Source organism: Falco biarmicus, chromosome 13, assembly GCF_023638135.1.
Source record: "Falco biarmicus isolate bFalBia1 chromosome 13, bFalBia1.pri, whole genome shotgun sequence".
Taxonomy (NCBI): Eukaryota; Metazoa; Chordata; class Aves; order Falconiformes; family Falconidae; genus Falco; species Falco biarmicus.
In genome coordinates, this window is record NC_079300.1 from 19,474,254 (window position 1) to 19,762,611 (window position 288,358).

The following is a 288,358-nucleotide window of genomic DNA, read 5'->3' on the forward strand; positions in this document are numbered from 1 at the left end:
ATTGCTTCCATGCAGTAACTACAAGCTTACCACAATAAAGTCTTTGGGAAACACACTTTTACTGACATGAACGGAGGACTAGAACCCCCGCCATTTGTGTTTCTATGGCAGAGAACAAATTGGAGTTAGTTTCAGACAGGGAAATAGCCAGCAAAGCCAGCTGAGCCATCAATAGCCCTTGATTAAAACTCTTAAATACAGACTGCCTTGACATTCAAGTTTCAGATAAAGAGGAGAGCTCTTGATTCTCACTCCAATTCTGTTTCAAGGGAGAAGACATTTACTTTCCAAATACAACAAAAGATAGTAAATTTTATTTGTTCCAACCTTTTGAATGAATAAAAGAGGGCTGTAACTCCTAGGCAAATGAAAATAATATATCACAAAGTTGCCTTTGTGTTTCTCTTATGCTGCAAGTTCTTTTCTTTACTCTCAGCTATGAGCAAAGGGAGTGAAAAGAGCTACACATCTTCAAAATTCTGTATGCAAAAGTATGAATTATTAGTGGTTACTGGTGTATTTGCCTGACAACAAGCATCTAGCGTCAGCTAGGTACCCAGACTAGCCTGCCTTGCCTCCATGCTACTGTGCCAGAAAGCTGCAGGTCTGCCTGAAGTCTTCCATTGCAGCTCCTCTCTGACCCCATTCTTAATACCCAAATGTTTTAAACTGCACTGGATGGTTTCCTTTGTTCAAGGTACCTAATTTAGACCTGTTGCTGCTTCCACTACTTTTGATTTCTAAGACAATATATGTCAGTATGCAACAGGGTTTCATATTTAGCCTTGCATAGATGAAAAACTTGACCTGAATAGGGCCACCAAGTACATGTAAACACACATCAGTCTTACTTCTAGAGGCTTCCTCTTCTGCTATACATTGTGGTCCATGTTGTGACGCAGCAAAGAAGAATTCTGGGTCTGACTGCTCTTCTCTAATACAGTCTTTGTACCACCTAAGAAAAGGCCAAGCACTGATTTTGCATAAGAAATTAAGAAAGCTTTTAGCTTGCTAATGTTGTGGTATTAAATGTCTTACACATCTATCATTACCAAAGCACAGAACCATTCCAACTAAGTATAAAATTCTGCAACCGAATCTGGATCCCACTGAAACCAAATGGTAAGACTTATGCCAGGCATCAGTGGGCCTGGGGCTTGCTCTACACAGATCATTACTAATACAGTTTTTTGGTTTTGTTTCCTAGGAGAATGGGATTTAAGAAATCACACTGTGTGTACAAGCACGTCAGTCTACCCCAGTAACTTTGTACCCACTGGACAATTTCAAAAGAGCACCCAAAACCACTGAGTTTCTACAAATCCACTAAAAATAAGGAGAGAGAGCCTATCGTTGCCTAGTGAAGGCTATATGGCAAACTAAGCTCATTTCTGGTTACACATCAGATAATCCACATGAGGGACAGATGAAGGACACCAGATTTCTTTAGTTCTGCAACCCATGGAGCAGCTCAATTTTGTTGCTTTGTTTTTTGCCGTTCCATGCTTAAGATTCAAGATTAAAATCATTCTCGGTTTGGGAGTTTTCATGTTTTGGTTATTTCAAATAGAAGACAGAACATGCCAATGGCCGCACAAGTGAGCAGAGAGGCTGTCTCAACAAATGCAAGCAGTGGTCAAACACCAGTCCTCCTATGACATTATCAGGCTCTCGAATATCCTACCTGCTGTGATAACTGGGAAGTGATTTTAAAGAACACCTTGACTAATATAAGGTATTGCAAAAGCTGAATGAGCCTTCCTTTTTCTAGTCTCTGATTCTTAGGCAGTCACTGATCACTATATTAAATGATTCTCACATTTGCATCTCTGTGACTTTCGCCAGTAAATCAAGGAGATTTTTGTTCCTAAACATTATTTCTTGGATTTTTTTATAAACACATAGTATCCAGTTTCAGCTGTGTTCCAGTGATAAAGAAAAACATATTCCTAGGGGAAGATGTGCAATTTATAGCCATGATTTTACATTTTCTGTGGCTTTTTATTGGGCTAACACTGAAATAAGTATGGGGCTTTTGTCTTTGTCTCCTTGGGCCAAACTCACCATGGCTATAAATCCCACAATTTATGGATTCAGTGCCCAGGAAAATATCAGCCTATTAGTTTTTACATAGAGTAGAACTAAATAAGACCCACATGAATTGTGACCACCCTACAGCTGAAAAGTCTGTCAGGTTTTTTTTCTGCTGTGCGTCCCTCACACTTGATGAGCCAATAATTGTGTTCGGGCAAATCGCCTCTTTTGGGCTATATTTATAATTTTATTAGGAAAACAATTATAAAAGTATCCATTTAATTCCATAGATACTAACAGGTCACTAAAATACTATTTTACACTGGAAAATTACACTGCACACATTTTTCTGAATAAAGCAGACTATATTCTACTGACAAATGAATAATATATTCTGAATTGTACCCCTGATAGTAGTGCTTTCACAGTCATTTCTTTCTATGTCAAAAAAAATTGTTGGCTATTTTTTTTAGAAGGTACTATAGTTGTACGTCACCTGCATTCTCAGAACCATCTTTTCTCACTGTGCACAAACCAATAAATATGAGAAATGTTCCTGAGAGATAGCTCAGTGACAACTAAAGAATGAAAATCTTTAGTAATATTAAACAATTTTACAGTTTGGTTTTTTTTATTTGCTATGACAGAGTTTCTTGAGGACACTACCTAGTGTTGACAACTTCCACTGACTTTGGAAGAATGCATAAATTAGCATATATGCACATGAATGTTTGAGAGCACACACTGGCACCCACACGTCCTTGAAGTCTTTACTGCATTGTAGTCTGAGGACATTTTTGCGTTATCTCCATTTGCATGAAGATGTCACACCTCTTTGGTTTTTGGTTTTCTTTTTTTTAAAATATATATTTTTCTTTTAAGGATTCACTTTTAAATCTGAATGTTTTCTCCATATTTATTTCTTCTAGGATCGAGTGCTTTACTTCCAAAAAATATAAAGCAATTGCTAGTCTCGACAAGAGTTACATCCTTAATAACTATAAAGCTATTTCCCCATGTTATACAAGACTAGCTGTAATTGTGAAACAAGTTTTCTTAGCAGATTCTACACAGTAATCTGGTACTTTGAAGTAATATTGCTTTATGAAGTGGAACAGCTACTTCTTGACAGATGCCAGGAAAAGCAAGAGGAAAAGTATGTTAAAAGTATTTATAAACAGAGTTTATCATAAAAAAATTAAAATTAGTGTATCTTACTCTGGGAAGAACAATTATGATTACAACAATTATAGAGTAGATTAAGAATGTCAATGTTTTGCCTGCCCTCAAGAGTTATGTTGCTGATGCCATGACATGGCCAACCAAGCTTATTAGGGAAAATTTTATATAACATGTCAGAGTTTTACCAACAAAGCATCACTGTTTCTCCATTTTCCAGAAATATTTTCTACCAGTTGCAACTATCAGTCCCATAAACACCTTCCATATTAACTGTGGGAAATTATAACCTTGAAACAGAAAAGATCTGAGTGATTTAACAGCTGTAGCAAGACACAACATGTTCAAGATTCCCCAACAGTAAAGTATTTTGGTGGAACTACAATAGTTGATCAAGGAAGCCTGCGGTACTCATAGGTACAGAGAGATGATATGCAGGGTCCTTACATCTGTCATAACACACTAATGGGGACCCACAAGTACACTATAGCCAAGTTACTTCAGTTTAAATCAGGGATCCTCAAACTTTTGAAATAGGGGGCCGGTGCGTGGATGAAGTAGCAGGCAGTCATCTGTGGCTGCTTGGTTCCCCGCCCCCCCCAGCTCCCGGCGGGGGGGGGGGGGGGCGGGGGGGCAGGGGGGGTCTGTAAATACCAGGGGCCAGATTAAGGACCCTGGGGGGCCGTATCTGGCCTGTGGGCTGTAGTTTGAGGACCCCTGGTTTAAATGAATTCCAGAACCTTAAATTATTAAGGACAAACCAAGTTTTTTGCAGCATTTAACTTTTTTTGCCTTATACCCCGACAGCTCTTCATTCCCACTTGTTTTATGAACTATGCAATGACTACTTGGTTTGGGCTGTATTTGGGGCTTTGTATCATATAAAACAGAAATGACAGATATTTTCTTAGGAAAGAATGAGAAAAGTTTCAGCCATCTTGCACAGCGTCTTGGCACTGTGATTTACAAGAGGATGACCCAAACGTAGTAAGGCAGCTTGGTTGGTGCTTCTAAGCTTTTATACTCAGTGAAAGCATCTGACAGCTGAGGGCTCCAACACAGGCTTATAAAAATACAAAGTGCAGCTTGATTTTTCTGTTGGAAAGTAAGATAAATTTTCTACAGGGAAGTTATTACAGGAACCATTACATAAATGATGTAATCACATATATCGAACATGTGAGACTGGAAGTTTAAAGTTTCAAAGAGCCAGAAGCCTTCAGTGTCTAACTTTTATTGAGTTCCCTAAGCCTCTCTTAAAAAGCTCTGCCTTTATGAAGGCCAAGGCTGTAATGTTATTTCTAAAGACTTCAGCAGAGTCAGGGTTCCACACTGGCTATTACTCTAAAATAGTCTCAACCACAGGCGAGAGGAGTTGCAGTGATTTCTGTGAAGTTGTGTCGTGCCTTATGTAAGAGGCTGGCCTAGATATTCAGAGCAGACCCTTGTGGCCTTACGAAACAATCAAACTTCACATGCCAAAAATATTATCATTTAAAGAAAACAAAACTTGCAAAATCAAATCTTCTTGATTTATGCACATATCTACATTCTCTGCCAGATCTAGCTTTTTTGTGTTACTATTTTAAAATCAGATTTTAGTTGGCTGAAGTGCTTAATAATTGTGGTTGTTTGCTGTTACAGAAGTATATGACAGCTATCAATCAGGCATGTCACTTAAAGAATTAATTGCACCAATTACAATCAGCATCATTAAATTCTTTGCACAAGGGGACAGTGGGGCATCCCAGGGCTGCAGATTGGGAAGAAGGTCTTCTCTGCTATCAATAGCTCACCCTCGGTTTTTTTTTATTATTTTATTTTATTATTTTTATTCTTTTGCCTGACTTGATCTCACCCCAGGACAGGCTCTATCCCAGGGGAAAGCAACAAGTTGACAGGGGACATGGTGCAAAAGGGCGCTGGATTCTGCTTGCTTGCCCATGGTAAAGAGCCTTTGCGGCAGGCACAGCCCTGGGATAGCTCCACAGAACTGCAGACATTGGAGATGCTTGTGTAGGAAAGAGACTTGTAATAGAAATTAACTCAAGATGAGCTTTTAGCTGTTCACGTTCATTGGCCAACAATAATTTTCTCCACCCCTTTATCAGCCTGCCATGAAGCGGGGTATTTTGCAGCAAGGAGATGACAGTACACTTCTGAAACTGCTCGAGATGTCTCCCCATTTCCCGCCCTCACATGTCAGGTATCTAATGTGTTTTCAGCTCTGCCTTGCTTCTTGCATTACCCATAGGATTTGTCTGCTGTAAACATAGTTACTCACTTGGAACACCGAAGCTTTCTGTCCTTAGTAGGATTGAGAGCTATGGTCTTACACATATAAATACTATGACAAATACCAATATGTTAAAAACTCAAAGATAAAGTTTGCCGCAGAACTGTATCACACACAGCTAACTACTTATGAACACAGATGTCTTTAAGCTCCCCTCAGATTCACATATAATTTTTGTATCATGTGCCCAGGGACAGTATGGCAAATTGTGGTTGTGAGATGCCTTTTTTACTTTATTCTCAAGTGAATTTTTTTTATTAGTTTTCAGACCTTTGCCATTATTGCATGGTGAAAGCATTTTACACAGAAACACCTAGCCCTAATTCTGGGGCTCTGAATTTGCATTACTCCAATTAAAAAAACCCATACAAACAAACCCCCCTCTTGCTTTAGGCTTCACTCACAGTAGGTTTGGACTCTATCTTCACTGAAGAAGACAAAACTAAGTTCTGCTTTTCCTGTTGAAGCACACGGGATTTGTACTTGCACATCTAAAACACTACTTAACTGGGGGCTTGCTGATTGACTTGTGCAAGCGGGGATGATCTTTTGCATCACTCCAGACTATATTTTATTTAATTCAAAGTTTTCTTGGCACACCATGCTATAGGTAAAATGAACTTATGTATTCTAGATAGAATATTGGTTAATTCACTTACAAAATTATACTTCCAGTCATAATGTTAGGGGAGCTCCCACAGAAATTGGTTTTTCTTAGTATAAAATTAGCCTTCCATCACACAACTATTTGTATGTGAAAAAGACCCAGGTAGCACAGGATATTATATGTAAAAGTGTGATTCAGACTAAAGTCAAATCTTACAGTTGTCATCAGAAGTGGAGAAAACTAAATGCTAAAAAAAGTGTCACCATAAAGAAAGTTAATATTTCATCACAGTATAGTTTCTGCTCAGATACTCTAAGGTAGCTTGTCCATCCTCTTAGCCCTGTACCATTTCCTGTGGGTGCTGCCCTGAGAGCTTGTAACATTCAAGAGCAGACCTAGCATACAGTTTTCATATACTAAATGCTACCTTCAGAGTAACAGTTGCAGCTTTGAACATTTAGCTGATGCCTATAGAGAACTGGGGACTTAATTTAGAAGAGCAGCAGCATAATGTTATGTATATATGAACAGTATGCAAGTATATTACATCTGTGTGTACATTCAAATGGAAATTTCTTATGATGTTGCACATCGTCAGCAGGGCAGCCATTTACAATACATTTCCTAATTAATTTGTTATATTAAATGTTAGAAATCAGAGCTCTAGCTTAAGAAGCAAAGTAAAACAGGTCTTAAAATCTATGTTGTAAGTAGTTTAGGCATGTTCTGATGATTTAGTCTCAAGTTGCAAGTTTAAACAATTGGAGCTCAGCAAAAAACCCACTGGATCAAATTGTACCTTCAGCTGCACCCAGTTAATTAAAAAGAAGAGAGTGTGTTTATAGATTCTAAGTGGTCCAAAAAGCATCTTATGTTGACACCAATGAGACAAACAGTATTTAGTCTTAATAATTATTACGTGAATTATATATTAAGCAGCACAACTAAGCACTGATAAGACTGAAGACAACAACACTCTTTTTCAAAACAGAGCTTATTTAGAAAGTAATGACCTAGGTGACAGGTATTGATTTTTCTATTTACAGGCAATATTTTCATGTTAGCATCTAAACTCACTTTGAACTTGCATAAGTTAGAACTGGCTGCTGACTGCAAATTGTACATATGTAAACATGGGCTGAACCAGAACAATTTTTTTAACAGATTTTTGATAGCCAAATGGAAGTAATATGGACCAAAATGGACTATGCCACTGAAAATATTACTACCGAGTAAATAGAGTTTTTTCTGAAATATTGTTCTCAACAATTATTTGTAAAATATGACTGATAAAAACCTACTTCATTTATAATGCAGTTATTTAACAGTCTGCATACTAAAAAAGGACTTTGCTTATCCCGGCATCCCAAGCAGGAATTTTCACTTAACATCTGCTTGAACTTTTACAGCTTTTGCAAAACAAAATTCTAAAAAAGTAAAATGCACAATTCTCCTAGTTGCAGAAATATAAAGCAAGAGAGTAGATATGCTTGCTACACTACATGAAGGTAGATATTTCCAAGTACATTAAAGGAAACATTATGCCTGCTAAGCTTTGATTTTACCTTTGAATTCATTATGGGACCAAACACAGCTCACAGGAGCTTAACTGTTCAGAAGAGAGGCAGAAGAGGAACTACCAGAACTGAAGTGCCTTATTTCTGTAAAGAGCATGCTTTCCGCTGGGATATCAAGAAGGAGTAGTAGTGAAAATACCAACAGCTTCACGTTCTCCATGATTACCAGCACAGGAGAGTTTATTTTAATCCTTTAGAGTTTGAGGATGGAAGGGGCAGAGAAGAGCTCTGTATACTTTCTCTGCAGTTAAATAATAGAATATTTAGGTGGGCAAAAAACCTTTAAGATCATCAAGTCCAACTGTTAAGCAAGGACAGCCAAGTCCACCACTAAACCATGTCCCTAGGCACCACACCCATACATCTTATAATACCTCCAGGGATGGTGATTCCCCCACTTCCCTGGGCAGCCTGTTCCAAAGCTTGACAAACCTTTCAGTGAATAAATTTTTCCTAATATCCAATCTAAACCTTCCCTGGCACAACTTGAGGCTATTTCCTCTTGCCCTATTGCTTGTTATATGAGACAAGAGCCCTACACCCACCTGCCTACAGCCTCCTTTCAAGAAGTTGTAGAGAGCAATAAGATCCCCCCCAAGCCTCCTTTACTCCAAACTAAACAATCCCAGTTCCCTCATCTGCTCCTCATGAGAATTGTGCTCCAGACCCTTCACCAGCTCCGCTGCACTTCTTTGGACACACTCCAGCACCTCAACATCTTTCTCATAGTGAAGGGCCCAATGCTGAACACATCATTTGAGGTATGGCCTCATCAATGCTGAGTACAGGAGGACAATCACTCCTCTAGTCCTGATGGTCACACTATTTCAGATACAGGCCAGGATGCTATTGGCCACCTTGGCCACCTGGGCACACTGCTGGCTCATGTTCAGCTGGCCATCAACCAGCACCTCCAGACCCTTTTCCACCAGGCAGATTTGCAGCCACTCTTCCCCAAGCCTGTAGCCTTGCATGGGACTGTTGTGACCCAGGTGCAGGACCTGGCCTTTCTTCTTGTTGAACCTCATACAAGTGACCCATTGATCCGGCCTGTCCAGATCCCTCCATAGAGCCTTTTTGCCCTCAAGCAGATCAGCCTCCCCCTTCAACTTGGTGTCATCTGCAAACTTACTGAGGGTGCACTTGATCCCCTCATCCAGATCGTCAATAAAGATTTTAAACAGGCCCCAGTACTGAGCCCTGAGGAACATCACTTGTGACCGGCCACCAGCTGGATGTGACTCCATTCACCACCACTTTCCGGGCTTGGCCACCCAGCCAGTTCTTTACCCAGTACAGAGTACACTCATCCGAGCCATGAGCAGCCAGTTTCTCCAGGAGAATGCTGTGGCAAATGGTGCCAAAGGCTTTATTAGAGTCGAGGCAGACAACATATCCACAGCCCTACCCTCATTCACTGGGCAGGTCACCTTGTCATAGCAGGAGATCAGGTTAGTCAAGCAGGACCGGCCTGTCATAAACCCGTGTGACTGGGCCTGACCCCTGGCTGTCCTGCACGTGCCGTGCGATCGCACTCAGGATGATCTGCTCCATGGTCTTCCCTGGCACCCAGGTCTGGCTGACAGGCCTGTCATTCCCCGGATCCTCCTTCCTGCCCCTCTTGTGCACAGGCACCACATTGTCAAAGCTCCTGTCTTCTGGGGCCTCCCCGGTTAGCCGGGACTGCTGATAAATGACCCAAAGGGCTCGGTGAGCTCTTCCCCCAGCTCCCTCAGTACCCTCGGGTGGATCCCGCCTGGCCCCACAGACCTGTGTAAGTCTGAGTGGTGTAGCAGGTCGCTGACCGTTCCCCCCTGTGTTATGGGGGCTTCACTCTGCTCCCCATCCCTGACTGCTAGCTCAGGGGGCTGGGAACCCAGACAACAACTGGTGTTACTGGTAAAGACTGAGGCAAAGGAGCCATGAAGAACCTCAACCTTTTCCTCATCCTTTGCGGCAACGTTCCTCACCTCATCCCAGAAAGGGTGGAAATTCTCCTTAGCCTTCCTTTTGTTTCTAATGTATTTGTAGAAACATTTTCTCTTATCTTTTACAGCAGTAGCCAGCTTAAGTTCTAACTGGACTTTTGCCTTTCTAATTTTCTCCCTGCGTAACCTAACAACATCCTTGTAATCCTCCCAAGTTGCCTGCCTCTTCTTCCAAAGGCTGTAAATTCTCTTGTTTTTTATCCCGAGTTCCAGCCAAAGGTCTCCGTTCAGCCAGGCTGGTGGTCTTCCCTGCTCGCTTGTCTTTCAGCACATGGGGAGGGCCTGCTCCCGCGCCTCTCAGATTTTCCCTTTAAGAACGTTCAGCCTTCCTGAACCTCTTTTCCCTTCAGGACTGCCTCCCAAGGGACTCTGTCAACCAGGCTCTGAAACAGGCCACAACCTGCCCTCCAGCAGTCCAAGGCAGCAGTTCCGCTGACTCCCTTCCTTGCTTCCTCAAGAATCAAAACCTATCATTTCATGATCCTGTGCCCGAGACGTCCTCTGACCACCACATCACCCACCAGTCCTTTGTTCACAAACAGCAGGTCCAGCGGGGCATCTACCCTCCTTGGCTCACTCACCAGCTGTGCCAGGAAGTTATCTTCCACACACTCCAGGAACCTCCTAGACTGTTTCCCCTCTGCTGTACTGTATTCCCAGAAGACATCCCCTATGTTGAAGCCCCCCATGAGAACAAGGGCTAGCAATCACCACACTTCTCAGCTGCTTGTAGAATATCATCTCCAGGGAGCCTGGTTTTGTTCCTTGCCCCCTTCAATTCTAGCTTAAAGCTCTCATCTCTTGGCCTTGAATCCCTTTCCTCCTTTGTGACAGGTGAACCCTGTCTGTTGTCAGCAGGCCTGTTGCCATGTAAACTGACCCATGATCAAAAGAACAAAATTCATCTGGTGACACCAGGCTCAACTATAGACCTCAACTGAGATAAAGCTGGCTTAAACTTTTTTAAATTAAAAATAATTTAGTTCAACTATCAACATATCTATCTTACAAGGCAGGTTTCAGCTGGTACTTTATACATTGGAGGTTTCATATTACCATTTCTTATTAACTATCAAAGCTGATCCCATTGTATTTTAATAAATTCTTCCATTTTAATCTCTTCTGGAGAGAGGTGCTCATTTTTTGTAAGCTTCATATTTACAGCTCATTTAGTTTGTAAACAAAAACCATCTGTTAGCTATACCTGTATTTATTTGGCTAAGTGTGCTGTGTGCAAACTGTGGCACTGTTCCTGCTTCTGCTTTGGATTACTCAAAACTTCTGAAGCGAGCAGCATCACTAGCACCAGTCAAAAAGAGCTGTTGTAGACACTGTTTTCTAGTATTTGCATAGTTGTACGGATAATATAGTAGATCTAGCATCTTGCTAAAGGACCTGTTACAATACCATGAACATCAACAGAGGCTGCAGCTAAACAGACTTTACAGTTAATTAAGCTAGACACTGCCAGTCTCAGGACTTTTATAACTGGACAGTCAGGAAGTTAAAGTTAGCATAAGGCAACTGGTGTTTTTCAGGTTTTCTGAAAGGTTGGATTCCTATGTCTATGTGTTTCTTAAGCAAGTCAGGTTCACTTCTCCAGAAAAGCTTCATGCATGTCACAACTCTGCTCTTTAAGTGGGTTTGTGTTTGGGGTTTTTTTTCCCTAAATCTAAGTCCCTTGCAGCCATTTTGATGACCAAATTCAAGTAGGTCAACTTACTCTTTTAAAGCAATACACAAAAAGTCTCTTAGCATAACAGGAGACTCCCTCCAACAGGGTTATGCTACTAGGAAAAACAAAGCAGGGGAAGATATTTCCCCCTTAATTTCTCAACTATGTGTTTTTAATTACAAATTCAGATTTAATAAACCAAGAAAGAGTTGAAGTCTAGTAAAAAAAAAAAACTTCTGTACTTTCCTCTTTTTTCCTCTTAGGAGTGATTTGTTTCTACTTTTTAACATCTCTGAATGTTTTCCACAGAAACCCAAATAAACACGTTTCCACTCTATACTATGAACTCTGACTAGGCATTCAGTGCCATGGCCTTTTGAGTTTTACAGCACACAGATTTTAAGCTGAGAGGTGAGAATTCATCTAGGAGACAGAGACATCCCAAAGGCACCCAGACCTGGGTTGTTTCACAAGCAACATTGAATGCTCTGCACAGAAGTTTCCTCACAAGGAGGCCAGCATGTGTCCTGTTGTGTCACTGTTGTGACTCAGTTCTTTGGAGAGACTGGCTGCTCCATCACTCTTTGCTGCAATGGAGGGGACTGTGTGCCACCAATCTTCAGCATCCTGCCAAGTGATAGAGGCTGAGAAAACAGCAGCAAAGAAGGGAGAGTCTTTGGACCATGTATGTCAGGAGTTATTGTCTGCAACCAGTCCTGTGGCACTCCCATGTCAGTCTGACAGCAGAGCCATTGCTTAATCTGAGTTTTCATCAAATGTAACTATTTCCCTCCCCTCAAGTTTAATTAGATTGAGTTACATCTGTATTAGGGAGGCATCCTTCCATGCCAAAAGCCATAGTTCGAAGCAAGATTTTCCCACTGCAAAAGCTAGGATTAAAACCAGATGCTGCTAAGTTTCCACCTTCACAAGTCATATTAAAATGATCAGTCATTTACTTTTTTGGGTTGTTTTTTAATGAGATAAGATAGTTACAATAAAATGCTAACATGGGTAAAACTTCTATTACTTGCCAATTAATTTAACTGGTTGTGTGTCAAAACCATGGAAAACTGACATTGTTTAATACAATGCAAGTATATATGCTGACAGACAGATTAAAGAAATTATACCTTTATAAATGTGATGACTTTCTAATTCAGTTTTCATGGAGGTAACAAATATAAAAATGGAACTCCATCTGATGAAAATTCACTTATTCCGCAAGAGCAACAACTCAGATTCCAGGTGCTCACAGGGGAAGTATTATTCTGCTACTGGACATTTGATAGAGGGGTAAACCACAGTGATTGTTTTGGTGATCATTTTTACAGTGCTTTGAAGTGACATCCGAGTTTGTCTGCAAGACTTCAACATCTGAAAACTTGTGTCAAGAAAGAAATAGAGCAGAGGCATTTCTTAGCAAACCAGAGGAAGGGTTACTTGAAGGGTGAGCATGAGCAAATTTGAATGTGAAAATGCTAAATAAAAGATATATCCAAGGACAAGACAAATCATGTTCCTGAGGTTTACAAAAAAAAAAGCATGTGACCTATGTTTTAAGTTCTGTAAGCAAGAAGCTATAAGATACATATGCTGTCTGAAAGCATGCTTATTCATATTCACACTTAGAGAAATAAGTTCCATAAAGTTATCACTAGACATTTCCAACCTTCCAGTTTGCTTCTACTCTGAATGTCAAGGCCTGCTGATGCACTGCTTGTCTCTGTGCCTGCACAGTATACTGGTTCTCAGACAGCCAATGTCCTCCTGTATGACTTTGGAAGCATCTTTAAAGTGCTAAACTTCAGCTTAAATACTAGTATGCAAAAGCTGTAGGAAAGCCCACCAGCAAAATGAAAGGGGCAACAGAAATAAGGTAAGAAGGTTGGAAATCCCAGATTCTTAGTTTTCCCCCATCAGGTTTTGTCTTGCAGAAGAAGCTGAAGTGCTGATTCCTTTACGATGAATTACTGAGGCAGGTTTTAATGCTTAACTAATGTTGATGGTACCCTGTTGTTCTGCAGCTATCACTTAAATCCACACTACAACCAGAAACAGTAGCAGAACACCAGTTTTCAAGACGACTCCAGGAAGGACACAGAAACATCCAGAACAAAAAATCTAATCTTTGGCATGTGCCCAAGTGGTTGAAACAATAATAAAAAATAAAGACCTGAGAATGTAATGGACAAGAGCTGAGAATGCTTTTTACAAAGGGATATCATACTGCCCAAATCTAAGAGGTACGTGGGGATGATATTGAACAAGTGACCTATTAAGGCATCATCTCACAGTGCTCTTGAAACTGCAAGACTACTTAAGGGCTCTAAAGTAAACTGGACTGCCAGAGGATCTACCTAAAATCCTCTCAGGAAAAAAATTGTTCAAGAGCCAGAAAAGTTACTCTACAAAGTAATTGAGTTATCAGTGACAGAAAAATTGCAGGAGAATTTCATGATATCAAACAAGCAATAAAGTGGCAAGTGAAATTCAAAGTGAAATTGCATATGCAAGGAAAATAACCCTAAATTCATTAGAATTCATCATTGCTTAATTTACATGAAAATTACATTGAATTCTATGTAGAGTTGTGTGGAAAAATGCAGCTTGAAGCTCAGCAGCACTCAAGATGACAAAAGGACACGAAAGCACAATTAGAAGTGTAATGAACCTAAATAAAAAATGCCATTGCATTGCCATGCTTATCTGTGGTGCAGCCACTCCTTGATACTTTGTGTAGTTATGGTCACATCACCCTGAAAGATGGGAAAAAGACTAAAAAAAGAGCAGTGAGGATAATTTGATAAATCCATAATAGCCTCCATGTGAAGAGACATCAAACAACTTAGGACTCTGGTGGAACAGCTGGAAAAAGAGTGCCATGGTTGTAATGGAACTTCAAATATCAAAAGGGGTGGGATAAGGTTAACATTACTACCAGGAATTAGCCATGAAAACACCAAGTGATGAGCTCAGAAATAAAAAACAAAGGAAGCACCTTTTCCACACAATGCAGCTAAAGTTGCAGAAGCACTGGATGCCAACAGAGAAATAAGCAAGCATTACCTTCTACATAATTTCTGCAAGTTGACAGAAACAAAAAAGCCTGAAAGGGCTATTAAAAACATTGGAGTAAATGAAGCCTTAGTTTTAAAACCAGATAGCCAAAACCTGATAGTCTACACCAACGTTCATAATATGTTTGCCCTATTTTTATATTCCTTACCTTAGCATGTGCTGCTGTCAGAGGCAACATATTAGTTCGGAGGGACCATTAACCTAATCCAGTAGGGCTGTTCTGGATTCAGCCAGGTCAAAAGAATGCATGAAATAGTGCTGTTTTATTTAAAGAAGTTCAAAACTGTATTTAAAATTATTCAAATGGAAATAAAGATGATCCATGGAATATTTATCTTGTTTTTAACCTTTAACAATTTGAATTTCTTTCTCATTCAAGCAAATCCTTTAACCTCTTCAATTACACTTTCACATTATATTATAGAAGTTTCAAGAGTGTGTCCCATAATGAAAGCTTGTCAAAAAACACCACAAACATCCCTACTGCATATTAATTTCTCCCTGTATCTTTGATCCAGTCATTTTAATGGTTATGCATCTTTCCTCCATGAAATTGTCAAACTGTTGCATATTAAGAAGAAAAACTACCGCCATCTCAGCTTAAATGAATAATTTTAGAAAATACATAACCAAATAGATTTTATAAGATTATAACAAAACAGTTTGTAAAAGAGAGGCTTTATGAATACTGTTGAGTCTCTCCGAAGAGGCTGTGGGACCCAAGCTCAGAAGTTCTGTTATGTGTGTTCACGTGGCAAGAGGAAACCAAGTTCAGGCCTTTGACTTGGGAGTGTTCCTAAGCACAAGCATATTCTTTCTCCCCTAGACCAAACAGATGATACATACAGCATCCACCCCCTTTGCTTACCAGCAGCAAAGAGTTGAATGAATACCATACATGTCTTTCATGATGCATAAATCCATCTGCCGGCAGAAAAGTGCCTGAGAAAGAATTACTGCTGCTCCATTTTCCCAAGGAATTGACTTTGAAGATAATGAAGGGATAAACACTACTAGGACAAGGAATGGCTTGAACAGGTATCTGGCACTAGTCTCCTAGCAGACAAGTTACAAATAGAGGATCTGTTCTATACACGAACACAATAGTGTGTTTTTCTCCTGAGTAGTTGATGACTGTCAGCAGAAGGCAGGAATCTGATACCTGATCAGATGTCGTCTAGACTTTCTGGGGACATGCTTCATCCCTTGCATAAGCCACCTGGACATCAGCACAAGTTATCTGTGAGAATGTGTATCTATCACTCAATGTGCCAAAGCAGGAAAATAAAGTAAGAAAATGCAGCAAGTCAGGCAAGTGGAATTTCCTTTTACTTACAAAGTGGTTGATAGGCTTTAGGACAGATACATTACAATATGTCCAAGCACTGGATGCAAGTGGAGCAGACCAACAGAACAACCTCACTGTGTAAATTGCTCAAAATGTGACATCAAAATGTATACTGAATAAATTTGTCTAATAAGAGATGCTACTGCTCTGCACAAACCTTGCTTTGTACTGAATCAATGATGGTCAATGTCTTTGTACTTACTTGGGGCTATTTTACCTTCTTGGTTGAAAACACAGAAAGGAAAATAGATCTATTCTGATTTTCAGAAGGCTTCTGAACACAAGGAGGCCAATCAAGAGTAACAATTTTATATTTTGTCCTAAAGCACTGACTGCTAAGTTCTCTATGAAAGTGACCCAAAATAAATGATTTGTGTAGCCTCATTGGTTGTCAAAAATAGGGCATCTTCACACTAATCCTTTTCACTCCTGGGCTCTGCTTCCCTTTTTAGTACTGACAGGATAATTGACCTCTCCTACAATCATTGTCCAAACCATTTTACATGCCACTGTCAGCTGACTGATCTTCCTTTTTGTCCTAGCTTCAAGATCTGTAACAGTTTCTAATACCACTGTATTTTATTGCTGTTAAGCAATGAATGTCTGCTATTATAATTGGTCTGTGCAATCCGTTTACATATCAGACTTTTGTTTTCCATTTCCAATTTCTCCTTGATTTCTTCCTCTCCTGTAGGCCTATTCTCACAGTGCACCTAACATCCTGGAAGCTTGATATTTGAATCAGCTATACTAGTATAGCAGAATTGCTATAATGACATCACCCTCCTCCTGAAAGTGTTTAAAAGTATATTATTTTTCCCCAGGGGTCAAATTTCCTTTTAAAAACAGGCTCAAGAAACAGATGCAGAAATTCAAGTTTTTTGTTCAAGTGTATCATCTTCAACTTCATTCTCATTTTGTTATACAGAATGTGTTTGCCAGCTGTTCTTTTTATTATTTTCATACCTCTCTATATCCAATTTTCTAGTTAAATACTTACTATTTGGCTCAAATTCTTTTCCCTAATGTGCATGATCGGAAGTCACAAGCATATTCAGGAACTGGAATTGGCTCTAGCTGCTCACCCACAGCCTGTCATATCTTTGGGTTTTTTGGACTGCATCTGCTTCATTTTTCTTAAATGATCTAAGCCATTTTACTGAGGCAGCTATTAGCAAATACATGTATATAACTAGCAGCACCCTCACTGAATTTAACATTGTTCATATTTGACATTTTTAAATTTAGTGTGAAGCAGGTTATTTGATACAAGACTCAGTAGCTGAACAGAGTCCAGTTCTCACATATCAGTGCAATTTTTAAAATAACTTCAATTAGAAATCCAAATTATGCAGGTTATATAAGCTTTCTAGAAAACATAATTTATAACACAATACCTGTTTGCCAAGGGTAGAAGCATTTAGATAGTGTTATTATATTCCCCTCCTCTTATAGCTCTGTATATATTTCCAAGCATTTCTATCACTTCACTCTATGAGCACATGGAAATCTTTTAGACAAGCATATACAGTCAGCCTGTCTGTATATAACACAAGCTACAGCTGTTAGTTTGTGGAATTCAACATTTTGAATCTAATCATTTTTACATTAACATGGAAGACAACATTTATACTCTTCCTTCAGTTCTTGTTATATTTTTTGCTTTTTATTTTTCCAAACTGACAGCAAGTAATTAAAAAAATGGATAGCCTTTTAATCTGCCTTTTAGTACACTGAACTATCTTTACCAAACTAAGTTAGGGAAGAAAGCCCTGAAGAAAGTCTTAGATCAGCTGATTTATTTGTGCAATTAAAAAATTGCAGCAGGCATTATCTAGACCTACCTTGCTGTAAAAGGCTTTTACTAACTCACATTAAACTTTTACTTCAGCTTTGCTTCACACCTAGTTGTAGCTAGCACCTGCTGCTTCAGAGGAAGGTTGAACTCTCCTTTTGGTTCCAATTCAGGCTCTTGTATAAGGTTATACATAGGAAGCGGCTGTGAGGACACAGTCACAGTAAGTGAATGCTGTTGTCAAAGACATCCATCACTGTGTCTAAAGATTAGCTGTAAAACTTCTAGATACTTTCTAACATGAATGCTATTGCAGCTGTACTCAGTTACATCAACAGATGTTTTAACAAAGACAAGATACTGAAAAGACTACATACCAGCTTGCTTAACTTCAATATCCAACAAAATACTTGTGCCCTTTAGAAATACTTAGAAGATAATGTGATAATCAACACATCCACATTGCACATTACCCTGTAATTAGAAGGGAACTTGTTTTATTTGACATGATTTGCTTTAGATAACAGGTGCTATGGACAGAGAAGCAGCAGTAGATGTCATACCCTGAATTTAGTAAGGAGTTTGAAGGTGTTTGGAAAAATCATATCCAGATAGCAGTTACCAGTTGCTCACTGTCAGTAAAGAAGGGCATATCAAAGCAGAGTTCTGCAAGAGTCCACACTGGCTGTGGCACTGCTTACTGTATTGGAAGTCAGATGGTCAAATTTAATTTGAATTCTAAACAAGCAAGTAAAAGCACAGATACAAGTCAGTAGTGAACAGACTGAGTATTCCTCTTAAGCAAAAAGAATTAATAATGTAGAATTGTACAAGTAGCTGATCTATAGACAACCACCAGAGAGTTACAGCAGATTGCAAACATTAATTACATAAAACAGTCCCTTTGCTCTATTTATTATACAGGTGCCACAGGGGAAGAAGTAAGCTCCACTGTGGTCACCAGACTACAAGAATTATCTAGATCAACTAGAAAAAACAGGGGAAAGCAATAAGAAATAATAAGGGCCTAGAAAACATAGAATATGAGGAAAGAATGAGTGAACTGGAATTGTTTAATCTTGAAATAAAAAATGCTGAAGGACAGACATGGTGCACACTGCGGCAAGAAAGGAAATCTTTCCATACCCATAGTAGATAGGTTTAGGGGCTCAAAGGCTTCAGCTCATGGAAATGACACCGAAGAACATGAGGAAAAGCTGTCCAAAAGCAGAGTTCAGAAGCGCAGGACTAGACAGCTGGCAGGGACTGAAGTGGCCTTCACTGCAAGGTTTTGCAGCAAAGAAACACAGGCAGAAGCAGAGGAGGGACAACTGATCTCACCTTGGGAAAGAGGGGTGGTGGATCTTATAGATCAGTAAACATGTCCTGTAGAGAAGGTTGGGTTTTAATACTAGTCCTGTTGTGTTTCTGCTGCTGTTCTGAAAATTAGCCCTCAGGTAGATGTTTACTGATATTACCTCTCCAACCTCTACTGCTTGAGCTCCAATTCCTTATGTTTTCTACTACACCTTACAGAATATACTGTTCAATTGCTCATTACTGTCCTGAAAACAACAGCACGTTTAGCTACAAGATATTTATCTGCAAGATTACAAACAGTGACAAGCCATGAAGTAATACTTCCTGCCCCATGTTGACTTCTATTTGGTCTAACTATAGAAAAATTTCAGCTGTTGCCTTGTGAGCTACTCCAGAAGGAAAAGACCAGACAAGGGAATAGGTTGCAAATTGATGAGAAACTCTGGCATGCATTGTTTTAATGGTTCTACCAGAACAGTAATTTCATAGTAAATATTACCATATTAGATCATTCCAATGAATTAGACAAAAACTATAAAATTAGTCTCAATAGATAAGCATGCAATGGAAGATAAATGCTGTTATTTATACCTGATAAAGTGTATAGAGTTTTAATAGTAATTTGTACTATGATTTGCTTATGATCAGCAAAATAAATTTTAAAAGTGTTTTTGATAGAAAATTGGGCTTTTGCTGCTAACCTTTTTTCTGTGAAACAAACCTGCACTGCACAAAGCATTTTGTGTACATTAATAATATCCAGATTTCAGTCAAAGATTTTAAAATTATTTTTCAATGGTTGCAGTGTCATCTGGTTTATGGGATGGGTGCCACTTGCCTCTATTTTGCAGGGAAATTCCATCCCACGTCACAGTAGGGCCAGAAATGGGAACTTGAGAAGCTCATATGACACCTCCCAGATGATAAATTCCTGGTTTTCAGGCAAGATTTACATCCCACCCCAAATAGAGTTTTTGCTTTGAAATTACCTCCATTACCCCCTTCACCTCTTCCTTAGAATTTTCCATGGCACTTGTTTTTCTATTCATAGTGTATGTTCATGCTATCCCCAAATTCATCTAAAGATTAGGAGACTAAGAGACTGCCAGGAGATGTATAAAGATAATTTCTACCAGAACAAAAATTACTAACTATTAATTAGAGGGATATCAGGGCTGGAAGACATGATTTGTGGGATATATATACACGTATGCACACACAGTGTCCTGTCTGGACAAAGAAAAACCAACACTCCCCAGCTGTTACAAAACTCAATTTTAAAAACACTGATCATGCAAAGATTAAAACCCCCATTGTCTTCTGTGTCACAACTAGAGTTTGCAGGGAATTCCCACCTTATACCTATGTCCTGTTTTCAAACAGGACTTCAGCATTTAGGAGAAAAACCTAAAGAACCCAAATCATCCTAGCAAGATACTAATAATTTAAATAGTAAAGATGCACACACCTAGATTAAACAGTTTTTGAAAGTGCCTAATTACATCATCTGATTACAGACCTAATTTAGAAAATACATTTAAAGAAATAAAAAAGTGAGAATTTATCTTTTTCAGTTTTACTTAAAGACCATGTTCCTTGCTCTTGTCATACCTTTTTGAAAGTACTAGACACCTGCAGTCTGGTGAAGTCCTTTAAGACAGGCTTTCTTTGTCCTTACCACCTCTCTAAACGCTGTATAAGCAATTACCTTGTGCCCCAGTTGCAGCCACACAGTGTTCCAATTGCACAACGCAGCCCAATTACTCAGGCTGTATAGGAATGACACAAGTTTCACTATTGATGGAAAAAGTTTGAGGTGAATTAAAAGTAGATGCGGGTAATACTTTTTTCTTCCCACTGCCCAGTTTTGCAACACTCTGACTCAATATTGAAACATTTGCTAAATAGGAAACTTTAAAAATCATGACTTCTAGCTTAATTTACACTGAAGTTTTCAAATGAGAAGATTTATTCCTCTAACATTAATCTAGACATAAATTGTACACATGGGTATGGACACTAAGTGGGAACATTCCTTCTCCATCATCAAGCAAACAGTGTTGAACTATTTTAAAAGAAGTAGTAAATAAAGTAACAATGACATCTTTTGGATATATTCTTTGTTTAAATTGGCAGCTCAAAACTTTATCTTATTCTCACCAAATTACTACATAACCACAGTAATGAAAAATTAACCTTCTGCATCTAAAGACTAGATGCCTGATCTTCCTTCTGCAGAGAGAGAACAGATATGCTGTCCTTGGCTTCAGTGGATGTAAGTCTGTGTTTCTACAGATTGTTTCTTAAACTCAATTGCATTACATTTCATTTCAGTCCTTATTTTGTCAAGGACTTTATCTTTCAAGATGATAAATTCACTCATGCCTTTGGTTTGTGTCTAAATTTGGCACTGAGCTCCAGTATGGCAGAAGTTTGACAGTGACAAGAGGTAATATGACTACCTGGTCAACAACCATTTTGGAAGAGAAAAAAGTAACTGATCCCCCCCAACTCTCCATAAAACATGTAAGGAAGTGATCATGAACATAATTAAGTGTAGTATCAAGGCTCATGTACTCACTGATCAAGTAATTTTTTCTTTAATAATGCCTTTCACCTTCATTCACTTTAACATTGCAAACCTGCCCTGTCTTGCTGCACTAGATGTTGTGGAAACTTGTTACAAAGGACCATTTGTCCTCTAAATGTGTAATGCAACAATAAGCATTATTAAATACACTTACGATACAATCTCTTCTGAGAGCGATTATATACTACACAGATTTTTTTTCCGTCTATAAGAATGAGTTTAATAAAAAGTTATTAGAAAAAGAGAGGCTGAATAATTGCTTTTTCTAGCAATCTCATTTATGCCAAATGTCATTCTATTTACCTCAAATTCCACAATGATGCTTTGTTTGCCTCAATCTGGTTTGCGTCTCTGAACACCTGTCACTATCTGCAGGTAACTATTTTAGTTACCGGAAAAGATATCAAATCCATGTTAACCAGCTTTTCAAATATAATTTCAATCCTTTAAGTCGCTACAATTCTTGCAATGCTTAACCAGGATTTTAAAAGAAAATAGGAAAGAGACTGTGCATTATTAAAAAAGTTTTCATTAAAAAACTCAAATATGCACCATGAGAGTGTTTTAAGAATATATAGCCACCTGTGTGTTCTTCTTACTGACTTGAGATTTACTGATCATTTCCTTCCTACAGCAAAAGAGCTCATCCACAGTAAAACTAGTTTTCTGACTGTTCCCATAGACAACTTCAGCATGCCAACACACATTAGAGTGCTACCACAAACTGTGACGAGGACCCTACTGCACAGTTTAGAGATAAGAGTTAATTTGGAAACCTGTCCTTTGCAGCACTGGTCTCCATTCTCAAATGGTACATCGCATCATGAAATAAATGAGCATGCCACAGTCCAGTCCAAGAATACACTCTCTTTTTCAATAAAAAGCCCTGGCCAGTGTTCTAACATTGCTGCAGGAATTAGTCTCCATTCCTAAGCTTTTCAAGAACATTTGAACACCATCTAGAAATGCAGTTATTACTTCTAAATTAGTTACAGAAAATTTCAAAACAGTTCTTGAAGTGGAAGAAAAACATGCTAGGAATGCACTCAGAATTTGCCTTAAATAGAAATAAATATGTCTCAGCTTTGACTGAGATGAGCTCCAGAATACAGATCAACCTGAAGAACCAGGAAATAATTTCACCCTTGTTTATAAAACCAAACCAGGTAACAATGGGAACCATGTTAGAGGCCACTCACAAGCCACAGGCAAGACAAGAACAGCTCAAATGCACCCTTAAGTACCCACAGGCATGATGCAATGGTCAGGCACTATCGTAACTCACCCCACCTGTGGTGTTACTGGCACTGTCATCTGGGTTTCTCTCTCCTGTTGAGAAATGCTATCTGAGCACAATGCAAGCATTGGCAGGGACTCATCCAGGCTTTGTGGATGTCCAGCAGCAAAGGCAATCCTTGAACCACAAAGCAAGTCCTGCCCACCTCTGAACTTTTTTTTTATCCCCAGCCATGCTCTGGGGTACCAAGGACTTTACCTGCTACATACATGATGCAGTAGAAGGGCTCACACCACACCCTTGAGAATGGCAACTGCTCTGTCTGCTTTTCACAGGTGAACATGGTAACCCCATTCCTGCCTCTTTCACTGCCCAACACTGGATTCTGTCTTGCTGGCACCACAGAGAAAAGCAAGCAAACACTGTCAGGGACCACAGCGATCACTAACATCACCCTGGTGAAGAGGGACATCTGGGGCTACACCAGCTTTCTTGGGAAATTTTGTTTCAATCCACCCTTAGAGGAACATACCAAACTAAGACTGTTCTGTAGTCTGTATAACCATCCTACCTGTAGCTCTCAAATACAAAGTTAGTCACAAATTAAACCACAGCATACCACGCCTGTTGGACAGACTATAATAAATTTAGAGAAATGAATACTTTTTAAGTGGAATTTGACAATTGGGTTGTGTTAGATTACTAGGATTTAACAAGTTTTCAGTTTTGAAATATGCTCTCAGATTTTGCTATAGAGACAGTTCAACCTTGACAGATCCCAAGATAATAATCTTAAGGGCATTATGTACTTAGCTGACACAAATAACATTTTAATTACAGTTAATAAGAGTCAGATTTTGTTTTGAATTCCATGATGTCAAACCTGGCATGGTCCTTTAAGAAGTCTGTACAGAGAACACTATTTTTTTTTTCCTGTAACTCATCTAGACTTTTTTGCTCATGTCAGTTTGACCTTAAAGAGAACATGATGTCCTTTGAGATCCTTTTTAGAAAAGTAGTTACATTCAAGCCAACAATTCTTTCACTGAAGAGACCTCTATATCTTTAGCTGGTGAAATCAGTTGCTTTATCATGCAGAAAGAGGCATGTAGTCCTTGTTTACAATACAGAACAGATACAATTGAGCTCTGGTTTCAGAAGCATCACCGCTAGTACTGGATTTTTTTGCACCAGTGTTGGGAGTCTGATGAGATAGGCTGTTAAACATACACCAAAGGGATGCAAACCGGTACAAGGTCTGATCTTTCAGTTACTTAGATAGGATAAGAAACAAGGATCCTAAAAGTTACTAGACAATGCAAATAGCCCAACTGATTTCAGTAAGGTTATTTATGCATTACCCCTTAATAAAGTATCTGCAAACTGGGGCTATTACACTAACAATTGTAACTGATGTCAGTTAATTCATTACATTTGCCTCCATATAACATCTGGTGTTTTTGCTGATATTGTAAACTTTCCTTCAGATTCCACCGTCCTGCAATAATTTAGAAAACAGCTGTAAATATGCCAGCAGTCTCACTAGGATTTCACTAGATAGTTAAGTGGAATTAAACAAACAAGGCAGATAATGGAGATACTTTCCTACCATTACTGTCCTAAGAGGTTGGGGTTGACTACAGGAAGGGTACAGAAAATCCACGTCTAAGTTTTTCCTACATGCAGTGCCAGTCAAGTGCTCATGCACAGTATTCTGTTTACCTGATCTATAAAGCATATATACAAAATTAATCAAACTCAGTAGGGATATTCATCTAAGATTTATACCTCCACATAATTCTGCTGGCATCTACTTAGCCATAGATAGTAAGGCCAAACTGGACCGTTATGATACCATAGTGTGACCTCCAGCATAACAGGCCAGTGAACCTCGCCTAATAATTTATGCTCCAAGACCATAATTTGCTTTTGAGTTATAGCCTATATATATATATATCTTCAGTCATACCTTAAATACTCTAAGTGCAGGTGAAACCATTACATGCCTAGGTAAGTTGTTCCAGTGATGAATAACTCTCACTGATAAGAGGCTGTCTTACCTCTAGTCTGAATTTACATAGCTTCACATTTTGCCATTAGATTTCTCTATGCCTTTTCCAGCTGAATGTAAGAGCTATCTGTTATTTTTCCTAACAAAGACACTTGACTACTCTAAGTCACATCTTAACCTTCACTTGGAGAAGTTAATAGACCAAGTAGACATCTTTCAACATACAGCATGTCCTTGTACTCTAATTTCGTAGTCAGTCCTCTGTGCTTGCTCTTATTTGTAATGCAACCTTTCTGAAATTTCATACTAGAAGGGGCCACGTCAACTCTGCGCCACCAAGACTGCTCTTTCTTGCTTACCACATAGGTGCTCATGCTTAGTGAAAAAACACTCAGAACCCTGTGTCCGCATGAAACTAGAACAAATTACTTAAACAAAATAGCTTTATAACATTAAACACAAGCAATTAAAGATTTGTATAGATGGTGTGTCCAACTGACAGGATGAAAAATAGCCTGATCCTGGATTTAAAAACATTCAGCATTAATAGTTACTGCTTAACCTACTGCTTTCATCTATGGTGAAGCCTGATGACTTTTTTTTTCCAGTATCTATATAATTTTCTTTGTTTCTTTCACAACCCAGTACAGAAAAGTTTGTTGCATTTTTACTTTATCACAATTAAGTGATATTGCCCCCAAGTCTAGTCCTGGTCATGGCTGAGGTCAGGATTCAGTTTGTTATCAAACACAAGAATTTCTTATAACTACCTTTTACTTAACAGAAGTAAGACCAACCTCAAGCATTTTTAGAATGTCCAAGTTTATCTAAACTTCATACTTGGGCATATCATTTTTAGCTTTAGGCTGCATTTCAGTTCTTAGAACCCCAAAAAAATCCCACTAACAACAAAAATCACAAGCTTTTGACATTTTTCCCACACACACACTTACAGAGTCAGTTTTGAGAGGAAAGCTGTTTGCCGGTGAGGTCTGTATTGTTGGAAAATAAACATAAACAAGTAATTAGTTCTACTTGATGCTGTTTAGAAGTGTCAAACCATTAAATAAGCCCCAACATTTCTGGAAGTTTACGCATTGGAACAAGTACTCCAAACAGCACCCACTAACCCATTTCTTAGCTTGAGTCATGATCTCTTCTGTTTCTACGCCAAGATCTCTCACAGGAAACTGAAGAAAGCAGTCACTTCTCAACTCTCCACAGATTTCTGTACCTTATTTTCCACTTTTTCTTCTCTTTGGTTCCATTGGGACTCTCACTGATTTCTCTGGAACTGATTATGCATTGTATGTGTATATACATGCATTCATGTACGCACATATGTGTGTATATCTACTCCAGCTGAATTGGCTTTTTTTCTTTAAATGGGGAGGATTGAATATGCAGAAAATCTTCCTTTGGCCTGTACACCAGTTCACTGCCTAGGCCAAGGCAATTACTATACCCGGCTACAGTGCATGAAGATCAACAGCTGCTTCTGAGAAGTTAGTTGTATGTGTGCCTCATGGACATGAGCTAGTTATGCTGTTAGTCTCATGCAAGCAGAGAGAAAAATTCAACTCAGAATTTATAAAGCATTTGTGCTGTCTGATTAAAACTTGTTTGATACTGAGCTTTTCGCATTTTTTGACAGATTTCAGGATCAAAGGCAACAGTACTGCATTTTGGGGGGATAAAACAGCACTAGAGAATCACTGAGGACAAACCAAAGCTATTTCACAGAAACGTGACATACTTTTTCTGCATGCTTTGGCTAATATGCATTGAGGGATGTTGGTTTAGTACCTGCTTCACAGCCTTAACACAATATCACATTCCAGACTCATAGCCATGCAAGATGGTTTCGTCTTTTATTGATAAAGCAGCTACCAGAGTAAATGGGGTTAAGGGAATTTCTGTTCCTAAGATTTTTTTAAGACTGAAACAATACCAGGTCAAGATCCAGAGTAATGAAGTTCAAGGCTATTATTAAAAATCTGGGTGACTTAAATAGTAGCATTAACAATTAGAAGCTAGGCACACTGTGAAGATGTTACGTTTTATGAAACACATGCCTCAGGCAGCCAAGTTGGTAATGCATATCTTCATATTTGATGCATTGCACAACTATCACAGATTTTTTGGCTTTCTGCTAAAGAATATCCCTCTGTAAAGGGGACTGGGAAATATATAAGGGAAAGATTTGCTCCGAAAGGTGCCTTTGCCTTTCTGAAATACAGCTTCAGCAGTGCTACTGGCAGCCCATTAGACATTTAGGTGAAACAAAGGGATCAGTACAAGAGACCTAGTCTTCCTCCTCTCTTCTGGCCCTCTGCTCCATGTGAAGAAACATTAGCATAAAGTTACTGTGGAGGTCAGCATAGCACTAGAAACCATGTTTACCAGCGAATGATTTAGCTGTTAGAGATCTCATTTGTATTATCTTTCTGCTATATGGTTCATTTGTCTGCTGTGGTTTTGAGCTTGGCTTAACATTCACATTTCCTGTTCTGTTATTCATTCATGCACACACACAAAAATAATGTGGTCATGTTAAGCCCAACATTTGGCAACCTCCATTCATGTTTTAAAATAAAAGGGCCAAACAGATCTGTACAACCTTGTCCTTGTGACTGAAAGTGGCCTGCACTCATTATCAAGAACAAATTTGTTATCCAAGTACTTCCTTCAAAATGACCTAATAAAGTTCTCAAACTTACGTATTTGTTCTATTAGCATCTTTCAAGTCAGTTATTTTGTATGAAAAATGTCTATCTTTTTCAATTCTATGGTTCCAGACTTCTTTCTTTTACTATGGGAATCTCAATGAACTTGTGTCTTTTCTGGAATTACTGCGGAGTTTTGAAATAGAAGATCAGTCTTCAGACTTGTGTGGAAGTTTTACCAGGTGACAGTAAAACATGAAAGTGTGGCTCTGGTTTCCATGTGTTACATCCTACAGAATTCAGCTTTTTGTACTACTAGTGCCTTGTTCTTATGCATATACAGGTGAAACATTAGAAAGTAATTTCAGCTCTTACAGAAGACTTGCAGTCTGATGATATTTTACAAAGCAGGGCAAAGGGTTATTCTTACCCTTTTTATTACACATGGGAAACTAAGAAGCAGAGGCAGAGTGACTCACTGGCAGAGACAAGAGGTGGTGTTTTTCCTGCCTGTTAGACTGATATACAGCCCAGGAACATAAGCAAACAGACTGAACCAGTCTTTATCTAGAGGCCTTTCAGTGCAAGTTGCACCAATACTTGTAGCATTAAAACTGCTACATGCTCTGCTTCTGCAGTGAGTACTTCTAAAAAAATTAATTACTTTAACCCAAAGGTTAAAAAAAAAGACCCAGAAAAGTTACACTGAGTGATGATATTGAAAACAATACTTAAGTTTCATAACTTTTGGGGCTTTTTTAGTAGAACTGTAAGAATCTACAGAAGCTTGCAAAAGATTAATTCCTTCTATAAAGCTAGAACCAGCAAAAAAATGTGATATAAAGCTTGAAATAAAAAGAAATTTGAAAGAAGTTTTTGTTTTTTTCCAGCTAGAAAGTTTGCACCTTTACTATGTACTGTGAGAAGCTACATGGAAGCAACTAGATAGGCCCAGTTTTATCCTAAACTAGGTAAAATTATCAAGTCATGCTTAGAGTTTACAAATGGTGTAAATAAAAAGATTTTAGCTCACAAAGTAACACCTCCTCCAGATGCAGTATCGAAACCACCAAAAGTCTGACTCATTACTATGTGTTATAAATCACAGATTAAGCCTTGATGAAAGGAGCCATAGAAGAACCCACACAGCTGAGAGATCACTGATGGTATAAACAGCTGTTACATTTGTAATTCACATCAACTACATCAAATGAATGAGGACACCAGTTTTCTGAATTACCATGTTATACTCATGTGGTTACATAGTAAAGGTTCAATTAGAATCATAGAATCATTTCGGCTGGAAAAGACCTTTAAGATCATCAAGTCCAACTACTCACCTAATTAACCACTGCCAAGTCCACCACTAGACAAGTCATCTCCAGGGACAGTGACCTAACCACTTCCCTGGGCAGCCTGTTCCAATACTTGACAAACCTTGTAGTGAAGAATTTTTTCCTAATATCCAATTTAAGCCTCCCCTGGTACAACTTGAGGACACTTCCTCTTGTTCTATCACTTGTTACCTGACACAAGAACCCTACATGCACCTGTCTACAACCTCCTTTCAAGTAGTGGTAGAGAGCAAAGAGGTCCCCCCTAGGACTTCTTTTCTCCACACTAAACAATCCCAGCTCCTTCAGCTTCTCCTCATGAGACTCGTGCTCTAGACCCTACACCAGCTTCATTGCACTTCTTTGGACTCAGCAAGTTCTTCCCCCAGCTCCCTCAGTACCCTCGGGTGGATCCCGCCTGGCCCCACAGACCTGTGTAAGTCTGAGTGGTGTAGCAGGTCGCTGACCGTTTCCCCTTGCGTTATGGGGGCTTCACTCTGCTCCCCATCCCTGACTGCTAGCTCAGGGGGCTGGGAACCCAGACAACAACTGGTGTTACTGGTAAAGACTGAGGCAAAGGAGCCATGAAGTACCTCAACCTTTTCCTCATCCTTTGCGGCAACGTTCCTCACCTCATCCCAGAAAGGGTGGAAATTCTCCTTAGCCTTCCTTTTGTTTCTAATGTATTTGTAGAAACATTTTCTCTTATCTTTTACAGCAGTAGCCAGCTTAAGTTCTAACTGGACTTTTGCCTTTCTAATTTTCTCCCTGCGTAACCTAACAACATCCTTGTAATCCTCCCAAGTTGCCTGCCTCTTCTTCCAAAGGCTGTAAATTCTCTTGTTTTTTATCCCGAGTTCCAGCCAAAGGTCTCCGTTCAGCCAGGCTGGTGGTCTTCCCTGCTCGCTTGTCTTTCAGCACATGGGGAGGGCCTGCTCCCGCGCCTCTCAGATTTTCCCTTTAAGAACGTTCAGCCTTCCTGAACCTCTTTTCCCTTCAGGACTGCCTCCCAAGGGACTCTGTCAACCAGGCTCTGAAACAGGCCACAACCTGCCCTCCAGCAGTCCAAGGCAGCAGTTCCGCTGACCCCCTTCCTTGCTTCCTCAAGAATCAAAACCTATCATTTCATGATCCTGTGCCCGAGATGTCCTCTGACCACCACATCACCCACCAGTCCTTTGTTCACAAACAGCAGGTCCAGCGGGGCATCTACCCTCCTTGGCTCACTCACCAGCTGTGCCAGGAAGTTATCTTCCACACACTCCAGGAACCTCCTAGACTGTTTCCCCTCTGCTGTACTGTATTCCCAGAAGACATCCCCTAGGTTGAAGCCCCCCATGAGAACAAGGGCTAGCAATCACCACACTTCTCTCAGCTGCTTGTAGAATATTTCCTCTGCTTCTTCATCTGGGTTGGGTGGCCTATAGCAGACTCCCACCACAATATCCACATTGTTCACCTTTTCCCCTGATCCTTACCCATTCAACCTTGTTGTTTCTGTCGTTGAGGTCTAGGTAGCCAAAGCACTTCCTAATACACAGGGCTACCCCACCACTTCTCCCTCCTTGCTTAACCCCTTCTGAAGAGTTTATAGCCATCCATTGCAGCACTCCCACTGTACGAGTCATCTCACCATGTTTCAATGATCGCGACTATGTCACAGTTTTCCTGCTGCACAATGGCTTCCAGCTCCTCCTGCTTGTACTTATGCTTTGAGCATTGGCATAGATGCACTTCAGCTGGGCTACTGATCCTGCCACCTTTCTGGGGAAAAAAGCCCTTATCACCTGACCATTTTCAGGCACTGCTGTGGTTTTTAACATATCTATAACCCTTTCTGAAAGTCTTTGCTGCTGCATGCATCTCCATCCCCTACCTCCATTGAGACTGCAGGCTGAAGGATCTCTCTAGCATACCATCCCTGAAGCTTTGGCATGCTGCCCCCAGGGTTATCTCTATTGAGCCTGGTAGAGTTAGAGACCTTACTTTTCAGAGCTTATTTCTGTTAACATGTATGTTTAAGATTTTAGATGTGCTTTTATTTTGAAAGACTATCAGAATATTCCATAGAATAAGCTTGGTTTTCACCATAATGTTTTCTTCTTACCCCTTCCCATCCTTTCAAGCACAGCAAATTCCTGAACTTTCTGTTAAATTTATGATATATATTGTTAAATGGACACATGTTAACTGAAAACATATGGCTTCAGAGACTTTTGCATTCTAAACTGAGTATAGAAGGGTCTAAACCAATATTAACCAGAAGCAACTAGACAGGTGCAAGAAAAAGATGGGCTGGGTCCTTCTGAGAAGCACAAACAATAGTAAATAAAAACTGTTTCCCTATGGGTCTTCATATATTGCTGATATTCTGAGAAAGATATCAAGAGGATGTTGCATATGGCCTCCAGTGACATGTTATAAAATACTGGCTTTTTAGGTAGTATTTTACTATTGTACATTGGAGTACTATAAGAAATCCAATGACAGTTATAAAATACTGGCTGTTTAAGTAGGAGTCTTGACTGCCTGAAGTGAGCCACTTTAAAGGATCTCTGACTTACCTTCATTCTAGTTTTGCAGGTACTCTAGCAAGTCTCCCTTGTTTTGCAAAGAATGACTTTGTTCTCAGTCCACATATAGGGTGCTACCCACCCTAAAAGGGAAAGGAAACCCATCTTAGCAATGCAGCAGGAGATTTAAAACTTACCACGTTAGGGAGAAGCACCTCTGTAATATCACTCGTTTAAGTTATACTGCAACCTTTTCCCAAGCTCCTTTCACAAACCTCCTCACCTCCAAGACACCCATGCTGGCTGCAATCTCACAGCAAGCCAAAAGCAGCCTCATGCACTCTTACAGCTTCTGTGCACATAACTGCACAAAGGCAATGCTCCCAGAACAGCTGAGCAACTCCTACATCAACAAGGCTGACCCTCATTGCCCTTAACAAAACTAGCCCCAGGTTTCCAAGGGAAACCCAGGTGTTGAGATTGGCACTTTTATCACACCTGGGTGTGGTTAATTTAGTGAGAAGCTGTGGATGCACTTGAATAAATGTTGCACATAACAAAGCTTTTCATCCCATCACAGACAAAGCCAACTTTGACATTGACACATTCAATTATACTTGAGATAATCTGTTTTATCTGGCAGAATATTTTGCAGGTGCATATACTGTAATTCAACAGGATTGCATGACTCATTTGATAATTAGTGAGAGGCCTTTTAACAGGCACAAACAAGAACCCAGGAAACTAATACCTTCCAGGAAACTTCCTTCTCACCTCCTAAGGGTTTTATACCAGAGTGAGGAGTGGCTGACCATGAGCAGAAACACCTGGCAATTGCCACTATGGGTTTGCTGCAGCACCAAATTAGAGACATTAGCAATATAAGTTAATTTAATTACATTTTGTTGTTCAGAAGAAAAATCATATGGGAAAAATTTTTAGATTAAGAACAGGTAATAAAAATTATACAATCTGCACTTGTCAATTATATGCTGGTTTTGGTATTTATATATTCATATGCAGAAGTTAAGTCGTGGCAACATATATATTGTTAGTTAAATCAACACCTACTAGAAATATTAGAATCTTTAAGAGAAGGATGCTCAAGTCACTACTCCTGTAGCACCCTTCATAACTGTTCAGCTACAATATGATTGCACAAGGAATTGATGAAAGAACCTGCTGCAAAACAATGTCCAGTGTCAAGGAAGGGGGTAGGGGGGGAAATGTGTAAAAAGTATTCAGTCAGCTATGGATTGTGTTAGCAAACCTCTCTAGGTTCATATTGCCTAATGACCTCATTCTTTGAATTTCAGTTTGTCACCGTGCAGGCTCATTGTCATAGGCAGAGCATACATTGAGAAATAAATCCTGAAGTTACTCAGGTGCATAGAAACTCACTCACAGCCCTTTTAGTATGGGCCACCTCTAGTTTGTGAAGAAGTCATCCAGACTAGTTTAGCTTGTGCCACCTGCTGAAGGTTCAACATTATCTGACAGTTGAGTCAGCATTTGTAGGAAGAGCTAATAGCCTTGATTAAAAGAACAGAAAAAAAGCAGAGTAGCTTGCAGGCACTCAGCCCATCAGCCCATGGCAGACTGTGCAGAACACAATTTCAGACATGATGACAGGCTGAATGCCTGGAAAGCCTCTTTTTCCAAGAATATCACTAATAAAAATTATTAACTCTGCCCACAGATCTTACACAATCACGGCTTCAGAAGTGATCTTGCATACATCTGGGTGTCACCACTGGAGGAGACGGGTGAATTCCAGCAATGCTGCTCCCTGCCAGGCCATCCCAGTCATTTCCCAGCCAGAAATAAAAAGATGTGCTCCCTGTAAGAGTACTTTGAAGGGAGGGTGTCCATCACATTCACCACAATTAGAGAGAAGAGTTGTAAAAAGTATGCTCTGGGATTATAAAAGAACAACCTTGCTACTTTTTATTTCCCTAGTTCAAAGATGCCAAGCCTAGCTCTCTATGTTGAAATAAGGCTGATTTAGACCACAAGATACAGATTGTTACAGATAAATTGCCAACTTCAGGCCAAAGTAGCAACAAAATATAGCTTTTAAAGAGGCAGGTAGAGCTCTGAGAGGAATGAATCAACCTTTCCCATTCATCCCTGACCTTTTACAGTATGTGAAAACTCAGTCAATTAAAGAAAACAAAAACTAGAAAAGCCAAACCAAAACCCCCAAACCAACCTCAAACCTCTTTTTTTTACTAAACACCACAGCTGGATTTACTAAAATTATAGTTGAGACCACTGGAAAATTGCTAGGGTGATAAAACAGCTTGTATCATAACCACCACTTTTATTCTGCTATGTGGTTTAAAAAAATCATCTGATTTACTCTCTAGCATTTTTCTTCTCTGAAAAAATGTTGCTACATGATCCTTAGTGGTTAAAACTATGGCTGAGTCATTCTACTTTGCCACAATTGACTTATGCTTCAGAAAGCCTGCTCCCACCACAGTGTTTGGAGAATGATTGGACATGCTTTGGCTTCTGCAGAGCCATCCCATGGAAGGAGACAGTGTATATTGCCACAGCTTGAAACCATACAGGAAGTTCTTTGGGAGTGAGGGACTAGCCAGGAAAATGCACATAAGAAGGAGCATCTAAACACAGTAACAGCAAATGCAGCAAAGTATATTTCAGCAGTTGTTAGCCTCTTTCATATCTTGACCAAAGGATATTCTGGACAATAGGTTGCTTCCTACACATCTCACCTTCCCACTTCTAGGCTCTCATTGAGAGATTATTGTATGTCTACAGCAGATTATCCATTTGACTGACTGTTTATTCATATAGGAAGAAAGAATGGATGCAAAAGATCCAAGACGGGGAGAAATGAGAGATTAAGACAAGGTTGAGGGACAGTGTGAAATTGCTTGGACAGAGATTTTGAGAGAGAAAGTCTTCCAAATAAACTCACTATAACAAGATTGCTTTTCACTGTCTTCCACTTCTGCTCACCAATATGGCATGGACATCCCATGCTGGCTTGCAAATCCAGTAGACCCTGTTAGCCTCCCTTCTTCTGTCTTCACATGCTATAGATAGGCCAGCTCTGAACATCAGGGACATGGCACATATGCCCCTGTAGACTTGCCAGGTTTTCATTGCATGTGCCACCCATAAATTAAGACTCTGATTTTTTTTTTTCTTTCATGAATAGCATTTTTTCGCCTCTTCAGCAATGAAATTCAGCAGTCAATGAATGTGTTCTGTTCCAAAACTCAGCATCCCCCCCATTTACTATTTGTCAACATTTTATCACAGAGATGCTGAACAGTTGTGAGATTAGTCAGGCAAAAGAAAATGGACACATCAAGGCAAATACTTGTTTAAAACCATCCTATGACAAAACCTGTTATTTGGCTCTCATATCCCTGGAGTAATAATAGCAGATCTTATTGACAGTGGAAGTTCAGATACAATACAGTCTTAAATGATCAGAGACAAAAAAAAAATAAAAATCCAGCATACTCTGCTCTCAGCTCAAAAACACCATGTTAAATTAAACATATTTAATGCAGCCCCCAAGGATGCATAGTAAAAAGGTGTATTTTGTACTGTGCAAGTCCTATCTCAAACCTATTTCATTTGTCTTTGGAGTCTTGTTTTCACTAGTTTTAACAGAATTCCTTCTGATCTGTGCTCAGTAAAAGAGGGAGTTAGATATAGCCTGTGTAAAAGAACAAGCCAGGTTTATTTATTTAGTAGCTTGTTCTCACTGCATGGTGAGATCTTACAGTGAATACAGGTAGAATTTTTGTGGTTAAGTAAAGCTGCTGGATGTAGGTGCTTTCCAGGGGACTCCTGGCAGCTAATATGCAAATAGCCACAGTAAAGAAGCCCATGAGCCTGTGCTGGAACAGCAATGCAATAGTATTAATGCCCAGGGTTTAAATGCAATTTAAGCACAGGATCTTTCCCTGGACCAAAATGGTCCATCACTGCCCCTTGAACTATTACAAGAGACAACATAACCATGAAGATCTGGCCCATAATACTGATAATGCCTTTAAAATCTGTCAACTGTGAACATACAAAGCCCAAGCTTTATCACAACATAACTCTACGGATCCTTTGAGAGTATAAGAAACAGAAGATAAGAAAAAATATCATATGAAAACTGTTACCAACCATCTATCACAGGTATTGCCATTTCCAAGTGCAGGCAGAAGCCATGGTTATGTTGGACATTTTGTGGCTAACCTTGGCAAATGCCGCAGTTATAATGGCAGGTACCATACATAACATTGACAATTCAAAAGATCATTCCTGAATATTTTTTTAACAGTGCCCTTTTTGTATCCTGAAGTGCACAGGTGATTGCAACAACACTGATATTTTTTAGGTCCATGATATAAGTGTCAATCAGCAGCTGGGAGGGATGGTGCCAGGTGTGTCCTCATTGCCACATAACCAACCTTTGCCAGGGAAGGGCTCCTTTGTCACACCCAGGTTTCTCCCCAGCATTTTGAAAATTCTCAGACTATTCAAGATTAAAAATGAAAACGCCAGATTATTTAAAAAAAATGCAATAAAATAGAAGTGTTTTTTTTCTCATTTAGATGTGTGTTTTAAGCTATCAGATATGAGTCCATAAACTATAACAGCAGTACTAAATGCAGTCTGATATTACAATCTGAAGATTATATTGTCATGACAAGACAAAGACAGCACATTTAAAGTTAGAAACAAAACCTGATTTTTGAGTAACAATGCAGTGAAGTTCTTAATGAAGTATTTTTAGCTAGCATCTTTTAAATCCTGAGTATTCTGTAAATGTTGATTCATTCAAAACCTAAAATTGCCAATACTTTAGATTCTATAAATTTAGGCTTACATAGGGAAAAAAATTAATACTAGGTCCCCGCCTTTTTTTCTTCCTTTTAATATCCCTCAAAACAATTTATTAACAGCACATATAAAATAATAGTTTATAAGAGAAAAAACTCAAGCTTGATAAAAGATAAACATTGCACAAGAAGAAGCATTTACTGAGTCCCTAAGGAATTTAATAGTTTTATCTATAATAAAGATTTATCAGGGAAAAAACTATTTTCTTTTTTGTGGTTCATATTGAGTTTTGTTCCTGTGAGCCAGGTGATACATGAAGGTGCAAAAATCAGATTTTTGAGATAAATCACAAAGTAAGAGATAAACCATCTGCCATAGCCTTAATTTCTCAAACCCAGGAAAAAGACTACTGAGAAGAAAACAAAGAACTACAGTGCTGATTATTTGCCTGATATGATGCCAGGATAATATTGGTATGTAACTAACCTTGAGCTCAGGAATCCTTCTGTACTCTGGGGTCAACCAGTTCTTGTCGCAGCGCTCTCCAAACTAGCCAGCTGCAACAAGGTCTTTTACCATCTCATACCACACTGTTCATGCAAGCCCCTCTGCTGCCTTCTCCTTGTCTTGCCTCATCCAGCACCCACTGTCTCTTCTCTTGCTTCTTCCTCTCTTCCCTTCTTCCTCAGCTGCTCTCTCTTCATTGGCTCTCAACCACTTAACAGAACAGCCACACCTGCACCTTATCTACATCAGCCAACTCACCACCCCTGAAGCCAACCCACAGCTGTATATTATCAGTGCTAATTAACCCAGCTTCACTTCTCTACAAATTCTAATACAATGAAAAGCAAACTGTGGAAGGCATCCAAGGCAGACTTCAGTTGCTATAGGGTTTGTTTTGACTATACTTCAGTACTGTATTCATTATCTCTACCCAGCTTCTATAAAAATTTGACTGTGACATCAAATCTATTCTAATATTTTATCTATGTGAAATGAGTTAATCCAAAGCTGAAGCAAACCGGTACAATGCCTATGTTTCCCTGAAACTGAAGTGTTGGCTTTGTGGAGTATGTTCAGCAAAACTGCTAAGAGGAAGAGTAAACAAAGGCAGTTCTTCATCTTTACACAAACACATACTTAACACAATACCCATATATATATATAAAAAACCCACACACACAACACACCTTTGCATATGAGTCTGGGATCAGCTAAGAGCACTTCAGTCTCTGAAGAAAGTCTGCTTGCTGGTGGTGATGGTAGTTGTACCCTAGCCATCCATAAGTATCAATGCAAAGTGTGGCATGAAAGTTGACCACACTGGTTTTAGTCTGCCTGTAAAAGCTTCCAGATAAGGGAACCTTTCCCTGAACCTCCTAAGCAGTTTTTTTGGTCATTCTTGGGTTGCCGTGGTCAAGGCATTAGTTCTCTTTCACCAAATCACATTCTGCAGCAACAAGTAGCCTGACCAACAGACTGTAAAATTAAAAGAAAATGTCCCCTAGTTTTTGTTAGCCACAACAAAATTTCATTAACAACTATCAAAAAGAAATTAACTTGAAACCTATCTCGCTTTCATCACTTCCATTTGTATTTTTGATATTCCTGGTCATATCCCATCTTAATGGGCATCTGGAAGACCTTGTGGAAGCAAATTCTCTCATGAACCATCAAGCACCTTGCATGATCAGGCCTGAGCAAAATCAAAACAGAACTTAAAACTTAGTTTCACACTCTATAAACATAGCCCCAAAGGCAACATGACTTGCATTTCCCTTCACTGGTCACTAGTAAGCTTCAGTAGCAAACAATGGCATGGTACCAAATTTCCACATACGAACACTAAAAATATAATCTTGTTATTGGTTTGGGATAGAGAAAAGCAGAGCTCTAAGGCAAATTAAGCTAAGCTTTTTTCACTTGGGCCCAGATCCAGAACTTTTCAATAGGCACTTAACTCATTTGTCTCAATTTCCCTCACAGAACAGGGCAAGTATGAGTTCTGTCTTTAAAAACCCTTGTGAACCTGGGACTTTAATTTACCAAATGCTTAATGGAGGTTAAGGGTAATTTATTTATGAATATTCTCCCATGTTTCCATTCCAGAAAGTGGGGCTGGCATTTAAGTTAGGTACTAGAAACTGCTTTAACAAAACATGGTCTTGTGAACTAGCAAGTTAGATGCTTGCAAAAAGAGGTTTTGAACACATTTGAACTAGCAAAGGAGATATTTATGTATATCTGCAGTTTGATTTTAATACTGAGCCTTCTGGAAATGATTTAGCAAAACCATTTTTCTCAAAATCATTATTTTTTAACTTTTTTAAATCAAAAAATTAGTATACTCCAAAACTGATTGGTTGATTATAAGTTCAATAACCTACAGAAGACTGAAATAAGTAGCAACTTGACAGATAACAATAAATCCAATCAATTGCTAATAATGGCTTCTTTAATCTAAATCACCTGAATGCCCATGTTTGCCTCTGACAGGCAGGCTGAGACCTCCTGAAATAGGAGTGAGGTTTATTCCTTCTGGCCATTCCTTTCATTGAGCTTCTGCTCCCTGAGATGAGAGGCTCCTTAGTCAGACCTAACTCAGGTTTATCAATAATCAGCCTAAGACTGGAAATTCTGCTTGTTACTCCCAAAGGCAGAAAGGCATTTTCACAGACTAGCTGGTCACACACATGCCTGTGGCATGTAGCAAGTGTGCACACACCCAGCATACTTCCAACTTACTCATTAAAAAGGAAAATAGAAATACAACAGCAATCAACAAAGCAAGGAATATGCACAAATGACAGCAGATCTGCCAAAACTTGTAATCCATGCTTTTTTACAATTGTTCTTAACACATGAACAGCCTTCACCCATGGAACCTTGCACAGTCTAGAATAACAGTACCACAAAACCAAGCAAACAGCATGCTCTGAGCTGATACATGCTTTCCCATTAAGACTGGGGGGGGGGGGGGGGGGGGAGGTGCAATCATACCTTTTCAGTCATGTATCAGGAGCTGCAGAGGTGGTGGGACCTTGGTGGGAATGCATACATGAGCAAGAACTTGCTTTTTGGAAACAAAAGCGATATAGGCTGCCTTCTGATGTTGTCACAGGCTGATCAACACAGGAGATTATTTCTTGCTGTTGTCAAGGTATCCTGTGCCCCTCTAAGATATTTTCTGCCTGTGCTCAAGGCCAGCTCTGACATGGGGTAGCTGTAACCCAGCTCAGAGAGGTGGGAAAAATCTGCATGAGAGGCTCCTAGTGAAGCACCTGCTTTCCATCTCAAACCCTCTGCCTCATTCCTGCCTGAGCTGCTTTGCACCTGTGCCTGGCCATGTGCTTCTCTGACCTGGACCTCAGCTTGCTGACTTGACTTACTGGCCCCTGGTAGTAGTGAAAAAGGTGTTAAAAATTTTTCAATCCTTTGGGTTTTTTAAGCTAATATTGTTGTACCTACTGGTATTAGCTGAGCAAGTCACACTGCAGTGCATTGGGACAGTTTAGTTTCATGCTTGCTCTACTTTCCTCTGAAAGAAGTTTTACAACACCCACACTCACAGTAAATTTCACTGTATATAATTTTTCTCTTTTTTTTTTTAAGCGCTATGTTCCTCTTTAACAGACAAATAATGCAACTCAAAAACTACTTATCCACTTTGAGAAGGCAGACAGAATTGATTACTGGTTTTACAATCGTTATGTGGCTATGCATTTTCTTAAAATGCTTCTTGAGTAATAATGTCTATCTTCTAACGTTATTTTTTTTTGTGCTGATATTTAGCACATTTGGTCTAAAACCAGTGTTGTATCTACAGTCTTATGTGTTTTGTTTTTTTTTAAACTCAATGACCTTAAGGAAAGGGATTAATAGATTAATTTCTGCATTTTTTTTTAATTAAGCTGTTACAATTACTTTTTCTGAAGATACACATAGTTCATAAAAAAACCAAAAAATTTTGACTTTCTTAAATTCCACAAAGAACAAATTCATTTTGGCCGATTCTTGAACTTGGTCAGAGTAATGTAATACTTCATTGCCTGTTTATATATTGGATGCTAAAAATCCATTACAAGATATAGAAAGAGTTATTATGCAATAGTGAATGAAGTTTCCTCAACTTTTTTCCTGAGTAACCAGCAGATTTTAAAAAGCAGAAAATTTTACATGAACCATACCTTATTTCATAATTTTTTAAAAATTATATTTATTTTAAACTTCAGCACCTTAAGACTCAGTTCCTAGCCATTCAGAGGATAATTTCCATTAGATACAGTGCTGTATGAAAATTTAAAACACAGTAGCATAGGTAAAATTAAATCATTTGGTGACTGAACTTGTGTTTAAAACAGATTAATTCGTAATTCCTTTTAATTGGAGATGAATGTACTCGCATTATAGGAATAAAATACACTCTTGAAAACTCTGCTTTCAGGAATTCAGCTACTACCACCTCCTTTTAAAATCCCTTAGTATGTGGGAAAGGTGGTGTGTGTGTGTGTGAAATAAGTCTGAAATTAGGATAAAAAGAAAAAGATACCCATATGCTGAGGGAAGCATAAAAAATAAAGGGGGTACACTTCTAGTAATGAATATTTCTCACTGGAGGGACTTAAACCCCACGACTGAATGAGAGAAGAACATGAAGCGAGATTAATATTGAGAAGGATAAGGTAGTGGTATTGTACCAAATATTTTCTCATTCCTGAAAAACTGCCTTCAACAGATATTTTCAGAGAAGACATTGATTGGTCATAGACTTAATTCAAGGTGAAGTTTTCCAGTTTCTGCAAGAACACTTGGAAATCTTTCCCAATAAATACATAACTGTGATTTATAGAAATTTGCTTCAGGCATATTTTACTGTTTTCAGAGAAAATTGATACAAAGTGCACTGAATAACTGCTTGGCAGGAACCTCCAATTCAACTTCCACTTGACAAAAAAAAAAATCAAAACAAAACCAAGAGGGTTCTTTCTCATAAGCACCTATAAAGTATATAAATAAGAATAGATTTTCAGATCATTAATCATAACAGCTGATCCTTGCCTCTACAAAGAGGCTCACCAGCTTCAACATGGCTTCTTATGTGCTTGCAGTGCTCCCCAGCGTGAAGGGCTCAGTGGTTTTGTCCACAACCAAGAGATAACAGATAGAGGCAAGAACATCTAGTTGCATCTTAGTCTCCATGAAATCAGAGGCCTGTGTTCCTATTGTAATTTCTGTTTTGAAGCATGAGCCCAAGCGCTGCTAGTTATAGGGGTTCGGAAGTGCTTTATCAGCATATACTTTCCGTTACTCAAGCACAGGCTGTCCAGTTACGAGGCATGGACAAAGTGGTAGCAGGACAGCAGAACTGTGGTGCTGTTGCATGTTTGCATGTGAAACATTTCAGGAAGAAGGACAAATTATGTATTTTGTCAGGTTTAAATGAAAGTTTTCCAGGTGCTGAATGGAAAAGTATAATGTCGTCTTGTTATATCTTTGTGACTAATGGAATTGGACAGAACATTCTTCTAAATGTTGTATTGTGATTTGACAGCAAGTATAAAGGAAATAGAAGACTCTTGATTTCAAACAATAGAGAGAACTTAAGCAAGCCCAAGCTTAAATGCCTTGCTGTTAATATTTAAATTACTCAACCTAAAGTAATTTTAATTTAGCAGATTGAACCCTTTTTCTAATGGCAAACCCCAACATGAGTCTTGGATTTAAATACTATTTAACTCCAAGGCATTCTAAAAGCTGAAATATTGTAACCATAGCTAATCTCCAAACAAATGAGAACACTGCAACATGATTCAAACTAAAAGATGGAAGCTGAACATTAAAGAACATCTGAGAGAAGAACAGTTGTATGAAGTACCATTATTCTAAAAAAATAAAAAAAATAAATGGACACAAGATATTTTTTTCTTAAGGACACTAGTTAGAAAAGATAAACACATTTTCCTGTAATAGAATAACTGAGTTCTACACAGGACCTGAAGTGTCAAATAGTGTAACTGAGGGGCAAGATACAAAAGCTCTTTCAGAACTGCGATCTATGCCCAAACACAAATGTTGGAATAAGAATTACTATTTCTTTGAAGCCTTAAAATAATTTTAGTGCACCATATAAACAAAACACTCAAACTTTCTCTCACTAGAAGTATCTAACAGCAGAAAAAAGGATTGCCAACTACACTGATTTTTCTCTCACACAGCCTGTTTGGAAATAGATGTGGTTATTTTTTTTCTAATGGAAAAAGTTACAATTACAAAATACAAAGAAATTCTGCTGAATCAGAAATACTACTCAGGAAATCATTATTTTAAAGGTAATCACCAAAAATTTTCATTTAAAATTGTAAGCAGACTTAAATTAAATGCATACCTGCTGAGCAGGAGTGCAAGCAGACTTAGACAAATGTGTACATGCTATAATTCTTTCTGAATTTCTCAAAGTCTGTTCTACTCTCATTTAAGGCCCCAAAACTTCTTAGTCATTTGGAAAATATTGAGTAAATATCAATTCAAAGTAATTAACACAATTAATTCCAGAATAGGGAGCAAGTCAACAAGAGCAAAAAGCACAAAGGCCCTTAAACCACAACAATTTAGATAAAGAAAAAAATACACATTTCACAGATTTGTATTCATATTACTTCCCTGCCATTCTGGGAGAGGAGAATATTATTATTAAGAAAGGTCATGCTTTTGTTATAGTTATCCTTGGCATAAGCCTTCAGGCTGTGCCATTTTATTTCAATTTTTTGCTGTGCCAAAAGGAATACTGGTGTCACTGTAGTTGTTCTCTTCTGTCATATCTTGAAAGTATCTTTAAATATCATAAAGGTTAAAAATACCGTTATCAGGAGGAAATGGGATCAAATACAAGAGATTCCTTGTCCCCCTACCCCCAAGAAGTAAAGTTCTTTGGAAAGAAAAACAGGGGCTTATGTGTAATGAGAAAGGCGACAGAAGATAAACCAGAGGGAAAGATAAGCAGGGGAGAACAGATGGAAAAAAACAGGCATTGGCTAACAAAAGGAATTTCACTAGACAGCTCTCAAAATTTAACACAATACTGTTTTTGAAGCTCCACTGGAGATTACAGCCCTCGTACATAGCCTCCTTCATCCCAAAACATCTTTGATCCTCTGGCTAGGGCCACTGAAATGTCAGTGTTTAACTTACACTAGGCACAATGCTCTTTCTCACAACATAGTGCTCCCCACATGTTGCCTATGTTGGGCAATCATCCAGTGAATGTCTCAAGTAGAACAACTGGGAAAGTCACTCTATTCCTTCAAAAGGTGACAGTTTTGAAAGCTTTCTGCCCTTCTAAGAGGAGACAAAAACTTAGAATTATTTTTTTTTCTGTACAGAAAGGGAATTTAGGAAAGAACTGTTTCAGAAGAACCATAATTTTTCTCTTCCTGCTGTCTTCTGGAAAGGATCTTGGTAATTTCGCAGAAATAAAATTGACATGAACAACCTAGGCCGATAGAGAGAAGCCCAGCTCCCAGATATATATTGCCTCCCTTGACTGGCTGCTGAAGGGGCAGTGAGGCTGTAGGGTACTCAGCATCTTCATCTTCCAGTAAAATAGTCAGAGGAAAAAGAGCATCTCTGTTTTATTTTTCCCTCTTCAGGCAAAATTTTCCTGAGGAGAAAGTATTTTATTTCCTGTAAAGTCATCATTTGACCATAGAAAAAAGTTATTTCACCAAAAAGGGCATTTCATTTCAGAGAATTTACATGATGGAAAAGACCCATGTGATTTTATCATCCAATAAAATTCATTTCACAGTAATTCTTTAAAAATATTTGTTAGGAAAAGGTTATTAGTACTTGAGAAATCACTGCCTTTCTATTTAGTTTATCACAGTTTACACTTTTAACAAAAATGAACTCTTTCCAAAGGAATAACTCTTGAAAAATAAGCTTTCTTTCTGATTGTTCAAGTTACTGTTCTTTCCCATCTCTTCTGCTCTTTCCAGTATTCCAGTTGCTCATCTGGACCCACTGGGACCTTCAAAAAGTCCTCAACCTCATATGGTGAAATGCTCTCAGTGCCTTACAACACAGAGATACTTAGACTGTCTGCTGTACTTCCTGGGAAAGGTTCGAGTCATCAGCTGGGAGATTCAGTTACTGAACTACAAAGTCAGTAAAAACTCACATCTCTGACACGACACGAGAACTGGGAAGGTCAAAATACCTAAAGATTAGATGGGACCTCCACTCTTCTGAGGTTCACACAGTAAAACAAGTAGCATAACCATATAGCCCCCTTGTTCTCCCTCCACATCATGTGGTGAGTTAAGTTCAAGATCCTTTTAACTTCAATAACTCTGTATTCTTGCTCCATCTTACCAAATTGATCCTTTAGTCTGCGCGTGCCAAATTGAACGCTTTGCTCTCACACAACACATCTCTTCCCAAAGCCCAGCTGGAACCTCAAGGGCCCATACTCTGTTTAGACACCCTGGTAGTTACTGCAAGTGATTTGCCCAGCACATTCAAGAACTATAAGGTCATAACCATTAACACCTAAAATAAACTTTTTATCAGTTTCAGTTTGGGCCATTGTTATTTCTTGATTCTCTCTTAGCTCTGTCTTTTATTTAGTTACATTTAAAAAATAATGTATTGAAAATGTTCCATAAAATCCATGACATACAAACAACTCTCCTTCACTTATCCAGACAAATGTACTTTTAAAGATTCAGTCAGAAAGATATTTGTGATTAGTTGCACGTATTACATAATGGATCTTCTCTTTCTAGGTGAAGAACATGGAAAGGCAAAATGTCTTTATTTCCTTTATTCCACAGTATAGCTACTATGTAATAGACAGCCCTTTGTCCATTATATCATTTGAAAACTCACCTGTCCTGGCTTTACCAAGTAGTCAATGCAGAATAAATGTCAACAATTCTATGTGAATTTAACTTGACCAAGTAATAAAAAACCCCAAACCAACCAAACCACCAAAACCAGATCAAACCTTTAAAAAGCAAAGTGGGTGCAGGGTGGAATGTGTGCTTTGCTTGGAAACTGGTTATCTTGTCTCATACACAGCTCTGAAAAGATTAAAAGTAGGAGGCTTTGCAAAAGTTCAAACGACCTTATGAATTAGTCTGAAGGTAAGACACAGTATCACCTGGTTAATAAAATACTTTATGGACCTGTGATCTTTTGAGAACATTGTACACACTATTCCTTGTAGAAAAATTTTACCATTCCTGTAGAAATCAATGAGAACTACTAAAATCTGTTCTTGGAAAGGAAAAAGATGAACAAAGGAAGCACAATCCTGCTTTGCAAAAATTCTGGCAGAGACATCTGATGAGTTAAAGTCCTGACAGCTAGGAATTCTCAGACCTGTAACGATCCTCCAGGTACTTAACAGGCTTAAATAACAATGCCTTTAAAATATTGGCTTCATACAAACCATTAGTTGAGTCATAGATCTTTGTATAAATGAGTACCTGGGAAATTTGAACAACTCTTGCATGACACATTTTGAAAGCTGAAATGTGCTTTATGGAGTAAACTTCATTCCCTAATGGAAGTGACATTGGAGACCTGTATCAGGTGCTGCAGACTACCAATTCAGCCTCTTGAAATCAAAAAGAATTGCTCACACTGTATGTTCAGGAATGATCCAGATTAGTCATACAATAAACAGGGTAATCACAAATGTAGATCATCAAAACGTGATGCCAAGTGACAGTTGTTAGCTCTGGGACAATTTATGACCCACTTAACCTGTCTCAGAACAGGAGGCCTGCAAACTCTCTATGGTGCTTGCTTCTGCACACCTCAGAGCTGCATGTCTTTTTGTAATAGCACAGTAAATGACATATATTTGCTTATGCTTATGGAGCACTTGGGGTAAGCATACGGCATTCAACCTTGCATTCAAATACAGTCTTCCAGACTTAAGAACCAATTGGTCAGTAAAGTAAATAAAAACAGGCAAGTGTATTTTGCTTCATTATAGACTTTACTGCCTTTCAAATTTCAATTGCACTTCTATTACCTCAGTATTTTTTTTCTGGCCTTGAAACACCATTTTTCATGGTATTAATTTTTGGAGATACTTTGTATATCTTTCATTTTAATTATAGTTGCAAGGTAGTTGTTAACCTACAATTAGTACAGTGCGAGGCTGAAGGAGAGCATCAGTTAGGCCCAGAATAACCTTGTAATTTTCTCCTTATTCTCAGTTTTCTAAGCTCTAAGGCTCCAGATTGTTTGATTCCCATTTGGATTTTTAGCCCATCATGAACTTGACACAGTTGCTAAGATACATATCAGTCTACACCATGTTGATACAATATTATTTAAACACTTTAAAGGGCAGTCTAACAGTTCTCTGTAAACACACAACTCCACTGTAAACTGTTCTCAGCAAAAACAAGCAGCCTGACATGAAAATTAAATCCAGGGTATTTCAAAGATTATTATGGAAGGCTTCATGAGCATCCACCCACCACCAGTAAAGCACCTCACGGTTGTGTTGCCATCCTGATCTAGCCTCATTGTACACATATGTCCTCTGGCTCCGTGCCTGCAGCAGACCCCCTTGCCTGCAGCTTCGTATTGGGCAAGGCTCCTCCCCTACTATCACTATTACAAATGTGCAGGGAATTTGATTTGATGTTAGTAGCCCAGGGACAACAGTTGTTTCCAGGCCTGCTTCACTAACCTGCCCAAAGTCAATCTGACCAGGAGCCCTGCTCATAATCAAATGTCTTGCTGCACAGCATGCTGTGGAAATAAAATAAAAAAAGTTCACCTCTTCACAGAGAAGGGCCAGAGATTCACATAGTCAAAATACAAGGAGATAGTACACGCCAAACTCAGGAGGGTTTTCATGTACTTGACAACTGTCTTTCGTAATACTTTGTTAGTTTGAACAACAACTGTATGGAAAAAAGCTTTAAAGGCTTGTTCATATGATGCTAAGCAGTCTTTACTGAAATACAGAGAAACTCTTTCACAGAAAAAAAAAGCCTTCATGGCAATATTTTCTCAGCGGTCCTAGCTGCTCAGCCTTAGTCCATGGACTGGTGAGCCATACATCACCTGAAGCAACGAACACTACTTGTAATGCAGTTTCTCTCTGATTATATACACACAAGGGAAGTGTCTAACAGTGCCTTGCAAACAAACAATAAACTAGAGCAGCTTGCTTACCACAGGACAACCTTACAACATTTTGATTTTCATAGCAGATACAAAACCCAACAACTCCCACAACGTTTTCAAACTTTCTGAAGCTAGCAAGGAACATCTTAAGAGCAAAAGATCCATAGCTGGGACCCAAGATACAGGAATCATGTCTCATGGTAAGTGCTAACAGCATTGCCCTGGTGCAATCAGCTCCTGCACCAAACCAAACATTGGCAACAATAGACCAAGTTTTCAAAAAAAGAAAAAAATTATCCCAAAACTATATATTGTTTTCAGAGTAAAAATAATTTTTATTCACAACTTACCTTGATGCATCCAGGATATTGTAATCTTGAGAGCTATTTCCCAAGGTATAGGTGATGCAGGTGCTCAAAACATCTGAAAATTCCTTTGCCATTTAGTCAGTTAATGCCTGCAGGCTTTGGTTGTTTTACTAATTATGCCAAGTTTCTTTGTGTCAGCCTTATCTTTGGCTGTTTTCCTGGTGTTATTTAACTATATTAATTACGACACTGGTAGATGTTTGGTTTCTCCCTTACAGCTTTACTTCCTCCACTTGAGTACATTCAGTCTGTTTTTCGATATTTCATGTTTGGCACCAGGCTACAAATTTTTCAGTGCTTTATCTCCTCTCTTCTGTGGTTGTTCAAACTGTTGCATTGACTTTTCTTCTATCTGACTTTGTCTTTTTCTATATATTCCTATTCACCTCTTGAAATATTAAGCTCCCAGTGATGAGATGAGTTAAAGGAGGACAGGGTAGGTTGCAGCCAACAACTCAGATCACCAGGCATGTCCATAACAGCAAGGCAGCTGCAAGGCAAGTCCAAGGCCAGGCAGAACATCTGGAGGCCAGATCAGCAGGGCAGGACTGCGGCAAATCTGAAGACCAGTGTTACCATATTGCTTAGGAAGGAGCCAGCACCCCTGGGCTGAGCTTAAATGCAGTTCCTGGGCCCATGGGCAGGTGTGTGGGAGTGGTAGAGGCTCCAGGTGAGGCTGATTAGGGCCATTGAGGAAAAGATTTCCATAGGGCTCTAACACCATCAAGAAAAACAAGTACATGGGGCTCTCACACCACACATGTATATACAAACGTAACCATGGGTGTTGCAATAGGCCAGGAATACTAGCAAAGGGCTATTGCCAACTGGGGTGCAATGACAGCTATTTAGGAAAGGACAACAATGTAGTATACAGGTGAATGGCTTTTAAATTAGTATTCTCATGTGGGTGATTCTTCTCTATGCACTTGTGAGAATCCTGTCCCGAATGAAGCCAACACAATATTCTCAATATCTATGACTTACAAGGAAACACCTTTTTTTTTAATGCAAATATCCAATCTTGCTAACACATGGAAACAATTATGTATAGATTTCTTTTAGATGCACTATCTAATCTGCAGAGATCTCAGTTACTATATGGGCAAAGACTTTAATCAAACTCTTCTCATAATCATCACAGCGTGATCTCTGGGTTAGTCATGTATCTATATTAATCATCTGCCTTCTAGAGACCATTAGATCAGAGCCAGAAACATATCTTGAGTCAAAAGGTGGAAATAATACAGTGAAAGGAGCTAATTGAAATCATCTGTCTGACACAGTTAGCCTCCCCTGCTTAAAAAGACTTTATATCTTACAGAACTGGCCACAACATGTAGGATTTGTTTCTGCTTTGGTTTTTAGACACATCATTTTGTGTACTTGCAGAGAGAATCACTTGTGATTCTGAGGGCTTGTTTTAGGCTTTTCTTAATATTCATGTTGTCCATTGACACTATGCCCATAGCCGGCTCTTCTGAAAGACCATGCTGTGGCCACTGACCTAGCATTTATGTACCAGTATGCCCTGTTCTGCCACCCTGAATTCCTATCAGAGCTTTTTGCTTTGCAGAACATGCAATCATTTTGAGACTTGTTTCCAAAAGGAACAAGGTTTCTAGTCTTTCCTACTCCCAAGTCCTAAACTTCAGGAACAGCACCAAAATGTTGATTTTTACTTGTTTTTAATTAATTTATAAAACCTACTTAATATTAAAAACATATTTCAAAATAGAAAAACACCCCAACATTCCACTTGCAAAATAGATCATAGGACATACCAGCATTGAGGAATTGCTTTGTATTTTTAAACAAACCTAGAATTTTCTCATGTTTCGATCTAAAAAATAATAATAAAGACATCTAGACAAAAGACTTCTGGCAAGAATTTTCTGATCAACTGTGCTTCCTATTCTTTGCATTTATCTTCCTGGTATGTTCTAACATTTATAATATGCAAAGAAGTTTTTCTGGGCCACATGGTATTGTGTTCTGTAGTTAAAATTGTCCCTCTTCCCCCAGTGAAAATGGAAGGCAATCAAATGAATATTTTCCTTAAAGCCAGTGCTGAGTAGTACAGTAATAACAGACCACAAAAGGAGTAAGAGATGAGCCTGACCATTTATCATACTACTGCTAATCAATCCAGCCTGGAGCAGATGTGAACCTCCTTTCCTGCACAGCCACCAGTGATGACTCTACAAGCCTGACAGGCACCTCCAAGCACAGAGTGAGTGCTCTGGGCCATCAGAGGTGCAAGAGATGGTACTGATACCCTATCCACTGTACACACTTAGCTGTCTGTTTCTTCAAAACTGTGGTGAGCACCTCTCTGCTTGTAAACTGTATTTTCAAAAGATCATTTGCTTTAGGAAGTATGGCAGGAATAGTCATCTGACATTAATTAGTTATGCAAATGCTCTCTATCTTCTTTTCACTATGTAAGCTATAAGGTTAAGAAGACATGGAATATTTCATTTTTTACAAAGTCCTAAAATGACAGAGATATAATCATTTTTGGAAGGTCACAAGGCTTTTTTTTTTTTTTTTTTTTATAATATAAAGGCTGTGGTGAATGTGAGGCCTCGTGTTTCAGATATAGATGACCATGAAGAAGCCAGAAGAGGTGATGGAGAGCATGAAGGAGGCACACGGTCCCAACAGAGGTAAGACCTGTGAATATGAGGGCTTTTTTGCAGAAAGAAGAACAGCATTATTCTCTATTCCTACTCTGATCCCATGAAACTGTGGAAACTCCGTAAATGAGAGGCTTGTGAAGACCCAAGGTATTCCAGTTAGCACATTCTAGGATCTGTGTCACAGTATTTCATATTTGTGAGTAAATATTTTCACCATTTTTTAAAGAAAATAATCTAAAACACTGTTTTAAAATAGAGCCATAGAATTTACTGTTTTAAGATTCTGATGCTTTCATGAATATTGCACTAAACATACATTGTTTTGTTGTACATTCAGTACTGGTTAAGTGTTCCCACGTGTTCTTAGACCACAATAACACCCTCTAGTTAGGAGTTATGAGGAGGGCTATAATGTAAGAAAAATCAATAGTGTTATTTTAAAATGTTCTGCTGTGAAAGAACAATCAATGATTGAAAAGACCAGAAACAATTAATTTCAATGAGCAGTTAATATTAGGTAACAAGGCAGCACAGAGATAGGTGAAGATTAAACTGGTAGGAAAGAATATTTAAAGCATTAATTACATACACTAGAGCTTAATGCCCCTCAGAAGAGATTCCAAAAGAAGACTCTTACAAGTTTCACATTCCATTGCAGAATTACATCAATCAAATAGCACATGACTAATGTGACACTGAAAACTATTTTCTTTTAAAACAATTATAATTTGTTAAACTGAAGTATATACTGCTGGCTGGATTCTGCAAGAGCATGTAATGACATTTCTTTCTCCCTCTGAAGGTAACATTGTACTCTCCAGAGGAAAGTTACTTACATGCCTAAAGTAAATATGTGCCTAAATCTCTGGCAAAGTAAATGACATCTTCAAATTAAGATCCCAAGCTGGAGCTGCCATAACATAGTATGAGACCTTCTTAATGTGAAAGACATGAACACCAAAAAGGTGTTCTTGTTCAGAAGCACTTGGAATCAGTATCCATTTTGTTTTTAAGATATATGTACATACATGAATATAATTTTGTCATGGTTTAATACCAGCTAGTAACTAATTACCATGCAGCCACTCGCTCACTCCCCCCTCACCCAGAGGGATGGGGAGGAGAATTGGAAAGGAATGTAAAACTCGATGGTTGTGATAAGAACAATTTACTAATTGAAATAAAATAAGAATAAAAGAATATGATAAAAATAACAGTTACAATGAAAAGGAGGGAGAAGAGGAGAAGAATGAAATCCAAAGGGGAGGGAAACAAGAAAAGTTCTGATGCACAGTACAGCTGCTCACCACCTGCTGACCAATGCCCAGCCAGTCCCTGAGCAGCAATCGCCCCACCCTGGCCAACATCCTGCCCAGTTTATATACCAAGCATGATGTCCCATGGTATGAATACCTCTTTGGCTAGTTCAGGTCAGCCGTCCTGGCTGTGTCCCCTCCCAACTTCCTGTACCACTCCAGCCCTCTCGCTGGCAGGGCCTGAGAAACCAAAAAGTCCCTGACCACACTGTTCACACACAAAATCCAAAACACAGCACTGCAGTAACCACCAAGAAAGAAATTAACTCTATCCCAGCCGAAACCAGGACAATATGTGGTGTCCATTCCTTGTCATGGCAAACTGATTTGTTCCTTCTTTCTCCTTTCGAAGATTTACAGAGAGTGTCAGGAGATAGCAACATATCACAAGACTTAAACCCACAAAACCCAAATAAAAAAAACCCAGAGCAAACTAGCTAATAGCAGGAATCTGGAAGGCATCTATAAGGTGCACATTGTAGAAAATGGGACTAGATTTAAAAACGGGGAGGAGAGGTAAGGGAGTTCTCGAGGCTAACATCTCCGAAGTTTTAAAATGTTCTCTGAAATACAATGAGATAGGTTGACACTGGGACTGCATTAAGTCTTTGATTTACCTTTGACAGGATCAGACAGCCAATAACAGTCTATCCAAAGATAAATCAAAGGTGTATAAAATATTCTCAGCCCAGGGTAAATCTAAAATGGTATTTCTCTATGCTAGCACAGCAGTAAATGTGCCATTAATTATTATTCTTGGTTGTACTGTCTAGTGCTCTTCAGTGGAGATACAGTTTGAAGGACAGAGAACACTTTGTCACAAGCAAAAATCCCAAGTCAGCATTTTGTCTGATTTCCTATTAGTTGGTCATGGGAACAATATAAAACTTTCCTAAGATGTGCCTTGAACTAGCAGAATATGTACATTAAGTGCTATATTTCACCATACCAAGACACTAAACAATCCTTTCCTCCCATACATCCATTAACCTCACTTGACAGAGCATTCATTTGTCTTGTGGACATACAGAGAAAGAAAAACCTGAGCAAAAAGCACTACATATTCATTCTTTCTCAGAGAGAGAAGGACAGAAAGTGATTTATATGTGGTAGAAGTTTGTTAAGATAAGCAATTGTATCTCTGTGGAAATTAAATAGGCACTAAGAAAGCTTTCTTATGGAAGTACAGAAAGCCTGGGCTCAAACTTACTTTTCTGTGTTCCTGAAGGGGAGATTATGCTTACATTATGCTCATATGGATTGATACTCATCAAATTTGAAATTTCTTTTTGATACCAAGTCTCAAAATATCACGTGTGTTTGAACTCCTTACCCAGATGGAAAGTAAAGGAATCTGAAACTTTTTGCAAAAAAAATATTCTGAAGTGTTACTTAGTTCATTTCAAAAAATGTTATTATGAAGGGGTTTCAGTATCTTTCAGACATATGTTCCGAGTATTAATTCAGACATCGTACTGGAGATTTGTACTTCTATGTCTACAAAAACAGACATAGTGATGAAACAGAGGGGAACTTCCCAAGATAAATGAGATGCAGCAAAAGCACAAGGAAAAACACATGATAACTGATTAAATTCACAGCCCCTGTCAACAAGATCATTCTGGCATTGACTGTGGTAACTATGTGCGGTACCTGTTTCTGAAGGGCTTACAGTGATAGCCTGATCACGCATGAAGACACACACATGCTTGTGGGAGTGCCTACAGTGGCAGGGCAGCCTCTGACCTGGTGTTTGGCTGAGATGCCTGCCTGGGCTTTCACTCAAAGGATACCACCTTTCTGCTCCTCAAAGTAATGCTGCAAGCCCAAAAGAGTGCTGCAAGATGCTGTATACGGGGTATTCAGGGACTCAGGTAAATTTAAATTACCATTCTAGGTGTTGGTTTTCAATCCTTTGACCCTTTGTACAGTACTGCAGGTTTTCCCCTATTGACCGCTACTGCCCAAGGAGTAGAAGTCTAGTTTTTGTTGAGGCTGATGGTGTTGCTTGCAACCTTGAGTACCCTGAACAGGCTGGATTTCAGTTTGGAAATTTTCTCTCTTATTCTGTGGTATCACCAGATTAGATATCTTTTAGGAAGTCAGGCCAGATGTTCTGTTACCATGGTCAGGGAGAGAGATGACCAAAGCACAGCAGGGAAGTCTTACTGGTGGTAAGTGTGGAAATTGTAACTGAAGCAGTTCAGAGGATGAAGCAGTACTCCCACATTTATGTAGTTATAACAGCACAGCAGCAATGTATACTGGGAGGACCAGATGTTTTCCTGTGGTGCAGTCATTCTTCCAAGTCAGTCTGTAGTTTTTATTCCTGCTTGACTTGCTTAAACTGCTTGGAGAACACACAAGAGAGCACTCATGACAAAATGTTCTGAAACTTCTTGCTCCTCATGTCAGCCTAGAATAGCATCTGCTCCTGCCTACCCCAGAAACCAGCATCCAGGGATGATGACACACACCTGGGAACACACAACCTTGCAGACTGCCATAAATTAATTGTGACAAAATTTTGCTAGAGAGGTGATCATGGCTCCACTCCCCAGTCTCGTTCCCAATGACACCGCGTGTCCCAGTACGCTCCAGATTGCCACAGCCACCTGCAGTGGACACCGGGGTGCCACCATCCCTCCTGGAGCTCACTTGCATACTACTCAAGAACCCAGGCAGTGCCCAGCCAGTCAAACACATACCATGGAATAACTCATCTTGTTACCTTATTCCATATACAACTTGTGCCACCACATTTCACACACAGAGTAAGAGCCAGGGAAAGAAAGTGTTGGTTTCAGACTTCCTAGGTGGGTCACATATTTCAACAAACATTGTGACAAAATTGTCAAATGCCAATGGACCTAAAAGCCAGGCAGAAAGTGAATATTTCTGCCTGCTTGGCCAAGGACACACTAGAGAGTCAGTTGTGTTTATAAGAACAGTAAAAAACCCAAACCAAACTAAAACAACAACAACAACAACAACAAACCACATACCCTTCCCCCCCCCCCCCCCCCCAGAACCAAACCTGAAGAACTTGGGAAAGAAAAGAGCTCTGGTGGGAAGCAGATTCCACAGGAATTATTTTGAATTTCCTCAGCCAACTGGAGCTGGGGGAAGGTTGATTTTCCACTGCCCTGCACCTTGTAGAATCATTTACACTTCTCAAGCGGATGTAAAAATGTTACAGACACTAACAGCACCATTTAACACCCACTTTGCAGAGGTGTTAATGTCTAAACAAAGTATAAGGTCATAGAGAGTAGGCATATTCAACTAAGAGCGACTGCTGAGGAAGCACAGGCTCCTCTCCTCCAGGTCACTAACAGCCGGGGTGCTTCCCACTGCTTCTCCAAAGAGAAGCCTTTATGTGGGGAAGCTCTGGCATGGTTACCAAAAAACTGTTTGTAGGAAATTACCTTTTGGTGGGTGTCGTGTCCTGGAGAGCTATGTCCCTGTGACCTCCCCTCATGCAGAGAAGCACCCCTGAGATGACCTGCAGTGTTCTGTCTGCTGCAGCCCAGCCAGCCGAGGCCTCCATCCCCACAGGGTGCCACCATGCTGCTGTGCTCTGCTGAAATGAGAGCAGGGGAGAGAGGTTATGGCAGGCATGACTGACCCAACATGAAGCCTCTTAGCCCAAAGCCTGACAGGTGCACCTGAGCAAGATGTGGCACTGGATCAGCCCAAGGAGCTCAGCTCGTGCCAAGTGCTGGACTGGCCAAGCCATGACCTGGTGAAGTGCTGGTTTGCCAGCCGGAAACCAGAGATCTGGCTGCCGCCTCACCTCAGTGACCTCTGGATGTTTCTGCCTGCCCCGCCATGCTGTGGCATTCTCTGAAGGAATAGGGCAGCCTTTTGGGTGCTGAGCCCTGAGGGAGGCTCCCCCAGGGCAGCTGTGCAGTGCGGCCATGCTGGACGCAGCTCCCTCAGGGGAGAGCGGGTCGCTGAGGGGCAGAGAGTGCCGGCTGCAAAAGTGGCGGGAAAACCCAAGAGGCGCTGGCCCTCGTTTGGGAAATGGGCCCCACCTGGAGTACGCAGAAATGACCCAGCTCAGGGGCACTGCAGCCTGGCCTGGCTGCCTCAGGGGCTCCCTCATACTGGAGACTAAAGTTTGGCATTTACCACCAAATATCCAATCATTTCTCTTTCCCCAACCCAACTGGCATTCTCTCTCACCCCTGTGGCGTGTGGTGCAACCCGTGCATCCCGCCGCCTGCCCGGCACCTCAGAGCAGGCATGGAGGTGAGGCAGCTAGCAGCCACCAGCCTCTGCCCTCACACTGGGACTTCACAGGCTTGAAGCCTTCTCGCTCAGCCACAACTATCAGGAGGCTGCTGGAGACCAGTCTGGATTTTTTCCTCTTTTCTCTTTTAAATTAATACTCCTGATACAAAAGATCTAATCAGGTATTGTTGTTAGATTTTGATCAAGTGAGGCTGCTGAGTGCCAGCAGCAGGTGGCCTCCAGAGATCAAAAACAACCAGCTCCCTCAGCCGTCAGACCCCAGGAGCCTGTCCTCTCCCCAAAACCTGGCCGATGGCACCACAGTTTTGGCCTGTCTCTGGAGTCCCTCTCCCCCTGTCCCTCTGCTCCCAGCTGGCACAGGGACATCACCCACTTTTCCATGCCTGCTCAGGAGGGCTGGATTGGCCCTTGGGCATGACAGGAGTTTTCTGCTTCTCACATCAGTGTGTTCCCTTCTCACAAGCTGCTTTCTCCCTCAGCAGCAGTCACATTTTTCTGGACGCTTTGTCCTTCGCAGCCTCCTCCTGGTGCCCCAGCACCTGCGTGCACAGCTCCTCTGTGGCTGCTGCAAGCTCCCAGCAGTCTTCCCACCCCCATTCCCACTCCCTGTTTCACTGTCTGCAGCTCAGGGGCCAAGGCAGGTTGCAGGAAGGGGGCAGGTCTGCACCGGTACCTTGCCAGAGTAGGGGAAAGCTCCTGGTCTCCTCGATTGGCTTCTCTGGGGCTTGGGGAGGTCAACAGAGCTTCTCATGAGCCCTTACTGTAGGCTGCATGTGGTCCAGGAGATACACAAGACAGAAGTGAAAGCTGAGGGAGAAGGTTTGTGGGAATTTTGTCTTTTTGTTTTAACACATAAAATTAATTTCCTCCTGGCCTGGGCTGATGTCCTGCCAGCTGCAGTCAGGAAACCTCTCCCCTGGCACCACTCTTTCTATTCCTCCACACAAAGCTGGTTTGGGGGCAAGGGTATTTGGGTCCAGGAGGGATGTGGGCATCAGCCCTGGCTTTGCTGCCCACCAGCTGCAGCTGTGGCCCAGTCTGCAGCTTCTCAGTACCTCTGTGTTTTATCAACTCTTTAGTGATTCCAAATCCCTCCATGAAACTTGCTGTGTATACACCAAGAACAGCATTGATAAATGCTATCCTCTAAAATAAAATCAATGGAGGTTCCTGCTCCTGCTCTCTTTGCATGTTTTCGTGAGGGTTAGAGAGTGTAGAGCCAGCAGAGAACAGAGGAAGGAGAGCACAACATTAACAGGAACAAAAGGCAACAGGAGAATTCTCATTGTACCTACTAATATATTTCCCAAAGCACATCATAAAAGAAAGGATTGAGACAGAAAGAGAGAAGGGGACAAAGGAAGATGAAAATATGCCACAGGCGGGGAGAACACTAAAACCACCACCCACCCCAGTGCCAAAAATCTCAATTAAAAGGTGACAGGTATGTAATTTTGTTTTAAAGGCAAAACCGCACCATAAAAGAGATGTTGGCACATTTAGAAAATAAATGCCAAATGTGTTCAGTCTTGCTTTTGAGCAGTGTTTCTTTTCAGTTGTCTTTTGTTTTTGTAAATTTTATTTAGTTTCCTGCTGTTCCTTTGCCAGCTTTGTCAGCGCTGGCTGTAGATCTGAAAGATGTTGGCCCATCTTTCCTCTAACGGCTGCCTGACTTCTCTGCTTTGCTCAGGGCAGGTTACTTGTTCCCAAGGAAGACAAAACGCTGTGTGCTTTAATTGCTTCGCAGCCACTCTGGCACCAGCTAAGGTCACTGTGAGTGACTGCAGCAGAGAAACACAGTAATTCCAGCCAGTGTTATTGTGACGATTTTTAAAACTCAAAAGGAGAGAGACCCAAGATGGAGGACTGCAGGCACCTTTCCACTTTTAAATAAACTTAGAGCAAATACAAGTGTAAAACTCGACCATTGCTTTTTATGGTCTTGTCTCCTTTTAATTTAAACCTCTTCTGTTTAAGAAACAATGGCACATTGTTTTTGCAGTGGCAAAGAAAGCGAATACACAGATTTCAAATGGGGAAAAATTTGAATTTACCCCAAATTTATGCTTCCTGCTGCACTTGCCAATCCTCCCTTTTTGTTCCTTCTCTGGTTCTGGTGCTGCTCTCTCCAGCAGCAGTCAGACATGGCATGGGGAGTGAGGTGGATGTTGGAAGTAATCCTGGAAAGTCTTTAGAAATAAGCTAGGACACAGGACTTCATAAACTGTCCCATTGAAGCGTACAGACAACAATCTGACTTTTAAACTGACAGGATCTCTTTTCCTCTTTTAAATCTGGAGAAATCCCTGTAAAACCTTGGGTTTGTCCTGTTCATTTCTAGTCATCCCTGTAGGATTTCCCTATGAAACATGGAGAATGGGACAAAAGGCTGGAGTTTGTTTAGGAGTAATTCACTCTGAACACCTATGCCAGGGGCTGGAGAGAGGATGAGGAGCTTAAAGAGGTTACAAAGCTCTTCAGCCATTATATGGGCCTTGGCAATGGGGTTACTGCTGAGGAAAGAGAGGCTGTGCCTCAGGAAAAGCATGCAGCTTGGGCTCCTGAGGCAGGGAAGCCCTTGGAAAGCACTTTCTGGATCATCTGCAACCTGCCTCGGATCCAGCTCCTGCAGAAGACAACCAAAAGATTCTCACTGGCTCAGTTCTGCATACAGATCCATACAAGCATGGATAGCACTTTTTTTGCACATTAAAGGCAGCTTCTTCCATGAAGGGAGAGAAATTTGGTCTCAGTGCTATAAGCAGAACATTACTGTTCCTTTATGGGTTCTTTATTTAACTACTTGCTTATTTGCTCTTGGAAACCTTTTTAAATTACAAAATGTGTTCTTAAAAAAATTAGAGGAGAGGTTATCTCAGTCACAGAATCTAGGCTACAAAACTTCAACAGAAAACAGAGTATTGAAAAATTGAGCACAGGAAGATCATTATCAATTGCACTGTTGTACAGGTCCTTTTCTTCCCCCACGGCACCTGTCCCGTCCCCTCCTCCTAAGGTGGAATTCCTCTGCAAGGACTGGGTTTTACATACCAATGGGAGTAAAGCTTCTGTCTGGAAACAGGACTTTTAAAAAGAAACAGATCTTTTTCAGGCTTCATGGAGAGCGTGATGGGCCCCTCTCCCATTTGTGGATATTCTGCAGAGATCTTTGAAAGGGGGTCTTTGAAATGAGCATCTTCCATCACAAACTGTTCACAGGTACCTATACCAAAATTTCTGTCTGCTCTTTGGAGAAATCTTATCCTAAGGATTTAGTTGAGGATGGCACTCATGGCATTAGATGCAACCAGGCATGACTTACAAATACCAACCTATTAAAGCAATTCATTCATTTCCTCCAACAAACGATATGATTAAAAATGTGCCTAGGGAATATTATAAATATACAACTATGACTTGACTTTTCTTCCCAGGAATCTCTAGCTAATCCCTAGTAAATAACCCAGCTCAAAGCTGAAACCGTCAAGTGAAAATGAACAGCCAAATATTTTAAACTATTGCTTTTTATTATAATTACACCGGAGCACAAATAAATAAGCACTAAATTATTGTAAAATATTGTCAATGCACTAAAGAAAGCAGAATTGATCTTCAAACAACATCTTATTACTTCAGAAGTATCAAAGTACATTTAATTACATCTTACCTAAAAAAATCAAGTACAAAAATGAAAAGAAAATTAATATGTATTTATACTGTGTATATAGAAACGGCTAATAATATATGATTACATTTAGCCTCTAGCTACTCCTTACTCCTACACAATCTCAGGCACGTACCTGACAATTTCTAATGAAATATGAAAAAAAGCAACATGACATTCAGTTTCAAGATATTGGTAAAGGTATTACATTGGAATGAACACAGAATGATTTCATTTTATTTAAAAACCCTGTTATTTAAAAACATAGTGCCATTGTCCACTTAAAAATAAACAACCCAAACTGAAAAACCCCATACCATTTTATACCATTTGCTTTAATTTGTCAAAAGGAGCAATAAAGTAGACATACATTGGCTAATATACGTAAACACATTTTTAGTGCAAGAATAACAAGACCTGTGACTTTACTGTGCTTTCTTGAAATCACAGTGCACTTTACACAAATTGCTACACTATAATGTTTAACTTCAAGAGTTTAAAGCAAAATAAGTGCATACCAAACAATTTCATATATACAGTCTTCGTAAGTGTGTGTATATATGTGATCTGTATGTATATACAGATTGCATATTTATACAGACTACAGCTTTAATGACTGTGTGTAACTAAGCACTTGTCATTCACCCTGTGACACAGAAACTGCTGAGACAATAGGTGACATAGAAAATGTTTAACAGCATTTTGATGGCACACTCTCGGCAGTACGATGCACCTTTTACTCAAGCATTGGGGTGGGCCAGCAGTCGTGGGACAGGACAGTTTATCTTGCTCTGGCTCTGCCCGTGACCTTTGGAAACTACTCCACCTGAGCCTCACTTCCCTCCTTTGTAAAATGATTCTTGCAACTGTGAGGTTTAGTTCACATTTCTAAAGTGCTTTGAAGGTAAGTGCTAAGTTATATTTTACTTTTTCATGTACTGTCGCACTTTAAAACGAAAAGCCATTGTTTCCATGGGATACAATGGAGGTCTGGAAGCACATGAACAGTTATTTAGGAAGGACAACATAAACAGTGTTGAGCGTTACAAGCGAAACAAGGAGTGGTTTTATGGTGGGCAAAATGTACAAGCAAGTTTGCTTAGGACAAGAATGCTTCGATTCCCTGATCATTATTCCTATTATATATCGATATGGAAAGGACACAGTACGAACAAACAATATTAAACATGTAACTGTTTACATTAACATTTGCCTTCCCCCAGAGGGCCTGGCACTGCAGCCCCCGTGTGTACCCACAGGTCTGGACTGCAAAATTGATGCTTCAGTAGGACAGGTTTTAAAGTAATTGCTCTAGGAAGAGACCAATGCAGAGATGGAGTATCAAGACTGACTGAACACCGGCTTCCGTTTTGTCACCAGAGACTTTAGTGCAGCTGGGAGAAAGGGTTGAGCTGAGTATTTCACACATGGTTATGAAAAATACTTCTCTTGCCACATAACAAGGAAGACAAAGCATAAACACTTTCTGAATAATGAACCTGTTATCTCAACAGATTTCTCACGACCAACAAGTCGTCTTCTTTCCAGCAGATTCTGGAACTTTGCGAAATCTCTGGAGTTTTTCTTCTGCCATTTTCTTTCTTTAAAAAAAAAAAGAGAATAAGCAGAATATACAGTTGGTGTCTTTTGGATGTAACATGTATTCAAAGATTCCTTCACAGCCTCTGGCTTTTTTCATGTCTTCTGCATTTTGGCTGTGAGGGGCTCTTTAATTCTGCATTTCAATTGCCTACCCATTCCAGCCACTGTATATTCATAGCACACACCAATATTTAATGTATGTGGGTATACGTATGCACACAGCTATGAGTATATATAGAGATACATGCATATATACAAGTATATGTGTGTACAAATATGCATATATACATATACAATAATGCTAATATACATACACACATATAAACACACACTTTATCTTTTACAGAAATCTCAGTTTGGACATCAAAATATACATTAGTTAATTAGTTATAAAATATTTAAAAACTTTATTTCAGAGGCTGAAAAGAAACTACTACTGATAAAGCATTACTCAAACTCAAACTTTAGCAATATAGATTACAAAAACCTTCTAAAATTTGTTATTTTTGGTTTTTTTTGATCAGCAATTACAGCTGTGGCAATGCTGTCAATATAATTTCAAAGAAAAGCCAATACAGCAAGAAGTTTCAAACAACACACCTTTTCTTCTCGGCGAATATAATACTAAAATGATTGTTTTAAAGAGGGACTTTTGTGCTACCAAACTTCAAACGCATAGATAGAAATTTAAATATACAAAATATATGCCATAGATCTTTCCCCCCCCCTACTCCACAGCAGTACAAGTTTCCCTCGCTCTTAACAGATCCTTTTGGAAGATATTTCACCACATGGATTTCACCCTCATAATCAGTATAAGCCATCTCTTTCTCCCGTTAAAACCAGGAGGTTATAATTCTTTGGTCATGACATAATATTCTGTTAAAATGGGTGTAATACATTACAGGATTGCAAGCCAATTACAAAAGCAGCCAGGAAGAAGAAAACGGCATACCCAGGAGAATGTATGGGCCTCCACTTCAAAACCATGTGAAATCAAGAGGGATTTCCCTACTGGCTTTCAAGGGGCCTGAATTCCATCCTTTATAAATAACACAGGGAAATCTGACACAGCGTAAGGTAAGGATGGGTTGCTGGGTTTAAAAATAATGAACACGTAAACAGATTTTGTTACCTTTATTTTCTGGACCAAAGACAAATGTGGACAGGAACCGTGCCTGCAGCGCCACTGCCTTAACCTGCTAAGTGACTGGGTCTCTCCATCACGGGCTGTACAATGCTTAGTCACAGTGAACCATGGTCTCTGCTAGTCAGCTGAATATAATGAAGTAAGAGTTTCTGTTGCAGGCTTTTCTGCAGAAAATTTAGTTTTCCGGCCAAATAATTTTAGTAACGGATGCATATAAAACCAGGGGCAATATATCTGATTAACTTTATAGGAAAGCTGATGCAGAACAATTCATATTTTAAATGCAATTCAGGCATCCGCATTAAGCACTTTTATTTGCATTGCTTGCAGTTTTGCTGTTTCCCACCAGAACTCTCTCCTTTGTCCAGCCCTCCCCTCCCCAAAGATAAGGACCTCCAACAAGTACAACTCTAGGAAACTTCTACAGCCCTAGCACGGCACCGAGTTGTTTTGTACATTGTCCTCTTCAACAAAATGTACAACCACATGCTTTTGTACAGAGGCCACATCTAGGCAGGTAAGAGAAATAAAATGGTGGTGGTGGTTGTGGCGGGGTAACATTAGAATACCACATAGAAAATAGGTAATAAAACAGTATAACAGTAACATTATATAGTAAAATTCTTCATAAATTTTTGAATTTATATATATATATATATATTTAAACAGTGTATTAGTTTGGGTGTTTTCAATATATTGGCGAAATATTTACATTTTGATATCTTCTGGATCCAAAAAAATCCTGGATAAATATGTATGCCTCAATCCAGTTGGAAACTTAAATCTCTCTCTTGATTGACAGGTGAGCACTTATTGGTGTGTTTTTTCCTAGGAAGATCACCACCTGCAGGTAAGTCTTAGGTTAGAGCCTTTGCCTTATTAAAAAAGCAGGCTACCTGTGCACGATGCAACACAGTGGAGAGGGCATCCTCCACACGCCTGTCAAATTGCAGTGTCCCAGAAAACAGTTTGTTGTTTGGAATAAGGAGGAGGGCTGTATTTCTTGGTCCCAGTATTCTTTTTCCAACTCGGCAAAATAGGCATGCTGTCCTGTTTGCAGAGTCCTTTTTCTGATTTCTGTCGAGCTTTTATTTCTTTGCAGAGGCAACGTTTTTTCTCAATCATATCCAGCATTGTATGGTCCCCTTGCAACCACTGCATACATGTCACCTATTGAGGGGGAGGGCGGGGAAAGAAAAGAAGGAAGAAGAAAAGAAGAAAAAAGGCATACAAATAACTATTTGGTCATTGATTTAATATATTGTTTCTTTGTAACATTAACATTAGTCTTATTTGAAACACTCCAGTTTCTTTGATGGACAAAAAATATCTATGCCAACAACAGAAACAAAGTTAGTCTTTACTTCTAACTACTACTTTAAGAAAAAAAAAAAGGGTAGTAAAAGGTCCTCTTTTTAACTTCTGTAGAGCACTGAAAGCTAACAAAGATAAATGTTTTCAGCAAACTAGCACTGGTTGGATTTTAAATGATGCACTAGATCTTAAAAAGGCACATGGATGTTAACAACATCCTTAAGTTGTGGAAATAAAAAGTTCTATCCACTGAAACCCGTGTTTTATACTGCTTTCCAAATCTAACCTGTCACATTAAAAGCACAGTGTTAACGCTTCTGAGTATCAAGCTAAATATAACTCTGTGTTTAATTTTTTTAAAAATACTCTAATGAACTCCATGCGAAGTATATGAATTTACCTACCCTATTCTGTGATGGTATTTAATTAACTGGAAGACACCAAGAGTTTAAGAAACTCCATGCTTTCATGCATGTAGAATATTTGAAAACATGATCCTGATTCATAAAAGGAGGTTAGCATACGTTTAGCGGTAAGTACATGTCACAGCCCCTCTGAAGCCTGAGAATGTGGCTTCATTTGGGTTTAGTGGGGTGCTCATGACTGATGTGTGTCTTCAAAGGCTTTTGATTGGAACCAAAATAGCTAATACTAAACTATCCTGAAAGGTCTTATTGTATTTGGATGACACACTGTATACCTGCAAATGAGAAAACTTCCTCTCAACATTTACTTTGCAAATTTGAAGTGATGTCTTGACTCTCCCACCATTTGTTTTCCACATTAGTCATAAACTGAGGATTTGTGTATAAGTAAACACATGCCATACATTCACAGGGGCTGTCCAAGTACATCTCTGATCTTGTCATGAAAATGCATATGTACAGTAATACTTTGGCAGCGTTTTACAATTCATGAAGGAAATGTATGTTTATTATTAAGAGTATTTGAGTACATTTAATAGTGCATATGCCTTTCATTCACAAAACTTAGAATGCCAAGTAAGGGCATATACCAGGTTCCTAGAACTGGGGACTGGTCTTAGAAACCAGTATAGAAACTTCCATTGATCTTGGTAGTTTTGGTGGTCAACTTGAAGCATATTTAGCATTTATAGATAAAATGTTCAGATGTTTCATAGCAGTAAACAAAGCAAAAGGAATAAACATCAGCAAGCCTCAGAAAAAGTAATGTGATGTACTCAAACAGAAAAATAAAGACAATACAGTTTTTAAGAGGTGACACAGGATAAAAGAATTTCAGATAGAATTGCCTTTCTTTATACTGAAACAAAACTGTGCTTACCTTATCTATTAGATAGTACTTTGAGTAGAACAAGTTTAAACCACAACATGAATTTTGTTCTTGAATACTCTTGTGAATTTAGTATTACACAGGTAACATATCTGCAAAGTGTCCTTCCAAACAGCTCAGATAAGAGTCTTCTGGAAGCCTGTTGTGCCTGCTCTTCCTAATCAAATACTTATTTTTCATTTAAGGAAAAGTCTAACATTTACTGTGGTGCAGGCAGGTATGAGGCATGTCACCTGATACGGCTGTGAGACTTTCTCTCTTGTGTGTGCAGCCCTGGTCCAAAACTCACCGAACAAACCGGAGATACTCCTCCCTGCCCCCTGGCTCAACTTCACAGGTCTTTGGATGAGGCTGTACCTGAAGCAGATTTTCTGCAACTTATACTCATCAGTGACGCATTAGTACTTACACAGCAGTGTCTTCATTTTGGCTGGGTCCTCCTACGTGGGGTAGGACAGGGACACAGTCTTCACACAATTCATTACACAAAATATTCAGAACACACAGCTGCACACCAGCTTTTGGGCTGGATTTGATGACAAGAGTGTTTGAGTGTGGGTTTCCTCTTCTAGGCATTGGGAAATACCTTGTATTTTATAACCCATCATGTAAGTAAACAGAGCATGTGCCAATATCAAATCCTTACAGTATGCTGTGTGCTCCAGTCACCGTGCATCACAAGCACCATCTGCACCATGTACGACAGACACTGTGAGGGTGTTACATCCACGTCACCTCCACTCTAGCCACTGTACTACACAGAGTACCATTGCCAACACAGTGTCTCCTGGTAGCTAATCTTCTTCATGGAATCCAAGGGGACTGAAGCAGGATTTTGACATGCTAAGCTCTAAAAAACCAGTTGCAGCTTCCCAAAGATAGAAATGGTGTTGCAAAATGTATCAGTTACACAGACACTCTGCCACCCCCTGCAAAACAGCCCTTAAAATAAACCCAAGTGTAGGCAGCTCCAAAATCCTTTTTTATACTGGCCACCATATTGTGTTGCAGTTAGTGAATCATTTATTATGAAGAATATGAGTTCTTCCACTTTCCCAGACACAGATTTTCAAGACTACTTGTGATTTTTTTAATGTTATTTTTGTTTTAAGGCTGAGTCCTTCACATCGGCATCTTCTTAGAAGTATCATCCACATGGTACATTCCTCTCCTGTAACTGCATTCAGGTAATGGTATGTGCAGCATGAACGTGCAGAACTGGTATGTGCAAAGTCATTTGCTAAAATAGTCTAAGTGAACACATATGATGTTGAAAGGCTTGGGGGAAAATGCTTTAAAGTGAGAACAAATGATAGGGTTTTATTTGATAGTTTTTTCCTAGTTATAGTGTTAACGTGCAACAAAATAAAAATGTACTGAACAAGGGTGCATGCCTCTTGAAGTTGCAAGACAGACCTAAGAGGAAGTTACCACTCCATAGATCAATGAACTTCAGATATGGCAATAACCATGTTGCTAATACAAAATCCTAAAGAGTGTTAACTAAATGTTCAGTGTGTCCTAGACACATTACAGACATTAAGGCTCACAAGCCAGCACTCAAGCCAGCTGTTTAATCGCAGCAGTAACCCTCAATGATTTCAGCAGGGCTACTGAGGTGTTTAAAGCTAATGTGTTTAATACTGTAGACCTAGGCCTAATCCTTCCTGTGACTGGTGCTCACACTTAGTTCCAGTACTAATTTTTTTCATACCCTCCCTCCTTTCTGACTTCAGCCTGCTCCTCTGGTCATGTACCAGCTTGGCAGCATCACTGCTGTATCATAAGAAGGGATTTGTTCAGTATGAAAGGCACAGAAAATAATGATGTTACAACTTAATATATGGAAAAAAGTAGTGATCATAACATTATATAGCTATAATGTACACATTATACAGTTTTATATGGCTCTCCTATTCCTGAAAAACCCCATAGCGTGTAAGGAACAGTACACGTACTGCAGCATGTCAGAGCTTGGCTGCAGGTGTAGATGGAGGCAGACAGGCACAAAAAGCATCAGCACTGGAGGTAACAGCCAATGAGACACAGCACGTGAGAAGCAAAGATGGTTTTGACCAGAGCCTTGGCCCAAAGCCTGTTCTTACTGAAAAGGGAAGAAAGCAGCTAATATTGGAATTGTAAGGCGGGATCTCCTGGAAACTCCAGGATACGTATCAGGTACTAGGTCACATAATTGCCTTTGAATTATGGAATTTGCTGATTGTAAACTAATTTTTGTTTCAATGGAATTTTTACTCAGTAAATTATCTGGGGTCTAAGATACTATTTTTTTTCAAAATCAAGCAGAGCAGGAGAGTAAAGGAAAACATCTGCTGAAGTCCTAGAAGCTTGCACATTCACCTAGGAAGTGTTGGAGGCAGGCTGAAATCCTTGCTCCTAAGCAGCCAGTAAAAGCTGCATGATAACTTGCTGTGTAGGAACCATACACAAATGTAGAGTGGTTGGATAAATCCTCTCACCTGAACATGACTGAGCGCAGATATAAATGGGGATGTCTCATGAGTTCCTGTTAAACACACTAACCTTTTGTTTATTCATTATTCTCTAGGTTTTTTTCAAAAATCTTCTTTAAAGCAAATGCTTCTTCCAAACTTGAACATCAATGACAAAGAGCAAGAAAATTCTTCCACTATACAAAACTGAATTCTTCTATAGAGTTTTAATCACCAGCTTTCCTGAAGGCCTTAGGAGAAACCACTCTATGTTGCCACCTTACTTTTACTATCTGGCCTTATTTTTCTGATACTTTTATTCCCAAAACATAGAAAATTAATTTTATTAAGGTCTGTTACATACTCTCAGGTACTATGTTGGCAGTGCCGCAGAACAAGAAGTAACAAAGCCATCTTACAACTGAGAAAAAGCAACTTTACACATCCTCAAAACAATGCAAAATGTTTTGTCCAAGAAAACCTAAGTAGAAAAAGATCTTTTCTTTTGAGTGTTCTAATGCTTTATAAAGATCTGAGAAACAAACTAGACAAACTAGTTCCCTTATCTGCAAAGCACAACCGGCATGTTTTGGTCTGTAGGTGCCTCCATGAGCAATGGGCCTGTCTTCATTTCTTCTTCCCTCACAGGACTGAAATTTTGAATTATTCCAGAAAGATAAGTAGCAGTCCCAATAGTTTACAAATAAAAATATTGCTTAAATTGGATTACCTGAGCTAGATCTCAGAACTGTCTTGGAGCAGAGGTTTGATGGGCAGAACATCTACAATTCAGTTGTTCTTAGAGGACAGGGCCTGGAGCCAGAGGTCAGTACATGCCATAGCTCTCTGCCACATCAGAATTTACTGAGCAAAGCTCATAATCCCATGGAAAACTCAAAACAGGCTTTGGGGAACAGACAATGGCTCACACTGCCAGGAACTCCCTGGTGTCACAGCAGACTATTTCTTTTTCTATTGCCCTGGCATGGGCTCTGCCCTGGCCCCAGGCACCACCACTGCTGCCCACAGAATGATGCTGGGCAGCTTCAGCCCACGCTGTGTCATGGCAGCCTGCACCAGCAGATTCACAAGAGTGGTCAGAATATGGGTGTTTAAAGCAAGAAAAAGAAATCTAAACGAGCAGAGTTCTTTCCCTGTTCTTAACTAAGCAGGGTAATTTGGTTTGGCAAAGAGAGTTATAGTTACAGATGTAAAAAGAAGAAATTATTCTCCAATATTACAATTAAGCAACTGCTGATGGATACAACTTTGCACACCTACTAGCTCTGGTCACCAAGTGCAGCAAACATCTTGTATTTTTTGTTGGTGACTATTCACAATATGAGATAAGACTTTCTGGCCCTTCAGGAACTGAACTTTCACCATAAGGAGCACCAGGCAATCATCAGTACAGGGCACAAGCAGGTCTGTATAAGTTACTGAACACATGTATGCTACTGAAAAGAATATGGTGATACCTCCAAGTTATATACAAACCAAGTGATCCCGTGTAGCATAGCCTTTCCAAATGGAAAACAGGAGCGGGTGAAAAGAAAAATCTGGGAGCAGGACTGAAAATATAGAGGGGAAAAATCCTCAGCACCAGGCTTGGGACCCTTAGGTGCGATAAGTTTTACTTGCTTGTGTGTGACATAAATAGCTACATAAATACATAGATAGATAATGCTCTCAGTAATAAGACTTACATGCTACGCAAGTCCCACTCACATCCCCTTGTCTCAAATCGAGCCCGACATAACTTAATCGTGAGCCACTGCATACCAGGCAGGCAGGCACCCTGCACCCCTGCCTGCACCGGCACGAGAGAAGAGTAAGTGCCGGGAGCAATTCTGCTCCTCCAAAGTCAGGCCACAGGGGTGAAGTGTAGGTAGGATAAAGTCGTGCTAATTCCTGGTGCTGACAGGTATTTCAGGAAACAGCACTGAAAGGTGTGCTATAAATTTTCACACAAGTGCCCATGGAAATATGTGCTGCTAAAAACACCATGGGGAAGAAGAAATATTTAAATATTGTAGGTAGCTCGAAGTTAGAAAATGCTGTCAATTTTCATTCATTTTTGAGGAAACTTTTCTAACATTTGAATTGACTGTCCAATATTTCATGCTCTGAACACTTCTATGAGTCGGTTGGGTTTTGTGTGCTGTATGAACTTTTAATGACCTAAAAAAATATTTTCCACTGTAGTTTACATGAGGGCTTTAGACAACACCATGTCCTGTTCAGCTGTTTAACCTGATGACATCTTGGCTGGTAAGTTCTTGGTTTGCCTATTTTTCATGTTGCTAGTTTGTTTGAGGTGAAGTCAGAAGCTCTGGGCAGTAAGAGAGCCCCATGATTCAGTGCTGCTTCCATAATTTTTCCTAATACTATAGGTTCCCACTTACTGTGCTGAAATTGCAGAGGTTATGGGGCTGAGGAAGGTGCTGTTCTCTTCTGGCCCTTGTGAGTGCCTCCCTCTCCTGCTGGGTGGGCAGAGGGGCTGAGTCTTCATTTACAGGAAGGATGGGGAGAACCCACATCACGGGTACGTGACCATGAATGTCACGTACAAATACCCTTTTCTTTGTGACAACTGTGTATCAACAGTTAAAGCGAAAGCTCAATAGCTGATGTGAGGCTACGACAAAGGGATCTTAAACCAATGCATAATACAATGAAATAAAAAATATCAGCAGCATTTGGAGGAGATTATTAAAAATGTCTCCTGGATCCGAACACAAAGCAATCTCTTAACAGTGCAATCTGTGTGCAGTGCTCACATCATTCAGCAGAGCCAAGCATGCTGGCTTGTTTTGGCAGGCTACAGTAAGTGAAGAAGAAAGGCTTTCTGAAAGCCACTTACCATCCTCTGGGAGGAAAAGGCTCTCCCTCCCTCTTGCCTGTTCTCAGGCAGGAGCTTCCAAACTCTCTTTCCCACCGAAACTTTTGATGGCACTTTCCCTGGTGCAGATGGGTCCCAGACATCTGGCTGGGTAAGGTATTTCCACTCGGGAGGGTGTGAAATCCCACTCCTAGAAGGCAGTCATGTGCCACGGGTGCAAGTGGTGGAGGGCTATGTTAAGTAACAACAGTTACTTCACGATCTGCTATCTGATACTCTTAGTTTGACGTGGAGGTCCTCTTAGCACACGTTCACAAAAGGGGAGTTGTCCAAGGCAGGAGTTCAGCCAGAATCAGGTTTCAGAAAATCTTGAGTAGCAAGATCCTCACCCATTTGAAGCCAACAGGAATGTACCGGCTGACTTCATGGGTCCAAGAAATTACAGTTTGTTCAAACAAATAGTAAAGAGAAGCCTCAAATGATTTAAAAAGCCTTCAGAAGAGCACTTGGAAAATTACGTCGGACAAGATTTCTTTTGCTAACCATTAGCTGTAGTCATTGCACTGCAGCTGAATGCTGTTACTTACAGTGGCTGTGAAAGTCAGTAAGTGAGGATAGAACTACAGGCTAGATCTGCAGTCACTTCTTTCTCTCTGACAGAGATACTCTGCAATAATATTGACATGAGAGACAGCGTAATATGGCCCAGGATAGTAATTTACACAGCTCTGTACTGCTAATTCATTCTCCTGTTACTGTTAAATTCAAAACAACAATTGATTATTAATACAAAGGTGATTAAAAGTAAGAGTATGTTCAGGAACACGCAGGATGTGCAAGGTGAGCTGTGAAAGCAGACACTCTCCAAGCAATTCGTGGTGCATGGTAACACTCCCCAGGGACACTGCATAACCTAACTGCAAATTCTTCTCTGAAAGTGTCTGAAGTGTTTTTTCTAGAAGGTGTCCTGCAATGCCAGCAGCCACATTAGAATGATCCCATGCATTCACATACTTGCATCACAAGCACAAGCACACGCAAGGTGCTAAGTAGTACTACACAAACTACCCTTTCCAGCCTTTCACAAATTCTTCTTTTTAAGGGACACAAGTAACATCTCTGTTTTCCCTCCAAGCACTTGGGAAAGATTTCCCCCAGCACACAGTCTTAATTTTGACAAAACAGTTGGGTGGGAAGGAGCCCTTTGCAATTTTACCCGTATGTTTGACATTAAAAGAATTCACTGACACCTATTTCAAGTTATGAAACTGTATATGCATCACATTTTAGGGCTATTGTATCGTTTGAATTGCTGTGTTTAATGTTTTGATTTACATTACTCTAAATTTCTAAACTTCTGGAAATATGTTTTCTTACAAATGTTACTACTACAGAAAAAAAATGAAAACTAAGGCCCCTGTAATCATGGTTCTACCTCTTAATTAATTATATGATGCACTATTGTAAGAACACTCTGGACACATTTTTTTCAAACAGGACTCACTAAAAAACATTACATTGTCTTGCACTCAATGGGTTGACTAATCCACCACTTAAAAACAACTGAAAAGAATCTTTGGAACTCCAGGAATTCCTGAAGATTCAAGATTATCAGCAATTAATAATTATCCTCAAATTAAATTAGCAAATGGCTAGTAAACCTTCAGTACCTCTGATTCCAGACCTCCAGTTTCATGATTCATTGCTTCCAATTACTAAATGTCACAGTTACTTTATACAGAACAGCCCTGCACATATTCCTATGCCTCAAGTTTTCCGGTAATCCTCAGATTACTGCTGAGGCTATCAATAAAACAAACTTTAAATGATAAATTCACTGTCCTGCTTTCCATTTTTATGCTGGCAATCAGTCTAGCTATAGATCTTCCTGACCTTGCATTATTATCTTATTTGGAAACATGTATTCTTCTCATCTAAGCTTTTTTTTAAAACATCCAACAACTGTCTGGAATCTACTGTTTGATCTACTGTTAGTGAACACATCCTGTAAATGCTAGTATGTTTAAAATAAGAGCCTCTAAAGTAACTCATATTATGGATACTGTGTAAAGTTGTCTCATGCAACTCATTTATGCAGTGGATCATCGCATAGTGCATTGCTATTGAGATTACTCATGAAAAATCAAAGCTTAATCTATGCCTTTGCTAAGCAATAAATGCAGAACTCAAGCAACCCACCATGATACATCCTGTCGCTCACTGTAAAATAAAAAGGAAAATTCAATATTGTATTAGGTCAATCACAGGAGGGACAAAGGACAGACAGAATACTTTGCTAGAGTTCAGCGATACAGGGATCACCTGCTAACTGCATTTTGCAGTACAACACCTGTAGGGTAACACTCTAATATCCTAGATTTCCTTGAGAGATTACTAACCCTGTCTCACCACCTCTTCTTCTTGCTGGAGGCTGCTGCTCCATTGCATGTGTGCCTTAACTGCCCACGAAGCAGACTTAAAACAGCAGGACATTTTGAGGCAGTGACCTCAATGACTGCTACAGCTAGCCCTGCCTATGACTGAGTAACCACATCCAAGTACAACACACCTGTAATTAGTGTGTCTCACTCTAAATCATGGTGATTTTGAAAAACTGCCAGATTCTAAATGTCAAACTGAGACAAACAGCCCATCACCCTTTGCATTAAGATGCGGCATGGAACAGTGAGAGCTGCTAGTGAGCAAGATCCTTTCCTCCTCCCGTTCCAACCCCTGCAGACTGCAAAAACTCTCATGTACGATGGTGCTGAAGGCAGCAGGGTGCATGCTTTAGGTACTGCTTCTGGTCAAGTAACAGAGGCCAGGAAGAACCCAGAAACTGAACATAGAAGAATGAAAAGGAGTGGAAACAAGACCAAGACTTGGGGAGAATCAAGAACTATGAGAAAGCCAACATTGAGGCTAATCCTAAATTTACAAAAATGTGACATGTGGGGACACCACAAATTCCTTTACTTTCCTCATTTTTTTGGACTTAATTTTTTCCAAGCTAAAAACACATACATCAGCTTCAGCACTCTTCTTATTGAAGACAGTACTAGGACTTAAGATTTAACCTTTATTGCTGTAACAGCTGAAGAACATCAGCACACCAGTTTGCCAGCAAAGCACCCAAGTCTTTGTATTTCTCTAGCATTTTCAAAAAAAATGTACATAAGAATAGTTTTGCAATTTAAAAAAAAAATCAAAATAATATATATGGAGGTAGAATTTTCAACAATTTCAACATTGAAAGGACTGGTGCCTTCAGTTCCTCTTGTTTTGTATTGGGTGGGTGATCAAAATACACAAATATCTCAGTTACAGACTGTGGAGTTGTGTTACAGATGAGAAATTTTGAAATATGGTCTTACATTTGTCTTTTTTGATGGTGAAATTGAGGCAATGATCATTTTCTTAGATTAAATGCCATTTCTCAAGTATTGTACTGATTGTATGGAGGTGGAAATTTAAGAAAGCATGACTGAAAACAACACTGAGTGTACAAAGATGCTTACATTCTTCTAGGTGGTTGCATCTTCCTTTTTAAAGATGCATAAAAATATGATTAAAAGACAGAGATCTCCATTTATGATTATTTTCTGACTCCAATTTGAAAGGCTGTTAAAGAACATTTACTAGAGTTATAAAGCGTACTGGGAGTTTCTAAAGAATCCAGATATGTAAGAGCCTGCCTTAGTATGAGATGCCACATCTGCTCTATCCTTACAGCAACATCATACCATTTCATTTATATCAGGAACTGCTAAAAAATGTAGTACCCAAACCTAATACAGACATTGTTTCCTGACACACAGAATAGCTGAGGAACAAGCAAGAACCTGAGACTGGCATCCACATGCTTTAGAAAATGGGATTCATTGGGTGCAGCAGTTCCTTGTACCTTGTTTCTGTTTTTCTGTCTAAGAGGCAATCTCTGGAAGGATGGCACTGATACAGCGTGTGACAGTGAATCAGCATTAACTCCTTGAGAAGGCTGCAACACACTAAACCATGAGCACTGGTCTGCTGAACCAGGGCTTTGCTCACAGGCTCCTGTGCATGGAGCGACTTGGCTTAGCCTACAACAGCAGCGTGGGTTGAATTCAAGTTCAGATATCCAGAGCAGGGAGGAAATTTTAATATCCATCTAAAAAGGAATGACTAATGACAATGCACAGCAAGCAAAATGTTCAGCTTCATGTTAACACACGTATCACCTGTAGCATAAGCAAGCAAATTGCCAGCCACCACAGAAGTGCTGTTTTTCTCTGATTAAGTTTGTGTTTTAAAGTTTGGTGCAGAAATCAAGTAAAAGCTATGATCTGACCAATATTAATTTTAAAAATGCATATTGCTATTGCCTTTTCTCACTTTTATTCTTTCCTATTGTGAATTATACAATCATGACTATAAACCCCATACAGTAAAAGTGCTTTTCCAAACTGTAAAAAAAGAGATGGCCAACCAAACCCAAGAGTCCACTAATTGCCACTGACTTGCAAAGGCTTAAGATCAGGCCACTGGCCCATAAACACCAAGCTCCGTTGGAGGAATATGTCCTTTCCCCATCCTATTTGTTGTTGAAAAAAAGCATTCCTTGGGAATTCATAAGTTATAGCTTATGAGTGAAATGGGAATTTACTGTTAACATGAGTGAGGTCAGAATTTAACCCTGTAACTTTAAATTAAAAAATGAAAAGGATTTTCTATTATGCCATTTTAATTGGGGTGAAGGCTCTTCCTAACAGTGGCACTGTCATCCTATAAGTTCCTTAGTATTTCCTGCATAAAGGTCTGTCTCCTGAGATTTTTCTGAGTAGCTAGCTGCTGACATTCTGCTGCAGTAACTTACAATGAGACTAGTCCAACTGGACAAGCTAAATACAATGATAAAATAACTGTAAAGGAAGCAAAGTTATCTCACCTAGGCCTCCCAGAGAAACATGTAAGATTATCATTGAAGCTCCAATTCAGTGAAAAACACATGCTCAACTTGAAAATATGTATCTGTCATCCCCTTGATTTACAGGAATATTTTGCTGTTTAAGGTAAACCAGTGTTTTGCTGCCTCAAGGCCAGAGAACTGAGCCCACATACAGTTTATGGTGATTAAGAATAATTTTACAAAGGGCTAATAAATGATTGTTAGCTGTTTCAATAAATGCCTGATCAATTGGCAATTATATGCTACTGTGGACTGCAAAGCACAAGATGTCTGACGAATAGTGTCTGTAACATTCCCATAAAACTGACTCATAAAGTATGATATTTTCATTCATTCCTAAGGCTCACCTGCACTGGAGAAATGTTTCTTTCCCACCTGAGGCCCTTCTACATCCAGCATTTATGTGCAAGATGTTATAGACATGGGTCACCCTCTAGATTTATTTATTGCAAGTCCCTTATGTGAATAGAGTTGGGATTTGCAGCACAAGAGTCCGGCTGGTTAAGGGCATTTCTAAACCTAGAAGCACCTGAGCAGCGTTAGATACAGAGAAACAAAACTGCAGTGTGGGCTGTTACCAAACATTTTTCAACCACAGAAAACTGTCATGAGAAACACAGATACCTTTGCAATTTTGGATCTGTTCAAATAATTTTTCTGAAGAACTGGAAACTTTTAAATTAGTAAAAATAATAACTTTTTAAAGTTCTCATTTAAAATACATGACATTTTTATTTTCATTGTTTAACAAGACAAAATGAGAATAAAAGTAGGTTATCAAAAGTGGGTGCTGGCATTCATATTTTTTTATAATCGGCATACACATAATGTATATGAATAGCCACACATTTCTAGTGAAAGACTATGAACACACATACATATACAGAGATATATAAACATACTATACATACATACATGAGTGAATATACATATTCATGTGCATACAGTATACAGACAAGATACTATACAGGTACAGTAAGTGCAATATACTGTATAAGGCTATACAAACACCGAAAGATTCTGGTGAAATGATGACAGCCATGAGAACAAAGCGTGGATGGTTTGTGACTTAACGCAGACGGTGGGGAAAACCTTGCTGTTCTGTGTTTTATGCATCAGGCACACAAAGTCCCAACAGAAACAGAAACAATACATTCAGTTCGTATACAAAAAATGTAAGGCAAGTGGGAGTGCATGGAGGTAACTGAAATGCATATGAGCAGACACATAAGGTTGTTCTACCTAGAATACAGAATGTTTGGTTCATTTACAGAGAATGCCTATATATAAACCCATGCTTTCATGAATTCATGCCACTTTTATTTCTATTTTTTCCTTTAAGAATATTATAAAAGTCTTGCCCTGAGTTAAACATAAATACACACAGAAAGGGGGGGGGGGGGGGGGGGGGGCAGAATTGCATGCTTCTGGGGTTTGTGGGTTTTTTTGAATATTTTTTTAACCAAGGCACAATGTCTTTGATAGTGGTTGCAAGACCATTTGAAATAAACTTAGCAACTGCTATTGTTCTGGTACTGCATCCTTCTTAGTATGACTAAACTAATTGTTTGCACACAGAAGTCTCAGAACAAGTTTTGAAGTGAATTTACAAGTTTTAGATGAGAATAAGTAAATTTATGAGAAATGCTCAAAGACAGATTCCCTGAAGAGGAAGGAAAGCCACCAAATTAAATTCCTATATAGGCAACTTACTGATGTTTGGACTGAAATTATTTCATATAAATTACATTATATATATATTTGTTTAGTATTACTGGGAAGTTGTTACCTGTTTTTAGTAGAACCATGTACAGTGCTGTAAGAGCAGCTGAAAATGAGATGAAGAACTTCCAAGTAATTCTTAGTTTCTTGTTGTAGGCAGGGCAGGACAGTGATCTCACTGATTCAGGGTTCTGCAAGAGCTACAACTGAGGACACTTGTCCAGTGATGCTGTAAGACTTTCAAGGCATCTATCTCCCCATCTCATCGACCTGCATAAGTCTTATTGGAAATATTACTTATTAACTTCTATGTATGTCATATTAAATGCTACATACCCGTGTCCAAGTCTGACTCTCAACAGAAAGGTCTGGGTGTGAAGGCCATGCTTGGCTGTTGCCCCCATGTCCAAGCCCTCAGGCTCCAGCAGGACACAGTTCTCACCAGCTTCCAGGGGCTCTGGAGGGTACCTCACCCTCCAGTGAACAACCACCCACATCGTGCTGCACTGGCTGCAGTACCTGTCTCCATGTAGTTCCCTGTTGAGGTGAGACTATTTTCCAAAGTAGTGAAACACACTGCCCCAATTCTGTAAAAAAACAGGCACCACATCACCAACCCCCTGAAACCACAGACCATGCAGATGACATCTTCTTATGCCTGTTCTACGCCTTTTAAAGAAATTGTAGCTCCCAACCTGAGAAACAACCAGGTAAAGACAGCCAAAAAGTGTTGAGAGGGAAGTGAAAACCCTCACAAGTGCTGTATTGCATTCTTTTTCAGAATATTGTTGTATTTGAAAGTTTCAACAACTCCTGTGAGGGAATTAATCTCTTCCTGTGTACTCTGCTGGCAAGCTTACAAAGCCTGTGCAAGAACAAGAAGAGATCAGAGTAAGGGAATGGAATATTCTTCCTCCCACTCTCTCCCATCCCAGCTGATACAGCGGCATCCAAGCCAGCACTCGAAGGTGAGGAAAGGCATGAACACCAACCCTAGGTCTGGTGCTCAGAGGCTGGTCACTGCTACTGTGGCATTACTTCCACAGCTGACCTGCTCTCACCTGTCACTGCTCCTCCCTGAGACATCATTTCTGTGCCTAAAACCCATCCTATCGAGGTATGGAGGAGAAAAAGCCAAATCCCAAAGCCATGCTTGGGCCTTGGGACCTACCACGACTGTGGCGTGCGCCAAGGTCCGCCTCTGCCTAGCATCCCCCGTGCCCTGAACCAGAGCCCACTGTGGCAGTGCGAGGGTTGCCGAGCACGCACTCCCTCACACTCTTAACTCAGAGTGCTGGCAAAGCAGGAGCCAGCAAGGCAGTGACCTGCTTCTGCTGCACGACCAGTCCAGCTGGATGCTGAAGAAAAGATGTTGGGACAGCAGCAGCAGGGCTGTCTGCCAACAGAAGACAGCTTTGACACATTTGCTTCTCATGCCAATCAGTCAGGCATGCCTTGGAGGTGAGGGATGATGGATGTGGCAATTCCATCCACTTCAAGGTTTGCGTTTGCTTTTCTTTCTTTCTTTTTCAATTAATATTATGTATTTGTATATTTAGAAACGATTTGCACTGCTCGAGACCCATGCACTGATTATGTAAGACCAGCTTCAAGCTGAAACTCAACACAATGCAATGTTGAGCCATCCCTAAAGCATTAACATTCTTGTTGTTCCTCTCATCCAAAATGTTGACAGCATATTTAGCTGGACTGGCGACAGCAGAATTTTGCCTTCATGCGTGCAAGATATTTGTCCTTGCAGGGGAAAAAAGGAATTGCTTAAAGTGATCCAACCGCTCCCTCTCGTGGCCCTGGGGCTCTGCTGCACTTTGTAAAGGCACAAAAGCATCCTCGGAAATCCAAACTCTCACCGACTTCCAGCAGTGCAAACTCCCCCGATGGCTGCGTGACATTTCAGGACACAGCTCACGCCCCTGCACCTCTGGCAGTCAGTGCGGTGACTCATCCCTGACTCTTGTGAACATTCAGCCTGTACAAGAAGGCAAAATCCTATGGCTGTGTATGATTCAGATTTTTAAAAACACTGAGGCCACATGCTGGTCAAATCCAGGTGTCATCCCAACGTAAAGCTGGCCCATGTCCTGTCAATGAAGTGCTTGTGCCAGGGGTTTCTCATTGTACCCCACCGTGGTTTCCTCCATGCTTGTCCATCCTCCCAGCTAGGACCCCGAGGAGTTTCCTCCTCCCAGATACTTGCAAAACCAGCATCCACAAAATTCAGTCTATACCTACATTCATTTGTTTTCACCTACACAGATACTAAACACTTCACTGGAGGAGCAGGACTTCTCCATGAAAGGGCCATTTGAGAAACATCATTTGTAAAATGTTCCTAGGAAGATTTATCTGGTTTTCTCATTTTAGACATTCAAGTGCATTTCATAGTATTAGTGGCACATAAAACTAATTAAAATTACTGTCAAAGATACAGTAGATTGCACCCCAAATAGTTTTTGCACTTTCTAATTTCACATAAACCGAAGCTTAAGCAATTCCTGACAGTCACATATTTACCAATCTACTCCCATCTGCAACTGCTTACTTTCTCATATTTTACACTGAGTTACATATCCTTGGGGGAGAACAGTCTTTGTTCTACACACATTGTCTACCAACATGGGGACCTTATTTTTAACTGCGACTCTTAGACACCACCACAGATGTTACTGTGGTAGATCCTAGTGGCCAACATTAAGCAGGTTTTGGATCCAGTGACTATCCCAAGCTTTATTAAAGGTGATGGTTAAACATAAGGAGTAATTAAGTCCCTTTAAGGAAATAGCTTCACAGGCAAAAATAGAAGCTACCATCCAAAGCAATAAATAGTGTATAGAAAGTCCAGACCAAAACCCCATGGGACTCTGATTACAGAGCGAGAGGCATGGGACTGTTCCCACACTGTGGACATACATTTTGAATGAAGAAAAAGATCAAGTATCAAGAAGGAACAACCATAATCTTGGCTCCAGCAGCACAGAGACAGAGATCTCAGAGGCATTGCACTGGCTGAAGTGGAACACTTGGAATTTACACACAAGGAGGAGAAGAACACAATTGCCACATCCCATGAATTGTTTCATATGTTTTGCAATTCTACATCCAAAATACACAATAGACTTTCAAAACTTTGAAAATAAGAGGAAAAAAAGAGGGACAGAGAAAGTCATACCACAGTGGCAATTAGGACAGTAGTTTGATTTTCCCTTTGAATAGGAAATTGGGACTGTATCTCCCCTGAGATCTTTAACCAGCAGCCCAGGGGGATCCTTTTTCCCCTTTGGACAGAAAGGAAATACAACAGAAGTTGGTTCTTTTATTGCAAATCCTTCTGCTTTACTAGAGTCACAAAAGCAGGATCACTACAGTTTGATGCTAGTTTCAGGCTAGCATGTGATTCACCAAGGAGTGCATCTAGCGAACATTTACAGTACTGAGCGATGACATGGGTTGATGCTATGTAGCAGCCATGAATCCTCTTACTAGCACACTTTTTGTTTGCTTGTTTTTGTTTTGTTACCATTTCCGTAGTGTTCAAATGGGATGAAAGAATACTTGAACATACAGAGTTCTGCACCCACCTGCAATGACTGTATTTCTGTCATATACGGGAAGTTAAAACCAGACTGCTGGGGTCTGATACGGAACAGTGGATCTTGATTTATAGGTGCTCATTTTTCAGCAGCAGAATTCATTAAATGCAGCAGTCAGGAGCCCAGCCCTGCTATGCAGCCCAGCGCCTACAGAGTGTTTACTGACTCCTTTGAACTCTTGTACAGTATTGCTGGGGAAAACGGCAACTTTAAGCTGAGAATAATAAAAGAGCACAGACGCTTTCTTTATGCTCACAGAGTAGCATAGATCCCATACGCTTTCAGATGCACATTTGCCAACTACAGCATGACGATGTCAATTCGTTGGGGAAGTACTTTGTCTACGTGCCTTCAAAAATAATTATAGCCGTAATAGTAACAAACTACCTTTCTTGCATTCATTAACTGGAGGGCAAACACAGTGCTTACAAGGCACACAAGGGCTATAATATGCTTTGTATACACAGCTAAGGCTAGAGACATTAAGAGCTGGGCTTGTGGTGCATAGTTAACCCAGTACAGAGTTATTAACAAACTTAGGTATGAGACAAATATGTAGCTGCATTGCTAAAGAGTACTCAGTACTTGTCCAAATTCAACTCTAAATTATTTCTCTGAAGTTTTGTAAATTTCTTACAATGAGTTTATAGTGCATTTAAACCACATGTTCTAAGAATGCATGTGGACAGCAGCTAAATCTCTCTCCCAGCTTCTCCTTTGTCGCATTCCCCTTCCTTCAGTCTTTTGTTTTAAAATGGAACGGTTAGAACATGTGCTCAGGATTTTGCAGCTACAGCACAAAACTAAGTAATAGTTGCCTTGAAGAGAAGGTCTCACACCAGTTTTAACGCTGGATTTTTTTCTCCCCACGGTAGACCGCACGTGTTTTAATTGGATCACCTAAATATTGAGTCTTAACCAAGACGTTAACCGCAGCTGCTGTGTGGAAGACCCCGGGATGCAGCAGGTGAGGCTGGTGCGCGCCTCCCCGGACCCGCAGAGCTGTGCAGGGCCGCAGCCCGGGAGCGCACTGCAGCTGGCACCGGCAGGGACCGCGCAGCCGCTCCTGCACCGGTTCTTGCAATTCCCTGATGCAGCACCCACCGCCCCAGCCAGCGCGGAGAGAAAAGCCACCGCAGCACACCCACACCACCCTCCTTAAACTCAAGAATTCCTCTCCTAGAAAATTCGGATGAAGCTCCTGCAGGACGGGAACAGGCCCCCCTCCCCGTGCGCTGTGCCCCGGCAGCGCCGAGCGGCAGCCTCGCAGGCCGGGCAGGAGCGGAGCGGCCTGGCTGCGGGGTGAGCCCCGCTCCGCGGGCAGCGCGGCAGCGGCGCGGCCGCCCGCCAGGCGGCGCCATGGGCCCCGGGGCGGGGCGGGGCGGGCCCCAGCGGCGCAGGGCTGTAACCCGCTGCCGGGCAGCGCAGCGCTGCGGGCCGCAGGCAGCCCCCCGCCCCCCGGCTCGGGGGGAAATAAAGCTTGTCCTAATCCTTTTGGATTTTCCAGGCTGTTCATTGTGAACAGCCATTAAAGTGCATTTGCGTCCGGGACTTCTCCGGCTCAGGCCCAAGCAATACGGGGGCTATTTTCTCATGTTGTTGCCAAACACAAACCAGTGGCGTTAACCTATCTCTGACCAACCGGACAAGACAACGACAAAACCCCTTCCAGCGGCATGTGCAAAGCAGAAAATCTGCTTTCTACTTCTCTGCATACTTTAATGCATTTGAAAACGATGCTGGGAAAATCCTTGCCTCTTGCTTTCAGGACTCAGCAAATCTTGGACTGCCACCTCCTTACAACAGCTCCCTTGGCGAGGGCAGGGGTGAGAAGCCAGAGCCAGCCCACCCCCACCCCAAGCCCCGAGACACCAGTGCCAGTCCCACCCACCCCCTCAGGACCAAGACACCAGAGCCAGCTCACCCCCCAGCACCAAGAGGCCAGAGCCAGCCACCCCCACCCCCCACCCCCAGCACCACTGGGCACACTCCCAGTCTCACTCTGCTCTGAAGCCCAGCAGGAGGGAAGATGCCCAAACCACGCCATTTCAAAGCTTAGGTAGGACCCAGCCATATCACCCATGTAGCTTCTCCACAACACTCAGCACCCATGGGTTAAGTCTGAAAAGGTATAAATGTCCATTACCTAACGATGGAGGTCTTAACGGCTGTTACCTGCTCAGTCGTACATGTCCAGGAGCCTCTGACACACAGAGCAGGAATGATCCCAGCTGACTTTCCACAGCCAATAGAGGTGGTTAAATGAGGAGGCTAAACTACAGGGTTATCCCAGGTAAGAGACGTACAGCCCTGCACAGTCACTGAGGGTTTAGCTGGGTGAATCCCTCGGCAGGTGCCTCTCTTCATACAACCCACAGGGCACCTATATTATACCCAGCTTAGACATCTCAGAGGTAGGTAGGGTAGATCTCAGCTAAAGAGTACACATGGTCCTTCTACAAGTCTGTTTTATTATTTAACTACCTAAATATGAATTTAAGGAGCCAACCTGTACCTAAAATTCTTGCCTATCAAAGACACATGCTCAAATAAACTATTGATGGATTCACTTCATTTGGTGCGAGACAATTACGGTCAAGTCCATTCTGTGAATGGGAGGCCTTTCCCCTTTGCTGTATTATATTTGGATAAATCATAAAATAAGTGAAAGGCTTCCTCAGTTTTGGAAGGTGATGGTTACTTCATCCATCACATGGCCTTTCTGTGTCACATTCACTGATAGGGTCGTATGGGGGAAGAAAAATGCCATCTCAACTGGCTGGGGGCACAGGCAGATACCAGGCAAGTAACGAACTGAGTTGCTTTTTTGTTGAAAAAATAAGCCACAAAAAATTTCAGTGCTGATTCTGATGTATTTTCTAGCTTTTTCTTCATTCCTTCAACGCCAGTTGAGACTCCTTAATTCATAGCTGTCCTTGTATCCTCATTCTCCCCTCTGAGTTATTCCTTCTAATCTCAGCATGGCTTTTGGATTTTACTTTGATTATCACTGTAAAGTTTAAATCTTCTTCCCTTGCTTAAATTGGAGCTAGATATCTCTGCCCAGTCCTCCCCACAAGAAGACAACAGACCTTAGGAGGCATGCAAACCTTCAGAATTAAGATAACATACCTCAAGGAGGCAACAGTGAAGGACTGTGCTGTCTCCCCATTTAAAAGCCAGTAACAGGCAGCATGAGGAGAGACTGCACATTTGCAGATAAGGTACACAGTTTTGTGGAAATCTGTCTGAAAATAGGCTCTGCTTTGCAGAAAAGCTGAAATACCACACTGTAACCTCCAGTTTTGTTTTCAAAAATTGTCTTTTTCTTAGGTCATGGATCTTCATTATAAACACGCTGCTGTGCTGCTCTGCAGCTTAATACATGGGATTTTCCAATAGCTGTCTACATCTTAACAAAAACAAGCTTCACTTTGCAAAATTCATTTGCAGCAAAATATCCAGAGATAGTTATATTGGTTCCTTTTTCTTTCCAAAAACCAGTGGGTTTTTTGGTGTGCTGAATACTGTTTTGGAGAAGCCTGGCAGTGACCTAGAGATGATTTTATGTACATCAAAAACATGGATGCAAGACGCTTTGCTCTCCAGCAGAGGGACTTCCACAGGGCAGACTGCTTGAAACACTTTCTTCTTTTGTGACAGACATGCTCAGTGCACGTGCATCCTGCATGCAACAGGGATTTCTGAGTCCATCAACAGAGCATAATCCCTTGTTACCCTGAGGTGAAGATGTGGAGAACGATAGAACGCAGGGAAACATCACTGCATTGCAGTGATACCTGTGACTCCAAATCCTGCTTGCTTTACACAAGTGAACAATCTTGTTCATTATGGGGGTCCCCTGATATGACTCAGCATTTACTACTGCAGGGTGAAACACCTGATGACCATGCCCGCTTCAGAAGTCTCAGAAACCAGCACAGAGGCCCCAGCAATATGGGTGAATGAGTTAGTTATCAGCACATCCTTGGACCATGTTTATTCCACTTCATAAACCTCACGTGGTAATTAACTTCTACTGTTCTCTGTCCACTTGGATGGTTACAAACAAATGGTACTAGTTTTTATTTCCATATAAAGGCCAAAATCAGATAGACTTTCACTATTTAACTAATTTTATTCACACATCTCTTATCTCCAAGGTATAACTTACTGTACTTTCTAGAACATTTTTCCATTCTCTTGTTTAGGTTGGAAAAAAACCTTTAAGATCATCAAGTCCAACTGTTAACTTAGCACAGCCAAGTCCACGACTAAACCATATCCCTAAGCACCACATCTACACATCTTTTAAATACCTCCAGGGATCGTGACTCACCACTTCCCTGGGCAGCCTGTTCCAATGCTTGACAAACCTCTCAGTGAATAATTTTTTCCTAATATCCAATCTAAACCTCCCCTGGCACAACTTGAGGCCATTTCCTCTTGCCTATTGCTTGTTACTTGGGAGAAGAGACCAACTCCCATCTCGCTACAGCTGTCAGGCAGTTGTAGATAGCGACAAAGCCCTCCCTGAGCCTCCTTTTCTCCAGGCTGAACAATCCCAGTTCCCTCATCTGCTCCTCATGAGACTTGTCCTCCAGACCCTTCACCAGCTCCGCTGCACTTCTTTGGACACACTCCAGCACCTCAACATCTTTCTCATAGTGAAGGGCCCAATGCTGAACACATCATTTGAGGTATGGCCTCATCAATGCTGAGTACAGGAGGACAATCACTCCTCTAGTCCTGATGGTCACACTATTTCAGATACAGGCCAGGATGCTATTGGCCACCTTGGCCACCTGGGCACACTGCTGGCTCATGTTCAGCTGGCCATCAACCAGCACCTCCAGACCCTTTTCCACCAGGCAGATTTGCAGCCACTCTTCCCCAAGCCTGTAGCCTTGCATGGGACTGTTGTGACCCAGGTGCAGGACCTGGCCTTTCTTCTTGTTGAACCTCATACAAGTGACCCATTGATCCGGCCTGTCCAGATCCCTCCATAGAGCCTTTTTGCCCTCAAGCAGATCAGCCTCCCCCTTCAACTTGGTGTCATCTGCAAACTTACTGAGGGTGCACTTGATCCCCTCATCCAGATCGTCAATAAAGATTTTAAACAGGCCCCAGTACTGAGCCCTGAGGAACATCACTTGTGACCGGCCACCAGCTGGATGTGACTCCATTCACCACCACTTTCCGGGCTTGGCCACCCAGCCAGTTCTTTACCCAGTACAGAGTACACTCATCCGAGCCATGAGCAGCCAGTTTCTCCAGGAGAATGCTGTGGCAAATGGTGCCAAAGGCTTTATTAGAGTCGAGGCAGACAACATATCCACAGCCCTACCCTCACTCACTGGGCAGGTCACCTTGTCATAGCAGGAGATCAGGTTAGTCAAGCAGGACCGGCCTGTCATAAACCCGTGTGACTGGGCCTGACCCCTGGCTGTCCTGCACGTGCCGTGCGATCGCACTCAGGATGATCTGCTCCATGGTCTTCCCTGGCACCCAGGTCTGGCTGACAGGCCTGTTGTTCCCCGGATCCTCCTTCCTGCCCCTCTTGTGCACAGGCATCACATTGTCAAAGCTCCTGTCTTCTGGGGCCTCCCCGGTTAGCCGGGACTGCTGATAAATGACCCAAAGGGCTCGGTGAGCTCTTCCCCCAGCTCCCTCAGTACCCTCGGGTGGATCCCGCCTGGCCCCACAGACCTGTGTAAGTCTGAGTGGTGTAGCAGGTCGCTGACCGTTCCCCCTTGCGTTATGGGGGCTTCACTCTGCTCCCCATCCCTGACTGCTAGCTCAGGGGGCTGGGAACCCAGACAACAACTGGTGTTACTGGTAAAGACTGAGGCAAAGGAGCCATGAAGTACCTCAGCCTTTTCCACTATGCTTCCCCCTGCATTCAATAAAGGATGGAGGTTCTTCTTAGCTCTCCTTTTGTTTCTAATGTATTTATAGAAAGATTTTTTACTGTTTCTTATGGCAGTAGCCAGCTTAAGTTCTAACTGGACTTTTGCCCTTCTCATTTTCTCCCTGCAAAACCTCACAACACCCTTGTAGTCCTCCTTAGTTGCCTGCCGCTTCTTCCAAAGGTTGTAAATTCTCTTTTTTTTTAATCCTGAGTTCCAGCCAAAGCTCTTTTCAGCCAGGCTGGTGGCTTTTCTGGCCAGTTCGTCTTTTGGCACATGGGGATGGCCTGCTACTGTGCCTTTAAGATTTACTTCTTTCCTTCTTCTTTTCTTTTTTTTTCTTTACAAGGCATTAGATTCTGCGATATCTAGAACACTTCTTTGCTACTTACACTTGTCTCTTTATGATATTTATATTAAGATATGTATTTAGGAACTACTGCTATATGCCACTTTTGTAGCTCAAATATATTCCATGCTTCTGCCATATTGCAGTTCCAAGCTCCCCACTTGACTTCCTCAGCTGCTTCCTTAATTTCTTAAACTTTGTCCTTACACAGTTGTTAACTTCAGTTCCAACAAAAACTTATGTTCATCTTTCAGATTAAATTGAGTCAATTCACAGCCTCATCCAAGGTTACTTCCTGCAACCAGTGCCCTCACTGTTTACCACAACTAAGTACAGACGACATGCTCTCAGGTGTTGGTAACTGCTGCTACTATGGTATAGAATTTTAAAGTGTTCTCCATCAGAGACCAGCCACATTATTCATCTCTGCTTGTAAGCTCTTTCTTTTTATTTATATATGATCACTGTAATGCTTACCATCAATATACCATAAATATGTTCCATGAATATTAACTGGCTAATCCTCACAATTCCTACACCAGTAAACAAGAAAATAAGGCATAGAGGAGTTAAATGTCAATAGTTACAGAATTAGCCAATATTTGATTGGAATTATAACATAGGCTCCCTTAGTTCAGACCTATTTTTAATTACTAAGCATCCTCACCGCTTCCTTGAATGATTCTGTATTAAAAATGATGGGCCTTGAGAGACCAGATGCAAATCTGACTTTTTTTCCCAAGGTAAATATTTTGAAAAACATCCATTTGGGATCCATGAAGATTTGAGAAAACTGATTAACAGTAATCTACCTTCTCCCAGATCCTGTATCCCTGTATGAATGTTAGCTGTGCCCACCTCATCAATAAAGAGATGGATAACAGGACGAGTCCTCTTAATCTTCTGGCAAGTCTAACTGCTGATTACGATGTGGTTAAGGAAACTAGTATCAATACAATCAATAGCCACAACACAGGAAAACAAATACCCTGTATGCCACAATCTGTCAGATTCAGAATGGGCTAACAACCCAGTCATTTCCAAACACATTTCGCCTGTCACAGATTTTTTGCACATTAAGATAGAATCAGTGTATAAAAAAATACAAAGTAATGTTTGTACCTGCCAGGGAGATAGTAAGATTTTTGTCATTCCATCATGGAGGGGAATCAGGGTCAAATCCACAAATTTTAAAAATTATGCCATCATAATAAATGACAACTTAATAGATGGACAGTAAGTAAGAGATTGACAACTTGAAGGGAAGACTTATGGTAGAGAAAGCTTTTACTGTTTTTTCTTGTTTTTCGTGAAGCCAAGTCCATACCATACATTATTCAATTAACAAGATCACCCTTTACAGTCACTTGAAAGTTCCTCTTATCATCTTTGTTCCTTTCTTCTGTATGAAGTGAGGTGGATTTTTCCTCTAGTTTCAGTGAACCCTGGCTGCAGCTTCTAAAAGGCTCATTATCTCTTCTATCACATCAGCTTCTGCTTTCAAGGCTTATTGTTTAGTTCTTAATATAAACTGAGAGACTAAAATCCCTTCAAAACACCCAAGGTGCCTTTGCCACTGAGTAACCAGCAAAGCATCACATCTGCTGTAAGACCCCTTTCATCAAAAATCATATACTATATGAACACTGGGACACTCAAAACCTTTGGAAGTACAGTTACCCTAATTTCTTCCTTAGATGAAGGAACACTTGACATGGTGTTTAAATGGGCTGTCATTATGGATCTGATTTTCTTATGTAAAATATGCTTTAGAAACGTGGAAGGTTTTGTTAGGCATTGTGTCCAGCAGGGTTCAGAAGTCATACAATAGCATCACTTTTGCAGGTTAAAGTATTTTAACCCGTAAGGACTAGGCTACCCACGTATAACCTTCCTAACAAGTAGCTGCCTGTCTGGATTGAGTAAATTAACCTTACTCTTCTCTATTTTGGTCAAGACCTTCCAGAAGCAACTCATTAAGCTACAAACAACTTAAATACATGATTATTGCAAAGCAGTCCTCAGGGAGTTTTCCACTCAAATCTCATTGAAATTCAATAGGATTATGGGCACTAATTCCCTGAAAGCCAATCAAAAATTCACCACCTAAATAAGGGTGTTTGTGTGTGTGCATACATATACGCATGTGCACATATATACATACATGTTTATGTCTCTTTGTGCATATATATGTACCCACACACGTACTCAGTGTTATGTAGGCCCGTACATGTGCATACAAGTAACACAATACTGGAGTGCTTTGAGCCTGACAGAAAGCATTCACATTATGTTTAAGTGAAACCTCTTCTCTCAATTGCCACTCTCAGCAGTTAGTTCTGTCAAACTAATAATACAGGTCTGCACAGCAAAATGATACAATATCAGTATTAGCATATAAAATGAAGGTAAGTATAGGTTTCCCATGTCTTTATTTCTTTTCCATTTTCTCACTAGTGGAGAAATTTGCCAAACCCAAACACTTTCATTCCTTTCTCAAGGGTCTATGTGGCATTTTTGTGTTTACTGAGGAAAAAAAAAAAAAAAAGATACAAGGAGATATTACCCCTTTGATTTGGTTTTTGATTCCTAACAATGCACAATAAATATAACTACAGTGGACTATTTAATAGCCCTGTAAAGCATTACATGGCCTACAGCTGAAGAGAGTCTAGCTGCCTTAACTAAACACAGTAACTTGCTGTAAGAGCAGTTTTCAGGACAGTGATAAATCACAGTGTAATACAACCATGCACTAAGCTCAAAACAAATGTGAGACTGGCACAAATATTAAAGTACAACTGGGCAGAAGTCAGGTATGTACAAGTCATTGACAAACATTGGTGCAAGTGCTTTAGACAAGACATTTAAAAGAAATTTACATAAAAAACATAGATTAAATTTATCAAAGTTTGATAAATTTTAAAGACAGTAAAAAAGTACAGAAAACATGAAAAAATAAAACCCCCAGCCAATCCATACAGTACAGTTTTACTACATTTATATTACAGAATGAAGACAGAAAAGGATACAAGGAATTAAGAGCAAAGAAAATTCTGCTGGCTGTAGCCAGTGGAATTTCATTGCTGGTGAGAGATGCGCACACACAGATGCACGCACACGCACAGGAAATAAAGACGAAAACCAAAAAAATCATTTACTGTAACAAATGACAGACACAGAGGTGAGAAACATTTGGCATGTTGCAGCACATGAAGTCATTCACGATTGGCTAACGATGGTACCTGGCTCGGCTGAAGATCACTGGCTTGCCTGAGCGGAGTAACGGATGGAGGAGGCACACCTGATGTGGACGCAGACCGACCTAATCTGCAACTTGCTTTAGGCTCTGCGAAGGAAGAGAAGAAAATACATCAGTGAACGGGAGCTGGATTACTGCTGCAGTAAACTGAAACACGGTGGATCCAGGATCCCCTTGAAATGGAGACTCCGGGCTTGGTTTCTAATTGAAGTCTTGAACATTGGCTGAATCACGAACAGAAGTCGGGATCAGAAGAAAGGGGATTAAGACAGAACCCATTCCTTGTCCTGGTGCCTTTCCTCTTGTATAGCACCTCTGATGCTGAAAAGCATGATGCTGAAAAGCATAAAACAGCAGACAGATGAGAAGCATATAAAGGAGACCTTGTTGCTCCCTCCAATACCTTTTTCTACTCATAAAACAGAGCGGTGATTAAAGGAGTTACAGTAGCTGCTGGCTTCATTTCTCCATCCCGGAGCTGAGGGAGGTGGCAGCCCAAAGAGTGCCTGTGCTGAAGGAAAGCATGAAATGCCAGAAAATGAAGGAGGGAGTGTATAAAAGTGCTGAGGATACTGTCACACTTGGGGATTTGGAATGACACCAAAAAAACTTGGAAACCTGATATCAATGGCAGTGAATTGAGAGACAGAAAGCAGGAAGAAAGGAGAGCAATCAGAACATCAACAGTGGCAGATTCTCAAGTCTGTTCCCCAGAATCAAGGTGATTACAGAAGTAGAGGTTGCCTTGAGAGAAAGCGCTATTCCAGAGAAGCACTGCACAGAAATGACACAATTATTTCATTTTCCTTCTGCTCTTGTACAGGGAGGCATTTGTCAGGAGGCTCCCCGCTAAGTTCCAGCACAGGTTATTACTACTAACACACTGATGCAACAGTGTGACCATGCAGCTTGGGAGCCCTGGGTGAAGGTTTCTGTGTCTGAGCCACTCCGAGACCAGGGTGCTACCCCACTGTTCAACACCCCCGATCTGGTCTAGAAGAAACTGGCTTTTCCTGAGTAATGAGTCTGCCTGCCCTACAAAAATACATGTCCCTCCATCTCCTGTTTATGGCTGAGGATCTCTCAGCCCTTGACTTTTGACTCAGATGGACACGTGCATACTCCTTATGTTTTATAAACCTTCCTCCCAATCCTGCACCTGTCTTCTCTGTTTAGTGGGTAAACACTGAGATGAAGGGCATTTGCACTCAGCAGACATTTCGTACAATAACACACTCTCAGTTTTAGTGTTGATAGTACTGCTTTACCATGAATAACAAGTAACTATAATAATACCATGCCCCCTTACAATGGGTTTAAAGAATTCCTCCTATTCAATCTCATGTTTTCAAGAAGAGAGGAAGGACCTGTGCCTTGTGCAATCCTGGTTTAGCAAGTTTGCTTTAGAAGCACATGTTTTCTCATCTATCGTTTGCTTACATCTCTCTGAAATCTATTTTCGCGTGCCTTATTTACACTGCTGCTTTGTCTGTGTTTGGTTTACACGAATATATCTATTTCCTATGTGGCTCTCTAGTTTCATCACTAGCCACTGGTTGGGCCATTGTTTGAAAGGAATAAGATGTCCATCACTAGCATGTCCTTCGGGTCACCTGGCACGTCTTGGGAACTCGAGAACAGCCGGTACATTATGCCACCTACGAGCAACATGCTGAAATGTGTTCTTCCAATCTCACTGATGCTTTTTCATTGTCACCTTAAATGCTTATTTTCCTTAGATGTTTCAGAATTCAGTAGGGTACGGAGAAGAGCTATCCACTTAAGCTGGAGCACTTAGACCAATGAAAGCATCTGTATGGGTGAATATTCATCAACTAATTATTAATAGGTTGGTTAACATCCAGCTGGCTGAGCAGCAAAAATATTTATGCTGTTCAGCGAATGCATTATTCAATTCAGTCATTCCTAGTCAGTCTGTAAACATACTACGAGTCAACACGGCAATAAGCATTCAGAAAGGAGCAGACTGATCTCCTGCATAACCTTGCATTTTGTACATAATCTGTTGTTTTGCTTTTTTTGGACTTGGGCAGTTATTCTGAAGGTTTGATTAGATTTGTTTTTGTTCTGATTTCACACTGTCTGTGTGCCAGATTTCTGACTGTTTCTTTCAGTAATATAGATATAATAATGGATCTCATGTCTGTTCTGTCCTGGAATTTTGCTGGGGTTTCACAGAGGACAAGAATTGGGGGTTTTCTTGTTGTTCTTCACTACTGCTAAATAGAGACTCTGTTTTTGCTGTGACAAGCAGAATCAGACACCCAGCATATAAAAAACTCCAAGGCACTGTCTGCCATTGCTTCTGAATTGTTTTCTTTGCTTTGGGAAAGCAGAGAGAAGTGTCATAATTTCCAATTTGGATATATGTGCAACAACAAGAGATTACCATTTCCTCGCCAAAGAGACTCCTTTCATCTGGCATCAAAGAAATAAAACCTATCACACACAGATGAAGTATTAGTTCCTTTATCTCCCTGTAATATATGTTACAGTATTAAGGAAACTACTGCAATTTCCGTGGTGATCCTCTCCAAAAAAAAGGTTTCAGAGATGGCTCCATCTAGCTTTTCTTTTTAAGTTCAGGAACTTGGGTCATGCAGTGAAAGGGAAATGTTGGAGTTTTCTTAAATAACCATTCCATTGGTCTCAGTGGGAATGAATATTTTTAGACCAAATAAATACTCTATTCTACTGTAATTAGTGCTCTGAGTAACATCTTCACACTGCACACTACTGTGGGGGAAAAAATACCCATAAATGGTTTGTTGCATAAGTGATGCCCAGCTCACTGCTCTGTATTCTGCAGCACATCATTTTTCAGCTGTGGACAGCTTATTCACTGTGTTGAGGCTAACTGGATTTTGATCACTTTGGAATAGTAATAGTCATTTCAAATAATAACTTCTGCTTTGGGCTATCTAAAAAGTAGTAAAAGGTCTTCTTGCATAATTATGTCCAATCTCCAGCCACTTTCAGTATCTTTACCTCTCGGTTTTCATGTTTTAAATGCTCATTTCAGGTTGTCTGCAAGGCTTGCATATTGATACCGATTCTGGTTCTGGAATGAAAATGGGTTTTCCTCTTTACCGCTGAGAATCTTGAAGAACAACTTCTGCCAGCAAAACTCAGGGATGGTTTCTAGTGTTTGATTCATGCTTATCTCATGTAGATGGTATTGAGACAGCTCAGTATTAACATCTGCAATGAGCACTCTTGAGACGTCTTAAGAAGTCCTCTTTGTCATAGTAACGCTTGGTGTGGAGCAGTTTTATCAGCCAGCCTGATAAGCACACGGGAAAGACTCTGTGGATACTGTCCTCTGAGGAGGATGCATTTGCTCAGAGTCCACAATGCAAGCTAAAATACATCTAGCTCTGTACTGATAAAGTTAGCATGGCACCCCATCTCTGCACTGTGCTTCACTGCACGGGTGGATTCTCTGTTCTAAATCAAACCTGCCTGAAGGAAGTTTCCAGAGACACCACTCCAAGCACAGGACCCTCTCTGCATCCACAGGTGTAAAGCCTTTTAACACTGCTGTAAGCCACTCAAATGATGACAAGGGCTAACAGCCTACTACCAAGCTAGGGAACTCACAGGCATAGTTCTAAGTACTTTACTGGACTGGGGCCAGGGGATGCAGCACACTTGAGTAGCCATTGGAGGTGCCTGTTGCAATCAATGGGCAGCATGAGGTTACAATTCAACAGATTGTCCAGGGTAGCTAGAAAGCTGCATAACATATTTAGTTATGTTATGCACAAAAATGTTCATAAGATTTAGCTGCTATATTTAACTGATGAGACTTTGGTGGCATTACTTTGCACAGCTTCAAATTGTGCATCCCTCACATTGTGCCATATTATGAAAAGCGCACTGCTCTCTAAGTGCCTGAACCACCTCCAGGAGCAGATACAGCATGGTGCTAGCAGGGTATGGCAGGTCAGCCGTGTCTCAGTCCACACATGTGTCACCCACAGCAGCCATAACACTCCCAATAGTGCTAGTGATTGGGACCACAGCCACCTCAGCATGAAGTAAACTCACACATGTAGTCAGCTGCAATGGGAACAGCATTGTTGGGCATTCAGGTTTAGGCTGAGTTCTGACAATGCCAGTAGAATTACACATGGACATAAGCAAGCAGACAGCCCCAAAGGACAGCATTAAGGATGAGAATTTTAGGAGAAACTGTCCAACACAGAAATACAGGCTTCCCAATCACAAATACGATTGCCTTAAAATTGTGTACTCAGCGATGTATTTAAGCATCCACATAAATGACCTGTTTTGCACAACTGCAAGTGCTGTCATCGTAAATAAAGACATAGATGCTTTGCTGGTTGCATCTGGGGCAGAGGATGTTGCTGAGATTTTCCTCAATAAAGCACAATGCTGAAAAGCAACCAGATTTTGTGGAAATATGTTTGATCAGTTTTATACCAATGTGCTATGGTTTTCTATATTCTCCAGAAATATAAGCGCTCTGCACGATTTTTATTTTTGGATCTTAATGGGAAGAGCTCTTTTATTCATCCAAGGAAGGCTTCATGCTGCCTATCCTAATCTCAATTCAAAAAAAATACTCTGGCTGTCACTTACATTGGAGAAGCTTCTTACCCTGTCACAGTCTCTTCTTTGCACATGAAAAGAGAAATATCGCTTATTTGCTACAGCTGCCAAGAAGCACGTTTTGAATTAAACAAGGCGATGTGACAGGTTGAGAGTAATCACATGCAAAAAAAAGAAAAAAAAAGGCAGAAAAAGAAAACATCCATAGTGGAAAAATGAATCACACCTATTATCATCATACTGGCCTGGCCATGTTGGTCTCCTAAAGAGAGATGAGTAAGTTGAAACATAACTTGAAATTGTGAAACCTTAAGGTGAAACACAGTATTCTGTTACTTTAAAATAAGTATTTAGGACTTAACCTGCAGAAGCCACTTAGTGCTGAAATAGCACCGCATGCGGCCTGTCAAGCTGAACTGTTTTCACAAAGGGAGCACTGAACCTGTGGAACACAGTGTTGCTAGATATCCATAGGTCAAAAGTTTAGCAGGTCTCAAAACCAGGTTAGAAAATGAGAAAAACTGTCTGCATTAGGTGGGGTATGTTTTAAATTAAGATTTGTTCTGAACTGTCATGTCTCAGGTCTGTGTCATTGACTGAGGCAACAAGGTAAGGAATAATCATGTCCTACTGGCAGGGTTTTTTTCCTTAAAATTTCTTGCTATTTTTCTCTGAAGCTTCTGGTATGGGCTACTGCCAGCCTTGGGGCTCTGCATCAAAAGGACAATTGTGCCTTGTTCCAAATAGCCGTAATGCCACTGCTGCAGAGAGCAGTGTGGACTTCTGCAGTCAGGCTCTGTGGCTACACTCGAGAGAGCACACACCCGGCTCCTGGTGCACTGGCTCGATGCCCTTAGTGTACGGCTCCAGTACTAATTTTAATTTAGGTAAAACTGCCGGCACTGCTAGGGGGGGAGCTTGTATGTGGAGAACATGGATGATCAGCATAGGCAAGGTCTGGAAGTGTCACATCCTCATCTGGACCTTGTTGGGCAGGCTGCCCGGTAACATAAAACTCCAGCATTAAGTTGCCTTCGCTTAAAGAATCCTTGAGGATTTAATAGCACAGTGATGTTCTGATATTGCCTCTGAGAAGAAAATATAGGTGTTGGTGGGAGTACTCAGTCATCTTTGAGTGGAGCAGCCCTAGCTAGCACGAACTGGTACTTTGTCGCTACTCCCTTCTTGTACCAATGAATGCATCTTGCACCTTGGGCTTCCCAGGCATTGCTTCATTCCCAAAGAGCTTGAACTTAACTATTCACTACTTTTGCAAATCCACAGCGTTAGCCTGTAATTCCAACGAAGGGTGGGCATTTACCTTCTTCCTGATTCTCTACAATGTTTTCAGCCAGAATACTAATGGGCTGGCGGAGTGACAAGGTAACTGTGATTCAAAACCAGGACACAACAACAGAGTAGCTGAGATCTAAAAGGCAGCGCAGTGCCTGTCTCTAGCAGCAGGTGGCAATGCAAAATGCTTCATGGTTGCAGTCAGGAAAAAAGCAGCAACATTCCAGAAAATACTCTTCAAAGCTCCTGGAGTGAAGTTATCACAGCCTTCTGTTTCACAGATCTCGTTTGGCTGTTCACTACAATTGCGCTGACTTTCCTAAATGCCAGCATGCCCCCAAACCACTTCCACTGCTTTCCGTAAGAAACGCTAGGATGCCAAGAAACAGAAAGAAGCCTTGACAAATTGTGTGACAGATGAGAGAACAATCAGACATTAGAGGCAGTGATACCCACATGCACCTGACAGGCCAGGCTCATTTAAACAAAATGACCAGAAAGCTTCTGTTTGGAGATGGATCATTCCCCCTCTGATCTTCCTAGCAGGCACAGAGATGGGAAGAACTCACAAAAAATCAGTACTCTCACTCAGGTATTTACTCAGACCACTCCAGTACCTAGTTAATCTGTGCCTCAGCGGAGCTGCCTGTTGAGCACACAAGTCCTTTCACATCCTTTCTGTTTTATAGCAGAGCAATTCAACCCCATTTTCTTTAAATTATTCCAACACTGCCCTAATAAATGCCTGTACCAGTGTGAACTAGGAAGTAGGCAGCGAACTGTGGTGTTTCAAGGACATGTCTGCACAAAAAAAAGTAGCCTTTTTTCTCTTATCTCTGATGTTGGAAAGAGAGCAAAGGCAACTATGACCGTACTGGGGACTGCCCTGATTTTATTTGGTCCTGTGGTAAATACAAGTTCTAAATTCCTAGCACAGAATTTCTCTGACACCAGAAAGTATTTGTATCCATACATATGTATTAAAACTCTCTTCTTGCATTCTGTTACAGTTCTAATTTAATTGAGGAGAATGAACTGTTACAGTTCATGTTTAAGTTCATTGAGGAGAACTGTCTACAGCATTTTGAATGCAATGCTCCATCGATTAAAGGTAAAAGATGTTGCTCAGGCAACAGCTAGAGACACAGGGGAAAAAATATTCATGGCAGATGAGAGACTATTCATCAAATAAAATGCCATAAAAACTGTGGGGAAAGAAAAATCATAATCAGCTCTCAGATTTTAATCATAAAAAAAGGAGTTAAAATTCAGCCAATAAAATATTTCCATAATTTTTCTTTGACAGTCCTAGCTGTGTAAGACAAAGTCACAGCTAACTAAATCAAGGCATGATTCAACAACTATTACAGTTTGCTGATGCCAAATGAATATTGAGGCCAACATGTTTTGTCTGCTTTTGGAGACCAACCAACCCTTTGAAATAAAACTGATGCAGGAAGGTTGGACAGAAGTGCTATATTTTGCTAAGAACTTACTCTCTAATTTTCATTTCTTTTCCGTTCTGCTCCATACTGTCATCTCGCAGAAGTAAAAAGGTTGGTACACACCTTTGGTCTAATTATCAGATGTCCCAATACTTTGATGTGGTACCTTTAAACCCATCCTTTTTCCTGCATTAGCACAGATGACGCTCTAATACACTTGGAACAGAACTTTTAACAACGCTATGAGCTAATCTGGAAAATTCCTACCTACCAGATTGTTTTGTGAGAACAGACTCATAAGCAAAAGGCAGTACCACCCAAATAACCTGTGCTAGAGTAATAAGATTTGCAGATAAGTCACTTTTGCTGCCCCAGGAAGGACAATTTGGGGGGTCTTTAGCAAGAAAAACTGGACTACACCATTGCCGCAAATGACATGTCACATCAGCAAAGCCTATTCAAGATACATACTGAGTTTCAGGTGTCGTTTCCAGCAATGCGGGGAAAATGTGAGTCCTATTATCACACAGGGAAGCGATGCCCCAGGTGAGGGGTGAGCATCTCTGCTAGCTCGGCACTGTGAAGACTCATCTCTGCCATTGACTGCCCAGTGGATCTCTCATGCAGAATAATTTCTTGTTTGAGTAGCTCATTCATGGTCTTATGCTTACTGAACATTGACCATGAAGCTCCAGTACCACATATGCCAACTGTTTTTAAAGTAGATATTTTTCACAATCCAACCAATAAGCAATGAAGCTACTCTTTTAAGAGAACTGCCAAATCTCAAAAATTAGCAATGTAATGCTTATGCCAGGGATATAAATATCTGTTTATAGAAGACCATTCACGTATCAGTTCTGTTTGTCTTAGTCAATTTATAAACAAGGCTGCATCATTTTTCATCGTTTATGGCACTTCACTATTTTATATATATAAAATTTGATTAATGACATTGATAGGCATGAGTTTGACATTTCTGAAACCCATAGTCACTTTTCTAGAAATTTATGTACAAACATAAAGCAATGGCTGCCTGTGTCCACTCACTGTGCTGATCAGTAAGATGGCCCTGTTTCTGCATAGTGCGGTTTTGTTACTGTATGTGATACCTGAATTTATGAGCTTCCCTCTGAGGTGCCATCCTGGGGGTGTCTTTGCCATAGTGTCCCTTTTCAATGTCAAGTGAAATTCCTTACTTCTTTTAAAACAGATGAACGGCATGCTTACATGATTGTATCACCTGCCGCCATCCCAATCCTGTTCCAGTGCAGAGCACAAGCAGGCCACGCAATGCTTGTTAGTGCAGCAGTCAATGGGCAGGGCAGGTTCTAGAAGATATTTGGAATTCTAAAGAAGCTGGATACTTACCTATACTGTCTATCTTTAGAGAGCCTTCAGATCACAAAGGAGATTAATGAAATCATCCTTGCTCTGCTACTTGACATACCTGAGCTGTTGCTTCCAGCCAACATGGTGGGACTGACAGAGGATCTCCCCAGCCTGCTGGACACCACAGGCGGGCCTGGCGTTCCATCCCATTCCTGAGCTTTCCCTGGCTCCCTGGAGGAAGCTGTCCCGTGATGGCCTCCCCTCTCTTTGTTTTCCAGCTTTGGTAGTGGTTCGGTGCTATGACTTCTGATCTTCAGCTCATCTAACGGTTCTACAAAATACACAAGTGCACATTTTGTTATAGAGCGTCTACTAATTACCCATATCATGTAACAATGTCTTGCTCAATGCTCCATATATACCAATCATAAATCTTTTAAGGCAATTTATATCACAATTTTACTCAGTTTATGTAGGTTTCAATACCCTTTTTAATTATTAAAACCATACACAATGCAGCAGATGGATAAAATGTAATTTTTCTGTTACAACTTTTAGATGTCAGGAAAATATTTTTGAAAATAGGATTTTATTAACAAGTTATGGAAATACTTGAATTCTTCTCAGCTGTCATTTCAGTGGGAACAGGTTCTTCCTCAGATAATTCCTAAGGAAGCTCTCTCCTAAGGCAATACTGTGCAAACAACATATCTCTACTCCTCATAAGCTCTAATAAAAAGCACACAATCCAAAAAACTGTCCAGTATTCATATTTTGGGTCTGCCCAGCATAACCAAGGGAATAAAATTTCACTTGGTTGGAAAATCCTTGGAGTCAGAAAATGACTTTCTGCTTGCAACACCATGAGTCAATACAAGGAGGAGAAATTCAAAAAAACAATTGAAAGATTTTTCAAGTGAAGCAGAGATGTCTGCTTTCTTCATGGCTGGTGATTTTCTGGTCTTTTCTTGAGACCCTAATTTCTTGTCTTGCAGGTTGAGCAATGAACAGAGAAACAATTCATTCCTGATCTTTTCCATCTGTAGCTGTGAAAAATTCACATGAAAAAGTAGACACAGAAAAAACATGAGACTGCTTTTAGTTGTAACAGCTAATTACAGTGCTAGTCAGTTATTCAAAGCTTGCTGAACTGTTTTACCTCCTTTTACCCCTCCCCCCCCCCACAAAAAAAAAAAATCACATCTGAGTTTGGAACATTATACCTCATATTTAATCCCAAAGACATCCTTATGTGATACCCTCAGTTCTAGCCATTCAGGTTTGGTAAATCAACCCCCTGATGTACCTTAATTTCTGTATGTATCTACAGTCTTGGACAGAGATGGACAGTCCTCCCTTAAACCCTATCTCAACATCTTTTTTTGTGGCTACAAGGGACATCACAAGATCTGGGACAGCCAAGGAAAGGGAAAACACCAGAAGCCATTTGCATCTCTGTCAGGAGATGAAAAAAGCTCCCCATGGAACCCATGCAGAACACCAGTGGCTTTGCAGGACTGCCAGAGATGCAATGGCAAAATTTGTCTCAGCAGCCACTTCCTCTCCCAGTTATCCCCTCAGCCAGGAACTGGGACTAGCCAACAGTAATTGCTACTCAGAAGATAGAGTCCCAGACAAAGAACTACATTCCAAAAACTTTAACTTGCGGCTCAGAAACCCACACAGTTTACCCTTGCTACTGCAAACAGTGGAAGGTGCAATATCAGATATGTCTATGATATGGTAGAGACCCATCCATGCACAGCAGAAACAAAATCTCATGTTGGTTTTGATTTCTTTGACATCCCAGTCTGCAGATGAACTTGATGAGCAACAACACAGTCAGCCTGAAGTTTCCTCAATGAAACATCATACAGGAAACATGTAAAAATGTCTAACTGGATATGCAGTGCAATATGTAATATTAGTGTATTTAATAAGTTATTACCAGTTAATAGTAAAAATTAATGTTAAGGATATACTAGAACCTTAAAGATACTGGTTTTAATTGCTCACAGTAGTAACACTACATGAGACAACAATGAAACAACCCCAGTTTAACAAGTCTCATAAACAGGATTCAGTGACATTTTATGTGACAAAGACCTTCAAAAATCAAACCTCTTCCTTGAACTTTTAGGTCACTTACCTACTTTAATGTATGCAAAAAGACACTTTAATGAAAATAAAACATGTTTGCTTTTCCTAGTTGGTAACCCCAGCAGGGTACAAGGTTGAATAACAGTCTGTATCAATATAACATGACATCTGCCTTTCAGGGACCTTTGCTACGGAGTGTCTGTAACAAAGCTCTGTCTGTGACTGCACGGAGAGGCTTGCTAATACAGAGCTGTGCAGAGACAGAGAGCCCGAATTATAACTAAAACAGTTCAAAACTAGTTATCAACAAAAATACATTTATATTTTTTCTGAGCATTGATCTATCAAAAATAATGATGTACTTTTTTGCATAACAGCTACATGCAATCAGATACAATTTTTTTCTTTACACCAATAACATGCACTTCTTTAAGATACTGCTTATCTGGGAAAAGCAAAGATAGGAACCAAGTTCCAAAATTCTTTGGAAATGCACACAATACTTTTTCCCACTGATACCGGAGGCTGTCTAGATTGCAGATTTTCCTCTCCAGCAAAATGAATAAAAAGCCAAAAGAATAAAATATGCTTTAAAAAAGGTCAGAATCTGACCCTGCAAGTGTCCCACCAACTTAATGCATCATTCAATAGATTTAATTTACTATGTCATGCAGCTGCTACTGGAAAGGCTGTGATTACCTTGGTGAAAATCTTCTCTGTGTGCGCCTCATTGACACTACTTGAACACCACCCCTTGAAATTTCACACGTTCATGCAGTCAGCCCTTAGTTGCAGTGGAAACACTCTTGTTGAGTGTGGAGCTAAGGATTTATCCACTTCAGTTTACTTAACAGAGAAGCATTTGTACTTGTTGCCTGATAAAAATGATTTGTGCATTCTTAGTTTCATTATCAGCTGAATCAAAGTACAGCAGTTTTCTGCAACCAGCTGGAAACTATGGAAATATTCAGACTAAATAAAGATTTGGCTTATAGTCTATTTCTTTATAAGGTGAAGAAAATCACTTTTCAACTGGCTGTCTAGACTTTGTAAATTTGTATTCCACTATCCTTTCTCAGGGATTTTCAGTTCTCAGTTTATCTGAAAAGTAATATATCCTAAAAATGAAAAGCAGATTGAATCAGATTATAATGTAGATTATAATGTCATGTAACCCATCGCAGAGCCTGAATCATTATTATTTGGTGATCACTATCAGTAACATTGATACACAGTCAGAAAAACAACAAGTCAGTGCTTTATATAGTTTTATGTAATACTGCTTTCCTGCTCACTTGCAAACACATAAAAAATGAAAAAACAAAATAATGTCTCACTTTTTCTCAAACATTTTAGGAAGGGTTTTAGAATAATTTCAGCTGCCTTAATAAATGTCAGTAGGAATCATATTCAAATTCAATAAAAAACCCAAACACTGTGCTATCTCTTGCTCAACTGAAATTCTAATGTGCCTGTGACAGCTCCAGAAATGTAGAATGCTCCCCTCCGAGGTCACAGTGCATTACTGGGACTTTTTGTTGACTGTCCCAGTCACTTGGATGTTTTTATACTGTTAACTACTCCCTGCTGCAAATGTAGCTCCATGGAGCAAGCTCAGTGGCACAAATTACTGAATGTCTCATAAAAGCACAGTCATTGCTCCGTGTTTGCATTCCTGCAGTCAGGCATGAGGCATTGGCAGAAAGCAGAACACGTGTGTAGCTGCCAGCTATGGTTACCTATGGGGTGGTGACCTTATCAACTAAAAATCAAACCCGTATATTTTAAACGGAGTAACTCTTTATAAAAGCTACAACAGGATTTAAATGACCACTTCATCCACATTGATCCTGTACTGAAAACGTGAAATTCAATCAGTTATATATATCTATCTATATATTTTCTGCTGAAATGTAACAGTAGCTGCTGCACAGCTTTTTTTTTTATTTTTTATTTGAGAAGTCCAGAAACACAGATGGGATCTAAGTTACCTCATGCTGTTAAAAACCTTAATTTGGAGTTAGGAGATATTGAAGCTCAGTGTTATGCTGGGAGCTCACTCCATCATATGATGTCCACGGGCAAATCTTTTCACAGTCAAGTGCTATATTTTGAAAGCTGAAATTATTATGGAAAGCATCTTTATTGTTCAATAATTCTTAAGCCAAAATAGTACATAAAAATGTAAATTTCAAGAAATAATTCACTGCTTTAAATATTTATGGATACAGTTGGTTGAACTGCCATAAAGGCGTTCAAATGTTTCAAGCACTTCCAGGTGTCATTTTCTTTCAATATTCAAAGATATGCATTTTTCTTATTTGTTTATTTTACCTGAATCTCAGGCTTTTCCATTTCAAGAATAAGATGGTGGCTAAAATCTCTGAGAGAAAACATATTTTACAAATAATTGACACGTACAATTTCCCTTCTATGCTCTACAAAAGGTCCCCTAAGAGCTGCAGACTACGCAAGGCTGGCACATGAGCTGGGGTACTGGAAAATTAATAAATGCTAAAGAAAGTGAGAAACAAACTGAGTGAGTCAGCTGTAACCTGGACCAAAGCAAACTGAAAAATACACCTATGGAGAACACCTTACCTAAAAAATCTCTTATTCAAATTAATGTATAATCTGTGGCCAGTCTGGCACACTGCTCTTAAGCACAAATTGATTTCAGTCCTGGTGACTTCTTAGCGTAATGCTAAAGTGATAAAGAGCAGAACCTTTATTACAGCTTGAGGTTTTGGGGGGAAGAAAGAAAAGCAATTGTCTTAAGGAACTTAAAATGAGGGTTGCTGTCTGCCATCTCTCTCAGCTGTGAGCTGAAATGTGTAAGCTAACCATCCATGCATTATTCATTTACTTTTTTTTTTTTTCTGTGTGTTTGTTATAAACTTAAATAAATAATGCATGACTCTAGGCAGAACTCGCATACTGGGGGAAGCAAATGGTACTACTCACAGAGTCTAAAATTCAGTGTATGCATACAGGTGTAAAGCAAAGTCAGTCACTTGGGATGGAGTTTAGATGTGAATCAGATCTCCTGGTCTCCTCCAGTCCCAATATGTCAGACCTCACCTCATACAGCCACAAGGCAGGGAGCACAGAGTATCCCCAAGGGCACGCCTGGCCATCAGCAGGCGTGGCGACACAGGATTAGACAGCAGCCAGCACGCGTGTGTGACCATCAGAGCTACCAGAGACACATCCCAGGCTCCAGCTCTCACCCTTGTACCTGGGATGGAGCTGCCGAGCTGGCAGCAGCCCTGCTCAGCAAGCCATGCCTAACCCAGGGCCCTGAGCAGGGGCAAAGCCAGGCACAGCCCCACCAGTGTCCCTTGTAACACCGCCAGCGTGGCAGCAGCATGCCCCATCCGCTACAGCCGGACCACTTCCACGGGCGTTGGGTGTAGAGCAATACTCAGCCCAGGAGGGAATCCCACGGCTTCTTCTTTCTGCACACCAGAGATTTTTATTTACCTTTATCACACATTTAAAAATTAGAGCTGCCTTTTAACAGCTTTCTTGACATGTGGTGGTTCGCCTGATCTACACAGCTGTAAATTTATCCCAACCTCTCCTAAAGAAAGCTAACAGGCTATTAAAACCACATGCAAGAAGCATGGATAATGCTCAGTACTTAAGCCATTTTTCCCAAAAAATAGGAGTATATTATACTGTCAGTGAAAGCCATTTCCTCATCTTTATTAACTATGGTGGTTTGTCTATTCTGACTTCATCTGCTTGCTAATTAAGCAGAAGTTTGCTTTGCATATCAATTTTTTAATACCCCTTTTTTACAGTTAAGTGAGACTCGCAGCAGCCAGCTTGTTCAATTAAAAGCAGCTCTGACCTAGTTCTATGCAAAATCAATAGAAATCCTCAAAAAGTCTCACAAACCATCTAACATTTAAGGAGACATGGCTGAAATGCTTCTCAGTGTTCATTGAGCACATGTTTCTGTAAGCAGTGTAGGGTTTGTTTTGTTCTGACTTGTTTTATACAATGAAATCCAGTGGAGATCACATCTGCTGGCTACAGACAACAAAGGGAGGGGAAAGAGGGTTTGCTGAAGATGTGTGTCTGGTTGATTTTGTATGGCTATCCCAAAGCTGCTACGTGGGCAATCCTGGCTAGGAAAATAAGATAGGAAAACAAAAAGCTAACGATGCAATGTGGTGCAAAAGACTAACAAAAGAAAAGATGGATCTATACCAAAAGATCATACAAAACTTTAGAATAAAAATACTCAAGGAAAATTATGTGTTATAATCTGTTTGAAAAAAATAGAATAAAATTGAATTCTTTATGTTTCAATAAACTTCAGCTGGCATTATCAGTCACCTAAAAGATGAAATTTTAACAATTCTGTATAGTAAGACATACATTTAACATTGAAGTCCTAGAGTAAGAGAAAAAATCCTCTTGTATATTGATGATTGATTGAAATACAGGAAAACCTGGTTTTAGTCGTACATAAGGTAAGCCATTTGATCCAAGATGATTATATTTTGTCATATATTATAGAATGATGATAGCATGACGTGTTTCCAACAGGGCCATCATCATTTCTTAATGATGTCTTCTGATACTGTGATTGATCTTTCCAGTGTGCCTATTCTGCTGCAGATCACCTCACAGCCCAACTCTCTGACTGAAGAGGCCACATCTGGAAGATACACATTGTACAGATGTATTACCAAAGCAAATAAAAAGCAATGTCCTGAGATTTGCATCATTAAATCAAACAGCATTCTTGGAAAGGATGTTCTTTTGGCACTCTATTAATAGGTTTGCTGTTTACCTCAGACCAGTCACATAATTAAGCACAGCACTTTATTCTCTGATATTTACTGCATATTTTTCTTTTGTTTTCCTTTCAGAGCTGGCAATGTTGGGAACTGTTGACTTGCACTTCAGAGCACCTCAATAGAAGCCTCTGTGTTCCCCAGTGCCTTCCTGGGCCAAAACCTAAGTACAGAAATTCAAAGGGAATTCTGTCATTGACTCCAAAAGAGCAAGGGTTTTCCTTCCAGCAGTTATTATTTGGGGCTAGCTAGCTATGTTGATTCATATGACCATATAGCGCAGTTGGTCCTGCTGAGCTGCAAACATCTCTCTTACATAGCTTGTGCACCCAAATCTCCTGCTGATAATCCAGGCTGATCTTTCAGTCAAACAACTACATGTGTGCGCTTATGTTTCATACCCATCTACGGTACCCTACACAGTCTGTATCTGTTTGCAGCAAATAAGATTTAAGAAGGAGAAGAAGGAAGATGACTAGCCTGAGCAGTGTGAATGCACCTGTCTTGTGAAACTTCTCTCCCCACCTTCCTCTGCTGGCATCACTGACACTAGCCTTGGACTACTTAGCGACACGCATGTGCAACACAAGCATATACTGCCATCCCCACCCTAAACTCAACGCCGATCAAAGAAAACATGGTTAGATGGAATATGTTATTAAACTGTGGAAATCAGTGACTGTAAAAGGTTGCCCAACTGTTGCTAGCATTTGATTTGAAGAGAAGGTGGTGCCTGCTCTTCCTTAATTGCCTTCCTTCCCAACCCTGTTCATTTCACTGCACGCTCATTCAGGTTCTTAAATATACAGGCTTCACGTTTGGATGAAGAAACAATGGTTTGGTGGGCACTGCACGTCTTAGCACTGTATGGCAAGGGTAGGCCAAAAAAGCTAAAATATACAGGCACTTTCAGAAAAATGTTTTTGTTGAAAGTTCATGACCTTAAGTTTCAAAGCTTCACTTCAAAAATATCAATCTTTCACAGAAGTGCTGACTATATTAAACTTGTCAACATTTTTTTGGTCAAGTTTTCTGCTGAAAAACAGCCTTTGAACTACATCAGCATTTGAATGCAGGGGTTTTCCATTGTTTGACCACTTTAATTTCTTCTAAAGTGTACGCCTTCATCCAGCAGCAAATGAGAATCTTTAGTTAGTCAGAAAAGTGCAGAGATAGTAATGGACACTGTGAAAATGGGACAGAAACCCCCACTTTCATATTGTCACATACAAAAGTCAACTAGAAAGTTGGAGTGAATATGAATTCTTTCCTGGCTATTTTGTCTGTATTTTAACTACATTTATGAAAAACATTTCTATTAAGGCTTTTCTCTTTATTGACTGCATTAATGAATGAGAAAATTTGTCTTTCATTATGGGAACAAGTGTCCCATTTGTACAGCACTCCTACTACAATACCTTACCAGCAAAAGGGAATCCTGACACTGCCTTAACATTGGCTCTACCTGAATTTTGCTCTCGTTTTACAAAGCCAGGCACAAGCGTATGGGCTTTTCTGTGCAGCCTTTGTGACAAGCCTAGATGGGTCAGGGTCCCAGGCACTATTTGCTCTGCAAGTTCATGCTCAAGGTTTCTTACTATTGTAGAATGAAACTCGTATGTCATTCTGTCTTTCTGTTCTTTTTAACAGAACCAATAATTTTAGGCCTTCCCCACTTTCTAATCAGAGGTATCATTTTGTGAACTGGTTTTACTCTTGCCGACTAAGCAACCGTTAATCTGTGACAGCACAGACTTCAGATCCTCAGGAAATAAAGAGAATTGCATGGCCTTATACAGCTCTGGCTGATGCCTGTGCTTGTAAGACATTACTATTATTGCTTCCACAAGTGTGCAGAGCAGCTAGTGTGGCTGGCTCAAGTGTCTCTGTATGTGTTAAAGCATATATAAATCAAACGTAAATTACGCAAACTGCCAGAGCAGTAAAATAGCTATAGATTTTCTGGAAGAAGGTACTTTTTGAGTTATGTATTTAAGTCACACACAAAAATAATTTCCATCTCCAGCAAAATTAAACATGCAGCTTCTCTGTTTCAGATGAGTAGTTACAAGAACAATGGTACTCCTTACTCATTCTTAAATGCCAGATAAAGCGCTAATTGCATGTTACTGTTTTAACAAAAAAGTAATTATTAGGGATGGATAATTCTCTTCAGAGGAGTAAAAGTAACCTGAACCCCTTCACATCAAATTGAATGCAAATGTACCTAATTTTTTAATATGCATTATTATCCTGACAACTATTTCTTCAATGTTCCTGTACTTCTCACCTTATCTATACCCAGCATGTTTGTACAACCCTACAGTTTCATTGTTCAATATTTGAATCAATGTTACATGTATAATCCAAATAAAGCTATTTCTAACTCTGATTTCTCATTACCGATAGACTTCCGGAAGGTCCAGAGAAAACTTAAGGAGAAGCATATCCACCTTTTCTCAGTTCAGTCTGAAAATTTTTATCAGAATATTATAGGTAGATTAGATAATACACTGACAAAAGTGCGTAGCATATCATGCGGTCATCCACTATCTTTTCTTAGCCTTTATATTATTTACTGCCACATTCTGGGCACTTAAGTGTCTTGGTTTGCAGCGTGGTTTTGCAAGGAACAGCAGCCTAAGATAAGGAGAGGATTCCTTTTGCCATAATTTGTCATGGGATCCCTGAAATATGTCTTATCTTGTATTTCAAGGACCTTTGGATCGGACCTTAAGAATTGAGCTCCCTCTGCCAGGAATCAAATCAGACACGCCAAAAAAAGTATGTTTTTAAAAAATGGGTATATAAACCAATTAGACCAAGAAATTGTCAGTCTTTGTTACACAGATCAGTAAGGTACAGGCATTTTAAGAAATATCAAGAGGAGAAATAGCAGAAGTATTGGAGATTTTAGAACTGAGGGAGAAAACCTTGTTCATTCCTTTATTCCCCCAATGTTCTCACCATCTTCTCCTAAAACTGCATAGCTTCTACAGCTAGAGGTATGTCACTGTAAGTACAGATTAGGCATTTAATTAAACTCCATCTCTTGTAAATATAGAATGACAGCAGCTCAAAAGATCATGAGAACAGGTTTCAGATCATAAGCTGGCATTCAAAAGACTTTCTTTTAACAATGATCTTGAGCAGCTCCTCTTGGTATGATGTAGATATTCCAGTTTCTTGGAAAAAAAAGCATATTTTTGTTTGCAAAACTTTTTTCGCTCACAACAATTTTGGGGAAAGTGTTATGTTCTGCTCTCTTTGAAACTCGCACAGTATTTCACCTTCCTAAAGCCCGCTTGGTGATGGTGATGGGGTCAGGGGGACGTTGGTTGTTCTTCCTAAACGACACTGTGATGTCCTTCCCTGTGATTTAGTTTAAGCAAGCCTAACTGCGATCTTAATATACCTACCTGTGGCACTTGCCAAATCTGGTTCAAAGTGCTTTATGAACATCGTACTTCTTAAACAACAAACACAATAAATGTAGGTCTTCTTACTAACAGTCCCTAGATTTAATTTTAGGATTTAACAAACAATAATGCACTTGAATCCTAATGCAAAGAAAATCTGATTCTTAACTTAGAAAAAAATGCAATTCAGGGTCCAGTGCTCAGTTATAAAGGCAAGTCCTGAAAGATCTTGCATCTGCCTAGTTAAAGCAGCACTGTACTGCCAAAGCCAAAGGCAGGAGCACCAGCTGGTCCCACCCTGAAAGTCACTGCTTCAGCCAGTCAGCCAAGCCGAGGCACCAAAAGATGCACTACGGTCCCCAGCCACCCATTTGGTCTGCAGTCTCGGGAGCTTGCTTTCTCCATTCCATAAAGCTAACATGCACAGGTATCTTCTTCACATATGAACTGCAATTCCTGCTTAAACTGCTAACTCTCCAGTTGCTGCAACACATGATATGATTTTTGTAAGATGCTCTACAGAAGTCCTATAAACCAAAGCTGACACCCTACATTTCCCCCAGCAAGAGGCTCCATTTTATTTTCAAATAAATTATCTCCAACTGACACCAGGTTAGAGATAATCAGACAATCCTCTAACAGCTCTACAGGGTATAAAGTTTAAACATGTCTATGTTCAAGACAACCGTAGCAGACAGAAATAAAGCATGGCTCCCTTTCAAATCCAGCAACCCCAGGGAGAGGGCACTGATGGGAGTGCGGGGTTGGGACAGCCACCCACCCCGAGTGCCACAGCTGCTGCCCTCTGGGCATGGCCTCTCAAGCCTCTGGCACTGCCAGCCCAGCCGGCTTCAGCAACCTCCTGAGTAGAGGCTATGTAAATAAAACTGCACCATGCCTTTAAATCAAAGTAGTTTGATTCCTGTTATCTTCATTTTCCCTTTAGATCTTTCAGAAAAGGAGGACCCTGATACCCTATGCTGATACCACCTTTCCTAAAAAACACAGTGAGAATTTTAAGAAATTCTGTTTAGCAGTTTCACTGAAGGTAATATATACTTATGGAAAACATCACCAGATTAAGCATGTCTTACCATTATTACTGAGCACCCAGAAATTGGTCATAGATTGTCTGGTCCTGTTTGAAACAAAAAGACAATAAACTCTCCAATTCACCATCCTGCTGTATGACTACCCCATTTTGAATACAAGCTGTTCTAGTCACAAAGGACACATTTATTTTCTTGAAGCCAGAGACACAGATGGTGTAAACTGGAGTAGCTCTCCCGATTTCAAGTAAGAGGCCGTGATTTATAAGTGCTGAGGATTTGGCCTAAAGGTCAAGATATTTCTCTGGCTTAGAAAGCTCTGTTGGGGGGACGGGGGAGGGAAACAAAAAACAAAAGCACTTAAAACTCACAACCTGTTATCATTATTTACATCCTCAAGTGCAGCACGTGTTACTTTGCTTTGCTTATTCACAACACAGTGAAGTAGGTGCTAGTAAGTGAATTTAAGGCTTCCCCCCCCCACCTTTATTTTTAACAGCTTTCAGACAACTCACATGTTCCTGTACATTAAACCAGAAGAGAAAATGTCTTTTCTAGTCCTTTACCTGAAACTATCTTTTTCTTGAAATCTAACAAAAGGGAATAGCTTTATCTCTATTAATTTTTCTTTTTTACCCTGTACAAGTTTATTTCTTCTTCATAAAAGGAAATGTTGATTAAATTGCTAACCACAAATTCTATCAAGCAGTCAAGTAATATAAACAGGAGGAATAAATAAATCTGTATACATCAATCAGATAGAGCAGCTGTTTCCAGAAAAACCTGAGCAATTATTTATGAAATTATGTCTTCTTCAATGCTTCTGTATACCGTCATAATCCCAGGAGGACCTGATTTTCTGATGAGCCTAAATTGCTGAATTAGAAGAGGAGACAATGTCATGGTACCAATTAGCAAAACCATTGCATATCATCCCAAACCGCGTGTTTTCTGTTTTAATAACTGCATGTAACAAAGACATTCCTTCATCTTAAAAATGGAGGGGACGTCCCACCCATTTGTGACTTGAGCGACTAAACACCCTTAAAACAGACATACTCGCTTTTGTGTGAGAGCAGCAAGACAACAAATGACATAGCATGCATTTCAATCAAGGAACAGATACCTACTGACATCCATTCGAAACAAGTTCTCAAACCTGGCATTATCCTTGGTGCCAGGAAAGAACTGAATTACTGGCGTGCAATGCAAAATGAGGCAGCGATGGCGCAGCTACAGCAGGGGACTAGCACCCAGGGCCATGCGAGCTGCCCCTGAGCTGCCATGCATCCTTTCACACATTTCTTCTTTGTACCTTTGCTTCCCAGCTCACTTTTTCCCACTTAAGAGTAAAACTAGGTGAAATGACGGTTTCCTGCCTTTTGTGTGCTTAGCTGAATGACCTTACTATCAAGTTATCATTTTTTCTTTCCAATTGTTTCCTGTGATTATTAATTGGGGAACACATGTCAGCTTCAACAAGTAAGAGGCTCCAGCTGGCCAGGGTAGCTGATCTGGATCAAAACTTGTAGTCCAGTGCCCACATCTTTTTGCTAATGAATCTCAGGATTAGTGGTAAAGAACAACCACAGGTATGGCTGAAGCAGCACTCAAGACTACTCAACTGCAAAATGAATCTTGTTTTTTCCCCAAAGCTTGGTTCCTGAAGGATGCTGACAACAGGTCTGGTCATCCCCATGTTTACACTTCAGTTGTTTTCAGTTTTCTCACAACATCGCACACTCACCCCAACAGGCATGTCCCTTAGTGAAGGGCAGAGTTCAAGAGACCTAACTGACACCAGCAGACCACCCAGCTCACGACCTGCGTGTGTGCAGGTGTATGTAGCTCTCACCCTGAATATGCACTCACAAGCGAGCACTTGGAGAAAGTATTTCTGATGCTGCCACTCCTTAGCTTGCTTATATCTTGATAGATAGTAATTGACAGGCAAGGACACAGCCTTCTTCAGGCTTTAACTAAATGCAATTACCTGTGGTAAGACCATACCCTTCCAGTGGTGAACAAGTGTCATTCTCTTCAAAGCTGGTGTTCTCTTACCTTCCCTCCTTTTCCTCTGGCGTTTCCCCCTGCTCCCTCCTCTAAGTCTTTTCTTTTAGATCTGCTTTCAGGACTGTCAGATGAGACATGACTGCTGTGATCTCTTTGTCTAATCTCATATATATCATGGGTCATCAGACTAGAAAAGCTAACTTCTAGTGAAACAGCTGCTCCACCTGTGTCGGAGGAGCCAATACACCTCTGGCTTAAAGGTTCAGGAGTAACTTCAGTTATACAGTACTATTTCTGTAAAGCTGTGCTATCTCATTAGATGAACACAGCATTCATAGTGCATGCAATCAATTGCTACAAGGCAGAAAAGGGCTGGATAATTAGGCTGACATCCCTTTATATAAAACTACAGAACATATATTTACCTAGAGGTTAGAAATTACATAGGCTTCCAAATTTCAGTCTCTGACACTGACTCCCAGCTATGCAGTAGTTGAGCAATGGTATGTAGTGGAGTAGCTATAATACTTTTTAGGGCCAACCTAGTCTTGTAGGGAAGCTCTTCCTCTTTGGAATCCCACAAGCTGAGCAGGTATCCAAATGAGAAGGTATGCATAGTTCAATAGCATACCAAGCCCATCCTTCTTAGGCCAGTGTTTTTCATCCTAACTCTATTAGAAATACATAAACTGAAATCCTGCCCTGTTTACATCCCTCATCCTGCATTTAATGCACAGAGGTGCTGGTTAAACAACCCAACAGACCCACATGGGGTGAATTTTCACTTAACTCATTTCCCAAACTCTCTTCTCCCCTATTCTATCGAACAGGGTGCCCAAAGCTGCTTTCTAGCTCCCTGGAAAGCAGCAGCAATTAAAAAAAAACCAACAAACAACAAACAAACAACAAACCCAAAAAATCTAAAAATTTCCACTCTAAATCCATATTTTCTTCATAGAATTATAGAACATCCCTGGTCAGAAGAGACCTCACAAGATCATCTGGTCCCACCTTCCATAGTAAAGGGAGCCTAGATAAGATTATCTGACACCTTGTTCAATCGCATCTTGAAAACTTCCAGCGATGGGGTCTCTACCACATCCCATATTTGAAGTCATACAAGGTATTGCATGTTGTGTAGTGTTTGTAGACACTACATGGCATGATTTAGAGACAGATTTTGAAAAAAAATTAACATAGCCAGTTCAAACCTGCATGCATAGCTGACTGATTCTGTCAAGGAAAGCAGAAGGAAAGTACATAGATCTGTGCTTAGTTCTGTTTCATGGGAGCGTCTCAGCTGCCTGAAATCAGCATGAGCTCCTTTTTAACGAGTTGAGCCATCTCTGCACCCCTCCCCTACCCACACTATTTGACAGTTTATGATAAAATGTTTTAGATTCCTAAAGCAGTGGGTACCAGCCAGGAACAGGAAATGTTAATAATTATCCCGATTTTCAATCATGTTACCTGAATTTTCAAAGTAGCACATTCACAAATTTCCTCCCTGTATGTGGCTAGAAGCTGAAAAGTGAAACTCTCCATAGGCAAAAGTCAAAGCAGCTACGAAGCCCTGCAGAGCAGCTAAGGAAAAGAGCAAGAATCTGCTGTGCATTGCATGTCCTGATCTCACACCTCGTGCAGAGTCAGGGCGCACAGCAGAGGTAATGGTTACATTGTGCGGTTCGTTAGGATGAATATTTGCAATACTTGCTCAAAACAGGCACCAAGTTCCTGGGAAATTATGAGGAAACTGAAGTCTTAGCGAATGGAAACAACTGATACACAGAAGAAACAGCTGGTCTTAGCAAGGGTTTACAGGACCATTTCACCCAGAAAAAATGTCCTGCCTGGAAGCTGGAAGTGGGTGCAGTTCAGATGCACACCAGCAGCTTCTCCGCTTTGCTTTTTAGGATGTGGGTATGCCTATAGGCACATGACTTCAGTTCTGTATTTTCACAGAGTACAGCATGTTTCTATGGTGCAGAAAAGACAGGCAGCACAACTCCAGAAAATCCAAAGAGCATTCCCTCCCTCTCTCCCTCCATAATTCCCTCTTTACTGAAGGATGTGGATAACAGACACGCAGTGCATATGCTAAAAACAAAAGGAATGTGTCTTCCAACACAGCTGGATTGAGTGGGCATACTTAAACACCTTCCCACTGTATTAGAAAAGGGCACTGCAGCAGTCCAAGGACACCAGGCAGTATTGGTGCCCCTTAAAGAGTTTCCCCCTAACCTCTGAGGACTGATGCTATATTTCACAAGGGTTTGCCAACTGTTAGGGTACTCTACCATGTCATCCCACAGAAAAGCAGGAAGGGTGAAAGAACAGTCAATGACAATTAATAATATCTACCTTTTCCACTTTCTCACATTTTTCACACTCTACATCTTTATTCAGTTTTCCGTAGAGGTTCTCCCCATCTTTTTGCTTTCCTTTGTGATCATCATCTACAATTTTTTTTTTCCTTTCTGTTTTGGCCTTACAATTTATTTTTCTTTGTTCTTTTCTCCCCACTTCATAATTGTGCTGTAATGCATATTTAAGATGCTAACAGCGCACAAGAGAATTTTTAGAAGAAAACAGCACAATAAATGAGCTGCTTATAAAATCCAGATACAGACATAACAGCTGCAGCCGGTGGATGCTGAGTGCATTCAGCAACATGTCTGGTCTTCAGTGGAAGCTCATATCCTCCGAAAATGTGGCCCTGAGGTGACAGTCTCCTTAGTATCACTGATTTATCCCAGCTTCCCACTAATGCAATTCCAATGAACTCCATAAGGAATAAAATGGAGATACAAAAGGAAAAATGGCGAAAGAGTCAAGAAAATAATACAGAAAGGCTACAAGGGCAGCTTTGCTTGTATATTAAAGCAGTTGAATGGAAATAAGTTTTGTGCAGTCCCCCTCCTCAAAAAGAAACCCACTCAAGAATGCCACAAATTAGAAGCCAGCAAAATCTGAGTTTAGACTCACATGCCAAATTTCCACAAAGTCAGTTGCAGTAATAACAATAAAAATGAAAGAGAATTTTCTCTGTAACTGTTGCAATAATTTACAAATACACTCAGCTGAATGTAAATTTTAGTATTGTGGGGGTTTTTTTGTTTTTTTTTTTTTACTAGCATATGGCAGTGAGAGGTTCAGCCGAGTCACAGAGGGCTGAGTCCTGGAGGACTCAATGAGAAAGTTGCTTGAGATGTGCTCAGAATAATTTTGTATTTTAGAAACAAATATACTTAGATTGCTAGCGTGATTTCACAAGAGTCATATAACTTTTTTATTTTTTTTGGGGGGGGGGAGGGTGTTATTATCCTCTAGATTCTGGAAATCTTTCTATCTGCTGAGAGCAAATTACACTGAAGTGACAACTATAAAACCATGGCAGTCCCAGTTAGTCCCATGCTATACATTTGCTCTCACATAGCTTAAAAAAACCCAACAACCACAACTGTATGAGTGTCTTAGGCTTTTTGTGTGATTTGCAGGAGCAAGATTTCCTTTAACAGATCATATGATTAGTCCAATCTACACCATCACTATGTATAAACACAGCATGTAAATGTGACAGTCCGGTCAGATTCTACATTCAAACCCCACAATGTAAGAACCTTTATGGTGGATCATTTTAATGTAGAATTGCAAGACATAAAATGCTAGACCTGTACGTGTTTTCTCTAAATCTTAGAGTGTCTTCTATCACTGTAATATCTGAGCACAAACCTGTTTCTTGCTCAGTGCAGTAATCCCACAGGATTAAGTCATACTGTAAATACCAGGCAAATCACAATCGGCTTAGATGGTCAGTCTGTTCATTTACTCAACACAGCTGCACTCCAGAGTCTTTTCACCACTGGTATCTATTTATAAGATGAAAGCTTTGTCCTTAAAGTAATTGATCAGTGTTTCTATTTGTGCTGGTTTTGGCTGGGATAGAGTTAATTTTCTTCATAATAGCTAGTATGGGGCTATGTTTTGGATTTGTGCTGAAACAGTGCTGCTAATGCAGAGAGGTTTTAGTTATTGCTGAGCAGTGCTTACACAGAGCCAAGGCCTTTTCTGCTCATCCCACCCCACCGGCAAGCAGGCTGGGGGACACAAGGGATTGGGAGAGACACAGGCGGGACAGCTGGCCCCAACTGGCCAAAGGGATATTCCATACCATAGGATGAAACGCTCAGCATGTAAAGCTGGAGGAAGAAGAAGGAATCAGGGGACGTTTGGAGTGATGGCATATATCTTCCCAAGTAACCATTACATGTGATGGAGCCCTGTCATCCTGGGGATGGCCGAATACCTGCCTGGTGCTGCAAAGTAGTGAATTAATTCCTTGTTTTGCTTTGCTTGTGTGCACGACTCTAGCTTTACCTATCAAACTGCCTTTATCTCAACCCACAAGTTTTCTCACTTTTACTATTCCAATTCTCTCTCTCATCCCACCAGGGGGGAGTGAGCAAGCAGCTGCGTGGTGCTAGTTAAGCTGCAGTTAAACCACAACACTATTTCATGTCTCTCATTTTACCATCCGTGACCAATAAGGAGCATGTTTCTACTTCCTAAGGAGCAAGCAGAATACTCCTTGAGAGGCCAAGATGCTGTTCTTGGTACAGATCTTCAGGGCAAGACTTATTTCATATTTATCAGTGAAAGGTCCCTTGAAAGGTCTGCATTCAATTTCAGTCAAGAGGTATATAGAGAACATTTTTCTGGAGGTAGTTACGAGGCAGCAGCACAGATTCACTGAAAACTCCCAGGACTTGCTGCATTTGCTGCAGGAATTTCTACAGTTTCCAAAGCTGGTATGTCTGCCCTACTTGGTGAGCATAAACCCATCCCATTTACCATAGTTCTTGTATGGCATAGGGTTTACAGGGGATTTTTGCTCACTTATGAATAAGAAGTATGTTTAAGAATGTTCAATATTGTCTGCACTTTACCAAAATCTCCCTATTACTTCACTGCAATTATTTATAACTGTCACATCACATCCCTCATTATTGTTCCTAATTCCAAGAATCGTCTTGCCTTTTAGGTACAAACTTCCATCCAGCACACAAATCCAGCATTACTGTATTTTTATTACTGTAATCACTTACTGAAACCCTACTGAATCATGTATCTCAGACTTCTGTAAAACAGTATTTACAATTGCAGGCCACAAAAATATTAAAGGAAAATTAAGCAAACTGCTGCACCAACTCGTATTCTCAGTAATGCTAACTCCATTCTCACCTCATCCTTCTGATTTCAGAGTCATTGTTTCTGATTTGGACAGACATAAATAAGAATAAAAGTGCTGAGGCTGAGGCAGTGGAGTCCATGAATCTGGAGGAATGCTTTGTATGTCAACCCAAACCACTGCCACCAAGCTTCTCCATACTTAGATGTTTGCATGTACTCGGCTGCGGAGGTGCGAGGCAGGCAACCTCCACCCATGAAAACCCAGAGGAGGTGTTCCCTGAGCATGCCCCAAAGTGATGTGACCACACTGTGAGGTGTAATGTAACAGAGTGGCACAAACACAACCAGAAAAGCAGTGCAGAACTCACCTCTCTTCTGCAGCAATATGGTAGCCTGGAAACCAGAACACCCTCCTCTATCAGGTATAAACCAGCATAGTTTATCACACAGTATTTAATGTTACAGCTGCCAAATAGATATAATATAGCACTTACACAAACATAAGATCAGCTGTTCTCCAAAGAGAGATTTTTTGGTTAGGCAGGTGTCAAGAATTCAAAGTCATAAACTGATTTTACTGAAGATGGAGGAGAAATTGTACTTAGCCCACTTTGCACTCTGACGTAAGGTGTTACAACTGCCTTCCACTGCAAGACGTTGTCTTTGGCACCACTGAACGGGAATGTTTTTGCAACAGAAATACTGGTGCCAGGTTCTGCTTTCACTCACACCTGTGGCTTCTGCTGATTTCCTTAGAGGTTTCCTTATTTTCCTAGCTCAGAAACAGGTGTACCTTGTGTAAACCTGAATGCATATAGGACAACAATTTTATGATAAAGCATATGAAAAGTCGATATTGGCTTAAGGTTTTCCTGCACAGCTTCCTCCCGTGCTTTTCTCTGTTTGTGGGTCATGCATTATAGGTCATGTTGGTTTTCAGATTGATTCACAGTATGGCCTCCCTACCAGTCACACCAGGACAGCTGAAAGAGATACTCCATGGAACAGCATGGAATGAGGCAATGGGAGAGGAATGGTTTAAGCTGGTACCTCAGATTGCTATCATATATGCTGTGATCACTGGCCAACTTAAGGGTGATCAATGGATCTTTGCCAAAAAAGAACTACTGTTACAAAAAACCCAACTATTAGTTATTTTGCTACAAGCTTCTTGGACAATTATTGTGTCTTAGTATCCATCAAGAAAGAATAGATGTGACATGGTGGGAAGATCTCAACTCACATGGGAACCTTACAGCTATGGACAAATTAATGAAAACTGACTTCTTTTACAAGACCAAGCCATGAAATGTACTTCCTTAGTGCAGTATGCATACTTAAAAATCTTAAAAATATAACAATATGAAGACTAAAGCAATCTTAACAACAATAACTTTTCTTCCCATTACAAGGAATTTAGGTAAGGAATTCAGACTTCTGAGGTATCTGATTTTTGCAAGCATTTGATTTAGTAAAGTACAGTGAAATCTACTATTACACAAGGAAAAACGAGGAAAAATTACATCAAGAACTTACTTTCTGCAGGTTCCTTAGATCTTCTGCCACTGGAGGACTTCCGCAGGAGACTTCGTCCTGAGGTAAAGAGGCTGGTTAGTTCCTCCAGAGGACTGGTGGGTGTCCGAGAACGGGAACCACTCTGAGATGTTGACCCGTAGGTACTGACCGAGGCGTTTACCATCTTTCCTCCTTCTTGCAATGTGTTTCTGGCTGTAGAATGAGGCACTGATGGAGAGCTTCTTGAGAGACTTCCTGAATGTACAGAGTCATAAGGTGGAGGTCTTTTGAGGCTTAAGGGGGTAAGAGACCTACCCATACTGACAGGAGAAGGTGAGGCAGAGTGACTTTTAGGATAACCATGTGGAGACTGTGTTCTGTATAAGGTAGAAGGATGAGGAGGTGAGGAGGTGTGCCCAGGTGTGTTAGTTCCATGAGATACTGTCTGGTCTTTCTCCAGTTTTTGATGGCCTGGTGTATGAGGTGGCAGTGAAGATGGAGAAGCTCCAGCTTGTTGTTTGATGTAAGACACATTTTCTAAAACAGGAAGCTTTGTGACCTCTAATGGAGTTAGAGGTGACTCGTCAGAATTCGGGGAACACTGTACTGGTGCTGGTGGGAACACCAGCAGTGGAGGTCTGTGAGAAAGCAGATTTGGAAATGGTGGGGGTATATCACAAAGCAAGCCCTTGGGAGTCGATGGCACTGAAGACTTGGTGAAATCTAGGTCAGGCACTGTGGGAGTAGCACACTGAGAAGAACAAGTGTGATGGTCATATTCACACTGACACTTTGAATCTTGGCCTACATCATCAAATATAGGGTATTTCATCTCCTCATAGACTGCTTCGCTTTGGTCATCCTCGTCTTTTTTGAAGTCTCTGAGAATATTCCCAACCATTTCAATATAAACAGGCTCTTCTTCCTCTGTGTCTGGGGCAGGACTGCTGACCTGTGATAAAGAGGCATCCCTAGTGAGTGTTGTCTTCATAGGGCCATGCTTTTTGATATACGTTTCATCAAAAGATGTGCTTAGCTGAGTGTTTGGATTTCGTTTCGGCTTAGGGGGTGGAATCTTCTTTGTGTATTCATCACTGTGAGGTCTTGGTTTGGCTGACACTGAAAACAGAATAAAATACAAATTCATCAGAAGTATGTAACATACTTTGTCAACCATAGGATCTCTTTTACAGAGTCATATTTCTGGGATGGATTTCCTGTGACCAACTTGTTGCTGGTTTTCTCTGGTATTACATTAGTAGAACGCTATAAAAATAACTCCCTATTCAAAACATTCCTAATCGTCCCCCAGAATGCCCTGACACTCCACTGTTAAGTAGGTAGTGAGCACTTCCCTTCCTCTGAGACATCGGTTCTCTTCCAAACTCTGGCCAGGGGACTTTCCATTTTTAAATATTATGTTTTTCAAATATCACTGTGGGCCTTTAAAGACCCAAAGAGTTGCCAAAGACATAACAGTAAGTATCCAAATGAACTCCTTATGGCTGCAAGAGAACAGTTAAGATCCTGGACATGCATACTGGAATGACAGTGGTGTAACTCTGCAGTGACACAATTGATGAATCAAGACGTTTTAATTTATAGTAACTTCTTGCATAAAGCACAGCAATTGCCCCAGCACTGCCTGAGAAAGAAAACACATATAAATACTGTAGAATTTGCTGATGGGATAATCCTAATAATTTATCTGCACTTTATCCTATGAATTACTGAGACTTCAGTGAAGTGAAAGGGGAATAAAGTATCTCTCAAATTCAGATCCTTCCAAAACAGATTTCTTCTAGAAATTATAAATCAAATCATTATAAAGAAATTCATTTGAAATGAGAGGTCAAGAGTTTCTTAGAAATTATCCTTTATGAATTAAACAATAAATATACTTATGGAAATTGCATTTTGTTCACTTTGCATAAATAGTTAATAAAATATCTCATTAAATGTTGGGGTTAATAAAATGTCTCATTAAATGTTCGGGTAAAGTAATTTTTTATCCTAAGTGGACTCAACAAACCTACTCAGCAACAAAATTTGCCACATACACTAAACCCAATTTATATTCCGATAGGGTAAATAGTTTTTACATTGAAAGCCTTGATGGGTCATTGCTAAGTTTCCCAGTTTAAAAAATATCCTAAACTACAGGCCAGTTTAGAATGGCAGCCTTCCTGTCTTTCCAAACTTTGCTGCTCCTTGCAATTCACTGCTACAGATCTCCTGCTGCAAACTCAGTGCTCAGAGAAATTTCCAGACACCTTCTGATGACCCATCAGCAAACAGCCCACAATTTCTAATGCTAAACCAAGCAGGCAGTGCTCATGGAGTTAAAACCCCTTTTTTTAGAAGCAGCCTCATGCGTATTACTAAAGCCAGCAGCGAGGCACTGCTCTGCCAGCTGAAAGACAGTATTTTGACAGTCTGCAAGGATGCTGGCTCAGGGCTGGAAGATGCCTGCTTTATAGCATCTTACTAAGGTGATTTGGTCAGCATCAGAGGAGCATTCAGAGTGTTAGTACTTTGTCACACTTCTGCTTTGATGTGTTAAATAACCTCTCTTCAGTTCTTACAAGGCATGGCAATAAAGAGAGATGTTAAGCAAGATTCCAGTTTTCTTTAGGAATAAGGAGCTGAGAACATATGCATGTGCACATATATGAAGTAATGAGACCACTCTTTGTTGACAGCATTTGTTAAAGCTTAACATGTAACCAAGATGCAACAAAGGAAATAGAAAACTTGCCAGAATTTTTTTTTTTAAAAGAATACCTCAAAAATTGATATGCTCTCATGATGGTTCCAATTAACGTGTTCCACTTTCCAGCAGGCTAGGGACATGCAAAAGTTACCACAGATAAAAGTGTTTGGTAGCTTGATAGTTTTTCACTATGTGGATATATCCTAATGTACTTTAAATTTGTCTTTTTAATTAACCCAAATTAATTTTCTTGAATGTGTTAGCATAGACTTTTGGGAATAAGATGTAGGCTACCAGAATCATTTGGGCTTTGCAGAAAATATTCTTCCTGATGTATTTGACAATACCAGCAGATTTTTCTTGCTGTGTTTCCAGTAAATTACTATTTCCTTTCTGTTTAGTTTGTTTGTATATTATGTTCATATATATTCTACTGACATAAACTTAATCTCAGCCCTTTTTTCCACACCTCTGTTAATCTGATTTACAACCCTGGCAAAAGCAACCTTCTTCAGATTGGTATCAACAGAATGAGGAGACAGTCAATGAGACCGGTACAAACTGCCTGATCATTTCTGAACATGTTGCCCAGGACCTGAACTGTACTTTAGACTCACTAAAGGATTATGGATTTTGTTGCATTTGAAAATAGTGTATTTTCTATATAGAGGCTTCTCACAGTATTCAGTTCCCTGTGCATCATGCTACCATCCTTAACAGATGCCTGATACAAGTGTTTCCCGCAGCCTCAAGTTGTGTCAGTGGAGGTTTAGAAGGGATACTAGGAAAAATTTCTTCACTGAAAGGGTTGTCAAGCACTGGAATGAGCTGTCCGGGGAAGTGGTTGAGTCACCATCCCTGGAGGTATTTGAAAGATGTGTAGGTGTGGTTTAGGGACATGGTTTAGTGGTGGACTTGGCAGTGTGAGGTTTACAGTTCAATTTGATGATCTTAAGGGTATTTCCCAACTTAAATGATTCTATAATTCTTTGACTCCTCACACCCCTGTTCCCTATGTTGTCTTCTACATCTCCTGTGCCATAGGTGTCACACTGAGATTTCATAGCCATATCCCCACTCCTCCATCTCTTTATCTGGAGATATGTTAATGATGGGCAAAGTGATCAAAAGATGCTCTTGTGCTGGAGGACATTCAAGGTTAACATTACTGGTCATTAACTGGTTTTTTTTTTACCTAAAATTAGCTGAAAGTAGTTAAGAGTACTGAGTTCTCAAAAAAAAAAATTGCTAGAAATAGTATATTTCCCTCTTTCCTTCTTTGATTCCTTTCCAGTTTTTATCCAGCTGATGAGGTTCTGCTATGTAGTCGAGACCTCTCCTTAGGTGTTGGGTTTGCATATACAGATTCACAAGTTAGAGCATTACAGACAAGGAAATTAGAAATGTCACAGGAAAATTATTGACTTTTTGCCATCTAGTTTTGTAGAGTATTTTTGCAAAGGGTTGAAATTAAGTACCACAGTGACACACATAGCATTCTCATCTGCCATTGCATGATATATACCATTAGCCTAAAATATCCTGGTGACATTATCAACAAAAAGGTCAAATAACCCAGTCTTGCTGTATGATACACACAGTAAAACATGACAAAGTGAAAGATTTGCTTTCCGTTTTCTAGTAAAAACATTTTTTCCTCTGCCACAGTTTATTTTATTGAAGCACCTATTTCCAGGACTTAGTATGTTACTGAGTTCTTTTTCTCTCCTTGACAAACTGGACTTTTCAAACTAAAATTTCAAACTAAATGCTTTAAATATGTTATAAACCTTATAAAGGGACCGAGGTACCTCTTCTATGCTACATGGAGCAGGAACATTGGGTGCTATAAGACTTTCTAGAGAATATACACAGGTAAATGGATAGGTTAGATAGCAAAGAAAACTATTGTGACTGGGATGAGAGGAACTGCTCAACATCTACTGGGAACTCCCCTCAGCTGCAGCGGAACATTCAGGAGGCCAACTGAATTATCTTTAAGAAGCCTATGATGTAAGACGCTTATCATGTTTATTTAACAAAGGTTTCTACTCTGAAACACAGCTCCACAGCAAGGGCTGAACTCTACAGAGCACCTGATAATGGAATATGGATCAGGAACTACCACTTCAGCCCAGAATAAGAGAAAAAACCCAGGAATCCTGCAATCAAACAGAGCTGTGTAAAGCTAATGAAAGGAGCAGGGAGTATTTGTACAGTTCCTGTGTTACCAACATTTGGCAGGGATAAATGTGCATGAATGCAGAAGCCCTGGCAAGATCCCATAGCCAATGAAAGGAGATTATTTGGCAATCTCCAGAGAGGAACAGGCAATCTTGCTTTAAGTACTTGACATTTATCAGGCAGAAAAAGCATTTGGTGCCTGCTGGGAACATAAACTCCTATGAAAAGCAAACCATGCTGACATATTGGTGATACACATACTGCCATGTTGTCTGTTCTAAACATGGGGGAATTAAGTACTTTTCAACGTGGATTACTATGTCCTTGGTGCAACTGTCACCAGTAACTTGCCTTGAGACTCTGCCACTCATCTGTCAGAGCACATAGGGCCCAATTCAAAGCTAAATGGAAGAAATGAAAGTGAGGGCTATTCCTCCCCCTGCCACGTGCAAGTTCCCTTAAACAGCCATTTCAAAGTGCACCACAAAAGTTCTTGTGGGTGCTTCTATTATAGATACACACAAATGCAAGAGACTGCCAGGTCTGCGAGGAGTTTGAGCAGACAGGAGATGACTAGAGGAAGATAGCTCAACAACTGCTAGATGGTCCTCTGCCCTCGCAGGAGCTGCCCTGGCCGAGGAGGCTGCAGGAGCTCGGGATACTATGTTCCTTTTTCACATCAAAACTGCCCAAACTACCACAGCTGATAAACTGGAAGCACAACGATCCTTGCAAACAAAACTGAACTTCACAGAGTTTACACTGCTTGGGCAGGAACTATCTGTGCTTAATAGCATCCTACTACCAAGCAATTAGCTAGCTGTAATAAACTGCAAGTGAAACAAAACACACAGGCTCTAATAACTTCAGTTCTCATCTAGAAGCAAGAAGCACAGTGCTTAAAATAGCCTTACGGAAGCCCTACTGAATAAGCAGAATATGACATTTTTGAAATGAGATATTTGTAGCGCAAAGGTTACGCATAGCTTTCAGACATGCCCAGATAATCTGCCTTTCATAGTTAATTTTGGAAATACAGAATGCTTCTGGTCATCTTATCGTTCTGAAGTGTTTTTTTAATCTTTAAGGAGAGACTGAAATATGAAAATGTGTTATCAGATTGTTTTTTATTATTTGCTCACTGTATAAGGAATGAGTGTAAATGTCTAAAAACTAAAATGAATTTTGCCATTGTCCTTTGGGTGTTTACTAGCTCTTGCAGTTCAGAGATCAAGCCAATTTATTTTGCTGTTCAGTGTAACAAACAGAACAAAAACACATGCAACAGGAAAATTCCTCCCTTTCAGTTTCTACAAGAGGCTATAACACTCAACTTCTTTCTAAATGAAGGAATGATTTGGACCCTAAATTTTTTTAAAATTCTTTAAAAAGTTACCCTAAATGCTGAAACAATTAATATTGCTGTATTTTGAGGGGTACCTCTATCAAAAATAGCCTCCAGGAGTGAAAGGAAATAGAATTTTCTTAATTAGACCCTGAATGTGCTGTATATTGAATCAAAGATGCACAGATTTTGATTTGCATCACAGAGTTCATCAGAGAACTCTAGGATAGCACAGAACCTACATATGTACATCTATATGTATAAGTTCAAGACTGTGAGTAACCCCTCTGGCTTCAATGAAGTGAACTGCTTGTTCAAAGTTGCACATGATCTTCAGTGCATTTGTGCACGAGTGCTTATATCGGTTTGGATTTCATTAAGTCTATAGATGAAATTTGAATATTCTTAATGAAACTGAATTGAAAAAGGCACAGTCCTCTGAACTGTGCAAAAGATTAGCACTCAGGAGACCTGAGTTTAATTCATTCTTTTTCTCACGCCATAGGGCTTTGCCTGTCATTTTACCCCTTAATGCCATTTTTCACCATCTACCTTTTGCTAGTTTAGGCTTTAAGGTATTTTACACAAGGTTTTATTTTAATTTAATTTATTATATCGATTCTTTCCTATCACTGGAAAGGAGCAGTAGAAAACAAAAGAAAATCTAAATGCCTCTATTGGAGGCATGCAATGTTGAACATGCATCTTTTCTTCTTCAAGGAATTTTCGAAGGCAAAAGTTCCTACATGGTTAACAGCCATACAATATACACACAAAGATACATCTTAGCAAATGACTATAAAAACGTCTTCACTGGGCTGAAATAACATCAGAGAACGTATCTGTCACAAAAACAATGCAGATTTCAAAATAGCATTGCCCTCATGGACACAAGTCCTTTCCTTGCAGGTTACCTTTCCTTTTTCTAAAAGGTAAAAGCAGAGGGAAAGAACAGGGAAGGAATAAAAAAATACAATTCATCCAAACAACTTGCAAGCAATAGGTGGTTTCAGCACAATGATTTCATGCAGTACATATTTTTTCCCCCTCCTGAATCTATTAGCTCTTACTGGAAATTATTTGGACATTTAAAGAGGACACAATTATACTTCAAGTGAAAGGACTAAAAGACGGTGTCATAAAGTAATACTGATGTGCTACTCGGATGACTCAAGGCTATGATTAAGGAGACTTCTTCAAAAGTATTCAGGTCCCTTTATTTTGGCTGCAGCCTCTTTCAGCCTTTAGAATGATTGATATCTGCTCTAATTCAAAGTGGTGGAAACCTAGTAGCTTCAGTAGTGATATTCCAGAATTAGACACCAGTATAACAAAGAGCAGAATTGGACCCTGCAGTTAGATTCAGTTCTGCATTAATCCAGCAGTACAACTACTGCAACTGATATGCACCATGGTTGAAGACATGCTGTTGCCAGATTCAGCTTAGAGCTGCATATCTGCGCCACAAAACTGAATTCTCAGCCCCATCACCACAGCTCCTTACATGCTATACATGCCCAGTTGGCCGTGTGTGCCTGGGATTCACAAAAGACAGCCTAGAGCACAACCTGCCCTGCTGCCAGAGCCTCCTCCCAGCACAGCAGGGGCTGCAGGTCCCTTGCCATGCATTATCAAGATGAGGGCAGACCCAGAGATCGCAGGACCTTTCTAAAGCTTTGGACTATCAGCATGTGGGAGAGAGTCCCTCCCCAAACTGCCATGCTCCCAAGCAGAAGGACTTCCAGGTTTTCTCCTCCATAGCCCTCCACTTCTCTGTGCACGTCTGACACACTGAGCTCTCCTTATTACCCTTTCCCACAGTGAAAAGGTCTCCAAAAGCTTTCAGAAAATTACAAAGAGACCGTCTCCTTCTGAATGCCCAGGCTCATGCTTTCATATATTTTGAACTTCATATCCTAGTTCTTTTCAAGAATGAGTAATTGATGTTCCTGATTTTTCCAGATAACATTGAATAGGCAAAGAAAAAAAGAAAAGAGTGTTTGAGAAATAATTACAAATTATTTGCAAGCAAGTCTTTCTGTACTGTTAGCTAAAGCTAAAAGTTATTGTTAGTCAGAACAGCCCTGGAAAGGCAGAAAAAGCAAGATTTTGGATAAGAAAAGTCAATTTGAATCACCCTCCTTTTACAGGAAAACTGATGAACTGAATGCAAATGGAGGCAAACAAAAAATTTCACAGTAGGTGCAACTTTTAGGTTGCAATGATTTTTGAGTATCCATTTAGAAAAATAACCTTGAACTAATATGCCTGGACACAAGGGGCCAGGATCTGTGGCATGATATGGGTGTAAGTTACAGCAGTTCCAGTGGAAGCAGGGTCTGAAGAGGGAGAGGTGGGAGGATTACTGGGGAAATAGGAATCTGAGTAAAGGATCCTCCCACTGCCCACACGTTCAACCAATATTGCTGAAGAGCTGGTTTGTTCTGTTTCAGATAGCCTGCAGTCTGCATATGTGAAACAGATTTTGCAGCCTGTGCAACAGCATCAATAAAAAAATCTGTAACTATATAATCTAAAGGAATTCTAGATATAGAAAGGCAATTGGCATGGGAATTTATCAATCGCAAGCATCATTAGATGAATTACATGAAGAGTGTGCAAATAGAACTACTGAATCATGCTTGCAGAAAAATTAATTTACAAAGCATATGTGCTTGGTTGTTGGTGTCTCTAGTGCTCTAGTGTGGGAACATACAGAGTTGGAGCACTGAAGAGTTAAATGCAGTCACAACAGAGTGCAGAAAAACAGCCACACATCAGCAACATGAGTAAAGCCCTTCAGTTTTAAAGCAACATTTATGGTATCTTGGCTGTCATCTTGAAGATGAAACCTGAACAGCTATCACTGTTTTACTGTAAATTAACTGTTATCGCTCTATTCTTACAGCTACCCACAAACTGACTGCATTTTGCACTGAGAATGATGGGCGACATCAGCCCCCTCCACCCCCCCGCCAGCGCCTTCATTGCAGTGCAGCTATTAGAGCTCAGTTTTCATATAGCTGTCATCCTGCGCTAGCTGCCCCCTCTCCCTCTCTGTAACTACCCATCTCACATTCCCCGAGTATCATGCAGAAGATGGTGAGGCTCTGCATTTTGTCTGACCAAGTTTCTACAGTCTGTGCGGTGTGATGACTACAAGTGCAGCAGCATTTCTGTTGACCTGCTGAAAGAAAAAGCTCTCTTCTGCTCAGAAAGGGATGCTTCTGGGTATGTGTGCAGAGCTAAGTCCCTTCGACACATGCCTTATACTCCTACATCTTATGAGCTTGTTACATAGCAGACACCTCTATGATACCAGTAAGTCTTTGAGGGCTGAGCTGCTTATTCATACATTATCTGCTGCCCAAAGGGCACTGAAGACTTCTGCGCTATCATTTGGCAATGCTCATGTAAACAAATCATAGAATCACAGAATGGTTTGGGTTGGAAGGGACCATCCATTTCCAGCCCCTCTGTCATGGGCAAGGACACCTTCCATAGACCTGGTTGCTCAAAGCCACACCAAACAAGGGCATACTCCAGCCTGAACGCAACTCCTAGCTTCAGAGGGACAACCCTGCTATTGATTACTAGCTATTGTAGCTGAGGGAGATGATGTGGGAAATCCTTTGCTGGACTTCCATGAACTTCTTGGAGAAGGTATGGTACGGGGCTTTCTGAACCCAGTGCTCATAAAAATACTGAATGAAATTGATCTCTGCAAGAGTTCCTGGGTCTGGGTGATTTCTAAGTCCAGTATCTGCATCCAAATAGTGGACTCTGAAATGATTTACAGGAGTAACAGGAAAGAAAGAAATCAAGCTGGAGAAAGAGCAAATGCTTAATGAAACAAAGTGTGGCTCACCTACTTCATTTATCTAGAACAGCAGTCTGTCTGTGCTGACTTGATTTAATTGTTGCTTTGGTTCGCAAACATCCTGTCCAGAATACTAGCAGGGACTACATGCAAAGACTTGAATAATTTGTCCAGAGAGATAAGATTCTTCATTTTTTAGATCCACAGAAATGCTATCTTCCACTTACAAATACAATAAGTAGGTCAAATCCGTTATTTGCTTACATAAGTAGCAATCTGTTTGCTGAGCTTCTAAAATAATTACAGCTCATTAAATCAAGCTGGCAGACCTACCGAGGTGATATTGTGCAGAATACTGACCTCTTGGGGACTGCAATGTGAAACGTATTGTGTCCAACTATTCCACAGGCAGGGCAGCTCCACAAATGCTGCCGTGCTTCTTCAGCATCTCCCACCAGCGACAAGGAACCACAGATTTCACCAACCTCCTCCTCTCCCCCAGAAGTTTTGCAGGCTTTGTACGATTCTTTTCCCTGAGGCGGTTGTACAGAAAGCCACTTGCTGCTGCTGAATGACACATCCAGCAAGCCCTTCTACCACGGTGGGAGCTCCCGTTTCAAAATAAAGCAGGAGGTTGATCACAGGGGTCAAATGAGTCACCACAGCAGGAGCACTGAGAAAGCAAATAAGCCCCAATGAACAAGAGTTCACCTAAAGAGGCACTCTTGCCTCTACCAAAAGGACACAAGGTGACCCTGCAGCAGCAGTTCCTGCAGGTTGTCACTGAGCACCTTTTGGGTGAATATGATCATAGCTGAGGTGGACAGAGCATTGTCAGAGCAGTTCGCAGGCAGGCAGCAGTGTCTGGAGATGTAAGAGCTCTGTGGCCAGAGGCTAAGCGTTACTGAAATACTCAGTGTAATCAGCTTTAGGAAAAGAGCCTCACAGCTATTCATTTTATTTCCATCTCCATAGGGGTGACTCCTCTCTCCTCCTCAACTCTAAATAAAGTGTTGACAAAATTACAGACAAGGCACACATTATCAGCTGCCTCCCACTCAAAGCTTCTCTGTATGCCTGGCATCTATCATTTCATCTTGCATTTATTTGCAGAGCGGTGTAGTGAAACTAGTAGAGCCTAGAATAGTTTTGATCTACAAGGGTCATGCAGCCATGTCTAATCACCATAAATTCAACTGGTTTGGTTGCGGTTTACAGTACCATTTTGACAGTGTTTTATGCAGTTCCAGACAAGCTTTGGGAGAGCCCTTTCCTGTTTCAAATGTCAGGCTTAACCTCATCGCACCACCCTAGAAGTGAACGGAGGATGGAAAGACAAAGGTGAAGCATAAAAAGGAACAGAATTTCTGCCAGAAGCTGTTCCTACCTCACCCATGACTGCAGAACCTGTTCAGTTCAACTCACAGGCAGAACTAGCGGGAATAAGAAAGAGACCTGATTAAAAACCAGCACCCTGCAAGAATAGGGAAAAGACCAAGAAGCAGAAGACAGAAGATGGAACAATGAGGAAAAGTGGAGTTCTCTTGCAAAAATGTTTGGAAAGCTGAGGTAAATGAAAGGCAATTAAAGCAAGAGCAGTACCACAGGCTAAAAGATCTTAGCCCATATCTACGGGAAGAAGCAGGCATCAACTACCAGAGCATGACTGGAGAGACAGCACCAAGGTCACTTGCTCCTAAAAGCTCTTTAGATGAATGAACTGTTATTTCCTTCTCTCCCACACTGTGTTTGCAGTAAGCACACACACACAACAATCCCCTCCTCTTCCCCTTTTCTCCTTCCCTTCCATTTTTCCCTTCTCCTTCCCATTTAATATAATTTGGACCCATCCAACCTTGCAGTGCAGCCCCTAAACCAGCCCTGATGGTTCAGCTAAGTGCAGAACACAATGCCATGGATGTAGGGACAAGCCAATGCTGGTTTTGCCACTGAAAAGCCAGTGACTGAGGAAACTGTTATCCCAGTGAACTTTCCCAGATAACATATCTTCTTATCCTTTCCATTGCCAAGCGACTTTTCATTGCAAGAAATGTTCTTTTATCCTATCTTACAGCTGTTGAAGTCCCCCATGGAGACTGAACTAGCACCTACTCTTACTGTCATTAGGACACAGGGATGCACCCACGCTTTGAGCAGTTGCACCACTACAGGAAACCAGAAGCTATAACCCAGTGTTTACAGCCTGCTTCATTTTGCTGTTGCTCAGAAGCAAAGCTCTTTGCAGGAATTCATCCATACCACTGACGCACAGCCTCTGGTAGAGGACAGCACAGAACAGCTTAAGCTCTGAGGGGGGTTGTTACTTACCATCTCCTGGGACTGGCTGTGCTGTAAACTGACGGCATTCAGTATTTCACAGAGCAGGGCCATAATTCCAGCCCAGGTTTTGCCATCTTATTCATGCACTGCAGCATCAGTGATACCAACAGGAGGTTAGGAAAGGGAACTTGTGCAGTTCCTATGCTGAGAAGCTGCTTGAAGTCCTCGTTTCCACAGTGACTGCCCTGAGTTCACAAATTAAACCCTGCCACATTTGTAGAATGTCATGTTAAGCAAGGACAGTCTTTTTCACGTATTTCCTTCTCTGCTCAAAAGCCTCTTTCTACACTGCTGTTCACAAAAGCACTCACACACGTAGCCCAAGTTTTGACTGTGAGCAGAAATACTCTGATCATAAGTTGACTGCAAACTACTCCACAAAACAAAGCCCTTGCACTATCTCTATTTTACAAAGGAGAAATCTGGGACACTGAGAGCCAAATGAAATGCTCAAGGTCATCCAAGCCAGTGGCAGAGCTGTAAAGAGCCTTGCTCCCCCACTTACACCACTGGGAGATGGTTGGTAGTATCTACAGAAGTCTCCGTTTGGCGTAACACTTACTCACATGCAAGCATGTATTTGCAGCACTGGGATCTTACGGCAATTAGTCACCATAGATATTTATCCACAACAGCTGTAAAAATTATCTCATCTTTAACAGAAAATAACAAATAATTCAGAACCATAGAATATGTTGAGCTTCAAAGCTTTTGTTTGCAAAAACTTACATTTAAGAAAATAAACAGGCTAGACATATTAAAAAGTTTTTGAATCCACACTACTGGTATAGCTTCAACTTTGTGCTTGGTGCACATTTCTGTTTGCTTTTTTTGGTTGTGATTTTTTTTTTCCTTGTAATCAAAGGATTACTTACCATCTTATTCACCAAAATCCAAGTATTAAGAGACTTCCACTGCAATAAGCAAAAACATAACCCTATTAAAACTTCCCCAGTTGGGGAGACTCATGGCATTACCACACCGATCCTAAGGGAAGATTTATAGCCAAGCCATCCTTCAGTATTCTACCAAGAGGAAATGGGAGACAGCTCCCTTGGCAGTCATGCATGAAGGGGAAAATGCCAGAAATCTTCATCCCAGAAAGCACTGTTAGGGCCAAACCCCCAAATGTTATACTGCTCCCAAGACAGTTGAGTTTTTTCAAGGTATGTTTCTGCTTAGAGTCCTGTACTGGTTTTGTTTTACTACTGAGAATAAGAGAAGCTGGAATTATTCGGTTGTTACATGCAAGCTGGTTGTGAATTTGAAAGCAGAGTATTGTTCATGATTATCTGGGAGAAATAATGGAAGCCATGGCAAATGTTATACCACTGCACTGGAAATGGATATTTAGTTATGCCTCTTGATGATAAGTACACCATGCTCCAGCTTTTTACTTCCTATGTCTAAGCCTTCTTCCACCCTGAACCAGGAGCCAGCTGCAAATCATACTGGCTATTGGGGGATGTGCTTCTTGTTTGACATGCCAGCAGTTCAAAGTTATGACCACTAAAATTAGCACAAAAATTTCTGTGTGCTTGTTTTATTTCCCTCCTCATGCATCTGTGGAAAGCCCAGGCTGATAGACTGTGACCTCAAGGCTCAGTTGATGGCATTGCAAAAAGGAAGCTGCGCTCTCTTGAGCTGTCACTACTGTGCACGTTATCCCAACACAGCACTGTTTGCACACGTATGAACTGAAAAGCATGAAGTGCCAAACACAGTTGTAGCATGTCAGGTATATGTTGCTTGATGTCATCCAGCATTAAACCAAGTGGAAGAGATGAAAGCAGCACATCAGTGCACCAACCAAGACTACTACATTCAAAAAGGCATTGGAAGGAAAATACCAATGAAATAGAGGATAGCCATGAGGACTTCACCTGAAGCCAAACTAAATCTCTTGAGATGTGATTCTGTTAAGCACTATGTGTTCCCAGTAAAGCCAATGTGGGTGTAGGGTGCTTGACACACACACACACCCCCTTCCCCTCCAGTATCAACCTTATGGCAGGAAATGTGTAGAGAGCTCAGTCATGCCTCACCCCATTATCACAGACCAGCTCTGGAAGTAAACAAGGACTTCAGGATTTCAATCTGATCTCTCAAGCCCTTACTCATTTGTGCACAATGCCTTTAACAGACATGCCAAAGACAATATGGAAAACCAAAACGTAGTATGAGTATTCCAATACATTTTTGTAGTTTCATGGGCATTTCATTTTACTTAACAAATTCTGAAGGGCTGTCAAAATGAGGCAAGGGAATTACCTGGATTTCTCCTCCCCTCCTCTCCTGGCCCTGATTTCAGAACATTCAGTGATGTAAAATAATGCAAATATCTAGTGTTTCATAGTATTTCAGCTCGCAGGTGGAAATGCTGAGAAGGCCCTGTTATTATGGTTCCCTGAGGTATAAACAAAATAAAAAATGAAATACAGTCACAAATGCAATGACTTACAGTTTTTTATAGCAGTATTTCAGGCTTGACATACAGTGACCTGGTGATAATAAATGGATTTATTGACACTATAACCTTCCAGTTACATAGGGGCTGTCTATCAAGGTTGCAGATGAACCACACAGTGGACAAGAGCAGCCACATGATAGCTTTCTTCAGAAACTCTCTCTACTTTTTTAGTCTTTCTGGTAAAGGTTATTGTTTCAGACACCTCAAGAGCACAGCTGAAGTACTTCCAGGGCTGGGTTGGCTCTAAAAGCAGCCTAGTGACTTTCATATGCTGTGAAACCTGTGCTAATACTCCTAGATCACAGCTGACTGCATGAATAACTGGCTTACATTTCCTTCCCTTGTTGGTGCTTCTAGGGACTACAGTGACCCTATACAGTCAGCGACCTCAGCGTGGCAGCACCCTGGAGAAAGTCTCTTGTTCAGCATGCCTGCATTATACCCAAGAGTGCTTTGAGGTCCTAGATGGTTTGCTAATTCCAGGGCAGAATGGCGTGAATTCACAAGTGCAGTTTGGATCTTGGGTTGCCACCAGGCTTATAATCTCTCCTGAGCCCTGAAACACTCGGGTACACAGTACAGAAAAGCCCCCACACTCAGCAGGAGTCACAAGCATTTAGCAGGGCTTACTAGCCTTAGCCTAGGGCAGGCAGCCTCCTTCTGTACTAGCTGCATTTGCAGTCAGTCTGGTGAATCAGCACAGCACTCCCTGAACTTGCATTATTAAGACTTTTCCATTATCAAGAACATCACAGCTTCCATCACCCTTGAGAGCAGAGAGATATCTGTACTGCAGGGGGGCTACACATTTAATTTTGTGCTTTTTTACATAGGTGCAGTATCTCTCAGCAAATGAGCAACACCCTAATTTGAAGAGAGAGATGAGGAATATATAAAGCAACTCTGTTAAATTAAAAAGAAGAAAAAAAAGGACACTAAGTACACAAGATAGACTAGCACAACGTAGCTAAAGTACCAACTGCCAAGTCTTGGGCACAATGCAATTCCCAAGTGGGTAACTAGATCTTCGTGTCTTTTACCACTGCATGGTCTATTTTCTGTTCAATGCTTGCAGCTTCCATTAACGTTAATGAGTATGCATATGTGCCTTGAGGGTAAGAACATACTCCCTCTGCGGCTTCAAAACTTGTTTATAAATCCCTCCAAAAATCACATTGTGCTCATTGCTCTGCGCAGAAAGCTATTATAACAGCTATAAGAGTGGCTGCTTTCATTCCTTCCTTCGCCCTTGCCCTCCCTTATCTAAGGGACCAGAAAATAGACCTGGAAAGATGAAGGGCTGCAGGAGGTGGTAGGCAGGAAAGTAACCCAGCTCTGGGAGCAGCAATCTGAAAACTGACAGCTGCAGGGAGGGACAAACTGAAAGATCAGCAAAACCAAAGAAAACCAAACCCCCAAACCACTGAAAAACCACCACCCATCCCTCCACCCCTTGAAAAGCAAAGCCTCTGAAAATCTCTACGCTATTAAATGCTACAGAATAGACCCAACTCTTTTCTGTGTCCTTCCTGCTACAGGTCAGTGGGAACAAGCTGCTTCAGCAACCAAAGGGGCCAAGGACAGCAGAGGGGCTGCTGGGCAGCCCCACAGTGAAGTCAGGCCAGTGCTCTCCTCCAGCCTTTTAACCACTGCAGCAGCAAGGAGGCTGTTGGGATGCAGAGCTGGACAAAGGGAAGGAAGGTCTAGGTTTCTAGTAGAGACTGCATTGCTCTAGTGCTGCTGAAAGCACTGTTATCCATCCCTGTGCCAGCTGGACGTGCAGGGCAGTTCTCTGGAGTCTCGTATGGTAGTTAAAAGCCAGCTCCACCTCACTCTACTGACAACAGGGCATGTGCTTTCTGACGCTGGCTTTGACTTTTCCCTCTATCATTGCCAGCTGCCTTCTCCCAGTGTGCAGTTTCAAGTTAAGCCCCCTCAAGCCTCACATTCCCCAAGAGATACATTACAGTGTACAAAAAAGAATGGGTAATGCAGCACTGAGATCGAGAATCAGATTCAGGTATGTGAAGGAAAACAGACACTGCTTTACACGTGGCTGAATACCAGCTTGCATTATGCCTGTATAGCTAATGTGGACACGAGCTGGAGCTTTCCATGTGTCAGAATGCTGTGCTTAAAATACAGAGCAGGCTGTAGGAAAGAGGAAAATGAGCTAAAAAACATACAGTGCACAACACCCAAACAGTCAGGCCTCTCAGGCACAATGGCACACAGGGGCTGCAGCTGAGCAGCTGGCTGAGGAGCCCATGCCCTGGGAGGATGCTTCGGAGGCTAGACCTCAGAAGGCAGCACACCCCATCTTGGCACAGCCACACAGCCTGACATTTCCCTGTTCACCAACCCACACCCCAGCATTGCAGCAGCATCTCAAGCCACAGTGACAACTGGCCCTCACTAAGAGGGAGCACACTGCAAAAGCCATCCACGTGAGCCCCATGCTTACTGCGTGGGGCTCTGACAAACTTTGCCACAGGATGCTTCTCACCAGACCTGCCCACCCCACTCCCCTGCCACAGCTCCTGCCCAGCAGCCAGGCGGTGCAGAAGCATCTGTGTCTCAAAGATCCATTCCTAAAATATTGCATTCTGCTACATCAGCGCTGGGTTGTCACATCTGGCAGGAGGCCACGCAGATAGCCCAGAAGCAGTAGCATCTTAAACTGCCCACAGCTATACCCACCCGAACTCATCTGTCAGTCGCTTTAAGACTCATTAGGTCTGAATAGGGTGCATGAGTGATATTTCTTCTTTTAGTAGGCACAGATGAAAAGATGTAGGAATAAGACCTGGCTATAAGTAAGGACATGACATGGTTACTGCAGAGGACACTATTTCAAAGTTCAGGTTAAATACATTATTGGCTAAGGTAGGAAATAAAAGGAAACCAGCACTATGCAAAAAACAGCAAAAGTGCTAAATCCCTTCAATCCAAGTTCAGTTTAATGAGAGTAGCAGAAGTTCAAGTTTACAATGCAGAGTCGCCAGTCCAGCTGACAGAAAACTAGATTTATGAGAGAGACCAGCTGGACTGCAACCCCAGTTACAGTTACTGTAATTGTTTTTCTCCAAAGGAAAATTTTCCTTACAAGTTGCCCACGTTTAGACCTGGCTGAGCAACAGAGAGAGGTTTCTACTGCACAGGCTTAGAAAGCAGCAAGAAGAATATCTTCTTCTACACATGACACACAGAAGGAAAACACTAAACAAATTGAATGGGTTCAAGAGGTGGGGATTCCTGCAACCATTTTCGTATCAGACAATTTACCGTGGGCTCTGGCAGGATCAAAATCACAACCATGAATAGCATTTTAAAAATGCTGCTCTGAGTTTTAATTTGCACTTGGGTGCACATGTTTGAAAGTACATGCAAGCACACACAACTTGCATTTTCATGATACATACATGTGTATATTATGCATACAAAAATTGCATTATAACTATTTCATGTTCACATATTTATATAACGTAGTCGTCATCTGTATTACTAAACAGGATTTAAACAAAAAGCTGACTTTCAAAATGCAATTCACTTACAGCTCTTCATTTATGTTTGCACTGCAGTGGATCTGTAAACCTTTCTTGTGGACATGCAGTGTCCACAAAAAACACTGCTTGAGGCTGGTTACATTCACCAATTATACTGTTTTATTAATTCCTTTTTCTGCAAGATTGGGCACTGAAAGCACATCAATTAATTAAACTCCTGTGCTTTCTCAATAAAGAGCCTTTCAGGATCAAGATTAGATATGTCTTCCATGCTGAAATATTATTTAAAATTACCCTTTTCAGTTTACTTTTTGCTTCCAGAGTGCAATGTATGGAGCACAGCTACATTTGTTTGCTGTTCCTACCAGAGTTTGAACACTCTGCAGAAAAGACAACCCACATTTTTAAAAACAACTTTCTAGAAATCTGTCAGAGAGAAGAAATGCATTGGGTGGAAGGCGTTCAGTGGGTGCATATGAGAGGTAGCCAGAAGAGTAAAAAAGGAATATTGAAGCATAAGAAGGAACACAAGTGTGGAAAGACAGCCACAAAATTATAGTCGTTAAGGAGAATGAGGCCTTCAGGCTGGAGAGCACTCTTTCAGGCAGAGCCAAGATAGACTGGGATGAAACAGCCAAACCAAAGCATTATGACACTGCTGCACAATGAGACAGGGTTAATACATGTCATTGCAACTTAAAAGAAGATTCTCACACTCCCACAAATTTGGAAGAACACTTATAACAAAAGTGTACAGATCCAGCATGGCTGTTACTGATGCTATTTGTGCTTCAGGAGGAAAAGGTCTTTTAAGCTCATGACCAAATTTCTTCTGCCACTTCTGCAGTAAGGTCAGATTCATATTCAAAACATAATCTAATGTTATGGTAGTTATTATGATGGGATGGATTCAATATTTTGACTTTACCGTGATCAGAAAAAGAACAAATGTTACCATCAGTAACTGCTTTTGTTTGTATAAATTGGATCCTTATCAAAAAGCAAAAAGTAAACATATTTAATAAAAATGAGTGGTGAGGCTGCCCTTGGTTGCCTAGGAAATGTAGCAAATTCCTTTTCAAAGTAGCCACAGGGTCAGAGAATAGACATTATAGTCTGAATTATTCTGCATTGCCATAAAAAAAATGAGCTGGGAACAATTGTGTGACAACTCCTTTGTAGAGATTCCACAATAGTTGGAGAAACAATAAGGTTTTTCATCATTGTTTTCCATAGTTCCTTGAAAAATCTGTAGCCATTCAGCCTGCAAATACCACATATACACACAAATGTGTGAGACATATGCATACACAAATATTTGGGTACAATACGGACAGCAGTGACTGAAAGTTAAACCTGAGTGTTCTTGGACTTGAGTTTCGAAAGACCTCCCTAAGAGAACAGGAACATTGCTTCTTATGGACTATCTCATCTGAAACCGGAAGACAAGGCTTTACTATTCCTTGAATTCCAAGACTGCTACTAGAATGAGAACTATTAGATAAGGAAAAACTTTACCACTTGCACATAAAAACCAGACTGGCAGAATCAGAGCTTCACAGGTTTCTTTGACCTAGGAACAATTTCAGATACTAAATTTGCCTGGAACTAATTGTAGAGCAACAGTAATAATTTCATATTCTGGGACAAAGCTGGTTTAATGTTTCTATCAATTCAATACTGCAGGTAATTGACTTTCATCTAGTGCTGCTCATCTCTAGATATACTCATGAACGTATGAGCACGGTTTTTATATAAGTATTGCTATGCTAGCCAGATGATGACTGTGAAAATTCTTTCATCAAAACAAACTTGTTACCTTGGAGTGCACAGGTGATAACAAAGCCTCTCCTGGTGACAGGAAAGCATTTCAGAAATCCAGCCTGTTCACTCAAACACCGTATCGTACCACCTTTGAGTATATCTCAGACATTAAAATATGATTGGTTACTTCAAAAAAACCTTACAATCTGATCTTACTTTATATCTATCAAACTCTTTGATGAAACCCCTATAAATCTGGCACATATAACACCAGATACATACAAACAGGGCAGATACTCTGAACAAACTAAAAAATGATATAGTTCAAGGGTTCTGTCAATTCAAAATCTCCAGGAACTTCATGAGAGTCTAGAAGTGCCCATTGCTACACCACATATAAACCAGCAAATTGAATATAATACAGGTCATATATGAAGTATCACATTGATTCTCAATATTCCATGAAGGTATTTAGTCACACATTGTACGCATTACATTGTATGAATTTTTATGCTAGTGATGGAGTATTACTCATTCATCAGTTCTTTACAGAGATCATGCTATGAATATTCAGCTTTTTATTAGAATAATGATTCCAAGATGCTCTGCAATACTTAGTACTATGGGGTAGTAGTACCATTGTCAGTGAACACTATTACAATACCACGCATGTCACTCATAACCATCATGTGATGGGACTGATCAAGCTCAACCTGAGCAGAGCGGGAGGAGACAAAGGGGTACTTGGCCTTGGAAACAGAAATGTCAATCAATCTCAACTTTCAAAATCTGTCAGAAGGGCCGTGACTACATATTACATCCTTGATGTCAAATATCAGATGGCAGGAGGAGATGAGGGAAAGGAAACAAAACTTTCAGAACCTTCCGTAATAATAGTGCTGAAGAAGACCTGGCTCCATGAGGACACACACTGCTTAAGGAGTCTGCCATAACTTCTGTGAGATTGGTAAAATACTTGGATGCACTTCAGTTATCATTATCATTATTGCTACTTTAAGGCTGTCAAAGTCTTTTGCTTCTCTGTAAATGAGGAAAAGGGCTGGGGGGTAGATGTAAACCAGACCTCATTTCTAATCATCCTAGAGATATGCCAAGGTCAGCTATACTAAAGAGCACAGTATACTGTGTGACTCAATGCACACTTGCAGGAATATTCATTAAACAAGTTAGAAAACGTTAGAGCCTATCTTACTGCCCTGTCTGCAAAACAAAATCAATTTAGCTTTGATAATTCTGGTTATGCAGACTCAGGAAGAAATAGTGCTAATATATATTAAGGAATTTTTAAAATATTTTTAAATATAATTTTTTTTTTTAATACTTCTGGGTAACTTAAAAGCTCCCACCTTTCACCTCAGAGCATATCAGACTGAGAAGTTTGTGCCTTGTATTCTTTTGTATTAAATATAGGAGTTGAGAGACTTTCTGCTATGAGATTTTAAATCTGTCTGTGGCACAAATCTGAATGGTTTCTGTGTAAGGCTTGCTCCAGTAAAATTGTGGTAAACTGCTTTTATTAAGGGAAGCTACTTAATGCTTGGATTTGTCATATTAGTCTGTTCAGTGGGCTTAATGTAATAATGGTCACTGTAGAGGTCAGGCTATGGAAGTAATGCTAGGTGTCATATGCAAAATAACTACCAACAAAAGCATAAATAAATCTACAGTTTTGTTCAGTGTTTGTGTTCAACCTTGCAATTGTAGACACATGTGCCAGCAGTTGAATTACACATTCCTTTGCATCCTGATCACTGATGATTGTTTAAAATCAGATTTCCATAAAAGGGGTTGTAGCATGAATAACAAGTATTTCTGGCCACAACAACAAGTAAAAGGGATGCGCACTAAGAGTACAACATACTGCATGGGATGTCAAAACTGATATGTAACATAGCAGTGGGAAAGACCAGCACTGATCAAACCCATTTGTCCCTAAGGGTTCCTTCTTACAGTTCACACTGTGAAGCAGAGTCATCCTGATCTCTCCTAGCAGGGAGTACAGCAGGTCCTACTGCTGCACAAAATGCATTTCCAGCATGGAAGAAAGGAAGGAGAAGATCCCTGTAGTGTTATCTTATCTTTAGTAGTTCAGAGTAAGGAAGTGTCGTGGTTTAACCCCAGCCAGCAACCAAGCACCACACAGCTTCTTGCTCACTCCCCCTCACCCAGAGGGATGGGGAGGAGAATGGGAAAGGAATGTAAAATTCAAAGGTTGAGATAAGAATAATTTAATAAGGAAAGCAAAAGCCGCACACACAAGAAAAACAAAACAAGGAATTCATTCACTACTTCCCATCAGCAGGCAGGTGTTCAGCCATCTCCAGGAAAGCAGGGCTCCGTCACCAGTAACAGTTACTCAGGAAGACAAATGCCATAATGCTGAATGTCCCTGCCTTCCTCCTCCTTCCCCCAGCTTATGTACTCAACATGATGTCATATGGTATGGAATATCCCTTTGCCTAGCTCAGGTCAGCTCTCCTGGCTGTGTCCCCTCCCGGTTTCCCATGCCCCTCCAGCCCTCTCACTGGAAGGACCCAAGAATCTGAAAAGCCCTTGACTTGGATAAATGTTACCCAGCAACAACCAAAACCATCAGTGTGCCATCAACGTTCTTCTCACACCCAATCCAAAACACAGCACTACACCAACTGCTAAGAAGAAAATCAACCCTATCCCAGCTGAAGCCAGGACAGGAAGCAATACCCTTTTTCAACACATTTGTTTATTTTCTTCTGAATGCTGTATTGTCTGAAATGTAACCGGGAGGAATGGGAAAAGAAAACGTAGACTCATTTGCAAACAGAAAATTTGGGCAATGCATTATATCATAGCGGGTACAATTTTTATCATTGGATGATATTTCCTTGTTGTAGAGGTTTAGGGCCATGCAGTATTCTTTGTGGAGGAGTACCCTTTCCAAAGCTGTGGTTTTCACAGTGCTAGTGATATAGTGAGTGGTATCAGCGCAGGTAACATTGTCCTACGTGCCATCTGACAGCAATCTCTTTTCCCCTTCATTTGAAAAAATTCAGCTCATTCCCCAGTATATAACAAGGCCATATAAGTGGTGCAGTCTGTAAGAAATGTCAAAGGTTGGCAATTATCCACTGGTCCAAAATTGAAAGAACAGTGATCTAGCGTATCTGTACTGGCACTGTCCCACAGACAGGGAAACATACAAGTAATTCTTAAAAGCAAGATTATCAGCTGGATAAACTTAACACTAGGTCACCAAAAACCTTTTTTCCAAAGAATTACAGTGTTTACCTTCGGTCCTGTCTGGTAGTTTCCCACTTTTACTTGTTGTTCCAGTGTTGACTGTTTCAGATGAGGTGCTCAGTTTGGTGCTGGGGTCTCGCTTAGGTTTTGGAGGCGGCTGCTTACGAGAGCTGCTACTTTCATCATCAGTTCCTCCAACAGAATGAAGAGACTGGGATCTCACGGTAAAGCCACTGGAGCAAGGATGTGGCAGTCTGTCCTGAGGAGCAGGCATTGTCATAAATCCCATGCGGAAATGTTTCCCCACATAGCTTCCTTCATTTCCTCTCACTACTTCTCCACCTATGCTGTAAGAGAAAACACGCACATAAGTAAATGATCCACCTTTGACTCAGTTGTACCTGGAACCAGAGTCTCAGTTCTGCCTGTGATAAGTAGATTGTATTCTTCAATTTGGAAACAAGCAATGCTCTTAAAACAAGATGACTACTAGAATAATCTATTTTTAACATAAATTGCCAACAACTAAAACACAGATATACCACTATGCACTCACTAAAAATTTTAAAAGAAATTGAGAAAAGCTTTTGTTCAGGTTTCATGGCATTGTGACTATAGATTGTATTTAGAACAAATCTCAAGCCTGAGAAGTCAGAACTGAGTTTTAAGGAAGACAAGAGACTGCAAGTAAGGCAAAGAATATTGCTTTATAAATGCAACATCGTGTATTGATCCCCACTCCCCTGCACTTGTCTTTGACTACAGTCACTCAGGTACTTGGGGCTCTTGGGGCCCAATTAATCATTTTGATTCAGATTAAAGAATGGTAAGAGAAAGAAATGCTCTAAAAATTACTTGAATATAGGAAACTGAACATTCAATATCTCATCAAATCCACATGAAGCTGCAACATAAGCAGCATCAGACTAACAAGCGTAGAAGATGAAAAGGCAGTGGGCTGTGGGACACCAGGAAGAAAATAACCTCCAGCCACTCAGAAACACAGGTACAGAAGAAGGAAAGCTCAGCTGAAACAAGTGCTGTCCTACCAAGTAGTACATTGTATTGTGGATGGCAGGACTGAGAACCTGGTATTATTCCTGTATACTCATGCACACTTATCAGTTCTGATAAACAGCTCTTACTAATGCTTATACCGTAAACCTATAGCATATTTCAACTAAGGCAATTCAGTGACTATGCAAAGAAACTCAGCAACACACACAGATCAACATGGGCCTGTTTGAAAGGTGGTCTGAAATGGTACCACCATGGGCATGTAGAAATGTCAGTATGTGAACTGTGAAGGCACAGAAAGCCCTAATTACCTCCTATTTCCCCGTCACGCAGCATGAAGCTCTAAGCAGGGTCAAGTCTGCTCCTCTGTAAGTTTCCTATTCAGAGTTGCCTTGGGCTGGTGCAGTTTATTTGGTACTGAAACACACCTCCTTCTTTAAAAGACAAGAACATTTTTCAACAGTTCATGTGAAGAGTGAGTAAGGTTTCATTCTTCAGTTATCATTCCCTGATAACTGTCTCCACCTTCTTTGTAGGAAATACTTAAGCTGTATCTAATTGTCCTAAAAGCATCAGACTGGCACCATGCAATGCACAACTTTGTGCATGATAAAACAGAACCTCAGTTTGCTTACTATAGTCCTTGCATTTTTTTATTTCCACTAGTGGAAAGGTCCACTTTCCAAACTGGTAACAATGGAACAGGTCTAACCAAACGTGCCACACTCCAGGGACACTGACACCTACCTGCACATGGACACACACACGTGCATACATGCATGTCATGCATATGCATATACTGGTCCATGTTCATAATCAAGTTATTACCAAATCCTAATTGGCATCTATTCCAGAGGGATTTCCAGCCAGAAGGATCAAGAGGTAGAATTCATTAGTTTGAAGATTAATAAAAAACCTGTACCTAATTTAAATGATTAACTATGCCTCTACTAATCTTTCATAAATTGTTCTGAAAATAATATAATCCTCTGACGCTGGACTACAAAAAGGGCCTGTCACATTATTTAAAGAAGATTTCTATCCAAACATGCTGAAGAACGTAGGTGGGGAGTCTGCTTCCTTCCTGAAGTCTATCGGATAAATCACGTTAGCAAACACAATTTCAGTTCGTCATGTCTCTGACATTAAAATTCTTATCAGGTTACACTATTTAATCAGTACATTTACTTCACTGCTGCATGGACGTGTTTAAACCACACGCTATAAGGCAGTTTCTGTTCTGGATGGACTTGCACAGATTTCACGGAGGGGATAGGTTTCACCCTTTTCCTAGGAATACACGATACTGCGTTTATACGAAGCATGTCGGTTTTGCCAAAGTGCTGCATCTTGTATTCCAGAAATCAAAACTTTCAAAACATAAGTCCAGTGTCTAAAGGAGCTATCTCATTAAATAATTAAATCATGTCCTTTCTTTTTCCTTCCCGTAATTTTTTCATTCTTTACTGAATTCCTTTCAACATCATGGGTGAAAATCTGTTTTACTAGCTTTTGACACTTACTCCAGAATAAACAGCCTATAGCCAGGTCAGAGGGAGGTTGGATATACAGATAGGAACAGACCTTGCTGTTCTGCTTCATGGCTGAAATAAATCTGGTCTTGATATTCTACATCCTCTGCTCAGGAACTAGACAAAACCAGCAGGACACCATTTCCCTCTTGTCAGCCACTTTTAAGAGAGTCCATTTCTCTTTGAGCATAGGAGCCAACCTTCAGCTGATGGTAAGGCACTGTAAACTCCAGGCCTAAACTCTAGTCTAGCCTCTAGTTCTAGCTCCTGGACCCCGGTCTCATCACAAAAGGCTGAGGATTGTTACTTGTGCTGGTAGTAATTCCTGAGTGTCAGGCAGCAGGTGTTTCCTAGGACAGCTTGACTAAGTGCAAGTGTAACATTGGGTGGAGTGTCAAGTTCACATCTCGGTAATACAGACTTAAATCCACCGTGGTGCAAAGAGAAAGGAGTCACTCCAGACTCATACCTGAAGCACAAGCACAAAAGCAGGATGGCAGACTTCAAATGTGGCATCCCCTACCCTCAGGCAGCAGCGTGCTGAAGCTCCACTGGGACTCGTGCAATACAGCTTTGCAATGCACTGTGCTGCTGATGCTACATCATGAAACCAGACAGAATTAAAGGATTTATTTATGTAGTCCTACTGCTTGCAACCACAGGAGTTGGCTGGGGCTGGTATATGTCCCACTACAGCACAACAGGCTGAGAGAGATTTATATGCACCTTGCTGCATAAACGACTACAGAGACAGTGAGGGAAAGTAATTGTGTAGATCTCACTCCATTATTTCTGACAGGAAAGAGCCTGTGCTCCTCATTGTACTGATAATGAGTTCTATCTCATTTCAAAACTGTATTGAGTTGCTGCAAGTATTACACAGTTTATTAATATATATGGAAATACAGGTTTGGATTATTCCTCTGGGAAGTTTCAATTTGAACTTGGCCAGGTTCAACTGATTCTCTGACAAAGAATTATGTACAACGTTCAAATAACCGTTAAAAATGCAAGACATTTGTCTACAAAGAGAGACATGAATTATATGAAAACCAAGTTAATCATACAATCACTCACATTACACACTTACAGCAAAGCTGACTTTGTGCTGAAAATGCACTTGGGCATTTGCCTAGGTCTAGTGACTGACTGTGCAGTGGGTGGAAAAAAGGGCATTGCAGCGGGGTTGGCTCCAGACACCCTTAAGAAGAGAGTTCTGAAGCAGCTCTTCTTTCAGAGACAGGATGCTACAGAACTTCTCCAGAGCCTACCTAATAAGTCCAATGTAGACCATCGAGTGCTGCCCGATTATATGCTCCCTCCTTGGCTGCACTGAAAGGTAAGCAAGCGAACTTCCCATCCTTCTTCCACGCGGTACTGGAATTGAGTTATTACAACAAACACCAGAAGAGTTGGATCTGCCTTTAATCAGCATTAGTGGATTTCAGCTTTCATTTCTAACATATGAACAAGAGCTCCAAGTGATGGATCTGATGAGTCTTGTTACATCTCCAATACAGGTTTTACTTGTCAGCTGAGATTTCTGAGGTCAGAACTGGCATAAAACCACACCGACCCTGCTGCTCTTACTTGCGTTATCAGCCTGCCTGCACATAAACTGTAATCATCGCAGTCCTGGACACATTACAGCTCAGCTTACTGTGCTCTGCCTGCTCTGTTCTAACAAGTAAACACTGGAGCATTGACCAAACTACAGCACAGAATAACTGAATTGTTTATGTGTTTGAAGAACTACAGAAGGAAAAGTCTTTTATATTATTCATTTTATCGCAAGAGGGCAAGTTATAGAGGAAGGAGGACTAAATATTAAAAATGAACACAAAGAGTACTCCAAATGGGCAAAGTACGGACAAGGTCATTTCCACATTGCTTTGCCATGAGTCGTAATGTTCCTATTGACTAGGAATATATTTTCAAGTTGTTAAGAGGTTATTTTTCTTAGTTTTCTAACTTATCACTTTACTGAAAAATACAAGGCAAAGAAAAAGCAACCAGAGACTGCCTGCCTCAGTCGGTGCGGTCTCTTTCATTTGCACTGTTCCGACTTAGCATTGCAAATAACAGTTTTAATTTGCTGTGAAGTTTCACTACTTGGTCCAGGCAGAAATTGAATTCATTCATGGAATCACTTCAATTCGAAGAGACCTTTAAGATTATGAAATCCAACCATTAATCTAACACTATCAGGTCCACCACTAAACAATGTTCCTGGAAATTTTCCTGGAATAATTCCTGGAAAACAAATTAATAGTTGTGTGAAAACTTTTGTTTTACTTGGTGTTACTGCTGTAACTATAAACAATGGTGAATAGTAAATCCCTCAGTGCAGTTGTAAAGAGTAGGAGAATGCCTGGGAATATCTAAGTCTCAAAAAGTAAGAATACCCTAGAGCTACATTTGCTTCCCAGCCATCTATCTACCCTTGTTCTCGGTATTCATCCAGAAATTCTCTTGCTGGTTCAGACTTACAATGGATTAATTTCATGCCTCAGGCACCAAGAACCACTTGGTAGTTCTTATCTTTGCACAGTTTCTGTTTTTCCTTCTGTGCTCCTTTACATGAGATTTTATGACTTTTTCTCCCCAAGTTCAAAAGGGGAACTACAGCTGATTGGAAGACTTGACCTCCCAGGCATGAGAAAGGGGCATGTACTCTGTGGGTGACGTGGCATCTTTGAAGGTATTTTGCCATTTCTTTGCTGTGATATACCCCAGTCTGGGACCACAGCAGGTTTGTGTCTACCAACATCCTTCTGAGTTTTGAAATTCCAGACAATCAAGAGAAGGCATTTCAATAGCACCTGCTCACTCCTCCTGCGCTTCAGGAAGACGCAGTCACAGGCACTGGCTTGTTAGCTAGCAGAAACTGAGCTGGGGGTCTCTGTAGGCTCCTGTGCAATAGTGGGGAGAACTATGAAATACAGAGCAAACAATGCATGTGGATGGCCAGTCGTCTTTGCTCTGGGGAGTTAGCTGCAAGCCCACAGAGTGCTACCCTGCCATGATGTGCAGCTAACCCATCAGGGAAGCCGTCTGAGTCACAGACTGAAGAAAAGTCACAGAAAATTAACTGTGATGATGTAGGAAGATTTTTATAAGTCCATCATAAAAAGACTAATCATCAGCAAAAATACAAAAGGAACAAAAATACTTAACTCAAAGATTGCATATGAGCTGGTTTGACTGAGCAAACAGCAGTTCATCCCTTGGTGCATCTACCTTTTTTAGGTTAAGAGAATAGCTACTGTTATTTTAACTACTTCCTTCCTCTTGCAGCAATGAACACCCAGCTCCTCTGTTCATATCAAACGTTCCGAGTATAAAGGGCTGAAATGGTTTTGAAATGTCTATTCCCCATCAGAATAAATTATACACACATATACTAAGGATGACACATTCTACTTTGTATCTGAGAAGCACTTTCAAGATTAGCATAAATTATATTTGTAAATTAGAGGTTGGATGCCAAAAAAACAGAAGATATACTATTTTTATCCCCTTAAACATGATTTCAGCAGACCATGAAATGTAATACTGAAGAAAGAAGGGCAGGATCACAATCATGAATTCAGGAACTGCACTGTAAATAAGGTTTTGCACAAATCTGCACCATTTTTGCTATAGAAATTAAACATACAAACAAATTACATGTCTATTTTTTTAATTATTATTTTTAAAATTACACTTCAGAGGTCTCCCTCCTTGTTTCCCATGAATGTACATACACAATTTTATTCTGCATTACTTTTCTGAAAGACTCCAGATTACTCACAATGATCTTACATCAAGATCCAGAGATAATACTACCATCCTTCTAGGTACAGGCTCAAGTGCGAACAAATCATGACAAAGGTCAAATTAAGAGTCGTTTTGTGCATCTGGAAGAAAACCTAAAGTGAGCAACTGACATGGTTGTGCACATCAGACATCTTGCCTCTGCCATATGCCTCTGCTTTTGAGGTAGATCAGGTGCTGCTTAACAAGTCAGGCCTCTCAGGACACAGAATACATTAAGCCTATAAAATAAAATTTATTCTTTTATCACACCTGTCAAACCCACAGGCCCAGGGTTTGATCCTGCAAACACGTAATGAGCTGACACTCTCTCTTTGTGTACCTGCATTATCACACTGGAATAACTAGGAAGCCTTGCAGAAATTGTTTGTCGCTTGCAAGTCTATTCTAATCAATACCACTTGCAGAGATGTGCCCCCATAGTCCAACACTAGCTTTTTTTCTAGGAGATCATTTCTTCAAGCCAACCTATATAAGTAACAGTACCCTAACAGCATCCTCTGCTGCTGTTGAGAGTCTGGCTCCTGCCATCTGTGACAGGACTGAATCTTGCATGCAGAAGGTTCTCCAGATCAAATAGAACCACCATGTGTTGTAGCTGCACCTTTGGTGAGCAACCAAAAGACACCTGTAATTCCTGTGCATTGCACAACGGATGATAAAAGCAAAACTAACCAAGATTGTCCACAACAGGTTTTCCATAAGATGCCAGTTAACCTAATTTCACGTGATGATCTACTATGCTCCACAGTCAGCTATTTTTGTAATGCAAAAGGTTGAAAATGCTAGCAATAGTTGGGGTTTAAGAAACAAAAAAATCAAAAGCGAAACAAACCCAAAACACTTTATAAGAAACATTGATAAATAAAAACTATGTATGCTATTTTTACAACAAATTAACATAAGTTAGCTTGGAAAGGAGTAACCAAGGAGTAAGGACTTTTCTGACCCTCAGAAAACTTAACAAAAGTGCGTTTCATGAGTTTGAATAGAAGTGCAAGTACTACTTCTTCTTTCTACTAGCACTCCTGTCTTTAGTAGGTTGCCTCTTAAATGGGGGACTAACAGCAAGTACATTGGGCTGAACATTCACAACGGCCTGATGCTGCTTACCTCAGAGGACCAACAGTTACTACTGTATCTGGGGCACAGGGTCTCCAGTGCTCCAGCCCCGTGTATGACTGGTGACTAACTGATGCATATGGAAAGCTTTGTAAGTTGTGAATACAGGGGACACTTAACAGGCAGGAGTGAAAAGCGCTCTGCTTTTATATGACTACAGACATTTTTAATTTTGCATGGGAGATGCACAGCTAAAAGCCAGTAAATGAAAGCTCATATGTTCAGAGTCACCTAGAATTAGACATCAGCCATATGCAATGTTTAAACTGAGTGCAAATGCATGTTCACGTTAATGGAGTGGGATCTTGCATCCTGTCAAAAATGGGTGGAGCTAGAATAAGGCTGTGTTTTTGTCACATTCAGTGGAAGATCACACGGCGCAGACTCCACTATGCTCAAGTAACTGTGACTAAGTAAATATTTCAATGAGATATGGGATATACCTTACATAAAATATAAAATAATTTTTGTGGATTTTTGCAATGAAATGTTGCTTTGGTTTTGAGTGGAACAGTTCTAATGGAAAGAAAATATGTGAAAAGTAAAAAAAAAGCCTTTTTGTGAATCAGATGCTGAGAAAAGTTTAAATCCAGACGAATGAAATGTTTCGACACTCCAAAAGTAGCAATTTGTAAACCAAGTGCACTGTGCCTGCTGAGATATTACACTGTGTCTAACCTTTCCAGGTTCGGTCTTATTTCAAACAGTGATTGTACAGATGCTCTTTGAGTCCCTCAAGCAAACATGACTACTTTCCTTTTAAAATCCATACACAAATACAAGGAAATTAAGGTTTAAATAAATGCTTTCTATGGCCTCCCACCCCAAAGAAAAAGGAATTAAATCCTGACCTGGCAGCAAATAGGAAGAACAACATTTGTTTCTGGAGGAAAACCCCCCACAAATTTCACTTCAGCATGATCCACAGCAAAATGTACAGGGGGTTTTTGTTGTTGTTGTTGTTCAAATAATGACCTGAAACTCCAGTTATTCACGTAATTCTGCTGATAATATTGTAATTAATAACTCTCAGTCTAGAATATACTCCCTGGGCTGGTTTGTCTCTCTGTTTTCTTTTATAAAAGCCATGTGAGTAGATAAAAAGGGAGAGGCACTACCTGGTATACAGAGCTGGGGGGGAGGTCTCAGTAGCACAGTCACAGCAGGAATGAGACAGGGATGCAGGCTCCACTGAAGGGCCAATTTTATGCAAATGTTTTTATTTTGGCAGCTCCAGATCTACTATATTCATATAGGGCAATTTTGATTCCAGACATCTCAGCACATGGCAAAGCTCATGGATTTGCATTCTCTATATCCAAATATTCCAGGTACAATTTTAGGTACTGTTTTCGTAGATATTCAGGGCCAGTTTGTAGTTACTAAAAACACACCTACACATTAGTAATTTAAATGGGAATAAATTCATTTTAATCTAAGAATTCTATTTTTAATTGTTTATTTAAGGGGAATGCACAGTGCAATTTCCTACAAAACAGCACAAGGCTCACTTCGGTATTTTCCCCACGTACAATGTTTCTGTATGCTGAACTGGTCTTCACACAGGAAACAAAAAAATTTAACTTACTTCAGCTTACCCTACCCTAGCTACATAAATCTCTGCTGCATACATCACCTTACTGTCACAGATGCTGGAACTCATACACATCTTCACCAGAGGATCCTTTTTTGCATTGAAACAGTGCTGCTGGAGTCCATTGCCTTGACTTCACAGCTAGCATTACTAACCTTGTGCTACGAAGCATACATGTTATCATCTCTCTGTTCCTTCTGATTTCTGGAGAGAAGGTTTCAGCTCATTTGTCAGTCACCACTTTGTGATTTAACTGGACAGCACGAGTATCTGTCTGTGCCTCACAAAATGAAACAAAACCTCCAAAACCTAATTGAAACATTTTTCACAGGTGTGATAATCCCAGAAAACAAGAAAGGGAATCACTCCACACAGACACACTGGTCTCTCTCTTTTTCTTCCCTGGACAGTCTCAATTTGCTAAATAAAACTACATGAAATCCTGTACATCAGTACTGACAGCTCTCAGTGTCAAAGCCTGGAGAGGCTGGTTCACTAAGATATAAAATTGCTTCGAAAATATCTCTGCTTATACACTTCCAGCAAAGTGGTCTTTATTGCCACAACAGAATATTAATGTACTTCATACCTAAACTAAGAAATAATATAAAACAACTCCTTGCCTGTCTTGATGGGTTAGTTTCCTCACCAGGTTGTCAGAAGCTGGTTATTTGTTCAGAGAAATAAGCACAAAACGGACATTATGTTTTCAGAAATGCAGTTGATTTACTATTGCATGTCAAAGCATGTGAAAAACAAGTGTAATGGCCATATAGGTGGTTAAGACATAGTGATTTCAATCAGGACACTGAAAGAGAAAAGAGACTAGCCAGCAAAAATATAGCTTGCCCCAAGCACGCATGTACCCAGAGTACCCCTGAACCAATTCCACACTTAGGTCTCCCAATACACTCATTGCATGTCCATGTATTCCCTTTAGAAATCAAGGTGAATTGTCTAAATGCAAAGTACAGAAATTCTTTTCTCTTCTGAATTCACGCACAGAGCTAATGGGCCAGATCCAGTAATTCTAGCAGACTACTAAAAAGTCTCTCCCTATATGGGAATTTAACACCAGAGACAACTTAGCAATTAAAGCTGCTAATAAACTGCCAAAGTTGCCAAAAATCAGCACATGCTGATTTTCATCACTCTCAGAATTACTTTTACAAATGGGGATGTTCAGCTAATTATTATTTTTTTGTCACTGTTGTGTTGTCATTTATTTTTATTGCAGGGGTAGCTTTTTGCCAAATGGTTGAGCAAAAACCACGTCCGCAATCTCTGACACCAAAGGAAGGTAGTGCTTAAATGCTCCTTTAGTAACATTGTCCAAAGGATCATCACTACAGCCTAGGAAGCTGCAGTGAAATGAAAGTTTGCTAAATCAACAATAAGTAGGTTTTCCAAATTGTGAAAATCTGTGTGAGGATTTGTTTAGGCAATTAAAACATTAAAACAAAAAGTAAACACCCTTGTAACCTGCATTCAATGTTGTAATGGTAAATTAAGAGGGGAACATACTCGTTTAGTTCCCTGCATGACAGGTGATCAGCTCAGTGCTGTTCATATGAAAAATGTGTAAACTCTCTCTGTTCCTCAGGCAGCCCTTTGGAGCTGTCAGTCATTGAGTGGCATGTTCCAAGTATTATCTGAGCTTGCAAGAAATAGTGCTTCCTGCGCACTGAGATGGTGAGCTGTGGCAACCAGGGTCATACAAAGTCTGGACCTCATTTTACAAAAAGATGACAAACCAAAAAAATAATGTGTTGCTGCTTTGCACCAAGAATTACTATTAAAATCTGTAAAGCTGCTAGTGGTAAATTTCAGTGTATGTACATTTCTAGGTCACTTAAGCCCATTTGAAAGGTCTTCTATATAGAAACCATAACTCTGACATAATATGAACAGCTTTTCCATCTTCCAATGTTACAGTGCAGGCAGCAGTCTACTTTAAAATAACTGAAGCCATTAAGGGGATCAGAGACACCTTGTATGTATCCATCAAGTACTGCAGCCCCAATCAGCTAGTTGACAGACTAAGCAGCACAAACGGATATCTGTATGTCTTTAGCAAGAGCAATTCAACTTTGCTCTTTAAAAAAAGAAAAACAACAAAAAACAAACAACAAAAAACCAACAAGAAAATACTGTGGTTCTCTGCTCCAGAATACAGGCTGCCCCTTTCCTTGCTCTGCTGCCCAGTGCCCACAATGGACACAGAAGCCTGCTCCTGTGTCCACAACGGACTGGCTACACCAGCACTCCAAGTTTCGTAATGCTAAGCTAAAAAAAAAAAATCCTTCAAGATGGTCTCATGATAAAAAGCTTAAATCACAGCAGCCTCAACCCAAACAATTTGGGGCCATTATTTCTAGTACTGGATCAGGCAGATCAGATACCTATAGAGAGATCATGACATCATCTCTTTTACTAACTGCAGTAAAGGGCTACTGAGTTCTAGGAAGGATGAACCACACTGGACTTTGCACACACACTTCTTGAATTTGCCTGGGAAATTACTTTCTAGGCTACCTACAATGGCATGCAAAAATGTTAACATTTCTGGTGATGACCAGCTCATTATTCTGATCTCTAGAATCTCGATATTCTATTTTTTACTCAATAAAGAGTGAGAGATAACAATTGGTAAATAAAGCCTATCAGCACCTAGTTAATTAGCCAGTGGATGCATTGCTTTACAACAAAAGGAGATTAGAGGTAAGAAAGATAGAAGCAGCACAAATACATTATTGCAGCTCTAATAAGCACCTTCTAGAATACATACAGAGGTAAAGGGAGAAACCAGCATATTTCCCATTGGGGGTTTTGAGTTATATGGTTACCTGTGGTCTTGTTTTCAATTTTTGATTTATACCCACAAGTAACAACACACTCTTAAAATGAAAGCCAAGCCTCCTCTGTAATCCTGCTGTTGGATTCTGAAAGGGAAAACTAAACGTAATCTAAGGATTGTGAGAGACTACTAGAGAAAAAAACTTGTGAAATCAAAACTATGGTGTTTTGAAGATGACTGTGAATGATCCGAGCTGAAGTTTTTAATCCATCCTCTGATATTAAAAGGGAGATCATATTTCACAGGCGTGTCCAGTAAAACCTTTAGGACAGCTTTGATTTAAGGCTCAGATCAACTTCAAGAGGGTTCATGAAAGAATAGTATCAAGGAAAGAAAATATCTCCCAAGGAGAGATTCCCTACTGTGGAAGTAACAAAACTGGCTTGTCTACTAGATGCCAGCATCTATAATTCTTGAAATGCAGACAAAACTAAATGCAAATTATAATATTTCATAATACAGAAGAGTTATTTATGCATATGCTTATTAATCTGTGTTTATTGCCCTTCAAGCTGAAGAGAGAAACAATTAGATCCCTTTTTAGCAGTAGTAGTACGGGGCATGTAGATATATAACTTTGATTTACAGAGTATGACAGGCAATCAATGTGCACCAGAGAAAGCCCATATCAGCAAAGAGACATGTCAAAGCTGCATTTGAATTTTCTTTTTTAGGACTGAACAGATGAGTGTTTCCTTCATGTTCTGAACACAATGGGATTGGGAAATAACCTGAATTTCAGGCTAGGAGAAAATGGATTGCTTCAAATTATAGGAAAAGTGAACAGTACTGATTTTATTCTCACTTAGCGTTTACCAGAAAAAGGAAAGCCAGACATATCCGTAAGTGTATTATTAGACCTTTTTACTTGCATACACCACAAGTAGTACAGGATTGACAGTTAGAAATCAACTCTTTTCCCACATTTTTCACTCTCATGACATAAACATTAAATATGGCTGATGAACTGAAAAGAAAACAGAAAGTCTATGGAATTTATTATATTTCTTTATGTTATTAAACAGAAACAGATCCAGGAAATGAAAGACCAAATTCCTATATTAATACTGATGTATTAATTAAGAGCAGTTAAAGATCCCATTTAAAAGACATCGATAATACTTCCATGAAAGATTTACAGCAGTTGTCAGAATATAAACCAACTACTTATTTCAGCTGGGAAGCATCTGATTGCAAAGTCATGAAGATCTCAGAGGCAGGGTTGTAGGAAGAAAACATCTAAGCTGTAACACACATCTTGCTTTTGAAACCAGAGGGTCAAATTCAGCATAATGTCTCAAGTTTGAAAAAAAACACTACAAACCTGAGAAACCTGAGCAGGACTACACTGCCCAGTTGCCGCTGTCCCATTATCACAGACTGTCACATCACATCCTTTGCCAAAGCCAGGCTTGGACCCTTCCCAACTAATACTTTATGTGCTTTGTCAGGACTACAAGGGTAGACCCGGGTATCAACAAACGGTACTGTTTTCCATAAAAATAAACAGATGTCAGCTTTTTTCCTTACAATTCAAGTCACTCACTGTGACTACAGTGTATATGAATAGCTGGCCAAATGACTAAGGCTGTCCCTGGAGAGGAGCCTCTGTGCCTTGCTGCATCTTGTGGCTCAGCAAGGAGAAGTGCGAGTCAGATGGGTCTTCTGAGCCACTTGGTCACCTCAAGGCTGTTCATCTGTCCTGCCTTTTAACTGCAAAGTGCAAGGTAATTGAGAGATTGTGGAGACTAAATTACCCACAAAACTAACTTCTTGAGATTCAAGCTTCCCAAAATTTTCTTTAGAGACAGAATTATACACACATGTATATAAATAAATAAAATTTACATATCTTATGCAGAAAGTTTCAGTTTCAGAGTGTGATTTTCCAATGACAGTGCTCCATTACATGATTTAATAATTCTATCACTATTCTTTGGAATCAATAATGACCATTGTTGATCCTTCTTGTTTTGCTGCATTTCCTATTTTTTTGTTAGCTTCCATTCCTAATGCGTTTTATTATTATTATGGTCTTTACCAAGTCTGTCTGTTACCTGCTCATTAGAACTTCTGTGGCAGAAAATGTTCCTGCAAAAAACTAATTCTAGTACCTTTCAAATTATTTTCAGGCTGAGTGAGTTTATAAGCTTAGATTATTATTATTATTATGGTGAGCTTGCAGTGATATGTTTGATAGACTTTGAATCTTGTTGTATTAAGGCAAAGGCAAATTCATCCATATACAGTTTTAACTTTATACTTGAAAGGCTGAACAAAAAAATAAGTAACACTAGATCCTCAAAGAGGTTTGCCTCCACTGCGGTTCAAAGTGACTAGAGGTCAATGGGCAAAACAACTTAGAGAGTTACTTTGTTAAACATATGAGAAGGATATATGGAAACCAGTGATACAAGCTTGTTCTGATGACTCTTACAATGGAAACACACTTTGGAATTCTCCAAAGCAACGTTAAAATTTCCAAGAGCAGGTGTACAAGTGGTCTTAGTTAATATTGGTAATAAAACCACTGAGTAGCTCAGTGACTTGAACCTATAGCAAGCTCCAGCAACACAGAGGTTTTATATGCAATTTGAGGGCTGAGTTCCCTACAGAATGATTCCAGGGTTCTTATTCCACTGCTGCTATGACTATAAATATGACTATAAAATATTAGCAATGTTAAATAAAGTACAAGAGATTACATGAGGAACACCTTCCATCAGTTAACACCTGAGCCTCCAAGCTATCAAAACAGGTCTCTAAGTTTTTTAAAAAATCCTATTACATTTATTTACTAATACCTAAACAAACAAACAAAAACCCCCAAGAAAAACAACAAACAAAACCACAAAAAAAAAACCACAAAAAAAAACCCAAAGAAAAAAGCTCTGAGAGTTTAAATAATCATAGCTGAAATGTTTACAGCATGCATATTTCCCCTGATTTGTTATTAAAAACAGCAGCAAAAAGATGACTGTGATTTTGCAAGGGCATGAAAAAATTAAGCAATGTCTCACCTATGACTTTCAACTAAATTTTAAGTACTGTGAGGCTTTTAATATAAATGGCCATTTTATTGCTAGCATTACAGATGTAGTCATCCTGATCTCCAAAAACGCCTGCCACTTTCTGGGCAGCTGTGTGAAATGTGTATACATTATTAACCACAGGACAGGTCATCTCAGACACAGAGCAATTACAGGCTATTGCAGAACCATGTGTTCTCTTTGGGTACCAAACTTTAAAGCCACAGGCCAACAGAGGCTCAGGATTGAGAGAAGCAGACTCAGCCACTGGCCAGCTACCCCTACCAGAACAACGTGGCCTCAACATCCACATCCTCCTTCCCCTTTCCCTACATTTATTTCATCTATACCATCTCCTGAGCCAGAGGCAGTGGGCATGTGTCCAGCAGGCAGCCTTGGCCCCCACGAGGCTCTTGTCTCCCCAAGAGCCGTAACAGCTCAGAAACACCGTCAGGCTAGCAAACCTGTACAGAGGGAGCTTGCCTTAACCCTAGTCATGCCTTAACGAGAAGATCATCTGCCTTATTACAAAAGGCATCAAACAGAACCAAGTATTTAGGAGTCAATGTCATGAGAGGGAAAACTGCTACTAAGTATTAACTTATCACTAGGTACCAACCAATTTCACAGAACACTAGCATCTCGTTAGGTTTAGGAATATAAACTGTCATCTGTTCAGTCCATTTATAAAATGTGGGAAGGCAGCAGGAAGCCTAAAGATTCATGAGGGCTTCCTGGAGAGAAACATCCACCGCTCTCTTTCTCATTTCTCTCAGCCTTTGATTTTAACCACATCTTTTCACAGCCCTTTTTCCCCCTTTCTGTATGCCCCTGTACTGCAGGACCACCAATCACCCTGTGCACTCTATGTTATGCACTGAGGGAACTTCTGTGCAAATGTCTAGCACCACTACGGTTCTGATGTTTTACAACAGTTGATATTAATCTGGGAACAAGGGAAAAGGGGAACATGAGGAGCGCTGGGGAAAGTAAGGGCCACCCTTAAGTCTACACAGATAGATGCAGTTTGCTTTGGCAAAGAGGAGCTAGGCCTACAGATGTTGCTGCATGGCAGGACGATGGCAAGGACTTCAGAAGACCTGCTGAGAAAGTGAGGTCCAGTCTGTACAGCTGTCTTGTATAGTTATATAGTCTCATAGACTTACAGTACCTGAGCATCTCCCAATCATTTACTTATCTCTGTGGGATAACTGCTGTTGCCCTGTTTCAAAGGCTGACAGATGATGCAGAACATACAGCTGAGCAAAAGCCTGAATACACATTCCATAACTCCCAAGCAGCAATCTCAAACTCAGAACCACCCTTCCTCTCTGTCACACTTCTGCTTTTCTCTGTGGTTAGAATTTCACCACTGAAATACACACAAATACTGGTCTGAATGCAGTGCAGCATGCCAGAAGACAGCCCCAGAGCCTTCAGAAGGGTGCATCACAAGCCATCACGGATCACTGTAATTCAGGACAATATTGTTGACACTATAAAGACCCCTCAACTCACTCTCTTTTGACACAATTGACAATGGCAGTCTCTCAGGAGAAGGCCAAGCCTTCTGGCCTGAGAGCACAGAAAGGGTTTGCAGTGAGGCCTCAGCCCTGGAAAGCAAGGGCAGAATGTGCTTTTGGCTTATCTACAGCTGTCATCTCGTTCTTTCCCATGTTGCTTTCCAAAGTTCCCCAGCACATTGGCAGGAGAAGCAAAAGTCTGATGATATGTAAAGTACAAGATATATACATAAAGGATAAAATAAATTCTCATGTCATCAATATGATACAGCCCTTAGCCAGCAACCTGTGAACAGATTCAACTATTTGGGCAATCCGCTCCTGACAAAAGATGTGACAGAAATGCAAGAGTGTGTCCAGTAAACGTGGTGAAGTGCCAAAGCTGAGGGGACCAGTAACACCTGGAGTAAAACAGAGACAGGTTATTTTGACTTTCAGAAGGCAGATAAGCAGGAAGAAGAGGAAGATGAGAAAGAAAGGGGGAAGTCTGGCCCTGAGCATGCTAAGATGCTTCATGGATGGATGCATATTTGCTGCACTGCAGATACACTTACACATAATAAACCTGAATTCATTAATACTAAATATTTACGCTCAGCTTGTAACTGGTCCAAAAAAGCAATTATGATACATCATGTTGACGGAGAGTATAAAGCCATTAAAACTTGGATCATTCACACAATATACTGTGTCAATGCACAGTTAACAGTAACATCCCTAGTACAGTACATTTAAATGGGGACAGTCCAATGCTTTCTAATAAAGCAATGCAAAATTTATGTTTTGCTGTGACACCTATACTGCAATGAGATCTCTTCAACTGCAAATATACTACAGTGAAAGCCATGAATATAATTTCAGTTGCCCATTAAATTTAGCACAGTTTATCTGGTAAACTCAGAGGGAGCTCTTGGGACTGTACTTTGGTTGCAATATTTTTCCAGCAGCCCAACATGTTATATGTGTCATTCACGAAGGACTTAAAACATAGAGATGAGCTGGTAGCAACAGCACCTTTAGCCTCATGCTGGCAGGTGAAGCCATACAAGGAGAGACTCTGCAGTACCCATCATCAGCCTGTTTCCAGTCCACTTGAATCTCTTGGAGAAAGAAATAAACAACAGTCATTCCTTGGTTGGAAAAGAAGAGCAGAGCTGTCAAAAGTCAGACCTCAGGATGTGACAGTCACATTCTGTTCTCTCTCTCACAAATAACAGTCTCAAGAGGTTAACCACGTGGTCTTTTCAAAAGTAACATGTTCCCTGCAGAAGACATTGTCCATAGAAGTGTTACTGTATATGGCTTCCAGCTCTTGTAACCCACTGGTCTTGGAATACAAGTCTGGTGAAGCAGAGGTAGTAAAGGGTTTTGAAATTACCAATAGCTACTTAAAAAATACGTGACCTAAAAGCAGTCCAAATACACTGCAGGGAAATTGAAACACAAGCTGATGACAGACATACTTTATGGGAAGTTGCTGTCCAGTTTGGCACTGAGAATACATTACTACAACAACATGACTTACACAAGTCATGGGTGTCCCCTCATTCCATTTACTCTTCTCTTTGGATAACCCTGTACGTAAACACATGGTGCCACTGGTAAAACATCAGCTGCCAAGATAAATGGTAAAAAAACATAGTATTAAATCAGCCATTTTAAGGGCCCAGATCCAAAGACACTAATCCTTTCATCAGGATTCAAACTGGCAATATTCCATATAGGAGAACATTTGTTCTCTCTCTGGACTGAATATAAAACCCATCTGTTGAAGAGAGCAAACTCTCTTCTACTCTCAACTCCACTACTGAGTAAAGGCATAAAACATTTGCCTTCTGTTTGCCTTCAGAATCACCAAAGTGACCACAATTACAATGGTAATCCAATGACACTGTTTGGGTAGATGTTGTAATCCTCTGGTCCAACTCAGATATAAGATTTTGTGTTGTATTTCCTAAAGCCCATTGATGGTAGAGGTATGCGACACGTTTCACCTACACCAGAATCAAATATACTTACCTACTGTGTTTTGAAACATGCCCACCTTTGCACATGACTTGATGAGAGCCTTGAGTATACAAACAAGCCCAAAGTTTGTATTTAGATCTGCTGACGCAGCTCTCATAGCTGGCACAGCAATGGTATACTTCAAAATTTCCCATTGTTTGGAGTAGGGAAATCATGCCAGTGTTTTAGATACAACTGCTAACTTTTTTGTGGTGACCTTCTGGTGATTTAAGTTGAACAACATTTAAAATGAGTTGGAACTACTTTAGAAGATTCAGTCTATGAGCATTTCCTTGAATTCCAGTTTTCCCATTTTGTTCATTTTTGAGGCTGAGCCTGAGAACTTATATCCATGCTTAGATCAAATTGTACGTTGCTACTTTGGGCAACCCACTGTAAATGTCATTGTATGTATAAGTCAATAAAGATGTCTTATGTATTTCTCTGCTTGATTCCTATGCACTAGGATGTTTACAAGATGACTGATTTACTAAAATAAATCATTATTTTTTGTGATAGGAATAAAAGTCTGATTGTTAACTTGGGACATTCTATTTCACCCTAAAAACAAGGGACAGGAGTGTGATACTACCACTGAGAATAAACAAGAAGCAGCAGTATTTCAATGATCCAAACAAAAATCCCAGTTCCAGTTTACTTAAATACAGAAGGTCCACAGAAGTGTTAAATGAAATGTTAAAATTTGCATCTACATTCTCTCCCAGGTAGTTTATTTAATTACTATAAAGAAATTCCTCCAATTCTCTGTTGGCCACCTTATGTAATAAATGAAGAACCTCATCCTGTGGATTCCTATATGTATAAGCAGAGTATTTTCAAGGCCAAATCTTTTCTACTAGTATGTGTTTATGCATCTTATAATGTGTGAAATATGGTTCAGGCAACTCAGTCTGAAAACAAATTCATTTTTGCTATACATACTTGCCATGTTGAGATGGAAAATTTTTGGATAACAAGCATGTTTTAAACATAGTTTTCTCTAGCTTAAAAATAAAACCAAGGCTTGATAAGCTGTTTCAGCAACTTCTGTAGGAGAAAACTACTTCCTAGAAGCATGATATAAAATATTACTTAACAGAAACTATCAAGGAACTCTCTGTTTTCCCAATGCTTTATAAAGCACTTTTGTGCACAATACCTAAAAAGAAGTACTTACTATTATCATGAACTGGTAGAACTCATGGCCTTAGGATATAGTGTAAAAAGCACCAAAATCCACAGCCCTTATAATTTTCTGTTCATCAGTTTCACCTCAGAGAAAAGTCATGGAAATACGTTAGAAGAATGTTTTCTGTTTCCAAAGTCAAGTGATCCCTGCCTTTTCAGGTATTCCTCATGTTGCTGTGTAGATGCGGTTACCTTGTCAACAAAGTATCATAACATTTCTTCAAAATACTTAAAAATACTTTCTAGGTGTGTTCTTTTAGGATAGATTAAAGCATAATAAGAATTCCAGTGTCTTGGAAAGATTATAAATAGCTTAAACATGCCTAAATATTGATTTAAGTGCTAGAACAAAATAACTCTCTTGAGTAACCCTGAAAAAGGATTTAAAATACTTACTAAACACGTACAATCTACTGGGTAAACATGACTGTGGAGAAACCATTTCAGTCTCTCAAACAAAACTTTACATATTTTATAACTTTACAGGGAAAACTTTCAAAAGTTCGGTAGTTTATTACATATTTATCTTTAAACTATACTAGGGATCCAATTTGAACTTACATCATGTGAGATCGAATTAAGATTGCTGTCGTTTCCCAAGCTTGTACTGTGTTTGTCCTGGATCTGAGCACCAGGAATGTGAGCACCTTGCACCAATGATGTATTTTTACCTCCAAGTTCAACAGCTCTAGGATTTTAGTCTCTGAATTAAGACTGAACTTTGACTTCTTCTGTGGGCTTTCCTTGCTACTCTTTTTCAGGGCACAGACTTACCAATGAAATATTTCCTCATCAGTGGAAAGAAACCGGGGAATAATAACGTTCCTGGTAACATTGGCTAAACATGTACGAGCAGGCTGTGCCTTCAGATCAGACCTGCCTGCAAGTGCAGGCTACCAATAAGCTGTAAGCGAGACCTAGGTCACTGGGTTTTAAAGGCTTCTGTCTCTGCAAAGGGATGCTGAGAGGATCCTTACACTTTTTACTCACTCGACTAGAAAAATAATTTTGCTTTATAATTAGAAGAAATAACTGCTCTAGGTGAACCTGCTTTAGCAGTGGGGTTGAATTAGATTATCTCCAGAGGTCCCTTCAAACGCCAACCATTCTGTGATTTTGTGAAATACATTTGGATCTATGAACAGTCACCAATTTTCTTGGATGCAGCAATGCATGCTTTGAGCCTTGTCTTCTGCCCAGTCTGAAGTCCTTATGCAGCCCAGACATTTTGTAAGAAAATCACAGGGGTGGGGAGATGACCCACTTCATGAGATGAGCCACCTCTTAAAATAGGAGTTCCTGTTAGGAGACCAGGACTTCCCAAGTTCTTTCTCCTTTAAACCAACCTCCAGGGGAATGATGTGCCTAATTACTGACTTTTCATACACTAGAACAATTCCCTGTCCTTCATGAAGTATCTCTTACTGACCAGCACATAACCCAGGTAATTAGGTAGATTCCTAGATGGCAAATACCCAAGATCAGTCTTTAATCTCAAGGGAAAGAATAGTGACAGAGCTTTTAAAAGATTTCCAGGTAATTCACGCAGACATTACATCCCTCATTACAGTCATCTTAAATGCAGCCGAACTGACTGAGTTGAAGTTTCTAGAATGAAATGAGATACAACCTAAAGCATGCTGAACAGCCCTTTCCTAGGCATCTCTCCTGTTTTCTACTCAGTCTCCTCAGGCAGGTGATAAATGCAGTCTCTCCATTTACTGGATCATATTTTATCAAACACAAATGTATGCGTCACCATACATCTGTGCACTTTCTAGACGGCCTCTCCAAATTGTGCTAATGGGGCTGCAGCAGGACAGAACTAGGCTCAAGTCCCCATGAAGCAGAACTGAGGACAGCAAGAGAAGCTGGCACAGGGGAACAGTTTAATCTGGGTATTTTCAGGACCTATATGGAAAAGAAATGATCCATTTATTTAGAGGACCTCTCTAATTTATTCTCAGCTAAACAGCAAAACAGTTTCTGCTCTTACCTGACCTAAGAGATCCTGGGGTGAGCAAATCCCCAAGTAAGCATTTAAGGAAATTCACCCTGATGGAAATTCACTGAGGATTGGTTCCAACTTGGCTCAATTTAGGGCTAAACATTAGAGAATGTTCCCAGACAGCAAGATTCAAAGTGTGATGGTCATACCAGAAACCCAATATGCTGCACTGCTAAACCAACCCAGTTGAAGTCACTATTATTTCTTTTCTACTGCAATTGCCCTTAAAGGTCCCACATGGGGACCCAAAACTCATCCTACAGACCATGAAAAAGCAAGTCATGAACCCAGGAAACCAGCTACTGATAACACCTGAATTCTGAATTAAAAATCCTCAAAATAAATCGTTTATAAATTATAACAACTCAAGAATTAGCTATAGAATTATCCAAACAGTTATAACAAAATTATAAATATATCAATAACAAAATAAGCCCCCCTTAAGCAATTTATAAAGGAGAAAAATAACATGTCAATTATTTGCTGTTAAAAAATGTCTTCTATTTTAGCTTCTACTTATGTAGCTGCAAAAATAAACAGTTTACAACCATGTTGCTTTGGCATAACTGCATTTGAATTTAACTCTTTACAAAAAACCAGATGATTTTTAACATTCAGTTTCGTTTCAGAAAAACAAAGAATATATACTTTTTTAATCTTTATGCTTATAAAGTACAGGCCATGGACCTTAGAGAGAATAGGTTATAGCATATAACATCTAGACTGGAGGACGTGCAGAAGTGCCTTTGGAGGTCCTAGGCAGATCACCAGGAATCAGTGAGACACAACACAGGATTAAAAAATTCCACCTTAACAAGGATGAGATCCCGCAAGCTCAATAAACATGAGGTTCAGATACAAATATAAACATTTTCTCAATTATGAAGACACAGACTAAACCACTAAATCCAAACCTATTTCACATCTGGTTAAGTTTAGGGTTCCAATTTGGGCCCAACCACAAAAAGGTTATTCTAGAAAACTCTTGAGAAAGAAGTGCAAAACTGAGGCAGTATTATAGGATTGAGTGTTCTGATGAACAAGGAGATTGAGAAAATGGAGACTGGGAACAGCGGAAGAATTACACTGAGAAGTAGCTGAGCTTCACTTAAGAAAAAAAGACATATAATTGATTTCAAAGGGAAAGAGACAGAATGATAAAATGAACTATGTGGGGAAACCTCAGAGGCCCTGAATAACTTTTGACACGTATGATGCAGTATCACTTGTCATGCAGATCAACTCTAATACTTTAGCCATACAAATAGAAAAATTCCATCTAATATAAAAAGGAGTCAATTAATTATCTACACATATTTGTATGTAAAATAGATGAGTGTGTGGTAATTTTTCAGAGTATGGTCACATCTATACTTCAAATTACATAACTGCTAAAATTTCCATGCTTTAGATATGCAGTAGGAAACATGTGGGCTGATTTCACTTAATCAAATAATTTAAAGTTTGAACTGCTTTCTTATTTAGCTAACAGCATATAATAATCATAAGAACAAGCCATAAAGTTATCATCTTATTTGCATGAATACTGTACTAGAGTCAGTGAAAGCATTCCAGATTTACACAGTCATTGGAAGGAAGATCAAGTCCACAGTGTATAAACATTAAAGAGACCTTAATTAGGATCAAGTATTTTTGACAATTTTATTTCTAGCTAATTAGCACCGATGTTTTAGTACTGGGACCTGACTGCACTGTATTCTGCAATAAAGAATGATTCATATCTACATGCAAATAAATAATTCAGCAAAGAAAGATGCATAGATGTGCTTTTGTTTATAGTGCTGTCAAAATGAAATACTTGGGGAAAAATGTTAATAATCATACACTTTTAACAGGTTGAGACTAGACTAAGTGCTATTTACAGGGAGTCAGAAACCACCTTGCAGACTCAGGATAATTAGTCACCGGAGCAGGCGTCTTGCAATTTGGCATGTAAGGGCCAATTTCTGGTGTGTCTACACACTCCCCCATCTGTAACAAGAGGATGGTTCTCCATGTACAACTGGGAGACTGCAGCTACAACAGTATCATTAAGTAACATCTTGGGTGGCTTCTTTTCTCTAGACCTTACAGGGACTGTGGAGTCTGGGGGGCTGCTGGCTGTAAGGGGGAGAGCCCTGCCCTACATCCTGTGCAGGAGCATAACCATGTGCTCGCATAACCCAGCACCAGAAACTAGAGTGAACTTCCAGGACTGTGCTGCACCCTGGGGCTTGAGTGACACTCCTATGCAGGTCAAATTGCTGCCAGAATTTCACATACCTGCTGTATGAATGCGAAGGTACACTGAATCTGCAGGTACAAGCCCAAGAAAATGGGATCACTGCACATGGAAACATGTATTATCATGTATAAAATCTTCTGTACACATGCAAAACTGTTAAAGTTGCAAGTACAAGCCTCAATATTTAATGCAGAATCTGTAGATGAAGCAACCTGGAAATACACTAACCGACAAGAGAGAGAGGCTTCACAACCAAACCCCAGAAATACATTGACAGTAGTAAGCAGAGAAACCTGAAGCACTCCTGTGACACTTGTGCACAAAACAATTATCCAAGGTGATTTTAAGAAAGAAATGATCTCTAGGCACAGCTGCTATTGAAAATGGCATAGAGAATAAGAACAAAACATCAGAACAGTCTCTCTAAGATTGCTGCGAAGGAGATGACACTCTTGAAGTTACAGGCCATTCAAAAATTGGAAGACATCCATTCATCTCTCTGCTTCACTGCACACTGCTCAAACAGCCTGGCTCCATCATTCATATCATCATTTATAAAAGTGTTCACCCTTTGGCAGCTCTTAGCCTTCTGTAGCAGGTGCCCAGGCAGTTCAAACATGTAGTTCTAGTGATTCAAGCCACAGGAGTAAAACGGGATGAATCTAGGTTTTTGCCCCATTTTACAACCGTGTTGTTGAGATCAGGTACACTGGATCAGAAGGTGCAGAGGTGCTACAACAGGCAACATAGGTACTTAAGACATGCAGAGAAGCAGCGGTGCATTACAGTTGTCATTTATTTAGTATGTTAATAAAATCAGTTTAATATGTAACTAGCAGCAACTGAAAAATGGAACCATATTTTTTACTCCAAATTTCTATCAGTGTGTATAAAACATCTCAATGAGTATAAATAATATTAATGACCTATTTTGCTCCTCTAAGTGGCAAATCATTGACTTCAGCCAGAGTAACAATCCTATACATGAACACCTTGTAGGTGACACTTCTTTTCCTTTGTCTCAGCCCTGCTTTGGGCCAGATTCTCAGCTGGTGTAGGCTAGCAAAACTTCACAAGACTAAAGGAATGACACTGACTTAATGGTAGCTAAGGATCTCTGTTTTGTTAAGTATGAGGAGGAGGGAGAAGGGAAATTTATTAGTGTAGTTACTTTAAAAGTCCAATTACAATTTTATTAGAGGAAAAGCTTCAGCAGTTTCAGTTATTTACAATTTAACAACCATGCCATGAATTAAATTTATACGGAAATTTTTTTCCAACAAATAATTAACACTATAAACAATAAAAATGAATTGAGTGTTGATCAAGACAGTTTGGAGTAGACTGGTGGTATTTTCCATTTGGTGAAGCCTTTATTATTACCACTTTAACGACCAGAGCTAGACATTCTGCTTCCTTTTACTATATGTCACTTTTATTCTGCCCTTCTGGATACATGTGTGAGAAGGAGTGGGACTGATGCATATTGGAAAAGTTACCTCAGTCAATTAATTAAAGCCTTTATTTTTACATAGCTAACATTCATGAAGTGGGAAATAAGAAATTAATTCAAAAACAATAACAAAGAATCAACAGCCTTAATTAGACTTTTAACAATGAGTGACAGTAATAATCCCAGAGAATAAACTCCATTTTAACTGTGGTAAATAAAAGCTGATGCAATGGACTTGTGTTTTTTGTTCAGAAGCTAAGATTCATTTACCTCACCTGGTACATCACCCGAGGACAGTGAAGTCCTTGCTGAAGTCTCAGGCAGGTACTGGATAGCATGCAGTGACTGATTCTGTTGGATGGAAGCATTCAGTTCCTTCCTTACTCCCAGGGAGCTGACACGAGCAGCTAGACTCTGATTTCACACCAGTTTAACACATCAGTAACACTTCAGTAGTATAATTAAATCTCTGAAACTATGCCTTGACTTACACTGTTATCCGGGCAAGGTGAAAAATCAGACCAAAAGAACAATTCCAGAAGTAAGGTGGTTATTGCCTGGAGACTGAAACACGTACCTCCCACATACCCATTCTCCACAAAGAGAATCAATTCAGTCCATTCACCCAGAGCGAGCAAACCCAATAGAAGAAATGAAGCATTCTCCTTTGTGCTTGGATCCACAGCATAATGAACTAAGATCCATCCTCTCTGTCATGTGCATATTAACGAGCAGCTCCTACTGCCTCAAGAGAAGAAGAAAAGGGGGGATAAGACAACTCCATCATGCCCACATCTACCTGCTGCACCAGCAGGACAGGCAGGACTGAGGCACAGCAGAACTAGAGCCAAGAAATGAATTGGTTCTTCTCTAGCCAGCCAGATACAACCACTTCTCCTCCCTCCCTTCCTTATTTCTGTAGCTGTTACCCTAAGCTGCTAGCCTAGCCTTGTACTTCTGGTAAGTATATCATGGATCGGAGGGAAGCAAAGACACCTCCATCCTGTGGCTGCAGTTCCTCCAAGTACAGCCCTTCCCCGAGCTTCTCCTGGCTTGCAGCAGTCTTTTCCCCTAGCAGTGCTGCCACAAAGCAGGCTAATCCCTGAAGGGAAGAAAAGAGTTTGCAATCCCCAGTTCTAAAGAGAAGGCATATTCATTTGAAGCAGGCTCCAAATGCAGCAGAGCTGCATCCTTTTTCACGAGAACCAGTCAGTCATTAAAACTGACTGGGCCTGACTGCTGGATTCTGCTTGCTTGCATTTTACAAAGCAGCTGTGGCAGCACCTCATTTGCTCCTTTGTGCAAATGTTAGCAATTACAGCTCACACAGACAGGAAATGTAGGTATATGGGCTTAATTACAGCTGAAAAGATTTAAAGACAAATATTTTCCTCGGAGAAAACTCATCTGAAATCATACTTCAGACACTGGCTCGGACAGGTTCTTTGTGCTAAAAAAGAGTTATCCATATTGCACTGTGCTGGAAATCTTTAAGGAGAGCAAAGGAATCAAGAGCTCAGAGCAAGCTTTAATTCCAAATGCACTACTGATGTCTATATTCCTGTGATCCCTTGACACATTTCTTTAACCAGCCAGCTGGGATTGCAGCCAGGCCAGTAACATTTAGTTCCAGAATAGAGGAAAAGCTATTTGCACATTCAGCCCTCTACCATAGATCAGCAACCCTAATAGTTATCACTATGCTATAGATAACAATGAATTAGAGTTCAAACATAAACTAGCTTTTAGAAGATGCTTTCATTAAACCAGACTGCAGTGAGTCTGAAACCAAGTAAATTGCTGTCACCTATCTCATCTGAGTTGCCTTTTACAGTTCTATACAGTCTACTGTCATTTATAGTAATAGGAGAGATATTTTTAAACACCTTTGATCAGGCTTTTTTTGTGGTAAAAGCTGAAAATAAGGAGCGTCTGGTGCCACATCATCCTGTCCCATCTCCTACCACTCGCAGCGACTGATTCCAGAGAAGCGAATTCCTTGGCTGATGGCAGAAATCCTGTGGCTTCATCAAAGTCGGTGGCACAATGCAAGTTTGCATGCTTGAAAATTTGACTCAGTAAGGATTTATCTACCACACCAAAATGTGGTCCTGCATAGCAATTTGCTTCCTCCAGCTAAATTAAAACTCTGAAGCTATATTTGTTTAAAACACTAAAACAGAAAATCTATTTTCTTCTTGAACAGACCCCATGTTGAAAGTTTAGAAGTCTGAATCTTCATAAGCAGATTAACTTTGGCATCTCCCACCATGAAGCAGGAATATTTAAATCTAAAAATAGCATACTAAAGCTGTTTTAAGTTGGATAATTCAGCCGGAGGTGGCTCTCATTTCATCTAGCTCTACCTAATTTGCTACAGCTAAAATCTATTTGAGACATGCTGAGCAAAAGGGACAAGCAAAGCATCCCCTTGTCCATAGCTTAAAACTCCACATTAAATCTTGCAAGTCATTGCACACATCCTGTCCTATATTTAAAAGGTCACATTTGACCAAGCTATCATTAATCACACATCCGCACAATTTAATCAGTTGGTAGAGAGATTATATTAGTAGCTTCCTACAGCAGCATGCAAATCTTTTTGCCCTAGTTCAGCTTCTTTCCAACAAAGCCAAGCCAGTTTACAGCAGAAAGGTGAAAAGCTAATGCTTGTCTGTTAGAGGAGACAAATGTAGGAAATACCTCTTCTTTTCGGTTTTGTACTTAAAGATCAAGGAGAATGTGCATCCATATGGGGAGGTTGTTGTTTAATTATACAATAGCTGTGGAGAGATAACAATCTCTTTGAAGTGCTTTAACTTCTGTACCACTTTCTCAAGTGGAAAAGGAAGAAAGATACTCATCACTTTGAATGCTGCCAGCTTAGATCTGGGGGAGGAGACAAGGGGGAAGAATGTCACATTGAGAAAGATACATATTCAAACCGATTAAAAAATGTAAACACATCATTAGATTAAATAGCAGGTTAGTTTCCTGACAGCTAGGTTGTCAGAAGGAGAGAAAAGAAAGAAAGATAGATTGCAAAAAACCAAACAGCAGCTAAAATGCTAGAGTTACTTGGAGCTTGATGCTGTTTCTATTTGAGTGGGTGAGAATCCTTCCATCAACTGGATGCAGCAGGATCTAGCCCTGGGTGGTTTCCTGTGATTCTTTGTGTCAGTGTCAATTAACTGATTCCTACTTTGTTAAGCTTATGCATGATTAGAATCTGATTTTTAGCCACATAGTGATTCCTTCTTCCCTCTCCAAGACTAGGACTCAAAGTCCTTTCATGGGGAATTTCTTCTTTTAAGGAGGTTATTCTGGCCTGGGGTAGGTAGATATACACTCCTACTAGCTACAGAAATATTATCTTTTCAGCTACAGAAATATTTAGTGGTTGGGAAAAGAAAAATTCTACAAGTCTTGAACTGATAAAATCTGGCAAAACCAAAAAGGATACAATTTAGGTAGCTAACTTCTTGAACAAGGAAGGCAGAGTACACTGACGACATTTTTCCTTCCACTGAAATCCTTTAGAAATGTGTATTTTCAACAGGCAAACTATAAACTTTAAACCAAACCTTTAGAAAAGTACATCTAGAACAATAGCATGAAGAACAAATGAAATTCATTCCACTGTCTCTGTTAGTTACTGAGTGATGAAAAATCTCCAGCTGTGAATTTCTCTATTCAAAAACTCATAAATTTTTTAGACATAAGGATGGCTGAATATAGTAAAAAATATGGACTGATAACCTAAGCAATTAAAGTTTTGTCAATTAAATTACACAGCTGATTAGTATCCAGTAAAGCAGAGGGAGAAGGGAAAGATGATCATTTAAGCACAATATGTGAGAGGACATTAAAAGTGATACCTTTTCTTGAGGTCTCCAGATTTGATTGAGTAATCTTCAGCTGTTGCTTACAGAATTTTGGCCCTTTCCTTTCCATGACACTTATTTTTTTATTCTCACATACAAGATAAATGCCTATACAGGGTTTTAAATGAAATGTTGCTTAATTAAAGAAAGAAGGGGTTTTATTAAATACTATATCTTTTCTATGTGCCATATGACACACATGGTTTGATTATCATAACAATAACTTACATTTATCTCTGTGTACTTGCAAATACTCCCTAGAGATCAGTAAAAGGGCATATGGCATAATGGCATCTCTTCAACTGTAATCATTATTACTGGTACATATTGCAATATTGAAGGTGAACTCAGGGCTTGTAAAAGATGAGCCCTTTAATACAGATGCTTGCTTTTTTGTTTGAAAGAAAATCAGTACTTCAAAAGATGTTACCTTATTCATCATTTTACATTGAGGGTGCAGCTTTAGGAAGCACTTGTTTTGGCAGCAAAACCTTAAGAAGTTCTACCTTCCCTTTTCTTCTTTCACAGCTCAAAAGTCCTTTTGTGTTAAAAAATCCCTCCTATTTGGAGGCACAACAAAAATTTCTTCTCCGTAAACATACTGCTCCAAATGTACTCTGTCCCTGCCTTGGAAGGCTTACTTCTAGACATGGGAAAATGTTTCTCGTAACTATCCAATCCCACTGCAGCAGAAGAACTGGCTGCATCTTATTTGGACAACACAGCTTTGTTTCTGTGGCTCATAGTCTGGCAAAGCCTGTGAGAGCATCTAATAGGCAATGAAATTTGAATCCAGAATTAGATCTTCAGTTAAATTTTCCCAAAATTTAAAACGGTGTCTGGATTCAGGGAATTATGACTGAAGGCCAAACACCAAGGTTCATTGCCTAAACTCACATAAGGGATATGTTTTTGTTCAGAAACTGGGCTAACATCCTATGATGGCAATGGGGATGCTCATTTCTACTCTCCTTCCCAGTGAAGGACCAGTGGTTGTAAATATGAGAACTATTTTTAAACACACCTGCAAAAATTGCTGTCTGTTGCAATGATGATAAGAGGTCACTGTGCTGTGTCTGACACCAAGCAGGTATAGTCATCACAAAACTACACCCTTACGTGGTAGCTGAAGGTCTCCAACTTTCATCCTAGTAAGTCAGAGGCATCCAGACCTCCTGAACAAGCTGTCCAGACTCTCCTCTTGGCATTACAGATACTGCATAGAAACACAGACACTGGGTGGGGAATGGAACTTGAACAACATCACACATCTCATGGGAATTCTAGGCTGTGTACTTTCTGATATAATCCCAGCATTCAAACACAATCTCAAGTAGCCAATGCCTCAGATTTTCTCATGAGCTGTACTCAATACCCAGGCCTTCAGAAATGCCATTCTATAAATTTCCTTAGGGCTTGGTGGTGCATTTGTAAAAATATCAGACAACCTTGATGTTTATTACTTTCCAAACAGGAATAATTAGGATGTGTGTGACTTTTCCTCATCAAGAAGGTGCATATTAGTAACTCCAGGACTTTATCATGTGTACCTATGTGTCTATACACAAAGGACGGGGTTTGCTTATCACTCCAGATGTCTGCTGCACAAAACAGCTGATGCCTACAATAACAAAAACCCTGGGACATTAAACGTACAGATGGAACTAACAGTTTTATACCATATTCTACTTCCCCTCATAATAGAATAACTCTGTATCACTTTGAAACAGACCAAGGTTAACAGTCTGTTAACCCATACTACTGGCTCCAAATTTACATCTCAACAGCTGTTTAAGGAGTACCTTATTGACTCCTTTTCATAACTTATCCCCTCACTCTAATGAAGAGAAAACTGAAAACTTGCTTCCAGTTATTTTTTTACAGACTAATGGAATTAAACAGCTTTTGAACTTTAGTCTGTCTCAGAATCCTCAGTTAAGGAATGGTACCTCCATTTTATTTAGAGGTTTTCCATTTTTAATAAACAGGTATGTCAAGACATAAGCGAAGGAAAACAGCTGGAGATTCCTAAAATGATCAATGGCTACTGAGGCAGCAGCTTTCAGCTTAAGTTGATGAAGAAAAAAAATTAAAGCAACATTACTCAGGAAGTACACAGGATACACCACACCAGTGCCACAAAGGCTGAGTGAAACGACCTGTAGGCAGGTCACCCCAGTGCCACTGTCTGCAGTATCACTCACATGCCACCATGACCCCATCGTATATACAGCACTGTTACAATTAAACATAGTCACTTCTGTAAGTAGCTCATAGACTGAATAAAAGAGGCATGAAAAGAAGGGAGGTAAAGGAAAACAAGTTTAATTACTTTCTTAAGGTTGTATTTCATAGAAGTGACAGAGACAGAAGAAAATCTTTTTCTCCAAACCCCCACTTTGGTACCTTGTTGCCCACCAAAGTGCTGCTTATGGCAGAGAAGAATAAATGAGTCCCTCCAGCCTTCTTCCTCTGACCAACAGGAGACTCCCCACACTTTAACCTCTTGTCTTACTTAAAAGGAGATGAGGATTTCTTTACATCAGCTCAAGCCCTCCTATTGGAGAATTTTGAAACACGTATGTAATTTCCAGGAGATCTTTTTTATTATTGTTTATCTCCCTGTTACATCTCCTACTCTCCACCCTTTCTCCCTTCCCCAGTACCCTACTTCCCTGGAAACAAGGTGAACCACAGTTTTCATGAAAAGGAAAGCATCAAAATGCAAAAATTCAGGGCCGGGGGGGGGGGGAGGGGGGGGAGTGGAGCGGCATGAAGAAGAGAGGACTAGTTAGGCATTTCCGGAGAAAAATCCATGGACAACTGGATGACACTAGGAGTTTGGACTTACAATCCTTAAGCAGAGCAGGCAGAATAGACCCAACTGAACCATATCTCTGTGGGCTTCTGCTTGAAGATGTAAGCAGCTACAGACCCACCAATGCTTTTGTGCAAAAGCAATGATGGCAAAGCACGACATAATTATTTTTTGTCTCATACAGGAAACGTACTCCATTGGTTTTGGGAACAATTCAGTGTTCTCTACTACCCTCTAACTTAAAAGTTGTGTGCAGTAAGAAAATAAAACCATGCACCATGATCACATACTAAGAATAACAAACACAAAACAACTCACGGGTACTCTATAGGCTGAAATTTGTTTGCACAAATTATTCAGTGAGCACTTATGAATAATGAATGCATTGTGGAAGTCACAATCAGCTTATGAATGATTTATGAACTGAAATACGGGATGAATTTGTCAGATAACCTTATTTTCCACAAATCACTCAACCATCTCTTACATTAAATGGTACCAACTGGTTTCCAAGTAGCCCTAACTGCAAAATACAATCTCTGCTTTCTGTGGCATGAGAAGAACTTTTTTAAACCAAATTTCTGGAGACCTTCCATAATATTGTCTGTCAAAGCTTTGCTCAAAAAAACCCAAGTGATTACCCAGAACCAAGAATAATGCCATCCTATATTTTAATTACCAAAGGTTATAATGTGACAGTTTGGCATCTACCCTATCAATCCCAAATCTGCAAAGAGAATACGTGTGGAAATTACCTATCACATAATACTTTCTAGACTAGGCATAGTCCTGCCAATCACAGTGCCTTTAAACGGAGTCATTATTTTTGTGTGAGTTGTCTGGGAGAGAAAGAATAACTAAAACAACCACAGCAAGTGAATGAACATGACCAGCAATTTAAAATATTTAATTCAGAAGTATTTTAAAATACTTAGGAATTAATTCAAACTTGAGAGTTTATAACATAGCCTCATTTCTTGAAGATTTTGCTCTTAAAGTCAGTTTAACCAAGGAATCTGAAAGTAATTTATCAGTATATGCAAAAGACTTCCACATGGTAGGTAGCATTGGTACACGGAAATTGTCCTGCTGGATTGGAGCCAAAGTCTAGCTAGCCTGTTCTCTTTGGTGGCACCCAACGTTTACAGAAAGCTGTAAAAAACCTGCAGTAAGAAGTAAGACCTCAATCATGCTAATGAACATTAGAAGGGCAACCTGCTCCTTCTGACCCAGTTCCTTGGTACCAGAGGCATGCAGAAGGCGCTATCCCTGCATCCCTCCAGATCTCAGGCAATGCTTATCCCTGGCCCTTTCACAGCAGTCACAAAGCACAATGAGAGCCTCTTAGTGCCCTTTTTTCCCCAAGCATTCCCACAGAGCCAGGAAAAACTCGGCTGAGGGTGCAGGGAACATCCTTTCAAAAAGCATTGTGATTTTAAGGGTAATCCCTCTAATGTACAGACAGCAACGGGTTTAACACACCATTACTGTCAAGCGGCGCCTACTGCCTTAATTTAATGCTCTTGATTTGCTGAGTGAACACCAGGATGCAGAGAGCAGGCTAGCCATCGCACGCGATGTCGGCAGCCACTTTGGCTGTTCCTTCACACCCTGTCACACCTTCAAAGACAGGAGACATGAAACAGCTGGCGTACACAGCAGCTTAAGAAGGAACAACTTCTCAGGTGGGATTTCATCTCCCTTGGGATGGAACAACTCCACATGGTAGAAAGCCACTAATGATCATGCAGTGCCGAGATGAGAAAGGCAACTTGATTGTACTGTATTTGTTGCTTGCTTATGCAATTGTAAGGAAGGATTGCTGCAGTATTTCTAAAAGACCTGGAGTGCTTTGACCTTTTGTTTTGCTTACTGCAATATTTGACGGTTTCAGCAGCATGACGGTTCATAGAAGCAGCAAGTATGGAACTATTTGAAGTACAAATGAATAATGAATAGAAGCAGAATCAGGACCCCTACATTCTTACTCAAATAGTGCCAAAATGCAACTGGTGACTCACAAATAAATCATAAAGAGATGAAAAAATTGCATTTCCCCAATAAATTATTGCAAATAAATTTCAGAAAAGAGTTAATTCCAAATGCTGCTCTAGTAAACAAAGGGAGCTGTATTAGATCTGATATTAGCCCTCACTGCTTCAGGACAAGTCATGGGTTTGGGGAAAGGGGAAGAACATATTTATTAAAGATTTTTGGAAATAGTTGGAATTGATTTCCAGCTTCTCATCTGGACAAATACAATGAAATCAAAGTGGAAGCAAATGCAGCATATTTTGCAGAGGTGCTTCATTCTCTTTTTGTTTATAACTACTATCCCAAATCAACACGTATTCTAACATGGACGAGACATGGTTATTGTAATAAGATGTATTACTAGTGTGGTCAGGAAATGGTTCACTTGAGGTCATTAGGAGAACAGACATACAAGTTTTCATTATAATTACAAAATCATGAGGGCTTCTGACCACCCAGAGCTTTTTTCCAGTGTGGGTATAGTATGATCTGGCCATAGACCCATCACACATTCACATTAAGAAGCAACAAAAAGCCTATCAAAAGCATCAGTCTGCAAGGAAAAGGATAAAGACTAAACTGTCTTGACTGTTTCCTTCATGAGTAGGCATAAAGGACTTAAATGAATAGCAACACAGCTGTTACAAGGAGCAGGAATGCCATCTTATGAAACATGGTCACAGACCATGCCTTGTAGAGAAAATCTCTCTCCTTCTGTTGCATTGAGGTACTTCATAAATACAGGGGGGGTGAGGGTGGAGAAGAAATGCCACAGAGTGAGAACTCTACTCCAGAAACCTATTTACTTTAGGCTGAAAACTAAGTTTTTAATCCTCTAAGAATGAATTTCTAAAACTCCAGTGGGAGAAAACTGGCTACTTTTAAGATTAAGCTCAATTTGTTCCTGAATGCTTCATCAGCTTATAAGAGACATTTGTTCGAAAGAATGCATAACTGGATCTCATGTTCCCCTCTATGTTCAAATGAGTGGGCTTAGAGTGGGGTCTGAACATATGTCATAAAAGCCTTAGCCACCACAGGCTCAAAAATGCTCAGATTATGAAACATTTCTCTGTTTCCCATGCACAGACAGAAAGATGAAAAGAACTGAGAAAGGTGATTTGCATCACTTCTAGCAGAAAGTATTGCAAAAAGACAAATGAGGACACAGCAGTGAAAGCAAAGCAACTACAAAGCTTTAGATGAGGCAATTGGAGAGTATGAATCATCTAAGGAACTTTGTCACTGCTTGTCAAACAAATTATTCATCAAATAACTTCTGCTAGTCTTTGACTGGTTCTAATAAATACCCTAAGCTTTAAAAAAAACACAGTGGTAAAACAACGAGACTAGATATCTTTATATCCTGAGGTTTCATAACCGCAATGAAGAAACTGAAAATTCTTGCAAATTGAAGACACCATTGGGAAGGCAAAGAATCAATTTTGATTAAACAACCTGAAATTTGTTTTACTTCAAACTTAAAAAAAAATAATTAATGTTTTGACTTCATGAAGAAGGAAGAAGACTTCATGAAGAAAAATAGCAGGCAGTATATTTCTTTCTCAAGCTGTCATTTCATACTCACCCTTCTGAACAAGTCCTACTCACCTCAGCCACCCTCAGGCTACCGCAGCCTTTTAAACCAAAAGCTCTGGCAAGTCTGCACCACACTGAGACTTGCATCCCCTTGCAAATTCTAATACTAAATTACTTAACAGCTGTACCATAAACGTTCAGACAATCCTGCTCATCCAGACACCTTCTGTTACAACTTTAACACCTGGGTCATATAGGTGGAGGCATTTACATTGGGATATAGTTCAAAGTTAAACCTGAAAATGTCTAAATCTGAACACCATGTGCTCACAGTTGCAGCTGTGGTTTGCAAAACCAAGAGATGCCCAGCTTCACAAACGAAAAAGCGACTGTTTTGTACTGTAAAACCTTGCAGTCACCAGGACTACAACTCTCACTACACACATAAAACCATCAACACAACAATCAGTTCACTGGGACACTAAAGGTGGATTTGCCATGTTTTGCCTTTTACAGGTGGAGCCTAAACTTTGCAGTCAAGGCTGCAGGTCTCGAAGTACTGGGATTGTGCAAAACCAGCCTGTATAGGAAAAGGCTCCCACTAGCAAAGCAGCACCTCAATTTTCTGCATGTGTACATCTGCTTTCCTGCTTTGATCTACATGACCAAAAAATGGGAAAAATAAACAGTCAAGTATGTAGATAATAACAGTAACATTAACAGTCTTGGACTTAACTGAGGAAAAAAGGCAAAGCATTGAAAATTAAATGTTTTAAGTGAAACAAAGTTCAATTAACTCTTCCAATGAAATTAAAAGGCCTTCTTCAACGCACAGCCTAGCACTGTAATTTGCTAGAGAAAGATTATATTGTAGAATACACATGGATTCATTTTTTTGTGTTACTTTTCTGTCGTCATTCTGTAGAGCCCTTACCTTCTCTTCTTTGCTGAAAGTGAAGGTTTCCATATACTACAGAGCACGTGAGAGAAAGGACTTCCATTTCCCAAACCAAGAAATGGAAAGGGTGGGTTGTGGCACTGCAAATCACCAACAGCATATAATTATGTCTGACCACTGTGCTCCTTTTGGTTTGGCAGAAAACAGCTGAGAATTTCAGTTTCTCTGCTGGCTCTCTTTGTTCTCCTACTTCTGCTTCACTGATTCTGGTGGTGAAGAGTTTCTTCTACAAGACTAACAACATGTACTATGAAACAAGCGGCACTTGAATCACTGATGGTTCATAAAGCACATTGAAATAAACATAGATCAGCTGCTGTTGACCTTCACACAATCCTAGTCTCTTAAGTGTATACTAATTCAGACCCCCTTTTGCTGCCTCTAGACTTTTGTATTGGATTAATCTAAGAAAAACTGCTCAATTGCTCTTTATGCACTTCACTGAAAGCCTACACAGTCACATTTTCTTGCTGTCACCAGCACAGGAACCAAAGCAAACCCAGAGGACAGAACAAGCATTAAAGGGATCAGCAGTGCCACCTCACAGGGAAAACAGATACAAGTGATTGTTTTAAGCAAGCAGAATCAATGTTTTCAATAATGGGGGTGGAGGTGGCATCTGCTGAGTATCACACACACGTTTATACCAGAGCTTATCTGGAATCTTCTGACAGGATACTTCATGTGAGAAAATCATAAAGGATTTTCCTGCAAGCAAGACTTCCTGCAGCCTATGCCACTTTTGATAGTTTTATGTTGTAAAACAATAAAAGTGAGCATATCCACTTAATCAGTATTCAGTAGTAACATTTGAACATTAAGATGTTTCAACATGAAGTGACCTTTAATTTCAGTATTTTAAAATTATAAATAGAAAAAAAAAAATGTGGACCTTGCCTTTTAAATTCATTTCACAAGGGGGGTTGACAGATGACACACACAAAAACCCAACAAAACCAAGCAACTCTAGTTTAGGGTTTTGTTGGAAAAAAAGTTTGGAAGATGTAGAATTTCCTACAAAGCAGAATTTTGAAAGTCTGCGTAACACTTTCTCAACTGAAAAAGTTTTCTCCAACTTTTGTAGGAGGAAAGCATGACTGTGGAGTTGAGAAAAAATTCTCATGGCAGTCTTAATTACTAATGATCTGTAGAGGGAGAAAACAGAAGGACAATAGATACTGGGTTATTATTTGCTACATTTGGTGATATATTTTTACTTTTTTGTGATTTATCTTGTGTGCTTCTTTGCCTTGCTTTGATCTCAGCTTCTTCAAACCACCATTTTTTCACCATTCCTGAGCTCTGTTCAGTAAGAAGGGAAAGTTGTGGGGATCGCTACCTGCAGCTTTCAAAGCCCACAGCTCTTAACTATCAGCATGCTCTTGCTGTCCTGTTTAAGATTAGAAGTGGAAAAAGCAACTTTATGCAATATTCTGCCATAGTTGACAGAACATGTGTGGGCCTAATCCACATCTCAGGCCTGATAACCAAGCAGCAGATAGGCTGACAGAGGTTTCTAGTGGAGATAGATTTCTGTTTGTCTGAAAAACTAAGAGAGGAAGAGATAAATTAAACCAGACTTCCCAGTGTTGTGCCTGCACTGCAACATACAGGCATGCACCAGTATAACATTAATGTGATCTTTCCTCTATCAACAGGAGGAAAGCGAATGGTCTCCAGGTACTCACTTGGACAGAGGGCAGGTCTAGCCATCTGTAAAGATGCAGCCATGCCGCTGGTGAGTTTGGGCAAGATTTAAGGCCTGTGAGTGAAGCAGGGTGGGTATGTTAACAGGAATGTTTCCTGTCATTGCCTTCAGAAAGAGCCACAATAAACACAATAAAGAGCTTAATCTGAGAATCTGCTGCTTTGTTCAGCATATATTTTCTTGAGGTGTTGGCTTCAAAATGGAATTGCCTTCACCTGAAATTTCCTGTTCCACTATTTGGCTCTGCTTATGACTTGTAAAGTCATTGGACTAATTCAGACACTATAGTAAGTGTTTCAAGCAGTATTTGTTTTGAAGAATTAAAATACTGTGTCCTTGTATTACAGTACAAGAAAAGAGAATAATTTTCCCTAAGATCTCTGATTACATTTGGGAAATACTACTGTTACTGTAAAAATCAAGGCCATGAATCTATTCCTTTGAAATCTATACCAGCCAGAAAGACCAAATAGATATGGTAGAAAGAAGGCAGCACTTGCATTTTTACTCCTCACCTAGTACTCCACAAGGTGAGCACAAGAGGTATTTACCTGCCCCCAGCTGGATTCCCTAATGTTCTCATCTTCAGCTTTCCATTGCATATCAAAGCATAAAAGAGCAGAATATGAACAAGCCATAACCTTCTGTGAATACCAGTCCTTCATACAACAAGCAGATCTCAGTTTCTTTTCCTTTTACATAGTAGTTGAATTCTCCAATGTATTCAAAGGCTGATAGGCTGAGAGCCATCATGGTAAACAAAGTAAGGAAGACTGTGCACAACCTGTGTACAAACATTACTGTAAGTAGTCAGAGCTATGTTCCAGCCACAGCCCCCACCTCACTCCAACACCTGTAGCTGGTATTTTTACTTAGTTAAATAAAGGAGAACCTCACATCCTCCAACAGACACCTTGACTTAATTGCAACACCTGTTCTGAACGCAGTTAATAAGCATCCAAAGCTCCTGAAGCTACATTCTTATTTGTATAAATCCCCTTTCTCGGGGGCTGCAAGCTGTACCAGGTTGGCTATAGCACAGAAAAGCAGCTCAAATTTGTGCCCTGGGTTCATGCTTAGGTGGGACTGGCAGATGCCACAGAGGAGCTGAGCCACAGAATTGCCATCCAAGCCACCTCCCCACTACACTGCCTGCCCACAACACTGCCTGCCAGCCTCCTGCAGCCCCCAGCCTTCCTGTTTTCTGGCCGAGGGAGCAGGAGGCACCACAACACTGTTGATACACAAACTGGCTACTGCACAAGCAGTAAATCCAAGTACTGAGCAGCTGGTGGTTGCTCTGCCCACTAAAACTTAATGTATTCAGAACTTAACAACTTAACAACTAAGAGTTGTGCCCCGGTGGACTCAGAAGAATGACTGTCAGATACAGTGAGCATGAAGTCTTGATCTGAGGGAAGCACCTCTGCAGATCACACGGAATTTGACCACAAGCCATAGAAAGGCTCAAGGCAGGTTAGTGAAACCAAGCAAGTACCAAAGTACAACACGTGTCAATCATGTTAAAGGCCCTCAGGTATGCTGACAGCTTTTTCCACCAAAAATAATTTTATTCTGTCCTAATGCAAAATATCATGGTATAAATGAACATATGGAAGGTTAAAAGATTTTTTTTTTAATGATACAAAAAAGTGATGGCGAAATATTAATTTTCACTAACACAGAAGATGTACTACATGCCATTTAACCAAGGAATTGACCTTGCAGCAGGAGGTTTAACGTGACTGCATACAGCACTAGGGGACACACTAGAAGAAAACACGACTTAAATTATGCATTATCTCTTGAACTAGACTGCTGTAGTTAATGTGTATATCAAATTATGCATTACCTCTTGAACTAGATTGCTGTAGTTAATATGTATATCTGTAAACTAACTGTTCATGTGCATGGAACAATTATTTACATTTATTTAATTAAATAAAAATACAAACAGTATATAGTCCATAAAAATGTATAGGTCTTTTTTTGCAAGTAAGTATGAACTAAAATGACTGGTTCTCATAATAAAATTATAAAAGGCAGGATTATCAGCAGTATTTCAAAACAGAAAACATGCCAGGGAAAGACCATTCTGCAACAGTCATTCAAAGAATTTCAGTATCAAAGACATTTAGTTCCTTTTTTAGATTTTACTTATACTATCTCCATATTGCAACATGAGGGTGGAGACTTGTTGATTATACACAGCAAAATTAGAAATTGTGTAGGAAAAGCTGTGTACCAAAAAAACAGCAAGGTACACATAGCATCACCTTATTCAGAGTATCAACATCACTAGAGTGTTTATCCCAGTCTTTTATAAAACACTTTACATTATGAGGTCTACAATACATATGCCATTCTGATGACCTTATCATTAAAGACTGAAAAAAGCTTTTTCCTCCCCCTTATTTGCATGAAAGAGGCAAAAAATGTTGAAAATAATCATCCTCCCTTTCTGCTTTTTGTCACTGCATTTCATTCGCTCTCAAAGAACACCCCAAAGGAATTATGAAAAATGTAAAGGAAAAAACAGGCAATTCTGACTGCTGTACAAATGGGGGGGGGGGGGGGAAGTTTCAGATTTAATTCTTTTTCGTCTTGACAGTTGTGGATCTAGAAGTTGAAATGTGCTACCAGTGGAAGTGGAAGAACGATCACTGGTGAAACAGGCCAACATGTCTGCAGCTCTGTTACTGATGCAATCTTCAAAAGATGAGTTTCATCAGAACTTAACCAAGACTCCTTTTGCAGCCACAAGGATTATAGAATGAGCTAGTGACACTGAGGGGCCGATACCATCTCCCTAGCACTGGCTTATGTCCCTGAAGAGGTAGCTAGGAGGTGACAGGTTGCCTGCATCAGTGAAGAAAAAAAGGCTTGGCAAGTAAAGCTGTTCCGGGACAATTTTTTCAGTGGAAGCGACCTGCAGTTTGGCTATGATGGAGCTTGGTGAAAACACCTACTTTCATCTGTCCTGATGAACTTCAGTGAACAGGATTAACAGCCCTTACTGGGGCAAGGTGCAGAGGCCAAAAACCACACACCAAGACAACCTTCTGCCCCAACCTCCCTGGAGCAACATCCCACAAAACAGTAACACACATCTATGGACATACTTTAGCACTACTATGTCAGAGCTACTGACTGAACACCGGCTCAGATTTGGCTAGTCAGAAATGCTTATCCCTTAAGTATTGTGGTGAGTTCTTCAATTTTACAGCTAGAGTTTCACATTAGCTAAAAATGAATCTTTATATCCATTGAAGAAAAAGTGATAGAAGATGTTACCATTGTGAAAACAGAGTGAGAAACATCTGCTTCTCTCTTTTTATTGCCAGTACTTAATTTACCAGATGCATGCCCTTAAAACCAAGAAAATTAATAGCTTAGGATGGCATAAATCTTATATTGTCTACATAATAGCCACAGTGACACAGAGAAATGTAAATTTCATTGTGGCACAAACTTAGTTTGCACCCAAAATAAATTGCAGTACTTACCTCAAAGTGCAAGCACAACACAAAACATTTTAGAAAAAGAAACATACAATAAGTCAATGACTCATGCTGGTCAACTGTAAATTAACATCACCACACATCAATAATGGAACCATAATGCAGGAACACTGTTACTATTAAAGCAAGAACATATCATTTTCAAGAAAGTATAACCATAAGTGTTTTACTAGAAAAATTGTATGTTTCTATACATTTCATTTTTTCCATTTTCTGTACTATCAGTTAAAACACATGCAATGTATGTAGATTTCAAGAGTGAGAGGGAAATGAAAACAGCTGATATTATACATTTAGGAAACAAAACCCAAAGGTCAAACTTAAAGCTCTTGTGTCATTTTCAAATGCCCTTCTTAAAACTGCTTTTACAACAAAATGCATTTGGCATATTTTTTGCATAGCTTAGAATTCAGAGCAGTCCATAGCTCTTGCCCTTCTAAGTGTTTGAGAATGGTAAACAAATTGGCAGATAATTACATTCTGTTTCTTAGCAACCTTAACTGTCTTGCAATGAAGTTACTGGGCTTTTTTTTCTGATGTATTCTGGTAATGAAATTATTTCCGCAAATTTTAGACCCAGTCTGACAAACCCCTCTTGTACAGAACCTCCTGGATCAGCCCATCATTAAATGACAGTAAAGATCAACTAGTGAAAGCTACCATCTTGTTTATAATCTCTTTGGAAGACAATTCACAATAAACATATACTGAGGACAAACAAGTGACTAAGTAGGAAGAGGCTAGTCAAAATATTTTGTCAGGAGCTGAATAGCCTTTCCCACTGCCATAACTGTAAACAAACACAACACAGAAACCTGTAGTTTAAATACAAACCTTTAAATAGCAAAACTCCCAATTATTTAACCGAAGAAAAGGAGTTTGAAATTCTGGAATAGAAGAGAGGTTTGGCCCAGTTTTTCAGAAAATATTTGATTTTGGTAATCTCTTTTGAACATACAGTCCTCACTTGCAGGCATGAAGGAATTCTAAAAAGCCAGTTCTTTGACTGCACATGAAAGGGGAAATATTGCTGCCACTACTCCACATCTGCAGACCTAGCATAGCACAAGTGGTAGCAGACTGCTAGGAGCAGTTGTTAAAATTGTCACCACATTTCAGTGGTGTGGGCAGGACCTTCATTCAGTACCTTCCTATGAAAAAAAATGATCCCTTAATTCTCTTTCCCTCTTAATTGTGTTGGAGCAGGTATTAATAACAACGTAGTTGGAGATGCTGAAAAATCAGTACTGTCATAAAATACAACTAAAACAGTAACCTAAAATACCTGTTCCTTGCAAAAGAGGTTCTATTACACACCATTTAAAAATGTCTTCTCACTGAAATTCTGATTTTTCATTAGATTCCTTGTACAATCATTGGCAGAGATGCACGGATACACACTTCAGAAAGAGCACCTTTCTTATCTCTGTCCCTACTAACAAACAAAATACTGCTTCTCTGTTTAATGGTCAATTTATGTACAAGTACCACTCTAAATTAATTCCCAGGGCAGGTTATTGTTCCCTTACTGTGGACCATCTCCAAAATGGTAACCAAACAATAAACTGATTTGAAACAGAACAGAAGGAACCAGCAGTCCCTCACTGAATACTGTTAACTATAAGTATTTACACCTTGACTGATTACTTGGGAACTAGAGATGAAAATTGACCGACTGGAAATGCACATTGAAAGAAGATTTTCCTTAAGTTCAAAAGCAACACCATAAATCACAGAAATTAATAATTTCAGCACATGGAACTGAGAGTTGGTCTCTCTGTAACTATTGGTAAATGCACCTGCTCAGCAGACATAAACTAAATAAGTTTTGGGGGGGGCAATTACTAATTAAGACTAATACAGTCTTTTCTCAATGTTTTGTTGCTGTGCAGAGTGTTGTTCTCCATTTTAGGCAGGCACCTGGCCACGTATCTGGGTTCAAATTATGTGCTTGCCACAAAAACCTCAGGTTCCAACTAGATGAGAAAGAAAAAACATGCCACTTCAGTCAGGCATCCGAGAGAGGAAAAGCGAACAGAATGGGATAGTGATTCCTACCCATTGTGTGTGCTGTTTTGGTAAAGAATCCATTTTCCAGCAGCTCCTCTCTGAGTATACTAGTGTGCTCCTCCTCAAGAACAGTGCCAGTGGGCAGCTGAGATGACACCACGGGCAGCATATACTGCGCCTCCATTTTAGCAATGGAATCAGGGCAAGACTGTATTTCTGCTGTTCTCCTTTCCTTCAGGAACATTAAGGTGCAGACAGACATACTTACTCAAGTCCAGCCCCACCTCTTAACTTCTTTTTGCTCACCACCACTTATTCCCAGTGAGGTTGCAGCCCCTCAGATTTGCTAATCAAGTAACTTAAGCAAAGTTAGGAAAAACTTCTATCAGGTTACATTTTGCTGGGTGAGGAGTTAAAGATCATTGTCACCATCATCAGGTCTAAGAGGAAGTATGTTAAGCAGCAAGGAACAAGGGTGGGTTTAGGCAAATGTTTTGAGAATGCGTTGTTGTTACTGGAATGGACCAGGGATTTTTTTGCCCTGTCCTCATTTACTCTCCTGAAATCTAGTAAAAGCCCACAGGAGGTGAAAGCAGGAAATGTGTCCATAAACGCAGTATATTGTGCACTCAGCTGCAAAGAGCCCCTTAATTTCTAATTAAGCAAAAAATAAAATTAACCCCCACCTCCCCTTTATTTTAGCTTCACATATAGATTCTTTTCCAAATGAAAGACAGAACACCTATAAGCACAGTCTTGTCAACCTTCATCCATTTTTTACAAACTCAACACAGCATTTAAGAGGAGGGGAAGGAATTTGGGCAAGATGGTGCTGATAAAAACACTATGATGCTCAAATACAGTTTCCCTTTAAAACGCTGCCAGGGCCAGAGCCGTCACATAGCAAAATGGTGTGTGTCTGGGTCTGTGCCTGCCTGTTTAATAAGCCATGAAGCTCTTTGGCTGAACTAGCGTGTGTGTCATGTGATACAGGGGTTGCCATGGCAAGTACATATGCAGTTCTTGACCTGCTTCATCACAGCCATAGCAGAATGCAGATTAACAATGCAGAAATATGATTTCCTAGGAAAAAAAGATGCACTCTGCTTAGCCTAACAGTTAGATGTAAAGCCAAAACAATTTAAATTATCTCTTAAATGGTATTTGTGATATGCCGATTAAAAACTTGTAATCTCAAAACAATAGCCATGTAGCACAACATTATCAGTTCAGTCTTCAAAAGCATTTATATTTGGCATATGTTGTAGTACATGATTTTTGGTATACTTTTCCATTTAAATACACAGAAAATTGTATTTCTGCTTCAGCCCTCAAAACACAGATATAACTGGTAGAGAGAAGAAGTGGGGACAATAGTTCCAGTGAAATAACAAACAACATGTGGAACCACTGTAAAATTCAGTCATTGCTTTTTTTCATGTGGTAATCCACAAGCTGACAGTCAACACAAGAGATTCCTATGAGAGACGTTCCTGACACTGAGGCAGAAAACATATCAGAGTTTTAACATTTCATACCAAACCTAAAAGCCTGCTAATACAACAGACCTGCATCATATGGGCTGCCGTTCCTAACTTGGTGACAGAATACGGCTGGAGGTACTGGCAATCCAAAGCCAGGTTCATAAAGTTGATTCTCTTCCTGCAGGGGAAGCCATAGGACTGTTTCACCTGACTGAGGCCAGTTCCAGTGAGGCACACCGCCCCTGCACTTTCAGAAACATCACTGTGGGGCCAGGACGTAACATGAAGTGCCCAAAGAGCTTTGGCATACCTTGACCTTCAGCATTTAATACATGTTTAGATGATTTTCATGTGTGCTACTGATCCAAGAGAAAAGATATCCAAGTCCTGAAATAGTTTTTGATACTACGGAACAACCAAACTTCAAGCAAAAAATTACAAGGAGCCTAACCATAAAGAATGAGTGCCTGGGCCTCTAAGCAATTACATAAAAGCAGGCAGACCTCAATGCAATTGGAATTTTTAATAAAAGTTAGCCCTTTGTCTCCATGCTTTCTGTAGAAGTGCTTGAAAAGGGATAACCTGTATTGAAAAGGCAGTTGAAAGGCAGCTGATTCTCTCAATGTTTCCTTCCAGCAAGAAAACAAACAAACAAACAAAAAAAAAAAAACAACCAAAAAAAGAAATTTGAATTACAGCCAAATGGATTCCCCCCCAACCCTACTCTGGCTTCCAAATTCTTCCCATCAGTTACATAGGGCTGGTCTCTAAACCTATGGCACCACTCATGCCTCTAATTACTACCAGCTCAGGGCATCTGGAAGTGCAGAGGTCTCCCAGAATGTAAAGAACAAGATGTTGCTTTTGTTCTTTCCCTTTTTTAGAAGATACTGTGTTGGAGCTTCATGGGTTAATTTCAGATCCTTCTCTTTTTTAACCTTATGCTTCTTACTTCAATTACATTCTTCATGTCCCCATACACAGCTCATTTCCACTGTGTATCATAGGTTTTTCTCCAATAGCAATAAAAGGAAAAATCTCCATTGCAAATCACTTGCTGATTTAAAGGAATCAGAATACTAAAACACAGAGCAGTGTTTCAGGATTTCCTCTCCATTACAATGGGCTGCATTTAACGTTGATTGTTATTATTTTTAATCAGATGTCCATAAAATCAAAGACCTGCATCACTACTGATCCAATCAAGATGTTTCTCCCATAACAAAATTGCTTAACAGATTATATGGATTTTTACTGAAACTACCTTGAATCTCTCTGCTTATGGGAGAGGAATATCAAAATCTAACCACTAAAATATCAGATGCGGTTTCAAGATGCAAATAACTGATTTATGGGTTTTTTTGACAATTTATGACAAAATTGCTGACATCTCTCTCAAGTTCATCTCATTACCAAAAATTAGAAAAATGAGATCACTAGTCAGAGCTCCTACTAATGTGATTTTGGTGTTAGCAGACTAATTTTTTAATTAGCCTCTCTTTGGTTACTTATTGAGACTTGCACATGATAGAGGGCTGCAGGACTGTCTCATGTCAGAGTTACAAAGCCGAGCCTAAGATAAATAACTTCTCACATTCCCTGATACCTCTCTTTCAGCCATGAGCTTTCTGCAGACAGCAGGAATTTGCTTCTCCATAGCTGCATGCAGAGAAGCAAAACAAACTTTACGTTTAATTATAGAAGATTATTCTCTAGATGGGCTACACTTTTAAACAATCTCTTTTGCAATACTAAAGGACTCAGCAGTTTCCTTTTGTCTTTAAAGATTCAATTAAAAGTATGTTTCAGAAATTAAATTACAGCATGAAATTAGCTAAGGGTATGAAATACTGCATTTGCCCTAGCATTCAGGGAAAGGCTGTAAAAAGCAATTCACTTAATGGCTCCTAACATGTGATCTCAACTTAATAACTAAAGTGCCCTCAGCTACCAGAGGATCTACTGGTAAGATACGCCCTATATAATCCACCAAAAGGAGAAACGGATTAAACTCAGGTAAATCTTATTAATGTATGATAAACCCTACAGTTACTCTCATTTGTGATCTTTAAAAATGTTACAATTTTGTCAAGTAACACACTTGTTGGCAGGAAAATTTCTGTGGGTTTTAGCTGGCAGTGGCCTTCTCAATCTTGACACGTTCCAGAAGCATCTGCCAGAGTCTATTGGAAGCATTTGTTCTTCTCCAGCTTTCAGAGAGTACTGCTGGATGTAATTCATCACAACCACTGGGGATACACTCCAGTTTATTCTTTGCTGTACTAATATAGGGAAGGAAACGAGCAGTCCCTGAACTCTTCAGCTGTCCCTTTAGTCACCTGTTGGGTACAATTTCAGCTCATTGCTGTGAGCCGTCTTTGTGCTGCATGCGTGCACTGGGTTAGTGTTTCATAGGAATCTAATTTCCATTTGGGGTCCTTGGGTACTGTGCAATAAAAATAAAATACAAATCTATTCCACTTATGACTGCCTTCTACAGGACCAAACCAGCTCACTGCTCATTTGCAGGCTCCCAGCAGCTCACTGGGGGGCTGCAGCATTCGCCCCCAGCAGCACCTCGGCACTGCCAACCCCCAGGTGCGCAGGGCTGTCCCAAGGCTGAGCAGCACCCACCCCATGGCAGCTCTGCCATGCCCGCTCGGCACAGGAGATGGCAGCTGCCTCTACGTCTTTGATGAAGGCCCTGTGCCAATGACACACCCCACATGGTGGAGATTTTTTTTTCTTTGGTTCGTTTTGGGGTGGTTTTGGGGGGTTTGGTTGTTGTTTTTTTTAATATTTCTAAACTGACGTCACTTAGGATTACAAGTCAAATTAGAGTGGAAAGCCATGAGGGAAAATAAAAGCAGTCTCAAATTAACTATAAAATCTACAGCTAGTAATGTCTCTACAATTCATTTCTTTTCTAATCTCTCCTTACACCCATTTTAATCCAATCGTGTAAAAATCTAATCAGTACACATGCACATTCCTGTTTTCATATAAATTTTAGCCACTGATCTAGTGCAACTCAGCAACAAGATACCCATCACCAGATGCTTCTGTTGCAGAGATGGTCTGTACTGACATTGTCTGCTTTCAGGGGTATACCCAGGAGCAGACTCTCTTCTTTAGCCTAAGAAAATACACATCCCAATTAAATTATCAAGCACCATATTATGTTTGTGTTTTCCCATAGAGGAAAATAAATAAATAAAAAAGCATGCATCACTTGTCAGAAGGGTTCTGAGAAGGAGAATATGCAAAGGGAACAAACACCTGCCAGCTGGGTCGGGCATAAAGTAATCTTTATTATTATTAAAAACAGACAAATACAGCTGCGATTTATGGTCCCTGAAAGAGCAATGCACTGAGCTGTTTTTCTCAAAGAACATGTTGGTTTTTCTTCAACCTCATGAACAGGTATTGTTAAACAATGGATTTTCCTGAAGGCACAGAAAGATTCACTCATATTACTCAATGCTAGCAGACCTTCAGTTCTGCTGGGTTCTCAGACCAGTGCTGTATGCTCCCAGTGTTTATTATAGACTGTTTTGGCGGTTTCCAAAGGGCATGTGGCTGAATGTGCATGTATGCACGTCTAGGAGTGTGACTAGCTGCAATTTTGCTCCTTATGGGTCATGAGACTACTTTCTGCGTGTCTTCTGTATGAGTATCCATCCTTCAGGTTGTAACATGAATTCTTAATTTAGGTCACAGGCAATTACAACTTTTGTCAGGTGCAGTGAACTTCAGCATGGAGTACATTTTGGTTACTGGAAGCCTTGAACCAGAACAGATCAATGCTTCAATTTTGCCAGCAGTCCTGCACTAGACTTTATTAATGTTACATGATGTATTAATTGTGCTGTTCTACTGAATATATTTCTCCATTAATTAAGTCCATCCTAGATTAGTTATAAAGACTCTATCTGAACATGCTTGAAAACAGTCTTCCTTTTTTAATCCATTCTTCACAATAACAGTTTATTTATTTCTGCTCTACCCTATGCAGTTTTGTAATATACTTGAAGACATTTTCCAAACAAATGCAAACTTTTGACTAGAAATAGCAACAGCACCAGAATCCTAGAGGGTTATGCAAAATATCTACCTCCCCACAGCTCTACATGCATCTCTATCTTGTTAAGAGGGGCATTTTGCTTAGACACAATGCTGGATAATTTTAACTACCAGATTAAAATTACAATCCCACATCCTATAGTTGAAAAGTAATAAAGGGGCAGCAAGAAAAAACCCTGAGAAATAAAAGTGGAATGAGAATGAATGGCTAAAAACTGGACATGAAGATCCACACCCCCCCACCACCATCTTTCAGCAGTGGGATGCCAAGGAGTGTCTCCCAGGGGTACAACAGACCTCCTCCAGAATGACTCGGTCTGCCCAGGAGGCATCAGCCTGTGGGCTGTACACGAACACACCCAGGCAGAGTTGGAAGAAGGCCAGTTCACTCATTTACACAGGTGGTCAGACAGCCCACGAATACCAATAGCATGGAGCCACTTAGGCTGGACTTTAACAAGAAGAAGAAAAGGGGTCTGTAATCCTTTTAGAAGTCCTCTGGGCTCCCTATGACCCCATACTTCTAATTATGCTTTTAAATATAGCAAATTAACCCTGAGCAAAAATCTACCCACTTACATAGTGGGCCAGTATACGTCTGAGCGATTTGTGAAATTATGAAGTGGATGAGATACAACTTCCCTGAAAAAGAGTAAATGTTGTTGGCAGGAGCCCTAAAATCATGAAAGATTTATTGAAAATAACGTCAAGATTTAGATACCAAACTGATAATGATTTCTGCTTTATTTCCTTGGTACTTGGGATTACCGTGCAGGCTATCAGCCTCTATGGTAAATTTTAAATTACATCTGTTGCATGACTGTCCTAAAATAAAACTTGTCAGAATAACAGCCACAGCAATATAATGTAGTTTACATTGTGTCTGTTGTTTATTTTGCGTGGCAATGATACAGGCAGACATATGGATTTGAGCATTTGGAAGGGAGGATTTGTTGGCCAGATCATCACATCTGTTTACTTATAAATGCAACAAAAATACATTTGGAGGTCACTGACTGCACAAACATTTTACTTACTCTTGGTGAAAAAAAAAGCTATTAATGCTACTCTTTCTACATCAACCCAACATCGAAAGAGTTTTTATGATATTTTCATGAGAAAAAGGTTTTGAAATCATACAAAAATCAGTCTCTACCAGACCTCATCAGTCACTTCCACCATAAAGATGGTATCACAGCAATAATTTAATCAAGGATGAAATAGGTGTGCAATATGTCCAGGAGGTTGATAACGAAAACTACCAGTGCCACAGTTCAGCATCCTCATAACACGTACCCATTAATTAAAGGGGCACATACCACTGACCTTGTATCCAAAACTCACATTCACTGAGTGAACTCAAGATATTGCAATTAAAAGAAAAACTACATAAACAAACAAAACCCAAAAAACAACAGAAAAAAACCCCAACCAAACAAAATAACCAACACACCAAACCAGTAACAAAAGGTTCACAAGCTTGTAATTTATAACATCTCAATAATGTCCTTGAAGGTATTTCAACTAAGCCCCTCACCATGATCCAAAATATTTATTGCATTTCCTTCACCTTTTTCTTGAGGTCTGGCTGTAAGCATATTGCAATCTAGCAAGCATAGGTATTCCTGTAAACATAGAAATGTATAGTTCACTATGCAACATTTCAACTGCAGACAAATGTTCAAAAAAAGAAGAAACAGTACTTTAAGCTTTCTTTTACCTAAAGTATTCTTCTGGTTCCAAAACATTATAAACAGAAAGTTCATAATGAAGTTATTTCACTGAAGTTATTTTGTATTCTGGTAGAAAACTTTTGGTAGAAACACCTCAGCACGTCCCTATACTTTAAGATTACATGTATTTTCTCAGCTGAACAGAGCTTTTTGCAGTGAGTAACCCCATGCATAGACATATTTTTATATTTGCTTGCTGTTGCCCACGCTTGATAACACTTAACTCTTAGCTGAAGGACACATAACTTATGTCGTGTTCACAAAGGAACCTAAAGACAGGAATTACAGAAAACTACAGACAGATAATACCTCAATTGAATTACTTCCACAATCTTAAAAAAAAATAGAGCAAGAGGAAAATATGATCTTACTTTTGCCGATGGGTTAGTCTTCAGTATTTGATTTGCCAAAAGAAAGAGAGGTTAGGATGACAGCTGTTCATTACAATTCCTTTTTTATTACAAGAGCTTAACTCTGCCACTGGCTGGCTGGCCCATTTCTGCTAGCTTTAGCACACAACAGTGCTCCTAAAAGCTCCTCCTCTTAACAGCATCTGTCTGGATACTTCCCTCAACAAGCAGAAACAAGGCTTTCCACAGAGCCATTTAGGTGCTGAGAATGAGCTACAAGTAAGGGAAGCCATTAGAAGTAGAAATAAATCTTTTGATGGCTAAGTCTAGGGTTTGATAGGTAGAAATTCGTGCCCACTAACACCATAAGCTTTACACCAGAGCAATCACATCTTCATAGTGTTACAAATCAAAATGATGACCTCCCCAACAGAAACAGTAGCTTGAATAACACCTAAAAACTAGAAGCCACAACTCTGAAAGCATACATTTCCTATGAAAATGTGCAACCCCAGCCACTCCCTATGATTAATACAGTATGTCTCAGCCTTCAGAGAAGGAGGAGGGTTCATTATTTGTTTCTTACCAAGATTGTGTATTTATACAACTAAAAAAAGCACTGGTGAAGTATCCACACATGACAATATATAATAGATAAAAAACATCTAAATATATGCATTTCAATTATGGATGAGTCAGGAATCAACTGCTCATTCTAACAGATGCCCTATGTAAACTCAAAATACTCACCTTTTCCCTGGCACCCATAACAGCTGAGGCAAATCTACCTTCTGTTCCCAGAAACGCTGCCCACAGCAGATATTGTATCATGGCAAATGTACATCTCGCAGTACTGCAACTTTATTGCCAGTGAAAATGATACTGCTTCATAACTTTATTTGTGATTTATAAGCTCTGTGGGCAATATGCCAGTCTGTTCTCTTGGTCTGGACACAGCCGGCTGAACAGACAATGATAAAGTAGTGAGACCAGACAAATAAAAGATGGGGGGGGGGGGGGGGGGGGAAAGGTCTAAAAATTAGGCCCAAAATATATATACCAACATATTTATTGTGACTTACTCTCAGCTACTGATCAGCACATTAACCTTATTTTCTCTGCACGATTGCTAAGTACCATACTAAAATTAGGTCAGAAATTCAGATCAGCTGACTCAGCCCAGCAAGATCAGACAAAGACTAGCTGCTTTTTTTTTTCAATCCAATATAATGAGGTTTATCCCCTGCAATGTACAATAGATCCATACACTTTTCCCCACAATTAACCTATCAGAAGTACACACAGCAGGACAGGAGTCACACCGAAGATACATCAGTGCTACTGAAGAAACACAAATATACCCTTAGGGAGGCAAAATGTACAATCAAATGGCTTTTTTTTTTTTTTTTACGTCTTTTTTCAGATCTTGTTTCCAAACTGCTCAGGCTAATACATTTCAATGAACTTTTAAGTCATTCAGCATGGTTATGAGATGATTTAGGTAAATAACAGCTGCTTCCAAATAGTGTTGCATGTGAACACCACCACTTTATTAGATAATAAATTACTCATTATTATGTTGTTAATATACATGATCACCCTTCTTCTAAAAGAGACCATCTGAACACTAGAATTGAATAGATTCTCAAAAAATTCAATAATTGGACTGTTAGGTAATTTTCAGTAGGTGCCAAAGACTTACAGCCGCTATATTTTAATTCCCACAAGCAAAAGCAGAGTGTTTGCTGGAACCCCCTCTCCTGCTCCAAATTTACCCATAGTTAATCACAGGGGATGACCCCCTTGTTGCTAAGGAGATTGTTTTCGGCTGTTGGTAGTCCCTAGACTGGTAGTACTTTTACAACTGCACACATGTACCACTTGCTATCTAGGCCACACTATCAGGAATTGGGGATAATATAAATAACCACCAAGATAAGATAAAGACATAAGGAATATAGTACAGAACAAAGAAGAAATCAATAATCCTACTTTACCTTTCCCCGACTGCTGTGTTTCAGTAGACAACATAGTCTTGAATGAATCTCTGGAGGTTACTACAAGGAGAAGACTCAATTGCAATCAGCCTAAGTGACTTCAGATATCATGGTTCCTTTAGTCAAATCAGATGTTCTCCCTTGGTCTGCCATAGCTTTTAGTTTTCCTAATCAATGACTGATCACACATATCTAATTTTCCCTTTCCAAGTTTACAAAGGAATGAGACAAAAAGACTCGAAGACGATGTTTTCCAAGATTTCCTAAGGTGTTCTTCCTACCTTGTTTCCTCAAACAGATATTGTTTACCCCATTCAGTGTTACTCAGATAAACCAAGTGGGGAGAGAGGAGACCACTGCAAAGATGGTTTCCCAGAGAAAAGCACTATATTCAAATAATGTTGATGACTCCAGCCCACATACATATACATGCTGTTCCTCTGGTAAAGCCATTATATCGCCGGTAACCTTCCTTGTGTCTTCTGACTGTATCTGGAAAGAAAAGCTCTGTTCTTAGTGATCTCAGTTTAGCATAAGCAAGAAATTCATGGTTTGGCTCAGCCCTAAATCATCTGCACTCATCCAGAACTCTTCATCAAATCACTTTGCCAAGATCAATAAATAAAACCACACAAACCAACCACAACGTAGGAAATATTGTTACCGCCATTCAAGTTAGGTAGACAAGCCTGGCTAGAGGACTATGAAGAACGAAGTAGCTCCACAACTTACTCTCTCATGCCCCAAGAAACTTCCTCATAACAAAACCTATTCTGTCACTTAGTGACCTTTATGGTCACACATACATAAGTGTATGTAAACAGGTTAGCCACAGCACAACATAATTAACTGTCATGCCTGAAGACTATGTTCTAAATACATCTGTATACATTGCAGTTTAATATAGCTTATCACCAAATGAAGAAGTTGCCACACAGGCTAGGGAATTTAATTTTCCAGCCAATGCTAAATTAATGAAATAATGATGTTTCAATAAATACAAAATATTTGCAAATTTTTAAAATTTGATTTTCATCAGTGAGGAAGAGCCAGCAATGTAAGATGAGAAAGTATGCTTCATCTCACTACTCTTAAATTTATTGACTAGCATATTTTTATGTGCTCACTTCACAGGTGAGAGAGATTAAAATCCTTCCTCTGCTTAATGTAGCTGGAACTTAACTTCCCTCTCCATCATATTAAGAAATACTTTCAGGTGGGTCTCTTTACCCTTTCCTCTCGGAAATCCTGCAGTTTATGTAGCTGCTGAGTAATCAAGACAGAGATGAACACTAAACGAGGATGGCAGGAATGAAACCAGATGTGTATCCAGCATAAAGTGAAACAAACAAACAAAAAAACCCTCCTGCATTAATCTGCTGCAAGGAGAAACATTTTTCTCATGAAGGTGTGAATAGTACAGCTCCTGCTACAAGCAGCCTATGCCTTTCACTCCCCAACAGTTTGAATCCCCCTAAAGATCACCCAGAAGTTGAGCTGACAAGATAACAGTCCAGAAAGTACCAAAATGCACATTGCACGGGCTGTCATTAATCACCTTAATTTCACATTATTTTTATCCCCCAACCAAATTATTAAGAATCCATAAAACTGTATTTCCTGGAATGTGAAGCAGCCATAATAATTTTGCTTATATATTTTTTTATAATTATGTATTTGCTTATATGCTTATAATAATAAACATTGCTTCTTTTCCCTCCTCTGTCAAACCGTATGTGCTGCTCTTTTCCTTTTAACAATTCATCAAAATTACCAGACTACCGAGGCATTGCTGGAACATTCACAGCACAGCATGTCTGTTATACCTGGATGTACAGTACCCAAGATATAGCATAAAATGTAATCACTTAAACTGAAATACAGAAGATTCATGCTGGGGGAAAAAATTCAAAGGACCTCCTATCAGGTTTTTTTATATGCCATTCATTTGCATATAAAAGTTTAACATTTTGATGGATGATTTACCTGTTATTGCACAATTTTTCCTTCTCCTTGAGAAAATGCAAATTTTATATGCAAATATGTACATAATAAATATTTATATCTAAGCCATTCAACCTTCTTTTCCTCTCCAAAAGGCTGCAGAGTTTTCACTGCTATCCATTGGCACAAGAGGACAGGCCATGTGAGTGCTCCTCTCATTAACTGTCAATTAAAATCAATGGAATTGTTCAAGGAGAGCCATTATAGGGTTCTGCCCATCAGGGGCTTGATCCATTTTCCTTTAAATGATTGCAGTATTTTCACTGACTTCAGAGCATGCAGAATGGTGAGGAAATCATAAATAACAGATATATTATTTTGTAAAACCTCAGACAGCAATTTGAGACCTTTGAAAATTTACTGGATTTAAAATATCAACTCCAGGAGAGTCTACTTTGACCTGTGAGGCTGTCCCTGTCTTGCAAGAGCTCACGCACAAATACATCTTTGCAAAGTACACACTGTTCATCTAAAAGCATCTAAAAGCACTGAGTGAATAAGAACCTGTTTTCCACTAGATCCAGATCTCCTATTGCAAACACCTAAACTTTTTATTACAAATCACGCCTGCTGAAGATGCCACACATGCTCAAACTGAATACTTTTGGAAGGGAATACGCTCTTCCTTTGAGCGATGCAGAACTATTCAGTATCACATCTACACAACATAAAACATGTGCAATTTGCAGCCTGACATGGGCCAATGGTCTGTACTGCTTTAACCAGCAAGCTGCTTAGAAATCAACTGGTCTACACACATTTACCAGAGACCAAGCCCCTCACTGTTCATTCACTTTGCCAGACCACTCATCTTTTTATCAAAATATTTACCGTTTTATTGCTTCTTCTTGTTTTCGGCGTTTTTCACTCTTTTCTTTCAAGTAAGCCAGGTTTGTTTCATTCCTCATGCGATCATTCTCTCGAGCAATGTCTGATGCATTCTGTATAACCAAGCCATCATAGGCCTTCATCCCCAAATCTTCAATATACTGGAGAAAAGCGCCCAAAGTGACCTCCTCCTGATTAGAACTCATCATCTTGCAGGAGATAATGAACAAAGGAAAGCAACGTTTCCTGCAGGTTGAAAAACACATAATACCTTAATCAGTAGGAAAATAGCTTATGGTTTATGACAGCGAGATTGTGTCAATTGTAATTAACATCTCTGTAAGAGACATTTTTTTAGACTTTCTCCTGTCTAAAGGATAATAAACAAAGCAATTCAGAACACAGAACATTACTTGAGATGAGATAAAACCCAAGTCTCTTCTTCCAAGCAATGCAGATCCATTGAGTTATACATTCTTCAAATCCCAAACAGGTTTTCTCCCACCCCTTCCCTTTTCCTAATACCCTTCAGTTGCAATGACACTGACTTCCCTGGATCTCAGTTCGGATTGGACCGAAAAGGCTTCCATCCCAGGACAACAGGTCCTTTTTGTAGTTTAGATAAAGCTGCACCAAAGCAGATCACCAGACAAAATTCCTATTCTGCAGGATATTCCAAAGTTCAGGTGAAAAATACTGTTCCAGTTCTTGGAACAAAAAATTTCACAGTTTTCTTCAGGTTCAAAATCTGGAAAGAAATACTGTGGAATAGTTTCCTGTATTACTTAGTAACATAGATATGAGCCCATAAAACCTGGTCATCTGTTGCTCAACAGCTTGTTCACTTGAAGCTCCAAGAACGGACAAGAAATCCCAGCTGAGCTGGGACCTTCAGAACTCTAAAGGCCTTGAATTCTCCAAGCTTCCATACTTCTTTCACAGGTATTACAGCACCTCCAGCTAAGCAGCATGAAGCACAAACACACTTAGATCCCTAAGTCATTCTGCTCCATGGCAGGCAGCCTAAAAGCTCTCAGAAAGGCCCCAAAAGTTTTCCACTCAGCAGAGACCCCCTGCAAATTGTGAGAACTCTGGTGTATAGACACATCAGTAAATACTACAGGCAACTGAAGTCAAGGTATAATTTCAAGAAACATACTATGTAAATTATATGCAACTGGATTAACTACTTATTAAACAAGTAAAATAAAACTTTAATAAAACAGAATTGTGACATCTTATTTAAACAGTGATTATTGAATGTACTGAGACATTATAATTTTGCATGGCATTATCCTCACAGAGCCTTGTGAGGGGGGTCTTCACCTTACAAATGCTGAGTTGATGCAGAGAGTGACCGAGTGACACACCAGCAGACCTGGCAGCAGAACTCAGCCTCTCTAAGGCATGTTTGCTTCTTCACTACTACAGCATCCTTCCCTTCCCCGAAGAAGGATGGTGTGACTTCTCGGAATGAGCCTGAGAACCATGCCAGCACTGCACCTAAAAGTGATCTTACTGAATAGACAACAAGTATCCTGTCTCCACACAGATTTTAGGGGCAGAGTTCCTGTGTAATCAGCATCCAAAAATCTTTTCTCCATTTCCTAATATATGGCCATAATTCTAATGTATTACACTGCTGGGCAAGCAAAATTCTGATAACAGTAGGCAGTGATTCTAAAAAAAAAAAAAAATAAATATTTTTTTTAAAAAAAAGCTCTTGTAGATTCTAGCAACCCACTCTGGGCTTTCAGACACACCCCTGAACACGAGAGTGAAATGATTTTACATCCATAGAGTAAGCAACCTGCCAGGGATGAAAAGAAAAGAGAGAGATATTTTTCTACCCTTTAATTTTTTTTTTCCTGTTTTTGATCACTTGAAGTGGCAATGGCAAGAAGCAGCTGGTTTCAGGCAGTTAATGCTTAAAAAGAACACCAATATTTTTTTCCCATTATTCTCAGTGTCTCTATACTGAAATTATTTCTGTACAACGGTAACCTCACTGTTAAAATCATGAAGATTCAGAGGATGCAAAAGATTTGCTCCTATCATCTCTTCTACCTCCCAAGACAACCTTTTCTATCAGCTAAGCCTGAACATGAGTGTAAGGCTGATGTTCAGGGTCACTAAATTGATCTTTAAGTATTTTCAGGCATGGGTATCAGTATCTCCTACTAATCCCTGCAGGGTAAAACCAGTGAAGGAGGTCTTAGTGCAGCCCAATGTGCATGCATGCAATTTCACAGAGCTTTCACTTTGGAAGTGGCTAGAACTCCACTGGGTTGGAATATGCATTGAGCCATTCTATATATTCACCAATAGTGGTACAGCATCTGCAAAGGAGTGAATTGTGAAGCTGACAATGAGCTAAACAGACTCTATCAATGTTACTGATGCTTCAGTAGACATTTTTGACCAGTTCCTAACTTTTCTGATTAACAAAAGTAAGTCCAGATACCATAGTCCTTCCTAAGAATCTCTGTCTACAGCCTGATTGAAGCCTACCTACCTGATTAAATGCTAACAAACAATGCTAACAAAATAGACAGCTCTAACTCCACTGTCTCTGAACTGCACAAATGATATGTGCCTTTTGATGGTTAAAGTCTGGGTAATTTCCCCAGTAGATGGCTATTTCACTTTATTTTCCATTTTGGACTTTCAGTAAAGCCTAGTTTCTGTGTATGTTGAATTAAATTCAGATAAACCTGTACAACAAAGAACCCCCACCCTAGCCACCTTAATGGCAGTTTTACTACTGATTTCTCCAGTGACTTCTCCTGAAATATAATGTGAAATTTTATACTGAAGATAACTTCATCAGGCTTTCAATAAATGCAGTTCTGATCCGTTTTTCCCTGAGACATACAGAGCTTGATCTGCTTCATACTTTCTTTTAGGACACCACCATCGCATATTTTTTTTCTCATTGTTTCTCTTTCTTTTTTGAGGTCAAAATTGAGCTGACATTGAAAGATATGCTGAATCTCATTTTATTATATTTACTTTTCACACGAGAGGATAAAGTCATTCCAATTGCAAAAGGACTGAAATAAAAAAGCCTTTATTCTGCTGCATGCACTGACCAGATACTTTATATGCTTGTTTATCACTGATGTTTCCTATTACTAATCTCATGCAGAATGACAGACTATTTAATAAACAGATCAAGTTATATTCTGTGTCCTAACAGGGGTCCAATCCTGCAACAGTACTGAGCAACTGTAGCTACTGAAGTCCCACTGTGACTGTTGATGCTTGCATGCTCATAACACCAAATTCAGTTTGGGGTACTCCTGGAGGGGGTTGCAGCTCTCCTAGGTATTTCAAAACCTTGAATCGGCTCTTATGGCACTAACTCTGAAAAACATCTATACAAGTCACAAGCATTTTTTGGATCAAAACCCATGTACCTCCTGCATGCATGGTATTTTACAGCCACATTGCATTTAATAATATTGGATAGTTGTGCATGATATGCTTAAACAGGGAATAAAAATGCAAACAGCTGGAGCAAAAAGCCTAACTAATTACTGTAAACATTTTTACAGTATTAGTATTCCCTATACAGCACATTAGGACCAATTTTATTTACAGGTATTAATGCCACTTCAGAGATACTATCTTACCTTAATAAATGTGCTTTATAACTGCAACAGGCTGCAAACAATACATGTGGCCCACTGAGTCCCATGCATTGCTTCTTGTCACCCTCCTTGGAAAATGTGTGGACAGCACTGATCAACTTTTGATCAAAGGTTCTGCTGACTGGTAAACTCAGGCAGTGAGCAATTCCCAACCATCTGCCAGGGCAGATACAAGTACAAGCATGCGTTCTGTTTTGAGTACATTTATAGTTGATTAAAAATATGTAAATGCAAGTTGTAGGTGAGGCACCACCATTTTGGTACTCCTAACATGCATACTGTGGTCAGGTATTTTGTTAGCTGATAACAAGGACCATGTAGAGTCACCTGTGTATTTGCAATCAAATTATTTTCAGTGCATTTTATTTTCTGAAACCAAGCAACCCTAGAAAATTATAACTGGGAGTTGCTCTGTTTGGGAGATTCTTTTGACACTCCTTTCTCTTCTCCTCCTCATTGTGAAGGAACAGAAGGAGACAGCAGGGAGGAGGAAAAGCCCTGGATTTCAGCTATTGAAGGCAGCATACTGAGAAGTCAACAAAAATTGATTGGAGGAACTTTGTGGCGAGTGTTCACTGAACATGAATATGTTTGGAAATTCACCTGAGTGCAGGGACATAAAGAAAGAGTTTTCCAACATGTTCACCTTGCCTCTTGAAGGTCAAACTAACACTACCTGAAACCTCATTGAGGAAAAAAAAAAAATAAAGAAAAGAAAACAAGCCAACCATGCTACTGGCACCTGCCCCTCCAGGTATCCCCAGATCAGAGGGATATTGGCAAAGGAGCACAGAGCAACTCGCACTGTCGTGGCCCAGGCAATCAGCTGTCAGCATGGGAGGAGTAAAGCAAGCGAGAATAATTTTTTTTTCTTCCCTGCCAGTGCATCTGGTTTACTGGCAAGGGCAAGCAATCCCTTTACTGGTTTGGCTAGAAATATTTACATAACTAAATTCAAGATCTTTGTATCGATTCAGACAAAAATTCTGTGGGAGAATAATGCATTGTGCTTCATGAGACTGTTGCATACCTTACTTCTAATGTAACTCTTTGCTCTGATGCCAAACACATAGCATTCTTGGTCAAACCCAAACCACCTCCTTTTCATATGATCAGTGTGCAAAAATATTGAATTAAGAATGAGGACTAATCGACCCAGTATCACAGTATCAAAGCAATGCTATACATTCATATTCAGACATGTAGTTCTCCCTCTTATTCACATGAGGATCCCCAAAATATCAGTTGCTTTTCAGCATGCTTGACAGCCATAAGCTGCAGCTGTGCTGCATTGAAAATTGGCAATGCTGAAATTAAACTGAAGGAGCTTTTAAAAGTAATGACAAAGGCACTGATTGCCTTCTTCCAAACCATCGTGATTTTTTTTTTTTTTTTAAATTAACATAGGAGAACACAGCTTGGAAACACAAGAGTGGGGTTGCCCGTAGTCCTGAGTCCAACCCCTAATTTATAAAGGTCTACCCATCTCTCCAGTCCTGCCAGTCTCCCTTCCAAATACTGTCTCCTCTCTTTAAGAACACATCTTCTTTCTCATTACCTGTCAATTTCCTCCACTAAATTCAGTATATCGGAAGGATTCTGCACAAGTCAGGGGTGCTAATCAGCCATTCAACCCTTGAGTTTGAGCTGTGCATTCTAGTTGCATGCAAGGCAGTAACAGCAAAGTAGGCAGACCAGCCATATCCAATTTTCATAAACTGCTGACCACAGCAGCACTAATAAGGACCTAATGGTATTGGATGTACAAAGAATACTTTCACTGCAACCAAGAAAAAATTCAATGATGGAAAAACGTACTAGAGGCTACTTTGCAGAACTCTCTGTCTTATCATAACTGTGCCTTACACCAAGCGAGCTTTGAAATACCTAAACAGTTGAATGTGATGAGACAAATTACTAAGACATGCTTTTTAGAGTTGCATTCCCTGCTCATTCTTAACAATGAGCTGGCATAACTGTTTTCACACACAGTGATGCATTCAATTCTAATGTCAAAGAAGAAAGACCTTCTGAAATAGGCTGCAGGTTTCCTACTATCTATTAATTGACAACTTTTAAAGCAGATATTTAAAGAAAAACAGCCATTACACTCATTTGAAAGTACAAAATATACTTTGTATTTTGACTGAAATTACAGATTATATACCTTGTCCTCATTATACTGCTCTAGCACTTGGGTGAAATCATTGAAGCTAAGCCGTGCCAAGCCCTTCACTTAAAGAGGTTAGAAGTGGCTCCTTCAGTAGAATGAAAATGTTATTGCATGCGTTTAAAGAAATAGTCTGTTTCTATAGACGACCCACCCTTCATAGGGAAAAGTTATGCTCCCTGTAGTTTTAAGAACTGAAAAAAAATTCCCTGAGCCTTGAATTTTGGCTCCCTTATTAGTGCCTTTTGAAAAGGGAAAAGGTCTTTGCTAACAATGACTCCTCTATGACTCCAGAATGTAGAGAGCTGTTGTTTACTTTGCAATACAGTAATACTTTTATCACTTTTATCTCCTGAGGAAAATAATGCTTCCCCCTAACCACACTGATCTTGGACAATTACAAATCTAGATTCAGAATAGATAACACTTAAAGTGCAATTCTGACATTATATCATCCCAGCATTATGCAGAAGGCTTATGATCAACAAGAAAAAAATAAAACCACAAAACACACACATTTTATATACAAACAGGAGTGCATTTGAACTCAGAGGAAAGAGTGAGCTTCTTGCTGAAGGATGTATTTTTTTCTTCCTCCTTAAGAAAATGAAATGGAGATTTCACTACCACCAACATCATGTTAAGATGCTGTAAAATATTAATGGTGCAGTGGGTCTGATAAGTAACTAACACAGATGTTAGAAATTATTTCAATTAATTCATCAGAAAATAGCAAAGAATGTTTTTTTATTATTTAACAGTGCTTTTTACAAACAAAAAAAGAAATCCAGATGCAAAATGTCTCTATTACAAGCACAGTCAACATGTGAAGTACACAAAAACAGTGAAATAGACTTCATCTTTTAGGTTAGCAATGGCTTGATTAATCCCTTCTAAAAATACATGCAATTTCATCATTATGCATTCTGACTACTCATTATTTCATTTTGTAATATTATTTTTTTCATTCTAATCAGCACCATATTTTATTAGCATGCTTATATAATGTATTAAAATATGTACGTACCAAAATTTAAGTCCACGGGGACTGCTAAGTGCAATAATCAAAGGTGACTTTTGCCTGTAAAAGCCCTTTCCTGTGGTTATCTCAGTGCAGTCGGAAGGGATATTTCAGCACCATAAGAAATAGATTTGCAGTTAGGTTCAGTTTTTTCTTCAGTTAAAGTGCATTAAATCTTGTTGGCAAAACTGCCCAGATTGTAGAATTCGACATCACTATAAGTCAGTGTGTTACATTACAGATCTTCTTAGCATACAATTAAAATGACATGGAAAGTTTGGCTTTTAAAAAATGCAGTGGCAAGAGAAGACAGGTGCTTGCTTCTTTAAATCCACATTCAGAGAAGAGAGGGCACAGATAATGGGAGGGTAAAAACAACACCCTGCTTGGAGGTCCAGCAGAGAAGAAACTGGATGATTTTTACCCACTTTACAACACAGAAGATTACAGCACCATCATATGCACTAACACAGAGATTTCTAAGGTGCCTCATTTGAATATGTTCTGTGGAGACAAAAAGAAAGGAATATAAGGAATAGAAAACATCCTATCCAAATGGCTTCTTGCAGCAGGAAAGATGCTCGGTCTCTCATTGCCACTTAGATACAGAAGGTCTGAGGCAGTCTAGCTCGTGGCATCGTCTCTCTCTCTCTCCCCCGTGACTACAGGCAGGCTTGCTCTCTCCAACTGCCTTAGTCTGTTGGTGCTGCTGTTGATTAATCAGGGATTCTCAAACAAAGAGCAAGCCTACCTTCGGGTGCCAGCAGGACTGTGGGGCTCCTCTCCTGCCGCAATCCGGCTGCCCTGACCCCCCGCGCAGCCACATCCTAGCACCTCGGACAGCTCCCCCGCGCTAGGCCCATCGCCGGGGCGGCGGCGGCGGCGGCGGCGCCCGGAGCGCGGCAGCCGCTTCGGTCCTCGGCGCCGGGGCTGGGGCGCCCGGCAGAGCCGCCTAGCTAGGCACAGTCTCTGAGCTCCACTGCACTGAAGTCTGATTAGCAAATAATCCAGTGGGAAAAAAAACAATCTGCATGAACGGCACTGTACATCACATTTAGGCTATAGGTAGGAACGAATATGAAACAACGCCCTTCCCCCCTCCTTCTCCCTTCCCAAAAAAAGAGATTGTTCTTCCACGAAGAATGTGTCAGTTAACCTTTAGCCCATGTTATGGCTCAAGGAAATGAGCAGCCACTTAAAAGGAAGATCTAAGCCTCAGTTTGATACCTCATATTGATGTATCTTTTGCACTCACCCTCACTGAAAAGCAGTGCAAGGCACACAATTACTGCTGACGCAGATTAGACTGCTGCTTGGGGAAAGAGGGGAGGAGCTTCTTAACCTCATCAAAACAACCTCCCACCACCTGCTCCCATTGCACGAGAACAAAACTATGCTACTCGGACAGAACAAGCATGACATTTACGCTGGTTTACTTATATCGATACGTGCACTCTGGAAAGAAGCATTCTGTTTTGAAAAACATTCAGGGTGAAACTACACAGTTTTACGCTCGTCCAGAATATGTGAATGTGATGGTTTGGAAGAAAACGTTCCCTTTTTTTCTGAACTGGATCTATCTGTGTTATAGCTCCTCCTTGCAGAGTATGTGCAGTTTTGCTTTCTCTCCCCCAAACCTGCAGCCTGGACACAAAGCAAAAGCATTCATTCCCTGTGCAAAAGCCAGTAAAAGCAGCGATGTCTGAATGCTCACAGAATGCGTTACCTTATTGTTACATGCCATTTCATCCTTCCTCCTTTAAGTTAGAGACATTTTTTTTCTTGCATAAATCTTGATTCTGATGCTACAACAACAACTGAATTTATTTCTAAAACTAATAACAGAAATTAACGTCATGGAATAAAGTCCTTTCAAAGTAATGCATGTTCCCACAAAAAGCAGTGCTACTACACCAGCAAGACCTTGCCTACAGAGCACAGAACTTCCTGAAGATTTACTAACCCCTGACTGGAATGTCAATATTACCTCACATTCAAGAGCACTCAAGATAGCCACCTAGCCACACTGCAAAACATGGTGACCTCCTCCAAGCAGCAGTGGCCAACACTGACATTGGAACTGCAGCCTGAAAAAAGCCTGCTCCTAAAACTCTCTCATATTCACTAGCAACTTGCTCACTGCTCACTGTAACAGCATACGTACTAGCACACCTCTTGCAAGGTGAAACAGGGCAGTGAAGCTCCACAGAACATCTCCAAGAGAGAGACCTTTTCAAAAGGGTGCTTTAAGAAGGATAACAAAGACAGAAGAACATGGTTTGCAGATATGGAGGGTTTTTCTTTTTGTCAGGGAAAAAGGTCTGGAAAGGAAGTATCTACGGTGTAGAAGAACTAGAGGCAGTCCTGGGAGGAGACTTCTTTCCCTAGCCCAGAAGCTAGCCCACTGCTTCTGGTTTTTTCCTTCCTTGAAGGATACCTTAAGAAGAGCTGTGGCTGTGTGGTAATTGGGGAATTCTTTGATTTTCATCAATTGGAGATTCCTGACACATAATAGCCTCTTATTTCCAATACTCCTTCAGAATTAAAGACCTTCCTTATCACTGCTCCAAGTCATACTCCAAAAATAGAGAAATTGCCCAGTCAGATTTCTTTCCATGTTTCTTTAGCATGTCACTGTAGTCATTACAACTTCATAAGCAATTTGAAGAACTACAAATTTTAAGCCACAAGTGAGAAACACTTGGCTATGCCGTCACCACATGGTCCATCCCAGTAACTGAACTCACTCAGATACAATCACTTTACAGATTACCTATGTTATCACACATTTTGGCAATTTCCATATCTTATCATTCTTGCACCAAGGTTCCTTGGGACCATATCTCTATCAGCTATGGAAGGAAATGTCCATTTTTACTTTCAATAGCACTGGGGGAAGGACACTGGGGGATATCATGACCTCTGCAAGGCTAGCTGTTCCATTCCTGGTTAAAACACAGAAAAGTCTTTCATCTGCCTCCACAGCCAGATAGCATCAATCCAGGAAAAAAGCACCTACAGAAATCAATCGTGGGACTTTCTATGTGGATGGCAGAAGAATTGGATCAAAACTCAGGTAACATGTTTTGTCCTTCCCCCACCCCCACCGCCCATGCCAAGCTTCTTATAGAACAGTGCTATGTCATCTTTAAACATGTTTAATGACAAACCTAATTAAGCTGTGACTGGCTTTCACTCCTTAGTTATAAAAGAGGCCTAATCAGTACAAACATTGGCACCTCCACAAATTAGTACCTCTGTTCTCATGTTGCAGAGGTGCACACCTGGCTTCCTGGTCTCTGAACAGCTAGCAGTGGAAAACCATTCATTCCTCACAGTAGCTGCCAATCCCCATCTCCTTTGCTCCACATCCCTCCTGGAGGTTACAACTACACAGAATTCTGGCAGATGTAGATTATTTGCACTCGCTTTGAATTTCTTAAAAACTTGTACAAGGCTTCATTACATAGCATGTAGATGAACCCATTTTATTTGTTTATTTATGTGTATGTACACGCTCACAAACACACATAAATATACATAAAGACAGGGAGAGACATTACTTGACCTGTGGTTGGCATTTGCACACTGGAAAAAGAGAAGATGAACAACCTGCTGTGGAAATGCACCCTGGCAACTACTCAGTCTTGAAACAGTTACGCTATACTACAGTCTCTGCTTGGCCATGCTGTAAGTAGGCTGGAAGCACACACTATATAACAAGAAGGCGGCAGACCTCTGCAGGAGGCTCCTTTGCCAAGGGGATGACAAGCCCCTTTCAGGCTCAGAGACAAGTGGATTTATAAGGCCTGAAGACTGCAGGCAGCAGAGACAAAGAGCTTTCAAGAGGAAGAGAATATTCATTTAAGATGTTAACTGACCTTGGTGACTGAGAAAGACTGCCTGCCTGTCCCTGAAGTAAGGGAAGCTTGAGGAAAAATGGATTAGGGTTCAGTGCTAAGTGCTACTGACTCAGTCTCTGCTTGGTTGGTGAACAGAGGAGGAAGGCTCTCCAAGAAAATGAAACACTATTGTTTTCAAGTCAACCCTGTAACACCTGACTTGATGCAGGGACCTTATGAATTTTTTTACTTTTATGAGGGTCAAAAAGGAAAGGTTTCTTCACTTCAAATGCACCACCCCCCAGATAATTTGAAGCTTCTCCTGAGAAGGCAGTCACATGGTAGATTTTTATATATGACCTCCAGGCCGTAGACGAAGAGGTCTGTGAATGGAAACTCCATAAGAGCTAGAACCCCTGAAATTAAAACCAGAAATTAAGGACTTAAACCTAGGAATTCCTGACATTTAAAGAAAGGGAGTGTGATATCTGTGTACCCAAACTCCGCATCCCAGTGAATGGGAAGAGAGGGGCTACTGAACAAGAACTGTCCACACAGCAACCAAATGAGACAGGGTTCCAGGTTTATCAAGCCAAGCTCATCACAGGGTAAGCTACAGGTTGGCAGTTTACTGACACTTACAAATACAAGACCATCAAGATGTTGACTTTGGCTAATTAACACATCCTATGGCTAAGATAAGCTAAACTTGTTGTGCTTATTTCTCCTTTACTCTGCTTCCTTAGCTTCAATTACTTTTTCCTGCCCCCTGTGTGCTTAGCCCTGATTCTTAGTTTCTATTATCCCAGGCTGCAATTGCTCTAGCCACTTCATGCCCCTTGCAGTATGGATGCCTTGCCTGATCTGGCCACATCTCTTAACCTAGGCTTTGCTACTATCCTTGACCTTTCCAGCAGTTTTATTTGGCTTTTCTTGACTCCAACACCTGGTATCTCATTCTAATCGGTCCAAACTGATTAGGACATGCAACACTACAGGCTTGGAGAAGTGGTTGCAAAGCTGCCTGGTGGAGAAGGACCCGGGGGTGCTGGTTGACAGCCAGCTGAACATGAGCCAGCAGTGTTCCCAGGTGGCCAAGAAGGCAAATAGCATCCTGGCTTGTATCCAAAACAGTGTGGCCCGCAGATCAAGAGAAGTGATCATCCCCCTTGATCAAGAGAAGTGATCAACCAGTACTTAGCACTGGTGAAGCTACATCTCAAATACTGTGCTCAGGTTTGGGTCTCTCACTTCAAGAGGGACATGGAGATGCTGGAGCATGTCCAGTAAAGGGCAATGAAGCTGATGAAGTGTCCGGAGCACAATTCTTATGAGGAGCAGCTGAGGGAACTGGAATTGGTTAGTCTGGAGGTGAGAAGACTCAGGGGGGATCTTATTGCTCTCTACAACTACCTGAAAGGAAGTTGTAGGTGGGTGGGTGTAGGTTTCTCCCAGATCACAAGCAACAGAACAAGAGAAAATGGCCTCAAGTTATGCCAGGGAGGTTTAGATTGGGTATTAGAAAAAAATTTTTGACTGAAAGGGTGGTGAAGCATTGGAACAGGCTGCCCAGGGTTGTGGTGGAATTACCACCCCTGGAGGTATTTAAAAAATACATAGATGTGGTGCTTAGTGACATGGTTTAGTGACAGACTTGGAAGTCCTGGGTTTATGTTTGGACTTGATGATCTCAAAGGTCTTTTCCAATCTAAATGATTCTATGACCAAGTTAATTGTCTTAATTTCATTATAAAACAATAGTTTCCTCGCAGAGACTATCATCATTCTCATATGAGTGAGGCAAGTGAAATTTTCAATGACAGTCTATCCTATGCTGCATCTTAAGTCGTGGTTTAGCAATCACTATGATGAGCCTTTAGCACTGAATTGTGCACACATGAAAAAAGCTGCTTAGATTTTTATTTGGTTTTAAACCTGAGTTAATAAATATGTTAAAACAGCAGTGGGTTAATTCGAGAAAAATGTATAGAAAACAAACTACATGCAAAATCAAGCAGTGCTCACCATAACCTTGACCTTTAAGCAGCTTTCTCAGATTTGGTTTGTTTATGCTCTTAGTATCCAACTATGATCATAGTAAGCGAAGTGAAAACCTAAGGATCTATTTGCTAGATACGCTGAAATACTAAATTAAGCATTCAAGGCCACTTTTCCCAAATTATTCCACTCCATGCCCCAGATAAGCTTTAACATTTGTGTCTTTTCCCCTCAAGCATTCTTAAATCCCTGGAATTTCTTCTCCTTCTCTCAGCCACGTTTGGCTCCTTTTGCCACTCTCTCCCTTCTTACATGTACAATGTTGCCACAACAGGTAAAACTACCCACAAGGTAACAGTAAAGGAAGCTCTCACTGCTCCTTCTCCATCTTGGCATTTGATTCAGCTGTTTCACACCCCTCTGTAGCACCCTTTCACTTACCTGGAGCACAGTGGCTCTATCCCTCCCAGCAACTGACTATCCACAACTGTCACACATATTTCTCTTTTCAGAGTACTGAGGAGGAATCTTCTAAAGGTACAACAGTAGAGGGGTCCCCACTCATGTAAAAAGCCAATTAAAGTTAAATGCTTAACTGCCATCTGTGCCTTTAAGAAAAATCTCTTATTTTTCCCCAGTGATCAATTTTTTTCACATGGGACCAATTTTGCTGTTATTGCTTAGGCAAAATTCCCATTGAAGTCCACAGGGAACTTTGCCTGAATACAAAATGTGGAGCAAAACCCTGTGCTTATTTGCATAGACCACAAATCACAAAGATCATGTCCTGATGCAAGTGATTTATCCTACATGACAGCTGGTGCAACTAGGCTATTTTTAACCATGATTTGTTGTAAAATATTTCATGATATTTACCATTCAAAAAAAGAGTCAATTGATTCTTTTTTCTTAAACTGGATTAGATTGAAAGATTCTGGCTGCTTTCCAAACCCATTAATTACTAAATGGTACATTTTCAACAGAAATGTTAAGCTATAAGTAGTTCTTCTGGAGCCAGTTAGCTCCTAGCTAAAATCAATTAAAGCTGGTAAAGATATATTTCTATGGTCAGGTCCCAAACACTGACATCTGTATTTATAGCATAGTGGATGCTGGCAAATCCTCCAACATAGGTGCAGTTGTACTAGCAAAACTGTGCTTTTACTGTTTAGCACATACAGGGGGTATTAGGTGGGTGTATTATTCCAGGATAAACCCAGCTGTGTCAGTATGGTTGCATTCACACTATGCTCTATTTCTGCTATAGTAGCCTCGATTTTCTAGCCCCGAAGAAGCACTCTTTATCCTATGAAGTATAAAGGCAAGGCGGTTTAAGCTTGCTTGTCACCCCGCCCCAACGCTGCTGCTCATTCCCATTTGTGTGGCCTTGCAGGGAACTGGGTCATGGAAATGATCCAGAACAGAAATAATTTTGGGTGGGAATGAGGAAGAATAAAAAAAAACAAAACAAAAAAACACAAAGAGGAGAGTGTTCTTTTCAGCCAAATCACTTCCTTACACTACACAATGCAGAGGGCACTTCACAGCGTGAGAATGGTACCCCTGCCAAAGTGGTGGGTGACTTTTAAAGTAAAAAGTCCTTATGCTACAGACACTACCAGTGTACTTAAGCTTCTATCTGAATGACTCCAGTGCCCAGGCAGCACACATGCCAAAGCTGTTGCACTGAGACTTGGCCTGCTGAAGCCTACAGGAACATAGAAAATCCTGCAGGCATTCGGGGAGCTGACAGGCAGTCCTCCCTGCCCTAGAAACTCCACAACAACTCTGACAAGCACATGCAACCACTCAATTACTTTAAAGCAGGCAGAGAAGGGTACATACACAGCATACAAACGTGACTATGTAAGCAAGTTGCAAAATGCTTTACCAGAGCACTTGACAATCTCCAGGCATTTCAAATTTAAGCCAGTACTGCAGCTAAAGAAAACCAGAATGAAGAACGCAGCTCTGCTCTTCTCCCACCCCCAGCTATTCCTCTGGCCTTATGCTGGCACAAATGCTGCCTGGCCGTGTGGTGAAGCAGATTGGGAAACTGATCAAGCTGAGAACTAGCCTGGGATTTTGGCACCACATGGATGTTATGATTTGTGAGAGGACCACCCTGCCTATGTAATCAGTGGGCAGCAGAAACCCAGCGCAGCCCAGCAGATGGAAGGCAGGTCAGTTGGGTCTCATTCAGGGGCAGCCAACTTCTTGCTTTCATCCGAGCTACTCAGAGACTCAGCTGTGAACAAGGAGCTCCAGTGAGCCCACAGCATCTCTGAACTCTGCAAAAAAAAAGTGCCTGGGAGCCCATAGAACACAAAATCTGTAAAAGTGACCAACAATGAAGTCTAGAGCAAAAGGTCTGGGAATGGGAGTTAAGAAACTTTCTCGAAACTTGGAAGTCTCTCTGCAGTCATTAATACAATCTGATATTTTTTTTCCAGCACTCCAGGCAAGTCAGTCCCATCTAGTCAGGAAATGAGCAAAGATGGGGAAAGTCAGAGTTGCTCCCTTTCATCAAAAAAAATCATCAGGACCACTAAAATAAAGGTATGGTAAATACTGAAAGACCTAAAAGACTCAGGGAAGAAATCGCAGTTTGTACTTTAGACCAACAAATTGGCAAATTCCTCTATTAAATAATGTAGTTGTGCTACGTACATGAAGATGGTATTTAATAGCAAATTGTTGCTGTTGGCTAAATTCTTTAAGGCACGCACTTTATAAAGAAACTAAAAGATGCTATTTGTTCAGCAAAATATACTTCAGCTTTATAAACACCACAACTAGATCATGTATTTTCCAAATGCGTTTGTTTTCAGTACTTAATAAAAACTCAGATGAAATCCTTGTTGCTACACACTTCAGGACAAGACAGGAGGGCAAGTGAAGTCTGGATGAAAAAGCTGTTAGACCCCTAGAGAGAGCATGCACAGCTCAGTGAAGGCTAGGGGGAAAAATGGAGGAACAATAGGCAAAAAAAATGAAGTTGGAAAACGTGGGGAAGGTGACCTCATGCCAAAGAAGAGATGGTGGTAGCAGAAAAGAAGAAACTGAGGGCATGGGTGGGTGTTTGTTTCTTTGTTTGCTTTTTTTAATGAGACAAAGATTGTCTCATTAACTCCAGAGCTGAAGAAACAAATGACCTATTGTGGAGGAGGAAGGCTTCATATGAGGGATTCTAAGTGATGAGGGAAACCAGTCACATTGTCCAAATCAGCAAGTCACACTCAGAAAGGCAGTAACTATCTAAGGTGCTGGGTAGGCTCTAAGCTTCCTTATGATCCATACGCAGCCCGCATTAGGAGCTCATCTGTCCCTGGAGCCCAATCCAGGTGTGGAGAGTGATGGGCAGAGGATGGAGACTGGCTGTCGTGTTGTCAGAAGTCACTGCTGGAAGCTTGCCCTGGTGGCATGTGGCCAGGCTCCCCCAGCCCTCATTAGCTGTTCCTGCCTTAAGCCCTGTGCAATTATCCAAGGTTAAAAAGCATGAGGGAAGACATCATTGACAGAACAGGCTGGTGACAAGGTGAGAGATAACATGATAGCCTTGGCTGGCATCAGCTGACCAGTTCCTCTGGTCATGGACCAACTAAGCTCTTATGAGGGCAACAGGGAGCAGAAGCCCAATTTGTTCCCATCAATTTAGAGAAATAAACCTCATTTTGTATGTCCAAGTGCCTAGATATAGGATGTGTGAACACTTCCCTCACCACCTTAGACTAAGCAAAAAGAACAGTAGCTTCTTGTACATTCAGAAAACCCTTATCTCCACACAGAAAAGGTTGAAGTTTGAAATATGTAAGTCATGCTAAACACTTTGACCAATGTGAGCTTTTTTTCCCCATGCTCGGATATAAAGCAATTAAAAAAATTAACTCTTCTAATTATTACAGAAACAATACTTTCCTGCAGGCACTTTTTAAATAAACTCTTACAAAAATCAGTTTGCTCCACAGCTATAGCTGGCTAATCATCACATGTCAGTTAACAGATTTCTGGTTTTCCCTCCTGCTTATTCTCTTGGAGAAAATATTGTGATCCTTTATATTCTCTCCGTATAATAGCCATTCCTATCAATGGATGAGCTCAAATTGCCACCACTCAGGAAGAAAGGAATGCAAATGAGGAATACCAATTAACCCCTTTACAATTAAAAATATCTCTACCTATTATAGCACCCATTAGTGATACTCTAGTTAATGGTCTGTCAACATTTCCATTAGACCTTTTCCCCCTGCTCCCACACAGAACTAAATCCTAGCTAATCACCTTGAATATACCTCTATGGATTTACACAATACATATAACACAGTTCAAATGAGGCAAAATGCAGATTTCTTTGTTATCTTGAGCCATTACATTCTCCTAAGTATCTGTTTTCTAACATATAATTCTAAATACTCTGTACTCCACATACACTGAATAATGTCTCAGGATAATTTTTTTCAGTGTTACAAATACTTCATGTATGAAAACCACCAAGTAATTGCAAAGACCTGTCCTAAACATACACTGTGAAAACTGTAGAGTGAAACTCAGTTCGCAGCAGATTCCTTCTGCCCAATATACCTCACATTATACCATCCTGTTTTTTTACACTAGATATGAGACAGTGGGTTACAGTTGTTGCCATGTACCATAATACCTAGAAATGACAGGGTGAATTGAGGACAAATCTTCAACCTTAATAGCTTAAGATCCCCTGGCATCCTTATGGTCAAACCACATTCTCCACACTACTATAATGTATTTTTGTGTGAGTGTCAAATTCATGACAAATGTATCACATTCATATATATTGCATTTGTTAATACTCTCAACTCTTAAAATACACTTATGCATTTTATAGTATGCTCATCATTCGTACCCGGTTAAAGTGCTGGCATGCTAGGAGAATAAGAGCTCTGTAACAGATATCCAGACTGATAAAGGGAGAGGTATACAACACGAATCCTAGGCGATAGTTTAATGCTTATTTTAACCACAAGATTTCTCAGTAAATTGACAATGGTATTGTTTGGTATCTATATGCACCTTGGCACCACTTTGAGCACTGAACTTGCACATAGCAATTCAGCTATGCCAGGTTTCCCTGGCTTGTTTATAATCCTCAAATAGGGGATCCATAGCTCTGATGAAAACTCACTACATACATGTTGTACACAGACCACCCTTCAGAAACAAAAACTGCACTCTGTGCACCCGAGTTAAGTGTTTAATACAGCATGACTGACTTTTGTTTGGAATGATTGTTTGCAAACTCTAAGTAGACCAACTGAAAATTACTCACATTTTATATATTACAGCTGATAAAATACTGGTTGGAAAAACTATGATTTTCATAGTCAGTCTATAGGCATACAAACCAATGTCGCTGCATACATAAGTGCTAGAAATACTGCTTTCTGGCAGCCCTGAAAAGATGTCCTTAGTTTTAAAGATTGGTTGAATTTACAGTTCCCTGAATTCATGAGGATGCTCCAGTTCACAAAGTCAGAAACAGACAGAACTGCCTGTAAGACCAGGTCTTATCTACATTTGTAATACCAACTTTGCTCAATCTATGTTTAAGAATTCCATTATTTGTGGGATATCTTCAACATTCAAGTGTTTTTCTTTATCATCTAAATTGCACCAGGTACTTGCCAAACTAACCCCATCCAGAAAATAATAAGCAACAGGGCAACAGAAGTTGCAGTTCACTTTTTCCAGTATAGAACTCCCGTAAAACTGAACATCCTGTTTCCTGGAAAATGGGGCTGGCACCACTTGAGGCAAACCACAGAATTACTTGTTTCTGTAAAATAACCATCTGTCCTTACAACAGCCCCGTGTGGTGGGTTGACCCTGGCAGGATGCCAGGTGCCCACCAAAGGTGCCCTATCCTTCCCCTTCTCAACTGGACAGGAGAAAGAAAATACAACAAAAAGCTCATGGGTGAAGATCACTCACAGGGAGAGATCACTCACCAATTACTGTCATGGGCAAAACAAATTTGACTTGGGGAAAATTAATTTATTAACAATTAAGTCAGTGTAGGATAATGAGAAGTAAAACCAAGCCAGAAAAAAACACCTTTCTCCCAGGCTCAACTTTACTCCCAAATTCTCTACCTCCTCCCTGCCAAGCAGCACAAGGGGGATAGGGAGTGGGTGTTTCAATCAGTTCATCACATGTTTGTGTCGCTCCTTCCACTTCACAGGGAGCGCTCCTCCTCACACTCTTCCCCTGCTCCAGTGTAAGATCCCTCCCATGGGAGAGGGTCCTCCATTAACTTCTCTAGTGGAAATCCTTTCCATGGGATACAGTTCTTTGTGAACTGCCCAGAGTGGGTCCCCCACAGGGTCACAAGTCCACCAGCAAAGCTGTTTCAGCATGGGCTCCTCTCTCACAAATCCCTAAGTCCTGCCAGAAAACCTGCTTCAGTGTGGGCTTCCTGTGGGGTCAACAGCCTCCTTCAGGCATCCCCCTGCTCTGGTGTAGGGTCCTCTGTGGGTTGCAGGTGGATGTCTGCTTCATCATTAACCTCCATGGGCTGAAGGGCACAACCTGCCTCATTGTGGTCTTCACCATGGGCTGCAGGTAAATCTCTGCTCTGGTACTTGAAGCACCTCCTGCCTTCTTCTGCACTGACCTTGGGGTCTGCAGAGTTGTTGCTCTAACATAGTCTCACTCCTCTCTTCCACTTCAATTTGTTGTACAGGTTTATTTTTCCCCCATTCTTAAATATGTTATCCCAGAGGCACTACCACCATTGCCGATGGGCTGGGCCTTGGCCAGCAGTGGGTCCATCTCAGAGCCGACTGGCATTGGCTCTGTTGGACATGGAGGAAGCTTCTGGCATCTTCTCACAGAAGCCACCCCTGTAGCCCCCCTGCTACCAAAACCTTGCAGTGTAAATACAATACACCCCAAAACACCAACTAGCTTTTTGGCCAGCCATACCAATAAGTATTTTTTGTTTCCATAAATACTCAGCATTACACATCATATCAATAATGGCACATCTAGCATTGTTTCAGGGTAAACACAAGAAATAAACAGGAACAACCTTTTCTGTCTTGAGCTAAGGCCAGTTACTCTTATTTTCTCTACATATTTCATAGCAAAAACCTGCCAAACAACTAAAACCCAGGCTAGGGAAAAAGGAACGGACAGGAAAAACAAAATAATATATTTTTTTTTTATCTTGGCTCAATCACGCACAGAGACAATGATAAACTGAATGAGACTGAGACTTTTTTCCTTGCATTTTATTTGTGTTGAGTGTGGGATGAATAAACTACAGGTGGCATTAAGAATAAAAAATTGATGCAACTTCTGTTAACGTATCCAGGTGTGAAGAAACAGCAACATGACCTTATTTGTGAGAACAAGTCAAAGGACAAGTGAACATTAAGGGGGCACCAAACAGAACCACATCAATAAAAGATTCCATATGTGAAAATGTTGAACTTGTGAAGTGGGAAATGGCCTTGTTTTGCTCCTTCTTTCTAAGCTAAAAAAAAAAAAAAATGTAAGAGAGAAGACATCAACACTTCCAGGAGTGTGCTAACAGGCAGGAAATGAAGTGCAGACTTTATATTATTGCACGTTTGACTCAGTATTCCCACCTTTCTTAACACGCAACTGGTAAAAGGAAAGAAGAGTTAAAGCTTCTGCCCTGGAAGGGGAGAGGGCAGGGAAAGCACAATTTGGAGTATTTGCTGACTTGAGACAGAACAGATGACCCCATAGCAAAATAGATCCTGTCACCTAAAGACAGCAATGAGACATTTCAAAGACTGAAGATTAACCTTAAATAATTAATCCTTTCTGTAATCCCTGGGAAAGAGGATCAAAAGGAAATGTGAAGTAAATTTGTGGTTTGCCTGAACTTATTTCTGGTTTCTAAGATCCAAAATAGAATCGTTTTTGAAAGCCAGACAGTCACCCTGATGAAAGAAATTACAAATCAGCACATTTCCCAAAAATGTTTTGGCTTCTGTAAATCAACATTTTCCAACTGAAAAAGCATTTAATTAAAATTGCAATCAGATCAAACTTAAGGGAGGCCCAGGAAGCCAGGAAAGTCTCTTGAACCAGGTAAAACCACATCTGAGGGACATCTTTCACTTAAAATAAAGATGGTGACTGCAGAGCAGTGGGCAGAAATTACAGGCATTTCTAAGCTTTTTGTTCTCAGGTGCCATTAACCATTTTTTAGAACAGATCAAAACCAATGATTAAATAAGCAGCACAGCCCAAAAACTAGACAGTGATAGTTAGCCTTTTTATTTTCTAGATTAAACATTCAAAATCCTTCCAAAACAGATGGCATTGCGTGCCTCTACCTACAGATCTACATAGATCTATTCTGATTCAACACTTATACCATGCTTTTCTTAATGGAAATTTCAACCTAACTTATACATTTTGCAGGAACGTAATGACAGTGCTTTCCCCTCCATTATCAGGAGAATCTCATATTAGTACTGTTTCAAGGCTTTCTACCGACCAAATTAAAAATTAAATAGATGGATGTTTTGTCAGAACTCCATTCTAAAGAAAAAAAAAAATAAAGGCAGGGGGGCAGGGACAGTGGATTTTGCTTCTATTCTAACCCAAGAACAGCAGCAATGGCATAGCTTTTAAAACGTTTCATTATATAGGTCTCCTATATTCCAGTTACTCAAACTATAACACATAGTCAAAATAAAAAAGCCTTCCTGGTCATGGAAAATTCAAAGGTCGGTACCCTGTTATAAGCTATGCAAACAACGTGGCACCAGGCACTGAAATTGTTGTTTTCCTTTGGCTTTATTTATAAAAGTGGAAAATGTTTACAGCACATTTCCTCTCTTTTGCAACTTCCTTGAACAGTGTCATTCCTTCCTACCCAGCATATCTGTTCTCAGATTATTCACCATTGGCCTCTCCCTTTAGGGGAAATTATAAAATTTAGAGTTATTAGAAAAATGGGTGAGTTGGACAAATAGAGCTTGGTCCAGGGTGTACTGAATTTGAGGTACTGTCACTGAGACAGTTTTGCTGACAACTGGATTAAACAGTATTATCTAGGTATGTAAGAGGAGCAGAATTGCAAGCTGTTTTCCTTTACACCTTCTGTAAGTGCAAGTAGGTACAGTCGTGGGTCAGTAGAGAATGATCTGTGTCAACTAACACTAGCTTTGTTATCCATCCAAACAGGTAGATCTCACTACACGCTTGTCTAGAATGATGAAGTTGCCACTACAAATCCATTTCCTGAGATGCTACTACAGGGAATTAAGGCTATTTTCAAAGGGTCTGCTGCAGTCCCTCTAGAGGGGGCTTCTAGATGTATGAAGGTTTCTTTTCTACTTGAACAGAATAGTTACACTGTAGGTCTCCAACACAGAACAGATGGAGCCTGCTTTCCCTAGTGCAGTACAGAGAACAAATGTGAAGAGCTGGTATTGTTTAAAGGCTCCATAGCATACAATTTGATTTCACACAGAAAGAAGAAATACGTTATGAAAAACCACCACAAATTCATTTTATTATCTGAGTTTCTTTTCAATTTTGAATACCTTGGTTAATGGTCACTACAAGTACTTTGTGGATACTGATGAAGAGTTACTCAGACATGTTCTGACAAAGCTTTCTAAAAACCAGAAAACAGCAGCCTGTTAAGATGAAGAGCTTTTTGAGGCAATATGAAACTGCAGTAGAAACCTGCCAGCTATGGCAAGCAACAGGGCAACCCAGATCTTTGAAAAAACAGCTTTAAGGTCCACAACAAACTATCAGGCATACTACGACACAATTTAAGGGACTCTAAGGGCTCCCATCTCTTCTACTACAAAGATCACCAGAAACCTTTCTGGGCTGCCTTATAGCCATACACAGTAAACACGGCACTTGGATCAAACTATGTGCTGATTTATCTACTCAATCCCACCGCATGCTGGGAAGAATAAAAACCACAAAGCTAATCCCATGCCATGTTTTACTGATAGCAAGAGGATGACATCAAGTTGCAGTACTCTGCATAATTGATCAGCACTGTGCTAAATCCTTCAAACACATTGAGGAACTTTTCAAGGGATTACATTCTCCTCTGCATAAGACTACCCTTTTGCTTTTGGACCTTTGCATTATACCTTTACATTGGTTTTCCTTCAGAAAGTTTTGCCAAATATCTCTGCACTACTTCAGTTATTCATAGTGTTGAGAAGTCAGACCTAATGCCTCCGCATTTCTCTCTCACTGCTTCTCTGTCCACACTGACTTATGCAAACTTACCACTTAAGTCCACCATACAGGAATATTTAATAGTAATTTTGTTCCTGCTTTCCATATTGTTAAATACAAGTTTAAATAAATAAGACCTCTACATAAGAAGGACATGGGCCTGTTGGAACAAGTCCAGAGGAGGCCAGGAGGATGATCAGAGGCTGGAGCACCTCTCCTAGGAAGACAGGCTGAGAGAGTCGGGGCTGTTCAGCCTGGAGAAGAGAAGGCTCCGGGGAGACCTTATGGCAGCCTCCCAGTGCCTAAAGGGGCCCGCAGGAAAGCTGGGGAGGGACTTCTGACAAGGGCATGGAGTGACGGGACAGGGGGAATGGCTGGAGGCTGGAAGAGGGCAGATTTAGATCAGATATTAGGGAGAAATTCTTTCCTCTGAGGGTGGTGAGACACTGGCACAGGCTGCCCAGAGCAGCTGTGGGTGCCCCATCCCTGGCAGTGCCCAAGACCAGGCTGGACGGGGCTGGGAGCAACCTGGTCTGGTGGGAGGTGTCCCTGCCCATGTCAGGGGGGCTGGGAATGGATGATCTTTAGGTCCCTTCCAACCCAAACCATTCTACGATTCTAAATAGCACAAAATTGATAACACCATGTATTCATGTATAGAATGAAACTCCTAAAATAGTGCCTAAGATCTTTGTCATCCAAACAAAAAAGAGAATTTTGTGAGCCTTTATAAGTTGCCAAACAACACAGGACTCAAATTTCTCACAGTAGCGAGAATTATCAGAACATTTCACTGAAAGCAAAGGAGAGACATCTGTATAAAACTCATGTAAACAAGTAGAGAAACATGTCCACTGAGTTTTATACCTCTAACATGTTTTTCTCACATAAAAAAATAGTACAAGAGCTAAGAAAGCTGTAGGGGAAGTCTCCAGGTCCCTGTGATTTCATGGTCAGTGTTCTGAGCTTTGCTTTCATACTTATCACAAATGTACATTATCCATGAACACAGAATTGTCTCAGGTCAGTATCTGGGAAGAAATGAAAAGGAAGCAGCTTATGATGTTGTGTCAGCCATACTCATGCACAGCTCTAAACAATCATATCCATGAAAAAAACATGAGAGTCTCCTTCCTTTATCCCCACGCTTCTCTAAGTTCAAATGCACTAGCAATCTCAGATAGATACTTCTTAATCTTTAGCAAAAGAGGCCTTGAAGTTTCTCATTTCCATAATTTAAACAAATCTGTGGACTGTTCTTTGGCAGGATTTTTTTTTTCTTAATCATTCCTGTGACTCATAAATAGGATATGAAATAGTAAAAGGTGATGTGAACTCTTTGCCAGAATAGGCACTACAGAATTAAAGTGGCATTACTGCTTCTTATCTTCTGCTTCTCATTACTCATCTGTTTCATGCTTTTTCATTGCCAAGATAGTTTAACATTTCTGACGCTTCATATTTTACTGAGGTTTAATTGCAAATAGCTTCAAGGGAGGAGAAGAAAAGGCAATAAAGACAGACATGGGCTAAGGGATTTTTGTTTAAACAGTAAATGTTGCCACTGCACAATTTTAAAAAAAATTAACTGGGAGGGTGACACAAAGGATTAGAAACAGACTTGACTGTTTCTTGATCTCTAGTTGATGAAGGTCAGCATGACAAGTGTTAACATAACCACTGCAGATTGTGTCCCTCTCTCGATTTTTATGGTTACAAAGATCCCATTCCAAATAGTAAGAGATATGTGCTTTGAAACAGACTGACTTTCACATTAAATAAGAGTCACTTAATACATTTCGATCTGTTTAAGTGGAAGAGGTTTAACAATGGTCTCAACAAGTGGAGGAATACAGGAAAAAGTTCTGCATCTGGATTAAACCTGAGCAGTGGGAATCAACTGAAAGTTACATGATGGATTCATGCAGAAATGCTAACAGCCAACTCAAGAAAGCCCCTTTTTCCTACCACTGGTCAGTATGATGTACTCAAATACTACTACTAGCCACTTTAAAAGCAATGCATGAGATGCTAACAGACATTGGAGTTTGATGTGGATAACTATGATACTCTGCCCCGTAAGTGCAGTAAGCAGTCTAATTTCAAATCAAGTTGTATGGATCATGATAGTATTGACTCACCTGAAGAGCACAGAAATCCTTTCCCTGCTATCGATTTCCCACTAAGCTCGCCTCCCTCTGAACAGTAATGTATGACTTGAATCTGCTTTATAACATCTTAAACTTCCTTGTAGGCATACACACATATGAAAATAATCTCACAGGCATCCCAGTAGGCATGTGACACATGTCCCTATGCACTCCAGCATGAAACAAAGTGTTTTCTATCATGTGCCTTCTTAAGAGTTTTGTTTCCAATTAGTCTGACCATCTAACCCAGCCCTCAATAAGATCCACTCGCTGCCATAACTGCATATTCCACGAGGAACAAAAGTGTGTAGATTGGAATACAACTCTCTCTGTGACCCTCCACTGCTGATCTTGCAGATAACTTCTTGAGATCCTCTTTCACCTGTACAATAAACCAAAACCTAAGGAACAGTGAGATGTTCCTAACAACCTCCAATTTCCTGGAGATTTCTCACTCTTGCTGTGGAACAAATTGCAGAGGCTTGGAAGAAAGGCAGGCTAGCAGTAGGAAAGTGAGGAGGTCTGTTTGACAGACCCAGGTTTTGGCCAGGTTTTTTGTGTCAGGCCAGGCAGGAAGAACTACTCTTCCAGCAGATCCCTCAGGGAAACACTAACATCAAAAGGGACAGAGGAAAGAATGAGGCTGCTAGCACAGACATTGTGCTACACCTCACGCAGAGTACAAATGCGCATGATGACGGGTGGTATGATTACTGCTAACATTAGAACTACAATAATTCCTACATAAATTAATCCACTCTGTCTCAAATCAGACAGTTGCTTTCATTGGACTCAAGAAAGGACCAGAAACAAGACCCTAGCTGTGGGACAAAATTATCCCCAACCACTGCATTTACGAAAAGGGTTTTAGGTTCCTTGGGCAAACACAAGTTATTTATTATTTGGAGTACTGTTGGTCAAAGGATACCTAATATATGGAACTTCAAGTATGTGTAGTATATTTTCCCCTAACCGGTGGTAACATCTTCTTGTGGTTTAACCCTGGCTGGCAACCAAGCACCACGCAGCCACTCACTTACTCTCCCCACAGTGGGATGGGGGAGAGGATTGGAAGAGCAAAAGTGAGAAAATTTGTGGGTTGGGATAAACACAGTTTAAAAGGTAAAGTAAAAGCCATGCGTGCAAACAAAGCAAAATGAGGAATTAATTCGCTACTTTCTACCAACAAATAGGTGTTCAGCCATCTCCAGGAAAGCAGGGCTCCATCACATGTAACGGCTACTTGGGAAGACAAATGCCTTAATGCCAAATGTCTCCCGCTTCCTCCTTCTTCCCCAGCTCATATATACTCAACATGAGGTCATATGGTATGGAATATCCTTTTGACTAGTTTGGGTCAGCTCTCCTGGCTCTGTCCCCACTCAGATTCTTGTGCCCCTCCAGCCTTCTTGCTGGCACAGTCTGAGAAACTGAAAAGATCCTTGACTTAGTATAAACATTACCTAGCAATAACCAAAACCATCAGTGTGTCATCAACATTGTTCTCCTACCCAATCCAAAACACAGCACTGCACCAGCTGCTAAGAAGAAAATCAACTCTATCCCAGCTGACACCAGGACATTTCTCTAACAACAGCTTTTGTTTAAGGTATTGTCTGTTGTCCCAGCAGCGGAATACAGTTATTTCATTTTATTTTTATATATTCAGGAATTGTACATGGCTTCTGCAGCTAGATGTTTTGATTAACCAGAAGAGATCAAAATGTCTAGTAGCTGAACTAAGTCCAAGTTATGAAACATTACCAGTATTTAAACACTCTTAAAATATTTTGCATTTATTCATCTATAATTCTGTTATTTATTAATATATCAAACTTGACTTACATTTTCTGTGCATCAGATGTCTGACCTTGTGCTAGGTCTTTCTGTCAGTCAGGTGTCAGATACAAACTCAGTCTGAACTTCCATTCATTTACCAGGCAAGTGGCATTTGTGACTACAGAACACTTGTGGAAAGCTCTGCTGGGTGATAAAATTGGCAGGAGGTTAAGAACCAAGAGCTAGAGAAAACTCTGTTTGTGCTGATTTAAAAGTAATTTCAACATTAAACAATTTTTAATAACCCCTTATTTATTTGAAGGATAAATCTAAAGCTTTTAGATAGGCCTCTTTCTTTCCTAATATTTTCTCAGAGTTGTGAAACATTCCTGTACTGAGAACAAGATTCAGATCTTGCATGTCTTCACACAGATTTAGCTATTTTACAATAAACCTTAATTTGTTTTTCACTCTCCCGATCTTCCTTCAGACCCAAAGCAGCATCTGGTATTGCTGTAATATATAACTTCTCTAAAAATATATTGCTGTAGGCAGCCACTCTGACAGTGAAGACCTGATGGAAAGCCACCAGTCCAGCCCCCGCCACATCTCATTTCTGATCATGCCTTCTTTGCTCTCTACATCAACAGAAGCAAGGTGTATAGAGTTGCACCCACTCACAGCCTTCCCTAGATACACAGGGACTTGCCAAAATGGTATTTACACTGTCTCCCATGTCACAAAAGTTCATAGCTCTCTTGAGTGGATGGGCCAAAAGACAATGGTGGCAAGAAAGCCTGAAAGAGACTATGCAGAGGGACATGCAACAGTAATCCACGCCGATTTAAATTTACACCATATAGTTTTCTTCCCACACTTTGAATCTCAAGTGCCAACAGTTTGGTACTTTAAACTCACTTATTTGTCTCAAAACAGGAAGGAGTGATGAATTTCTGACAGTAGCAAAGTGACTCTGCAAGCAAGTCCAGGCTAGGACTACACAAAAAACAGAGCTCACAACTTCATCTCCAAACTGAGACAGAGTTAGGAAAAACGTAAACAGGTCTGACTGGAATGAACTGTAATCTTTTCAGCTTTCTCACTCAACTCAGAGAAACATACACCATGCACATTTTGCTCAAGGGCCTTTTCAATCAAGACAGTGCAAAAGAAATGGCAGGTTCTGTTTAGGCATCATTCACAACACTGGATATCTGGTGGGCACATTTTCCAAAATTGCATATTTTGGTGGCAGTAATTAATGCTACCTCATTCTTCAGTCACTGCCTTCAGATGTGTGTCCTGACTATTAAAACAAGAAAGTACAGGAAATATTAAAGGAAAATTTTCCACCAAAGGAAGAGGTTGGCAATGCAGTAACAATACAATTGTTTTTCTTTTATGTATCAGATGAAAAATGATGGATACCTGCAGGTAATTTTGTAGATTGCTCCAGGAATTGGCTGGGCTCCTATAGAAGAACTGAGTTTTCATGTCTCCACTATGCTTTTCAGTTTTTGGTGGTGTCTGCTTATCTACACACATGATATCCTAAACTGTTGCTCATTTTGCACAACACGGTTCCAGGCACAGAACATCACTAGAATGTCACAGGACACCATCACTATGGATTAAATTAAAAGATATTCAATATGAGCAAAACTACATGCAACAGTGGTGTTGCCAGGAAATGCTGCAACGCGTTCAAAAAGCTGCTAATTATAGCCCTGTCCACATTCAGGGCTTAAAAAAATCCTCAAAACTGCCAGGCCGAGGTACCAATACAGAAAAAAACTCATTTCTTCTCCTGTCCAAAATAACCTCTGGCCAAAACCTGATCTTCCATCTTTGATTTGAGGCTGGAACAAATAAACACAAGATCTTTCTTAACCACATTTTTGCTCAACTTCGATCTACTAAAACATATGACAAATAAGTCAAAGTTACCAATGCAAAAGCGATAGAGAAAAGAGTCTGGCTGACAAACAAAGAACTACAGCTAAGTGTATTTAAGGCACATATGTATGGCTGAATATTTTATTTTCATTTCAGATGCCAATATTCAGCCATCTGGCTTTCCTTGAGGCATTTCTTTTGTGGCTTTTTTTTTTTTTTAATAGACACTCTTCAATAGTAAGGCATTAAAAATATAAAAGAAAATCATGTTCTTTAGTGTGAACCACTGCAGGCTACCAACCACCACTCCATTGTTAAACCTACATAAAACACAAGATCAAGAAAGTTTCTATTTTCTAAACCAGTTCTTTATTATCTAAAATATTCATTCCCTCTTTATCCTGCTAAATGTTAGTCTTAATGGCCATATGGCTGGACATTTATAATTAACAGTTTTTATCTAAATAAATACAGTGCTTTGAATTTTTAATAGGTTTGTCCATTAAGGACCCTCAAAGAAAGGTGAGAAAAAAAGCTCTTCCTAAAATAAGAACAGAGGGATATGAACTTCATGAGTTGCCTGCAGGCAGGAAGCAGGTAGGTTGTCTGTGATACCGACCATTCATATCGAACAAGCACTGCATACTTGCATGGAAATTTCAGCATAAAGCAGATAAAATGCTGGATGAATGAAAAAGAGTTCCAGGCAATAAACAAATCACAGACCTACTGCTTGTATAGTGCAGGGGATCTGCTAGCTTGAATTAGCCTTAGAGATCTCTGCACCCAAACATTAGCCTACAGCACAGCACCAAGAGACCTCACTTTTTATGTGACTTTACAATGTAACCAAGCTGATTAAACGTGCTTTCTATTTTTGTATAGTAAGTGTGAAAAGCAGAGAACTAAAACATGGGACTCACTTTGAGAAACCTGGTCTTCTGGGGGCTGACGGGGTCCATCTGACAGGGAAAGGAAGAGCATCTTAGGTCGTAGGCTTGCCAGGCTGGTGAAGAGGGCTTTAAAGTTGCCAGGGAAAAGGAACCTCAGTCCATCCCACTCCTACCAGTTTGATGCCAGTGCCAGCAAGAGATGCCCAGAGCCTGGAGAGGGATCACAGGTCAGCAGGAGAGCACGTGAAAAGCAGTACAAAGGAATTCCAGCCACTCCAGCCAGTAAACCAGATCCATTGGAGGGCCCAGCTTAAACGCCTCTATGCAAATGCACATAGCATGCAGAATAAACAAGAGGAGTTAGAGACATGCACATGCCTGCAGGGCTATGATATTACTGGCATCACAGGGACTGTGGTGGGATTGCATTGGAATGGAATGATCGGGATCACAGGAAAGGCAGGGACCAGTGACATTGTAGTGAGGGTCTGCTACAGACCACCTGACTAGGAAAACCAAGCAGATAAGGCCCTCTACAGGCAGATAGGAGTAGTCTCATGTTCACAAGCCCTGGTCCTCACAGGGGTTTTCAACCAACCCTGTATCTGTTGGAGGGACAACACAGCAAGGCATAAGCAATCCAGGAGGTTCCTCGAATGTGTGGAAGATAGCTTCTTTCTCCGAGTGATACAGGAGCCAACGAGGAGAGGTGCTATGCTGAACCTTGTTCTCACCAAGAAGGAGGGGCTGGTGGGGAACATGAAGGTCAAGGGCAGCCTTGACTGCAGTGACCATGAAATGGTGGAGTTCAAGATCGTTAGGGCAGCAAAGATCGTTAGGGCACAGCAAGCTCACTACCCTGGCCTTCAGGAGGACAGACTGTGAACCCTTCAAGGATCTGCTTGGTAGGGTACCATGGGATAAAGCCCTGGAGGGAAGAGGGGCCCAGGAAAGCTGGTTAATATTCAAGGGTCACCTCTTCCAAGCTCAACAGTGATGAACAAGGAGCTCCTGGACAAACTCAAACACAAAAAAAGAAGCCTACAGAGGGTGGAAGCAAAGACAGGTAGCCTGGGAGGAACACAGAGAAATTGCCCAAGTAGCCAGGCATCAGGTCAGGAAAGCTAAAGACCTGAGAGATTAAATCTGGCCAGGGACACCAAGGGCAACAAGAAAAGCTTCTATAGGTACATCAGCTGATAAAAGCAAGACTCAGGAAAATATGGGACCTCTCCAGAAGGAAACTGGATACCTGTCTACCTGGGATATGGAGAAGGCTATGGTACTCAATGACTTTTTTGCCTCAGTCTTACCAGCAAGTACTCCAGCCACACTGCCCAAGTCACAGAAGGCAAAGGCAGGGGATGGGAGAATGAAGAACTGCCCACTATAGAAGAAGATCAAGTTTGAGACCATCTAAGGAATCTGAAGGTGCACAAGTCCATGTGAGATGCATCCACAGGTCCTGAGGGAACTGGCAGATGGAGTGGCTAAGCCACTATCCAGCATATTTGAGAAGTGGTGGTAGTCCAGTGAAGTTCTCACTGACTAGAAAAGGGGAAATATAACCCCCATTTTTAAAAAGGGAAAAAAGGAAGACCTGTTGAACTACAGGCCAGTCAGTCTTACCTCTGTGTCTGGGCAAGATGACAGAGTAGACCATCCTGGAAAGTATGCTAAGGCACATGGAAAATAAGGAGGTGATTGGTGACAGCTACATGGCTCCACTAAGGGCAAATCATGCCTGACAGATTTGTGGCCGCCTTTGGCAGTGTTACAGTGTTAGTGAATGAGGGAAAAGCAACTGACATCATCTACGTAGACTTGTGCCAAGTTTTTGACACAGTCCCGGCATGACATCCTCGTCTAAATTGGAAAGACATGCATTTGATGGATGGACCACTCAGTGGATAAGGAATTGGCTGGATGGTCACACTCAAAGAGTTGCAGTCAATGGCTTGATGTCCAAGTGGAGACCAGTGATGAGTGGTGTTCCTTACGAGTCAGTACTGGGACCGGTACTCTTTAATATCTTTGTTGATGATATGGACACCCAGACTGAGTGCACCATCAGCAAGCTTGCCAACACCAAGTTGTGTGATGTTGTCAACATGCTGAAGGGAAGGGATGTCATCCAGAGGGACCTTGACAGGCTTGAGAGCTGGGCCTGTACAAACCTCAATGTTCAACAAGGCCAAGTGCAAGGTCCTGCACACGGGTCGGGGCAATCCCAAGCACAGACACAGGCTGGGCAGAGAATGGACTGAGAGCAGCCCTGAGGAGAAAGACTTGGGGGTGTTGGCTGACGAGAAGCTCAGCATGACCCAGCAATGGGCACCTGCAGCCCACAAAGCCAACCGTATCCTGGGCCGCATCACGAGAAGCGTGGCCAGCAGGTCGAGGGAGGGGATTCTCCCCCTCTGCTCTGCTCTCGTGAGACCCCCTGCAGTGCTGCCTTCAGCTCTGGGGCCCCCAACGTAAGAAGGACATGGGCCTGTTGGAGCAAGTCCAGAGGAGGCCAGGAAGATGATCAGAGGCTGGAGCACCTCTCCTAGGAAGACAGGCTGAGAGAGTCGGGGCTGTTCAGCCTGGAGAAGAGAAGGCTCCGGGGAGACCTTATGGCAGCCTCCCAGTGCCTAAAGGGGCCCGCAGGAAAGCTGGGGAGGGACTTCTGACAAGGGCATGGAGTGACAGGACAGGGGGAATGGCTGGAGGCTGGAGGAGGGCAGATTTAGATCAGGTATTAGGGAGAAATTCTTTCCTCTGAGGGTGGTGAGACACTGGCCCAGGCTGCCCAGAGCAGCTGTGGGTGCCCCATCCCTGGCAGTGCCCAAGGCCAGGCTGGACGGGGCTGGGAGCAACCTGGTCTGGTGGGAGGTGTCCCTGCCCATGTCAGGGGGGCTGGGAATGGATGATCTTGAAGGTCCCTTCCAACCCAAACAATTCTACGATTCTATGATGCAATTGCCTTCTCATGCTGGCACAGTGTTGTGACTATTTCCAGTGGGGCACTGCACATTAGTACTGCCTCATCACAGCAGGGGCTCTCAGTTTTCTCTATCCATACTGCCACAATGTTTTGTGCTGTACCAACAACCAAATTCTTGTTAGATTTCCACATCCACTCATTATTTCCTTTCCTTGTTTATATAAATTACCATGGCTTGTTATTTGTCAGGATTCATATCTGTGAATTTAATGGAACTGCACTTCTCAAAATCACCCACACTGTCAACAGCTCTAATTTGTTTATGTCAAATCAGTCTTTTTTTCCCCATTTACCCTTCTGTTTCATACCATTTATATTAGCTTGTCAGCTGGGATTTTATTTATTGATTTGCTTTGGAAGGTTTGCTTCTGCGAAACCCTGATGGCAGGAGAACTGCACAACTCAAAGGACAAGTAAGATATAAATGCTTTCAACACCAAGTTGTTACTTCCAATTCTGTCCTGGTCAAGAGCAAGAGAAGTTCTGGCCACTTTTGGCATTTACTAGAAACAGATAGGAGATGGGTTTGTTGGGTTTGGTTTGTTGCTTTTTTTTTTTTTTTTTTTTAACTCTGCAGATTGCTCTTTCTTAACTTCTACTAGCCACCACCCCAGAAAATGCTTAAGAAACACTAAACCTTTAAGTGGAAATGTAGGCATGTAGACATATTACAAACTCTTCCAAACACCGACACTTTAAGAACCTAGAAGGCTTGATAAGCACCCCATCTCCCATAGCAATCTAAGCACTAGGACTGTACATTTCCTCTCAAAAAGTTATCAGGTGATAGGACAAAGAAAATAGATATTCTTTCAGTATTTCCATATACAACTTTGCACAGACGTAGCTACTAAGAGGTCAAAGCATGCATGAAATTTAATATGTACTGAGAAGAAATGGAAACCATTGCTCACATACATGCATAATATTTGCTTTCCAGTGTCATCCAAGGTGTGATATCCTATACAGTGCCTGCACTGTGCTTGATACTGCAGAAACCCAAAGCAGAGACAGTCACAGCTTACACAGATCATTTAGGAAGGACTGAAATAAGCTGTAGCATAGCAAAGGAAAACTCACTTCATGAAAAACTAGATGAATACTTCAAAGGATGTGTTTTTGTCTAGATTTAACAGGAGTTTCAGCAAACATTTAAGGCTCTAATGATTTAGAATGGATTGGGAGGTAAGGGGAAAAATCAAGTATTTTTCTTAACTGGATCCCTGACCCTTAAAGACCAAATTATTGGCCCAGAAAGTGGTTCTGGTGGTTGTGCAGTGCTCAGTATTTCCAAGGAAAAAATACATCCAACTCAAGCCATGCTTTTGAAGGGGCATGATCCATAACACCACCTCCTATGCCATGGAGGAGCAGCAGAGGCTCCATCACTCCTTTCAGACACTTTCCATTCTCTTGCTGTGGCCTTTCTCAGCTCTGTCACCACCCATAAAAAAGCATGCTAACAGCTCTTTGCAACAAAGGAAGCAAGCATCTGGGCTCTGCAGGCAGACACAAAAACCAGTTCTTTCTGTTCTCCACCCATTTTTGTGCTGTACCAATTTAATCGAGCAGCAAGCTACTTTTGTCAGTGTTCTTAGGCAGCAGCCTGGCACACCAGCTCATTTGCTGGCCAACCTGCTTTTTAGACTTTTGACAATAGCTCAGCATTTTGAATGCTCAACACATCATATATTGCTATTGTGAAGCTTCTGATTTCCATTTCATTTTGGGTAGTGATTTTTTCCAGTCATTGCAAGATTTACATGTTGGCAAAGCCTTAACAAAGTCATTAATGGGAAGTATTTCTGGATATTATGGCAGCATTTTGTTTATAAAGAGAACAAAGTCCTGTATTTCAGTTATTATGCTGAAATCGTCAAACTCTCCTATTTCTGTTAAAACACCTACTAGAATCTGTGTATTTTTCCTTTTTGTAACTTTCTCCTAAAAAATAAAACACCTTAGATTTCACAGCAACAATGTTAGAGCAACTACTGTGTCATCTGTAGCAAAAGTAGTTGCTATTTTAGGAGTTTATAGATCTTCCCAGCTTTAAAAAAGTAAAAAAGCCTTGGGCTAAATTTGGCTCTCGAGATTTTAGCATTTATGTAAGGGAGGAATGGACTCTGGAATCCTGGTGCATCTGAAGTCAGTGTTCGTACTTTCCAGAATTTAATAGAACAGGATTTATTCCATTCATATTTGCTGAGTTGAGGAAAAAAAACCCAACAGAATAATAACAAATATGTAGGATCAAATCTTCTTGCTCGTTCAAACAACATGCCTTCAGCTGCACATAAGCATAACTTGCACTAATTTTACAAACAATTTGAAACCAATTTAAGCTCTGAATGAGAAATATTCTAAGTACCTCAAGAGAGAGTTGCAATCATCATTATTCTCCTTGCAGCATACTGAGATGGGACTGATCCCATCTGCTCAGTCAACGAAGCCAGAAATCAAAGTTGAGATAATGCAAAATCTGGACTGTGTTTTTCTGCTTGTATCAAAGAGATCTAATCTTTGAGACAAAACCCAGGGTGGTTCTTAATCTTGACGACTAGTAGTTCTGGCTAAGATTTGAAAACCTGCACAAACTATTCAGCTAGACTTTGAGATCATCACTTCGAAAGGTTCCACATGCTAAATGTTTCACAGAAAGTAAACCTAGAAAAGTTACATCATCCATTGCCCAGCTCCAAGTCAATGGAGGGATACATAACCCAATGCACATAGGTGCTTTGAACCTGTCGTTAAAGGCTTCCAATGATGGAGAACAGACTCTCTCCTTGTGAAAACTGCTCCAGCCTGAAAATTCAGCTATCTCTACTCTGCTCTCAGTGGAAGACAGAGAACGTCATCTCTGTTTACAATAAACTCTAAATTAATCACCTCAATTTCTCCTCATAGCTTGTGTTATCTAAAAAGAGATCAATGATAAAACAGAGCTAGATTTTTTTGTCTATATCTTTCTCAAAACACGGCTCCCAAAAGTGAACTTCCACGACTGCAATAATGTCTTACATATGACAATCCTATTCATTCACCCAAGAGCAATTAGTTTGCCTTTTTCAAGCAGCAGCATGGTACTGAAGCTTTATGTTCAGTTTGTGGTCTGCTAATGAGTATTTTTGGCAGTACCCAATTTTTTCTCATTCTGTATTTGATCATTAATCTGCCTTTTTCTTCTTATATGCAGCATCACCTGGGTGAGTTTGGGTGAATCTGGCAGATGTGTCATCATTGCTCACTGGTTCCCTTTTAATGTTGTGTGGGGAAATTACCATTCTTGTAAATAGGTCTTTTATACAAATAGCCCACTTTATATCAGAAGCCAATGGTCCAGACAACCAAATATACAGCAGTAATAGCTGTTGCCACAATAGCTTTGCTACTAATTCACAACAGCCTTAGTAATGACTTTTCCTTCATTATTACTGTTGGATTGATATTAAGCACCCATTAGCCTCAGTTCTTCACCAACAGAACTCTGAGCAGACGGTGAGGACACATGAAGTGATAAGGCCGGAGGTGGCAGTTCTAAGACTTGCAAACCATATTCTGGAATAATCACAAAAAGGAAATACTGCATTTATTTTCTATCACTTCTGTTCTCCAGAGGGGACTAACTGTAGGTATATACTGTTGGAATTGAGACAAGAGCCCATTGGAGACAATTAATTATATTTGTGTACGTAACCAGACTAGTTAAGGCAACAAACTGGCACCCATGCAGAAGCCTCAAACATAAAAAAGCCTTGATTTTTCCATTCGGCAAGAACCAGAAGCATTATATGAGATTTACGAGAAAACAAACTTGGCTCATTCAACTGCCTAATTGCTTGCTACTGCTGCAGTGGAGGCTTGAAGACCATGAACTGCAAGGGGTGGAAGTATTGTAGCAGGGAGATGTGAACTGAAACCTTGCACTGAAAACCTTCCCCTTTCAACCTGGTTACAAGAGGTCTTTCAAAACACAAAAATAAAAAATGACTAGAAATGATGTTAACTACAGAACTTCTGTGGCTTCTGTCAGTTACAGACCTTGGACAGCTTTAAACAAGAAAAGGCACAGGACCCCACCTGGTGAGGGCACAATGTCAGCCTCTTTTGACAAAAGCCAAGAAATAGTGCAGTTTCCTCCTTCTCCTCCTTCCCCCACCCCAAAAAATACAGAAAAATAGATCATTATTCTGGACTCACATTTAGATCTCAAGTAAATTGAGACTGACTGCTGACACAGGTGTTGAAATTTGGAAGCTTCATGGAGTCCTTTAACATTAAAGACACCAGGAGTGATCTCAAGTATATTCAAATCAGAGAACGTGATTTAGACCTACATGAACAGAATAGGAAAGAATGCATTTTACACTTCACTGTGACTACTGAGTTATACATCCCTGCAGCATCATTACAGATTTTGAGGACACCCAGTCCATTACATTTCTGATGATATTGTTAGCTTACATGGAGTCAAATAGGACCATAAAACAGGATGATCTGGCTCCTCATTGCAGAGATGACACAGTAGAGCTCCAAACACTTGCTTTGCTGCCTGTAATATGGCACTGCAATGAACAATTGAAGATATGTAGCACAGCTGGCATTTGTGTCCAATAGCCCATGCTGGTTACATATCCCTGTATCTGTGGCAAAGGTTGCTTCTGAACTTTGGGGGGAAGGAGAGATGGGGAGGAAAATTGTGTGTTTTGCAAGAACACGTTCACCCACAACACCTCTGTTCACTTACATTCTCACAAACACCATGAGAATAGCAGCCTGGTTATCCTGCTGCTCCATGAACTTTTTTATCTAGATCTACGCTCATGCTTTAGATTCAAACATCCTCCACAATTACCACAGGACCTTAGTCTGTTTATGGGGTAGAAAAAGTGAGAAGGGGGTATTTCAGATAGTCTAGCAGTGAAAAAAGTCAGGACAAAACAGTACTCTTGAGTATTTACCTTTTAAAGTAAAAAGAAGTTGTAAACAGTAACTATTTGTACACTATGTAGTAATATTTCTTAGTGGCTTCATTTAACAGAAAAAGCACTCACCTGAAACATCCAAGACTTACATCTTGGTCCCAGCTGGGATCATTGCTTTCACTTACTAAATGTATGCAACATATTCCATTAGGCAATTGACTGCCCATCAGTGTACAATCTGGGCTAAGATGTGGCCTCTTGAAAACAATATATTTGATAACATCATAAGGATTGATTAAATTGCCTCAGATAAGAGTATCTGCTTCCATCAGGTTAGCTAGTTATGCTAGCACCATGTGGCAGCAGTTATGAAGCAGATGAATTTGTGAAAATTCCTATAGAAATTATGAGGATATAATGGCAATCTCATTTTGACTCTTGAGATTAACACACTTGCCCCATCAACTGCCGAAAAGCATAGATGTATAAATACATTAAAGCAAACAATTTCTAGCCCCCCTTTTTATTTAAAACTTGCTTAATTAAGGCATTTATATTTCTGCAAATTACTGCAAAGTGTTTGACCTAGAGGTTGCTCTGAACCTTACAGATGAAAGAACATCAACAACTTCTCAGCAGCTTTTTTCCAAGTTCATTTGGTTTAAAAAACTTTTCAAAATGCTTTTTATTTTTTGATCATTATCACTAAATGAAACTTCTTTTTCAGGAACAGGAAAATATTTGACCATCTCACCACGAATCTGTTCCTTAAAGCTGATTAGCTCCTATTTCATAAGATCTCTAAGCATTCTATTATCAGCAGTGACTCCCAAATAATCACATTGGACACTTACAATGAAGTAAAATTTACTTTAAAGCACACAATTGCAAATGCAGCATGCTTCAGATTTCCTAATGTCATTTTAAGTATTATTGCCTATTAGAAACAACAACAGCACAGCTGAAGCGGTTAATAGAAATGAACACAAGTCACCGTTTTAATTGGAGCCTTAGAGCCATATTCATTAGAGATGAACATATCCCCTTCACATTGCAAGTAGGATGCCTGCATATGGGATTTCAAGAGTGTTACACATCTGCGCAGAATATGACACCTGTCTTCCCATACCTATCTGATGTCTATGATGAGGACAAGAATGCTTCTCCCTTAAACTTACTAGCTCTGTAATGTAAAACAGTGCATCCAACCAAAAAAAAGATAATTATACTGTGGTATTTCTTTACACAGGGCCTTAGAACAAGATACAATTTAATATACACAGATACATGGAAATGTACGGACTTGCTATTCTTGTTATATCTGTCCTACTGTAAGAAACTGTGTATTTCCAGTACCAGATCTAAGAAAACTATACCTGCCAAGCAAAAACCTCCTCAAACTTGCAACACTATCCCTTGGAAACATAAAAAGACATTATATGATGTTATTTCCTGTGCTGGTAGAGGTCAACTATTGCACAAGGGTCATTTACATCTCCAGAGGAAAATCAGTGCTTGTAGAGCTCATAACACCACCCTGTTTATGTCAGTTCATGCAGCTTTCAAGGATACAACATCTCGCATGTTTCCTCAGAAGTCCCAAAGCAGGGTTCTGTAACTACAGCTGGTAACAGAGAGGCTAACTGGGCAGAAAAAAATCCAGGGAAGACTGTATAAGCTTGAAAAGGATCCAGGAACGGATCTGAGTGAATTAAGTGGGAAACCAGTGTATTTGGCTGCTCTGAAACTAAATATGTCAGTCCATGATACCTGTCTAAAAAGGAAAATGTTCAAAATGCAGATCTGGAATACAGCACTTCTTACTGTGACATGCTGAGTGTCTGTAAGCAACTGCCAGCCTTCCAGTCACTGGACTTCAGGCAGGATAACTCTGCAGAGAGAGAAAAACAAACAAACAAACAAAAAAACCCCAAAAAACCACAACAAAAAAACCCCCACCAAAACAGACTGGCAAGCTCTTCAAATGAGAAGAGATGAAACTCTGAGAACACCAGCTCACAAGCAGAGTGGAAGACTGAAAGCAGCAGAGGGAAGATATTCATTCCACCCCTCTAGGCTTTAAAAGACTAGGAAGAAACTCCAGTGACAACAGGATTCCTGAGTTTCCCTTCACCATTTACCTGCCAGTTGGAAAAGCATTAGTGTGTTACTCTACAACGGTCAAATATTTCACATACTCTGAAAGTCCAACAGAAAACATTTACATTGCATGTGTAACAATGTTGTATTCCTGTATTCCTGAAACCTGTTTAAGAGGAGGTATTATATAAACAAATAAAAGGCAAGAAATCAATGCAAGGCTTTTTTTTTTTATAAAAATATATATATATATCTACAGTATAATCTGCACTTGTATGCTGAAGAAGTGTTCCTCTTACACGACTTATTTTCATGGTCTACCAATAGACAGGACTAGATAGCTTTTAAGAGTCCAGTGTAGTGTGATGAATCCACATATTACCAGTTACACTACACTGCATTAGCATGTCATCCACATAAAGTACACTTTAATGTTAAGACAGTATGGTTAGTCATTTATTAATTAGAAGTTACGTTGAACAATTTAATTCCTTCAGAATGAACAAGTTTTCTTTTTGAAACTCAATACAAACATGAAAGGAAAATACAAACTGCAAAAGAAATATGCAATATATGCTGAAAATAAATTTGGCTGCACTACCAAAACATTTCAATGACTTACAATTTACTGGAGAGAACAACTGCCAACTTCAACTACTGAAATTAATTCTTCCACTATTACTACTTCAGCTGATAGCTGTATTGGCTTCACAGGTCTTGCCTGAATCCTGCCTTTGGCTCCAACCTCAACAACCTTTAAAGGGTGGTCTCTAACGAAACAGAGGCCTTTTCCATTGTTAAACCCAGCTTTTCATCTTCATTTATCTGTAATGCATGTCAACCTGAGCTACTGAGCAAGGAAATTATGCCAACAGTAACAGCATCACACACAAAATGGCAGAAATAAGACTGCAGCCCAACAGCCAAAGCTTTGCTCCTAAGCCTTCTCCCCATCATTGTGTTGCAGCTGCTTTGGGAAACAAAAAATAAAAAAAAATTGATCTCTGGCTATGAAAACTCTCCTTGAGACTCTGACTTAATTTTAGGCTCTCTTCATAGCCCATTCAAACTCACCATGCTCATCTTTACATCCCCAGTTTCAGCACATACATTCTTCTGTTTATGATTTATACTGCCAGTTTACACTTTGCATTTGAGACCTCACACACCTGACCCTGTCCTTTCTGATTTCTTGTCCTGATTTCTCCTGAGCCAGAAAAAAAAAAAAAATTGTCATGATTTAACCCTGGCCAGCAACTAAGCACCATGCAGCCACTCGCTCAATCCCCCCACAGTGGGATGAGGGAGAGGATTGGAAGAGTAAAAGCGAAAAAACTCCTCGGTTGAGATAAAGACCATTTAATAAGTAAAGCAAAATCCACACACGCATGCATAGCAAAACAAAGCATTCATTCATTCACTACTTTCCACAGGTGTTCAGTCATCTCCAGGAAAGCAAGGATCTATCACGTGCAACATTTACTTAGGAAGACAAACGACATAATACCAAGTGTCCCCCACTTCCTTTTTCTTTCCCCAGCTCATATATACTCAGCATGATATGATACATATATGGTATAGAATCTCTTTGGCTAGTTCAGGTCAGCTCTCCTGGCTCTGTCCCCACCCAGATTCTTGTGCCCCTCCAGCCTTCTTGCTGGCATGGTCTGAGAAACTGAAAAGTCCTTGACTTAGTATAAACATTACCTAGCAATAACCAAAACCATCAGTGTGTCATCAACATTGTTCTCCTACCCAATCCAAAACACAGCACTGCACCAGCTGCTAAGAAGAAAATCAACTCTACCCCAGCTGAAACCGGGACAATTTCAGAACTCCACCTTAAACTTCTATGGAGAATTTTCCTCCAGTGGCATGGACTGTACCCTGAGAGCACTAGCCCACAAATGTTTTTTAATGAAATTTAACATTCAGGAAATCTATGGAACAATACTGCCAACCAGTCTCTTTTTTCCCCTGATATTTTTCCAATAATCAAAAGTGTACTACTTACCACCACCACCCTTTTTTTTTTTTTTTTTTTTTTTTAGGCACAATTACAATTGATTCAAGAGCAACATGAATTGAGAAAGTTCCTGATGCAGCTGTGGCCTTGCCTCCATGGTAGTGGGTTAATTGACATGGATGATGTGCAGCTGTAGCTCGTTCCTGCTAAGTAGGTAAATAGCCCTGAGGATGGTGGGATTGGTGGTCTGGCCTCTGGAGGAAGGTGAAACAGCATGGACAGTAGAATCTGATGGTAAAAGTCTTGTTGTAGCCTACTGTTTATGATGCAACATGTGCTCGTAAATATAAAGATGACACAGCTGAAACACAATGAACACTTTTGATGTTCTCACTCTCCCCAGCCTTTCATCTTGGTTTCATACCTGGTTTTGATGATAGCCTTCCAAGACTGAGAATTTGGCCTTGACATAAAGCATCAGATGCTAAGTCTCTGATGCAGTATGAAAAGCAGTAATGGAAATTTCCAGTGAAGTCAGAGAAAAATCAGGAAAAATGAATTCACACAGTTAGGATATGCTTTCCAAGATGCTACCTCATCAGCTTCCAGAGTGAGCTCTGCATCCAGAGAGGTGGGAGGACCAGGCCCCCTACTGCTCCCCAAGTAGTTCATTTCGGCATTTCCCTTCTGTTCCCATTTCAATGTAATGCATAAATGCATGCTCACCAGTATGTCACCTTCCAGATGGTATGCTTCTGCTCTATATTTTTGTATTGGAGGGACCATTTTGTCATTAAACTTGAGTGACCTATAGCAACCTGATCTGGTGTCTTACTCCAATCTGGATTTCTGGTCACTTTTCATGAAGGTTTACTTGGTATTTCAGCAAGAAACCACTACTGCTTTTTTTATATAGACTTCACTAACACATAGCAGTACAGTCTTTGAGAAATACCAGAAAGAAGGGCAGGGCACCAAAGGGAGAAAAAATGGACAGAAAAATGGTGTTTACAATGAGTAATTCACAGACCTGAGGCAAGAGACACACAGCTTGATGTTCAGAACTACTGAAAAGCAGCACAGTGTAGAAAACTGGCAATGTTTTCACTAAGCATCTCCATGAAGGCCCCAGGCCAGTATGGTAAATACAGGCAGGACTGGAAACAGTTTAGGTGCTTAACTGAATTAGAGCATATCCTGGGTCTTTCCCAGGCAAGCCACTGTCAGGGATGTAGGTGCAGTGCACAAGTTTGGACTTCTAAGAGGCTTGGGAGACATGTTCCCTTACAGAGACCTTTACATTAGGAAATTATTTCCAACCCAGGAAATGTAGGTGCTGTGGTCTTGCTTTATGTTTTCTCAAAGAATGTCAAACCCCTAATTCTAGTCCAAGCTCACCTTAAAGCTTGATTATCTGGCTTCACCCACAGGATGAAGCAAATTCCCTTTGTAGTCAATAGAAAGCCATTTTCCTGCCCATCAGAATCAGAGAGAAGGAGGAAAAAAGCACTAGACATAATACACTCCTTCTTACAAAGATTTTTTTTCCCCTAAACGTATTAGGTATCATGTCCTTCCTGGCAAAAAGAGAGATGTGTTTATCAAAGGCACATGAAGAACAGGTTGAAAGGACAGTAACATCAGAGACTTCCCACTGCTTCTCAGGACACTGGAAGGACAGCAATAAGCACTGAGGTTGTTGAGACCCCCCAGGTCTCTGCAGCCTTGCAAGGAAAACTAACAAATTGCAAAAACTGCAGTTAAAGGCAATGGAGACACTCTTTCATAAAAGCTGCTAGCACCTTATTCCAGGGTCCCCTGCTGTAAACCGCTGCCAGCCAAGGAGAAGGGGCTGCTCCTTAGAGCAGAGCTCCAGCTCCAGGTGGCAAGCCTCAGCCTTTGCTACCAAAAACCACAGTCCAGAAAAGCCAGTTAGTGTTTGAAGCAGCAAGAGTGCTTTCTCTAAGGCAGCAACTATTTGCACTTCACGCATGAAGCCATCCCAGCACCAGTGCTGTTCCGCTGCTCTGGGGACTGGGATTTTATAACTGCAAGCCCTTCCTGCTCCCCTCCATGCTCTTACATGCTACTACATCCTACTTTTTTGAATGTAAGATGTATCAAAGAGGAAAGAGTAAATTAAGCACATAGCAATGTCACCACATGGACTCCACAGACTCTAGCTGGAGGACCCTCAGCAGTGCTCCCACCACAGCACCTGCCTGGCACCAGGCTTTCCCTCAAAGCCTCCAGCTCTGTGAAGCCTCAGCAGTGCTAACAGCCCTGCTCCATGCCCCACTGCACCTTGACAGGCATTTCAAGCTGGCCAAGCCTTTCCAGCTATCCTCAGGCCCTGCCGACACCTCAGCCCAGCGCCCCAGCCTACCTCAATGCCACAGGCGGCCCACCACAGCTCACCAGCTGCCATCTTTCCAGCCCCCAGGGCTTAACATCGCGGGGCAGCCATGCTGCCAGCAGGCCTCGGCACAGGCCCACCTCAGGGGTGCACAGGGCAGGGCAGGCCTGAGGTGACAAGTGCCACCCCACCAGTGCCAGGCAGGCATGTGGCGGCAGGGAGAGTGGCTCGAGCTGTTGCCATCGCCTCAGTGGCTGCAGCTGCTGTTTGCTGCGCAGGTGCCTGCTGTCACCTCAGGCGGGAGGGGCGGCTGGCACAGCCCTGCCCCAGGAGAGGGCCCGCTGCCCCCGGCACCCTCCAGGGCAGATCCTGCCTGAGAAGAAGCCCAGGTAAGGAGTCACTGCTGCCTACAGGGACACCTGCTACATGTGGGCTGAGCCCTAGCTCAGCCTGGGTGGTCTCATTACTGCCTAAGAGCCCTTGGCTGGGGAGGGGTTTTGGCAGGGGGTGGCTTGCAGGGAAGGGCTGATGGCAACTGTCCTGTGAGGCCTGGCAAGAGTTGCTTCATGTCTGTTTGCAAGTGGCTCCACATCCAGCAGGAGCAATCCCTGAGAAGCAGGAAGCATGTGTGGGAATCAGGGAGACAAGGCTTGCAGAGAGGTGGTGTCTCTTCCTAAACCAAATGGACTGAAAGAAACCGAGAAGCTTTTAGGTACGTACACCATTCCTCCCAGTTCAGTGTGCCTGCCACCATGCTATCTGTGAGGAATGGGGGGGAGCAGGAGACCTGGAAGCAGAAGTGTTTACCAGTGCAGAGCAGGCCCTGGGAAACAAGGAGAGCAATTGGTAAAAGACACCTGGAAGCAGGTGGTGTGCAGGTAGCTGGGTTCACAGGTAGCTCAGTCACCATGTCTCATTCCCTCTGGAAAACACCATGGGATATCGGAGGCCTGTTTGTGAGGAGCCTGTGTTTGTATGTGCCCACTAGCCATGGCTTCACATGCACACTTGGTAATGGCTGCACAAAGGAGACATTTTTGCCAGCTGGGTACTGGCTGGTCATTTCCATTTTTGTGAGGGCAGCTGGGAGCGTTCAGGGGTACCCAGACTCAAGGCCTGGCTGTTGTGCACTTCTTCTACAGCAGCCGAGTGACTGCATGGTGAGCGCTGTGTGCTGCCAGTGGGGACCTCCCTCGCGGTGGCCTGCCCACGTAGTGACCCAGCCTCACCCGGCACAGTTTGCGGGATCACAGCCTTCGGTTGTGTGGCTGCAGGCTGTAATACCAGTAGGCCACTGCTTTTATAGTGACTCCAAGCCTTCTTCTGGCTTAGTGGAGGAAACAGACAGGTGGTGAATGTCCCAAGAGTGAATACAAAGAACAATTCACTTGCAACAGCCCCTCACTTGCTACTGAAAATGGAGTTTCTTAACGAGTGTTATATTCCTCTAAGGGTTTTTTCTGCTTCATTTCTTGGGACCATTTGAGGATATTCATTGACAAAAGAATATGAGCTGTGCAATTGTTTTCATGGTTCTGTCTGCCTGGTGTTACAGTAGACATTCTTTTATGTATTCTTATAGTGGCTTTGGTGGCATAATGGATGATTCTGATCTCCTTTTTTTTTTTTGAGAACCCTACTTGCCTCTGGCTTCTCCATAGAGGTTAAGATAGAGAAGATTAGCCTTGTTTTCTGCCTCAGATGTAACGCTGCTTTCCCGTAAGCAGCTGTGGGCTGAGCTGTGTAGTCAGTATTTCAATGTGTTTAAAAATGCAGAAGCTGCAATAAATGCAGTTGAAAGGTTTAGTAATCATGAATGAAAGGGAACAAGCTTGTTACTTTGACCTGCCTGCTCAGGGGAATTGAATATGTGTAGCACTAGTTTAAGTAAAAATGTAGGGGGTTTGGGTTTTATAACACATTTTTTAAAGCAGCTGTAAAATAAATGATCACTTATAAATGACAAATATAACATAATGGGAACTCCAGGAACAGTATGTTTTCCCTGTGCTAATAAAAAAAACCCCTGAACTACTATATTGGACAACAGGAATTGCTGCTGATCCAAGGGGCTTTGGGCAGTCTGATATGCAATGGTCAGGACTCTCACTTTAGGGTTAAATCGGCCAAGACCACTTCCTTTCTACTGATAAAGTATGAGTTTCTTTGAATAGAGTTATAAAGAGCGTAAGCTTAGTATTCCTCTGATGACAGGAGCAATAGGCTTGTCAAAGCATATGAAACATGGTAAGCTACCTGAAGATTCTGGATATGCAGCAGTCTGTAACCTTCTTTTACAAGTATATACACGCAAAGCACTTAGGGGAAATATTTGCAGTTGTTATTTATGTATACAGGAAGGCCTCTTAGAGGAAGCATGACAAAAGAGAATCCCCACATGCTCCATACAAACAGAATAAACTGCTGTATTAGACTTGGAATTCATTCTCTTAAACTTGCAATAAGACAAAAAGATCATGAGTATCACAATGTATAAAATATATTCTTCTGAATCCTGTTCAGTGTTCTTGCTGTAAGGCAGGTTCTCAGAAAAAGAGGGGTTTTTTGTGAAGGAGTCTTGTGGATGAGGAATTTGTCTTAGAGAGAGATGTGGAACTGCAGTAGAGCATTTTAATCGGGCATCAGGCATTTTGGCTCATGCCTGTCCGTGCTTCTTACAATTTGGCTGATCAGTTTTTATGACATGTGGGACATAGTGCTGCCTGCCTTGTGACAATATTTTTTATAATTATTTATTTTAAAAGTTAATTTAGTGCCTACGAAAAGTGACACATTTATAGCTGTAAACAGAGTGGGATTTTCAAGCCACTAGGGGGGAAACCAAGCACCCAAAAATTCATGCAGCAGATCTGAAAATCTTGCCTTCTAGGGGACTGAAGATAACAATTGTGTTTTCTTTAGAGAGCCTTTGATTTTTTCAATATCCATTTCTTTTTCTGTGAAATGAAAACAGAAAATGTTAAACATTTTGAATGGTATGGTTTAAAAAACTCTTGGCTAAAAATTTTTTTGGACTTGTAGGTGTGTATAAGATTGAGCTCTGTGTGATTGATTCATGTTGAGTCAGGCCAAAAAGGGACTTACAGACCTACATCTAGTCTCCAAAAGGCTGTCATATGTGAAAATTTTTCACTTCACAACAGCCTTCCAAACAGTGTGGCTTGAAGAGAGCAGTGTGTTCTGACCCACTCTTGTCTGCAGCAACTTAACCATGCTTTTCCCCTCTGTGCTTTCCTTACAATTGACAATGATAATTTTCATTCCTTTTCAGACTTTGGCCTTCTTGTTGTGGCTAGCAGTAGGAGCACTGCTTGTGCATAGTGCATCTTTGTTTTAATACAGGCCTGATCAAATACTTTCAGGAAGTAATTTTATGCCTGTAGCTCTGTTCCTGCTCTGCAAAAGGGCGAAAGTGTGATTGCGTTGTAAAAACTTCTGCAATCTACTTATAATAAGCCAGTATTGTTAAATGCCTTTTGATTTCTGAAAAATCAGCATTGCAATACCACCAACTTGCTTTGTATATTACAGGTCACCAGTTTCTTGTATTAGTGAATTTACTGTTGATTTGCATTCTTGAAGATTTTCAAGATAGATAACATTTTTCACAATTAAATAACTGTGTATGCTTATATATAGTACTTAATATATAAGCATATATAGAGAGATTTAATTTCTTAAAAGAAATTGAGACACACTATTCTTTATCACACAGGATGTCTTAGTAGTTGCAGCTGTTTGCTGTTGTAACCTGTACTGAGAAGGAGCACTAACAAACACTCTTTTGGTGACTGAGTGCGTAAGAATTGATTGGATTTTTTTCCAGCTTCATTCGTATCTGGTTTTGTTAGATTCAGATATGATGCAGATCATCAACAAATAGATGCATAGCTTTAGGAGTACCTTATTCATACTGCATACTTATGGAATGACATTGCTAAAAGAAACATAAAATAAAATTTATTTTTAAAACCACCCAAACTTACATGCCAAAAATTGAAGTCCAGTTTTAAAGTGGTTCCTTTCCTTCTCTGGAATTTATGCATGTGTTCTTGATTTTAACTTTGGGGGTTTTTCTACTTCTTTTTCATGAATGTGAAAAGTCACAGGCCAAGGGGTGTTAAAGGTAGGAAAGATCTCCTGGAAAATCCAGTAAAAGATTTACTTTATCAGTGTGTGATTCCAACAGTTTTTCTCAGTTTAATTCAGTAAGACTGAAGTGACTGTGTTTCAGGTGCTTCCCAAGAAACAATATTTTAATTGCATGCAAAATTTTACCTGATGTTTTAAATATGTTTTTGTTCTCATCCCATTAGTGCTATTTATATTCAAGTAATTTTTTCTCCATAGTGTTGTTTATTTTAAATAATTAATTTATGCAATGTTGTTGTTTGTTAGCCTTCATGTGGTCAAGCAGTATCTATTTAGTGCACTTAATCTTTCTTCGTTGCAGTTGAGGTATGGTATTCTATGCAGGGAAACAGGCATGTCTTCCAGTTGCCTGTCAGCATTCCTCTAGTACAGCATAAACCTGCAGAGTTCTTTGAGAGACTGCTTTAAGTTTAGCAGAGCTGAGCTGCATTATGCCTGTAGGAACGATTTTGTATCTGCTTAATACAGTTATGATGTGTGTCATGTTCCACTCAAAGGGAAATTAACCTCTCACTCATTTCTGTTGTTAATTTTAGGAAACCTTTCTCTGTCTCACTGTTGGGTTGGGGAAGCAGTGGCTATGATTATATGATACTGTCAGTCTTGTCAGATCTGGGTCATGTGGAGCAGGATTCATGTGCCTGCCTAGTGGTGGTGGGGTTTTGCCTGTGCAGCCCAGAATCACAGCTGCCTTTGCTCGTGTGAATATTGCTGCATACTCTTCATTAGCTTATAGTCTGTGTTTGCCCTCAGCTCTGCTCAGTTTTATTATCAATAAATACCCTAAATCCTTGCCCCACTTTTATACTGACAGGCAGCTTTTCAAGTGGCATAGTAATGTTTTGTCCCAGTAAGTGCAAAGGTAATATTTTTCTGCCTGTTTGATATCTATCTGGACCCCATGTAAACTGCCTTCCATTTACTTCACAAAGGAGTAATTTTCACCTCTTCTTTAAATACAACTTCTAGTTGTTTTTTCAAAGTGTCTCAGTGGCTGAAAAAAGAACAATGTGTTATTTACAGATCTGTATTATTCCCAGATATTCTCTAAACAGTGGATTCAAGACAAAGCAGTAACTGTTGCAACTTGCAGACTGGAATGAGCAATTTAGATAGGCATTGTCATGTAAGGCAGAAATAAATGGCGTAGGAGGAAGTGCCCCACTAACCACTTCTTGCTATAACATGCCTGTTTGCGTGACCAGTGTTCAGCAAGGACTCTCTCTTCCATAACCAAACCCAAGTATTTTTAAAAAATTCTTATCTTTTATATATATTTTTTTTTTTGCTTTTGGGTTTGGTGTCTATTTTGTTTCTGTGCAAAAAGGTCTTTTCTTAATGCAGGCATTAAGAATTTACCTGTCAAACAAACAGTTCAGCTTTCTTGCAAGAAGATTTGGGCATAATAGCTCCACTGCAGCTTATTAAAACACAGTCATCTCTGAGTACCATCTTCTATTCTTAGGATTTTAGAAGCTTTTGAAGCTAGTAATTTTGGAAAAGCTGCCCAGGTTATGGAGCTAAAGGAGCTGTATATTTCATAGAATTTTTTAGTTCGGTTATTTCCACTGCTCTGGTCTTTCCAGTAACTGGAGCATAAAAAATCATACTCTACCTTAATGCATCAGAGGGAATACTTTTAATTTACCTTTAGTTTGTCAAAAAGCAGCAATGAAAAATTGAAAGCCATGACTTTTTCTGGGGGAAAAATCCTCAAAAAATATTGTCAACAAATCATTTGGGTTTTAGCCAGCCAAAATATCCTGAATGCAGGCAGAACGTCCTCCAGCCACTTATTTCTGGTTAAGAAATGTGTACTCCCTTTTCTTCATGTATTTTTTAAGATTTTTAACCAGCTTCTACTCAGCAGTCCTCGTGATCACAAAGTCTGTTTCCATACAACTGTGAATGAAATGTTCCAGCTACTCATGTAGTAACAGCAAAATGTTATCAGTAGGATTTTTTCCTCCAGCTAGTGATGAGTAGCACACACTTGTGAACAATTTTTTTTTAAGTTGCACTTTATTCCCTTCAGACAGCAAAACCCAAAAGAGCCATGATCATTGAATAATTAAGTGATTTTTAGAGATATTTAAATTTCAAAACAGAGATATATTCTAATTAAAAGGTCTTGGGACTTTCAAATTATTTTGATCTTTGTCCTGTGTTTGTAATGTATGTGTAAGAGTCATAATTACTGATGTTGGAGGTATGCAGTTTCCTAGAAGCCATGGCAAAAAGAGACAAGAAAACCGTCCTCAGTTTCAGTGTCATCACAGCAATTGCCAGCATGGTAAATATTCATGTTGTGAGTATTTGGAATGTACTCATCCTTGGATTTCACTGTGCCCTGCTGAATTTAAGCTTTAGAGCATCTTTCAGATAATATGTTCCTGGTGAATGGAGGCTTCTGCCTAGATGAAATTAGTCCACTGTAAGGCTTCAAATTTTGCAGAACTGCCTAGAATGCAAAACTGCCTTTGGAGCTCAGTTTTACATAGTTTTGTAAATTCAAACATCCCTTGTGTTACAGAATTTACCACCAAACCTAGAGGTTGGGAAGTGTCATTGGCTTGATGGCTTGCTGATCTCCAAAGAACAGGAGTTAATTGTTTATAACCCTTTGCAGACAGGTTCAGCAGCAGCAAACTACCTGTATCCCAAACAATTGTCCACCTGGGGCATTGAGTTACCTGTTTCCAAAAAGTTTTGCCTTTGAAATGTCATTATGGCCATTAAGAAGGTTAAGTTTTAGGTCAGGGGTCCTCAATTTTTTTAAACAGGGGGCCAGCACACGGATGAAGTGGCAGGAGGTCATCTGTGGCTGCTTGGTTTCCCCCCACCTCCCCGCCGGGAGGGGGGGCCTGTAAATACTGGGGGCTGGATTGAGGACCCTGGGGGGCCGTATCCAGCCCACGGGCTGTAGTTTGAGGACCCCTGTTTTAGGTGGTAAACAGAGCATTGCTGTTATGGTGTTTCTAAAGCATGTGTGTGCTTGTGAAGTGTTTGTGATCCATCCTGATGAAGAGGCAGTTTGGGAACAATGATTAATGATCTGTTGGGATGAAATTGGAAGGAAAGATTAAGTGTTTATAAAACATCTTAGTAGTGACAAAGGGAAGGCTCTACTGTTGTCTAAGGTTGTTTGAAAGTTGAGTAAGGCATAAAGGGAAATTAATCATTTAAAATACCAAGATACTTTATTGTATTTTGGGAAGAGGACTGTAGAAAAGGAATCAGACTTCTATGAACCCATATGCAGAGACAAAAAATATTTTTATCTTAGTATTATGGGTCAGCAGAAATGCTGTAGTCCTTTACGGAAACTTTTTTCCTTCTCCATTTTTTTATCTAAAAATAAGCCATTTTGCAGTTTGATCTTTGTGCATGTAGAATGTAACAATACTACCTCTGCCTTTCTGCCTCCTGAGGCTGAAACAGACTAGAATTAGCAGAAATGTACTAGGATGATAATCTTTATTGCACTACCTTTTTTTTTTTTCCTTCCATAGGTTAGAGGAAGGGTGATATATCATGGGCTTTGGTATATTGTAAAAAACAGAATCCATGCAGAGAGCCCAATACACAGAGAAAGGGAACAATTCTGGTCAGATTTCTGTGAAGTTCTGTCGTGTCTTTTTGAATCAAAGTCATATAGTGATTGAGCAAATAGTATTTCAACAAAATGCTGAAATTTTACAAGAGCAGCAGATGAAAATTGATCCATCAAGAACAATAATTTTTAATTTAAAGACAGTTTGTTTTGAAATTTTTCATCTTGCTCAAAGTAAAACATTTATGATAATTGACAGATGTGGAAATCTCCCCTCCTTATCTGCACTGTTGCTGTCCCAGTGGAAGGCTTATGTGTCGTTTGGGCTGCTTTGTAAATTGGCGTTTGAGCAGTTAAAACTCATAAAGCAATAACTGGTAAAATCTCTGATTCATCTGCTCCCATTTTTAGCTGTCTACAATTTTATAAAGCAGCTAGAAAGTTTCATGCAGCACTTCATATCTGCAGAGCTTCCTCCCTGGTTGCTCATGATATCCTCTCAAGGATGACAAAAAGCAGCAGAGGAGGGATAGGGCTCACTTATTTTGCCCTGAGAGGTAGAACCAGTTTATTTGGTGAAAAGCAGGCAAGTACAAAGAATGAACTCTCTTTTTCTGCCAATCTTGAAACTATACAAAACAGAGTGGTAGCAACAGATAGAGGAAAGGTAGTTTCTTTCACTCCTTAGTGTGAAGGTGTCCAGATAAAAACATATGTTTCCTGACTTCCCTGCCATCTGTTCTAACCTTCATGTGTACTTCTTGTGTCTGTAGGGAATAAAAGTGCTAACTTCTAATCTAGGTACCTAGCAGCTTTGCATATGGTGTCAAACTGACACCTTTTAACTTGAAACCTGGTTAGAGGAAATGAGAAGCCTTGGTGACAAATGTCCCACTGTATTATAAAGGAAATTCTTTTGTTTTCACAGCTGGGAAATTTTCCAGGACTTCACCATGAGCTTTTGGCAGAGTAGACCATGAGTAATTACTTACTGACTTCCTCCAGTAAACTGCTGAGCTCATAAGAAAAATAATACTGTTTTGAGGATTTGAAGAAGGTACATTGCACTGCAGTAACAGTTGGGACATCAGTTGTGTTGTGTAACAGTGATCCTGAAAGATCTGAGACCAGGGACTAAATTTCCTGGATTAGCAAAACTGGCACAATTGTGAAGGTTTTTTCAGGCCAGAAAGAGAGAGCATTTTGCATTGCCTTTGAGTTATGTTTAGAGTCAGTGACTGCTGATAAGCTCCAAAGACCTGATGTTTTTGAAACTGAAGGATAGGAGGGGAAAATGGGTGAATTGTAAGTTACTAGAGCTAGCATAGGGGGTCAGAGTGAAGTGTTTAAATAATTCAAATGGTCCAAAGTCTTACCTAGTTCTGTTACCTCAAAGTGTCATGGTTTAACACATTTTTCCAGCTGGGTTAGTGCATTAGGACTTATAGGAGAACTCGAAGATTTATTTGGTTTTGGTAGAGGATAGGAAATTCCTTTTTTAATCATGAAGGATTGATGGCTTTGCATGGGACATGTGACACGATGGATAGCAAGTCCAAGCTGACATAGTGGTTCTTTGCCTGCACGCCCTTCAATGATCTGATTATTCGATTCCTTTAAAAGTATGAGAAATCCTAGACACAGTTTATCAATAGTTTTTTATAAAACAAGATTCTCCTTTTCATTACTCAGAGAAATTATGATCTTTTCTTTTATTTCCATAGCTGCACCACTGCAATACTAAACCTATATGCTCAAAATCATTTTAATGTATGTTACAGAAATAAATAATTTGTAAATAAAATCATTATTATATCTGTCTCCTATGACAGCTGAGTCATTTGCAGCTGTGCAAAATGAGAATTGACACTAAAAGCCAGGGATGATTTAAGGCAAATGACAAATTCACACTCTTGCAATAGTAAAGTACCATGTATTTTAAGACAGGAGGGAACCTAGACAAGTGCATAGCTGCACATTTCTAATTTATTGTGAGGAACTCAAAGGCATCTGTTTAAAGTCATACATACCTGACAAAACAGTGCCTGAAAGTAGGGGGGTTTGTATCTTGAATGTGAACACTCATTTTTGCACTCCATGTAAATATTCATGTTTTGTATGAGTATGAAATATCCATAATCCATATAGAAATTTTTGAACACAGAGGAGCAGAGTAAATGAGATTGAGAATTGAGCTTGAACCCAGGAGCACTGGCCCTGTTCATGCAGCAATAGCCCACAATGGTGGGAAAGGAGTCAGCCTCTGAGGATTCAGACTGGTTGTCTCCCAAGTTCTCAGCTGGTGGATTCTTCTCCTCAATGGGTTTGGCTTCCAGAAAACACCTTCTTGGTAATACTGGCACATGGGGAATAGAACACTGTGGTGGCTTGACCCTGGCTGAATGTCAGGTGCCCACCAAAGCTGTATTACTCCCCTCCTCAACCAGACAGGGGAGAGAAAATATTAATTAATTATGTAACTCGTGGATCAAGATAAGAACAGGGAGGTCACTCAGAAATTACTGTCATGGGCAAAACAGACTCAACTTAGGGAAAATTAGTTTAATTTATTACCATTCAAATCAGAAAAAACACCTTACCCCCACCTCCCTCTTCCTCCCAGGCTTAACTTAACTTTCAATTTCTCTGCTTCCTGCCCCTGAACAGTGCAGAGGAACAGGGAATGGGGGTTACGGTCAGTTCATCACACATTGTTTCTGCCACTCTTTCCTCCTCACACTCTCCCCCTGCTTCAGTGTAGGTCCCTCCCACATCTTTCCCATGGGTCGTGGTTCTTCACACATTGCTCCAGAGTGGGTCCCCCACAGGGTCACAAGTCCACCAGCAAACCTGTTTCAGCATGGGCTCCTCTCTCCACAAATCCCTAAGTCCTGCCAGAAAACCTGCTTCAGTGTGGGCTTCCTGTGGGGTCAACAGCCTCCTTCAGGCATCCCCCTGCCCTGGTGTAGGGTCCTCTGTGGGTTGCAGGTGGATGTCTGCTTCATCATTAACCTCCATGGGCTGAAGGGCACAACCTGCCTCATTGTGGTCTTCACCATGGGCTGCAGGTAAATCTCTGCTCTGGTACTTGAAGCACCTCCTGCCTTCTTCTGCACTGACCTTGGGGTCTGCAGAGTTGTTGCTCTAACATAGTCTCACTCCTCTCTTCCACTGCAGTTTTTTGTTTTTTGGGGTTTTTTTTGTGCAGATTTCCCCTGCCTTCTTCTTAAATACATTATCCCAGAGGCGCTACCACCATTGCCGACGGGCTGGGCCTTGGCGAGCAGTGGGTCCATCTCAGAGCCGACTGGCATTGGCTCGGTTGGACATGAAGGAAGCTTCTGGCGTCTTCTCACAGAAGCCACCCCTGTAGCCTCCCTGCTACCAAAACATTGCCATGTAAACCCACTACAAACATGTAACTTTGATCTTTAAACAAGCAATGCACTGAGATTGTTTACCTCTGTATTTTTGTGGATATTAATTTTTTGGAGCTTGTCATCTGTTTATCAGGTAAAATCAAGTATTCCTTTGGGTTCCTCACACTTTGATCTTGTGTCACCTTATCAAATTGGCTACATCACTTCCTCTGAAGTAGGCTCAAGCTTCAAGTGGGAGTCCAGCCTCTCTGCTAGCTTTTTTTTTCTCCTTTTCTTCACCACCTTTGCAATCTTTGTGTATTAAAAGCAGCACAGTCGATGTTCCTTGTCAGGTTGCTTGGATACTGTACGTAGAAAATGCTGTTGCTTCTGAGCACCTCATCTGTCTTTGCTTGCTGGAACTTGGCAGTGCTAAAGGATCCAATTCTTTCTGGCAAAGTGTAAGTCAAGGGTAACTCCTCTGAGGACAGGGGTGTTAACTGCTAAGAAAATCAACACCAAGGTGCCCTGCTGCATTCACAGCTTCCCTTTCTCCTTTTGCAGCTCCTCCATCCCCTGTCCATCCAGTTTCTTTGTAACCTATTAGTCTGTAGTCCCAGGGCCTGACTCTGTCACAGAGCAAGGTACTTCGTTGTTGTGAACTCAGTCATGACTTTTTGTTTTGTTCTCAAGTTGTCGCTCACTTGTGCACTGCTTACAGAGTATGATCTGACCTTGAGAAATGAGAGAGAGGAGGGACAGCCATAGTGAATCAAAGAGCCTTAGAATATATGGACCAGAGGAAGCTCTTTGACCTAATCACTATAGCATTAGCGATTAGGGATGGGGCACAAAGGAATGCTGAGGGAAGGCCTGGTTTCTCAGGGGGCTGCTTTGTAGCTCACAAGAGATTGAAGTTATAGGTAAAATCCAGTCTTTGAGCCTGAAAACAGGGAAGACAAGGGTAAATAGATCTTATATTTCCCTGTAGTTCAGAGTGAGGATGCCTAACCTACAGCCTGTGGGCCAAAGCTGGCCACTTGCCCAATTAATCTGGCTGGATTTTTGCCACGCTCTGTCCCATAGGTTTATTAAAAGTGAACATGGCATAAATCAGATAAATTGTTTCAGGAGCTTGATTCCTGCTGCCTTCTTTCTTGAGCCTTTCTGGCCCCTTCCTTATTGCTTGACTTTAGGAGATCTTAGGATGACTTGACCACTAATCCACAATTCTTACCAATTTTTCCAGGCTTGGACCCTGGAAAAAGTACATTTCTGGAGGATAACTTCACTATTTCTTTCCTTTATGTTTGATGTAGGTTATAACATTCTGACAAATTATCTTTACTACTGATATCGCTAGTAGTTATGTAAAGTTTATACCCTTACATGGCATTTGCTTGAATTCTCATTTTATTTGTGGTTATAATGTTCATGCCAGCCTAATTAAATGCTGGTTTCCTGCTGGAATGTTACATTGTCTCAGCCAAATAATTAGACTGGCTGATGATCTGTGACATACAATTTCTTTCTCTTTGCATTTCTAGCTTGCTTTTGGTGAACACAACTTCGTTACAGGTCTGTCAGCAGATGAAAACTTGAGTGCAATCAGTGACAAATACTGCATGTCTGTGGGAGATGGTGGGCATAAGTTGGAAGGGTCCAGAGCTCCTGGTGGGGTGGGGCTTCGAAAAATGTTGAGCTACTATCATGTGTTTGACTTTACCTTTGCAAAAACTGGTGTTTCTTTCTTTCCATGTTTCTTTTATTTCCCCTTCAAAATCAAGCCCTAAATGATTTATTAAATGAAATCTAATTACTCTGGCTGAATGCATATCCTTTATTTTATTGAAAAGAAGAAAAACTATGAAAGAAAAGTAATTATGTGGGGGAAATACGCTGTGCTTCATGAGTGGTGCTGCTTCTTTCAAACCTGGGTGCTTTTTCTGTTGTATTTCTTTGGTCTAATTCTTCTTTCTGTCTGAGGTGGACTTGAGGCAGGACTGAAGGTAATGGTAAAAAAGTGCAGATTCCTGGGTTTGGTTCTCAAGATATATAATAACCAGCACAACTCATAGCTTCCTGTGAAACAGAGGAGGAAGCCTAAAATGCTCCCAGGGCTCAAGTGCACTGAACTTAAGCCATACTGTGTGTATGCGGCAAAGCAGATGCTCTGCCCCATCTGCTGTGCTTTTCTAGTGGCATAACAGATTTGGCACAGGTTCCCTTGCGCCATGTGAAATGTTCTCTCCTGTCCAGCCTGGGAGTGAACCAGCTGCAGTGTAGGGAGGAAATCATCAATCACTATGCCCCGTGATACTCAATGTGTGCGCCATGTTGGGCAGTGCCAACAGGAGGGAAAGTGGGTTAGACCCCTGCCCTCCCAGAAGACTTGCTGTGGGCCAAATTTCTACATTCTGCTTTCTCCATTAGCTGACATGTGGGTCTTGCTATCCTGTGGGCAAGGCCCAGAGTTTTCACACCAGGTACAAGCTCCAAAGGGCCCAGGCAGGTTTTGTGCATGATGGGACTTTGCTATTTCCTTTCTTGTTCAATTTGTAAAAGGATAGACTGAAGGAAAGCAGGCTTCTCCTAGCTGAATGTATGTAGGCATACATTCTGGGAAGTGGTTGTTGGCAAACAATTTTGGCAACATGTTTTAGTTTTTATTCCATCTTAATATATGATATTATCAAATCATGTTTTAAACTGCTCAAATTCCTTTTCAGGCTGGAAGAAAGGCTGCACCATTGGTTTCAGTGAGGCATTTTGCCGCAGAAAGACATGTGGTTTGTGGGGTATTCTGTTTGGTAGGAGCTTCAGTCTGAGAATGATTTGAGCATCAGTTTCAATACATAAGTTTATTTTATTATATACTTCTATTTTTAAATGAGATTGTCTTGCATGAAACTTAATGTCTCTCATATATAGGTTCCCCCCCTGCTGTTTTCAGTAGCATTAAATTGATGCAAATTGATAACTTAGCTTGTGTAGAAATACTGTTCAGCAAGGGAATTATCATTCATGTTTGGTGCTGGCACCAAGGTCTCAGTCCATGTACCAGTGTCAGGATTTTTACTTGTCTTATAAAGTATTCTCATGGTAACAGAGATACCTGATATTGCTCTGTAAGGCTCCAGTCTTAAAATCATTAAAATTGATGTCTTTTCACTGTGTTTTCAAAGGATTCAGAATAGATCCTAACTTCATTGGCGGCAGGTGCAATACCTCCACACAGGGGAAGGAGCAATCACTTCCCAGTCCATCAATTTATGCGTTAGAATTGAGAATGGATCAAAGGAAATGTCTAGGCTTACAGTGCATGATGAACAGTCCTATACAGCTACATAATTCACTAAGTCTTTTACATATATGGTGTAGCTAAGGAAGTCAAGCATATACAGAAGAAAGAAATATTTTTCCAAATAGCTTCACTTTGATATTTTTTTCCTGTTTATTTTCATTACCAATAAACAATATGCAGCTATGTTATTTCTATTATTAAGGAAATTCCTTTTAGAAAACTTGGCAATGCTGATTTGAATTTTAATTCTACCTAACATTATCTGTAGACCCTAAATAAGCTTTGTCCAAACATTTCCTTGCCTATGTAAGCAGTCACTTTAGATAAAGCAAAGAAATGGGTTACAAAATGAAAAAGAAACTGATGGATCACTTTGCACTTTTTTTTTCTTGAAGTACTGTTTTAAAAACATTACATACTCAAAAGCTTTCTAAGAATCATTAAATATTTAAAGTTAGTTCATTAGGAGTAAAAAGAAAAAATAATTAAGAATTTAAGCCTTTAAATCCTTTCATCTGGTCTGATGTGAACTCGAGTGTTTAATCATAGAAGCCCTGGGATGCTTGCTGATGGTGCACCTGTCAGCTTTCCTTACCAATGTAGAAAGCACAGTAAGTAAGGCTAACTTTTCAAACTGACAGTCGCTTTCAAAATCAGTTTTTGTGTGTTGGAATCAATCAACAAAATGTAAAGAATACTGTTTTAAAGGAATATGAGAAAAATAAGCTGGCTGGTATTAAGAGAACAAATTGATTAAGAAAATTTCTTAAGCATATCATCTATGGCATTCTTGCTATATTCTAAAGAAAAAAATAAAATAGAAGAGCAATGTAGAAGAAAGGTAGGGAAAGCCAGCTCCATAAGGAACTTAAGTATTGTAAAATAGAGGGCTTTAAATTGGCAGGAAGAGGAGGGATAACTTACCAGTGTTTATTGTGCACAGGCTAGGCAAACGGGAATCAAACACTGAATGCTATTTTGATATGACACTTATAAAGGGTGAAAGGCTTTGTTGTAGTAGAGGTGAAATTCTGTTAAAGGACTGCTGATCTGTAATCCTTACACATACACAGCTGCCACTGACTTCAAGTCAAAGACGCCTGGCAGACCCAAGCTGTATGGCTGCAGTGGCCTACAAATCCTCCTGCAATGTCTGGGTGTGTCTTCCACTTTGCTTGCTTTTGTGTTTCAGACTTGCAGCTTGTCTTCTCAGCAGGACTTGCTTTACACTGTACTGCACTGTACTGCACTAGTGTGGTGATTAACTTGCTTACTTCAGAGTTTCACAGTATATAGTTTTCCAATTAAGAACTGACTGTTAAACAGTAAGTTAAATTGCTGCTCTGACCTTGCTGTGAAAAGCCACAGGGTAGCCCTGACGCAGCCTTGTGTGCTAGGATTTGTCTCTTCGTAGTAAAAGCTTAGGTATCCACACAAGATAGTCTGTCAGAAGTGTGGAAACCAGGACCAACTATACAGAATCCTCTTATCTTTTTGCCTGAAAGAATCCTAGTCTCTCCCCAACAGGCTGGGGAGCGTAGAAAACAGATTTAGCAGACAGGTGAAACAATTGCTTCCTTAGGTACCTGTTTTCTCCTTTTTCTCCACCCTAGCAGAAACAACTGGACAGACAGTGAGTGTAACTGCTTCCAACATACACACACGCCCCACCCCAGAAGTACATGTATGTATTTTCTTCAGCCTTCTCTGTTATGGGGTCAGTAGTCTTCAACAGGGGTGACAAGCAGTTTGGGCCAAGTATCGATCTTAGTAATTATCTGTATCAGCTAAAGAACACCCACTTGTGAATGTGAGGCAGGACTGTCGAAAGGCTCAGGACTATTTTATAGCCCATCTATTTTCCCAGGGACCACAGAGAAAGTGCATGGAAGGCTTGGGGAGAAAGCTATTTTACAGTAGCATTTCTCATCCTTTTCTGAGGATATTAGCCAAATATGACTGCAGAGCAGCACTATGCCAAGGTTACCTGTATTATGAAAGGGGAAATGTGTGTAAATTTAATACAGAATCAGAATGTACTGAAAACACATCTTTCAAACATCTCTAATGTTATGTTGTTGGGTACCATGCATAAACCAGAATAGAAGGGCAATAGATCTACAACTCCCATCACTATAGAGGAAATTTACAGAAATCTCTCCCTCCTCCTATCCCTCCCAATACTAACTTTTTCTGGGAAACAGCAGTTTCCAAGATTAGCATTATAAACTCATAAATTCTTTTGGCTCTATTTTTTTGAAGATTGTTTTTACAAAGTTTTCCCAAATTTGTTTCTTTTGTACAAGTGGTTTCCATTTTGGCCACTTTTTGTGACAGACAAAAGAAATTTAACAGCAAAGTTTCGGCAAACTAATGTGTCACTAATGAAAAGACTGAAAAGAGAGTTTGAATATACAATTTCCCACTAGGGTGGGGCAGAAGTTTGTCATGCAGCTCTCTTAATGTGGTAGTCAGAATTCTTTGTCTTAATAATGAGTAAATACAAACTATTTCTTCATGCCTATTCCATGTTTAACATCCTTGTGATGGTCAGACTTAGTGCATCTTCTCAACTGCATCTTTTACTCGTGCCTCCCTCCTGTAAAGTGTTGGTCCTGTGCCTATTAACTATAATTGAAGATTTGATGTCTGACTTATGCTGCCCTTGTTTGGATTAGTGTCTTGACCGTGCTTTGTACAGACACTTCTGTGGTCCTGGCAATCTCTAAATTTGTCCTTAGCAAGCGGTGGTGGGCTGTAGATTTCACTAGCGCTGTTTAACTTTTGCTACATCATGAAAACTGATAGGTCGCTCAGATTCTTGGTTTTGATACATGGATTATTTTCAGTGGCCCTGGTTAAATGAAATGGAAATTCTTTTCAGGCTTTTATGCTGGCTTTCTGAATTTTTACATAAACCACAATTAGTAGTATAACCTGTTATTGGCAGTGAGAACTTTTAAAGACCAAACTTTAAATTTATTTTACCACACATCATTCCTGTCACAATTTTGAGTATTCCACACAGGATACAGTTCTGGAGCCATATGACTCAGATGTTAACCTACCTAAACAATGATTTTAATATATATATTTCTTTATTTTAGTTTTTAACTATGGAATCATTTAGTATCATTTAAAAATAGTGGTTAGATAACCTCCTATGGCACATGTGCAAAGGATCACGGTTGCTTTGGAAAAGGAATTACATTAAGCAAATGAATGTTTCATCAGAAATCCTTATTTTCCATTTTTTTATTAGGTTGTATAGATATATAGTTATATGATATGTAAAATATTATCAAATTATATGACAGCTGAGAAAAAACAGGATCCTAGAGGGTTTTGCTAGGTACTGAGCCACAGCTAGGATAAAATCATAGTAGGTGAGCCTTCAAGTGAAAGCTGATGTAAGAGGGAGGCAAGCACAGGAACTGCAGTAAGAAAACCGGATATTTCAAAAATTACAGTTTTCAAATGTTTCAAATAGAGAAGGATGCTGTCTGTGTAAGTTCCTGCAACAGAGCCACAGGCCAGTGGCTAAAAAGATACATATTATCTATAGATAAATCTACTTAATAATTCTGCCAGTCAGACAAACTGACTTCTATAGAGACTTCCAGGAATCCTGAGTGCAATAACCTTTCATTTTCAGTGGATAACTCTTTCACTCTGGTTCTTGGAGTAGTTATTTCAGGCTGAGTCCTGCCAAACTTTACACACACAGTTGGCTTTCCTGTACAGTCATGAGTGTTTAAACTTTGCAGCTCAGAGCACCTTGCTTTGTGTGGTACAGGACGGGGGAAGGGCAATAAACAGCAGACAATGGAGAAAACAGAGCTAAAAGTGCCTTTGACTACAGAAACTGCAGGATAAAGGCTGGCATGTGAAAATATTTTCCCATTACTGCTTGCTGAAGTAAACGAGAGCACTCTGGTGACAGAAACTGTATAGATTTGTGTTCTTTCCTCATTATCTGCCTCTATTTCTGACTAGAACATCCCCAAACTGCATAGTAGGCAAAACCCCTGTTGTGTGCCAGGCACTTGGAGCTGCTAATGAATGCTGATACAGAAGAGCTCCAGTAATTTTTTCATGTAAATGTGATCGACAGTAGACAAACATGAAAAGGAAGACAGACATTTAAAGAGAATGATTTAGTGAGATAATTTGTATGATATTTTATTCCTTTCATACACTAAAAGAAAAGCCTCTGAAAAATATAAATGAGTGAGGAGACTGTAACACTGTGTCTGGGAAGCTACAAGACTGTATAGGAAGGTGACGTGAATCAATTAGATAACCATCACATGAGATAGCCCTTCAGCTGAGTTTCAGTGGGCAAGAGCACTGCTTCCCCTCCCCCCGCCCCACCTTTCCTTCTCCCGCCCTCCAATCTAATAAATGAAAGAGGGGAAAATAAGGTTCGGGGCATGTCACTCTCACTCAAGCCTGCCACAGTAAACTGATACAAATTGCCCGTCTTAAGTTAATAACTAGCCAGATCCTGGTCTGGTACAGATTGCTGAGCCTCATGGAGGTCATGGTAGCAGGACATTGACAGGAGTGGGTAGCTTTGTCCTGTGTTATGTCCCCAACAGGTAGAAGAGATTTTTAACCTCTGCTTTGTCATTCAGTAGATAGGTAGTTTCTGAGATTACTTTCTGCCCTGTAGCTATGTTCTTCAGTGTGCGACAACTGCAGGTACTTGGTCTAAAGCAACCCAAAGGTGGATCGCAGTACTAAAGGAAGGATGTAGTTGGGTATATCAGTTTCATAATCAAAAATATTTGTAAAAGGTTACCTGAAAAGGGGTATGTTTAAAGCCAAGATTCTAATTTGCCTTCCTCTCTAATTAATACTGTTTATGCTGAAAACGGATGGCTGTTTTTATGAGAAATTGCTTCCCTAGGTTTATAGAGATGGAAATGTCATTGCAATACTGCTTTAACATTTTGCAAGATTTCCTGTTTGTATGTGTAATCAAACTATTTTTTCTAAACAAAACCTATATGCTTTAAGCATTGCACAAAGTAGCTGAAGGTTAATATTTAGTGCATCAGAATAAACATGTCTCCTTGAAAAAGGGAAGGTGACTAGTTCTGTGATTGTGTGTCTCATATCTGTAGCATAATACAAAATTCAAAGTTATTCTGATTAGAATTTTTAATGATCAGAATAATTGCCTTTAGCTGCCTTGTACTTAATGTCTATGTTCTGCATCAATATGCAGGTGAACTAAGTACATAACTCCCTCATGCTTTGAAATGATTGCAGCCCTTAATGTATAAGAGCCTGTTCCTGAAAGATACCGAGTGCCTTTGCTTTTGTTGACTGCAGAGTGTGTTCAAAGAGCTTAGAGCTTCTCAAGGGACTCCCTCTGAATCTCACTGGATCAGGACCTAAAAACGTTCAGAACAAGCTACAGAAGAAAGCAGTCTTAGGACATGACCTGTGTGAGCCTTGCAGGGGTCAGTTCATTACAGATTCTATTAAATTAAGTGCCTGGTTCAGTGGACAGAAAGTTGAAATCAAATAAATATGTGAATATTTGATTTGAAATCCCAGTGCCCCCAAGGAATGAAGCATTTCCCCTAGGGGAAGACTTCCCCGCCCCGCCACTCCCCCCACCCGCCACCCCACCCCCCTACACAAATTTCCTCTCTCACTGAGTATTTCCTGATTTCAGTTCCTTTTTTACCCTTATCCTGTCTCAGTTTCTAGGGAGAGAGCCCTGAGGGACAGGTCAACCCCCTGGGATCACAGACTGCACTTCAAAATCCTGTTCTGCCTGGTTCACACTGATCATTTGACCCTGGGGAGCCAGAATCCAAGGGAAGGGATGGATTCTTGAGGCTGTTTCAGTTGTCCTGTGGATGTCTTCTTCAGTTTCCTAGTGGATGCAAATGAACATTAATGACATTTAGTACAGAGCTGAACATCAGTGTCCCATCTTCAACTGCATCTGGAGCTGTTCCTTCTCTTTCTCTGGGTTAATATTTATTTGTATGAAGTAGTAGAGTTCTGACAGAAGAGAGAAAAACATGCAAGAGTAGTTAACAAGGTAAGTGGATAATTACTGGGATATGCAAAACAGGTCTAGATTCCCATTCAGACTCAGCCAGAGCAATCTGGGTTAATTAGAAACTAGACAAAGCTCTAGTGGTCAGAGGTATTTGTGGTCCTGGACTTAATAACCCATCAGGGATAAGAACCTATTTCCCCTAAAAATTTGATTAAATCAATACTCCCATGAAATGTTTTCATTTCAACTCATCAGCTTTTCCTCATGGGAAAACATACCTTGTCAGAATATTCACTGTTAGTCCTTCTCATCAAGGTGAATTTGTAAACCTTGTTCAGGGTTTGGAGCTTGATGAAGGTGATAGCTAGATTGCTTAGGTTTTTATAAGGCCAGCTTTTTCTCATACTGATAGCTCTGATGCTGAAACCATCCTTGTTATAAATCAGTGCTTTTTGGTTTGTTGTGTATTTTTTTTTTCATTCGGAGCAACTTATGCTTCCTTTCCCCTTACCCAAATAAAGACTTAGGTCTTTTTTATAGGTTCTATTGTGCGACCAGTTAGTGACATTCACAATGGAGTGTGAATCCCATTCCCTTCTCCTATCTGTATCGGTAAAAAAAACCCTTCATTATGCTGGTATAAATTGTGCAGACTGAGTAGCTGCACTGACCAAAAAGCTGAAGGCTATGCCTGAGCTCAGAAAGTCTGCTGACTCTCAGAATGATTGAAAGGAATCATATCTAATCTCTTCCTAATCTTGGAGTATAGATGAAGATCTAAAGCGGAAGAAACAACATGAGAAAAAGTAGATGAGACCACAAACATCTTTATATATTTGCTGTTATCAAAACTAACATTTTCAAAGAGTATTTAAAGTTCTTGAACACAAATATAAAAGTATTGTTCTTGAAATTGTTTTACAAATATTTAGGGTTTAGTTTGGGGGTTTTGTGGTTTGGATTTTTTTTAAAGCTGAAGAAGCATGTGCAGAAGTGAATAAGAAACTTCTCATAAATAACTGAGTTTTATCTGTTAATAATGAATGAGAGCTGAAACCAGGCTGTATCTGTGTTATGCAGATGGGATGGTTAAGCCATTTTTATTAAAAGTCAAAACGTGTGAATTACAAATATATGCAGAGACAATCTCGCAAAGGATATTGAAAATCCTTGTGAATGTTTCTGGCATGAGAAAACTTACAAAAAATAATATGCTTTCACCCTGAGCAATAATGACAGTTTAACTTTAAAGTAATGGATATCTGAGTGAATGATCTGGTATTGCATTCAGAGAAAGTGAATAGGAGAATAAGAGGTGAATAGGAGAAGGTGATTATTTACTATTTCTCACCATATTGAGCACAAAGTAATGAACAATGATATGATCAGCTATCAGATTTAACTAGTAAAAGAAAGTACTTCTTATGCACACCAGGTAATTAAATCTTGGAGCTTGTTGACATTTGTAGACAAGATATAATGAGTTAAAAAAACCCCTAAACTTAGCAATTGGTAGCCTTCAGTCACCATGGTGCAGTGCAGAAACTTTTCCAATGGATGGCAAAACCTCCCTAGAAAGGGGAGGATTATGCTTCAATTGCCCTGCTTCTTACACTCTTTTTGAAGGACTTTGAACAACTATGGTTGGCAGATGTTGGAGATAGGATGTTGAATTTGAAGAACCTTCAGTCTTACAGTCCATAAGCACTTGTTTACGGTATCTTGAGGACCTGGATATGACAGTGAATTTTTCAGTCTGTGTTTAAGAATGGTACTGTATTTGCCTGTATGATGTAGACGGGAATATAGCATTTCTATGAACGGGTACAGAGTCTATAGAAAGGGAAAAAGGTGTTTCAGTGCTTGAACATAATCCTTTCAGTGAGGATATGTCAGCTATGTCTCAACTTTGTGATGGGAGCCAAGCAAGTGGTGGTGTGTTCTTCTGTGTGCCTGGATTTTCATCTGCAGAAAACCTGGGTACCTCCGCAGAGAACTGGTGGTGGTACCATATTCATTTCCAGATAGGTTGCTTAGGGGACAGGGGTATCTTACCTGCAGTCCGAGACACAGCCAGCTCACATGTCCAGTAACGAGAAGTGTTAAGCTACAGTGAAGTGTTCTTCTCCTTAATGTTGATTTAGTCTCACTATACAGCAGTGGCAGCTGGGGCACTGTGGGAAAGGAACAAAGACTGGCTCTGTTTGTGACTGCTACTGACTCCTGAATGAATTTGAGTAACTCGGTTTGGCACTTCAATTTTTTCTGCCATGCTTTTCCTGCTTTGGCTATTCAGGGTAAGCAAGATTTGTCAATTCCCTGTCTAGAAGACACAAGCTTGCATTAAGAAGGCTTTTTATAACCTTCAACACAGTTCATTAGCTTGGGTTTTATACAATGGCCAGTTTGAAGCGTGACATGTGTTTACTGATATCCATCTGAAAAATACCACCTGTATATTCACTTACGCAGGAGGCTCTTTAAGACAGACTCCCTTTTGCTCTGCATGTTTGTACAGTGCCTCATACAATGGACCTTACCATGATTGCAAGCCGCATGCACTACTGCTTATATGTAATAGATAATAAGAATTAAGAATAATCAATCTATTTGAAAAGAAAGCCAGTGTCTCTTCCTACTATCCTTTTCTAAAAAAAATATTTATTTATTTCCCAGCCAGGCAGCAGCTGAACTACAATAAACTAACTTCATTGTCTTTTTTCTGTTAGGCTTTGTGAAAGCTTTGCTAAATTTCCATTCCAAGAATTAGACAAAATGCAAATGTAGTGTTCTCCATGGAGTTATAATGTATGTAGTCCTATAAGCTCATGCAAAAGATAGTAATGTCATTGATGCTTTTTTTAGCAACACAGCCTAAAATTCTATAATTTTTTAGAGATGTTATCAAACATCAGAGGAATTTTACAAGTGACACTAGTGGGTATGTTCATTTCCCAATATATTTGTGGGACTAATTCTGATATCTGCTTAAAGTATCTGGATTCAGCAGCCATTTAATTTTTCTCCTATATCTCCCTGACTGTTGATTTTCAGGATGGTTTGGGGGATTTCAGTCTCTCTGTATTATCTTTGCAGCTTCATAAACAGTAGGAGACTTCTCGTTTTGCCTTTTGTACTGGTGGAAAATGCTTAGCTGAGATGTTTATATTGTGAGCTGGAGCCATAAACAAAGCCCACTGCTCACTGTTGCTGTTGACCATGTGTTAAGTTTGTGGTGTGTAGATGTACAGTAGAGGATCACCATCTTTCCTGACCCTGATTTCATGGCATAGTTTAGAGTTATGTGTCTCTGATCTGTAGCATAGCACAGTAGTCATGGATTTCTTTCCTTGTCCTCTTGTCCAATTTTGGGGAACACAGCAATGACCTGCCCTACAGGTGAATGTCTGCAGGTGAATTTAGACTCCAGTCATGCACTGTGGTGGCTCACAGACTAGGGGAGGAAACATGATGCATTGAGGGAGATTTTTTAAAAAAAACCTAATTTTTGTGCTTATTTTGTCTTTCATGAGCCAGCAATAGTTCTGGCTTTTAAAATCCTGAAATTTGAAAGTCTGGGGGGTTTATTGCTTTAGCTGAACACAGCTGAAAAACAAAATATGCAAATGAAGCCCTTGAATCTTTACAGCCTTGAAGTTTTAATCTGAGGATACAGATTTTAATTTTAAGATGGTTTCTAATTTGCCATTTCCTAGGAGTGGCAGAACTTGTAGGGGTATTCAGGGATTAGAAAGAAAAAAATTGTGATACTCTCTGCCTAAGCGCAGTGATTTTCTTTAGAAGCAATGTCTGTACTGCACCTTGGCCATGCTCTGAGAATGTCAGCCTGCAACCAGCATGACTATTTCATTCTCTTAACTAGTAATGATTCCAGATTTATACATTTAAGATGCAAAAAGCTCTAGGCAACTTAAGGAAATACCAAATTATTATTTTATGACAGAACAATGCCCAGATGTTTGGGTTAGAGTGGGCTAATAGGAAGAAGCAATGAGACTTATATTCTGAGTGTAAAAACATGGATTTATAACTGAGAGAAGTGGTAAGTGTCTTGAACACGGAGATGAGTGTGCAGAAAGGAGATCAGAGAGAGATGTGGATGGAAACAGTAACAAAACCTTGTTGAAGACTCTGATCCCACATCTTGCGTAGGACACACATTCTTGTTTCACAGTGTTGCTGCTGCTGCTGGATTGAAAGGCAGCTGCCTCTTCCAGTTGGCCTTCGGTAGAGCCAGTAGCATAGAGCCTAGAAAGGAAGTTCTATTGAGGGTTATATGTTGCATGTTATTTGTATTTTAGATCTCAATTATTTTCAGGTGTGTGTACATCCATAAATGCTTCCTATACATCATAATTTGCAATAGGAAAGCTTGCATATTGCTCATACTTGCTGCTTATGGTAATTAAAGTTCTTATTGCCCAATGTTAAAAATATCTTATTAATCCTATATTCTTGGCTACATTACAGTCTTAGTAATTATGCTATCTATGCTTACATGAAAATTCCTATCTGGTGTCATAGCATCTCGTGTCTTACTCTCCTGCTATTCCTGACAAACTACTCATATAGTGTTAATATTAAACACCTTGTAGGTAAATTAGTCATTTGTAGATGGTAGATAGCTACTCTGGAAGAGTTCATAATTATAAATGAATTGTGTGCTATGGAGGAAGGAGGGCGTTGCATAAAGAGTTGACTTCCTGAAGATTCCGAGTTTAGATCAATGTTCAGATCTAGAGCTAAGCTTTTTATAAAACCTGCTATTACTGGCATCCATTTATATTCTCATACACGAAGTCAGATCTCGAATACTATTTCGATAAAATCTAGATCATATTCTTGAAAATGACCTACGTATTTAAGGACTTAATTTGCATAGAAGCAGTTTTGAAATTGTTTCTGTTGTTCCTTTTAAAGCACCAAAACCCATGTTTTTATTGATGCAAGCCAAGACCAAGATAGTTGTGGATTGTGTTGTGTGGTCTCTTTGCTAACAGAAATCGGTATGAAAATGAGCACTAACTTTCTGCAGGACAGAACTGTTTTTGATGTTTCTTCAGCATATACATTTGTTATGATGAGCCATTAAGGATTAGAAAAAATGAAAGTGTAGTTCTTACTGTTAGGTTGTCATTAAAGACAATGAGGAGTATTGAAGTGTTGCTTACTTTATTTTTTTTGACCTCAGTATCTTCAAATACATAAACATTTTCTTGTCTGAAAGCTGAATCTATAATTACCTTTACTAATGAAATGTGACAAACTAACCAGAAGGGTTTATAATTTTAAAATATGCAGCTGATATGAAATCTTCTTTGAAGAGCTGTTATATATACCACTAGGGTATACATGCAATGCATCTCTCAAACGGTTATCCTTTTTCCAGCTCCCTAAGACTATGAAACAATTTTTGTGATGCGTGGTATTATATACCATAATATTACATCATGTTATCAGTGGCTATGCATAAATGCTGCCCACTATATCATCGCTGGTACAGTAAATTGGATGCACAGTGGACAATTTTGTATATGTGCATGAATGTGTATGCACACATTCATTCAGTTAGTTTGCGTATGCTTCTGTGTGTTTATATGTGTATGTATACACACAGATAGAAACTGTGGTGTTTGTCAATGTGAGGTATTTTTCAACATATGAAAGAAAAGTGAAAATATTATTGCCATGAATCTGCAGTATCAATCTGTACTGTTCATTGCTTTAAATCTACATTAACTGTGGCTTTTTTGTATATCTTTTGGTGATTTTTCCCAAGCATTTACATTGTGCATTTTAAGACATAATAATGTAATTTTCACACCATACTAAACTTTCCCTGTATATTTCTTCAGAAGAAGCAGTTATCAGAGGACTTTAAAGTTTTTAATTTCTTTTCTACTTCAAAAATATCTGACTTCAAAATAGCAACTAAGAACTTCAAACTACAACTCCTGAGTCATGTTCAAATTCTATTAGTTCTCCTAATATGATTCTGATTTACCACTTGAAAATAACACTGTTTCTTGCATTCTCCATTTAATTGAGATTGATAGGAGATGCCAAAAAAATTGTATTGTGAAAAAGCCAATAACTTCAAGCTATATTCAATGGAAAATATAATCTACCGTGCTGCAAAATCCCATAGATCTGAATTCTGAAATCATCCCAGCTATGGCCAATGAAGTGTGGGGAGTCTGCTTTAATAATTTTGAATATTAACAATTACTAATTTTTGTAGAAATTCTATTGAGGTGATAAGGATTTCTTTGAAGCCACTTCAGTAATATTGAACAAATAAAATGGAGACGTTATAACAGAACATATCTTCCAGACAGCTTAATTTTTCTTTTTCTGTGGGGAAATGTCCTTCTACACTTGTGTCACCATAATAAAACTTCTCTATTCTGAGATATCCTCAGAGTGATAATGTTATAAGACTATAAAAGAAGTTCTTGCCACATGCCCCAGCTTACTGCCATTTCACCTGTCCTATTAGGGGTCAGCACTTTAAGATGGATCACAGAATCGAAGCAAAACAAAACAAGGAACGCTTTCAAAAATGTTTGCTTAGCTTGTTTGTTGCGGGTTTGTGAGTGGGAATGAGCAGGTGAAAGCAAGAAACTACCAAAGGTGGCTTTTCAGCTGAATAAAGATTACTTGGAACCATACCCACTTGGCATTCTGATGGTCACCAAATGAGTTGAGGCTGATGCCTTTCATAGCTACCTTCAAAGCAATGGAAAATACTTTTGTTGTGTTTTCTTTGAGAGTCTGATTTGACAGACTTTGGAGTCTGAACCTCTGTCCCTGGATCATTTTTGTGTTTATGAGCAAAATGCAGTTTTGCACTAGAAAGGATTACTGATGTTAGTGGATTTGATCACAATTGTTTTAGTTGCTGGATGATAATAGAAATTCCTGCCATATGAGATGACTGTAACATTAAGTAAACTAAATATGTACAATGTCATAAATTTATGATGACAACTTAAGGACACAAAATTCAAGGAGCAGTGTGTACACTATGTAAATGCAACATGTGGAAAATGAAAATGCTAGTTAATTGTTTCAGACCATAAGGAAATGACCTCCATCTTTTTGGGCTTCAATGTATTTGGACATAGAGTGGTACATATTTCATGTTGCTGGATTTTGCACAGTCTTCCATTAGTATTTTTGCAATACTCCATCATAACATATGAACATGTGTGCATGTAGCTTCATTCTATACTTTATTGTTTACTGGTAGAAAATGTGAAACTGATTTATGATGCTTTAAAAAAATAGTATGGGTATTATTACTATCTTCTTTGAAGTGCTGCATAACGTATTTTGCTCCATTAGCTTGTTATTGTTCTTATAGGTGCAGCATGACTTTTAGAAATACTTGAAGATCTCAAGTGATGGAACATAACAGCAGATCCCTAGATAAGATATCCATAACATAAGCCTACCTCACTGTCATGCGTTGAAAAGGCTTCTTGTTTTCTGTCGGCCTTAATTTTGTTAGGTCAGATGACAAACATCACAGAGTTTTGGTGTTTTTCCAGTTTTAAAACTTTTCCAGTAAAATCAGTTCTGATTTCAAAAAATTCCAAATGTAAAGCAAGAAAAAATTAATAGTCAAAAACACTTCTTCACCAAGTGTTTGTTTAACCCTGAGAAATTTTTCAAATCACAGTAAGATGGAGAATTACAGACAGTGCCCAAATTTCCCACAATTTGTTTTCATTTCCTGATTCACTTACGTGGCAATACTTATAGTAGCTGTTATATATAGAGTAACTCAGTAAAAATGGAATTTTCATGTTTCTTTGGTGACAACTGATTTATGTTTGGGACCATAAAAATAACCCTTATGAAGTCATAGATCAGACATATGCCATTGGTAAAGACTCACAGCCATGGTTGCAAGATCTTTGATTTTTCCTGTCTTCCACAGAAAAAGCTACTTTCTTCAAACAATGGATGAGGAACCACATGAAATAAGGAAATGGTCAAGTTTTGTGTGTTCCTTCTTTGCAGCAGAGCTTCTGCCTAGAGATTTTCCTATCCAATTTTAGCTTGCTCCCTACTCCTGATTTACTAGAAGGTATATGCATTGTGTCTAAGATCCTGATTCGACTGAAGATTTTTCCATTTATGTGATGAAATTTTCATGGGTAGACCCAAAGAAGCTATCATCATAATTAGCATTACAAAGTATATATACATAACCAGAATCAGGGAATCTAAGTCATGGTAGTTTACCAGAAAGAACCAATCATTCCCTTCAGGTGTATGCAATTCATACATGCATTGACTTTTTGTTCAAGCTCTGAATTGGTACACTTGTGAGTCTGATGGCTGAATAGAACTGTGGTTAAGTTCCTTGACAATGAAAGTGATCACCTATAAAAGCTAGGGTCACTTTTGCCAATCTATATCATCAAACAAGCATTTGAGGAAGGAAAAAAAAAAAAAAAAAACAACAGAAAAAACCAAACCCAAAATGCTATGGCTGCTTTGAAGTCTCAAAACAGAAGATGTCAAAACAGCATGGTTGAAGTGCACTTTAATGAATGTGAATAATACAAAACCTATTTCTGTAGACAGGCTTTTCAGCTGAATAGTCTCTTCAGTCTACTGCATTTCATTTTGTTAGCTTATCACTGACATTTTAACCAATCCTTCCCAGGGTCCATCTGGTGGTCCATCTGTCTTCAGCATCTACAGTTCACTGTGTGACAAATGACGTATAGACTATTAAAGAATAACAATTAGTTACAACATTAAACATAAAGGTTACATAAATTGCATACTTCTGTTAACAAACAGTGTCACACTACAGCAAAAAAGAATTTGGCAAGTCAGACAGTAAAAGTATACTTTGTATCATGGAGCAAAACATATTTAGGTCAAATGATTTACTGAGATTTTTTTTTTCCCCTACCCTTCAGGTCTTTTGAATAACAGATGTTGGCGGTACAGTGTTTTCATTATGCAGAACCTTTTTAGTACAGTAGTGTTCATTATAAAGGTCAGATTTACATGCAAAGAAAAATACTCAAATTATTCATCAACCAAATATTTGTCATTCACTGTACATTACTTTAGGATAATCAACCTGAAGCAGCGAAATTATAGAACCCTTCTTATTTAAAGCAGCATAACAGATTTCCTGTACAGCTGCATTGTGAGCTTAATGCTTGTTCCACCTCTTTTGGTTCAAAGTAATCTCTCCTCTGATATGGGGAGTTCTATATGGTCTGTGTCAAGTTGCCTGAGACCAAAAGAGGAAAGAGTTAACAACTGAACTTTGTTTGACTCCTGAATCTCTCTGCAAAGTATGAGTATATATCTATGCACAGGGAGAAGAAAACATGTAGGAGGGGCACTGTACTCTGTGTATCAGAGAAATGGTGGAGAAATTGCCCAGGTTAGGTATCAGCAAAAGGTAGTACAAGGGTGGTGACATAAAGTTGAAAAAGATGAAGAAAACCAGGGAAAGTGGCAGAAGTAGTACCTTTTCACAGGATGCTGTATTTGCATCAGCATCATTTAGTAGCTCAGCAAGTCTCTTTCAGTTATTTCATGCCAAAAAGTGGCATGCATCCAAATCCCTCGTATGTTATTGATACATTCTGGTAGGTGCAGCTTTCCCACCTGTTGACTCCCTTTAAAAGAATATTGAATTTTTAATGAGTACTTCTGACCTGATAAAATGTGACTGGACTTTGCAAGTACAGCCCCACTGTAATAGATCTTGGGAAGCAGATGGAGAGGACAAATCCCATCCATACACTCACAGAGGGTTTTGGGGGTTTTTTGTATGTTTAAGACCTCTTCTGGCACAGATTCTTTTTTATTATTATTATTATTTTATTTTATCATTCAGGAGCCCACAATTAATTGGAAAAGAGATGTGGTACTGATAGATGAGTCTATCTTTTTACTTCTGACTGTCATTCTGGCCCCTTTCTCTTTTTGGAGGGACATAGGCTCAGCTACTGCCTCCTTAATGTCTCTCTTCCCCTCTCCTGTAGCTCACCTCATCACTGTCATCTTTATTAAGCTTTCTCATCATGTTACAGGACCTGATGACACCCAGAGTGACTGCATGGAGCTACTTACATTAAAATTATTATTTCCTGATAGGAAAGGGGGGTGGCTACTGCCCTGAGTACTAGACAGAAAAGGGTTTTAACCTGAGCTTTCAGAGACTGAATATTATTATTGTTATTATTAAGAAGAAACATGTTTTAAAACCCTACTCTTCTCTAATTTATCCTATGGAAAAAAACAGAGACTTTTTTTGCTCTGCTAAATGCATGAAGTGAAAATAGTTGCACAAACTAACTCATGTTTGTTGGTGGTCAGTGGAACTGTGTATTACCAGGGTATCATATATATTTTTTTTACCTTTTCAGGGCTTGACAAACCACCCTGGAATATGTGGCTGTTGTTTAACCCAGATTGCTGTGGTGAATTAATATGCCCTAGGGGAAGTACCAATATGACTCTAAAGAGATATGAAGCACATACAAGGTTGCAGTGGTATGTTGAGAAGCATAAAGGAAAGTGAACTGAGAAGACCAGGTCATGTTAGGGGAAAGGCGACGAGGGACAGAAGTAAGGAAAAATGTGGAGAAGGATTACAAGCTAATCACAAAATTGTCATTTTCATTTCTCCTTTGGTGTGAGGCAGAAAAGTAGGGGAGAAGCCATATATACTTTTTCTTTCTTATGAGGAGAGAGGGTGAGATGACCTGGAAGGCAGTAGAAGTAGTCATGAGCACCTTCTTGGATTGAAGGTAGAGCCCCAGAGAGCAGGAGGCAGTGTGGCAGCTGCACTGGATGAAAGTCAGAGTTGTCTGGGGCGTGGAGAACAAGAGTTTCTGTCACAGTGTTGTCACTGTTATATTTTTAATTACTTCTGAGGGTTAATGCTTTCCCAGTCCCTAGCAATGTGAATATCAGATTTGTAAGCAAGCTAGTAGCTCTCAGCATGTGGAAACAGCCCTCAAAAGGCCTCTGATTGTCCTGAAATACATTGTCCTCAAAATTTTTCATTATGATATATCGTGCTAACACACTAGGTTCACCTGCAGCTGGGATGTTTCAGTTATCTGATGGTTCTGATTAAGACATTCAGAGCATTGAGAATTATGTGCTTCATCCCTTGTTGTCAAAAAGGCTTGAACATAGAAAGCAACACATTCCTTACATGCTGATTGCTGACATCAGTTTTGGTATAGAAGGACTTTACATCATATCTATGTACCTTGAATAAAATCAGTATGTACTAGGCATGCTGCACATACCACCTTCTAATTCAATCCTAAACTATTCTGCTAAACCTTTGAGTTGTGGTAAGATGACAAAAGACAAAATGATTAATTTTGAAAGTGAAAACATAATTAAAAACTGCTTCCATAGCCACCCATGCAAACATTTAGCCCATGTCTGAGTAGTACCAGCCTCAGCTGTGTGGAACAAAGTCAGCTTGGCTCGTGCTCACTTGTGGACTAGAGCTCTTGGTAGGAGTCAAATAACGGAGAAGAAGAGAGCAGGAGGACCTTGTCTCTGACAAGGAGTAGCTGGTCAGTTTTCAGGAGCACAAAATAGCTACAGGGGTGAGCTATAATTTTGTGTGTGGAGTGACACTTAATGTTTTTATTGGTAATCAGGTAAAGAGGATGAGTGAAAAGGTGACAATTTTCTAATTATGCAATATTAAGTTAATCCAGGGTAGGGATTAAGGGAACCTTAAAGAATGCTGATAGCCCTGGCAGAATGATAGTGATTGAAAATCAGTATTGATGAACACAAAGCTATATGAATTATTAGCAAATTGCACTTTTTTTTGGTAGAAGTTTATCAAAATACCTTTCTATGTTAAATGTCCAACAGCTACACCTGTTGTTCACAGGGTACAAGTGATAAATAATAAGTGCTCCACAGTAAATGTTAATAAAATTTGGTCCAGTGACAGATAATCCAGTATCGAACCCCAGTATGTTAGAATTTTTCCATCCTCTTCCCTGTCCTCCAATATTGGAGGAAAGTAAAATTGACGCTTTCCACTGCAGAGGTGGCCTCATTCTACTGGTACATGAAATGATCTGTCTTAGTCCACTTTGTGCATTTTTAAAATGTGTAAGTACTCTTCAATGCTTTAGAATGAAAGACATTCTTGAAAAGCAAGGTAAAGCAGTAGAGTAGTCTACCAGACTGTAGCAAAAATCATAATACTGTCTGATAATTCTCAATAGTATTAGTATTGCTATCGCTGTTTTTAAGTACTGAATTGAAATATTAAAAGGGTATGTGTAGTTTTTAGGTCACATATTTCTATTCAAAACATGTGAAGTCGATTGCTGATTCCAACAAAAACTAATAAAAACCTTCATACTTTTAAGTACATACTTAATGGTGAAATACTTTACTCGTTTATTCAGTTTCTACAGTCAATAGTTGACACAGCATTTGTTTTCCCTTTGTTGATTTTTTTTTAACAACCTAATGCAGAGTGCCTAAATGTTGCACTTAATTTATTTTTCTGCTTGAATGATGAATGCCAATTTGTCTTGAGGCAACAATTTCACTGTACTATCAGTATTCAGTAGTATTCCTCTCTCAGCAACAAATGTAGGATATTTTTGAAAGAAAATACGCAGTAACATTAAGAAAAACTGCCAGTTTTACAGGAAAAGTTTTAGAATAAAACTTGAAAGTGTCAGAATTACTGTAATAGCTTCTATATCTTTTTGAAGAAATGATGGTCCAACTTTAGGTTTTATGAATGAGATTTTTTAGTTTATGTTCTTTGAGAATAGAAAGTGCATCCTCTAGCATTGTTCTCAGTCTTCAATACTAAAGTAAAACAAATACTTTATATATAACCTGCAACGATTCCTCTGCAGTCATGCTCAATCTAGTTCAGTTCAATGGGGTTAGGTACCAGTGGCACTAAAGACCTGATTCTGGGAGGGGTTCAGGCAGTGAACTGTGCTGAGCAGGGTTGAATGTAATCCTTTTCTTCTACCGCTTGTAGACCTGTGCGTTGTACACAGGTTACCAGATTATCTTGTGTGCCCTATCTGAAATGCACATTGCTGCAGCTGTGTTGCTGTTGGTAACTAAACTAACTACGTATCTGCACCCCCTGCAGTCATCCTGCTCAATTGCAGTACAGGCATGGGTTAGCCTTGTTTGTTGGAGTCTAGTGGACTTCTGCATAGGTCAGCAAATGTGAGAAAAGTATCGTTGTGGCTAGGTGTCAAGTCTATCAAGTACCAAACAAAATCCACATCAAGTCTGATTGCCCATGTCTGTGCAAAATGCTGTGTGGTTATGAAGACTACACTGCATGGTCTATGGACAGGGCTAGAGCAAAGCAGCTTCAGCTACCCATCCCTAGCCCAGCTGCTTTCAGGTACTGCTGGACTATAAAAGGAGCTGTTCATAATTTGCATCTGGATCCCCACAAGTTTAGGTCTAAATTACCCATGCCTGGACCAAAACTAACCATCACTGAACTGCTAGGCTTTTGTTCCACTTCATCAATGCCCTTGATAAGAAGGTTAGGCTGTGTTGGTTTATTTTTTTTTTTTCTTTGTTGCCTGTAAAGGTGCTCAACTGATAGTCTTAGACAAAAAAATTCTCTTTTGAATCACAAAGCAGATAACTGCCTGTGAAATGGCAGTGCAGGTCACAGTCTTGACCTGCAAAAAGATGCAGGAATACCAAGGACTGTAATGTTTTCAGTTTATACTTAGATGAGACTGCCATCCAAGATACTAAGTGCATCTGGCAATGATGCCATATTACAGACAACCTGCCTTCCCTGAGATAGACTGAAATTTATGCATGTATTTTCACAGCTGACAGAACATCTCTGGGTTATTCTGAAAGTTTTAAATTTGCACTTGTTTTTGATTTGAAACAAAAGGCTTCCTTTCCTATGAAAAGATTAAGAATATTCCTTTCACAAAAATATGATTTTGGGGCAATGAAATACTGCATTTTTTTAATAATTTGAAATGTATCTTTTTCAGGTTGAATGCTTCAAATTAATAATGTTAGAATATGAAGTAGTAGAACTTTCAACAAAACTGTATTTTCTGAAGGAGGAAAATACAAGCACTTCTTTTGATTTGGGGGGGGGGGGGGCGGTTTACCAACACTATTTACTTAGAAAACCCTTTGACAGTTAGTAGTGTTCTGAAGGACCAGGATTTTGGTGCTGAGTAGAGAGGGAGGTCCATACTAATATTAAATCAGCAACTATTGCTGGCTATTGCTGATGCGAGGTAAATTCAAACTGACAAAATAAAGATGATATGCCATGGGCTGTCCTGTTGCCTGGTATTGTCCACTGAATGACTGGGTAAGGGAGTACCAGTTTTCCTTGTAATTCCTAGTCACTCCTGTTCCAATGCTCTGCTCTGTCCTGATGACACTGGTTCCTCTAACTTAGGAAGACACTGATTTCCTTTAATGATTTAAAATAGATTGTGTACTGGATGGGTTAAACCAGCTATTAACTAGTGTGCCTAGGATTTCCCTATATTGTACAATGTCTCACAGTTTGTATTTTTTAATAAGTTAAATGTTTTCTGCAGATTCAATACTCCATTTTCACAGAGCTTGCTGCCACAAAACCTCCTCTTCCAGGCAGCTTTCATATGCTTTAATCAGTTAGAAGTACTGACTATCTCTGTGGTTGCAGCAAAGGCCTTGGGTAACACACAGCAAAGTGTATATCAAATATAATTGATAATCTTATTTAATCAAAAACAGATCTCCCAGTGAAGACTCTGTCTATAGTACAAGTATTTGTACCAGCCTAGATACAAGTATTACTGTATAAAACAGTCCTGAGTGCAGTTCATTTATTTTATTCTTAAATACTTCCAGTCATTTGAAAGCTTTTTCCTTGCTGTCAGTTGATCTTGCCACTTAGCCGATTTCAGGAGTGCTCAAGACAGTTTTCTCCGATCAGTTTTGACAGCATGTCCAAGCAATTTTTTTAAGTAACAATACTAAATAAATAACATGGGGTTTGGTCATTCTGTCAGACTTGGCTCTATCTGCATCTCCTTTCTAATCACATCAAAAAGCCTTCTAGGTGTCTTGCTTTATCATATTGGAAATAGTAAGCTTCAGATTCAAGAAGTGAATAGGAACCTCACACGAGGGACATACATGGGATTGCATTTGGTAGAGCTGACTGACTGCAGTGCACAGTGATTCATGAACAAAGCTGCCAGGTCACATTATTTGTTTCCTGCAAGTATTCAGGGCTATCCTGCTACACATGGAAGTACTCAGAAACCCCTTACAATCCTTAAGAAGGAAAACCATCATCTTACTTCTTTTTCCTTGCTTGTTTTCTGTCTTTGATCTTACTACACGTTGGTTTGCTCTTTTTCTTAGTAAAAACAACTACCGCATCTAACCTTGAATTCCCAGGATTCTGGCTTTGTCAGCAGGGAGCTACCACCAATATAAGAGGGAAAACCTGCGTTTCTCTGTCAGTTTGCTTCAAGCTCAGTAGTAAGGCTCTGTTTCTACAAGAACCAGTCATTTTGTTGTGTGTTTGTACACTGGGTAACAGTGGGGTCCCCATCGAGGGCTGGAGCTCTTAGATGCTATTGTAACAGAAATCATGTGAGAAATAATAGGTGTGCTGGCAGGGGACCAAACCAAAGCTCAGCAGGAAGTCTTTCCTTAGCCCAGGTCCCTTTTTAAGGGTGCATGTAAGCTAGCCATGCAGCTTAGCTTGTCCAGCTACTGGTAGAGAGGTAAAAAAATGGATTTTTCTACCTTTTGCCTACTGGTGTTAATCACTGTGCGATGGGATGTTTCCTGTGGCCTCCACAGAGTAAGGCTACTATGTGTGTGGTAGTAGAGTTGCATTTGGAAGTGAACACAGAATAAAGTTATGTTGCAAGGGCTTTACAAATCCGTCCTGATGATGTCAAGAGTGCTGCTGTATTGAGAATGTCCTCCTAGGTGAATTATTTGCTGGTTTATATAGGAAAGTGTATATATATATATAAATGTAACTTAAAAAGGGGGAAAAAAGGATATTGCACATTTGAGAAAAAAGCATGAGTGGGAAAATAATCTACTGAAAGACTAATATGCTAGCAGCAGCTTGTGTTTAAAGTTAGGGCAAACAGATCCTGCAGACCTTGTAAATGCTTTGAGATTTTCTGTCCTGGCAGAAGGGAAGAGTGCTTGAAGAGCACAGACTGTACTTACAGACTTCTCAAACAATTGGTCTGCTATTGCCTAATTTCTTGCCAAGTAGATAGCTATAAGATCACCTTTTCATGCCTTTACATGCTTACTTAGTATGGTGGAAGACCTGAAAGTGTTGAGATTTCCAAGTACAAAGAAGAAAACAAAACAAAATCTTTCTACATTGGAATGAAACTTACTACTATTCAATTTCCTGGAAAAAAAAATCTTGTCTAAGGGTAGTAGAATGGAAGTGTCTAAAAACAATTGACTGGCTTGCCTTTGCAGCTTCAGCCTTGGCTGTTTGCCTGGTGGGCTAAGAAGAAGGTCAGAGTTCAAAAGATTTTTATGAGATAGTTTCAGCCACAGCTTCTAAGTCCCTGGCACTTCTCAGCTTGTGAGAAGCTGAACTGGCAAGAAATCGAGGTTTGAAGAGTCAACAAAATTGACTCTGCTCCTCAAAACTTCTCTGTTTTGACAAACCTTCATTTTTCAAAAGAAGAATGTTCCATCATAAAATTCCCAAGTATGCTTTGGGGAAGGGGAGGAGGGAGAAGAGGTTTCTTTTCTTCCTTCTGCCTTCAAAACAACAGGCCAGAAAGATGTTCTCATTGTGTGAGCAGGGACTGAGTCATGGGGAATTGGATTAAGAAAATTATTAAGAAAGGGGGTGGTGGAGGTTGCTGGTGTGGTGTACTCTACAGATATGGTTTGTCTATTACATGCTGGCTGCTTATTTCTGGGTTAAGATGGAAAGCTCGCTGGTGTAGAGCCCTGTCAGTGTCCAGCCCCTAACATAAAAGAGCCCCATGCTGACAGGAGGCTCTGGACAGGCTCTGCTGCAGCACCCAGGACTGGTGGCTGGGCTTTGCCAGTGCCCGGCTGAAACCCCACCGAGAGCCTGAAGGAGACTGCCCTGTTCGTAGTCCTGGTGGAAGTGGGTTTGGGATGCAAACTCTACTGATTACAATCCTGGTAGTGGTCCCACGTTTATTTGCTGCATGCAAACCTATGCATCATATTTAGGGATAAGGATTTTTAAAAACTATTTACCTACATGGAAATAGTTTTGTTTAATGAATTGACTGGTTAGGAGGTTCAGTAATTTAACAGTTACAGTTATAACCCATGCAATGTAATGCACAGGGCTCTAACTAAATTCGGCAAGTCACTGTTGTTGTTGACAAGTTGATACAAATGGAAGGGATGTTTGACCATCATCTGGTCCAACTCCTTGATCACAGCAGGCCACTTCTACTCAAGTCAAAAAGAACAAGCAACTTCATGAGGCAACACTTTTCAACACATGGTGAGGCTGAAATGTGAAATTTTACCAAACCTTCATTTATGTGCACATTTGATTTCCTGTAATATTAACCACAGAGTTTATACAATCGTGAATATAAAATAAACAATTAAATTGAAGCCAGCAATAAACAGTATGATGTACAGAGAAATAGCGCCCCTACCCAATACTTACATCAAGTATTGGAAGTGTTTTGTGACACAGGAGAAATAGCTCTGTCTCTTGCATCATTTTCAAAATCTCACAGTTAGCTTTCTTTTTACTTTAGCTTAAATTTTCAGGAACTTTAGGTTATTACAATTGCATTGTAACAAAGCAGATTATAAACTACGCACAAAATTAAACTTAATCTGTAAAAGCATATGGTTAATATGGGGTTCAGGCATAGTGGGTGTGAAAGAGAAGTGAATTTCAGCCAGCATGTGTTTATCAAGCATTTTCATTGCCAGCTATTTGAAATTCATTTTTTGCCATTTGGAAATGTTAACATTGTAATTCTTATGTTTTTCCAGACACAAAGAGCAAACAGACACTTTCTATTATTTGATTAAGAGAACAACAAACCAAACAAAAAAAGTCTCCTTGAAAGAATGCCCTGGTGTGGTTTTCTTCTGATAGTCTGCACTGCAGTTTGCTCTGTTCCATAACTAAAGATTGTGTGGAAATGAGAAGGTGCAGTGCATAGAAACATCAGTTTTCCCGCTGCCGTTGCTGCTTGCCCCATTGTGCCCTGAAGAACAGGCAAAACGCAGTGTGGGTGAGCGTCAGTGGCAGCCTTCCCACTAGTTCAGAGGATTAAGCCCAGGAGGTGCTGCCTGCAGTCTTTCTGCCATCTGGAAATTTGTAAAGAGCAGCCCCGAGAAGGGATTAGGCAGGCAGGGAGAGCCGCAGAGGGTGCTGTGGCCATGGCACTGGGCAGCAGCGTGGCTGGCTGGAGGGACCTGTAAGCCCAGCTGTGCCCAGGGCACCGCAGAGCCAAGACAGCATGCGGAGGGGCACAGGGCCTCACCTGGCAGCGGTGGGAGCCAGCCTGGTGAGCACCTCACTGGTGGGAGCCAGCCTGGTGAACACCATCAGCCACTACTAAGGTGGCATCTGTGTCGCACCGGGCAGCTCTGTGCTTACCTGGGAAAACATAACATGGGGGTTGTGTCGTGTTAGCTTTATAACACAGACCCAGGTTTTCTTTTAAATAAAACCAGCTTTTGATACTCTCTTCATACCTCATTTTTAAGATTACTTGATGAAAGAAAGCAAAAAAAAACAAGCGTAGTGCAGCATAAGTGGAGTTCTGCATATTTGCGTTAACAAAATGTCATTAGTTTTCATGTTTCAACTAAAAAAATGTAATACATCTAATTTCTCATACCACACATCAAATACATACTTTGTTTTTCTAAATATTGTTTATATTGAAGCTTTCTATGGAAAGAACTTCATATAATTGTAATTATTATGCATAATTTTTGACAAAAATTACTGGGCTTTGTGCTTTGTTTTCAAATCACATTTCCTTAAACTTACAAATTTGGCCACTAGAGTTTTTTTGTTTCTTGAAGATGAGAGATGTGATGTGTTTCCCAGTGCTGGGAGTGTTCTCTGGGATATAGGTCAAACCAAAGGTGGAGCTCAGTCAACTGGGAGAGGACAGTGGTAGGCGCTGAAGGAGGGAGCTACCATTGCCATGGGGATGGGAGTCCCCTCGCAGGGTGCTCAGGGAGGTAAACAAGTCACTCTTCTGATTGGGAAGGCAGGTTTGAAGGATCCACTCCTCAGATTGAGCGTATCCTCAAGATACAGCCAGAGATATATCAAACATCTCTCTCTGAAAATTTTAGATTTTTTACCAATGAAAAAGCTGAAATTGTTTGGTGTCTGGTCGGCAATTTAGCCAGAAGCAGAAATGCAAGATGAATGGGAGTGTCTGACCTCAGTTGTCCTTTAGTGGGGTTTGGAATATTCCTCCCCCATTTACGAAATGTCCATTCAGTTACACACAAGCTGGTTTTTGTTGTTTCGTTGGTTTTTTTTTAAAAAAAGACTACTAAAAATAGAAATGGCACTGAAAGCAAAGAGGTCTATGGAAAAAGTTCACTGACTTACATCTGTTTGGATTTATTTTTAGAGCTCTAAAGTATTTCTTGTCTTTCTGCCTTGTGTCAATGTCAGCAAACCTCCATGAGATACCCCAGCTCTAGTTCCTGTTAGTTATTAGCATTGAGACAGGAGCATTAGAAAGAATTTGGGTTGTAATGCTGTGTTGTGTTATGCTGTCATTTGAGAAGTCTGAGGGAGTCAGAGATCCTGCAAATACATCTCCTATTAGTCTTACAAAACTATTTTCCTGTGCCAGGCAGATTAATGCTAATACTTGTGCAATGAGAAAAATAAATCTCTGAGACCACACATTCAGCTTCTAAGGTGTCTGCAGGTTCTTATTATGTCTTAGCTTATTATGTCAATTCCAAGTTGACATCTGGACTACTGTGTCCCCAGAATTGTCTTTGAGCTAGACAGCTTTATGTTGCTTACTGCATGCGTTCTATATTTATGGACATTTCTGAAGGTGGATTAGTAGTTACCGTGAGCAGATAGAAAAATATGGCAACTTTTCAATTCTGACAAATATATGCCGTGGGCCGACAGCATCTGCAGCTCTAATACTGTGATGATAGGCTCTTTGGAAATCCAGAGAGACAGAGTGAGATCAAAGAGCACATTTTGACTTAGCTCTAGTTCAAAAACCAAAATGGCACACCAAGCCTGCAACCTACAGCAGTAAAGTCTGTGATCTCATTATCAGCCTCTACAAATGTATACTCTGAGAAGCAAATCAAAGTCATGCTGTAGGCACAGGGCAAGACAGAAATCAGAACTTCTTTCCCATGCTAGCAGATGTATGGGGCATTGCCAGCGTAGCATGCAGGATGTCTTGAGTTTAAATAACAAATTGGTTTGAGTACCAAGGGTTTCACCAAGTCTGCACTGAAGTAATAATACTAGAGAGGATCCTAGAGGTGATGAAGTTCCGCTCCTGATCACTGCAGGCTCTAGTCACTGCTTTCTAGGAACTCAGCAAGCTCCTAATACTGGGGAGTTTGGGTCCGCTGTGCCTATAGGGAGGCTATTCTTTGTAGAATGTCATTCCTCCAGTTAAAAACCTTGTGTTGACATCCAATTTTCAGTTTATTCAAGGAAAGCTCACACTGCTTTACTTTTGTGTCAGCATCTTCTATTTTCACACAAAAAGATCCTTCCCCCTCCTGGCATTCATCCCTGTGATGTATTTATAGACACTAATGGGCTTCTATGCACTCTCAGCTTTCATTTGTTAGCAGAAGCAAGTCAAGCTTCACCAGTCCCCTTCATTTGAGCAAAATTATAGGCAGTATTGTAGCCAGAGCTGTTCAGCATTGTGTATTCTTCCCCCAAGCATTACCTGCATGCTTTTAATGAAGTAGACGATGATGTGTCTTTGTTACTTTCACAGGTGTCACTGTGGCAGCTTGTTGTCATCTTACATTCAGATTGTATGCCCATATTCTTCTCAGCACTTCTACCCTGATGAGCTCCTATTTTATATCCCGAGTTTTGGGGTTTTTATTAGGCTGTTATGACCTGATGTTTTATGATACTGAATTTCATTCTGTTTCTATTACTCTAATTCTTTCTGTCTAACCTTCCAATCTTCTTCTGTTGCTGATACAGCCTGAATTTGTGTCACTGGCAAATTTCATTAGCATGCTTTTTGTGGTAAGGTCATTGAAAATATTAAATAAATTTTGAGTGTAGCTCATAGTCATCTCCTATTTATCCATTTTCCTTGCTCTCTTACAAAGAGGTTTTCAGCCCTCACCTTCATCTATGAACTCCCATATAGTGCTCTACTGAACTCCAGATAGTCTAGATCTTTCTGAGGGTTAGAAAATCAGTTGTCTTATCAAAGAAACCTAGATGAAGTCAAAGTAATCTGATATGGCCTGTCATTTCTTGTCCAATCCACTCAGAATTTGGGGCTGGAAATAACTCGGTTCTGTCTGTTTCATTTTCTCAATGCATATGTTCACTTGAGTTTTATTTCCATACAACTCCTGGTCATTTCTGTACCCAAATTCCTTAGCCAATCTGCTTTGACTTCTATATTCTTTTCCATTTGGGCCATGCTCTATTTTCTTTACATACCGTATGATCTATGTTTTTTGAATTAGCTAAATACCAAACTCTTCCTGTGGCAAATAGTGTGGTAAAGTATAGCTGACACATAGATTTACATAGTCCAGGATGATGCTTCTTCCTAGTTGTCATGGTGTGTGGTTGTGGATAACAGCTGGGGCAGTATAAACTCCATGTCCCAGCCATATGTGAGCAGATGATGATGATAAAAGGTCACTGCAAAAGCAGTTGTGCACCTTCAAAGAGTACAGAGTTTTTAATTTTCAGATAAAGGTCAAAGGTTCGGCCACAGTCAAATACCATATTAGAGGGGTGAAGACAAGATATGCCATTTGCTGTAATTTATGGCACACAAGATGGCAGGCAGGGTAACAACCAGCCATCTCTTTCCCCTCAGCCTTGCTGACCATGGTCCTTTTACCTATTATGGCTTTGGGGTCATAGTAGGTGGCTTCAGCTGCTGTAATGTTTAGCATAAACAGTGGACAGTCTCAGTGGACATTTGGAAGAAGAATAAAAGAAAAAAAATTCTGGAATTTCTTCCTGTTTCCCCTCAAAAAATAACAGTTGTAATAATAAAAAAAAGCCTGGGGAGGATCCTGGAAATAGCCATAAATTTGTCTACTAACAATGAGACTTCAGGGAGTTATAAGGGGGCCAAGCATTCAGTGTATTGAAGGTAATAAACTGGGGGGTGGCTTCTGCCTTTTGAAAACATCTGCTAGAAGAGATGAACGTTGTCTCTAGCAGACCTGACCGATGAGCTCCGGAATGGGCCCTCAGTGCAGCAGAGAACACCCAGTCCTGGAGTGCCTGCACAGTTTGAGTGTTTGCTAGGCCTTCCAAAATTGTTCTCAAACATGCCAACATCTTTTTTGAGTCCATTTTCCTCACTTTTGATTTTTGCCTTTTTGGAAGAAAGAAAGAGGGAAGGCACCCAGCACTGCAGTTGGGATGTGCCTTGAGACCCTCCACAAAAAGCAGTGGAAAATTAGAAGAAAGGGATTGATATGGACTACATCATCACAGCCTTCAATTCATCAGCGTGTCTACAAGTTTTACAGCATTACTGAAGTAAGGAATAGTCTCAGTGAGTCCCTCACAAACAGAAAATTGTATGGAACAACTTTATCACTAATGATTTTGTAGAAGTTGGTTTCACCTGGAATGAATTTGACCCAATTACTTTGAACCTTTAAAATATTAAATGCAAATTTCTCCTCTATTAGATCTTATTTAAAGTGTTTATTATAGAGTATCTTCTATCCGTTACTATTGGCTCAAAAAAAGAATAGTTCAATAGCTGTTACAGAACAACCATTTATAGTCTTACTTTAACAGCCATCACAGTTTTGGTTTGAAATTCCTGTTTTCATGGATTTATCATTTGGCTGCAAAATGTTCCAATGTTCCAGACTGAAGCTTGGCATAAGGACTCAGCTAGAGATTGCATTTATTCAATTAATCTTGGTTTCTTCATGTGGGTTTTTTTTATTTCAGAACTGCCACATAATAATAATAAAAATACTATTTTAAAGAAGCTATTTTGCCTCTAGTATGAATTAATGCCACTGGGTATTTAAAATGTCAGATGCTTTTTCATTACTAACAGGTTTACTGCATGGTGCATTATTATAATTTCAGAACATATTACATGCATTTCTGTCACAAATCATGGGACAAAAATATTCTGGGCCCACTTCTGTGTGATGTTATGGTAACTTTGCTTGGGTTTTGTACTGAAAAGCTGTTGTGAAGCTGACAGTCACAGGAAAATGATTCTAACTGCTCAAGAGTCTTCAGATGGCAGGGACATCAAGGAAGCCTGCACACTGACTTCATAGCTTTAACACTGGCTGGGATCAGGGTTCATGTTGCCAGCCTCATATTTCTGTAGGTATTTGCAGCCACAAGCCAGTGTCAGCCATGCAGTGTAACTGCTCCTTGCTGAGAAGTGGCTTAAAATCTCAGTGTGCAAAAGCAGATTAAAATTGTTCTTAATTTGTCTTTTTTATTCTTTCTTTCCATCCTCTCCATGTTTCAATTCATGTTTTGTAACAGGAATAGGAGACTGGAAACAGTATCTGGAGTGCAGAAAATTGTTTGCAAATCCGAAGTACTGGATCATAGACTAATAAACTTAAAAAAAAAAATCCCACCAAAAAAAACCCCTTTATTCCTGATTAAATAATTCTTTCATAGCACATACTTTATTCTAAGCATAATGTCAACAGTGTTTGCTTGTCATGGAAGGCCACAGTCTGGACCCCCAGCTCAGGGACTGACAGGATCTGTCGCAACCCTGCGTGCACAGGCACTTGTGGCATATATGATGAGCAGCACTTGAGCTGCTTATGAACCAAACACAGCACTGGGACAGCATCCTGTCTCCTTCTCATTTTTGTCCTTGGATTAGTGCAGTAGAGCAAAGGAGATGTTGTTTTTGTCTGTATCTGTAGAGATAATTACAAATCTAAACTATATATGTTCGTGCTTCACATATTTAAGTAGTTGTTTATAAATATGGATTAGCCCAGCCAGTGAATATTAACAATGACAAATATCTTGTGTTCTTTGGCATTGTTTATCAACAGGTATTCCAAAATTCATTGCAGTTTTAACCTCATGATTTATACAAACTCTGAGTTATGCACGGAATTCACCCTGTGACAAATTGCAGGCAAAACAAAGCAGCAAATTCAGTGTAGCGATTAATGTATTCAGGCATAGTAAAACGGTCATCTGAAAGTAACAGAATTTAGGGAGAAGTGTTGCCCACATTAGAGTTCAGCATGTCTGGACTACCATCTTTTTGTAGCAAGTTCACAAGTCATAGTAATACCCTGAGATTTTAATGGCTATAAGCAGTCCAACAAGGTTTCCAGTCCCACGGAAGCATTGCTTTCCAACTACAGTAACAGACATGGTACTTGGGAATGAACTCGGCCTTGCCACTGTGCCAGATATTGGTCAGTTTTGTATGACTGGTGGTCTTTTGAGGAAGTTCCCTGTCTGCTGATCTGCATGACCAAATTTAACCTACTCAATGCAATTGATCTGCAAGAGACGTACAATGAAGCATAGTGCATCCCTCTAAAAAGAGAGTCACCCATTGCTTTGCCAGTATAAATTTCACTTGTACTTCTCTTAGAGACCTGCCACTCAAGTGCAGACCCACTTCTCTTATGAGTTTTGACAAGATCACTGCTGGAGATAGTATGGCTGCAGGCATTATGCATTTTCATGCAGGCTGACTACTATTTCAGGATGAGAGAGAGTGATTACAAATTTTGACATATTGAGGAAAAAATGAGGAGGTCACATGGACTGCAATTTGAAAATACAAAATAATAAAAATTAGGAAGTCATGTGGACTGCAATTTAAAAATACAAAATAGTAAAAAATAATAATAGCAGAGAGTATAAAATAATTTTTGGCCACCAACACCTTGAGCCTTTGAAGCTGTTTTATTAGATGTAGTAATTGTGCTCCCGTGAGAAGTACCACAATTATTCTGCGGTTTTGCCAAGCTTCTTGTTCTGAGAGCTATCAACAGTGTCCTCTCAGATTGACTCATACATTCCAGAACAGAAGATCCATAAAGGTCAGGAGATAGATTGTGTTTGTTATAATGATGTTGAACTCTAACCTTAATATATTTCAGTAGTACCTCTTAAGTACAAATGAATGCTCAAATGGAAATAAAGGGTATGTTATGTTAAAAAGAAAAGTAAAGAGACATAAAGCACAACAACGGAATAATTAAATGGAGCTGAAGAATGAACTACATCGTTCCAGGGTCA

The 288,358-nt window shown here is 40.1% G+C and overlaps 1 protein-coding gene across 4 annotated transcripts; it reads right to left on the reverse strand.

Moving 5' to 3' along the window:
* Positions 1 to 59,352: 59,352 nt before the first annotated feature.
* On the reverse strand, positions 59,353 to 206,331 carry NYAP2 (neuronal tyrosine-phosphorylated phosphoinositide-3-kinase adaptor 2). Of its 4 annotated transcripts, none has more exons than XM_056359113.1 (8): positions 205,290 to 206,144; positions 198,443 to 198,685; positions 142,146 to 142,444; positions 118,737 to 119,834; positions 98,737 to 98,949; positions 89,936 to 90,039; positions 63,125 to 63,398; positions 59,353 to 61,077 (listed from the first exon to the last, which is right to left on the reverse strand). In XM_056359113.1, the coding sequence occupies exons 2-7, from the start codon at positions 198,646 to 198,648 to the stop codon at positions 63,171 to 63,173; spliced, it is 2,148 nt and encodes a 715-aa protein (XP_056215088.1). In that variant the 5' UTR covers positions 198,649 to 198,685; positions 205,290 to 206,144; the 3' UTR covers positions 59,353 to 61,077; positions 63,125 to 63,170. The 4 variants fall into 4 exon arrangements, with proteins under 4 accessions (XP_056215088.1, XP_056215087.1, XP_056215090.1 ...); XM_056359112.1 differs by having other exon boundaries at positions 59,353 to 63,398; positions 205,290 to 205,787; positions 206,035 to 206,121; XM_056359115.1 differs by having other exon boundaries at positions 59,353 to 63,398; positions 206,035 to 206,331.
* Between the last annotated feature and the right edge of the window lie 82,027 nt (positions 206,332 to 288,358).

Excerpts from the sequence above, each read along its gene's own strand:
- NYAP2 (XM_056359115.1), bottom strand. The coding sequence starts at position 198,648 with ATGATGAGTTCTAATCAGGAGGAGGTCACTTTGGGCGCTTTTCTCCAG. Across the intron at positions 142,445-198,442 it reads CAAGAAGAAGCAATAAAACG|CATAGGTGGAGAAGTAGTGA; the intron begins GTAAATATTTTG and ends TTTCTCTTACAG. Across the intron at positions 90,040-98,736 it reads GGCTGGAAGCAACAGCTCAG|AGCCTAAAGCAAGTTGCAGA; the intron begins GTATGTCAAGTA and ends CTTCCTTCGCAG.